General features: G+C 41.5%; 2 protein-coding genes and 1 long non-coding RNA gene across 11 annotated transcripts; 2 read left to right on the forward strand and 1 right to left on the reverse strand.

Annotated features, from left to right (window-relative positions):
- The first annotated feature begins 675 nt into the window (after positions 1-675).
- On the forward strand, positions 676-204,536 carry CALD1 (caldesmon 1). 8 transcript variants are annotated; one of them, XM_076341925.1, is made up of 17 exons: positions 676-846; positions 43,010-43,090; positions 84,199-84,292; positions 107,706-107,817; positions 171,752-171,898; positions 173,495-174,554; positions 175,206-175,289; positions 180,353-180,501; positions 185,296-185,551; positions 187,051-187,191; positions 194,358-194,401; positions 194,495-194,573; positions 196,901-197,038; positions 198,021-198,116; positions 200,726-200,809; positions 201,136-201,169; positions 202,858-204,536. In XM_076341925.1, the coding sequence occupies exons 4-17, from the start codon at positions 107,747-107,749 to the stop codon at positions 202,887-202,889; spliced, it is 2,415 nt and encodes an 804-aa protein (XP_076198040.1). In that variant the 5' UTR covers positions 676-846; positions 43,010-43,090; positions 84,199-84,292; positions 107,706-107,746; the 3' UTR covers positions 202,890-204,536. The 8 variants fall into 8 exon arrangements, with proteins under 8 accessions (XP_076198040.1, XP_076198052.1, XP_076198071.1 ...); XM_076341956.1 differs by having other exon boundaries at positions 678-846; positions 202,861-204,536; XM_076341937.1 differs by lacking the exon at positions 43,010-43,090.
- Positions 204,537-206,174: 1,638 nt separating this feature from the next.
- On the reverse strand, positions 206,175-215,820 carry LOC143162151 (aldo-keto reductase family 1 member B10-like). Of its 2 annotated transcripts, none has more exons than XM_076342036.1 (10): positions 215,720-215,820; positions 214,733-214,900; positions 213,528-213,644; positions 212,723-212,800; positions 211,711-211,833; positions 209,385-209,491; positions 209,103-209,184; positions 207,924-208,007; positions 206,985-207,067; positions 206,175-206,690 (listed from the first exon to the last, which is right to left on the reverse strand). In XM_076342036.1, the coding sequence occupies exons 1-10, from the start codon at positions 215,786-215,788 to the stop codon at positions 206,648-206,650; spliced, it is 954 nt and encodes a 317-aa protein (XP_076198151.1). In that variant the 5' UTR covers positions 215,789-215,820; the 3' UTR covers positions 206,175-206,647. The 2 variants fall into 2 exon arrangements, with proteins under 2 accessions (XP_076198151.1, XP_076198161.1); XM_076342046.1 differs by having other exon boundaries at positions 206,175-206,912.
- A 25,679-nt stretch (positions 215,821-241,499) lies between these two features.
- On the forward strand, positions 241,500-270,926 carry LOC143162163 (uncharacterized). The gene is made up of 3 exons (XR_012995651.1): positions 241,500-241,523; positions 269,984-270,073; positions 270,705-270,926. It is a non-coding gene; the product is annotated as an uncharacterized LOC143162163 (long non-coding RNA).
- The last annotated feature ends 17,432 nt before the right edge of the window (positions 270,927-288,358 follow it).

Consider the following 288,358-nt stretch of genomic DNA (forward strand, 5'->3'; position numbering starts at 1 on the left):
ACTAGTCCAACTTGCTGAGGATCACTGTCAAAATTTTGAATCCCTTTAAAAGTTATTTTTCAGAACACGGATATTCTGTATATAACTTCTGTTGTACAATTTGAAATGGAAACGGGCTGCGAAGCCTGCCAACTCATCTTTCATGTGCCTTTCCCACTGGTGTCTCTCTCTTTCTGCAGAATCAAGCTTGCACAGCAGAGCGTTTCTGTGTTCCCTTTTACATGTGGTCCTCGTTAAAAAAATACAATGAAGTTTAGCTGTGGTGAAATTATTTATTTGATTTTTTTTAACTGGTGCAAAAAGTAAATATGTTTACTGTGTCCCTTTCCATTCAGTGTATTTCCTTTTTTAAGCTCCATTTGTGTTCAACAAGACAGCCTCTTTCTCCAAGATTAACATTTCTTATGATTGTTCCTGACAGAGGATTTACTTTCAGAGGCCCTGCTAAGGATAACCAAAAAAGGGCATGTAGCAAGACAGTTTTGGCAGCTTGCACGAATTTTCGGAGCTTTTTAGGTCTTGGTTTTCTGATGAGTGGCTTCCTGAGCATGCCTAGGGAATGACCGGCATCTCTGCAGGCAGGCTGAACCCACCTTGGCTTGTGCGTAGTCATTGGCTGCCTATTAGAATAAATTGAGGACAATGCATACCGCTGCCTGCCAATTGTAAACATAAGGGATATGTATTCACTTAGCATTGACTTTTGGGAGGGGCCAAGGAAAAGCTGTAGTTTTATTGAATAGGGCTGTGTGTGAGGCTGCTGGTGTGCCTTTCTTGCTGTGCTCCTGCCCAAGCAGCCAGTTATTCATTTCCTTCCTACTAGTTGAAAACTTTTCAGCCACAGAGGTAAGGGCTTAAGATATGTATTTGTTTGGGAGTGAGCTGGTCTGACTGCGTTTGCGTTATGGCTAGAGATTAAGCAGCATGCGAAACCTAATGAGCCGTGGAAATAGTGTGAAAGTGTCGGATACTATTCCCCCCCCCCCCCCCCATGTCCCCCCTCTTTTCAGATGTTTGCAGTGAACTAAGGGAGATATCTGCGCTGGGTGGGTGGAGGGGGTGCATGCTCGCCCACCCCAGCAGACACTAATGTGGAGGTGTGGGGGCAAGGCTCTAGGTGCAGGGCAGGATCTGTGCCGGTCCCACTCCGTGTGAGATCCTGCAGTGGGCTTGTTAGTGGAGAAAATAACTTGTCTGTCCTTTCTTTCTTTCTTTTCTTTTTTTTTTTTTTTTAAAAAAAAAAAGGAATTGCAATGAAAAAGTTGTTAGCGTGGTAATGGCTGGTGAATTGCTTTTAATTTTGCAACCTAATACCTGGGCTTTCAGGGCAGCCTGACTGTAAAAGCAGTCTCTCGGCGTAACTGATACAGATACAGTAAAGCTCTGGTTAATGTAACTGATCTGATACTTGCTGAAGCAGATGTCTGTCATGGCAGCCTTTCATAGAAGTATTGTTGACAATAGATGGCATCCGTTTTTGTCTTCAGCCTTCAACATGCGCAGCAGCGTATTGCCAGAATGCTTCTTGCGAAGTTGTTTTTCCTGTTAAAAGGGGGAGAAAAAATGCATTTGGGTGGGACCGGAGCTCTTAAAAGTCTGGGTCTGTGTTTGTGTCAGTCAGAACGCTGCTGGGGAGAGCCAGCGAGCAGGCTCTCCTTCCCAGTTCCTTTGACATGCTCGGACAGTTTGAAAGCGTTGTGCAAGGCTGGCTGCTGATAGCACGATATTCTGCATAGCAGGGGATTTCTCAGAGAAAGAGCTGGGAAAATGAAGGGAGGGATGCAGTTAGCTGCAGATGGATACTTGGGAGCAGCAGACATTGACCAAACTAGTAATCTCTGGCCAGACCTGCAGCGATAGAATTGATTTTTCTCATATATCATATATTGTTTGGAAGAATGGGCAAGATGACTGTTTTAAAATGACTTTTTGTGGAGTATTTGTTTTCAGAGGAGTATTTATTTTCAGAGCATGCAGGTTTTATGCAATTTTGCCTAGCTGAGAAGGCTTCTCTTGCTAAAAGGCATACAGGAGAATAATTTGTGAAAATAACACGTTCCCTCCTTGGCAGCAGCTCAAAGAAAATAAGGAGGCAGAGTGTTTCTTTTGAGAACAGTGTATTTATTATAATTTGTCTATTTTAGGTACCATACTGTGAACGGTGGTGCTTGTATAGTTTGCCATCAAAGAACCCTGGGACCCTGCATCCATTCTTTCTCTGTCTCATTAAATGTAGTAGTAGGTTCTGTGTGAGCGTATGCATCTGCAAACAAGTTTCATACCTCTTTCTCCTGCCATGGAGAGACAGGATGGGGTCCTAAAACTACATATGCCAAAAACCAATGAAATGGACTGTTTTAACATAAATTACAGATGGAGTGATGCTTCAAGGAAGTAAGTGGTTCATTTGCTTAATTAAATAGCCTTTAAGGTAAAGTGGGTCTGAACTATTCTCAACATATTTGAAGAAAGTACAGGTCTGCCTTTCTTTGGGAGGCTTTCTGATAGGCAGGTATCTCAGTCAATAACACCTGCACACGTTAATGTAATATCCAAATCATGATGGCAGAGGAGAAACACTGGATAAGATGCTTGTGAACAAGAGACTAAGTTGAAATAACTTAGCTCCTGAAAACTCCTCTTTGTTGCACCATGCAATGACAAAAGGATCAATTCCACAGCCTTCATTCACAGGATTAGCCCTGGTGAAACCAATAACGTCATTAACAGATGCAGGATCTGATGCGAGGGGAGTCCTGTGTACTCTGACTATGCTTTGACAGTGAGTGATGTAAGCATGTATTAAGAGAATAAGGGATTTTCCACAATTGCTACTTCATACGCTCACAGCATTATGCTGACACGGAGCAGCCTGAGAAAGGGGTAACTTCCCTTGTGCTTTTATTTCTTGTCCAACACTGATACACAGTGCAATAGTGACACTGAAAACTAGGTGACTTGAAAGGAAAGGGGTGCTGTAAGTTCCTCTGGCTGACGGAGGGAAAATTAAAGTGCATTAAGATGGGAAGATGGGAAGATTTCTTATTCCTCAAAGTCTCATTCATGGGGCCACACATGGCATGGAGGCATGCTGGTCAGCATCCGTCCGGACCCCCACGGGGTTAGGGCGCAGTGCTACTGATTCCAGGTGGTGACACTAGAAAGGTAGAACTTTTTTTTGCTGGCTGCGTGCTGGGACATAGGCATTCTGTCATATGAAGAGAAAGATGACAGGGAAGGTCTATTAAGAAGTCCTCCTTGTTTCACCCTTCCCTGCGTGCAGCTGGAGTGGCCCTGCCTACGGAGGTGATCTTTCCATTGCACAAAAGTGAGAGCCTGCAGGTCTTCCTTCCTGCAGGACAAATAGCATTTGAATGCCCTGGGACTGTTTAAAATAAAAAGACTTCTCAGTTGCTTACATAAGACCTATTCTGTTGGCTGCCCAAGTTACAATTTGTATTAAAGATCAGTGGAGTTGTTAACCCCTCTCTGCCAAGGGTACAAGCTGGTACATTTGATTGCTGCCTGTGAACAAAGAGGGACAGGAAATCATATATGCATAAGAAAGAGGGCCAAGGGAGCAGCATTAGCTGTCCATCTGCAGTGCTTGTCTGGACTCTTCTGGGTATCAGACAAAGCACCAAAAAAGGTAACAGGGCAGAATGGGAAGTGCAATTCTGTGAACCTTTCGCTGCCTTTGAGAGTAGCTTTATGGGGAGTTTGCAGGATTGGGCTCCAGGTGTACAAAGCCTGAGGCAGACAGGCCTGTGACTGCGAAGAGTGGGAGTCTATCTTCAAAGCAAGTTTTCATTCTTTAAAAATTGTCTCTTCTTAGTAACTACCCCCTGGCAGCTTGTAACAAGAAAGCTGCTTCCTTACTAGAGCTCTCACCTTCAGAAATGTGCATGTGCAGAGGCCGGTTTGCTGGTTTTGTTCATAGCTCCTGGGTGGTTTAAAGCCCCATGAGCTGGTGAGAATGGGTTTGGGGGGCATCTGTACTGGAAACAAGGTACCTACCTACATGCTGGCACTTACCCCTTCGGTGCTGGTGTTTGCTGGGAAGCTGTAGCTGTTGCATGCCTCCAAATGGTTTGTCAAGGATTTGGCTAAGGCTGAAATTTGACTCAAAGGCATTTGAAGATCAGATTAGATCTGACCTTTCTGGATGAAACACTGAGGTCATAGGATAGTTGAACTATATAACAGTTTCTTTTTGCCTTTCCTGATGCTTTTGTACAGTTCAGCTAGCCCAGCGGGGAAGGACACTCAGTACATTGTAATTTGGGATCCCTCCCACCCCCAGGGGAGCTTGCTCCTACTTTTCTTGAAATGGATTTGATTAACCAAAAAGGTTAGGGCACGTAACACTATTACTTAGTTGCTAGCCCTGGTATGTTAGCTGTATGGTTTACCTCCTGCGTAAGAAAGTGCTTCTTTTCATGTGTTTTTTCTTTGGAACTGTGTTTAGTGCTGATAAATGGTGCAGGGCTGGCAGCCTGGCTGCCAAGCAGATACCAGCATTAGCAGCGTGGTCCCTACCGTGTCCCTCTCCCTGAGCATCACTAGCTGGCCCCGTGGGGAATGGAGTCTTCTGGACTTTCTCACTTGCAAACCTCCTGGCTTCTGCTTCTGTCTTGCAGCAACTGCTGTGCATCCAGCTACAGCAGTGCCCAGGCTTGCTGGGCTCCCCAGCGGTGAGGCGGGTGGGCTCTGAGCTGCGGCACCCACCTCCTCCACCTGTGGTCAGGAACCACTACTTCTAACTGATGTCTCTTTCCCCCTCCCTGCCCCTTGCATCTGCCACTTCAGAGGGGAAAACCTGTCCATGAAGCATAGGGCACCTCCTGATGAGAAGATCCTGCCTATAGCAGTGTTTATGGGACTTTGGGTTGAAGCCAGGAAGAAGTGCTTGCGGGGACTGTCCTGCTGGCTTGCAGCAGGGGCAGGACTAAATAACTGAGGAAGCAGGGGGAAGAGAGAAAGGAAAAAGGGGGCCATATCTGAAGCCACTGGAGTAATTTCTCCTTCAAATTTTTTCCTGTGGCCATAAATACCTGGTGAGTCACTTAATGACTGTGTGTCTGTTTCTGTATCTTCAAGTAAAGGATAACCTGTGCCTTTTTGTATTTAGCCCATGGGGCTGTTGGGGCTTAATTCATTAGTGTTTATAGAGAATTTGTAATACCAAAATGCCAAGTTTAAGCACTGGCTAAAATCTTATTTTTGACTAATTTCCCAGCAAGAACATACACTTTTTTGTTTGTTCACACAGATTTGTATTCTACTAGAAAGTAACTTTTTCTAGACTGTGGATATAAAACCGCTGAAGCCCAGCGAATGAGGTGGAAGATGGGCCAGGCTCCGTAGCGACACTAAGGTGACATGTCTGGAGGGAATTTCTTGGGTGCTTGTAGATTTAACTGCGCTTGCTGCATCTGAGACAGAGCCTTCTTGTGAAGTTGTCGTGCATGTACCAAAAACATGGGATGACAGCTTTTATTTACAGTCCTGCCATAGTGTCATAAGCTTGGTAGAGAAACTGCTAAGCAAGCTGCTGAACCTTCTCTGCCTGTCCAGTTTCATGTTGATGAGAGCATTTGAAATTGTAACTCCTGGGGCTAGGCCAGGCTGCAGTGGGGAAAATATTAGGGAAAGATTTCAGGCAATGGAAACATTACATGTTTCCACACCCTCTTGTGTACAGAATACAAATAAAGAGCATTTCCCTTGAGACTTGCTGTGGAGGGTGTGAAGCAAAGTGGAACCCACCCGTTTGCACATTTTCTGGTTTATGTCCTTAAATGGCAAAAAAAATCTTTGGAATTTAGCTCATAGAAGGGTTATAAATAGATTTGTGGAGATAAAGTTTTGCTGTAAATGTTCTGGTATTGGATCTATTCAGAAGAGTAACTCTGTAGGCCAATAAATATGAAAAGGGGGGATTGCTAAATGCAGGAAGACTATTTCATTGCACATAGATGTGCGTGTACGTGTGTGCGTGTGCACGCACACCCCTCTCCACCTGCACTGACCCTCCCATTCTTCCCTCAAGTATGTGGAGACCTAAGGGGCATGGAAATCGCTCTGTGCACTTTTAAAAGTTAAATAACTTGGGGTGAGGGACAACTAGCATTCATGATTCATCAAATTGCTAAGGGAGCCTGAATTTATGACAGCTCTGTAAGCAAAGGTCCCGAGATTTGTTGGCAGCTTGTTTTATGTCCTTCTCTGAAGCAGCTGGCTCCAGCTAGGGAGAAGCTGTGTGGGGCTGGATGAACCCTTGCTGAGTGAGCACAGGAGCAGTGGTTCCTGTGCTCCTTCAGAAGTCAAGGTTCTGTCCTGCAGATTTGTGCCAGTTGGATTCCAGTCATCTTCAAAGAGAGCTCTGCCCAAGTGCAGAAGTCTGTGATCAGGCCCTTGTTAGTTTCTTATTTGCAAGGCTTTGATGTTCCTGTTGTCTTTCTGTGACTGCCACAGGGCATGTTACTACCCTTTTCCCACTTCATTCTTTTCTTTGACAGTGAGCTCCCTAATGGTGAAATGGTCCCTCCTCCCTTTCCCAATTTTTTTTGAGCCACTGTTCACCCCGGTAAAATCTCTTTCTCTTATCCCAGTAGCAAAGGCAGGACCTTTTTTAATTCCTCACCTTTTCAGAGGACCTAGCAGTGCTTGTTTGATAGCCCAGATCATCACCTTCTAATATCAGCAGTTGTTCCGAGGACAATTCTGCTCAGTTTTCTGGGATCAGCTGCAGATGGGGCAAAGGCTAAAGACCTTCTGTCTGCATCTTCCTAATGACCTAGTGATAACCTGCTTTCTCTCAGCAATTTCAAAAGCCATTGGGCCGGGGGAGAATCTGGCTTTGCTTCGGCCAAGTTAAAGCTCATGGGTTTGGAAAAGGAATTCCTAGAGCTTGGCTGCAACGTGTAGAAATGGGAGCGGGTTGGGATAGCTCTGAGATCCGGGGAAGAGTTCTGTCAGCTCTTTTACCTGCATAGCTTAACCTGCTGGTGCTGCAGGATGCCTCTGGTCAGCATCCTTCATGGGAGGCTTTGGAGCTCTACACCCCTGGGTCCCCAGAGAGGAGAGAGTTTGCTTCGTTTTATGGCTTTGGGAACAGCTTAGCTTCATACACAGAGCCACACCCCTGCTATGAAAATGAGAGGTTTCATTCAGATGTCTGATAAGCCACAGCTGTTGTTTTGCCACTTCAAACAAAACTTGGATTATAAAGACTGAAGTGCAGCATTTTAATTGCTGTAAATATGAATAAGAGTGTTTAGGCAATCCAGATGATACTGAGCCAAGCATTTCTGCGGCTAATGTATATTACACTGACAAAAGCAGGCCAGCTGAGAATTTCCCTACTGCTATCCCCAGTAAGTTTAAAACATCAGTTGTCTGTTTTCTGCTGCACTAGTGAAAATGAGGGAGAAGGTTTAACCTGGGCATCAGTTGGCCTGAATCTGATCTTGCTTTCAGCAGCTGTACAGTGATGTAAACTGTATTGTTAGTTTAAAAAAAAAATATATTTGGTCTGATCTCGGTTATCTTAGTGCAAATCTGTTTGATTTCCTTGAGTTACTCAGAATTCACAGTGGGCTGCTTGCTATCAGAAGCTGGCCCTTTTTGTTTGGCTTTCTACACATCCCCTAAAGGGCGACGGCAGCAGGAAATTGGGTCAAAATCCCAGTAACGAGCATTCACTGAGAAATGATATTTCATACAAGAGAGGGCACTGTAAACCCAGAAAGCCAGTAAAATTCCACTGCTCGTTTGCTCCCTGGTGATTAAAAGGCCCTGCCATATATGGGAAAGGTCTGAGCTTCATTCACTTCAACCACAATAGTAAATGGCTTATTCACTGGACACAGTATGCAATCAAGGAGCAATGCCTTATGACAATATAAAGGAAAAGCAGCAACTTTTGCTTGCAGTTTGTTTGCAGTTTTCTCTGCTGTGTGTTATTAAAAGCTCTGTAACTATTTCTTTTGTTCTTTTATTTAGATCCCTGTAAACTGCAGTCAGTTTGATTTGCCACTTAACCCTCCCCCATAAAACCAGACACACCAGCCTATTTCCTCTCCTTCCCCCTATACAACCCAAACAAGAAAAGGACGTTTCCCCTACCAGTATATATAAATGTAGCTCTGTCTTCAGTGCATCTATCGTGTATTTATAGACCTAAAGGCTGGGATTAGTAGACAAAATCTTATTCTCAGCAGGTATAAAGCACTAATTTTAACAAAAGCAATGATTAAATGCCAGTATTTCAGAGACAGTGACGGGACCACAGGAGTGAAGCAAATAGGAAATGTGTGTGTATGAATAGGGATGAGTTGTGGGGGAGGAAGGGAGCAATGTGCTTTGGATGGGAGTTGCAGAAGGGGTCCCCAGTGCTCCACACACTCTTCAGGGATTTTCCTTCCAGCACATAAGTTTCTGCAGTGAAACCCTACACAGACGACATTAAGATGCGAAGTCATTGGAGCACAGTTGTGTTTACATTCTTGCTTTTCAGTTTATTTTGTTTAGGGATCAGTACTCTCTCTGCCATCAAAATCATGGCGATAAAGTAGTAGGTCTAGTTGCATTTTATTTCATAAGGAGAAAGACAGTTAAGAGACTGCAGCAATGGAGCTACATAGGGTTCTCTCCTTGCTGGAGATTTTCTGTAGTTTTTATTGTTTGTTTGTGTTACATTGAGTACCTTAAACATACGATGTTTGTGTCATATTGATAGATTTAGAGATTATGTCTGGGATCCTACCCCTATGTAATTTTGATGAAAACTCACATCTTTGGCCAGAAGGGCTGATTGATCAGTCTGATCTCCCAGACTACATGCCTCACTGCACACCATCCAGTTACTCGTGTTTTGAGGCCACTTAAGCTGACACGGTTAAAATGGATGTTGTAGTCAGCCACAGGACAGGTTGGCTGGATTTGAAGCTAGTCTTCTGCTCCTCCAACATGATGTTGTGCCTCCCAGGAAGGACCACAGCTCTGTGACAGAGGTGTGGTTCAGCTTCTATTTTCATATATACCTGGGTGCCTTTACAATTTTCAATGAGTGTAATGGGTAATATGAATTTTTGTCCATGTCAAGAAAGCAGAGTTTCTTGCAGGTGACCTGACAAGGGGTGATAACAGATTTGCCTGGCAGTTTAGGCTAGCTATTGACTGGCGGCCTTCAAGTGGTTTGGCTTCTCAGTACCAGAAAATTGCTTTTTGACACGTGGCACTGCTTCTGTTTCCAGTGTTAAGGAAAACTGACCTTTCTGTTTGGTAGTCCTTTACGTCTGATACCTCTCTTCAATGAGAAGAGGTGGGGTTTGGGTTTTTTAATTATTATTTTGCTAAAGGTGAAACTGGCTCCCTTGACTGCATCTGAAAGGTCAAGATCTTTTAAGTCAAAGAAAGGGAGGATGCAAATTAGGCCTGCTTTGAGATGTTGCTGATTTTCAGGTCTGGACAGCAGTACTTCTGAGGAGATGTCATTTGACCATTATCATGAACCCTAATGTGGACAAAAGAAGCACTGTCAGGTTGTGACAGCCGGATAATGCAATAGTAACACATGTGAATACTTCTGTTTTCCAGCTCTTGGAAGGATCAGGGGTAGCCAATTTGGAGACCGGAATAGATATCTAATCTCCTTCATATTTCTTCATTCAGGACTTGGACTGTGAGAAACCTTGTATTATATCAGCTTCTTAAATGGCATCTGGTGCCTCTGGAAAAAGTCCTTGAATAATGAGCACATTGAATGCAATAAGTATTATTGCATGGCTGAAAAACTTTTTATTTCTTCTAATTTTACCATCTTTGGTCTTCCTGAGCCCAAATGGAAGATGTGAGATGGACTGACTTTTTCTTTTTCCTCTTAAAAGAGGAAAGTGTAAATGATGCATGCGCTGGAGTAATTTTTCCCCCACTTTCCCCTCCTCTAAGTGATTTGTGGCCCAGCTTGGTGTTTGTGCAGTCTCGTTCTGGCTACCTGTAGAGAAGCTTTGCAGAAGTTCGTGGTGTTCAACTCTGCTGCTCTGCACTGTCCATGGCTGGGAGTTCCCCTTCCCTTTGTTTGTCGGGGACCTTCAGTAAAGGCTGTCAAAGTAATCATTTTACAAGATAAGTTTTTTGATTTGCGTTAATGTTTTTCAGAACAACACCCTTCCCTGTTGTGCTGCTTGTGAACTGCCTTAAAGCTTCAGTCCATTGTCTAACAAAGGACTTCCATGGTCAGTAAAGATGTTTATTGCTTCACCTGTCAAACCAAAAAGTTAGTGTGTCATTCTTGGGCCATCTGCTCTAACAACCCAATTGTTTTTCCAAAATAGGCAGCATTTTTTTTCTTGTTCACTACCTTCTGTAATAGATGTGAGCTCCTTTCTTGGAGTCAATATATAGCAAACTTAATATTGACAAGACGGGAGGGAGTAATGGTGTGTTTGCCTTTGTATCAGAGTATCTGATAAGGATCAGTTCATCTTCGTAAAAAATGAAAGGAATTTACTATATGTGTAGGAAATATGTTTTGTTATAAAAACAGATTGAAGTGATGACAGACTATGAATCTGACTTATATGACAAAATACAGTTATACAGTTCTGAAAGCCTGGAGACTGGTGTGATGAACTGGTAAAAACATTATAATCTGAGTACGTTATTTCTGCCTCTCCTGTGACCCTTCAAGGCAATGGAAAGGCACTGATGGAAAGGCTGTTGGCATTAGCAGGCATAGAACCGGTTTCATCGATCTTGGTTCAGTGCTTACAGGTCACTGAAGCTGAATTTAAATATTTACATTCAAGGCTTTTTCCTGATTTAGAATTAAATACCAGAAGCTATAGGCATAAAAAAAAAAAACAAACCACCCACAAAACCAAACCAAAAAAACCCACACAAAACCAAACATAAAACTAAAAATGAAAACCTGGGAAAGACATATTAGGTCATCTTGTCACTTTCCTCTAGGCAGTGCAGGATGATTCCCTAAAGTATATTCACACGTGTTTTGTCCATAAACACCTCTGTTTATTAACAAAATACAATAAGCTGTAGTTTTTCAGTGAGGATTGGGATAGTTTGCTGCACTTTCTAGTTTTTAGCAAGGGGAAATAGCTATCATTCTAAAATGTGTTTCTTGGCCCAGGGATATTGCTCATGTGAATTCAAGCAAAAAAACCCTAATGAATGGAAACTTGTAGAAGAGTTAACAGCAGCTGGTTTTATTATGGACCATGGCTCTGACATGATCTCACGCGAGTTTTTAATATAAGTGTTACCTCACTGACTTCAATGGGACTGCTTTTCATTTGCAAGGGAGTAAATGAGGCCAAAATCAGACAGAGACCGAGGGAGACTCTCTGGGAGAGGGTTTTAGTTTGGGGAATGTGGTTTACATACATATAAAATATATGGGCATATCGGCACATTGCAGTAAACGTGTCAGGCCACCTGGGAGAAAGGGGCCAAATTCTGCTTTGAATAACACCTGTGTAAATCCAAAATTAACCGTAGGGGTAACGTTCCAGGGAGGGCCAAAGAAGTATCTAATTTTTCTGAGTGCTGGGCTGAGTTTCTTTCTCATTGAATTTCTGATGTTTCCTTGCTGAGATGGTTAGGAAATATGGCAGAATAAGACTGTTCTGCAGGGAGCTTCAGGTTTTTTGCTGCTTAACTTCAACAATATCAAATTAAAAGAGAAGTTGTGTTGACTATTATGACGCCAGCTCAGACAAAAGCACCACGTATGCAGTCATTCTGCCTTGAAACTACCAAAGGAAGCAGTGAAATAAGAACTATTTCTTGAGTCAAACCTCTCTTTAGAATTGTGCAACATTACATCCTCCTTCAAGCTCAGCCTTCAGCTTAGCTAAGTCTTGCAAAATTGTAGGAAGGCGGCTGTGCTCTGTTGAAAGTGTAGCTTTGGTTCAAAAAGGGAAAAGAGCTTTAAAACTTCTTGAAGTCCAGCGGAGGTGTTATTTAAAAGCAGGATACTTGGATGCTACAGCAACAGTCTGCAACTGAGATGGGCTTTGCTGTTGCTCTGGGTATGAGGAAACGCAGTTGAAGATGTGACAGGTATTGATTAAGAGTGAAGAAAGGCCAGAGAGAGAGGTTTTGTCATCTTGGTTTCTTGCTTCATGTGTGTTGGTGGTCCTGCTTGCTGCTCTCCTGTACAGCAGCACCTGAGGTACAGGCATATCTGAAACCAGTCTGCAGCCTCTTCAGTGTGAGCTTTGAAAAGTTGTGTTTTAGGGTTAGAGTTTAACAGAGCTCCCTTGATTTTAGCAGGACTTCCCACCAGTGTAAACACTGGTCTCAGATGCTTTTTGCTTTGCTCAGTCTTTGAAATGGTGATGTTTACAGGTGTGTGGCGTAAAGGTTCATTGTAATGTGGTTTGCGGTTTGTTTGTGGCCAAAATTGAGTGGGGGAAGGCAGTAAAGTATGGGGAATATTTTAAATGGCCCTATCCACCTGTTTAAAAGGGAGCTCTTATGGAGTGGGGTTACAAGTCTTTTCTCGGTCTGTTTTAGGGTTCTTACTGTTCACTATCTGAGCCAAAGCTAATTATATTGTCCACAGCAAAAGTGCACCAGAAGCTAGTGTCCCTGTGGTTCATACAACTGCTAATTATTCCCAGTGGTGATGCAGAAACTTGTTCTTACAGAATTGGTCTGAGATCACCAACTTGTTTCGCATAGGATGCTGTTCTGCCATCAGACAGAAATGACTTCTGCTAGCCACAATGGTTTGCCAGATTCACAGTGGTAAGCGTGAAGTAGAAGCCCTATTGCTCAGAGGATTTGTGATGAGATTTTTAGTCCTCTCTAGATCTTCCTCCTAAGCAAATTAAGTGCTGCTGAGAGAGTGAAACTCCAGTAGGAGAGCTCTCATTTGAATACAGCACAGCAAAGTTTTCTCCTGCTTGCTTCCAGTGTGCTTCTGTCCTAACCCCCCCCCATATTCCTATTTTAATACTGTCTTTAGCTGAACAGAGCTTGCCAAATTCAACCTGACCTGTATATGCTAAATAATATTGTGCATGTTATAGGTCCCTTCACTGAGACAAAAATGGCCGAGGTCCTGTGGAAAGTCAGTGAAAGAGGTAAGGGCGGAGACCAGGACTTCTGTCTCCTACAGCAAGATGCACAGGTCTAAACTATGCTGTCATCCCAGGGCATAATATTCATAGGCCTACTATTTACTTACCTTTTTTCACATAGCTCCTGGGACTACCATATTGACTGCAAAGGAAGAGATAAGTAAGCAGGGGAACTTTGGTCTGTGAAGAATGATTAAAATTTAAGAGCAGTTTAAACACATTCAGAGGTGTTGGGGGGGGGGGGGAAGCCCAAGATATTGAATACAAGGCTATCTGCTGAGCATTCTGTGTGAAGAGGACATAAATAGATGTCGTCTAGTGACTTGGATGTCATGAGACGTGATGCCTTTTAATATATGCTGAATTTCCCCTTTGCTATTTAGTTAAGTAGAAGGTTATTATGGAATGTTATGGTATTCTATCCAAAGTAACCTGGCCACCCTTGATCAGTTTTATTTTTGATCAGTAAAAGTACAGGGTAAGAGATGCTGAACCAGGTTTCTGCTGCTGGATACTTGCTGCTGCTGGGAATACTAAGATGGTTTACATCCATGGAGTTGTATTAGTACCACACTTATTGTATTGGACAGCTTTTAAGAAATTCTTTTCTTCATAATTTCCTGGAGGTATTCTCAGCAAATGGCAATAGACTCTGTAGGCAGTGCATCTGTCATGCTGGTTTCAGAAAGCAGAGGTGTCACAAAGTTCTCTGGCGCTAGAACCAGACTTCAGTGCAGGAATGAAAACTGTGGGATGGAGAGATAGCAGAAGCTCAGACAGATGGTGTTGCATCCATTTTTGCCATGTCTAAAAGTGTCGCATTAGTTGAAATAAGTGTGTCAGAAATTAACAATTGTGATTTTATGCTGAAACATGTCTATGACAGAGAAGGACAGGAGGCTACATGGACATAGCTGTGTTCCTCATATAGCTTTGGTGCTGCCTGCTGCACAAGGACCATAAAAGTATCTCTCTGAATTACCAGAAAGAAAAGCTTTACGTACCACATGTGACTTTGCATTTATACAGGTGCAACTGGCTTCAACTGAAGGGCTGTTTTGATGAGAGATGGAATGTCTCATTTATATCATTGATATACATTACATTTTGACATTTACATGAGTGGTAGAAAACAAACACACTCCACTTGTGTTGGCGTTCTTGTTGTGTGCATAAAAGACGACCTGTCCTCCTTACCCGTATGCATTTTCTGTAAGGACATAATGCCCCTATTCAGTATTCATAAAGATGGTAGTGGCTAACCAACTCAGCTGCTTGGTGAAGAGAGGCAGTTGCAGAATTCCACCCAGCTGAAATCACTGATGTTTGCAAATGGAAATTGTTTATACATTTTTTCTTCATTAAAAAGAAATGCAATTAGTGGTTTACAATGTTTATATGGATAGCATCAGCTGAATCTTGTTCCAGTCCATTGCATGCTATTTTAACATGACCTACAATATGCATTATGCAAAAATTCTGGCTGAGATGCCCAATGGTAAGTGCAAATTCCCAATGCAAATATGAAGCTCTGTCAAGCTGAATTAAGCTCCTTAGGTGGTACCAGGAAGGGTTTTGTTGGTTTGCTTATTTTTTTGCAAGGGATAGGGATGGAGGAGACTGAATAGAAGTAAGATGGTATGCTGCAACTCTGAAGGATTAGATCTTGAATTAGACTGTTGTATTGAATCTAAAGACTTAAGTCAAATCACTGCCCAACATTCACCTTTTCAATTCAGTGATCCCTAGAAACTCTTTTGGGGAGCCAGCTGTGCTCTCAGCAAATTTCTTCCTAACAAGACAAGGGTGTCAATTCAAAACTTTTGGGTGTGCCAGCAGTACTAAGAGAGCATCAAGTCTCACACATGCTGGTTTGTACGAAACTGAGTCACAATGCTATCCCAGATTGTTTCCTCTTTTACCCTACTGCTTTTATTCTTGTATTTTGCTTCACTTCAGCTTTATTGATCAGATACTACTTCTGGTTTAATAATATCACAACAATATAAAGCTTCTGGACAATTTAAGTTGCTTTTGGGCAATTATACTGTAGTGTTTTACTACTTATTGCATTTGAAACCTGAGCAATCTCAAGCCAGACTTACCTCTGTTGAAGCTTATTTCATTTCTAACCACATGTCATACTACAGAATACATCTCTGGAAGTGATGCAAAAAAAGCAATTGTTTCCCCTCTCCCTCGAGATTAAAACAAGCTATTGTGTTCACCAGAGTACTAAAGAAAGAGTTTACTAGAGAAAAATGCCTGTTCTGAAAATCCCCAGCACATTATTCAGAGACGATCCATACAGTGAAATACCTTATTAGAGGTGTTGCACATCAGAAGTGGTAGGTACTCTCCTATTTATACTCTGAGGCATGGTATTTCCAACAGCTTTTGGCAGCAATCATTCCAATTTTGGGGTGTCCCATGACACATGCACAATAAAATCTGAAGTACCCCAATACAGTGCTTTTAGGAACTTCTAATTGTCATAGTTTGGTTTGGGAGTTACTCTCCTAAAAGACCAGTTCTTTGGCTGTTGTGGGGGTTTTTGTCAATACCGGTTCAATTCTGTTTCAGCATTTCTTCTACTAATAGCTGATGCAGACTGCTCAAAGAAACACGTACCTGGCTTTGACTTTTACCCATCTGAATGTGGTCAGTGGCTTTACAGTTCCTAGTTTGTAGTTGTGTTCACCACTGGTGACTGAGGGGAACGGCACCTGAAATTTCATTTTGAATGCTGCTTTGCCATTAAGCAGTTTCATCATAGAATCATTAAGGTTGGAAAAGACCTCTAAGACCCATCGAGTCCAACCATCAACCCAACACCACCATGCCCACTAAACCATGTCCCTAAGTGCCGCATCTACACGTCTTTTAAATACTTCCAGGGATGGGGACTCAACCACTTCCCTGGGCAGCCTGTTCCAATGTTTAACCACTCTTTCAGGAAAGACATTTTTCCTCACATCCAATCTAAACCTCCCCTGGCACAACTTGAGGCCATTTCCTCTCGTCCTATCACTAGTTACTTGGGAGAAGAGACCGACACCCACCTCGCTACAACCTCCTTTCAGGTAGTTGTAGAGAGCGATGAGGTCTCCCCTCAGCCTCCTCTTCTCCAGGCTAAACAGTCCCAGTTCCCTCAGCCGCTCCTCATAAGACTTGTTCTCCAGACCCCTCACCAGCCTCGTTGCCCTTCTCTGGACACGCTCCAGCACCTCAACGTCCTTCTTGTAGTGAGGGGCCCAAAACTGAACACAGTATTCGAGGTGCGGCCTCACCAGTGCCGAGTTCAGGGGCACGATCACTTCCCTACTCCTGCTGGCCACACTATTTCTGATACAGGCCAGGATGCCATTGGCCTTCTTGGCCACCTGGGCACGCTGCCGGCTCATATTCAGCCGGCTGTCGACCAGCACCCCCAGGTCCTTCTCTGCTGGGCAGCTTTCCAGCCACACTTCCCCAAGGCTGTAGCATTGCATGGGGTTGTTGTGGCCGAAGGGCAGGACCCAGCACTCGGCCTTGTTGAACCTCATACAGTTGGCCTGGGCCCATTGATCCAACCTGTGCAGGTCCCTCTGCAGAGCCTTCCTACCCTTGAGCAGATCAACACTCCTGCCCAACTTGGTGTCATCTGCGACTATTGTCAGTCACTGCTCTATTGTCAGAAGTACCGGGTTCTGTTAGGATCCTCAGGTGTTGACTCAGAGTAATGTCATTGCTTGTGCATAAAATTGTGTGGATTGAAAAATCTTCATTTAAAGGAGACCAAAGACTTAGACATATAGGTAATTGCTATCTACTTATCATAGCTTTGTTAATGTGGTGAGCAAAGAGAGAAAGGAATATAAGGTACTTTGAGCTAGCAGATAAGAAATATAGATGCTGTAGTACATGCTAGTTACAGTATTTCATTTTTTAAAATGTGTGTATGGTTAGCAGCTTTAAGCACTGGATGCTGTCTTTGGTTTTAACAGTGCTGAACTTTATCTGCAAAATTGAAACCTCCGATTTTCTAGTACATCAGTAAGTGAAACCTAAGCACATGTAATCTGTAAAAATAAATGTAATTACTTTAGCAAATGTATTACAGCTGGCCAGGTTTATTGTTAAGATACCTGTTTCTTATAGCTGACTAGTGTCAGAAGACAGAGGTGATGGCTTGAGCTGTGCTATGCAGACAGAGTGGAGGAGAAAAATTATTGCCTTGCATTCTTCTGCGTGTACATTAAAGTGAATTAAACTGAGTTGCAGTTCTGACCTTTGACATTTCTTCCCACTGTTTTCTTCTGTTTAAAGCATCTTGGAGAGAGTAGCTTTTTTAATTTCAAAAGCCCTGGTAAAATTGTAGCTAAGTGGACTGCTTCAAAATTGAACACTTGATAAAATCTTCAAGAACACCTAAGGATCTGAAAGCTGTCACTGATCTCTTCCAAGGTGGTAGTGTGCTAGAGCAGGAGATGGGACTCTTGCACTCCATTTCTGGTGCTGCTTTGGTTTTGCTTTAGCAGACTTTTTGGCCTTGTCTTGTCTACTTATCTATAAAACACGTATTTCAGATTTCTGTAGTAGCACAGGGGTAAAGGGCTTACTGCAGCAAAGCAATTCAGTGTTGGTCAGTGATTGCTCTGGTGATAACGATAAGCTCATGAAAGGCTGTGGAAGATCTCTCTCTGGTCAGACCACCGTCACAAAACACTGCTTGCATGGGTGTAGCTTTCTTCATTATTCTCTGGATTTTCCCCAACAAACTTTGGTGTCATTTCCTATTGTGGGTAGGACCTTATTCATCTGCTACAAAAGTGTACTTATTTCCTGATCTTTTGGAAATTTCAACAGCTAGAAATCCTGTTTCTCACAGGAATGTTGTGACTTGAGACTTAATTGGTGTCTACAAAGTGTTTTGAGGTCCTTTTAATGAAAGGTGCCCTGGAAGTGATAAGTGCATTGTGATATTGTTAACTAAAGTGATGCCCACAAGAACTACTGGCTAGATAAGGCTATCATCAACTGCTAAGCTGTTTCTGTTCCTACTCTTTGATCTTGCAGGTTTCTAATTCCTCCTTTTCAGCAGTTTTAAATTCCCCTTTGCAAAGAATGTGTGTTGCTGAAGTAATGTGGACCAACTGATTTTTGGGTCACCAATCCAAACAATTGGAGCAAATTATTAGGTTTACAATTTCAGTCTCAACTTAGAGCACTGGGTTTTTTAGAATTGCACTCTGGGAGGCTTAACAACATTTAGAAATTACTGCCTTGAGTATCCAGTGTAGGTTACAGGACAAGACTACTAATAAAATAACTAAGTTACTCCATCGATCAATTAAAGTACTCCCCCCCATACACCACCCCCCCACCCCCCCGCCTTAGAAAAACAATGTCAGATTTAAACCAGTCAAGGATCTTGGCATTACAGCAAGGTCCAGCTGAGGTGTGACGGCTACAGGAAGAGAGGACTCAGAGGGACTTGCTATGCATTTCAGACCACTGCAAGAAGCAGCTGTAATCTTAGCATTTGTAATCCTGTGGACAGATGTGTAATCGTCCCTCAGCATTACACCGGGAGGGGGAAGCATCATTCCTGGTGTGTGGTCCATACTGAGGCACGGGTGCAAGGAGTTGCAGCCAGTTCATCTCCCACCCCTACAGTAAATTCTGTTCCCTGAGGAGGCTTTTGTGGCAGTAACATAAGCAATAACAGTCCTTAGGGGTCCTCCATCTCTGATTCAGGAGTGCATAAGTTGCTACCTCTCTGTCTTTTCCCCAGTCTTGGCTCTAGGACCAGGATGAACTTGGCCTCTGGTGCGTTAGAGTTGAGTGTGTGTGGCTCATCCCTCTTTGGGCTACTCTGTAGGGAGTTAGCAGAGAGAGTATACATGGGACCTTGCTGAGAGGTGGCCTCGTTCTTGTACTCACTTATTCTGGTCTTTCCAAGAGTTGTTTTCTTTCTGTGAGGTGTTGCTGGGAGTGTTTTGTGGTGTTGTATTTAAATACAATAGAAGTCTTCCTTTATGCACTCCAGTTCAGTCAGATAAATTATACTGGGGGGGAAATTTGCACATAAAGTGAGATTGACCACTGTGAAATTATTTTTCCGCTATGCAAGAGGAGAAAGCAACACATGAGACTTGGAAATGTATCTGAATTAAATATCAACTCTGCATCTTGATCTTAACCCCCCTGCCTCTCATGCTGCATTTGGAAAGAAAAGCTGCAGTGGAGGCCTAAACTTTGTGGGTGTGTTTTTTGTTTTGCTTTGGGTTGCCTTTTTTTAAGAAGGAAAACTGTAGTTTTAGAATGACCTGCAGACATTACGTGGGCAAAATTCCTGCTTCGAATGGTTCCCAGGGTACTCTGCATTGTATATGGCCCCTAACACCAAGCAACTTGTAGCTGAGATTTGTTTTGTTTGCTTGCAAAAGAAAATTAATATATCATGATGGGCAACGCATGGCACATAAGTCAAACTACACAAACAGCTGAGGATTTTTGTGTTCTTATATCTGTCCATGGATAATATTTAGAAAACAATGTCCTTTGAAAACCTTAAGGAATTTTGGCTGCCTTTCAGAAATGGTAGAGTTAAGTCAATAAAATGCTCAGTAGAGATTGTATGTCCCCAAACATATTTTATCTTGACAGGTTATATACTATTGAGAGCTGCAGCCATGACTTGAAGCCAAGTTAGGAAAAGAACACTTCTGTTACAGGACTGCATTTGATGGGAATCTGAGGAGGGGAAGGGAGAGAATAGTGTGTGCTCTGAGAATGCCAAATGCAGAAAGCTTCTCTAAGCTGAACTCCTGGGTTGTATAAATCATTGTAACTCTGCTGGCATCAGTAGGTCTTTACTGATTTACATCTCTTGGGCATCTGGTTTGTTTTTTATTTTCCACAAACCTAATTGCTCTGGATGCATGAAAGCACGGGTTTTAATAGAAGTTATATTGATGGGTAGTAGCTTGGAGTCTATTAAAGTTTCTAATCGGTATAATTTGCCTTAAAAAAAAAAAAATTAATAAAATGGGCAAATGGGGTAATGTCTAGCCTCCAAGACCTCTGCCTGAACCAAATCCATACACTCTGTTTCTCTGCACTGATGTGGCTTTATTGAAGTTTGCTCATCAAAGAGCTTGCTTTTATGCAAGAGTATGACTGGAAAGAATAGGCTTTCTGGGTAGGAGACAGGGAGTTACTCGCTATGTGACGTTAGAACAGATACTTTACTGCCCTTTGGGTCCTCCCATCTGAAGGGAACATGAAGAATTCATTCTAATAGCAGGAAGGATAAAATCTGGCTCTCAGTGATACCCATTGAATGAAGCTCAATACATCTTGTCACACTCTTGCATGATTATAACTCTTTGGGTTTATATAGAGAGAAAAGTGGTGTCTGTGTAGCAACAAATTGCCTAACCTCTGTTTTATTATATCTAGCCTGCAAATTAGTAATGTGAAGGCCTGCTCTTTTTTCCCAATGAGAGATTTAATGTAAAGGTTGTAGTCTGACACTGGGTGTTGCATCTATTGATGGGAAGGTGTTTACTCATCTCTTTTCTAGGAAGGTGGAATTAACTTTGCAGATACTATAGGAAAATTATATGCAGGCAGCACAGAATGCTTATGGGCTACAACAGCTTACTGTCGAGGGTAGGGAAGAGTAACTCTGAAGTGAATTTGGATGGTACCTTTGACCCACTTAATTAGCAGGAAACGGAATGGTTTTGGGTTAAAGTAGTGAAAGAATTACAGAGGATTTAAATTCACTTCTCAGTCATCCTATATGAGCGTTGGCAAGACTTTTAAGAAGGGAGTTTAAAAAGTCTGATTTTGAGAGACTGTGCTCCTGAAACCTTTTGGTGCTTTGGGAAATTTTTAGTATTTTAGATCTTGTAAGAAGACACAGTGGACCATTGCTGGTTGGTGACTTCTTTTGCTTGTCCCCTCAGAAGCCTGATTTCTAAAAGACCCTGAGCACTCTTAATGTAAGGAGGAGCTACGATGTGAATGTTTATCAAGCTGTCTTAAAAACAAGTATGACCATAAGTCACACAGCAGTATGTACTGCCTTATAGGGTTACATGGAAAAGTTTGTATTAAAAAATTAATCAAATTATATTTACACGTGTAGGCTGAATTGGCTTTCCTTCATAGAAATACCTTGAGATGATGTGTTTTTGTGTTGCTACTAGTAAAACAGATATTTTTGACTGTTATACTTCATTTCATTTAAAAAAAAGTTGGAGGAATGTTTATTTTTTCCTCCTTAGATGTTCTGTCCTTGAGGCAATGAACAGTGGTTTGAAGCTGATAAGGGATGCAGTTGAAAATGCAGCTGTTGGCTGCAGCGTGGAGGCAGCTGTTCAGAATTAAAAAACTTTGAGGGCCAGAACTTCTGCTGGCATAAGATGGCAATAGATTTTGGTGGCTTTGCAATGGAAGTCCAGTGCTCGGTAGAAATCTCTGTATTTTCAGTTCTTTCATGTTTTCATTTAAAGTTCTCTTATGATTTATATAATTAGAGGAACTTGGTCTCTTTGGAAATCTGCTGGGGAGAAATGATGTTAGAAATGCCTTTGTCTGCTGCAAGTTTCCCAACAAGTGACTTGAAGAATTGCTAAAATGTGTGGTGTTGTTCCCCCCCGGCTCCTCCTGCAGCCTTGCCCACCATGGCTATGCATGTTGGGCTGATAGACGGTTTAATCTTTCCCTAGAAGTCTTCCTTTATCCACTCAGGTTGAGTCAGATAAATTATATTGGGGGGGAAATTTGCACATAAAGTGAGATTGACCACTGTGAAATTATTTCTTCCCTATGCAAGAGGAGAAAACAACACATGAGACTTGGAAATGTATCTGAATTAAATACAACACATACCCATTCATTTTTTTGGGGGTGGGGGGCATCCAAAGCTAGTGGTGACATTGCTTACAGGGACATTTTAACAGGATGCAAAGGGTAGCTTTCTCTGCCTTCCCTAAACCCAGCTAGTGCTGCGTGGCATGGTGCGCTCTCTCTGTGTCATGAGGTAAGTACCAGACAACCTTCTTTTCTTCCTTTCAGTGTTTACACAGTGGGGGCAAAACTGGACTATGCCGAAGCCATTTCACAAGGGCTGGGGCATTTGTCTTGTACTGTATTTTATTGACTTCAGCTAAAGCAGGATCAATTCCTTAAGGTCCAGGAGTAGCAATTATAGAGCATAGCATGTTCAATAAAGCGGAAGCTATTTTTTTGCTTCATGGATAGGTCCTATGTTTGAATTAAGAAATCTCACTAGCCAAAGACTTTACTGAATCTTCAATGGGTGTTTTTTCTTCTTCTGACTCACGATCTTGAAAAATATTTAATTGAACTGGGTAACTAAAAGATATTAAAACATACCAGGAGCTTGTAATTAGATGCTCCTTTTGAATTGTGTTCCTGACCTCTACTTGGATGGCTTATTTTTAGAGACGTCTGCTGAATGAGACTACATGATCTGAAGTTCTGGGGACTGAATGGCACAGTGTGATGCAGAATTGTAAGGTCAGATCCATCTGATGTCAGAAAAATTACCAAAAGTTGTTGCTGTCTGACAGCTCCACAGTGATTTAAGGCATGCAAAGCAATATATTCCAGCAGTGTTCAGGAAATGCTTTTCAATTGAGTTCTTAGGACATACTTTTCTACTACACCCATTTATAGTCATTCTAATCATTAGTAGATTATAGCTCAGGATTTAGTTTTGTCTTTAGGGAAGCATAATGAAATCTGCATTGCTTAGCCTCTGCCATAACTTTTTCTAAATAGAGGACTTCACCTTCAGGTCCGTCTATCCAGCATCTTTCATCAGTACTGAATTCACTCAGTTTGTCATGCTGTAGTAACCTCTGAAGCACGCATGTTCAATGAGGTTGTTTTCAACATTGTGCTGAAAGAGTGAAACCTGTAGTGCTATGAAACAGCAATATAAATTCAGGCAGGTCCCCCAGAGAAAAAAAAAGAGTTTATTATAACACATATACTTAAACAGACATGGCTATGGTTGCACAGGACATGACTGGCTTCTTTTCTTTTGAAGCAATTTACTGATTTTTGTTTTCACAGTGCCATTTGGACTAATTCCTATAAATGCAGAACCTTCCATTGTTGGGCTAATTTTGCACTCGGCTAAAAGTGTACTAATATTATCTGAGGCTTTCATTTCTTCACATTTTTTCTTCTCCCTAGTTGTTGAGAAATTGCACGATGGTTACTGGCAGGGTAAAGAAAATCTAAAGCAAAAAGGCTGCAGTGAATGACTGATACATGATTGGTACAGATTTTTAAATGTGAAAATTGCCACTATGAACCAGCTGAAGGTAGTGCTGTTATTCCTGAAAGTACCACTAAAATCATGAACCAGTTTAAGTGAAGTGGCATTTTTTTGTGTGGAATCAGGGTGTTTCAGATGTCACACCTCACCAAAAGCAGACATTCTTTTTTTTGCTTTCACTGGTAGAAATCCAGATGCATGTTTTAAAACTCGGTTTACTCTGGATCTGTACTCAAATAAGCAAAGACAGAATATTGGTCCAGATGGGGATGCTTAAATCACCAGCCCATATCTTAATTTCTCTTCTTTTCCTTCAGTTTATCCTCCCTTTGAAATCCTGGCCACCCAAGAAAGTTTCTGAATGCTGTGATCTGGAATACTCTCTTAAAACAATACCTGCAAAGTTATTTTAGATTGCTGATTCATTGCCATCCTTCCTAGGGTTTTTAGCTTTTCAATTCTTTCTGCAATGATTCTTGATGTTGGCAAGCCCAGGGCAGTAATAAAAAAGAAGCAGCTAGTCTTTCGCTCAGTACTTGGTTGTCCTGTATCCTCTGATTTCCCTCATGGCAGAACGTGCTAACGGTAAGATACTCCAGTGCTCAGCATGATCATTCATATCATGTTTCTTTAAAAATATAATTTCATGGAAGCTTGCTTATAAGAAGTGCTGGATGCGCTGTGTTGAAATGAAATTCATTTTCTTTCTAGAAGAAGATAGCCTAAACAGAAGCTTTTATCAGACTTCCCTCCTGCCCTGAAAGAGCCCAGCTGTTAGGAAGAAGGAAGGGATGCGTGCAGACTTCATAACTCATGCAATGAATGGTTGGCCTTTTTTATGCAGACTGTCAGTAGACCTGCTCACTTATAACAACTATAGGTTTTTTTTCTGGTCAAGTAAAAAACTCAGGGTCATGTCTAAGGAAATCGTGTTCCATTGGCGCAAAGCATCATCAGGTGTCATGAGGTAGATTAGAAAAAATAAATTTGCAAATCTTTCCAGCCATTTAGCCCTTGACTGTTATTGTAAAAAGACTAAAGATACTCAAAATACACATTCCATTGGGTTCTCTTTCCAAATCTGAAAAAACAAATAGTCTATCTAAAGCCTCTTTAATGGAAAATGATTCTCAAGGGAATAGAGAGCTTCTGGTTCTTTTCCAGTAACTAAAAAGTTAGCATTGAAACAGGAAGTGCATATAAATATCTACTCAGCAAATATGCTACATATTTATATAGTTAAGAGTGTAGAGGTTAAGAGTGTCCACTTGGCACTGGGAATGCTCCAAGTTCTCCAGGCTTACAGTTTCATTATTTTATTTGAAACCTTAGGGAAAAATGTAAGTACTTATCAAATATTTGCATTTATCTACCTTCTTGCAAATCACTTGCAAGAATGATACTTTAAAGATTTCCTTGAGCTTACTTGGTGGTTGTGGAAATTCTGTGGTCTGCCCTGTCCCTACCTACAAGTCTTGGGGTTTGCTTAGTTGTTACTCTTTAAATTTCCAAAATAATGCATTAGAAAAAGAAAAATAGCTAACACACTGGAACTAGGAGAAGAGCGATCTCCTTACCATGTCCCCTACTGAAAAAGGTTTTTACAGAGTAGGGGTGGGGGGAGAAGTGGGCCTTGGAAGCTTTGTACATAAAATCAATGGCGGGATATATTCCAAGGTCAACAAAATATACTGTGGATCTACTTCTGTAACCCGTAACTCCCATAAACACTCCTTTCTGATATGAAAAGTACCACAGCTCCGGTGGGATTATTCAAGTGAAATGGGTTAGCAGGGGAGGCTTGGCTCTTTCTGACAGTAGTTCTGTTCGGTAATCCTAAAGCAGATGGTCCCCCTGGAATTCAGACATCATTTTGGGAAACAGGTATCAGACATGCTAGTCTTTCTTGAGCAGTTATTATGATAACACACCAGAACTGGAAACCTCAGGAAAAAGTGAAATGAGGAGCAAAAGTTAAGGAGAGCTACTACTGGGAGATACTACAGCTGCTACTACTTATAATTCAGATAAAAAGCACAGATGATACCAGGATCGGGACAGTGGGGGGATAGTGAGCAGTGATGAAGATAAGGCAGCTGTACAGTGCAATCTGTATCACTCAATAAAGTGAGTCTATTCAGATAAATTGTTGTAATGCAGCCAAAAGCAAAATCATATATCCAGGAACAAGAAAAACAGAATGAGGGATTGTATCTTCTGTGTATGAACAATATAGAAGACTCTAATAAAAATCAAATCTTGGTACCTCCTTGGGGAGAGATATTGGCTACTAACAGGCTCTATGATTCTAGCAGAGAAAATCCTTTCTAATAACTGCAATCTGAAGCCAGACAAGTAAATTAGACACACATTTTTACACTCAGGGTGATGAACCACTGGAAGAATAAGGTTTGGTTGATTCTTCATCTCTTGGTGCCATTAACAAAACGTGACATCTGCTTTCTGTTGCAGCGTCCTACAGTTTTTTTCTTTCTTTCAGCTCAGTAGTCCCCTCAAGTGTGCTATGTAAAAACTGATTTTGGGGCTACATGTGCACTAGGGTCACGAGTCCTGCCAGACAAGTTAGAATCTTTCTGATCATGCCTGGAGTGTGAGAGTTCTGTAACAAGAGTGTTGAGCTTGTTTAATTAAACCCCAATAGGAATACTTTCTTAGTGATTAATCAACTGTGCTATAGAGTCTGTCTGGAGGAGTTCTCACAGAAAAGTTGTCCAGAGACATCTGGAAGGACAAGAAACACACAAAATACAGTGCGTGGAAGATAATGAGTTCTTACAGAAGAAACGTGAAGGTTGATATTGGCCTACTGCAAAATGGGTTGGAGGTCCTGTGCATTAGGGAACCAGAGTCTGGGAGTGATCGGCAAGGTACGCACTAGAGGCACCCACTGAATGGGTGCTTTCATGGAAGTTTTTAGACTGGAATTTGTGGTCGGTTTAACTGTCGCATTAATGACTCACTAACTTACAATTAGAGCAAGATAACATGATATAAGTGAGATGTGCTGCTCTGCTGCATCTCCAGAATGAGAGCAAGCCATTTTAATAACTAATAATGATATAATCTCTAATTACAAAATGCTTTAGTAGACAGTAGGTACCTCAGTGACATCATAGAAGAAGAAAGTTATTTAATACTTACTTTAATCTACAGCTTATACAGAACAGGGTGAATTCACTTTGAGCTAGCTGTGCCTTTCACATTAATTTTGCTTTTAGAGTTTTAGGAATAAAGTGTTACTATCTTGCACTATGTATTTATCACTAGACTCAATTAGTGACTGCTGATTAACAGCTCTACAGAACAATGTGGGCATGACTTAAACAGAAAAACAAAACCCATTCTTTTTAGAATCTTTATATACAGCCTAACTCTTCTGCATAAATCAGGGTGGATGCATTTTTTGGTAGGCTTTTTCATGTGTGATATGGTCAGAAATGGGGGGGTGGGTGGAAGGAAGGCTAATTCTGCTGTGGCATTTATAACCCCAAGTAATTGGGAAGGCTGCAAAGAAAACCAGCTGTTAAGGAGAATCAGCAAAGTTTGTGGCTTTTTTTTTTTTTAAGTTTATATTCATACTCCTGAGAAGGGCTAAGAGAAAAGAAATGTCAGAAATGGCAGTGGAATTTAGCAAGAGACTGTTGAATTTAGAAGGAAAGGTGAGGAAAAAATGAAGATAACATTGGATCTGCAAGTTTGGGAGAGAGGAAGGAGGGCAAAGCTGCCAGCAGTGATAGAGAAGACAGGCAGAAACAAGAAAGATGGGTGCAGTTTTTAAAGAATCAGTCTGAAATAATGCTGTGTAAAAGAGGATAGGAAGGAACAAACAGAAGATGAGCAGGTGATTGGAATGATACAGTCACGGAGCTGAGATCAGTGCCAGCTCTGGACCCTACTGGAGGTGACAAACTGTAACACAGATTTTGAAGGCTGTTGTATTTCCATTTAGGTGTGGTGTTATTTAGTATGTTGTAGCCTAGTAGTGACAATTTTGTTAATTATGGCACTGTTCCATCTGGTGGAAAAAATATTTTTAATGTTTAGCATGGACATTTCACATATCTGATAAAACATGATTCTGAGTGGAAAAAAACCCCAGATTTTAATGGACCAAAAAGCAAGTAATAACACTTTCCAGTCCTGGAAAAAAAAGTAGTGCAAGACACTTACATGATGTTAGATGTGTGTTTTTATACAAATTCCCTGCCCTCTACTCCAAAAGTTTTTTGATGATTATACACACTATCTTCCTATTCATCATCAGTCTTTCGGTAATGTAGGTTGGTGTCTTGTACTTTTCTGCAAACTACAGTCAATTGCCAGTGCGTTATATCTGCATGCTTTGGCAGGAGCGGGGGCAATCACATTTTTTTAAGTCCAGGACAGCCTTTGCCCAGTGGAGCGAGTCAATATTTGAATGTCAGAATTTCCCATTGGTATCAGCTATCTGGTTATAACTTGTGTGGCATAGTGGGCTTGCCTTGCAATATCATCTCCAGTTCCTGCTTGATGATAGCTTGCACGCACGAGAAGTTGGAACAGATAGGCTTTCAATGAGAGAAGCTGGATATCATCAGTTTTGTCCTTATATGTGCTTAGCATAATAGAGCTGATCCTCTGTTCAGTGTTATCTGTTACTGCATGCTTGGTGGATGTAGGCAGCATTAAGACTTGCTATTTTCTGTGACAGGTCTGGTTGTAGTTCCAGTGTTTGTGCAAGCTCAGAAAAAATTTGTTGATGATAATGCACTCTCTGCAAAATGTTAGGGCTTCCAGCTTTTTCTTTCCCTGAAAAGCACTAAAAGCTCTACTGGCTAAAATATCTAATTGATCTCTATGAATCTGGCCCAGGTCAGAAGGTGGATCGGCCATCACATGAGACTTCAGAAGTAAGTTTTCATCCAAGTGTGTTTTTGTTAGCTTGAGGCAGGTGATCCCATGTGTAATGTAGAATTTGTCATCTTCTTTGTATCTTCAGAATTTTTGCTTCCATTCTTTGCCCAAGAATTTGATGAGTCTTGACTTCTTGATAGGACTCCGCGACCTATTTTTAAATTTTTCTTTTGTAACTTGAAGTTATATTTTCAAATAAGTGCTTGTGTAGGCTTCTCTGTTGCATCTTTCATCACCTTTTCTTGATGTCTCCCTGTAAATGTCAGGCACTTCATCAGTTCTATGACTTCATGTACCTTCATGCAGGGCTGGTGACCCGGGATGTTCTACAGGTCTGCATACATCTTGTCAACACCAGTTGTGCTTTGGACTGGGCCTGCTCCTATGTAATGCAGATAGATGGCTGGGAGTGATTTCAACAGTGCCCGTGTTCTATGGCATCCCTCTGCCTAAACTTGTCTTGTTTGTTTTGCCTGCTGTTGGATCTGACAGTGCCAGTGTCCCAGGAACAAGGACAAGAGAATACTAGCCCTCTGTAACTGTTAGTTGGAGAACATGTTTCTAAAGAAGTTTCTGGCCGCTTCAAGTATGGTATTGCCTTGACATCTTTGCAAGACCCATCACTCTGTTGAAACTTGCAGTGTGTTCAGGTTTCTGTTTGGCCATCTTGCTGTAAAATATCTGTTTATGAGGATTGTTATCAAGATGATTCATCTTGAATCCATTGTGTTTGTCCTCTGTGTGGTTTCAGTAGGCCATCACACAACGATTGGCAGGACTACCTGAGCGGTAACAGTGTGATAAGATTCATCTGATCAGCACTGCTTGGGTTTATGTGCTCATCATTTCACACAAAGCCTTGATGTCTCTCTGCTCTTTTTGAATCTTAGGTAGCTGCACAATTTTAACCAGTTATTACTCAGTTGTACTCTGTCAAATTCTCCGCGTTCTCTTCATGTGTTGCCAAGCAATATGTATAATTTTGTTGCCATCTTCCAGTTTATGTAATGTGTGGCTGGGTCTATGTATTATATTGCATTGTAGTATATATTACAGATATATCATGTTATATATCTTTCCAAGCTTTGTAGTCTGGCAGAAAAAGTATCGTGATGTGGATTGGTTGGTGGTTTGTTGGGTTGGATGTAGTGAATGGAGATTGATCATGTGAGGTAGTGTTTTTCTCTACAGATTGTCAGTCAGGTTTGGCAGTGTTGTCTCAAGTTGAAGTAGTGGGCAAATATTTGCTGGACCCGGAGTGAGTGACTGACGCTGTGGTATCTCCCATTTTTAATATATGTTTAACTATATGGGGTGAAATGGAGAAAGCAGTAAGTGTAAAAGACATGATTTCCCTCTGCTGTGGTGGCTTTCCGTTCACATAGGAACTGTATTTGATGCGGACTGGAATTAAGCCTGGATTAAAATTTGGACACTAACTGCAGTCCACATGCGTGGAAAAAAAATAGAGAAATAAATTCCTTCTTGATAGCTGATTTTTGCAGAAATGCCTTTTGGTTGAAGTACTACATGCATTTTACAAAGTTCATGTACCTCTGCAGTTTATTTTAAGAGATCTGAATTTATTTGGTGTAGATTTATTTCAATTATCTAATCAGAAGCAGACACATAACTTCTTAGGCTGTCAAAGGTATTCAGGAATGTATGACAAACTTCAAAGGAATGCATAAGATCTTGCTACACATCTTACCATACATTTTTATAGAAAAGAGTTAATTAAATTTTCTTTTTCTGCTCAGAAATTACTTTTAGGCTAAATTAAGTATGTGGGGTTGTAAGGCTTTTGAGTGTTCTCTTTCTGCTTTAGCTTTGTGACTGATTAAACAACCAAATGCTTATCTGGATCAAAGAAGTAATAAGCAAAGGGGCATCCTTAGGCCAGTTATCAGCTGAAAACAATCTTAACTGTCACATATCCAAGTTTTAAAGCAGATACTCAACTGAATGGATTAAGCAATGGGGACTGTGTAATACTGTTTGCTTGCAATGAAGAAACTTCCAGGGGGAAAGAAGCGCTGTTTCCTCATGCATGTTTCTGCAGGCATGGGTTTGCTGGGGAACAAAAGGACTGTACCACCCTTGTGAGTCCTGCCTTGTGTGGATTGTGGTCCCAGTCAGATGAGACATGAGTTTCCTTGTTACAGTACAGCCTTCTTCCCTGCCTCCAAATTGGGAATGCAGCTTATTCTTGGGTTAATTCCTGTGGAGACTTAATTTATGTTCACTCACTGGGAGGGAAGAAAAAAAAAGCTCTAGTTATCTGAATATACAGCATTCAAGTATGTTTGCAGGGACAATATTTCAAGTTATTAGTCTCAGCAATTTAGATAAGAACATGTACTTTCCTATGAAAGACAAGGCACAGTGTCTTAATATTAATACCTGACACACTGTAACCCTACGTGATAAAGTACCTAGATAGCTCAACAAGAGGTGAATTAGAAATGCCTGGGAAGATATATTATGCCATTAGTAAAACATACAGATTTATGTGTGACATTAACATCTCTAAGGCGGCAGAAGCAGAGTTGTACTACTAAAGCTGCATAAATGTTTTGCTTCGCACCAGATGCAACAACAAAGAGATCTCAGAGAAAGTGTTACCTAATGGGCAAAGCACTGCCTACTTTTTGGCAGACATACCATTCCCTTCAAGTTTTCCTGTGTATCCTGTGGAAAATGTCTAGGATTCAATTTTTTTGAAATCTATGGCTGATGGCCATAATGATAGTGGCATTTTGGGTGTGATTGAACACAAGAGTTGTGTTGCCCTTTCTTGACATTTAGGTATCTCGGTACCTGATGGGAATGCCTATGTACATCATGGGGGAGAGTTAAGCAGAAAGGATGGCTCCAGAGGAACAGGACTGGCCAACAGCAAGCATCAAGCATAGAGGTCTTCTGAAGTCCACTTCTTCTTGAGCTCTTCCACACCAGTGCCAGGAAACAGATGAATGTTAATTCTGCTAGTTGGCGTTGTGGCACGCTTCATCTCCAATGGCTGCAGGATCGGGGGGGTGAGGGAGTTGCTGCCTCCTCTCTGGCTGAGCCCTTTGCTGTTTTATATTGACTACTGCTGTTGTGAGTTACTCATGTTCTTTTTGTCATGCATGGTCAGGCTCTGTTTTGCATGCACATAGTGGGTCAGCAGTGATGCATCCTCATTCAGCCATGGGGCAATCCTGTACCTCCTGCCAAGAGGGAGGTTTCATTGTCTCGTATTCATTATAAGAGAGAGAGATGTAGCCACGATTATAATCCTCCCACAGCCCTGGAGTTTGAAAATGTCCTCTTTCCTGTTGGGAATTTCTTGCTGTACAAAGTGAATTTAGTTGAGCAACAACTTATTTTTTAAAAGATACCTTTTCTACAATGCAGAGGAGGCGTTAATGTCTAGGATTGTAGTTCTCACTTGTTGAGAGCCAGGGTGAAAATCAGCAGTAAGTCTGTATTGTCTTAAAAGCAGAGAAGTAAGAAAAACTGTCATGGTGCCTTGAGTATGGAAAATTTGAGGAATAGCTCAGTTTCCAAGTAGAGAAAGTGGGTTTCTCTTGAGCAGACCATCAGTATGTAGTAAACTGAGGCATAATTATCTATTGAAATTATTTTTTCCTCCTCTTTGAATCAACTGTTAGCATTTATATATAAATAGAAGTTCTGCTGTTTTTGAGGTAAGGCAGTTTACTTTTGATACAAGGTATTGGTCATTTGGGGAAAGTAGGTGCTATGGTAGGTGTGAAGCATATTGAAGAGTTTTGTTGAAACAGTTGGTAAATGTCCCCAGAAATTTGGGGATCAGAAGTTAAAGCTGACCACACCCTTTCAAGCAGATGGTTAGTTTGCTGAAGGTAAAAAAAACCAAAACAAAAACACCAAAAAAAAAAGAAAAAAAAACCCCAAACCTAAATGCTGCTTATAATAAGTAAGAATAATCTTCTGGCATTCAAATATGGAGTCCTTTTACATTTGGTGAAATGTCATTAATAATACATTACATGTAAAAGCACTTTTCATCTAAAAGGTCTCAAAGATTTTTACAAAAGTGACTTTTGTGCCAAACCTCATTGAAAATATCATTTAGATTACATAGGAGAGACTGAGGCATAGTGAGCCTGAGGATTTTGTCTTAATTTACACATGAAATGGGAAAGGGAAAACTAGAAACCTGATTCAGGACTAGTAGGCTAGTTACATGACAATCTTTTGGGTTTTTTTTGTCAGCTGGAAAACAACCCTAATATATGCAACTGCTGCATACAGAAAGGGTACAGAGTTGACAAATATCAGAAATGCTGACTTTGCACATTTCTGATGCATTTTTTTATGAGGAAAGCTGTCCAGAAACAGCTCCGTGGTGCATAACTCTATTGTTTAGGGGTTTGTAAGTTCCATTTTATTGTTCATGGCATAATTTTTTTAATCTTGTAGTCTAAAATGGAACAAAAACTCACTTTTATGATGTGTAAGCATATATTTTACATTTATTTTCATAACTTCCAATGTAAAGAATCCCTCCAGGGAGCTGTAGTTGGGTTAATAGAGCTGGAGTCTGAGGCTCCACGGAGCAGGGAAGTCCTTTAGCACCATTCCATAGCATGGATGGTCCTGGCTGCTTTACAGAAACAAAGATGTAAGGGTGTAATTTGTTCTCAGTAGTCACAGGATGAAGGGCCTGATGGAAGGTCTTCAGTGAGTTTTGGATCAGATCGTGAAATAGTTTGCCTATGAAACATCACAGAGCTTAGATTTAAAAATAGATTTTACTGGAGACAAGCTTTTTATATAAAGAAAACCCCTTCAAAAATATGGTCAGAATAAGTGTTTGATTCCTTTAAAATCAAGAAATGAAACTATTCTAGTGATTTCTAAGAAAAGTGCAAGTTAACATGTAAGACACAGGCTGAGTTTTTGGCCCTGTTGAAATTGGTGACGAAGCTTCTCGCATCCAGTTGTAGTCCATTCTCAGATTTGGCAGTCGCACTGATTTTTGGCTGTTGTCTGTTTTTAGCAATAATCTCTGTCCATAATACACCAGCTTTCTTGATGTCTAGTACCCTAGGCTACTAGGTGTCTGTAAATCCTGTACGAATCTTTAGTGCATAGATGCAGAGCATTTCCGTTTCACATCCTAGAATGCGTGATGCTTCAGATTGATTCCAACTGAATGCAGTGTCAATCAGTGCAGTAGACAGTAATTCTAATAGAGAAACATTTCAGACCTACTTATTTTGACTTGTCGTTGTTGGCAGATTTGAGAACTCTGCACAGAAATTGCGATGGTTTAACCAGAAGTCACCATTCCTCTAGAGTAAAAGGGACCAGTTGAACAAAAACCCCATAAAAATCTTGACCCCACCAGAATGAGTGCGAGGGCATAATTTAAAGCTCCCAAACAGTCTTGTTAAATTCACATTTTATACTGTCACAGACAGTCATGGGATGTAAAACAATAGTCTGGCTCTTGCAATAGGTCAAAGGTCTGTTTGCTCTTTCATATTTCTCCTTACTTAATTTGGCAAGCGGACACTTTCTGTCAAAGAGAAGAGGCCAAAACAAAGGGCAGGTTTTTTCCCCAAGTTATTTTTGAAATGCCTTGATTCTTGGATGTCCGATTAGGATATTTTAGACCTGGCTGTCATTACCCTGGAAATCAAATGCCGTTACAGCAGCTTAACACAGGCAGCCAAAATCATTAAAAGCTTTTGAAAAAATTCATCTAAACGCGCTCAGGTTTTGTTCAACTGCACAAAACAGCAAGGCACTAATTATAAGCTTAACAGAGGATTCATAGCTTCTCTCTTACATATCCGTTGTTAACCAAAATTAAAAAGTGTATCCTTTAAAGAGCTAAAGATGGTATCTACTGTGTTCTCCTTTCTGTTGTCGTCATGCTCATCCATACACCTTTTTCTATATCAGAAATCTGTTTCTGTGCTTGGGTTATTTCCTCTTTTATGTGTATATATAATAAGCCAAATAATGAAGAGCTGTGTACTATGCTTATCTGACATTCTCACAAGACAGGAATTGAATTCTGTGGGAGCTTGAGCTGCAGGATCTAGTCCCACTGTAACAAGCTGGGCTGTGTGCTCCCCCCCCCCCCCCCCCCCAAGTCATGAGCAGTATTTCCACTGGGTGGAAGCACCTTATTTGGTGTAAATCTTGTTAGCATTGTCAGGACCCTAATGGAAGAAGCTGCTGTGAGCTCAGGTCTGTCTGATGCTTGCAACATGGATCACTGGGTGACCCACGAGCAACATTATTGTATTCAAAGGATGAGACTTTCAACAGCTCACTTGCTTCTTTTTTTATGCTGGTCCTCAAATATCAGCCTGGGATTATTCATGACTTGTCACAGATCTGACAACATAGTCCCTTCCTGCGTTTTAAAGCAAAGGTTGTTCTTTGAATACATTGTTCCATAGACATTTTTTTCTCAGTATTTCTACAATGTTTTGCTTTCTTTATCTGCTTTTGGCATAAAAATATGAAACTAAACAACTCTAATCAGAATTATTTGTTGGGGAATTGACAAAGCAGCAATTTATTTGAGATGTTATATCAAACTCTCTTTTAGTTCCAAAGCAAGTGTTGTTACAGTGAATGTCTTTGGGTTTAGAAAATTTCCTATACACTGATGCCAGTTTATCTCACTTCAGACTCCAGTAGGTCATCTTTCCTGGACTCAGGTTATCTACTTGCAGAGAATAGACAATTATTCTCAATAACTTTCAACCTTATGTAGCTGTAAGATGTTAAATAGCTTTCTTATTATTTATTTTTAAAGAAATCTTTAAAAGATACCTTCCTTCTATAGTGTAAAATGGCATTAAGATCAAGCTGTCAGGCCCTGCTTTTTCCGTGTTGATCTCAAAGTTCTTTACAAAGGAGCTTGGCATTGTTTTCCCTTTTGTCAGTCTGAGGAATTGAAGCACGAAAGAGAAAAATGACTCCTGTGACAGCACCAGACTGGAGTTGATGCCAGTCAAGTGCTTTGTCCGCTATGTCACGCTGTGCTTTGAAGGGCATTAATCTCACAGTCCAACTAGTACCAAACATGCTACTAAAACCATTGAAATATTATTCATCAAGGAGATGGATGGGATACAAAAACAGGAAAAGTACTTTTTACAATAGTCCATGGCATCATAGAGCCGTAGCAAATGACAAATCTTTTGAAAAATCCAGCAAAGGTCAGAATTAGATTAACTTTTTAAAAGAGATTCAAGTAATAGCATAACTTGTGCTCTGTCACACGACATTTTAGCGTGCACAAGTGAGCCAGACAACTGTGTTATTTTAACCCACATTCAACATTCCTATCGGTAAATCTGCACAAAGGGCCCCGTATCCATATCTTATGCAGTACTATCATTAAATCTTTTTTTTTTTTTTGCTACTGCCTGGAATTTCATTATGAACCATTAGTGATGTAATACTAAACCTACAGAATCTTAAACATGTCTTAAAATCTGTGGAATAAAGTAGACTGCTACCAAATAAAAAATGCAGTACCAACAAAAAATTTTGCATCTTTTTCAAATGGCTCATTCAAATTTTTTCCCAAACATTTTTCAACTCAAATGTCTCAAAATAAACTTGCTTTAGTAGATCTGTTTTCCAATAAATGTTGTTTCTCTCTTCTTCCCTCCCCTGTTCCCAAGACACTATTTGCTGGTTCATTTAAATACAAAATGTCTGTCATATGCTGCCCTCTTTAGTATGAAGAGTGTTTGAGTTTCTTCTGGTTGCTGTAGGAGCCTGACTTTGGATTTTTCCTGGAATTGTGGGATTCTGTGAGAAAGCCTTTCTCACCTTTATATTCTGAGATTAATGAGATCTTCCATTAATAAGTTATGTGAGCCATACCAGTCTGAAATGAACAGAGTGAAATTTGCATCTTTGAGAAGCTCCTCAGTTCATAAAGGAGGGTATGATTTATACTGTAGCCACTGGTAAAAAGAAAAAAAGCTTTAAACTCTAAAAATGTACATTTAATTTTATGGGGAGTGATTCAGGGATGTTCTTGGATCCTCTGTGAAATGTTTAGCTGGCACAGAATCATGCTTCTATCAGAAATAGGAGTAAAAATTGAGGGGTGTGCTTTAAAAGCAGCAGACCTTCAGCAGCCAAACAAGGAAAGAACTACGTGCTTCTGATTTTTCATCTATAGAAAGGCATGTGCATGTATTTTTCTGGAAGTGCTGAAGCTGTTCTTCTGGAGTTGGTGTTTAGCATTGAACCAGCACTGGTTAGAGGTTGAAAAGCGCGATGGGGGGTACTGGCAGGAGCACAGCGTGCTTGGGGGGGTGTTATGGTCCTGCTGACTGTGAGGAGATGCTGCCTCATGGGCCCTCCTTGCACTGTGCAAAGTTGTGACAAAGGATGGACTGTTGGGCAAGGGAGTGTGTCCTGCATGCTCATGTATATGCTTGGCTGCTAGGATCGATCAGGAGCTATGCTTAGGAAAAATGACTCACTGCTGGCTCCCTTACAGCAATGTGTGGGAATGAGCTGAGGGCCAGAGCAGTCTCAGCCAGAGTGTGAACATCCATTAATACTCCTCCTTCAGTGCGCTCGCTGCCGTATCTGCTTGTCTAGCTGTCCTCCTCGCTCTGGAGCAACAAGTTGTAAGGCTTTGCCATCAGTTTGCTGCCTTATCTTGGGATGTGCCTTTATCTCTAGATGTGTGGCTTTGACAGCTGTGTGACAGTGTTATGCCTTTGTATTGCTGACACAACCTTCAGTCCCATCCAACTCTTAGCCTGTCCTGAAGCTATGCTGGGTGCCTTCTGTCAACACAACATTTGTTAAAATTAAGTATTTAATGCTCAGTGCATTCCCCGCTTGTAGAACTATAATTGTCCTACTGATACCTGTGAGATGACCTTTGCTTCAAAAACCTTGTATTTTTATGAGCAAAGGCTAAATTTCAGCACTGTAGCAAAGTCTCAGACTAGGCAAAATGTTGTTCGGCTTGTATTTTATTCTTTACATCAGCACAGATTGAAGCTCCAGAGAATTAAGAAAATGAGGGGTGAAGTAAAAATTATGTGTTTTATAATATAGACTACCAGTGGTCAGTTTAAATGTGCAGGGAGCGCTCATTAGGTCTGCCAGCGCGTACCAAAGTAGGAATAGCCCCAGGGACAGGAGCTGGAGTATGGGTGAGGTGTTCAGCATGGTGTGACTGGGTGCTAGAGATCCTTCAGAGCAGATGATACTTTAAATTCCAGAGCCTGATGACAAACTTGTCAAAAACAGCTTTGCAGATTTTAAACAACAAAACCAAACAAAATCTCCCTCCCACAAACCCCTGTCTCTTCAGAGTTTTCTTTTCTTTGAGCTATAAATTCACTGCTGATACTGGCTTAGGAATTGGCTGGCTGCCCAATACAATTGTCCCACAAAAATGTACAGAATCTCTATCTTTCAGTCTCTATAAAGAAAAACATGGAAGAAAAATGTCAGGGGAAAAATGTATAAAATAGGACATGACCTTCTTTGGAGTAAATAGATGCAAAACTTAAAGGATCCTCAAAAAAGCCATTCTTTTCTAAAACGCAAATGTTTCTGTTGATGATTGATACCAGAATTGATAGAGGCAGTAGGATAGATGGGTGGGTGGTGTGAGTTTTAATCAGAAATGTCTGATCAGAGATTTTAAAACAGGGTTCTGCCTACACGTGCAGCATTCACGCATATGCTGTGTTTTTGTAGGCTGACAAGGAAACAACAGATAACCTGCATTTTTTTTTCCTGTTATCACATGTTGAGTTGTCATCTAATTACTGTTAGCACAAATTGTGAGAAATTGAGTTTCAAGTTTGAGTTATGAAAGGGACCAAAAGCTGTACTTCGAGCAAGGTTATGGCTAACTGTGCTTTCTCACATCAGTGGTGAAAAATAATGTGAAAAAATAAGTGCTGCTCTAGCTCAAGTAACAGGCAAAACTGCTTTAGGTCTCTTTTAAATGCTGTTAGAGGAGAAATTAAAGGACTTATTTTAATAGGTAAGATAAAAGTGTAAAAGAAGTTACCTTGCTGCGGCAGGCAGAATTATTGTTTTGCCATTTTAACTATGTCCCTTTAACCAGCCATATATATATACACACATATATATGTCTCTTGTGAAAAATGACATCTTAAGGGACATTTTCAAAAGCACCTGAGAAGTCTATAAGCTGCAACCTATTACACCTTTCTGTCACATTTCTGTCTTCAGCCTTGTCAGCTGTAAGAGTTGGAAATTTGCATCTGAGGATGACTACCCTATCGAGCATTTCAGATGTGGTTGAGTTATATGTGTGATTCTGCGCTGTGGGTTGCTTGCTATTAGGACATCAAAGAGGAGCTGCTGGCTGTGACGGGTGGTGGTTTTCATGTTGTCTCTTCAGGTGATCACAAGTAGAAGATGATGTTGCTGGTTGCACTGAAAGATATTTTTGCCATTTGTCTCCTTTAAAATGTCTGCAGCCCAGATCCACTTGGATTGTGATGTCTTTTGATCTCAGGAGCTGAATAAAACCAGGCCAAGTAATCCCTGGGAACTTCTGCAGCCAGAATTGCTGGAAAGCACGGTAATTCAGCACATATAATGCTTTCCTCTGAATCAGCACCATACCTGATATGGTTTCAATGAGTTGCTTGGCTGTCGTTCGCTCCTCCTGCTTTAATAGCCCTCAGCCAGGGCTCCAATTTGATTTCAGAAATCAAAGTTTGATTTCTACAGGTATTTAAATGTTTGTGCCATAATGGGGGGAGTTGTCCTCAGCATTTTGGCCAAACAAAACTTCAAAGGGTATGGCATTTCATGGGTGTGGGCAATGAAGTAAGACGTTTTTGTTTCCTTATTTAGGTTATAGAAAAGAGGATCAAGCCCCTTCCAGGAAAATGGAAGTAGGTAGCCCTTGGTGCCATCGTTTTTGTTTGCTAATGCAGGCTCTACCATCTAAGTGTTCCCACATTTAATACCATGGAACAGGCCCACCAGGATTGCCCTGCTGTGAGAGGCTACGGTGCCTCAACCCAATTTCCAGTTGGCATGTAACATCCTGACACTGACTGATGCGGGAAGGGACCAGTCCGTAGGCCCTCATCTTTGTGAAATGGGATGTGTGCAAAGCCCTGCAGCTCATCTTCCTCAGAGCTCAACCTGATTCTACAGCTCCTGTGCTCACATCACCTGGGTTGACCTGGTATCAAATAAGCAGCAGTGTAACAGTGAATGAGATCTCATGTTCATTCATGTCACCAAAATGGCCTAAACCATTAAAAAGTTGTGCTCTGGGTTGATCTGGACAACTTACAGGCACTCCAGGTTTTAAGGACTAGCTCAGAAAACTTAAAAATTTTTTTGTGGTGTACCATTAGTTTTTACTTTGAGGGAGGGGAGAGATAGAAAATGTATACTTGGTTATTTCGCTTGACCTACAAAGAATTATGGTGCTATACCATGTTTACACAAAGCTTGCTCCAGTATGCAAAAGTAACCCACAGAATCCAGGTTGCTTATTGTAGTGGTCAAGTTAAATTGAAGGGAAGGAATTTCTCAAAAATATTAGACTAATGCCTTGTGATCTAAACTTTAATGACTTTATTTTCTGAAAATGGTAATTTCCCCCTTCCTACAGAGAACAGAGTTTCACCTTGGAAAAGAGCAATGGAAAAACATGCTTTAGTGTGCTTATAAAAATGTAAATGGTCTGCTTCTCTTTTTAGAAGTAGCTATCTCTAGCTATAAAATTGTAAAAGAAAGATAGTACTGACAACTTCAAGAGGAAGAGGAAGTTTATACTTCCACAACTGTTTGGGTTTGGTAACCATACCTCCGTTTCCCAAACCTGGTAATTAGTTGATCAATATGTAAGTAAATATAATGAGATGGTCTATAGGAAAGATTAAAGAAATAATAAGGTAAATTCATTTGTATCACGCTTTGGCCTCCTTTAGGAAAGAAGTGCAAGATAATTAAGTCTCAGCTTTTCTTCAGGTGTTGCATCCAGAGATTGCTTGAGTGTGAACCAAATAGATTAGTTTTAAACAATCTTTTTAGTTGTCGGTGTCCCTTGACTTTGATATTTTGCAGGCTATATGGTATAAAACAGTATAAAAGTATATCAACAAGTGGATAAAACACTTCTCTGGCTCAAATCCTGCCTAGTCATTAGTGTTCGCTCATTCGTAGTCTTTAATTTCATAGATGTGTCATTATTATTTCCTTTTAGGAGAGAATTCAGGTTTTGATAGCTTTGAGGGCACACATACAGACTTTATGCATGGAAAATGTCATTGCAATTAGGAAATAAATGGTGTAAAATATATTCATTAATTTTGTTTCGCTGAGGAATTCTTGAAGAGATGTGGCATAATGGACTTATTTTTATTTTATTTTTTTGGTACTGTGCTTTGGACTACAGAATAAAACCAGCCCATGAAAGAAAAACTTGTCTTTGGTCAGGTATATGTGTACGCATGTATGTTTTGGCTCTGCCTCAACAAATGTGTGCCTAACTTCAAGTAGGTGAGTAATCTTGTTTGGTTGGTGAGGAGCATGCTTAAGTACCTTGTGAATGTGAGCACTTCAGAATGACTTGATGTTAAGGTATCACAGGAAACAAGGCTAAGTGAAAGCCTTAGAATGGAAATGAGATGTTCTTCTGATTAAGACTAATGTCCACCTTTGATGGAGCTTTATCTCTGAAATACCTCAGCAGTCAGGAAGTTACAGAATTTAATGCTGTTTAACTCTACTATATTGCACCTTTGAATTTTTATTTTCCTCATCATATGTAAATGATAGTTTATTTCTTTTTTTTTCATGGCTACAGTAAGTTACGTAGGGTGAGCATTGTAAAAGCTAAATTCCTACTTGAAAGAATTGGATCACCTCATGTAGCTACATGACTCCTGAAAGGCATGTTAGTCATTGGATTTTATTAATGACTGGAGCAGTTTTGCATTTTATTGATGCAAGGACAGATCTAGATTTTTCTCTGGATGAGAACATTCAACTGCTGTTGGCTTTAATGGGAGTTTTATTGAGGCTGAGATAGTCCAGAAACCTGGACCTCTGCAATGCTCACGGGGAATCTGTATTCCTTTCACCAGATCTCCTGGATTTGGCAAACCTCAGAAAAAGTGGATGTCTTCAGCACTTACTGTGATGCGGTCTTAGAAAGGTCCAGAGTAGAGTTTCCTGTAGGAACTGCCACCTCAGCTGGACCCAGCTGCGATTTTCCATCTTGGTAGTTCTTGGGCCAACAAAGGTGTTTCTTGTTTTTGTAAAACAACAGGGTACAAGTTGTATTTAGCCATATGGTAGAGCACAGTACTGTATGTGTTGTGGAGACTTTGACTCCTCCATCATCCCATCACATGCTGTCTTCATAAGACCTCATTTGGCAGGCAGTATAAAATTAAAACAAACCCCTCAAAATTCCCTAAGATAAGCAAACCACCCCACCCCACCCCGCTTAGGGATTTAGAAGAAATGGTGCAGAAATGCAGTGTCATTTGCAAAAGCATGATACATTTTTCCAGAGCTTTGTCAAACCTCCTGCTAAAGCCAGTTAGCCTAATGAATACTCTTAAACACATCTGCTGATTGTGTTGATTAGGTGGAGAACAGGGTAGGTAAACTGTGTATTTTTCTAATTAAAGGCTGATTGTGAAGCCAGCTCATTTTTGAGAGATGTTTCTTCACCTGGTTTAACAGATAAATAAAATCTCTCTGGACCTTGTGATACCAGCCTTTTGTCTTTTGAGTATATAGACATTTGGAAGTTTTTTCTTTTCACTGCCTCTGTAGATGAAAGGGGATGGGAGCCACCAGAGCCCCTGAGAAGATTCCCAGTTGGCTTACGCTACTCCAAGTGGGATATCTGAGTCTGTTCTCCCAGGAACCCCCTCCTGTTCTTCTGCTGAGGCATCACTCAGAGGCATTTTCCAGTCTCACTGCATGCTGCCAAAGCTGTTATCATTTATCCTGGCTGTTACTCGGAGGTGGCTGTTCTATTACTGTAACAGTCAAAGTGGCTAAGTACATGTAAAGGCAGGCAGACAACCCGTCACCGAAAACTGTGTAAATGCACTCCAGCAGCTATGCAGAAATAGCCAAATGTTTTTGCATCTTTGACTGGAGGCAGCCAGCAATCAAGGAACCGTGCTGGTCTACAGCCAAAACAAATAGGGAATTCCCTCAGATATTTTTTGTGAATTGAATCATGGGGGCATAATCAGGTTTGGCTCCATATTAATCAGTGCAGTTTGGCTATTAAAATTCTCAGTTCTGTGGCTGATGCTTCCCAGGCTGTTCTCAGGATTGCATTACACTGTGATTGGGTTACAGTCATAGCAGCAGGATCAGGTGAATGGAGCAGTTTTCCCTGCAAGTGGAAGCAACTCTTTTCCCTTAATGGGACTTCAGATGCAGAGTGCAGTCTGCCCTTTCTCGCTTGGGATTTTCTTCTTCCTCACGGAGGAGTCACTGGAAAAAGAAAAGGAGCTGCAAGTCAGCTTAGTCAGTGGCGCAATAGTACCTAGCAACTGCAGCAAGGATCGAGAGCTGGTCTGCTTTCTAGATCATCCTTACTGTAAAGTTCTTCTGTCTTTGGTGCCCTCTTCATTCCCACCCATAAACACTTCTGTCTTTCCAGTGCCTGTGATAACTGGTTGCTCAAAGAATCCCTTGGGAGCTGAAGAGGCAGCATCTTCCAGGCTCAGGGGCATCATAACTGGTGAGATATGCTATTAATGCTTTTACATATATATATTTTTTTTTTCCTGGAGGTATTTCTGTTCAGTTGAGACAATTGCTGTGACGAGCAGCACTTCAGTGTTAGCTTAGTTTCAGACTCAAGGTCTGGTGTGGAAAGAGGCCATTCTGGCTGGTTAGTATTGAGCTTAATTTAACACATTGGGAAGATACTTTATGGTAGTCCTTGATTGAACTGACTGTCAGAAATTGCTTGGGTATTTGGGAGTCTTCCACCTTGATGTTTCCTTTTGTTAGTGTTTTGTGTGCTAAGGATTATGAGTAAGCATGTGCATGGTAATCTAGCTCTCCGAAACACTGGAGAAATTCTTCCACATTGTGGCTCCCATGGTCCCTGGGCATTACCTGAATGGGAAGGGACCATTTCTTCCCTTGAGAAGGTCTAACTCTTATTTACCTTTGTCATTAAACCTACATGCGGTCGTCTTTGCACACACACATCAGTTGTACACACAGAGTACAGACTGAGGTAATTATTTCAGCTCAACAGCCATACTAGTCTTTCTCCTAGTGAAAGATTATGAATATGGAGACTATTATATGTCATTAAGATAATAATGTTGCTGAATATGTTAGCAAAGTCAATGACTCTATATTCCCTAGGTGTTCTGTTTTTAGTTTGATAGGGACATGTAAAACAATTCTGCTTGCCAGGTGGGAGGAAATTTGCCTTTCAAAAGATTGTTGCTTCAGCACTTGATAGGAGTCTTGCTAAGCAATGATAATGATAATAAATGTTCCCAGGCTACACTTGTTTTATAATTGCTGTTTAGCACAAATTGCTCCAAGTGAGGGAACTCCATCATTCTGACTACACAGGTGGAGGTTATGATGTCATGCGTAGCAAATTCACTGATCCAAAAGGATGGGACAATTATATAAAATAGTAATACAATACAGAGTTATAGTAGTGAAGACTAAGGAAAACAATTAAAAGGGATTTAAAACTTAGGTCAAGAAGCCAACCTCAATGAGGAGGTGAGGAAGGGACTTGCCTTGAATGGTTACTCTGTTGAACACCTCTGTGAAATGACTGGCCACTATCAAGGGCTGTGTCTTGGATGAGGGATATAGCAGATCTGATCTTGACTTTTCCCATGAGGGTAATGTTTTATAAGCGTCCCAAGAAGTCATGGTCATATACATGGCAGAACTGATGGCTATTGTGTCTGCATTAACTCTTAGTGACCGAATAGCACATAAAGGCTTGCCTTTGAGTCGTGTTGCCTGTCTCATACCATTTTTCTAGTCCACCTTTTATGATAAGTGGTGTTCATCAGGCAGATCCAAGAGTCCCAAGCAGGGCAGAGTCCTGAGCACATACCGAGTTTGTGTGGTCAGCCATAGCTTGTCTGCTTTTCTGGGCTCTGGCTATCATAGCTTGTGTCAGGAGATGAGGAAAAGGAGAGGCAGGGTGAGCTGAGCTAAAGCCAGGACTAACAGAAACCTGAAAGTGATGGTTTGTTGGACAGTATTGGCTCCCAAACGCTTTTTTTTATTTGTATGTAGAAGTGTAAAGGCTCCAGTTTCAGTCTTTGGGATTAATTAATCCTTAAGCAGTGGAAAACAATGCAATATGCAATTGGTGAGCTGTCCTGACAAAGGCATGTCGGAGTAAAATTATTTTTTTGAGGCTGTTAACTATGCTGACTAACAGAGAGTTGGTTAATTCTGTAAGGATAATGTTTTGGGCAAATTCCCAGCCTCCAAATGCCTGCAGGCAGACTTGTCCATATTTGTGGTATATTTGAGGTCTAGTGTTCCTCCTTTGGGCCATATATTTTTAAGAGGAAATTTTCATGGAAGGAAACGTTATTTCAGCCTGTTTCACTGTAACAGCCTCCTCTGAAGCACTTTCCAAAAAAATGTTAAGGCCAAAGGTCTTGTTTTTTCAGGGCAAAAGATGTGAACCCTCTAATATTTACTCAGTTATAAATAGCGATGGGCAAGGCTCTAAGGATGGATTCCTGGGAGAATGTATCAGGGGTGGTTATTCCCCTAACTGAGCAAAGGCAACGGTTGTCTTTATTGCATCCTCTTTGGCACAGAGAACAGCATTATTGTTAAACAGATAGCAAATAATTGTAATAAACTTCTGAGTTTTTCATTCCTCTGCGCAGGTGCCTCTTATTTCTCTTCAGTACCAACAAGAACAAAAATGTGTCTTATTTCTAATAAGAGATGGCAGTTTGACACTGGGGGAATCTTCATTCTGAATGTTTTCGTTCTCCAGCCATGGCAGCAGTGATGCAGATCATATTAGCATTAGGACCATGCAGATGGTAGGAGAAAGTGCAACCTGGTGGGGGGAAGCACTTAACTGGGATGCAGGAGGTGCTGCTGTTGAACGACCAGCCGGGCTTGGGCAGGTAACTGCATTTATCTGTGCCTCTCTTCCCCCATCTGTAAACGGAAGGGAAGATTATTACTTTTCTTTGAGAGCTGCTGTTTGAAAATGTTGTGTTATTTTCAACTGAAAACAAGATCTGATAATATCATTGCTAGTAAATAGATGAATGTTAGCTAATTCAATTAACAGATTAGTTTGCCTCCCACAGTGAAATTCAGCCTCTTACAGTGCAGGTCTTGTAAAGCTCAGCATGCAACTTACGCATTGCCAAAGAGTTAACGTGAAACCCAAGTGATGCATAAGCCTTGCTAAAGAGGCTGAAGGCCAGAGACTTCATAATGCCTTGACACTTCCAAACAGAGTTACAGCGTTTGAAGTGTGTTTATAGACTCATGGGTCTGCCTGGAACCACGGGGAAGTCCTGGTGCATGTGAGGCATCTGCCTCGTTCATACGCATCACCAGGAAAATAATGCCTAGATGTAAAATTCTAAAAAATAAGAAAATGCACAGCATTAATTCTTAGAAAAGGGCTGCTGTTGCTGGGTTGCTTTCTAACTTTCCAGATCAAGGATGAATGTATGGTAACTAAAATGCCTGGAAAATGTCTTTGGTGGTAAATGCATTAGCTAAGACCTCAAATAGCAAAATAAATTTAAAAAAAAAAATTACTAAAAAACATACTAAAAAATTAGTGTTTTTCAAGTACTGATTTTTTTTGTGTAGATGTATGTTTTTCTGTTAGTACTTACTGGAGAAGAAAAATCAAAATTGGCCTCTAATAGTTATTAGGTATCATTCCAACATCTTGCAATGTAGCATTTTTTTTCTACCTATGTAAGACAGGTATTAAACGTTTTACAAAGTTGTGGCTAAACTCTGTAGGATGCTTTAAAGTTTAGGGAACTTAACAGATATCCCATTCTAACCTGTTGTGTGCTAGCCACACCCAGAAAATTACAATTAATACCCAGTACTCAAAAAAACCCCCACAATTCACAGGGATTAAATGCCAGAATTGCTGCTTTTTTGGTGGTTGTTGGTACTATCATATATTCAAAAGGCATTCCAACCAAGGGCATGTGGCTGTAATGGAATTTGATGTACAATCAGTTTTAGGGAACAGCCTGTGCCTTGTTAATATAGTCCATAAAAGGCTTCCAAACATCCTGAAACCAATCCCTTCTGTTTCCAAGTCTGCATATGATCTCATAGGAAATGATCTGGGAGAGGCTGGCTAACCCTTTTGCATAATCAAGGTAGCATTGTTCTTTTAATGCTTAGTGACTTGTTTCACTGATATAAGCTCAACGATCCACTTTTCCTCTGTCGCCAAATCCCTGTTATCAGACTTCGCAATTGTTTCAGTGGCATTAGATTAAAGAGTAAGTGAGAGGACTGAAGTGTGACTTAAAGACTGGCCTTGGTAATGTCATTCATTTGCTTTGTAACCCTTTTTTGTCTTAACTATTTTAAAAATCCTAAACCACTTGCTGCCCGGCGAAATTTGAAAGACAGAAATGCAAATACATGACACGAGTGGGCAAGGTTTATTTTGCCGTGAGCTCAGAGGCAGGTAAGCAATCTGCACCTTGCCAAGTTTCATAAATGGCAGCAGTAGCAAAACAGATAGTGGAGAAAATACCTGCCCTGCATATAGATTTGATATTGTAAAACCCTTCGCGTGTACGTTAGCAGTAGATATAGAAAGTGTGTTCTTGTATTGGAGCCCTTTAAGACCTCCACTTTCTGGCATGTTTACACAAACGCAGACTGCCTCATACAGTGCATGTTCTTTTATATCCTCGGGATACCCAGGATTTCCTTAATATATCTAGCCCAAGAAGGGAAACACTCCAATGATCTTCTATCTCTGAAAGCCTTGTACGGCAGCTAGTGTTAATCTTCACTGGCAAGGGAGAGAGAACAAAAGTATCTGGGTTTTGTAACTGTGCAGAAGTACAATTATGGTCTAGTTCATGTGAATAGGTAGTAACTGCACCAAACTGAAATTACAGTGAGGCTAAGCAGAGGGCTCTGTGGCACTCTGCTTACTGCAGAGTTGTTAAGTTTGGCACTCTGCTCTGGGCTCCAGTCAAACATTTTCTTAACCATATTAGGTTATATGGAAATTGGCCAACCAGCAATAGGCTTTTGATGTAGGCTTTTGTTTGTGCTCATATCTTATGGAGTAGACAGCCACTGCTTTTCTTAAGAACTAGCAGGTTTAATAAAATAAGACAAATAGAACCCTTTAAAAATTGTCATTAAAGTTTGGTAGCAAAAAAAGAGCATTTCCCAAGACAAAGGAACCAAAAGTTGACACTGTTATAACACAAGCTTGTGGTTCCCTTGTGCTTTACATCCATAGATCTTGATCACTCTGTAAATCAGATCCCAGTAAAAGCCCAGTAGTTAAATATTATGCTGTTCTTCAAGTGAAAGACAAGAGTGCAGTGAACCTGACTGGCTAAGGCACAAGCATACCCGTTCCCTTTGGCAGACTCATTCAAGGCATGGTAGCTCCCAGCAGTGGGGTAGGGTGAACAAGTGGGTTGGTGACTCTCTAAACTGTTGCAACAAGGTTTGCTTGAGTTCGGCAGATGGAGCCTTTTGTGTCCTGATAGACTGTCAAAAAGGTCCACTTATGTGCCTGTCCTGTGTCCTGGAGAAAACAAAGAGGAGAAACAGAAAATACTAAATATTGAATTGTTTAGTTCCCTCATTATTGGAAATTATCCCAAAGCCAAATAGAATGGGATCTGGCATTTATTTTCATGGCTGTTCTTCAGGATGGTTAGACGAGAGACAGGAGCCACTGGTGAATGCCCAATTTGGGACATCGTTCATCAGTACATGCAGGCTGGTCTACTTCTGTCAGGGAGTTCCTGTTCAGAGCTGCAGCTTATACCTGGGGTAGTGCAAAAGCAATGGACCTGACATGTCTGTGTTGCTTCAGGGTTAAGGATGTCTGAAAATTCCCCAACCAAGGATAGAATATTCCACTGGGGAAACTTCAAAACTTGTTTTCAACCTAAAATTTCAAAATAGAGTGTTTTCAGGATTTAGCTGACAATTTTTGTGTTCTTAAAGGATGAAAAGTTGAGAAGCAGTAGTGTTAGTTAAGCATATTATCAGGTCTACTCAATACTCTAGTAGATTTTGCTATTAAAATGACTGTTTTGGTCAATAAATGTTTTCATAATTTTTAATTTACTACTACTACCTATAGCTGTAAACTTTTGTTTCATTAAAATGATTCTTTGCCCTTGCTAATGCTCTTTTAATACTTGCAGACAGTTGTTACGTCCCCTTCTTAGGATTTAGTCAGTCGATGCATCCTTAGCTCTTTTAATCTCTCTTTGTAAGTCAGTCCCTCTTTGCTTGCTTAACATTTTTATGGCTCTCTTGTGATCTTCCTCTGGGTTGTTATTGTCATTCAGGAAATGAGTTCTCCAGAGCTGAATGAAGTATTCCAGGTGTGATCACCACAGAGCTGTGTTAGGGATATTACCTTTCTGCCCTGTGAGGTTGCCTTTGTATTTCATTTAATATTGCTTGGACTCTTTCTGCTACCACATCATGCATTATTTGACATGTACCCCTAAGAAATGGGATTAAACAAGGCCAACTTTAAACGCTTTGAGCCTTTTGATTGCGAATTTTGGTAACATCTTTCAAAGATGCAAAAATGGCTGAAGCTATGCCTGTGGTTTGTAGCTACAGACAACGCTGTGCTGCCAGGAGGCTGGAATCATCTCGTGAGTTCTGACCCTGCTTTTTGCTGATGATGTGTATGATCTTATACAAGTCATTTGACTTCTTGACCCCTGTGTCTGTATGTGTTAGAGGATGATAACACTATAGTAGTTGCATTTGGTAAGGCTGCTGTGAGGGTTGGTTCAAGTTTGTACATGATCTGGAAAATATAAATAAGTGGAGATGTAAAATATTTGGGCAAAAAGGCTGCAGCAAACCACATTACATGACCTGTAAGCTTATGCTGTCCAGGCTTGTGGAAATTGAGGAGGACCATCATTAAAAATTCTGTTTGTGCATAATCATTTGTCACCTTCTTTGCTAAAAGAAGAGGGGAACTAAATCGAACGAAAAGAGCGAACTTTATATTGAGTGTAACCTCTGCAAAGTTCACTAGAGACACACTGAGAATATGGTTTTAACATGTCCAAATTTGCTTTGTTGCTTTGCCCAGCTGTTGATTTTTATTTTGAGACCTGCACAAGCAGGTATACAATCAGCCGAAAATCTTGAAAAAGGAAGTGAGCCTATCTTTTGTTTAGGTGTGTTTATATCAGCGCAAAATGAATGCAATATCATCAAAAAATGTAGCAGAGCTAGGAGTGGAGCATGGAGAGAATAAAATATTATTTTTACATGTACTCTGAACTCATGTAAATGATGACACGTCACAAATGCTTCTTCTGAACCCAGGCTGGTAATCCACTCACTGGCACAGCATATGGATTTACTGGATTAAAGAAAACTACGTCATACCCTGCTGCATGAAGCAGATGCAGCTGGAGGCAGAGTTGTCCAACTCTCCTCTGCCCATCATCTTTGTGAGATACCAAGCTGGTGAAGTTTTCACTGCAGAAACCTCCAGTTGATGTTAATTTGTGAGGAGCTGGTGTTTATTGGTGGTACATACCTGGTACCACCAGGGGGGTGGTAGAGAGAACCAGAGGGGTTCTCTGAGTATTGTAACATACCTGAGAGCCAGGCTGACTCATGGGCAGTCTTTTAAATCAGGCCCAGTGCTGTTTATGTGAGTAGAGAAATTTGCAGTAATGGTCCCTGAGGTTTACAAATACATCCATGATTTATAGTGTTAGTAAGCTAAGTTTATATTTGAAAGTGAATGCTCTGAGGTGGCTGAGGATAAACATAATCGAAAAAAAGTTTTCTTAGTGATAGTCGAATTTTTCACTGTGTATAACTGCTTATAGAGTTTGGTGATTGAAAGATTACAAAACCACTTGTGTGGAAGTTACTGCCCAGGTAAAGGCTTTTGCCATAGGCTGGAGCCATAGATGAATACTGAAAGGTGTGCGAAAGGTTTGAAAAGTGCAAGGAGGACGTCCAAAGGCACATGAGCTCTTGGGGCAGGAGGGAGGAGGTTCTAGGTGACTATTTGTTTTCTGCATTCCCACAACACATCAGACTAAGACAAAATAGATGGAAATGCATCCTCAGTGCTGAATTCAGTCAAGGGAAATGGGGAGGGGGTAGAGAGAGAAACGCTTCTGATGGTTCCCATTTTAGGTCTAGTACAGAAAGGAGCTCTGCTGTAGGGCTGTAGTTCAGTTCTTGCAAGAAGCATTTCTATGGAATTTTGGCCTTAGGTGGACTTCCCAAGAACAGCTACTGTCCAGAAGATATTCCAGCTAAAATCTTCTGAGAGCAGTTTGAAAATGTTGGCACTGTTTCACCTGAACTCTGATCCAACTTTAACTATGAGAGGAACTTAAGAGGTTCTGATTTGGATCTAAATGCCTCCTCTCTACACTGTCCAGCTTGCACATAAAATGTGCAAGCAGAAGAACACCCTAACCAAGCAGCCCCTCAAATGACCACTGATAAAGAATACGAAAGTAAAAAAGTTGTACAGAATTTATATTTGACTAGACTAAGGCATAGTTTTAACCACAGATAGTTATGAGCAGAGGACAGCATCCCCTCAGCAGTGAGAGGGGAGATTGTGGCAGGGTAACATGGCACAGAAACCAAAGTGACCCACACTGCACTTGCTGAAAGCGTAGCCTGTGTTTTGGCTGGCTCTGAGCAGCATTAGCAGAAATCCTTCCTGCCATAGTATTGTTGTTGTCAGCATCACAACTAATTCAGTTGATACTGGCATCTGCATGTGGACCTTTCCTTGGCTTAATCCTAAACCACCAGGACTGGGCTAGCGGATTGAGCTGTGTGAGCAGAGACAGGAATTCAGCAAGATGCCTTGTTTTTCTGTACCTCAGTTTTCCTATTGGGAATAACCTGACATGGCAGAACCAGGTTAGGCAACATATGCTTGATCAGGAGGAGTATTTGAATGTCAGTGACACTATACAGCTCTGTTCATGTGAATATTTAATGAGATGCAGTTCCTACCTGAAGTGTTTCCAACTTAAAATAGACAAAAATAGGCCTGAGCAGAGATGCGGACTGACTTGTTTCAGTCTGTTTAGAAGAGGACCGGGTTTGGAGCCTGGTCCCCAGAAATGTCTTCCAGTGGCTGACTCAGTAAACCCCACTGTGGCCTAAATATTAACTACCCTGATATAGTCCGAAACCAGGACAGCAAAAGAGTTTTTGTTCAAGCTAAGGGGGTCTCGGACCCTCAGAGCACGTCCCTTTTAAGGCCAGGTGACTTTGCTAAAGGATTCACCTGTATGAAATGAATATGCCTGTGACAGCAGGAAGGCTGGGGTGGCTGGGCTCACGGAGAATTCAGGTCTTTCCCAAGCTGAGCACAAGCCTGGATGAGCTGGCTACAGCCTGGACCCAAACTTCAAAGTCTTCAGTGAACTTCTAAATAACCCAGTAGGAAATTTTTGGGTTTGATTTGTTTTCTTAGAGATGAGCCAGCAGCATGAAGCTGAGATCTGGATGTGTTCTGGATCCAGCCTTCTATTTTGTGTGTATAAAAGGCAGCTATTTTGAAGCACTGATTGATTATGACCCACCTGTGTTCTTCCTGGGACAGAATTATGGTGTTGCTTTTTTCTGTATGCCTCCTTCCATGTGCCTGTGGCACGTAACAGAGTGAGCTAAAGAGTTACTACTACATTTATTTGTGTTTTGGGGAGAAAAGTCTTCCTATGCTGTTTTTGCCCCCCTCCTATCTGTTCCAGAATTTTAGTTAATCATCATGCCAAGAATTTGATTAAATACCTTGGATATAAAAGACGATTTTTTTATGAGTCTTAATAAAATGTGTAGATGTGCCTGTGAAGTTAAAAGTAAGCAGATCTCATGCTCCGGAGTGGAAGCTGAATGCTGAGGGATTCAGAAAAAGAATTCACCTGTCTTATCCTGCTTGTTAGTGCATGATTTGATAGGTGAATTGTGGATTTGTTTCATCTTCTGAATATCTCATAGCCACTGTTGGAGGCAGAATGCTGATGCTGGTAGAGTAGCAGCTACAGCTGGTATCACTGATGTTATGCTTATGATCCAAACAAAAATAACAGATCAGAGCTCTATAATAATAGGAAAAGGAATTTTATAAACAAATTAAATACGTGGGGAAATTCAAGTGAAAATAGTAGTGGCTGGGGGAGAGTTTCAAGGACAGGAAATAGCCACTCAGTGAAAGTCAAAGCTAGTAACTGTTCATTGTATGTCTTTAAAATCTGTCGTTAAATTTTCAGGTTCAGATTTTTTTGCTTTACAGAAAAGAAATTGAATTAATGGACTTTAAAAGCATATGCTTGGCAAAAGAATTCTGCATCTTGAGTTCATTATACTTATACAGCTATCCCAAACTGGCTTTAGATTGGGGTTTTGTATGTTGATTTGATTGTTATCTATGGTTAACAGAATGTCCATAGTCAAAGTATCTTGGATTCTGGTTTTGTTACATCTGTCATCAATTTTTGATACCTTTTGGCTATGAGGATATGCTGACTTGCCAGTTGAATCCTTAGGAATCTTTCTCTGCAAGTGCTTCTGTGGAGAAGGTAATGACTGTGCACTTCCTTCTCCTTCCTGTGGTCTTTTGATGAGCTCCAGCTTACTGCTGTTCTTGTTGAAGATGCACATATCACGCTTATGCTGAAACTGGCAGGTAGTATTACAAAATATAGAAGGTAGGCTAGAAAAAATGTTGGCAAGTAATCCAGTCCGTTCTATTGGCCCAAACTAGAGGTTACTACTTAAATAATTTTTGAGTGGTGTATCCTGTTCTGGAATTGTCCCATGCAGAGCTTTGCAGTTTGCCTCAGTTGACTTGTAACAGTGCTTAATTATCCTTCTCCTTACACAGTTTCCCCAAGTGTCTTAATTGGTAGGGAAATCACTAGTGTCAAGGGAGAAAATCAGTCTCCATTGCTCCATCTTAAGCACATTATGTCTTGTCCTGCCCTCAGTGGATATGAAGAGTTGATCATTCTCTTTAATATATGTGAGGAGAATTACCATGTCTTTTAGGCTCAGCAAACCTGACCCTTCCAACCTCTCTGTGGAGACCACGTTTCCTAGATCTCTGAAAACTTTTGTTGCCCTATTCCGGACCCTCTTCCAATTGGTCCACATCTTTCCTGAAGTGATGTATACCTGCAGATGGACTCAGGACTCCAGCCAGGAACCGACCAGTACTCAAGAGGAAGGGAGTGCTGTTTGTAATCACTGTGTTTCCAACCATATGACATTGTTCCTACAGTGCCATTCACTATCAGCCCTGGGTGTTGGGTTTTTTCCCCTTTTTATTTTTAAGAACTGAGAGTTACTGGCTCATTTAGTAAATCGCTGTCTAGTGTTTGTGAAAGCAATTACCAAACCACTATTGTGATTTTTGGAGAGATTTAGCCTGCAAGTTTAGAATCAAAGCTGAAAATTGCCTGGTTTTGCATGTTCTGATACTAGTCAATAGTGCCTTCGCTTACAATTCCCAACTTTTATATTTTTTTAAGCTATTGATAGCAAAATATGTGTCAATGAAGAATCTTGATCTTTTTGATCAATGACTTGGGCTGCCTAATATATTCAGCCACATCATGACAAAGTGGCTTCACAGGACAGGTCAGGCTGAAAAACAAAATAGGCTGCAATAGGGAGGCAAGCCCTAGAGCAATGAGGGAAATGGAAATGCATGCATGAAATGCTTCAATGAGTTTTTGCAAGTGATTAGAACAGCAATTAGGGAAATACTTTAGGAGAGCAGGATGGATCTGGAGCCAAGTTTCTTCAACACCTATGGGCGTGCTTCATATTAGTTTTTAATATCTGGTTTTAGAAATCTTGAGAAAGAAGAGGCAATGCTATGACAGAAGAGCAAACGTATTTTGTTGAAAGTGGAGTAAGTCTTGTGGAAGACATCATGTTATTAGAGTGGAAGCCACACTCCTTCCATGTAAGATGAACAGCTTAAGGCAGGGTGCTTGCTCCTCTAATCCTCCTTGCTGTCCCATGACTGAAAGACTTTGGAGTCTTTGAAGTGAATTTACCATAGCGGTGGGAGAATCATCCAGATCTCCTCAAGCTTGGCCTCCTGGAGGTTTCCTAGACACTCAGATGATTGTTAATGAAGAGGACAGCTCTTATCACATACATCCCCTAAAGCAGTAAATTGAGATCGTCTACATTGGTAGCAAAGAGATTGTCAGTTCCCAACATCCATTTGCCACGGTTTGAATATGCTGAATTTAGAATAGCAGCCTTGCAGGGAAAGGTCCATGTAGGTTCTTTAATCCTACTGAGCCATTCATTCAATTCAAGCCAGCTTTTTCTACTTTGTAAAAGAGAGGGGGAATGAAAAAGAGCGTCCATCAGTATAACTATGCAGTAGAGAAAAAAGCTTTGGAATTACAAGGCTAAGGAAATATAAAATTGGACTTGTTATTGTAATGAAGCATAATGGTAAGAGTTCACAATGGGTCTGTTAGTATAATCAAGCAGAGAAAAGGCTCCAATCCTTTGAAGAATACAAGTTTTTTACATTATTTGCCCAGGTGTGGGTGTGATGGATGGGGCCAGATGTCTGTGGTGCAACTCTGCGGGCTCTGTGTGGATCAAGCTGAATCTGGCCAGTATTCTCATAAGAGACTTACTAAAAGGATAAGCTTTCTTGCATTGGTGACTGCCTAGTTACAGTGTTCATCTTTAGAAATACCAAAATTTACCTCTTAGGGTGATAACTGATACACTGTAGATTTTCGCTGTGCTAGGAATAGGAAATAACTGCTGTTTCAAACTTTCCCATGCACTGAATGAATAAGGACATATGTTTTTAAGCTCACCACCTTGTCTTTCTTTTTGAAACTCTGCTGAAAGTTTTCTGTCTGAACCTAGGGATATCTTGTGCACATTACTGTGGTACATATGTAGACCTCGACAGAGTGCTGGGTATTGTTAATAAAATTCCATTTGTGTATTAGGCACATTTACAAAATGTTAATTGAAATACATGGAAACATGAAACAGACTTTCAGGTAGGTTTTGAGCCAGGCTGTGAATTAGAATAAACATATGGGTAACAGTCAGTTGTGCAGAGGTAAATACTTGTTTTCCTCGTCACAGTGTAACAGGAGTGTAAACACATTGAACATTTACTTAGTAATGTAATACCTTATTTGTGTAGACTTATGAAGAAAAATCAAGTGTTTTCCTTTTACCTCCCCACCCTTTCCTCTGGGGCATTGTTGGAGTGTGTGCATATTTGATCTGATCCAAACCTAGAGAACTGAAACAATTTTTTTCCACTGACTTGATAGGTTTTGGTAATTTCGCAAGGCTCAGGCATGTTAGTCGTGTCACTCTTCTTTCCCCAGAGCTGCCTTTAAGAGTTCATCTCTGTTACAAAGGCCATAATGGATATGCAAGAAACATTTAAATAAAACTGTAGAAGCTGAAGTCCCCATCTCACCAGTAGGTCATGGTTCAGTGATAAAGTAAACTGTGCATTGGGGCTCCTAGTAATCGATAAGAAATGTTGTAGTTGGATGGTGTAATGCAACTATGACACAAATTCTCTCTGCTGATTCCTGTTACTACTAGCAAGCAAACTGACAGGTTAACTTCATACTGGCAGGATTTTTGGTGGATTAGGTATTGCCTTTGCTTGCAAAGTGGTCACAGAGCTGGTACAAGGGTGTAATGCTAGTGTAAAATCCATAAGCTAACAGAACAAAAATGTGATCACAGATGATCAGATTTGCAGGCTTTGGTGGTATGTTTGTGCACAAACCTAGTGATTGTGAAACCTCAGTCTAAGTGTAACTGGTCAGCCAGTTATGAATTCAAACTACCTTAGTTATCCTTAGAATTACAGGTGAACTAGTGCACTTTCAAGAAAGAGTGTGTGAATGTAAGAAACTAACTGCTCGCAGTTACCATTTTGTATGAAGGCCACTTCTATCTCTGCCCTTCAAGCACTGTAAACACCCATTAAAGTCTTGTTGTATGGCATCAATAGTATATTTTTAATGGGTTTTTTCATTATACAGTATATGTCTACTCATGAAATCTGGTTCAGATGACTCAAATACACATGTAAAAATGGAAAAAGGGAGAATCATTTTAGATATCTTACGAATGATAATAATGAGACCTCAGATATTAGTGTCCCTGTTTTGTAACTTATGATCTTGAAGTTTCTAGGTGTATCTGTTAGATCAGGACCTCACAGTGTTAACATAAGTGCTTGTTTTTGTCATAAGGGAAGTGTTGTCTGTGCTCTACAATAACAACGGTGCTAGGAAAAACAAGATGAGTTGTTTAATGATATTTAGGTAAGGTTGACTTTAGACTTGAATGTCATGGCTCCTGTAGATGTACCTTGGCCACAGGATTTTCCTGTCTCTAAATACAAATAAAAGTGAAGTCAGCTAAAACATATGGCCAGTTAAAAAACCTCTACGATGGAGTACAGCTTGGCAAATAGATAGCTGGATTGCATCTTAGAGGACCAAGGTTATCCCCTCACTGTTTTGGACCTTTTCTGTCTCTCATATGGGAGGGCTTGAATAGCTTGCGTTAATTCCCTGGGATTTGATCCCATAATGTGTCTCAGTGAGAATCAGCTTGAAGCAGGTTTCAGCACGTCATGTTACCAAGCTCTTCGTTTCTAGGTGGATTGTACAATGCTGGCGTGATTCTTCCTGAAGTTTGTCGCAGTCAGGAAACCTTTTGGTTAGTATGTTGGATGCTGCATATTTCATGGTTGATTTAGCTGGGTTCACACAGCTTTCTGTAAACCATGCAGTTCTAGAAAGAAATTTATGGGTTTGAATGAGTAACCAGTTACATAGGGCAAATGGCACTGTCTCCAATTACCGTATGAAAGGAAGTTTGGGTTTACCACTAATTGCAGATAAAAATTAATATTTGCAAAGGAGACACGTATGATTTACTTATAAGTGTTTTCTGTTTCCATAATGAAATTTCCTTCGGGTTTAAGTACAGTCATTTGGAGGAAAAAGTGGAGGTCTGTGGCTCATTAGTTTCTGGTGGTTGTCAGAAGCCATTAATCAATTGCCCCTTTTACCAACATAGGTCCTAATTCAGCAAAGCGTTTAGGCACATGCTTAACTGTAAGCATGTGTTTCAAAGCACTTTGCTAAATCAGGGCTTTAATGTGGTTCGAGCTTGCCGCATTTCTTTCCAAGTCTAAGGTTACCCTGAAATGACAGGAGTAGCTAATACCTCAGCTAAGGTGTCATGTACCTTCCTCACCTGTCTTTCTAAAAAGTCATAAGCAAGGGGAAAAAATGGGTCAATTTTTCCCTCTGCCCCTTTTCCCTCATCCTCTTCAAATCCTACCTCAAATGGAGGCTTCCGTACTGAATAGTAGGGCATGTGAAGTAGTAGCAAGTCAGGAGAAAGGAGAGCAAAATGACGGGAAAGCAGTTTCCACTTGATTGTTTTGAACTCTCCAACCTCCGTTTTTGCTAAAGCTCACTTGACTACGTAGAGGAAAGGGGAAGGCAGCAGAGCTATATTCTGATACAGCCAGATGAATCCTGGTATGCACAACCTCGTAAGTCTAGGTAGGGTGCGCATACGTCTTAGTCTACAGAGGAGATGTAGGGTGAGAGGGACTTGAATTTAGTTCTCCCAAGCACTTCTACTCTTGTGAAAATTACAGGATGGACTTTCAGCAGTGATGAAAGCTCAAGACTGAGGGTTATGTTCTCAGTCCCAGTCTTGTCCACTTTGGTGCAAAAAGGATGCAATCCAACTACAGCTATCCTGGAGAGAAATTCCCTGGCAGAAGCAACATCCCAGCTGGCACAATGCAAGTGTAACTGGCCCCTGTGTCCACCCTTCCCATTTTTACTCCACTAGGACAATCCAAGGGACCTGAGGCTTTTTTTCCTTATGTTTATTCATACATGATTCATAATTTAGTAGAGATGATTGAGAGCTGTCAGAAATTACAGCAGTTACTAGACCAATATGATTTTTATGTATCAGCTGGAGGTTGGATGCCTTGAGACTAAAGGGAACCAGTCTTACAGTCCCTTCAGGATTTGTTTGGCATGGGAGAGAGTATAGCCCTTATGCACTTTTCCCCCCTCTTCTATGAAAGTCAAAGCTCCCCAGCAGTGACAGCCACGTATCACACAAAGACCTCGATTCATTATGGACTTTGCAGTAGGGATGCTGCTTGTTGAATTGTCAGCACCACTTTTTGATGAGCATAGGTTTCCTTTGGATTTCCTCCTCTCAAATGTTGCTGCCACTCAAACTTGTTTTGCTTGTGAAATCTGACATCATCTCAGCCTGAGGTTGTATGTGGGAAGGAAAATTACTTCATTGATTCATGTTTCCATTTTCTTCCCTTTCCATTTTTGACAGCAACAAGAACACATGATGGAACGTTGCACGTAAACCTTTGCAATGTACATTACACAGATGGTAATGACAACTGAGCTTTGCCTTTCAGACTGAAGCAAAACCTCTGTTGCTCATAATGGCCCTTGACTCTGCAACATGCAGTCAATAGATTAGTGTGGAAAACACTGCATGCTTCCTTTGACTTTCTATTGGTATTTTCTCTATCCCAGAGAAGAGAAACCAAAACACTTTATTATCTGTATTAGTAGTTTTATACCACACTTGTGAGGCACTCAAGCACTGTTTATTTTGAGAAGCATTCCAAAACCTTGAAGACTTAAAATCTGACCAGATGAGAATCAAAGGGCAGCAGGAGAAGAAGTACTGAGGCAAACTCCTGCCCCCAATCTTACCCCAAACCCTTTCCCCAAATCATGTGGCAGAGTTAGGCAGATGTCTCATCTTGAGTCTCATGTCACAGCTTTCTCTTTTGCTGGTAAAAAGGTGTCTTTCAAAGGCTCAAACTGTTTTCTGTAGCTTGACTGATAATGGTGGCAGTGGCTGTCTCCTTAGCAAGCTTTTCCTCTGGGACCCTCAATAGAATTGTCACCCATGCCAGTGGTAGAAACTTTTTGATAAAGATTGTTTTGCAACTCTCGCATGAGTTACTGAGGCAGGTAAAAGCAGAGACTCTTTCTGTGGTAATTTTTTTCAATTTGGAACATGTTCCTTTGAATGATTTCAGTTTTGGAAAGTCAAAGCAACACTTAAGGAAGTTTTAAGATAGTTGTCAGGTTTTCTTCATGCTTTGATCATGTGATTGCTTAGAATTCCTCATTGCCTTGTGCTTTTTTAATGTGCAAGAGGTTTAGGGGGCTTCACATCTGATACCTCTGCTCTATGGTTTGCTGAGCCCTGTGCATTTGGGTATTGCAGATCTGTCAGGAGCAGAAGCTGTGGGCTCTGTGCAAAACTGCACAGGGCAAGTCAGTCCTTTAGCCTATATGGGTATACAACTTTGAAGCAGTTACTTGTTTCTACTCGAGAATCTTTGCTCTAGAGAAAGCAGCACATCTGAGGAAAGGGATCATTAATAGTAAATTGATTAATTATTTGTCAAGATAAACCATCCAGTTCTGACAGATGCTGAGCAATTACAAGTGGCCCTGGAAAGCCTGCATCCTTAGCCATCCATAGAAGACACTCAGCAACAGTAGAGATGTCATCTTGAATAATTAAATAAAATGCCTGTATTTGTTTCTGGGCCATGAAGTTTAACAAAAAAAGAAAATGGAAAGGATGGACAGGGAGGGAACAAAAGGAGAAATGGTGGGATATGTGTGATTAATACAGATTTAACTTTGCTGTCTGTGATGATGGTATGCAGTGATGAAATGGATGTGTTCTGTGATTTATTTTCTTCCACTTTAAAGTAGCGGAGCTCTAAAAATGACTAATGAACCTCCTTTCAAGGTTCATATCTATGACCTAATTCATATGTGCAGGAATCTTGTCTTCCCCTTAACTGCAGCAGAAAGTTGAAGGTTGCTCATCCAAAGAGCGTTAGAGGCCAAAGCAGAGACCCTGGACAAGATCCAGCACAAATAGCTGCATTCCAGTGAAAACAGGAATCAGATGTACAGTACACATGATAGTTTAATTGGCGGATGCTATTTACCATTTGTTAATTGCAAGTTGTATTGTAAGTTATGATGTCAATTAAGGCAATAATTAGAGTAGTTCCATGTAAGATGCTGAGTTGTTAAAAATAATTGTTCTGATAGAAGCATTTTTATCAGGGTACCATTGAAAGTTATTCTTTAAAACAAAACCTTGTTATTGTGCGTTGTTCATAACCTCAACTGATGCAAATTGGAATACACAGGACTAGTTTCCACAGAGGAGTTAAGGAGTTAAGGAACTGGCCTGTTGTACTTTTATACTGTGGAAGGTAGTATGGTTTGTATGTTTGCACACCATATTTTTCTGCTACATATATTGCAAGATGTATCAGTGTATAGTCATCGTGGAACTCTACTATAATTGCAGAATCACAGAACAGCTGAGGTTGCAAGGGACTTCTGGAGATTTTGTAGTCGTCCCCCCTTTTGCTCAAAGCAGGGTCAGCTAGAGTAGGTTGCCCATGCTTGGGCAAACTCCAGTTGGGTTTCGAATACATCTAAGGATGGAGACTTCATGACCTCTCTGTGTCGAACTTCATAAGGTTTCTGTTGGACCACTTCTTCAGCTTGTTGAGGTCCCTCTGAATAGCAGCACAACCATCTGGTGTATCAACCACTCCTTCCAGTTTTATATTGTCTGCAAACTTGCTGAGGGTGGTCTCTTCCATCGTCCAGGTCATTAATGAAGATGTTGCACAGTATTGGTCCCAGTGTTGACCCTGGTGTACACCACCAGTGACTGGCCTCCCGCTGGGTTTTGTAACACTGATCTCAACCCTCTGGGCCTGACAGTTCTTCCAGTTTTCAATCCATCTCTTTATTTGTCTATGTGGATGTTATATGCTATGAGACAAGTGTCAAAAGCTTTACTAAAGTTGAGATAAACAACATCCACTGCTTTCCTGATCTCAAAATAATCTAAAAAAATTAGACTAATTTGTCCATGCTTGGAGTGTTATGTCATCTTTAAATGTAAATGAGTGTAACTGGGAGTAAAAATTAGGTTATCTAAACCTGATTCTTTTCAGTCTTTGTTGAAGGCGATTGAAAATTTCTTTGAAAAACGTCTAAGATACAAGGTGCATAAATCCAATTAAAACTTAGGAGGCTTGGGCACTTAACTGTTATTTATGTCCTCAGAAATCTATATTTTGCATCTCCCTAGAAACATGCATGTTGGCCAAGCCAAGTACTTGTCTGTCAGAACTAATTTTGGAGCTTGAGAGCAAGGCAAGGATGGGCTGCGATCTTGAAGAACCTCTTCCAGGCTTCTGTGATCAAAGCTTCTCCATTAAGACCACTTTAATACTTTATTTCTAAGTTTATTTTATAAAGGGCTGGTAAGTGATCACAGGAAGTTACAGTCAAGTTACTGATATGAATGATGTATCGTAGATATGAGTGGAAAATAGCGTTTCTTGTTAGTCATGACAACTAACAACCCATTAACATGCTGATTTCTGTTTAAGAATATATTCTATCCCATTGTAAACTGTTTATGACTATAAACCTGATAATTCTTAGTAGCTTGTTTATTAACATTTGATATTAGTGTTATCTGTGTTTTGCTTTCTATTACATTACCCTGCATCTGAATGAAACTCTTGACATTGAGCGTTTGTCCATATTTGCTCTGGTGAAGTAGGTTGGACTCAATGACCTTAAAGGTCTTTTCCAATCTAAATGATTCTATGAATGGTTACCCTGGTTTTGGTCTCCTTTAAGATGTCTAATTACTTGATGCAGCCATCTGTAGGCATAAACAGGGATTGTTCTCTTAGTTACTAGGAGTGAATATTATAATACATAGACCACCATACCCCCAGTGGGGATGCTAGTATATAAATGGAGCTCAGGTTATGTCTTGTAGACAAATTTCACATATAATCTGGAGGCTGAAAATCAGTCTTTGGACTGTGCAAGGCGTGTGACAAGCCTCCTGTATTGTATTGTCTGTGTGGTGTCGGGTATTTCGTAGAGGAAAGAGTAGGGGAAAACTGTTGCAAGAAAAGGATCAAAATGGTGTTCTCATCCTTCAGACCAATCCACACAATGGTGTAGTTCATTTCTAGTACAGAGTGGTCCCAGGATTTCTTTTTCTGGGAGACCAGATGCAGCTATGGCCATGGTAGTTTGTGTCATTAAGGCTAAGCGGTGCTTCAGCTGTATCTCACTGCTCATGTTCTTGAAATTACTTCTGTTGAATTAGCTGGGCTGGCCACCTTCACATGGGACATGTAAAGTTATCCCAAAGGGAACAGAGCTAATCATCTGATTGCACTAATGAGCACGGTGGGCAGATAGCAGAAAGTGCAGAGGCATCTCACATGACTTTTCTTTTAGTGTATAGTCTTATTCTCAAAAATGTACTGAAAACCCCACTGTTGGCACATGCTTGTGGGTACAAGAGTACTTGTCATGCATCACCACACTTGCCTTATACCACAGTGCTGAGGTTTCCCTTTGCATTTAAATTGGAAAGAAGCTGACTTTCTCCTTTTTCTCTCCTTAAAAAAAAACCACCCAAACAAAAAACCCCGACCAAAAACCCAACAGCACTTCATACAATCTAGTGAACAGTATGTATTGCTTTGAGAGATCAGATGCTCACAAGTCTATGGGGCCAGATGGGATCCCCCCGAGAGTGTTGAGGGAGCTGGTGGAGGAGCTTGCCAAGCCACTCTCCATTTATCAGTCCTGGTTAACGGGGGAGGTCCCAGATGACTGGAGGCTTGCCGATGTGACACCCATCTACAAGAAGGGCCGGAAGGAGAATCCGGGGAACTACAGGCCTGTCAGCCTGACTTCGGTGCCAGGGAAGATTATGGAGCGGTTCATCTTGAGGGCGCTCATAAGGCATGTGTGGGACAACCAGGGGATCAGGCCCAGCCAGCACGGGTTCATGAAAGGCAGGTCCTGCTTGACCAGCCTGATCTCCTTCTATGACCAGGTGACCCGCCTAGTGGATGAGAGAAAGGCTGTGGGTATTGTCTACCTAGACTTTAGTAAAACCTTTGATGCTGTCTCCCACAGCATTTTCCTGGAGAAACTGGTGGCTCACTGCTTAGGCAGGTGTACTCTTCGCTGGGTAAAAAACTGGCTGGACGGCCGGGCCCAGAGAGTTGTGCTGAATGGAGTTAAATCCAGCTGGCGGCCGGTCACGAGCGGTGTTCCCCAGGGCTCAGTTTTGGGGCCGGTCTTGTTCAATATCTTTATCAATGATCTGGATGAGGGGATTGAGTGCACCCTCAGTAAGTTTGCAGACGACACCAAGTTGGGCGGGAGTGTTGATCTGCTCGAGGGTAGGAAGGCTCTGCAGAGGGACCTGGACAGGCTGGATCGATGGGCCGAGGCCAACTGTATGAGGTTCAACAAGGCCAAGTGCCGGGTCCTGCACTTCGGCCACAACAGCCCCATGCAACGCTACAGGCTTGGGGAAGAGTGGCTGGAAAGCTGCCTGGCGGAAAAGGACCCGGGGGGTGTTGGTCGACAGCCGGCTGAACATGAGCCGGCAGTGTGCCCAGGTGGCCAAGAAGGCCAATGGCATCCTGGCCTGTATCAGAAATAGTGTGGCCAGCAGGACTAGGGAAGTGATTGTGCCCCTGTACTCGGCACTGGTGAGGCCGCACCTCGAATCCTGTGTTCAGTTTTGGGCCCCTCACTACAAGAAGGACATTGAGGTGCTGGAGCGTGTCCAGAGAAGGGCAACGAGGCTGGTGAAGGGTCTGGAGAACAAGTCTTGTGAGGAGCGGCTGAGGGAACTGGGACTGTTTAGCCTGGAGAAGAAGGAGGCTCAGGGGAGACCTTATCATGCTCTACCACTACCTGAAAGGAGGTTGTAGCGAGGTGGGTGTCAGTCTCTTCTCCCAAGTAACTAGCGATAGGACGAGAGGAAATGGCCTCAAGTTGCGCCAGGGGAGGTTTAGATTGGACGTGAGGAAAAATGTCTTTCCTGAAAGAGTGGATAAACATTGGACCAGGCTGCCCAGGGAAGTGGTTGAGTCCCCATCCCTGGAAGTATTTAAAAGACGTGTAGATGAGGTGCTTAGGGACATGGTTTAGTGGGCATGGTGGTGTTGGGTTGATGGTTGGACTTGATGATCTTAGAGGTCTTTTCCAACCTTAATGATTCTATGATTCTATGACTGATTTATAGCCATTCTCTCAAAGTGGAAGGAACTCCAAGTAGGGGAAATCACCATGTTGAAGGAGAGGCTACTTTGATTTATACGATCTTCAAAGTGTTCAGACTTCCAGTCACACTCTAAGCCCTCAAACTGAAATTACTATGTCTACCCAGGGATTTGTAAGGACTTAGCTATATCTATTCAGAATTGTACCTCTCATTGAAGTAGTGCAGCTTTCTCTTCCTAAAAGCAGCTGTTTGCCTATCAGCCAAAGGCTGCAGTTGTAAAGGCAAGATTGAACTGGTGAAATTTTATGTGTGGTTTTTTTTCTTTTCTGCTCTACCAAAAAAGTTTACTTAAATGGCGTGGTCTATAATTACTTGGCTGTGGACATGTTACCAGGGAGGTGATGCATGGGGCATCATAAGAGAGCAAACAATGCTATGACTCCTATGTAAGACCAAACAGTATTTGTATTGAGGCAGGTATTCGAAAACGGTGACAAATCAATCCACAGAGAAATCTGCACCTCTGAGAATGGAGTCATTTTTATGAGTGTTTGTCCTAAAACTGGGAGAGCTTGGTTTGCAATTGGTTGCTCTGCTCATGAGTTTTAGGCCACAGAAACCTCATGGAAGAAGTGCAAATAGTTCAAGACGACTTGAGATTTCATGTCAGAGTGTAGATGTACTTACCACATACCACTTCCGAATGCACACAGGGAATATCTTCCTCTTTAAAGGAATGAAGAAAGTAGATAAGTGGATATTTTTTTAAGCTTTGTGTCCTGATTTCAAGAATCCCAGTGATGCAAGAACCCTTAAGACTGTGGCGCACAGTAGAAATTTTTTATTATAGACAATCTTTCAGCTTTCTCATGAATGTCTGAAATTTTATTAGATCTATCTTGAAGTAAGAATGTTGCACGGTTTGGGGGCTGATAAATCACAGTCTCTACATTAACTATATAGAGATTTTTAACCATGTATGATCTTCACAGATGTTTGGTCAATTACCAAGCACAGGTGATCCTACTTGCAGTTCCAATAAGGCACTGAAGATATTGCTGCTGCTTTGTATGCTTAGAACAAGACAGTGCTTGGGGCTTGTCTGAAGCTTCCTCCTCCTCCAATTATTTGTAATGGTTTGGATGTCATTTATGAATGTATAAAGAGGACCTTCAATCTGTGTGAAGTGTGTGCTTTGGTTCTGTCTCAAACAAGGAAGTCGACAGCAAGGGAATTGCTATTTCTACAGAAGACAGCAGTTTATCATCTTCTGCCACATTTGTCACTGCCCTCTCTCCCTTTTCAGATCATACCACTGAAAGAATTTGACAGAAACCAGTTTTGTGTTTCTAGGAAATTAAGCATTTGTTTCTTTCAGAGAAAGTTACTTCCCCCCCCCTAAAGAAAACAAAACAAACAAACAAAAAAGCTGGTTCACTGTTTGACACACTTGGAGGCCCCCATCTAAGGTCTTAATTCACAGAACATGTCTGTGACTGTACAAGTTATTTATTTTCCCTTTGTTATGATTAGCCTATTATAAAATGAGAACAGAAATTACTCCTTTCTTCATAGGTTTGTTGTGAGATTGAAAACTCTGAATCACTCAGTATTGCAGTGGAAATCATACACATACCATAGAAACAAAAATTTTACTGTGGTTGAATGTTGACTAAAGGTGATTAGAGATATATTTGTGCTTGTGTATTGCAAGAAACCATACAACCTTAGCCAGGGGAAGAGATAATGTATTACCTGAAGACTTCCCTATGTGGAGTTTCAACCGTGTTCCTTTCATGGTGGGATGTAGCTCTTTTGATTTCCCATAGATATGCAGAGGGCACTGCTGTGTACGGAATTAGTGTTTTCCTACTAGAAGGATCACTAAAGCTAGTGTCCCACTCTGGCACCCTGGATGTAAAATGCAAAGTAGCCAAACATTAACTGGGAGTCAGTCTGTGCCTAACTGGGCTGACATAGCTGCTGCTGCTGTCACTGGTACTCTGTCAGCTTTGTAGATCAGTGAAAGACTTCATTCTATGAGACTGCTAATCCAACAGCAGTTAGAAAACCTTGTAATTACTTTTTTGGTTGCCCCCCTCCCCTTCAAATTTGTCCTTGAAACAAGTTATCGCTCTAATACAGAAGTGGGAGCATACTATTAGTTTTCACAGTCTTGCTGCCAAGTGATTGAATTTGACATTGTTGCATGGAAGGCTAATTTCTGCAGCGTGGAGTTGGCATTCCAGGCATTGCACTGCAATAGCGAGGTCTATGGGAAAAAGGCGAGGAGCACTGTCTGGCGGAATTATGTAGGCCAGTCTAAATTCCAGCTGAGGAATCCCTAGATGATAATTATTTAGAAGGTTTCTGCTTTCTAGTGGGTAGAAGTCAAAATTAGAAAAATATCTGAGATGATGAATGACTTGGAGGAGAACAACCTAATTGTTTTGATGAAAGCTATTTTGTAGATCAAACTCAGAGCTACAACACTAGCTATCTAACTTCTCAAACCCTCGTTCTCCCCCCCCCCCCCCCCCTTCTTTGATTATCTATTTTTAATCTCCTGTTTCTGGAAAGATGGGTAGAATAAGCCCTACTGCATGAAGTATTTGTTGTCATAAGGCTTTTTGTGCAGTCCTCCTATCTGACAGTAAATCAACACAGATTCCTTCTCCGTTGGTGTGTGGGCCTCTTTTCTAGATGCAAAATCAAGCAGTGCAGATCATCTGTCTTTTTGGTGTCTGTAGAGGAGACAAGCACCACTGAGGAGACTATAAATATAAAAGGATGATGTGATAATGTCTTGAATGTGACACCATGCAGCTGCAACAAGCCCCATCCTGAAAATGGAGGAGCTGTAAGAGTTGCTTTGGGCCTCTAGTGTAATGGACTTAGCTCAAGCCTATTGCTAAACTTGTATCTGCTAACCAGTTCTCAGGTTGGTCTCATTCCCTCTGTGCCAACTGTTCTCCCCATGTTTTTCATCTTCTTTGATGCTTTTGTATCACTGCTGCTCTTCCGCTGTTTTTAACATCGTCTTTCCTATAGCTTTAATTTTCCACGTCCCCTTTTCTTCCCTGTGTTCTGTGTTTTGGGTGTGTTTTTTATCTAAAGCATAGGGCAGGTGTCTTTCTATAGCTGCTCCTTCTGTCAGCTTCTTTCACTCAGCCACCAGTGGTAATGTTATTTTTAGTCTGCATAAAGTAGATGCAAGTTGTGATAATAGGTTTAAAAGCATTGGGACTGTAGAGAGCCGAGTTCCTCTCTCTGACTTAGAATCATAGAATCATTAAGGTTGGAAGAGACCTCTAAGGTCATCAAGTCCAACCGTCAACCCAACACCACCATGCCCACTAAACCATGTCCCTAAGTGCCTCATCTACACATCTTTTAAATACGTCCAGGGATGGTGACTCAACTTGAGGGACGGCGACTTGTATCAAAACAAATGGAACTAAACTGGTGCTAACTTCATGTCATTGTCATGATGTGACTTTTATTCTGACAGTATAGGGCTCTGCCATTCCAGCTAAAATAGTTGCTCTCTGAACTGGGAGAAGTCGTAACTTGGCATCCATTGAATGGATGAAGCTAGGCATCATTTCATGTATGAGCTACTTCATTCCCAGATTTTCAACAGGACCAGGAAAGGAAGATGGAGCGTATTCAAATGGGAATGTTCTTTGAAGTGTGGTTTTGTATATTACGTGATAGGAGAAATTAGTGGAGTGGGAGACTATTGTTTAGTTTTTGTATATTTCTACAACTTAAAGATCAAGGAAATCCTGAGGCTGACAAGAGGGTTCTGTTTTAAAATAAGTAATACATAAAATTTAAGTGTCAGTCGTCTTGAATTCCACTTAGTGAATTAATCCTGATGTCTATATGATACTTTGCCGTTTATTAGTCTAATGTGACCTTTATAGAAAGGTTGCTTTGGACAAATGGCATCAAGACATAAAATTAATAAACTCTTCATGAGTGTTGTTAACAATGAGAGCTGACAATAGACAACATCAACTTGTTTCCCATGAGAAACAAAGAAATATCAAAGGGCTGTAAATAGCATTCCATTTTCTGTTTGCGAGATGAAGATGGGACATGTGGATGGTCTTAAGTATTTTGCCCATTTTGGCACACGTTTGCATTTTCAGTGGCCTAGCTTCTTGGTCTGAGATTTAAAAGGCAAAATAGTGCTATTATCATATGACGAGAAGGGGCTCCCAGCCTTTTAAAACACATCAGAATCTTTGAGTTATTCTTCACTGATATGACTGCTCTTCTGAATAAAAGGCTGATGACATTTCTAAGTGACTTTATTACAACTCTTTCCCACTAGACAGGATCTCTTATCTTCCATTTGTATTTCTGAGTTTCGCTTTGGTTTCCCTGTCCTCAGTATTTGTCTGATTGTGTGTACCTCTCTGCCATCATACAGACAATGGAACAAACGTCCCAAAGCTTTTGCTTTGTTTTGGTTTTTAGATTGAGCTGTTGCAGATCTTGAAGAAAAGCAAAAATACTGTGGGAAGGATAGTAGAATCCTCTTCAGTAGTCAGAATTAGAAAGTTCCTATTTTGATAGTCAAATAGTCACCCTATCTGGAAAAGGAAGAGTTTAACTGAGAAGCCTCTCTGACTTCTCTATTTTCATGTAACCCTTAGACTTAAGCAGCAAGTGACCATCTGAAAGATAAAACCATCCCTCCAATCATGTTTAATTCAACTAAATTCTATTCTTACATGGAAGTCAGTGTAAAACTTGAGGAGGCTGAAGCATAGCATGTTTAGGTTCTGCCAGTGCCAAGCTATTCTTCCCCCCCCTTCTCTTATTTTCTAATGCTGAATCCAATTTTGTGTTGCCACAAAAGAGAACTAATGTTCATAGAATTAGTTTCAGCTCTGCTTTGATGCTTAATTACCCAGAAAAGTCATTCTCTGTTGTGTACTGTTGGTCACCAAGCTGTTGAATTATTTACATTTGGTTGGGATGAGGAATAACATTTGAGTTCCAAAGCTTTTTAATGTTTTTTAAAATATGGTTTGGGCAACAATGACTTGAACTCTCACTAGTTGCAGCAACATTTCTTTGTGAGCCAATGTGCTTGAGACAAAACAAATCCATTGCTTTGCCTCATGTGGTTTTCTTTCCTCTTCCAAGAAATACGCAAAGCATAAAGAAAAACGTTTTGCAACCCAGTATCCTCTTTCTCCTGTGCTTACTGTTGCACTGCAAATAATATGCATTATGCTATTTAGTTAGCTAACCTTGTGTTCTGCGGTCAACCACAAATTTTCTCTGGAGTCAATGGAAGATTCAGATACTAGAAGAATCTGGATGTGAGTCAGCAGATACTGACCAGAGCTGGGTGAAAAATTATTTCTGTCTTTTGTTTTCACAAATTCAGAATCTTTCTGGAAATGCAATGGGATGCATAGAAAGACCTCATAAGATAGAAAAGCAGACAGAGAGACACTTTCAGTCTAATCCATTGACTAGGTCTCCTTGCAAGATTGAAGGTTTAAATACCACTCAGTGCAGCTGGGATGGAGTTTGGGTCTTTCTCTTGTGAAAATGTGGGTGTATTGACCATCCTGTACTGCACTGTTCCTGTTCAGGACTCTTTTTAGAGCTGTTCTGCACTGAATAAATAAATATTCTATTCCCTTTGTCAATGGACTTTTTTAATGCAAACTGGAATGACTCCATATAGATGCAAGCAAGTCCTACTCCAGAACAGCCTTTAGGCTGGTGACTTGCTGTGCATGATGGTACTTTATGTGAGATGCAGGAGGTATATGCAAATATTTTTACTTCATCTGAATTCTCTTTTCTCACCAGTCAGCTCAATGACTAGTCATTAGATAGACCTTTCTTTGATTCAACCAGAACTGATACCTTTACTCAGTTGAAGATGGATATTTCTATAGAAAATTTCAATTTCGTTGATCTGTTTTGGGGAAGGTTTGCCCCATCAGCTCCTACATGTTTTATCAGAACAATTTCAACTGCCTCTGGATATGTATTTCATATGAATTATGGCCTACAATTTCTTAAACAAAATGTAAATAACTAGTAAAGCAGATGGGGAGAGAGAAAGTAAAAGTTGATTAAGCAAAATAAGATTTTGAAATGTGATGTGGAAGCAGTGTGGAGAAATAATTGCGATAAGGCTGATCTGTGGCTAAGACCTCAGTAGCAGAAAGTTTCTCTGAGGTCAAGCATAATAAAAGCACACAAGAAATGTATAAGATAGATGAATGAAAAACGTAGGGGAGAGAGGCTAACGAGGTAGTCAGCCTTTAAAAGTAGTTAACCTTTGAGTCCTTGGAAGGTATGAAAAGCCTGAACGGAGCCTTTGGATTCTTTGGTTTTTCTCTGCGAGTGGCTTCACACTCCTGTTCGTGAAATGAGGACTGCGAAGAAACAGTGTAAGACCTTTACTGGTCTTGGACATAAGCAAATTCCATAAAAAGTAGGACAAACCCCTATGCAGGCATGAATAAAAGCTGCTTTAGTATTTGATTGAAGGGAAGCAAGGCTGAACTTGGAAGGATTAACATGGGTCTGCTGAAACCTTCATTAAAAGGTCTGTCCAAAGAAGGCCTTTATCATTTACACACATGCAGTCTCAGGCAGTGCAGTCATGCATATTTGTATAGCTAGCAAGGAGGTCAGCAGTGAAGATGAAATAATTAACAAAATTAAAATTAGTCTCTGACTATTTTTAATCAAGGAGGTGTTCATGTGAGAGAGAATGCCTTAAAAATAGGTGGCTCTGTGTGGTACTGCATACTGACCTAAATTTTTATGAACATGTTTTTTCTGCAAAATCTATAAATACTTTTTTGGGGGGAAGAAAGGGGGGAGAAGAGGGGAGGGAGGTTAGGAGGGGAATGAGAATGAAGTAAAACAAAATTCCCTTTTTTTTTTTTTTTGTTTTTAAATGGAATGTTAACCAATCCCTTGGCAACAAAGCCCATGTTTATTTTTAATTAAAAAATAACATAGCTGGGTTGACTTCAGTTTTCCCAGCTGCTATTCTTCCATCACAACAGCTCTCTGGCCTCTTTTCCCTTGCTGATTTCTTTCATCATTTGCACTTAGCTTGTATGTGTTACATGGATTTTATGTAATATTTCCTACCATTGAAAGCAAGGCTAACAGTCTAAACAAGTAGCTGGGGCTCAGTCATCTAGATTCTCATCTACAGTACCTAAGCATGCCCTTCCTTTTGGAAAAGTGATAGGTGTGACCAGGATAACTTTTTTTCTGTGCACATTCCTTGCTGTTTATATGGCTGCCAAGCAAGGAGAGATTTAAACTGCATATTGAATTTATGAGTTGTAGTTCATTAAAATAAATGGAGTGGGTTTGGCAAAGCTCAGGTATCACTGAGTACACAGGTAGTGTTTGAAGGTTGACAAGCAGCCTTGGTGGTTTTTCTTTAGAGGATTGATTGCAAACTGCCAGTTTTTGTGTTTGCACATTAGGTGAAAAGTTAGAAAATAGACATGTTTGCCATGCCTTCTCCAGCAACTTCATTTCCTCTCTCCATGGGGCAGAACAGGAAGAAGTCAGGGTGATGATCCATTTCTCAGCATGTCATGACAGAGCTGATTACTTATATAGTGGAGAAGATGGTGTCCATCTGTAACAATCAATCTGGTTTCCTGAGTGGACTAAAATTTAAGTTTTTGTGTGGACATTTAGAGGCCCTTAAGTATTCAGGAGTATCTGGTACTTTCTGCAGCATTTTTAAGCTAATTAAAGTTGAGATAGTAATGCTGTAGCCTTAAAGGTTCACATACCAGTCATCCATACTAAACATTGCCAGCAGCAGTGGGAGTTGACAGCATCAAAGCTCCAGCTATTCCCAGACAGAAATGTAGTAGCTAGAATAAAAGTAGTGGTTTGTTGGGTCACTGGAACCAGACCATGGAAGAAGATATAACTATATGTATTAATCACCAATAATGTTACTACTGGGACAGTCTTTGCGATGTGTGATTTGCAAGCTTTCCATATGTAATATAGCCACTTTAAAAAACAGTTATTTGCACTAATAAGTGCTAGCATTCTGGTGTACTATATTTTTCCTCTGTGGAAGTTTAGCTCTGCTCATCTTGCCTCAGTTAGAAGCCAGAAAGGCAAGGACAAATGCATATTATAATCTGAAGAAATAATGTTATCCAAGAATTTTTAAGGCCAAAAAGGATTTGAGAGAGATTAGAGATTTCTGGAAAAAACTTCTATGATGACTCATATTTTATCTGGACCAGTTTGCTCTTCCCTTGTTGTATACTTCTTGAGAAATGCATAAACAGGTGAAATATAAGATGGTATACGCCAGTCTGGGCTAAGGTGGTTCTATCAGAATACAATGGGATGGTTGACATCTGTTGTGATGCTACTGTGAGCCTTATGATGTTTGTTCTGAGAGTTTTCTTAATAAATGATTCAAGACTTCTCATTAATTTCTGATTTCTGCCTCAGAGTATTTGCAAATACTTTCCCTGATCCAAAATGACCATGGTGGGATGGAACATCTACATTACTTAGGAAAAGGTGCTTGACATGTTAACCTTTCACAGGTGATAAAGTTTGCTGTCATGATGAACTATGGGATGAGGACAAGAAACTGAGAGGTAGCAGATATCAGAAGGCTAGCAATAACGAGTAGGAGGAAGCAGGGCAATAGGATCTGGGGCAAGAAATTGGTTAAAGTCTGGTATAGAAAGAATGTGAGCAGGAGCAAGCAACAAAGAAGCTGGAGAACAGTACAGTGGGGGAGGCACGATGGGTACGAAAGCAGGAGAAGAGCGGGGAAAATACGGGGCAGGAGAGTGAAGATATGACTCAAATGAGGTGCCTGAAAATTGCTGGGAAGAAATCGCTGTATCTGAATTACTTTGTTATCCTGTCTGAGGAAGGTGATTGAGAGGAAGGGATGGAATAAGCAGGAAGAATCACCTTTTTTTCTTCTCTTCTTTTTCCATTTCACAGTTTCTGGGAGATAGTTCAGGAAACTGGTGGGTGCTTCCTGTGTGCACTGAGATGCTGTGGTCCTTCCCTTGCTTTTGCAGTGGAGCAGCATTTGTTTATTTCCAGTTTCTTGTTTTGGCATGTAATGCTTTACCCCTTCTAAAAGATGGTTTACTTGAGTTAGTACTTAAAGATTTGACAATAATCAAATAAAATGCAATGCTTGTGGTCAATTTAATAATTTGTCCCAAGTCCTTATAAGAGATTAGAGCAGTGAAATCATGTTTTGGGCTGAGTGTCACTAGGAGAATACTAGAAGATTATCTTAGTAGGGAGGTGGTATGAGTTGGAGAACTAGACGGAAAAGGTATTCAGTACAAACCTGAAATAAAACTTGAAGCAAAGAAAGCGGAACCAAATGTGTTCCCCTCCACAAAGTTTGGGAGCATTCATTCTTAGAGTTTCATTTTGGCTCATTATAGAAACGTTCCCCAAGGACTAACCTAGAAAACATAAATCAAACCTTCTGCACCCAGGGGAGGGTGTTGTCCAGGGACTCTGTTATCCCGTCTCCACGGAAAAAAAAACATGTGAAGGGAAGACACAGAAGAGGTTCACATGAACCTTTCCCGCTGGGGGAATGCCTTCATTTGCACAAAGCTCTTTTCTAAACTGCTTTATTTTTATGGGAGCTGTGAGCTTCAGGATCCACAAATAGTAACTTTTAGTGCTGGCACTAATCCTGTCAATCAGAATTCTTCTCAGAAACACCATTAATTAAACTTCCCTGAAAAGGATACAGCTTGCAGAATTTTTCCTGCAGCTCCCTCTCTCCTGATACCTGCGCCAGCAGTGTGTTTACGTTCAATAACTGAAGAGGACACAGGAGAGAAGAAAATTGGAGCTTTCACAAGACACAACCTTTTTGTTATTACAGACTTATTTTAGCTGCCCTACTCTGCTTGTTTTGAGCAAATTCTTTCGTTTGTCGTGTTGAATGATGCTAGCAGCTGTCAAAATATGCTTTAAAGCAGCCAGTTTCCATTTGCTGTCTGTTGCAAGCGACTATTTTCTGAATTATGCAGTATTCTTTTTGGATTATTAATAATTTGGATTAGAGCTCTAAGCTTTCTGTAACCCTTTTCTGAAAGGGACAATGAATCTGCAAGGAATTTGGGCCTTCTTATTAGCAGTAAATGGTTTCCCTCAGTAGCATGTTCTGTAGCAGACGTGCCCGTATCCACTGCCAGTGATGTAGGGGAGTTTATGTTTAATCTCCAGATGATCAAAAAGGGATATGGCAAGCTTTGGTTTTTAAATTTTAAAATGTTTGTTCTTCCAGATCACAATTTGAAAGGGGAAAACCCTCCTTGAGTTGTCTTTTCCTTGGTGTGCATGTCGCTGCTCTATTGGGGAGACAGGTTTACATGAGGACAAATGGCTATTCTGGAACAGGCTTGGTCTGTTCTTGCTGCCACTGATGTCCATGTGAGAACAGTAGACCCTGCGTGGAGCAAGTGAAGAACACAACCCTCTGTTTATTCCTGTGGGCAGTAACTGCTGATCAAAGCAGGAACAGACGAGGAGTCTGGTTTTCTGCTAACGTGAATGCCACTGCTGTGTGGTTAGCAAATGGTTTCTGCTTAGTAGCATGAATGTGGCCAAAGAAGGAAGCAAGTGCTATATTTGCGTGGCTGAGGATGATGTTCCAGCCCACATCTGCTCAGATGCACACATACTTTGCTTATTTGTTAGCCTCTACTTTCAAGAATAACCACTCAAAGATCTTGCAATCTACTTCCATTTGGTATGAGCTATATCTAGTCTTCCTTTTGGTTGTGTTTAACCTCAGGAAGCAGTTCTCTTTTTTTCCTGTCTCATGCCAAGACATGCAGAATGAAAGCCTGTATGTAGGGCAGTCATTGTATCCAAAAGATGTTCACTTCTATTGAGGGAGTATTATTGTGCGTGTGAGAGGAGTGACTGGCTTCCAAAGTATTCGGGTGCTCTACTGCTGAGGTCAGTGTAAGGATAACTGGCATTTTGAGACATTGAAGAAATATGCCATTTTCTGAAACTTTGTAGGTCAGATGAGTTGCTGTTTATAAGGATATTAGCAGCTTGGATAAAGGGAAGATTCAGATCTTTCCCCTTCACAGACTTTCTCCCCTAATGTGTATGGCTGTCTGGCATTATTTTAAAGACTAATCATGATTATAAGCTCTGGTTCAAATTCGTAATTAAGAACATTCATTGAGCAGCTTAGAACATGGGATGGGGTGTGCTCAGGGTGCCCCCGAGTCCTGCTCTGGAGAACCATTCTGTGTACTGCTACGCCCGTGGCATTGGGAGTAGATTGAAAGTGAGGTCCAGTGGGCCCCCAAGAAATTGAACTGCAAAGGGTGGGTGAATGTTGGAGAAGGATTTCTTTCCTCCCTGCTCTTCAGATCTCCAATATATTCTGCAGCTGGGCTGGAAGAGGCACTGCTGATGGCATGCTTTTCCTCTCCCTGACTCTTTACCTCCAGACCCTGAACACATCTGGACAATCAGGACTATCAGCACTGTATGTAATGCAGCCTGTGTGGTTCAACCAGAAAATATGATGGGGTGGGAAACTTTTTCTACAGCTCACATTCTTCCTATGAATCTGTACTTATTGATACTTTTCTGCATCACTGAAATCCTCTTCAGATGAGGCCACAGAAAGATGAAGCTGTAATAGTCTGAGTGCTTCATAACATTTGAAAACTAACAATACATGTAGCTATGTGTTTGAAAGATGAAAGTATTTCCTTGAAGACCTGTGGGCTGTGCCTTAATGGTCATTCTTCAGCTGAGATTAAGGTGGCACTTGAACTCTAAACCCTTTCTTTAATAATATAACATTATGTTATATTTGTTAATATATTAAGTTCGTTGAGAGTAGCTATTAGATCAGAAATTTCTAATGTGTAGCTTCATCCCTCCTGTACCTGGATAACACTCTTTGGGAGTAAGTACTACCTTTTTGTCCTACTGTTTGTATAGCACCCAGAAAGCTGGGGCTTGGTGATACTACTGCACTCCTAACACTGACAGAAAAATTAATAACTATGAGATGGCTGCAGCCCTCTGGGAAGTAGAGCTCAGGTAAAGCAAACTGTCTATGTTCAGCAGAGCACGTAAATGTGTGCTCAGCCTGAAGTCAATGGGCTTTGACTATGGTTTTTAAATTAAACTCTTAAGTGTATTGCTGCATGAGAGATGTCTTTATTTACTTTGAATGCTGATGTTTTGTACTGATAAGCTACTTAGAATCATAGAATCATTGAGGTTGGAAAAGACCTCTAAGATCATCGAGTCCAACCGTCAACCCAACACCACCAGGCCCACTAAACCATGTCCCTAAGCGCCTCATCTACACGTCTTTTAAATACCTCCAGGGATGGGGACTCCACCACTTCCCTGGGCAGCCTGTTCCAATGTTTCACCACTCTTTCAGTAAAGAAATTTTTCCTTACATCCAATCTAAACCTCCCCTGCCGCAACTTGAGGCCATTTCCTCTCGTCCTATCGCTTGTTACTTCGGAGAAAAGACCAACACCCACCTCGCTACAACTTCCTTTCAGGTAGTTGTAGAGAGCGATGAGGTCTCCCCTCAGCCTCCTTTTCTCCAGGCTGAACAGTCCCAGTTCCCTCAGCCGCTCCTCATAAGACTTGTGCTCCAGACCCCTCACCAGCCTCGTTGCCCTTCTCTGGACACGCTCCAGCACCTCAACGTCCTTCTTGTAGTGAGGGGCCCAAAACTGAACACAGGATTCGAGGTGCGGCCTCACCAGGGCCGAGTACAGGGGCACGATCACTTCCCTACTCCTACTGGCCACACTATTTCTGATACAGGCCAGGATGCCATTGGCCTTCTTGGCCGCCTGGGCACACTGCCGGCTCATGTTCAGCCGGCTGTCGACCAACACCCCCAGGTCCTTTTCCGCCAGGCAGCTTTCCAGCCCCTCTTCCCCAAGCCTGTAGCGCTGCATGGGGTTGTTGTGGCCGAAGTGCAGGACCCGGCACTTGGCCTTGTTGAACCTCATACAGTTGGCCTGGGCCCATCCATCCAGCCTGTCCAGGTCCCTCTGCAGAGCCTTCCTACCCTCGAGCAGATCAACACTCCCACCCAACTTGGTGTCGTCTGCAAACTTACTGAGGGTGCACTCAATCCCCTCATCCAGATCATCGATAAAGATATTAAACAAGACCGGCCCCAGTACTGAGCCCTGGGGAACACCGCTCGTGACCGGCCGCCAACTGGATGTAACTCCATTCACCACAACTCTCTGGGCCCGGCCGTCCAGCCAGTTTTTGACCCAGCGCAGAGTCCACCTGTCTAAGCCGTGAGCCGCCAGCTTCTCTAGGCGAATGCTGTGGGAGACAGTGTCAAAGGCCTTGCTGAAGTCCAGGTAGACCACATCCACAGCCTTTCCCTCATCCACTAGGCGGGTCACCTGGTCATAGAAGGAGATCAGGTTGGTCAAGCAGGACCTGCCTCTCATGAACCCGTGCTGGCTAGGCCGGATCCCCTGGTTGTCCCGCTCATGCCTTGTGAGCGCCCTCAAGATGAGCCGCTCCATAATCTTCCCCGGCACCGAGGTCAGGCTGACAGGCCTGTAGTTCCCCGGATCCTCCTTCCGGCCCTTCTTGTGGATGGGCGTCACATTGGCAAGCCTCCAGTCTTCCGGAACCTCCCCCGTTAACCAGGACTGCTGATAAATGATGGAGAGTGGCTTGGCGAGCACCTCCGCCAGCTCCCTCAGCACTCTCGGGTGGATCCCATCCGGCCCCATAGACTTGTGAGTGTCCAGGTGGCATAGCAGGTCATTGACTGCTTCCTCCTGGATTACGGGGGGTTCATCCTGCTCGCCGTCCCCGTCTTCCAGCTCGGGGGGCCGAGTACCCTGAGGATAACTGGTCTGCCTGTTAAAGACTGAGGCAAAGAAGGCATTGAGTACCTCCGCCTTTTCCTCATCCTCAGTGACAATGTTCCCCCTTGCATCCAATAAAGGATGGAGATTCTCCTTGGCTCTCTTCTTGTCATTAATATATTTGTAAAAACTTTTTTTGTTGTCTTTAACGACAGCGGCCAGATTGCGTTCTAGCTGGGCTTTTGCCTTTCTCATTTCCTCTCTGCACGACCTAACGAGATCCCTGTACTCTTCTTGAGTCGCCTGCCCCTTCTTCCACAAGCGGTAAACTCTCCTTTTTTTCCTGAGTCCCAGCAAGAGCTCCCCGTTCAGCCAGGCCGGTCGTCTTCTCCGCCCATTCTTCTTACGGCGTACGGGGACAGCCTGCTCCTGCGCCTTTAAGACTTCCTTCTTGAAGATCGTCCAGCCTTGCTGGACCCCTTTGCCCTTCAGGACCGTCTCCCACGGGACTCTCTCAACCAGCGTCCTGAACAGGCCAAAGTCCGCCCTCCGGAAGTCCATGGTTGCAGTTTTGCTGCCCCCCCTCCTTACTTCACCAAGAAGCGAGAATTCTATCATTTCATGGTCGCTAAGCCCAAGACTTGTAAGTGGTTAGGTGAGCAGTTCGCAGGATACAACCCACCTCCCCTTTTTAGGTCATCCTAGAAAATGAATTCCTTGGGTACCTGTTTAGATAGTAATGGATGAGCTTGAGGCTTCCTGTTCCCCTCTTCTGTTGGCAACACTTGTTCACCAAACACTGTAATGAAAAGCCTTCTTTGTGCACACAGCACATGTGAGAAAAAGTTGAAAAGTTTTATTTAAGTGCTCCCTCTGTAACGTCTTCGTAAGTAAATAAACTATATGGCAACCCTGACAACATAAAAATCAAAAAGAGATCTGGAAGAAATGGGTAAACAAAGAAATACTTCACCTAGACCGTTTTTTAAAAAGGTGGTTTCCTGCTCTTATTTTCATGACTTGAGGGGAAAAAAAAAATTTGCACAAGAGCTAATACTGAAATCTAGGGATAAAAATTCCTAGCTGTAACTGGAATGAGATTCAAGTTTAACAGCCACTCTATGGCTGTCACACACTGTGACTCTGTGACTATGGGGTGGAGGGAGCGATGATGACACAGAAGATGGAACCAGACTCTTCTCAATGGTGCCCAGTGAAAGGACATGAGGAAAGGGACACAAATTGAAGTACAGAAAATTCCATTTAAATGTAGGGAAAAACTTTATTACTGTAAGTGATCAACACTGGACCAGATTTCCCAGGGAGGCAGTGGAGTCTCCATCCTTGGAGATATTCAAACCCCAACTGGACATGATCCTGGGCAGCCTGCTTTGAGCAGGGAATTGGACTAGATGATCTCCAGAGGTGCCTTCCAACCTGAACTGTTCTGTGATTCTGTGAAATAATTTGCTATTTTTAAAGATTGGAGGAGGAATCCTTCTTTTATCTAATAGATTACTAACTCAGAACCCAGTAGGTAGACTGGGTTACCTCCTTTGTCCAAAAGAACTGTAAAGTGCACTCTCCAACTATTTTTTATAGTGCTCCCACTCTCTCCTACTGATGTTATTTCACTTTCCTAAATGATTAAATATGTATTTGGGACTGTATTTCCAAAACAGCTTCTTAACCACCTTGCTGTTGGATAATTTGGGATTGCTCCATTATATGTGATGCAATGAGGAATACTTCCTATGTGCATACCACTGTGCATTAGGCGAGTGAGCCTTCAGCTGGGAAGTGGCATAGCTGAGTCCTAGTGTCATTCTGAAGGTTTAATTACTTGTCCAAAGTGAACTATATCTTCACATAACACATAATTAAGTTGTGGAACTCCTTGTTATGGGATTTTGCTGAGTGTTGGCAGCTACTGGAAATAATAATGGAAAAAAGCTGCCATGGAGTTCAGTAAATACACAGATTCCACCTTTGACTCAGGCATTCTGGAAGTCACAAGCTGTTGTAGAGTATTTGTGGGAAGCATCATTATATGCTTTTCCTGTTCTTATGTTCTACCCTAAACATCTGATATTGGCTACTGCCAGAGACAGGATACGGAGCTAGTTGGACCTTCAGTCTAGTGTGTTATAGTTCCCCTTATGCTCTTAGCACCAGCACTGGTAGGAAAGGATGTGGAGGAACATCTTAGTGCTAGGGTGTCCTTTGGAAGATGTAGGCTAAAATCCCTGCAAGAAGAGATGAAATCTGAACCCTGTCACAGCCCTAGCTGTTGAGCTATTGGATAAAATGGAGCAGCACATATTTTTGGTAACTAGGCTCCATAACTTTATTTCCATTCAAAGCTACATGGTATAACGGAGCCAAATTCACTAACAGAGTAGCAAGGAGTGAAACCACGCTTTTCTTTGTGTGTGTGCGCATATACTTTTAATCAAAAAACCACATTTAAATGTCACAGGTCAACTTCTGAATGACCGTGAATGTGATTTGGTTTCCTTAGTTTCCTTAATCAAGATAGTAACAACTTTCTCATTTCTTAAGCTGCAAAGTACTTCCAATAAAAGCATTTTCAAGAACTTCTGATAAAAGCATTTCTGTTATTAAAATTGCATTTAATGGATACTGACCTACGTTAGCTGAGAATCCAATACCTATGTTAGCTGGAAATTGAGTTCCACTGTGTGCTTGAATGTGCAGTGCTGGGTGTGTGCCTAGGTCTGCAATGCTGTTAATGCCATTGCGTGAATGAGAGCAGAACATGAACCCAATGTTTATGGTCAGGGGAATTCGAAGGACTGAAGAATCAGTAAAAATTGTGCCAATTTTACCACTGAAGATTACAGCCCAAAATGTGTCCAAACCCTAGTGATGTTTCTTGGATTGGAGGGTTTAGATTTATGGAGTCTGGTTTTCGACCTGGACCTGAACTTCCTTCATGCTTAAGTTGTATGGAAATTTCCTGTTTGCTAAATTGTTCTTAGCCCTTCATAGTCAGCTCACAATGGAATTGTGGTGTGATAGAGGTTCTTTTGGATAGCAAATAGTGAGAGAGCATATTTCAGTCATTTTATTGATATTACAAACTCTGTTGAGCTCAATTCAGAAAAATGTTACTTTAGGACAGAGCAAATAGAAGGAGAATAGCAGAAGAGGGCTTTGACTGTGGGAAAGAAAAGGAAAATCTTTTGGGGGTTGTCTCCATTTTTAAAAAAAAATCTTGAAGAAATTGAAATAGAGCAAACGGTCCAAAGCAGAAAAAGACTTTTAGACCCAGGATCCTCCTAATGCATGATCTGAATGTCACGAAGTTATGCCTGCTGAGAGTCAAGCGGGGCACACTAAATAATAGAAATGGGCAAAGTCAGCTTTTCAAGGTAGTGAAAAAGTTTGAATGAATTCAGTGACCTGGGAGGGCTTTCATGCTATTCATGAGTTGGAGCTCTGTGGACTGATAGAGCCCAGTCTGCTCTCGCTGTAAGCAGGAGTAACCATTGAGAGGAAGTTGACTTGAAGCTCTTGGTTGCTCTTTTCAGACCTTGATGATTAGGGATGTCCTCTTACGTGGCTCTTTTCTGCTGTGTGATACATGCATAGTAACGCTAAGTATCAAAAGGGGATTGAGATCTCTTTCGAATCTAATACTGAAACTTCTAATGGAATGAATGAAAATCTTGGCTTTGGCCAACCCAAAGTTTTCAATAATATAAATCACTGTCAGGTGTCTATAAAACCTAGACCAGACTGTAAAATTGTTTTTGAAATTGCTGAATAGTCATTTACATCAAGAGTCATCAGAAGTCCATGAGTTTCCAGTGAATAACGAGAAATTAATACAAGTAACGGCCCCACACTATGATCTTAAATTACTGAAAATAGGCTTCAGTGATTTTTAAATAATCCATTTCCTCTGTTGGCACCAGGATGTTCTGTATGAAGGTCCTTGGGTCTAACGAGAATGGACCATGTGAGGCGCTCTGAAGAAAGCTTACAGTTTTTATTTTTACTCTGGTGGGTCTGTATACTACCAAGTGGTAGCGGAATACAGGGTGAGTCTTCAGGGGGAAAAAATACCCCATTTCAATGAAGCTCATTCTTACAGTATTTACTGGTATCCATTATGAGTTTCTACTAGATCACCCACAAATTGTTGTACTGTCTTTGTACAAGGGTGGCAGCTCTTTTGTTCTGCTCTCTGAATTGACACTTATAGAATTGTTGTCATGCTGGTTCAGAGCAAGGGTCCATCTAGGTTAGTACACTACCTCTGACCGAGACACTGAGACAGTCACTTACAGTAAAGCAAGCGAAAGCAGATGAGTGTGGAATGGCTCTTCCTTTTATGTGCTCTCCCAGAGTCTGGCAATCTTTGCTTTGGGACTTTCTAAGATAGAGGTCACATCCAGACTGTCATATCTCATAGCTGATGAAACTATCCTCCATGATTTTTTTTATTCCTTCTTGAATCATAGTTCTTGTACAACAATAAACAACATTTACTGTTTAAAAACCATTCAGGACCTTTCTCATATATCCTGCCTCAGTCATCTCTCTTTTTCAAATGGCAAAGTCATACTCTAGATAGCCTCCAGATGGGAACTGTGCCATAGCTCTGATTGTTATTCGTGTCCCTTCCTGGGGCTCTTCTTGAGAAAGGGTAACCAGAACTTCATGCAAAACTGAGAACATAGATATACCATATATTTATATGTGTGACCTAGATAGAACCTAGATTTTTCCCAAATGATTCTTAACTTGCCTTTTGACAACTGCTGGCTAGTCAGCTAATATTTTCAGAGGAGCTCTTCCTCAGACTCCAAGATGTCTTTCCTGAGTGTTATTGACTGATTTAGAGTTGATCACTCTGTGTATACAGATACAAGTTGTTTGTGTTTTTTTTTTTTTTCCCCTGTACCTTTACTTAATGAACACTGAATTCAGTCTGCCCATAGAAATTCATTACTATGAACTCTTTCCCCAGTTCTTTGTATTGACTTCAGATTTTATTATAATGAATAGTTTTGTATCATCTACAGACTCTGTCTTCTCACTGTTCATCTGCTTTTGCAGAGTGCTTTTATGAATATGTTGAATACTACAGGTCTCAGTGTAGATCCTTAGGGAGGTACGCTGGAAACCTTGCTCTGTTATGAAAACTCATCGCTGGTCTGATGCTTTGCTTCGTCCTTTACCAATCACAAGAGAATGTTCAGCTTAGCCTGTATCAGCTTCACTTCTTAAAGAGGTTTTAGTGAGTGACTTTGTTGAGAGATTTTGGGAAATCAAAGTCTGCGTCAAACTCTTAATTTATAGAGCTGTTGATAGTGGGTTTTGTCGGTCTCTTGCAAAATTTTTCTGTTTTATTCCATACTTTAAAAACCTTTGTAGGGGTGTTGTTAAAGAAGACTTTACTAAAGAGAAATGACGACTGTGCAATAATTATGCCATTGCTAAACAATATTCTTTATTTTCTATTTCTGTACAGTGATCACCTCTATTTTCTGGAGTCATCATTTTGAATTCATTAGCAGCTGGTTTGTTACTGAAAAGCTCAGAATATTTCCTCTGATTGCCTTCCTGTGAGTATGATCAAAGCAGTTACCTCAGATTTCCTTGCCTGTGGTATTCAGGAGGTTTTTCTGTATCCGGTTTTTGTATTGATGCTTTTATATTGGATTTTTTTTTTCATCCTGTGTGCTTGCTTTCTTCTTTGGGGGCTGATCCAAATCCCTCTGAAAATCAGTAGACAGCCCTGCAGTCAGACCCTTGACTCCTATTCCTCTGGGATCACTGTCACCAGAGATTATTTTATTCAGAACTGATAGTAGATATAAAGGATTTTATCTTGAATTTTATCTTCATATAAAAATCTTTAAATTTTGCAGTAATCATTTTGTGGGTGTATGGCTGTTCTTTTAGTAGCTATATTTATTTCTCTGCTGGATTTCAGCAAGATTTTTGCCTGCAATGGGAGTCTTAAATCGTATTTACTTGTGTTAAGATCATGTGCTGGTGTGTTACTGTCCTGTTTTGTCTTCTGTTCTTTTTTTAAAGCAAGCAGGCTCTTAGGAGTCTGTGAGAGTCCAAGTAACCGTGTTTACTGACTATTTACAACGTGTAAGACTTAAACATTTTTTACAAACTGTTCTTTCACTGCCAGAACAAGCGAGGGCTCACAAACCATTTAAAAGAAGTGTTTATAATGTGTGTAAACTTCGGCCCCTCGATATATGGAAATTCCAGACTGGAGACAAACTGAGGACTGGCTCTAAGTTTAAGCAGTGCCTATGACAACAGACTGATGGGGTCAGAAATATCGCACTGGGGTCAAGGCAACTCCCTTAGATACCATCATCTTCAGTTAATTCAGGCTACAGCGAGCTGCTTATACTCACTGATGAGTGACTATGTTCTCTGTGTGCCTGGACCTCCTCTGTACCTCTGCTCCATTCCCCCTCTTTTTGGCAAGAGCAGTGTGGAGGAGGAGAGAGACATGGCGGCAGGCTGAACTCTGGCTGCATTGCCTTCCGTCTCCATCAGCCTTCCCCCCCATCAGAATGCTGGGTCTGGGCCCGTTTTAGCTGTTTTTGTCATCGTTCCTGGGGAAGAGAATTTAACTTTGCCTACACTTCTGAGAATGTTTGTGCAAGTGCTGAATGGGCTGATAATTGTTGCAGGCTGTTCTCTGCCCTGGTTGCTGTTTCGGAGTTCTGCATTACTTTCAAGCCTTTGTGGGGAGAGTATTTAAGACTGAAGCCAGATACAATCTGGGATTTCCAGTCTGTAGGAAATGTTGATATTCCAAAATTAGGATTTCTTTCTGATTCAGAACCAGCCTAAATGTTCTAGAATTTCCTGTGAAACGCTTCTTCCAGTGAGATCACTGAATTTAAGTTCCCATGTGCTTCCTTGGGTGGTGCATTTATGAGGTACCTAAATTCCCTAAAAATTTGACCCAAGGAGAGGGAGGCAATACTGTCCAAAAGCAAATGGGATCAGAAATGCAAGTGCTCTCCCCCTGTGCTTAGGATAGGCTATTCAAAGAGAGCAGTGACTGCCCTCCAGAGTTTTTCTGACAGCTCAGCAACTGGAGTTGTATTTGTAGACATGTCTGAGCATGCAGTCTGTGGTGTTGAAAGAAGGCACTTCAGTCCCTCAAAACTGAGACTGTGCTTCAGTGTGTTTCTGAGCTGGTGCTGGTGCCTTACTTTGATGGATACATTGCATTTGAAAATCTGTCCTTCAGGGACTCATTCATCTGCTCCAAGTGTAGGATGCAGGGCGAGTGTCATCTGTCTCATGCTGAAGTCCCCATGGTGCTTGCACAGCACTTGTCAAAGTGATGGAAGAATTCTGTCTTGAGGAAGGAAAGGCAAAATAGGAAAGGCAAAATCTGATAATACTTTTTACACTTAACCTCCTCTTTCACATTGTAAAGCTGGCCAAATAGGAGGATGGTCTTTAGGGGACGTGAATGGAAATACCATGAAAAAGGCCATTAGTTGCCTTTAGAAAATCATTAAAGCAAATGGTGTGGACCAATACACTCATTTGGAAAGGAAAAAACAAGCATTATCTCTGTAAAGTACTGGAAACATGGCACATCTGTTTATCTGAATATAAAAAGCAGTAATATAGTTTAGTATTTTAATGACAGTCCTGTAACTCTTCTGTTAGTTCTTGAATACAGCCAAATCTGACTTTAGAAGACAATCTGAGACACGCTTATATAAATTACTTTCAAAAATAAGTGATACCCTATAAGGTTAAGGTTCAAAGTCACTGGCTAGCGATGATTGGTTTTTATCTTCCTTGGAAACGTACATTTTGTTAAAAGTCAAGATGTTTGCCATTAGGAACACTGTAAGAAAGGTTTTGGTCAGCTTTTCTCTTAAATATTCAAGACTAAAAGCATTTCTGTAGAGTCTCTGAAGACATTTTTCTATGGCTTTATTGTGACGAATTAAACTGAGATGAGCGTAGGGTCTTCCTTCTCTCATCTGTCCTCTCTGCTGCTTCGAAGAGGAGGCGCAACACTCAATCTTGCCCGAATTTCCCTGTAGCTTCTGGGACTTCAGGTGACCTCTACGTGCAGCCAGGGCACTTTTTGGTAAAATCTCTTTTGTAAGATATGAGAACCTGGTGGCTTTGGTGTTGCGTTGCATTCCTGAAGAGGTGTTAAAGACAGCTCTGGAGTTTAGTTTAATACCAGAGAATCAAGCTTGGGAAGTAATAGTGTCGTTCTTCCTGATGCAATTCACAGTCCCACGAAAATGTGATGGCTGCCTTTGGCTGCTGAGCCCAATTGGTGGGCATCATTTGCTAGAAAAGTCTTATTGCTTGTAAGAAATTTGGAGCTAACAGGCAGCTGAAACAAAGAAAACCAGAGCATCATTTAGATATAGAAAGTTATGCTTCATTTAAGGGTGAACCAAAACAAGTAAACCTGCTGTGACTCATCCAAGATTTTGGATGAAGAATATTTTTTATTTTCCAGGAATTACACCACCTAGGAATTGTAAAACTGACACACTGAGTAGTTGAAGAGAAATCTGCTTCTAATAAACCATGTCTTGCCAGACAGAGGTTTAAGAACATTGAAAAAAAAAAAAAAAATCTGAACAAGCACAAGGATCATATGTAGGGGCAGAGTCACTGCTGTGCTCGGAGTAAAGGGAGTGGAGTTGATTATCTGCATCTTCCCAGTAGGTAGAGAGCAGATATAGCTCGCTGGAGAGGATGTGGCAGGAGCATGCTGTGCTTTGGCTCTGTTCACTGGCAAGGAGTCCATCAGAGAGCAGTGCCAAGCACAGCTTAGGCACAGCAGAAGCTGTATCTTACTGTCTTCTGCTCAGTATTAACCTTCTAAGGCAGGAAATGCGTGCGCTGAGGGAAAGATAGGCTGGGAGCTGGGATTCTTCAGTCTTCATTGACAACTGCCCTTTCACAGCTCTGTCACAATAAGCTCTCCTGTCACTTTAAAACTGCATTACTGATACTGCTGCTTTGAACTTCCCAGGGACGTTGTTCACTTGGTGTACGTAAGTTTACAGAGCAGACCAATCTCTTTCTGATAAATGGGGCAATTGTTCAGAACCTTGATAATCATTATACTGTGCAGCATTAAAAAAAAAAAAAAGATTAAAAAAAGTTCCCTTCTCAGGATGTTGTGAGATTTTCCTTGCCTACATTTTGATGACGCTTTCAGATTGAGGGATGAAAGAGCCTTGGTCAAATACTTCTAGATCATCTGGAAGTGGGAAGGAAGTAGCTGAAATCTCAAACGAGTATCTTGTCTCCAGCTAATGTTGTAGACTCAGGTGCTGTGGAGGGTAGCCTCAGAAGTGCACCAGCGCTGTTAGATGTTTATCTGAACTGAGCTTGAACTCCCAATCTCTGGATGTTCCCCCATGCCTGTTTTCCAAGAAGAGCCTGATCTTTGCAGCTCTTTCTCACAAGAGTGCTGTGGGTTTGGAGCTGTTAAATCTTTGGCCTGACTCTCACTTTCACTAAAGTCCCTTTACACAGTTCAGGCATTCTGCTTCGGGGATCTTAAAATGGGAGTAGATGACATTTAATAGCATAAATGAGAAACAGGTCCCTTAAAAAAAAAAAAAAGTTAAATTGGCCTTCCCTAAATTGTTGAGTGCTGACCTTGAAAAAACCTTTAAAGTCTCTGCAGGCAGACTGAAATTTTTTTAGAAGAACAGATATCCCAAACTGCAAGAGATTACCTGAGGCAAGTAAGTTGTGAGTTTTTTTCTTTTCTTTTTAAGAGAAAATTCTTTTCCATTACACTTGGTACCCACATGTCTATTTTAAAGCACTATTTATTTGTCACAGAACTTCAGAATTGCTGGTGTAATTTTCTCATTCTTTAGGATTTTTTTTTTTAAATTTACTAGTTTTAAACATTTTCATATATTCTGGTTATGTGAAACATGTTAAAGATTCCATTTGTATTTTGAATATTGGGGTTTTTTTAATGTGGGAGGCAATTTTTAAATATGTTTTGAGAAGGGGGGAGGCAAGAAAAGCTGTCATCCATCAACTGGTATTAAGTCCAACTTCGAAAGTTTGATACAAACTGAATCTGACTGTTAATGCAGACATGATACAAATTAGCTGTGACTTTATGATACCAGCTGTTTCTCTGACAGGGTAAAAGGGCACATAACTAGAATAGCATCTTTTGTTGAAAGCAGTGTTTCCCTTTGTTAAATGTGGGAGCCTCTGGCAAAAAATTGTAGTCCTTAGTTATGTGACATGTGCAGTCTGCAACATGTTTGTGGAGCTCGGGGGGCTTTTTACTTGATGTTTTTAAAAGACAGGGTTATCATAAGTGTTCTATTTTCACTAGTTTTATCACTGAAAGACAAATCTCTGTCATGTTTTTGCCTTGTGTTAAAACTGAGGATAATCTAAGCACTATTTTCCTACAAGTACAAAGAAAATACTGAACAGCAAAACCAGAGAAAAATCTGCAACAAAGAAATCACAAATCTCAAAGTAAAATTTAGTTTCATTAATTATTTTCATTAATTGATTCCCCTCAGTTATTTTTTTTCTTACCAGAATTTTCAGGGGTTTTTATTCCATACAAACTAAGTCTACGTAGTCTTTAACAAACTGACAATCAGTGTTAACTGAGTATATTTTATTGAGGCAGCAGATTAGTCCTGACACAGATGCAGGGACACCAGAGCCAGCTCTCTGCAGTCACATCTTGGGTCTTGACTCGTTTCTGGTGCTATGTGGCTGTGCACGGCTTCCCTACTGCATCCAGTGCCTGAGTGAGGAGGGTGCCAGGAGCTTAGAGGATGGAAACGCAGAGTTGACGCACCTGAGGAGCTTTGTGTGGAAGCAGTTGGGGGGTTGCCTTGTTACCAGAGCTCATAAAGCCTACTCGTAAACTGAAATGGCTCTGAGCAAAGCCATTTGGGTGACTTTACATCACTGTACATCTGCGTCCCCGCTGTATATCTGTATGACCTTAACATATCCCCTGACCACCTCAGGCAACATAAAGTTGGCTGTAGCATGTAACTAAACTAAAACAATGTGATTTATTAAGCAATCAAATTAATCTTACTTCTGCCACGTGACTAAGAGCCAGTAAGATTTCAAAATTTATTACTACAGATAACAGACATACTCCATTTGAATCAATCAGGAAAGGGGCAATATTAAGAATGGAGTTATGTTATTAGTATACTAGTGTTTAACTAGGAGTACTATGAGGAACAACATTTAGGCTAGAACTACTAACAGCAGCAAACTTTAGGCTGAATATCTTATAAACTTTCTTAGATTAATGGTTATCAGTGTTGATGCTAAACTGAAAAAGAAAGCATCTCAAAAGAGGTACCTTTCAGAACTGCATTTTTTTTTAAGGGGCCATGCAGTAGCTTTAGGACTATGAGCAGTGTGAAGGGCATTGCTCCTTCCAAATTTTAAGTGTTATTCCACAAAGGAAGGATGCCACTGCTAAGGTGAAAGCGGGAAACTTCTCTGCAGGGCACAACTTCTATTTCAGACAGGTGGAAGTTAGAACGACTTGATATTTTGGCCGTGGCAGAAATTATCACGTGAGCCCTACATGTCTTTCTACGTGGAGTAGAGAAGCCTCTATATAAGCCACTATGTGAGATGGTAGAGCAGACAAACCCAAATCCTACTGAAGATGCAGAAAAGAAAAAATATGTGGACACAGAATTGTAGCAGGCATGTGAGTGAAAGGGCAGAGTTAAGAGTGTTGAAAAATACTAACTTCTACTCATAAACTTCTTGGAGTAAATTTAAAAAATAAATACATTTCAAAAGGAAAGTTTAGGACATAATAGCTGTTGAGTTTTTCATGTATTGCTGGTGATAATGTGAAACACAAAATAGAAAATTCCAAGCACTAATAAATAGGTCTTGGCCATTTCTTCTGCAAACATGCATTTTTTACTATCTAGCATCTGTTTCTGAAATTATGTGAAGTATGTATTTAAAATGTTTTACCACGATAGTTTAAGTGATTAGAGAACATCTTGTTTTCATGAATGTGTAGAGTGGTATGTCAACAAACAAAGGTTCATACATGACATTCAAAGAACAAAATTCAACCACAAGAAGTTCTACATTCTGAATTGATTTTTTTTGATGATGTAAAAATCCCCTTGGTCAGCTTTCTGGTTATGGTTATATCCCTGAAAACCTGGAGTATCTCCAAAGAGAACTTAATGTATCCCTTCCGTTCATGCAACCAGGCTGAATATGGGAGCACTGGGCTGGTTATAGATGCAATCAAAGTAAAAATGTGCAGGAGATGCTGGAGAACGTGTTTATCGCTAATGTGCAGTAACCATCAAGAGGAAACAGATCACATGGAAAACTTAAACCTGTAGCATTGTAGCAAGCAAATGACATGCTATCAAATGTATGATAGCTGCAGAAGCCATCATCACAGTTGAATCTTACGGCCATAATGTCAGGACCATCATAGCCTCTTGCAATATCATATTCAGAACGTCTCATAAGAACTTCAGTAAGAGAAGGGATGCTAGCCCTCAAATCCCAGTATTTAAATTACCTTTTATTCTCTGAAAGTACATTACTTGTAATGAAAATTACATTTTTCCACATTTTGTATTCTAAACTGTTGAGTTGTATTGTTCTGAACTTCGAACAAGTTGCATATTCCTCTCCAAGATGGTTACATTCAGTGGTGAAATGATGTTGGCTCCTTTGGGTATTTGGGAGAGAGCAGACAATATATTGTCCTCAGCTGGGCCAGCTGCCTCACATCCTCTGAAGGGAGAGGAATTTGCACAGTGACTGAGTTACGGTTAAATAGTTGGGTACTGTTTCAAGAACTCAAGGAGGCCTGGGACCACTGGAGAACTCTCTTCATCCATGTGGCAGATAGGAGGGTATTCCTCATGTTGAGTTGCTCCAGGATTTATGGTTTATGATAAGGAAAGTCCCTTTACTTTAAGTGCCTGCTGCTTTGTAGATGCTAATCGTGCAAAATGACTCACTGTGTGTTTCATGCTGTTAACCCTCTGGCTGGCTTACTGCTACCCTCATATTCCTTTGTGATTCAACTTCATTAACTCCTAAGGGTCAGCAACCGTTTACTTTTTATGGTTATTTAGTACCACACTCTGTGACTTGTCTCTTTGGAAGACTCTGCAGGCAAAAACTCTATTCTGTGTGAGTAAAAGGGGCAAAATTTGACCTTAAAAGTGAGTAAACGTTAAGGACTTGCTTCTGCCAGACAGTGGCACACTGAACATTAGGTTAGTCCTTATATAGTTGTGTTGATGATACGGATTCTTTTCTTTTTCCCTCTTTTCCTTTCCATCTCTACCTTTTAATTTCCTTTCTTCTTTTACTTCCTTCCGCTCAACCCAAAGCAAAGATCTATAAGCTATGGTCTTGATCACGGTATGGAAGCCAGCTCCAAAACCAACCAGATCTAACCTTGCTTCAGTTTTAAAACCTTGCTTGAGGGAGCCAGAATCCCTTTACTTAAATGACTTAATTTTCAAGCAGTATGAATCATGCAGCAACTGCACAAGCTCTGGCTAGCATATATTGTACATATGTTTGTTCTTTAGGCAGTAAGAAGAGAATACAGAACTGGAGGTCATTTGAGTTACAACTACTTTGGGGGATTTTTTTTTTTTAAACATTCCTTCTAACAAATGCAGTTTAAATGGGTTTGTTTATATGGCGTGGAATTGGAAAGGCCCAAACTAACCAGGCTTTACACAATGTGGCCTTCTTCCAAATTAATCTAAAATATTTTAATCCCTCTGGAGTTTCTTTATCCTCTGCATCTGTGCTATAGTGGAGACACATTTTTAAAATTTCTTTGAGGAAAATTACCTTTCTTTCCCTCCAACTGTACTCAGCAAGGTCAATGGAGCACTGTTATATGCTATTTAAACATCTGAGATTCATCATATATCTGCACACCAGAAAGAATCATCATAAAAGGTCTAATGAATCCCGACTGCTAGCCAAGCAAGGGAGTCCCCTTACAGATACCGAGTATTAGAAACAAAGAATACATGCAAAATACAGTTTTTACACTTTAGCTTTATACAATTAAGAATTAAACTGCCCCTTAAGAAGCAGGCAGGGAATGTTTGTGACCCCCAGAACAATTTTGGCCAATCAAACTCTGAGCCAAATTCTGAAGTTGTTGCATGGGCCAAGATGGTTGCTGGGTCTGCCTGGGAGTAAGGGGGCCCACTCGCCCTGTGGGACCAGACAGGGCCTGAGCGGGAGCCTGGAGGGGCTTCTTGCTCCTGGGAAAGGAGATGCTCCGAGTCATGGTCAAGCTCCGGAGCCTGGCTATCTCAGCCTCTGGCTGTGTGCCTGTACTTGGTTTTAAGGCCTTTTTGTTTTCTAGTTCAGTAGCAAGTTTATGGGACTGAACTCATTTTACTACCCAGGAACTGAGGGAGGCCTAGGTGGTGGTATTTTTCTATTTCAATTTTTATAAAATTATTTTCCAGGTATTTCAAATCCAGTACTCCTCCTTCAGCTGCCAGTAGTTCCAGTCAGTCTGAAATGGCCACAGGGAGCAGATACAACTGATTTTTTTTTTGGAGGTTTTATCTGGAACACTGTTATAGGGGGCATTTTAATCTGAAATACTGTTATATATCTGTTATACTGTTATAGATGACACCAGGGCTGGTTTAATACCAGAGTTTATTCTAGACTCATTCTTCCTTTGAATACTGCTAGGTCACGAAGTTCAGATAGTTTTAACAAAGTTCAAATAAGTATTTGAACCTCTGAAGGAGAAATGATATGCTGAAGGCCTCTGTTCTGTGAAGGCACAGGGTTTTACCGCAGTTTTTTTTCCTTATCACTGAAGTCCTGCAGGGGCTGCAGAGAAACAAGCTTCTCTGCCAACCTGCTCCAGGCTGATGTTGGCCTCATCCTTAATCTTAGCATGCTCCGCTTTTCCCAACGATAACGTGCAGGTAACAGTGCTGGTCTCCTGCACAAGGGGCTGCAGGGCATGGGTTGTGGGGTGGCATGCTGGGATAATGATGGTCTGAATGAAATCATCCGCTAAGATCAATCACCCCAGGCTGTCCCTGCTTTTGAATGAAGAACCATACCTACCCCAAACACGCTTTCCCCGTCTTTTCATATAGTCAGAGGTATTTTGGGACCATTGCAAGCCATACAGTAATGGAATAAATTCCAAGTGCAGCAGGAGACCGCATCAGAGGAAAAACTCATTAAGTGCCAAGGGCATTTCTTTTACTTTTCTTACTGGGACTGGAAAATATTCCCTAAATAATACATCTGGATGTAGAGGAGTAGAGAGGGAAAAGATGAAAAACAATCCTTTAAATTCAGTAGGAGCCTACTTTAATGGCTTGTTTAATCTGCCAGCTGGCACAGTGTTGAGTTCTTGCTACACATACTTTAAGGAGACCTATGTAGTTCTTGGAACCAAGTTCATATTAAGTTGTAGAAACTTAAATATTAATAAACTGGCAGGACTGCTTTTTGGTACTTAATAGAAATCAAGAAACTGCTTAGTCATCTCCAAAGATATTTCTATCTCCTTTAATGTAAATACCAAAATAATATGGACTTAAAGCAGTAGCAAAGATAGTAAAAATTCAGATCTGTTCCCAATATGTGCCCTCTCTGAAGTATGTGCACATCCTTCAGACTTTGCAATCATATGTATTCCCTATACAACACTTTGCTTTGGGCAGAGTTTCTCTAATGTCATTTGTGACACCATTTTGTTTGAAAGAATTACATTACGAGTTTGTGTCTTCTCCAACGCTCCTTGGCCAGGAGAAGAACTGGTGTCATCTTTATGTGGATGTTTATTTAGCATGTCTTGCAAGTGGTATCAGTTAATAGTGCTCTAGGGTATATTTCACATGTATTTTATATGACTGTAAGTGTTCATGCTTTTGTTTTTTACCTGGCTTTGTGTGAAGGTATGTGGGTGCAACCGAGTGAAAACTTGAAGTGCAGTGTCAGCTATATAACTAACATTTATACTTTCTGTTCCTAAAAAGTTAGGCTACATCAAGAAGCATGTTTTCTGTTTTCAATTACTTTCAGCACTGGAAAAGCAAAAGAGAAAAGATTCAACTGCAGACCAACCTGTCTTTTATATTTAGGGAATCCATTAATAATATCTGAAGTGACACTTGTCAGTATTTACAAGTTGTAAAGGTTTGATTTGGTCCAGGTAAGCACTGAAAAATCTGGCTAGTTTACTCATGTTTATTTATGAATTTCAGATCTGGCTTTTATTTTCTTTGTTCACCTTAAGGGTGCAAGCTATTTTCAGGATTTTCATCTGGGGTATGGGTTGTAAAAATCATCCAAGTTTGCAGGCATTATAATCTGGGATTTTAGTTTGATCCTTCCCTGTACATCTTTTCCAGAGTCTATTTCTTTTTTCAGACTTCTTTTGCCATTCTTGCCTCTGTTCCCTTGCCTTCCTAATGCTTTTTTCCACATATTTAATAGGGTATCCTTGCAGAAATTTTCTCTCTAGTTGTACTCCACTCCTGTAGAGCCATCAGACCTGGTGAGTTGTGAAGCATCCACCATCTGGAGGCCTCAGTGCACACACACCAGTCATAAGTGCAATTATTTCTGCTTTCGTCATTTTGAAGAAGGCATAAGATTTGAAGGCTGAGGTCAACAATTTTTTTTCCAGCTAGCCCATAACTAAAAATGAGGTGACTGAGTTATGAAAAACAATTTGCTTAGTAAACATAGGCTGCTTTCCTATTTGTAGAGCATTCACAAACAGATTGGAAGTTGTCCTCCCTTCCCTTCCACCTTTGTATTTCTGGTTTTGGCCAACACTTTGCACACAAACAACCCCGCTCTGTGGATCGTCTGTGAAAAATGTGCTTCATGTGCATTTGGTGCCCAGAACTTAAACTGTGACCAGCCATGTGCACTCTGTGTCTCATTCTGAGCTGAGTGGACCTAACCTGGCAACAAGGGAGGCTGGAGGAGACCCCACAGGGAATTTGGATCGTTATGGAAGAGGACTTAGGGAAAGGTAACAGATAATGCGCGGTACAGAGATTTTTTTTTTCCATTTATTTTTTGAAGGAAAATTAAACATTTTCTTTTCTGGACCACACAGACACTGTCTGAGGCACCGTTCCTAAAAAAATTAAACTGTAAAATTTATTGGCTTGATACAGTGCTCAAGTGTAACTTTCCTTTGTCACATCAATACAAAGTAAGTACGTATGTCTGTACTCTCAGTATTAAGTGCACAGGATACTGTCAGGCCTCACCTGTCTTGTTTAACTGACTCTGAGCCAGGCTTTGTTGAAAGTTTTGGCGATCCCGTTCCCCTGCAGGGTGAAGCACTGCACAGTCGCATACATTACTGATGTACCAATGCATTGCTGTTGTGGTATTTGCTGGTAATAAGTGTTTGTGCCTGACTGTCTAGATAGCAGTCAGATTATTGTCAAGATTATTAAACAGCTTCTCTGTGTGAGTCTCATGAGGGGAGCTGGCAATATTGTAATCTTGCTGTGTCAGGTTTTATGCTGGCTCACGCACAGCATGCAAGTGTGTCATCTTGCCTACCGTTTTTTTGTTGTAACAAAGCCTCACTGCTGTTGGGTCTTCTGGTTTGGTGACGTTGTGTTAGTGTTTCCTTGCTTTCAGCTAAACTCAGCATAAAGTGGGGTCTATGATGTAAACTTCAAATATGGCAAATGGTTTGAGGGGCATCTATTTTGCGGTACCCTGTTTGAGCTGTCCTGTCGAAAGGCTTTGCATTTTTGCTGCCCTGCTTTACCTCTTTAAAGCTGGCACTGACCTCATGCTTCAATTTTCAACCAAAATAACATAGAATTGCTGCTCATTAGAGATAAATTGATATAGCTACTTGGCAGGAAACAATCTGGGTTTCATTTGTAAAGATGACTTTAAAAATGTGAGCTGGAAAAGCCCAGTAGAAATTTCTGCAGCTGGATCCATTCCTGGTGGAATTCCACAGATTTCCATGATGCTCTGCCATTGAATAACTGGACTTTCAGCTGCAATGTATCTATCACGGTGACATGCATTGTGTCTGTGCAAAGGAAGCGTACATGTATTGGGAGGGAAGATGAGTTAATTAAAGTTCAAGAGCAACAGGCAAGACCTTGAAAATTTATCATTCATTTTTTCTGAGGAACTGGTTGTATTCAAAATACTTAGTCTCTCTTAGGGCACAACTAGTAAGATTAGCAAACCAAAGAACTTCAGTTTTGTTGGTTTTTTTTTTTGGTAGTATTTCTTTTTTCTTTAAAAATGCAGGGTTGAAGACTAAAACTTGGTATTGTTGCTGATTGCTGGTTCAACAGAGCAAGCAACAGAGACCCCTCAACTCTCATTAGAGTTTATGATGCTCAGCACTAGGCAAAGCTGGATCCTAGGGCTGCATGTTTTAACAGGAAAAGAAAAAGTGTTGAAAATACAAAAACGAAGCCACAGTAAGCTGGCTGCATTGTATCTTCATATTATTTTCTATTACTTTTTTATGACTGACTATGTAGCTTAATATATCATGATTTTGTATTTGGAAATGCGTTCCAGAAAACATGTGGAGTTTGAAGTCTGGCTGAGCGAATGTTGCTGTTGGAACCTTACCTTAGGCTTGCTTGAACATTTTATTATTTTTAACGGCATTACCTTAGCTTTTTAATTCAAGACATGAGAGATGCAGAGAAAGAGTGTGAATATAGTGCTGAAACATTCATAAAACCTACTTGAACACAAATAAGTTCAGACAATGTATTGTTGAAATATTGCATGTAAGCATGAAGGTCAACAGGGGTGGTGCAAGGGTAGGACAAGAGGGGAGCACCAAATGAGAGGGATAGGAGCAGAGTAGTAGAAGTCAGGGAAGCAGAGGCAGATACTTCCCATCTCTGATCAGCTCCTTGCCTGGAGGGGGAAACCCTTCTCTCTAGTGGAGAGGCAAGTATGGAGAGCTGCACTGCTACTGCTGGCTTCCTTGCCAGTTCTGGTGCAGAAGAAATGCTCCTGCACTTGGACAGAGCAACATCTTCCCTGGCTGATGCCTGCCCTGCTCCTAGCCAAGACCCTCTGCCTATTGCCAGAGCTGTGACTGCTGCTCCCAGTGCGAGCCTCTGCTTGTCGTGACGGACACCAGAACGCTGTCTTGTGTCACTCCTGCCTGCACCATTGGGTGACTAACTCCACTGGGCAAGAGCCCCCAGCATGCTTTCTGCTCCTGTGACTTGTCCTGCTTCACACCACTGTGGTGGTACCTCGCCATGTGGGCTCGTTGTGGCTTTGCACATCGAGAAGGGGCTAACAGCATCATGGTGATTAGCACTCCGTGTGTGGTCATCAGCTCCTGCGGGCATTTCTGTCCCCAGCTCCTCCACTGCACCTAGCTCCAGTTCGGGGTCAGGCTCTGCCCCTCTCTCAGATGGTTGCTGTCCCAGCCAACACTTCTGTCACTACATGTCTGTCCTGATGCACACTCCACTGGGCGCACTTGCAACTACACCATTTCCCTCAGAGGGGAGGCAGCTGACAGGATCAGGGCACGCAGTGCATCTGTGACATCTGCCAGCTGAGTTAGCGTGAGGCTCCCTTTCCAGAGGAAGTGATGTCAGATGAGAGAGCATTGACAAGAATTAGTAATTTTTCCTTTCCCTATGCCTTTAAAGGCACAAATTGAAAGGATACGATGTGGCAGTTTTATTTGTGCAGGCCAGAAACTGAAGACTGGCTTTTCCATAGTTGTGGCAGCTTCTTCTGCCTGTGATATCCTTTCCCATGCTCTGATTTTTTTTCTAATAGAGATCAATGGGAGAATTGGCATTGCCATTCATAGGGCAAGAGGAAATGCATTCTCCTCTTTAATATGGCTTGGTCATCTGAGCTGGACCTAACCTGTTTCTTAGTGATGTTTGTCTGTTCTTTCCTATTATTAAGAAACAAATAGCTCCTGATTGGAAGGTGTTGACATGGGCACTGGTTTTCTGCTCTTGCAGTTTCAGTTGGAGATGAAGCTGGCCAACAGCTGGAGCATTGCCACAAGTTTCAACAGTCAGGCCACAGATTTGTGACAAAGCGTGCAGGAGGACTAAATGCATGATGTGTGCATTTAGATTAACATGATGAAGCTGGTAGAAGCAGATAAAAGACAAGGATAACTAGTGGATGATATCCCATGAGCCTGCTTCCCAGTGTTTGAATGCAGAGAAAAAGTGAATGCAAGTCAGAGTTCATTTTGGGACTAAGTGTTTTTACAAACTGTTTTGTGGACTATAAAATCCCTCCGATTTCAGTGTGTTTTGTCCTTCGAGATGGGGCCTCATTGTCATTACCTGGGATAGTTTCACTTATGATTAAACAGTAGTAAAGGGCAATGCAATTTTCAGCTGCCCTTTGTATCTGCAGCAAAGGCTAAGTATTTCCTCAGTAATAATGATATGAGTAAAAATAATTTGTTTCCCCCAAGTAAGCATTGCAAGAGTAAAAGAAATTCTGCCTTTACGTGTGTGTGCACAAAGGTATGAGAGGATGAAGTAGCCTATATTGGCAGAATCTGAGATCACACTAGTTTCTGACATGCAGGGTAAGCTCACTGATCTTTTGTAGTGTATATTAGATGAATTTGGCCTGCGAGGGTGGAATCCAGTCCTGATTGAAGTCTCTGGGAAGTCTGCCAGGGATTCCAACAGGACCAGGATTTCAACTCTAGTCTGTATATGAATAATATTTCAGTATCTTCTGATCTTTGGGGACAACATATTTGAAATACTTCAGAGGACACTTGAAGGGGAGAGTCAAGGGTCAGTCCTTCTAACATGAGAACCAGTGGTTGTGCCAGCAGCTTCCAGCTATGTCTTGTTTCTTCCTTTGTCTGCTAATGGGAAATGATAGACAAATGTCATTGAGATCAGGGGTGGGACCAGTATATGCAAATCCAAATGTCAAGCGAAAGCTCTGCCTGGCCCTTATATCAATGTGCAGTAGGAGAAAGATGAGGAAGGAAGTGGGAGGAGTGGAAATGGCATACCCGCACTCAGCCTGCCCAAGGGAATAAAGACAAATGGGGACTTTCCATTGCAACTGACTGGCTCTGAGATGATAGGTCCTACTGCTGCATGCTTAGAAGTGTATTGCACTGTTAGCAGCAGCATGCTAGATGTTTGCTAACACCTCTGGGATGGTGCAGCTCTGTAATGCTCCTTCCCCCGTGCTGAGTTAGATCGTGGATACGAGAGATGGAAGTGAGCAGGTATTTAAAGCCATGGATCTTTTAGTTGCAGACCCAAGGAGTGAACTCTGTGGCAGGGACAATGTCCTATAAAAAAACTCCCTGTCAACGCTTTCATGTGGTTCACCCTGCAGCAGCAGGAGCTGACACAGGGCCTGGCACCTGCAAGGACATGTGTGGCATTCACTGTGGTTACCTATGCTGTAACCAGGGTGGGTGAAACCTGTTCAGCACCTATTTGAATCAAGGGTCTGGACTATGGTGTGGTCCTGCAGGCCATCAGTAGTCTGCAGAGCGCCAACTGGGAATCTCTATTCTACGTAATCACTACATAGTTTTGCTCAGGATGCCACAGATGTTAACTAATATGTTAATCAGGTTTAAAAATGCCCCACCAATGTACATAAGCTTTCTTACTCCTGTGAAAGATGAGATGGAAAATGTAGCTTATGCCATAAGCGGAGATTTTAACAGATGGATTTTTTTTTTTTACTTCCTTGACAAAACTCTAGGTAATTCTCTGCCTACCTTCTCACAGAGTCAGTGGTTTGGATATACACATGTAGATGGAAGCGAAATGTTCTGAGAACAGAAATTGGGATTTTGAGAAACCTCTCCAGTTTGATTTTTCTGATGCTAAGTATGAACTGCACTTGGTTGGTTTGCCATTGATGAATTTTCCTTGGAAGTCCTAAGAAGTATGGTCAGATGAAACAAAGCACAGGCTAGATTGGAACAAAGCTGTGTGTTCACATGACCGAATAAGTTTATTTTGCCTTGAGTCCCAAATGAGCTATTCTGTTTGGGAAGGAATAAAGCTGCTTGATATGAGTATGTATGTGTGCCTTTATATATATGTACAAGAGTTCATTATCTGCAGTCAACATGAATACTTGGCTAAGTTTACAGTAACAATTGCAGATGCGGTTTTACGTGAAAGGAACATTAAAAATGAACTTATGGAGGAAAGAAGAGCCTCTTTAAACGTAAGCTTTGCTATTGGTAATATATGATTGCCAGCGATATCCGACATCTCAGATTAAAGAAAGAGCATGCATGAGTGTGACAAAGAACAAATCAATCCATTGAACTCCACCTTTTGACTTCAATGAAGTTGCACCTGTTTCTGAAAGATCTGAGTGGCACCGAATGCTTCTAATGCAGAATTAAAAGGGGAGCAGGGAAAATAATTTCCAAATGTTTTCTGACAGATTTTAATAGAAAACAGATTTATTTGTTTTGACTGAAGATAGATTAAGGAACTCTAATTCTCCCAGATATTGCAGTAGAATGCTTGTCATACCTGCATTTCATGGGTGCCAGATTAAACAAGTCACATATAGACAAAGAGTGTTGCTTGCTGAGTTGCTCTCAGCTGCAAAAGGGACAATGAAGAGGTTCTGTTTCCACTTCTGAGGTGGAGGAGGTAGAAAGAAAGGGCAATGGTAGTCCTAGGGATACAGTGGATGCCATGGCACATAGCCAGCTGGAGCAAAATATTCTTCGTGCTTCTCACTGACCAGTCCTTTACTGACATTTGTCAGGTCCACACATCCATCCACACCAGGGCTTTGGGACAACTGAAGTGGAGACAGATGGGAAAATGGGATATTTGGATTAATGGGGTACAACTCTCAAAGTTGCTTGCAGTCTCAGTTTATGTCAAGCTTTAATGAGACATTTGATCCTTTTTGTGGGAGTATTATAAAAAAAAAGGGGGGGGCAATTACAGAATAACTTCAGTCTTGTGTTACCACCTGATCCTGCAGTGAGGACATCAGAGGTCAGCTGCACGCATGTAGAAAACCTTTGTGTAGTTGCACTTGGAAGCCTTCCCTTTACTACGCCTCTGTAGGAAAGGTTCAGAAAGAATTTCCCTTTATCACCTTTGTTCAGCCCTTCTCTGCAGCAGACATTTCTTTTTGTAGGATATGGCTTTTTTAGTACTGATCTTGCAGTTTTGCAGTTACATCTAGTGGCTGGGACCAAACCTGGGGCCTGGTTGTCCTTTAGCCTTCTGCAATTGCACAGTGAGAAGAATTTGCAATTGGTGGAGATAACATAAGGACTAAGAGGCACAAAATTGACTAAGGCTCAGTCCCTAAGTCCACAAAGTAAATCAGAGGTAGAACTAACCAGGAGTATCCCCAGTTGCTGGGTTTACCCTAAATGCTAGGCACTGGGCCATGATATCTCATTGGCCTCCTTGTTCTGCACTGTTACTTGAGTTCTCCTGGAAATCCTGAAGCTGTTTCTCTTTGCACTGTTCCTGCCTCCTGCAGCTAGGGATGAGGGAGGGAGGAAAGGAGGGAGAGAGAGGCTAGGAACTGGTCATGGTTTCTTTCATGAAGAAACCCAGTATTGTCCTTTTTACTACTCTAGACCTTTTCTGTGCTTCCTGTGGGTCCTAAAATTTCTACCAGCTCCCACAGAACTGGAGCCCTACAACAAGTGCGGGATGGGTCTGTGCTGGTGCCCCACTTCAGTCACCAGTATGAGGTTTGGGCTAAGGAAGGAAGGGGGAGGTACCTGGTGCACAGTGCATGCAGATATCTTTAGCTAGATAAGAAAGGAAATTTAGCAGAAAATCTCTCTTGTTACAAAGAAACCAAAGGCCTAATCCCCTTGCTCCACTTCAGGTGAATAAAGCTATGTTCTGCCCTCATTCTTTAATGAAGAATAGGCCAGACTGCTGAGAGGGGGGCTGGCAAGAGCTCTGATCCATGCTGTCTTGCATGGGCAGTCGTCACAGCTTGCAATCTGCCTAGCAGTTGTCTGCGTGAAGCCTGCCCTGGCCATTCACAACACTGGAGTAGCGAGCATGTTAAGGAAACAGGCATGACTTTCAGGCTCTTCGGGCCTGAAGGTCACCAAGAGGAAATCTGCAATTGTTTCATTGTACTGGGAGGGAAGCAAGATGGCATGCGCTTGCATAATGTTGTCGCCAGACGTGGCCAGCGTAGAGCCCTGTGTAATACACAGCCATGCTATATTAGGGAATATGCTCTGGCTTGAAGTTTCTTGGCTCAACTAGGTTGAAGCTGGTGCAGTGGCTCAGCATAAACATCTCAGTCTGGGAGCTCATTCAGTGTAATGGAAAGGTGACTGGCAAGTCTTGAAAGAAAGATATTTCTGTTTGTTAAAGACCTAAGTAGCAGTTTGCATTTTCACTTGCTTGTTACCAGTCTAGCTTACCTGTTTTTAAGGCCCCCTGGGTGCTGAGCTGTCTCTGAAATCAGTGCTGGGAATAGGGTGAGGACAGTATTAAATCTGAGCCAGAGCAGGAGGTTATTTTGCTTTCCATACTGGAATTATACAGATATGTGGTGGTGTGTGTATTTCTACCTAGCCAATTTATTGTTTGCTTTCAAAGAGCATATTCCCATTAATTGCTATTAAAATATTTTTTCATATATTTACAATTACTGTGCATTCCTCTGATTTTCCACCTTGATGAAAGCTGAAAGAAGACAAAATTTTAAACTCTCTCATGGGATGAGACATAAAGGGGAGTGGGATTTGCATACATGTGTTTTGTACCGGGAGGGATTAAATGTGGCTGTCCTTGAAGGAAGCACTTTTTAGCAAGACAATGAAAAACTCAACAAATTTTAGCAATAAACCACAGTCAACTGAAGATCAAAGGCATTATGTGAAGTGCAGAGATGAAAAGGAGAGAGAGACTGGTACTGCTTTTGAAATGAGTGTTTTTGTGGGGAGATGGTATTTGCAGGGCACATACTTTGCTATGATTCTGACTCAAGTAATGTGGCAATGCTGGTAAATGTTGTAGATAAGTTACTTTGCTTATCTGTCTTCTCTTAGCCTTTCTTAGCATGTCTTCAGGAAGACCACAGGGTTCATCAGACATCCCATGATCTAAAGGTTCAGTCACAGAGTCAAAAGAGAGAGACACCCTGAGAAGACCCTTGTATGTGAGGCTGTGGAAAATCTGAGGTCCTGAGCAAGACTTATCTTCAGTAGTTTCTGAGAGGTATTTTTAAAAAAAAAAAAAAAAAAGCAAGGCCAAAGATCTTTGTAATATTCTTTCATAGGTCCCTCTTCTGCATCTGGTGGTGGAAAACTCCTGAGAGTTCACTTCAGATTCTTTCAGTATTATTTCAGTTGTGTAAAGGTTGAAAAGATGCTGAGGGTCTTGTTTTGAGGTAGAAGCAACAAAATGATAATTTTTGTGGTGTACCCTTTCACAGTGTAAGAGTAGCCCATATGTCAGTAATTTGCATGTGTGTGTGGGTGTCAGGGGAATGGAACTGGTCAAATAGTTTCGGACATCTACTTCTATTTGCTAAAAATATATATATATATTTTTCTGCTTCTTTAAAATTTATTGATGACTTCTGGTTGAATTAGGTGAAAAACGTACCTGGAAATAATTTGGAGAAAAAACCTGAGGTATCAAAACATTTTCCATCATACTTTGAAAACCGAAATTTTTATATTGGAAATAAAACCAAAGAACTTTTTTTTTTTTTGAGGTTGAATGGAACATTACTTTTGATTTGAAACAGTTTTCTTAGGGACAGTTTTCCTCTTTTCAGAAAAATGAAACTTTTTTGGTCTGACACCAAATTATTAAAAATGTGTAACAGGAAAAAAAGATGCAATCAAAGAATAAAAAAAATAATTTCTTTGCACACCTGGGGAGGTCACACAGACATTTTCACATTTGGCTCTGAAGGCAGGCCCTGGAGTCGAGCTGGGTGGAGTGTTATATTTTGGCACAGGATGAACAACACTCATGAACAATTTTCATTTTAAAAAAAGAAGCATCAAAATGTGCATGCTCCCAAAAATGGTTTGTAGAAAATAGTTCAAATAATTGGTACCTTCATCTATAAGCAAAGCAATTTTTGAATCTTCTGAGAGGCAAGAACACTCTGAGAAACTCTGATTTTATACTCTTTTTGTGGAAATAGGAAACATTTTTAGAGAGATTGATGAAGTTATTGTCTGGTAGTTTTCAGAGGCTGAAAGATAAATAATTTTGGGGAAGACTGTGAACAGCACTGAATAGTTGACTTCACGTGGACCTTCTAGCTGATTACTCATTTTCTTGCACTGATATGGCTTTGCTAACTAAAGGTCGTACTGTTGACCTGACTTCCATTTCCCAAGTACCTTCCTCATTTTTGAAAAAGGGATTTGGCTTGCAAGTCATCTGAATGCCGTGAAGTGGCTGGAGCTCAGTCCTTTGAGAGGAGACACTATACTCTAATAAACCCTAGACATCCTCCTAAGACGTCCATCCATCTGATCTTCATCGAACAACAGAAAAGCACACTGTAGATGGAGAAAGGTTGTTGCATCAGGGAACTCACGACTGCTGTGCAATCTCCCCTATGCTCCTGAGAAGGAAAGAGGGGAGGAAGAACAGAAATAGTTTTGGGTTGTTGTTATTATCCTCCTCAGCTTTCCTCATGAGGAAGAGAGCTTGGGCTTTTGGAGATGAGAGATGGTGCTGAGGAAGTGGTGGAGGTATTGGCTGGGACATTTGGAGAGGGGATGGGTCAAATGTGGGTGCACAGAGTCCGGAGCTGGGGGGAGGGAAGGAGTGTACCTTAGTCAGGAGAGGTGGAGAGAGGGATGTACCTGGCTGGGTAAGAAGTGATGAAGGTGCAAATAAATCAGATGTCAAAGCGTGTCTGCTTTGTGGAGGTAGAGTGGGAAAAAAACTTTGGGATTCTCAGTTCTAGCACATGAGGTGTCAGCCTAACAGTCAGCTCCTTATATTTTAAATCCCTGATGGTGACTGTACTCCACAGACTAAATGCTGCTGCCTGGTGCAGTCTTAGTTCCTGTGGACACCGTCATCTGCCCTCTGTGCACAGAAACCCAGCACGCTGCTTCGAACTTGCTCTCTGTAGTGTACCATTCCTCCTTTGATCCTCGTCTCCCAGCCGGGGGGAACCACATCAGTCCTGCAACTCATGGGCCCTCTAGAAAAGGAACTGAGGCAGGATTTAGCTGCACATGTAGGCTGGGATGAAAATGCTTCTCGGGAGAAAATGGCAGATTTGCTGTTCTGTGTTAAAGGGGTACACGGTGGTAAGAGTAAACAAACACAAGATTTGAAAAAAAGTCTTGTTACAACTTGCTTTTTATATATAGTCTAATTGTGCATTAAAAAAAAAAAGGCAGCAAAATTGCAAAGTCACTATTAGATTTGCAAAATGAACTTTCCTTTTGAACCTCCACAAAACAACCCCAGCCACCCAAACATGAGGAAAGTCACAACAACAAAATTTTAAATCCCCCAATCCAGGAGCAAATCAGAAAGAAAAACACCCCCAGGAAAAGTAAACTAATAAAATAACCTTCACAAAACCCTTGCCCTCAGCAGTGTTTTAATCCAAAAAAGGGGGCAGAAAAAGCCACGGATTCCCTTAAGTCATGAGAGGCTTTGCTATTGCCAGTGATTTTATGGGGAGGGCGCTTGGACGCTGCACCGGCGGGCAGGAATATAAAGCTGCAAGACAGATCTACATCTGTGAACAGAGCACTTCAAATAATTTATAAATGCACCTTGGCTTTGTTTCCCTTAAACTGCAAGCAGTTCATAAGCCACCTTTGAAAATTTTAGTCTGCATCTGCACGCTGGCTTTCTCTGAGGCGTAAATGGCCAGTCTTGTACTAACGGGCTGGAAAACATTTTTTTGGGGGGGACGTGGGGGGTGTGTGTGTGCAAATCCTCTGAGTGCAGCGCCTAGGCTAGAATTGCAGAGGAAGCTGAGGCCTCCAGCCCTGCACAGGAAGCAATCTTAGAGCAGGCCTTAAATGCCAGATTCCAGGCAGAGTTTAACTAACCACTGACAGCTCTGTAAACAAAGCAGGGACAAAAAGAGAACAGCTTTCCCTTTTCTGGTAGTCATTTTTGGTTTGGGGGCTGCAGGGGAATTCTGTAATACTCGGCTTGATGGGATATAAACCAAGGCTGGAAAGGCTTTGTATATGAAGAACTGTAAAGGGGAAAATATTTCATGGACTAAACCATAAAGAAGAAGGTAGGGCACGGGGAAAACGCGTGGATTAAACTACAAAAAAAATATTGCTACTTTTGGTTCTTTGAGCAGGATTTATACACAGTTTGGCTCCTCCTGGGTGGTATTTAAAAGCTGCGGCTTATTTTCCTTCTTTTCTCTTTTCCTTCTCTCCTCTTTTCTCTTTTCTTTTTCTCTTATTTTTCTTTCTTTCTTTTCTCATTTTCTCTTCTCTTCTTTTCCTTTTCACTTTTTTGGAAGGGGGGTGGGAACGGACAGACGAGGGCTAACTTTTGCAGAACTTTTAATTATCTGTGCAACTAAAGAAAATAAGAAATCTCTTGTGCAGCGTTTTTACTGCTTCCAGTAAAAATTGGAAGCTTAAAGTTAAAATCCTGCTGAATTGTTGCTTTTGTTTGTAGAAAAGACCTGTGACGTTACAAATAGCTAGTCTGCGGCTAGCAGATGTATACAGTCCTTACTTACAGCATGTTGATTTAATTTTAGCTAGGAAACTAAATGCAGGCATGGGCTATGTTTATCCTACAAGGCATTTCATTAATCTTGTTTATCTCAACAATACTGAGGAAGTTAAATTTTTTGATGGAAAAAGAAAATAGTTACAGCGAAGTTAAGAAAGCAAAACAAAACTAAATGGACTCAGTTGGTTAAATGCATCCCATTGTGTTTTCTCTCTCATCTAAGTGGTCATCTCCCTTTTAGATTTGGATCTTTCCAGAGCTCTGAACACTTGAACACCCACCATGGATGACTTTGAACGCCGCAGAGAACTCAGGAGGCAAAAGCGTGAGGAAATGCGCCTTGAAGCAGAGAGGTGAGGTATTATGTATGGAAAATGGTGCCGGTGGCTTGCCTTTGATTAGCAGTGGCTTTGAGGATTTCTGTCTTAAATTCCAAAGTGTGCTATAGCTAATCAAAGAGTCCTAGCTAACGGTATGTGCCGTAAAATAGCTTTAGTTAATATCGTGGGAGAGGCTGGAAGTCAGGGGTGTCTAGTGTCTAATTCCCTTAGGCTGTTGTAAATGTCCTGGCTTCTAGTTATTTTGTTATATGGATAAATGTAAACAGTGAAGGTGGACTATGGCCATGTGAAATTACAGATAGGAAAACTCATGCTCAGATGCCATGTGGGTGAGTGCTGTGCAGAAGGGATTTTGTTTGTCTTTTCAGACATAGGGCTAAAATTATAAGATAGCAATTGAAAGCTGAGATACACTTGGTATATGTAGTATAGCATATCTGTGAATTGTCTGCCATTACTGTGCAATTGCTGTTGTATTTGTACTGCCTGTCACTTTTTATTTATTTACAGCCACTTTATGTGGGCAACAAGGGCAGCATTTGCTATCAGTTATTACAGATTTACTTTGATGCAGATGAGAACAGAACTTGATGTGGGTACGATGATGTCAATTTATGAGAGAAGCAGCATGAAAATACTGGGAGTGGCATTTCATTAACTAACCCCATTTTACACCTGTACAGTTCCATTTGTTTTAATAGAATTTCCCATGATTTACACTGGAGTAAGCAGGAAGAAAGACAGGCTCTATTTATTTTTGTAATGTCTTCTCTGATATAAAGATTTGATTTAGTTTATTAACTAAATCAGTGATTTTAAAAAAAAATGGAACTTAGGTTTAAGCACATTTTATTCTCATTTTTGTATTTAATTTTGAATATGGACTTCATTTTCATTTCTGGTCTTTCCCACGCGCTGACAAAACCATGGTGTTTTGGGTTCTGAATGCTGTAGGAGAGAATACATTTTCAGAGCAGTTTTAAATGGAAGTCAGCAGAATGCAATACCAAATATATTTTGTATGTCTGCTTTGAGCTTTTCTAATAAGGCCCTGCTACATAAGCAGGGCTCTCTGATAGAAGTTGATGATACCTGGGGGGGGGAAATCCCAGGTAGACAAGATGCAATAGCCGCCTTTCTTTCTAAAGGAAGCGTTGCCATGCAGAACTGGGCATGTGAGCTCTCATCAGGCTATAAGCTGAACCCGTGAGCTCTGGAAAGCAGCAGTGTTGTCTGCAGATAAACTAACTCACGTGGTGGCCAAAGGGAAATGAGGCGGCAGCCTCCCTTTAGAAAATGCAGCCGTCACTTGGTTGGGGACCTCCCCAAAAGGCAGAGGAGCAAATGTGCCGTGGCACTAAACTGCCTTCTCGTTCCAGAAGGTTTCCCCCCAGGCCTGGACCAATATGTTTTTGTTGGGCAGCGTGGGAGGGATTGCAGAGCCCGTGCTAGTGTATGGTATAGCACATGGTATTTATATACTTCTAGTGTATTCCTGCTTTAAGAAAAAGAAAATTTTAAGTAAAGGCCGAGACTTTAGGGTTTGTTGCTAGTAGAGGCCCTGGGTGGCCTGTGGAGGATGCTGGGGGGTGTAGTTCAGGAGGTGTTTTCTACTATGGAAAAATGTCACTTGAACTTCCCTGTAAAGGCATCCAAGCTCACCACACAAGGGTGTGCAGAGGCTGTGGGGTGGTCTGAGCATCAGCGATGTGGCGCAGCCGTTTTGTGGAGGCAGTGACAGCCGCAGGGGGTTGGGGATAAGGGGCTCTGCCCTCACCACCATGGAAGCTGAAATCCAGGACTTCAGGTGTATCTGAAGTCACTGTGCGGCCTGCAATTTTACACATGGGCCCAACTCCGGTCCCTGATCACGCATGGGGAAACCGGAGCCCTGGGGAGGCAAAAGCTGCAGCGAGCAGCTCACCGGTGTCCCTCAAAGGAGCCCTCCCTGGGAAGCCCTGCAGTCCGACGGTGATACCTGCCCCTGCATGATGGGGAAGCCAAGCGGTTGGGCCAGAGGGCGACGGCCGCTGACACAGGAAACAGCCTCCTCCCCACCCACCCACGCCTGCTTTTGGGAAGTGTTTTTGCCACGTCTGGGGCGGCTTTGCTGGGATTTTGTGTGGTAAGTTTTGTGGAGGAGGTGAGCTTGGTGGCAGTCCGGCCAGAGGAGAAGGACTTGGGCCCGTGTCCCTATTTTCTGCCGAATAGCCGCAGAAGCGCTCCATGCCCTTTTCCACACATTTGAAGGCTTTTAGCAATAAATCGCTGTACGCTAAAACTTGCTGCACTCCCTCCGCTGCTGCCAACTTCAAGCATCCAAGTATCATGAGTCAGACCCCTTAAAAGTCACAAGACTGCTTTAAAAATCTTGAGATCTTAAAAATAATTTAGTCTGGCCTTTTTATTTTTGGTTTGCCTTAACAATAACAGAGCCAGATTCTCAAGTTCAGATGTGAATCTGGGAGCTGGGACCTCCCGAAACCTGCCTCAGCAGGAGCAACGCCATGGAGGAGCTGAGCATCCGCCCCCATTGCATTGCACTGCTCACGTTGAGCTAAGGGCAGCAGCATTTGGGCAGTTACTAACAAACAAATCTGTCATGCTGGCTTGGTTTTGGTGAATTCAGGGAATTTTTAGGGATTTGGGGATCATCTTCACCTTTAAAAATATGACTACAACATGTTTGTGTACACATCTTAAGCCACAGCAATCTGCTTGCCAGACCTCACTCTGTCTGAACGCTTTCAGGTGTTTTATCAAGTGAACTGTGCGGTCCTAAAGAGCGGCATGGAGGCTGAAAATGCTCCATCAGCTCTTGAGCAGTGGTACCTGCTGCTTGGGCACAGGGCATTTCCCTGCACCCTCTCATCAGTGGGCTGTTGCCTTGCTATGGGGAAACCACTGCTGGCTGTAAACATTTCCACTGGGAGGTGGACAGACGGATGATTATGTGTAAGCTGTAACATGTTTGCTAGGTCTCCCAGACGCTGTTTAGGCTTCTTTGAGTTGAACAGTAAACCTAGAAGTGCAAGCAGCCGTATCAAACAGCAGCGTTTGTAACTCAGCCAGCCGCAGTGACGCATTTTGCCATTTCCTGGGATAAAGGCAGATGGAAAGCCTGTCTTCCCAGCCCAATGCCTGTGCCCAAGAGAGAGCGAGGGGTGAAGATGCCTTGTAGCAGTATGGACTCATGCACCACATGCCTGAGAGGGAGTGACTTGATGTTATTGCATCTTCCCCAGGGGCCAGAGACCGTGTGAGGACTGGCCAGGATACATGTGCCGTCAGTTTCGCAAGTGTCTGTCATGCTGGAGCCACTGATGTCTAGCCACTTATGTCTAATCTTTGGAGATGCTTAGTGCAAGTTCAATCCTTGAGCGCTGATGTTAGGCTTTCTGTTTTGTTTTTTTCCCATTAGAAAGCTGTTGGAAATGATGCTTTATTGTGCTGTGTAGCCCTGGCATTCTGGGTTGATAATGCTTAGGATTGATCCTGAGGAGAGGTTGGCTTTGTCTTTTAAAGACAACAGTGCGGTTCACTGCTGGCATGTGCTTTGGCTAGTAGTAGTTCATGCTGTGGCAACTCAGATAAAGATTGCCACCAACTCAGAAAGCTAGTGGGTTTTTGGCATTTTAAGCTCTTATCATTTCAAGGTATCCCACATGTCCTGGATTCCCCACACAGGCTTGCTGCGCCAACCCAGAAATTTTGTCCAGCCAGAATTTTTTGATTATTTGTATTTGTCTGAGATCTCTGGAGACCTATCAGCATGTTTGGAGTAGCAGTGCAGACCTGCCTAGGGGGCATGTGGCCAACAGCAGGCATATGGGGCTTTGTCCAGCTTTCTCCCAGGCTGTCAAATTTATTGCATGTACTCAGGCTGGCAGGGACCCGGGAGCTCTTGTACCTCATGGGGGAACAAGGCTTTCCAGGCATAGGCTGGGAAACCCAGGACAAAGTATGGCAGCGTTAACTGTGCCCGTCTGTTAGCGTTTTGCATGTTGTTTGTACTGATCAGGTGCGAGGTCAGGGAAAATAGGACCCTACCAGCCATTTGGGTAATGGGATGTGCTACATCTCTAACTGCTCTGTGGCAAAGCCAAGGCTTTATCCTGCTCCTCAGAGGCAGAGGAAGAGGAAGTCCTGCGCCTGGGACAGTGGTTGTATAAAGCCCTGAGGTCCTGGTCCAGAGCTGGCTGAAGTCAGTGGGAAGCTTTCCACTGATTTCAATGGGCTTTGGATTAAGCCCTACCTGAGTTATTCCAGCCAGATGATTTATGAGACAGTCTCAGTGGCAGCCTTGAAGGAGCTGGATGAACGCTTTGCCTTCCCAGCCACAGGGTACATACCGTGCTGGAGTATCAGGCTGTCACAGAAATGGGTTGCACTTAACTGACGGGAAAAATCCCGTATGTAATTGAAGCACAGGGGATTGACTTCTTTCAACAAGGGAAAAAACAAATGCCACCTGCTGCTTTGTGCCTCTTCCTAGGCAGTAAAAGATGTTCTCTTGAACAAAACCATCAGGTTTTGTCATTTTGATGTTGTAACTGACACTGGAAGAATTTAGCCTGGGGCTGGGGTAGAGCGTGTGTATGAGAGTCTGGAGGGGTGGTGCTTTGTGAGTATCTTGCTGATGCACTTTGGTCTGTCACAGCTGCATGCAGCTGCAGTGAAAAATCGAGGTGAAATACTTCTTGAAGTGACAGCAGACCTAATTCCTTGACTTCAGCAGAATTGAGAACAAAAATTGGCCCCTTGAACTCTCTAAAGAATAGCTCTCAGGTTAATCTACTTAGCACTTAAGCCACAATTTTATGACTGGCTGACTTGCCATTGTCCCAGCAATGTATTTTCACCTCTCCCTGGTGTTGGGGCTCTTTCAAAAATTATACTAGGAAGCTGATCCAATTTGCTTCATTGCCATACCATCATTACTGCAGACTTCAGGAAGGTCTTAGGGTCATTGTCAGACCGGTCTCCATTTAGCTGAAGCTTAACCTTGAATCTGAACCACAGCTTTGCCCTGCATAACGCTCTTCCCTAAGGGACTGCAGGTCATTTCACTGGGAAGGAGGGGTATTGGTCATCCTGTTGTAAAAATACAGCAAAGAGAAGTGGCTATCTAGCATCAAATCACAAGTGACTAAAAAGATTCTCTAAAACCACCATACTACTTCACAGGCTGTGTAGGATCTCCTGATGGGCCACAGCTGTCTGTGGGCTTATCTTCTTGCAGACCAATCAGATATTACTAAACCTACCCCAAAAGTGTATGTGGGTAGGGCGTACAGAAAAACACTGCCATTAATTTTTATGGTTTCTGACAGCATTAATTATTAAAGGCAGTAGGTAAAGATTTTTTTTTTTTAAAAAAAAACATCCAACAGTTCAATCACAAACTCTCTCCAGCCTCTCATTTAAACAGTTTTATAAGGCAGTGTGGTTCATGTTCATGGACGTAGGTTGGGGCATGCTCACAGAAATAACCCAGCTTGCAGGTCGGGGATGGCAGCAGCCTGCAGCAGGCTGAAAGCCTCCTGGGGTGGTAACTTGCTCAATGCAGCTTCAGTTAAAAGAGGACACGTGGTTAATCCCAAAACTTATCTTGGTACAACTGAAAAAGGAGTCAAGTGAATTTCAGTCCAGACCTGTGAAGGTAAGTACAGAACCAGCAAGGTGTTTAACATGCCTTCTACTGTTCTAGTGCTCCCATTGAGGCTGGTGTAGCTCAGGTAAACATACAAAGGGCTGAATCATCAAGTTAAGAAGGTAAAACCAGCAGGATCAGAGAGGGTACATCTTTGCAGGACTTAATGAGAAGCACGTTGCTTATCTCTGGGTGGGTAAGACAGGACACATTTGTTGCCACAGCGTCTTAATGCTTCTGGAGAGCAAGGAAAGGTCACCCTTGTCAGCCACAAAAAGTGGACAATTTCCATTCTCCTGTCCAGGACAGTGAGGTTAAGTGAGCGTTCATGTTAGATCAACATTGAATGATCACAAATATCTTTTGAAACTGCTTCTCATTCCTGCAATGAAGTTATCTCTGGTATAGAGTGTACATTAGTGACAAATGTTAAACAGCGTTGAGAACTCAGGAATGAACATAGATGGTTCCTTTTTAATTATCGCCCACTTCTTGAAACACTAGGACTTGCTCATGTCTTGTTCCCAAATGACTGGTTACATTTTTATTGAGAGTTTTCAGAGACCATGCTTTGATTCAGGCTTGTGTAATGGAATGAAGAATATGATCTTAATACAGGTTTTCAAGGAGTGCATGTTTAAACATGAGAAGCTGGCTGCATATGCCTAACATGTTGTTTCCCAATGTTCATGATTTATTTCAGAACAGTACTTCCAAAAATGTTCAGCCTCTGTCCTCTTGAGGGCTGTGCCCTTGTCTGGTCCAAGCCTCTTTTGCTACTAAGACAAGAGCTACAGTGGTTTTATCTCTCCATGAACTTCATATATCCTGAAGTTCCAAATACTTTGAGGGTTTATGCTTGTCTTTCCGTAAAATACTCACCTTCTGGTAGAGATGATACATGACATCTTCTGCCCAGGAGTTAAATATTATATAGAATATATTATAGAATAAATAAGATTAGAAGTGTGAACAAATTGAGGCAAAGTGCTCCAGCTGTTAACCTGTCTTCACAGCTACCTTGAATTCCAGGACTGACAGGATTGTCAAGGTGAGTTTGGCCCTTCACATTGCATTGATCGCTGTTCCTGCAGTTCTTGGAGCTCATTCTTAACCCAGACAGAAAAGCATGACCCAGTGGCTCATTAAAGCACGTGCTACTGCCTGTCACTCTCAAGTGAGGGTGGATACTAGGCAAATATTTGCTATTGTAGCATTTCAGATGCCCTGGTGGAGGAAATAACCAAACATATGCAAAGCTGAGTAGAACCTACCGCTTAATTTTACAGCCATTGTGTGTTTTGCAGATTGTATTTTCTTTAAAGTCCTTGTGGAGAAATGTTTTATAAAAGAAGCTTTGTTCTTCCAAATAGCTAGACATACAGAATATAAACTTTACTGAGCTAACCCCGCTGCAATTCCTAAGCAGACAACAAAATCAGCTCCTTAGTATTTCAGATGTTAATTCCACATGTATGTTAAGATCATTCTGTAATCTCTGTACTACATCTACTATACCAGCCAAGCTTTTAGGAGGACAGCCCAAATCCAGCACCCAGACAGTTGGCAAAATGCCCCATCTTTCACCTCTTTCAACAGAGTAACAGGTTTGCTTTGGAAGCACCAAGGAGTTTGGGAAATTCTTGGATGAAAAGCGCCCCCTCCAAGCCTATAACCAGGTAACCCACCTACCGCCAAAGGGAAGCCTGCCCTTCTGTTTCCTACTGTACTTTTATTAGCTTTAACCAGACCGAAGTCCTTGATGAACTGGATCTTATTTAAATGCCTAATAAATATGGGCATTGAGGCACAGCTTTTGGTGCTTGTTATTGACAATTTTAGCATGCATATTTAAAAGGGCACCATATGAGGAGTAATACAACATGGTATTTTATCATGATTTTCAGAATTAGACTGAAGCATAGGCACTGCACAAAGAAAATCATGAGGCTGAAGGAATGTAGCCAGTATAGTACAAATAAGTGTCAATGGCTGTCCTGTGATCTTTATGTTGAAAAATAACATCTCTTTAATATCTTATGTGCAAATTGGCAGTATGCAGTCAATTAAACTAGGGTAGCCTGCAGCACTCTTGCAGCTCTGTGCATCTGTCATTGTACCTTCAAACGGTGTAAATCATATCTGCCAACAGAATTTTCTCATACAAAAGACTTCAGAAATTTGAAACGCAAAAAGCTGCATTAACTGAACATTGGCCTAAGGTTTGTGAAGGCACAGAGCCTTCAGAATTCCTGTACTAGCCACAACGGAGCAGTGTGGCGCCTGTGACTAAAGGTATCTATGTCCCTTGGAGGCAGACGCGGCACCTCAGTTTCCCCTGCAGGATTTTCTGTCCCTTGGCAAGGACTACATCAGCCCTCCATGTAGGTTACCTTCAGTTAACTCAGTATGGCAGAGACCAAAGACACTGTCCTAAACCAACCCAGAATAAAGGAGGTTCAGTTCTTGGTCCCTGGGTCTACTTTTGTCAGACTCTTTCTTAGGAAGGGCAATCCCCCATCTTCATTGATCTGGACAGCCAGTGTCCGTTGTCAGAAAAACCTACATGAACCATTGCTAAGTCTTATTAGATTCCTAACCCAGTCTCTCTTCATAAATAAAAACAATTGATCTGTATTTCTTTCTAGACAGTAAGTGTATGATTGAGCTCTCAGCTGCTTAGTCACTTCCCATGTGCCTGATATCCACAACTAGCACGAGAGGTAGGGTTAATTTAGTTCATTGTATAAAGCCTTCTCAGGCCATAGGATTGTGCATACCTCATCACACAAATGTATATGCTTACAGACGAGTTGGCTGGAAATTCTACATTAACCCTTCTTCTCTTGATTAAAAAAAAAGGCCTTATTATTAATAGTAATGCTCTGAAACAAATTTCATTTAGTTTAAAGAAAAGCAAACGGAATACTGTGTTGTTCCCATACAAAAGAAGCTGATAGTTCAGTATCCCTGTATCTTAAATGTTCAAAAAATATTTTCAGGCAAATACATTATGCATTGACATATTCACCTGCAACAATATATTCTATAGCCTGCATGTGCTTGTTGCAAGCGGCTGATGGCATACATTCTGGTGGTCCAGCCTGCCCATGGAGATGGGCCATATGGGGTCTTGATGCTTTTTCAGGCAGAGGGTCATCAAGTGCTGCTCAGACAGCTGGTTACTTCTCGCAGCCCCTGCCATGCAGGTTGATTGCTAGTGCAGGCCTCCTTGCTGTTGCCTAAGAGGGAAGGTGGGAGCAAAGTGAGCAGGGCTGCCCTGCACTGCCTCCCTGCCACAGCACCCGCACCCTGGCCCCAGAGGCTGAGCCGCTACTTATGGGTAGTGCATCTGGGGCTGGACTTGGGCTGGGGGTCCTGAGCCCAGCTGCTGAGGTGTGAACTGCCCTGCGCACGTGGTGACACAACGCTGTGTCTGGAGGAGGTGTTGAGTAGAGGCTGCTGCGGAAGGAGAGCATTGGTGGTGGTTAATTTGCCCTTTTGCTCTAAACAGAAGAGAGTAACTAAAAGCAGCCTCTAAAACTGCAAATTTCCAGACTTGGATGATCTCTTAGCTGTTACATTGCAATGCCTTCTTTTTAGTGAATAAGAACATTGTTGAACGTGTTGCTTAATTGTGTCACTATTCTTCAGGGCATTCTCGGCTCAGAATGGTAAAAGTTATTAGGCATGCTAGAAACTGCAGTTATTACCCTACTGTGAGACTCTTTAAGGAGTGACATGAAAATGACTTTAGTCAGTGGATTTCTAGGAGCATCTGCTTCTCAGTGTGAGTTTGCATTTTATTAACATCTTTATGGTCTAATATCTGAAATAAAACCAGATAATCAGAAGATTAGATTTCCCTTTAAAAAGCCGAGGCCAATTTGTTTGCAGGGATAATAGATTAAATGAAGTCAAATGCGAACAAGTTTTACACACGGATAAGCATAGTATGTAAACACTATCGAATTGCTGGCAGCCTGGGCAAAGTTATCCTTTCACAGCTCAGTTCAAAGAACTATAGAGGAAAAATGTGATTTGCAAATGAAACTCCAAACTGATTTCAACTTGCAGAAGCATCTCATTTGGTCAATTAGCTTCTGCATTTTTGGCTTTGTGCCTTTAAACAAAGCTTTAATTACTGAAGATAAATGTTTATAAGCAGCTTTATTTCTCTCATCATAACCTACTTATTAGCTTGTGCTGAACAAAGAAAATCCTCCTTGCCAGCAGATTGTTCTTGTGTGATCAAGGTCTTTCATAGAATGAAGGGAGACATCAGGTGGCTGTGCTTCCTGGGCAACTTAATTCATCAGCGCACAGCTCAAGAAATATTCCTGCCCAGAAATAAGGTCAGTGGGCAGCTGCTCCTTAGAAAAGAAGTCTGGTGACAGCCCAGTCCCTGGGGATGCTGGCATGCAGTGTGACCAGAGGGTTGGGTTAACAGAAGTGATGCAGCTACGGATTAGAAGGAGCAGTAGTTGTGTCAGCCTTGCAGCTGAGCCCTTCTCTTCCTGGGGAGCAGCGAGGGTGATGGGAAGTGGAAAAGTAAGCAGGATGCTTTTCCTTTCGTTTATTGGAAAGTATAAACCAGTGGGTAGTGTATTTGACAGTTAAAGGTTAGCCTCATCTCGGTTGACATTAAGAAAATGTAAATAGATACTGTTTTTCTCCCCATTATGTCAAAACCTGTTGGTTGGACTAAATAAACTTGCTTATTAATAGTCTTTGCTGGATAGTCTGTTGAGAAAAGGCCAGCAAGTTTGTCATGCTGACGTAGAAAATCAAGGGAAGGCTGTAACTCAACAGCTAGTTGTGACTGTCTTTTTGTTGTTTTTTTTTTTTTTAATATTTATTCAGTTTTTTTTTTCTCTGACACTTGCTGAAAACATGCCTTGGTTTCCTTTAAGGTAGCTTGTGACCCATTTTCAATGTGGACATTATTTAAGCCAACAACAAGGACTGCTCTAGCAAGAGGTTATCTTCTAAGCAGACTGTGTTCTTCTTGTGCTGAGGCTGTAAGAGAGGTGCTGAAAATTAGTACTCAAAAGCAAGGCTTCTTCAAAGGTTTTGTTACGTTACTTCTCCATACTAGATACTTCCCTCTTCCACCAGCACGAGACAACATCTTGTCTACTGGTGTTTAAACTGATTTGTGAGCCCTCTTTGTACGATTTAAACCTGATGTATGTCATGGTAATTTTTTAAGTCAATTAAGCGTACACGGTGGAAAGTAACCAAATTACCATGACTCGATTTACTGCTTGTCAGCTGAGCCTCTTGCAAGGGAGGTATCTTATTGTTAAAACAGTGTGGGAGGGTAAGCCCGTTTATGTTTGGAGGGGGAGGTTTGCATAGATTTAATGCACTTGGTTTCAAACCAGGTTTGAGGTAAACTTCTGCAACTTCTGTGTACAGACAAGGTCTTTGTGACTGTGGTGAGGTGCACTGGTGCTGGACTCCCAGATGAGGAATCTCTGTTCATACTCATTTTCCATGCAAATCCTGCCTCTTCTTACAGCTGCTTGTTTCTGCTCTTAACATGGCTCTGTGGAGAGTTGGGTGGCACAGGTGATGATAGACAGGGAAGCTCAGACACCGACCTACCTCCAATCCCTTCGTGTTACCATGTTTTATGAGGTCAGGTACAGATCAGGGGAAGGCTGGTAATAGATGGGTGAATCGGATGTTACGCACATCCACCAACTGCTACTGCCCACACGTCAAGAAATGGAGAGCTCAGGGACTTGCTGCAAGCCACTGTGGAGTCAGCAAATGGCTACAGCTATTCCTGGTCCTGGCAGCTGGATTCCTGCAATAGCCTGGACTATTATAGCTAGCTGTTTCAAAGGAGTATCCTGCAAAGATGAATAGAGAGAGAGAGACTAGAAAGAAAAATCTGAGCAACATCACTTTTAAAGTGAGAAAAGCATTGCAGGAGTGACTGAGAACATATACGCTTGTTCACAAGACATACAGCTTCTTACCACAAGAGGGGTTCCTATATGTAATAGCTTAATTCTCAGAAATATGTCTTTTTGGGTTGTGTGTGTGTTTGTTGAGCATATTTCAGACTTCAGCAAGCAGTGCTTACAGGAGCAAGCTGGTTTCATTTATAAAATTGCCAGCCCTCTAGTGACAAGGAGAAAATCAGATACTTTGTGTATCAATCCTGGGCGTTTCTGAAAGGCATTGTTATAACACAGGGGTGAGAAAGATACAGGGGTGAAGCTGGCCCCAGAGCAGAACGCCTCCTTAATTTAAAGAATAAAACTTTTTCCATCTGTATTTTTGAACAGAGAAAAGGAAGGAGGTGGTATAAATGGCTTTTAGTGAAATGGACCTTTTGGTGAAAAAAAAAAACACCTCATAAATTTGTTTGTGGCCTTCATGTGAATTCAAAAATTTTTCAGCAAAAACTAGCTATCAGATTTTCACAAAAATGCTTACAGTTAGAAAGTCAAAGACCACAAAAGACTATCTTCACTCCTCCTACTTAGTGCTTATTATCTTGTGAGAGGACCAGAGCACAGTGGAGACTGGAGAGGAAAGCCCTTCTGATTATCCATATACAGATGATATTTGTCCTTATGCCCCCTCATGGGATAATTATACTTTTACATTCCTATGGCACATCATGCCATCCGTTGAGATGAAGTTCTCAACATCCAGTCTGGTTTTCTACCTTTCTCCCCCATGCAGAAAACTTTCATGACTGGATTGAAAGGAAAAAAAACCCACAAACATGTATGTTTCCACAGCAATAGCATTACTGTAGTTTCTGTAGAATAGGTTTCTTTTTCGAGCCTGCAACTGCTAAGCTGAACAGTCCTCACAGCTTTTTCAAGTTCGTCTTCAGCCCATGTGAAATGACAAGCTTTTTCTGGGCACTGTTGCTCAGAACATTCCTGAGATTCTCCAGCGGCTATTACTTCAGCGTCTTAATAAGGCAGCGCCATAGCTGGGAAAGACAAGGAGATGGCTTTTCTAAACACTGGCTACACATGGATTCCTTTTATGGTCCAGCTTGCACAGTGGGGTATTCCTCTGAAGGTCAGTGACATGGATAACAAAGTGCTTCCCACTGCAGCTTACTTTTTGAGTGTAGGCATCATGTGTCTGGTGCCACATGTTCAGCTTGCTCTGAGAAGGAGGAGAAAGAAATAGTTGTGTAGGGAAATGTAGAAAGAGGGGAAAAAAGCAGAACATTAAGTGCTGTGCATTTTGTATTGATGCTATTGCTGTGCTCTCTGCGGCTGCAGGATGTAGTTGTGAATACCACATACAGAATATGTGTGCATGTGCTGGGCTGGTATTTTGTAAAAAATGCCCCTAATAAACTCCTCAGAGGGGCTTCAGGGTTCAGGTCATCCCACAGCAATACCAAGGGCAAATTTTCATGTCATGCCCATGAATTTGGCTTTTCATTCTCCCAACAAAATGGGATAGAGTACTAATGACCTTTTCAAACCAGTGAGTTATGATGGCTGGAGGGGTTGTCTGTACTGGAATGCCACAAGATGAATTTGTTTAAGCAAAAGGTTTAATTCCCCCCCCCCTTCTCTCTTGTACAAGCTAGTGAGTCTTTTCTCTCATTAGCATGTAATCATCTTCTTATACTGGAGGGTTGCACAAGTTCCTTCAGGGCTATTGTCTTATTTCTCACCAAAATTTTTCATGGAATGGATGAGTCATTTCAATACTCTAAAGAGAAGGAATATATTGGTGATTAATTTAATATGAGAAAAACCCCTACTAAGTAATGAAAATCTCATCATGTTTTGTCAGTCCTGACTATATGTACAGGATATACATAAATTGAATGAAGAAAATATATCTTCAAGGCAAACCAGAAATGTTTAGGCATACTCAATGGGTCTGTAATCTAATTTTTCATTTACTGATTATTGTCAGATGGACTAATACAGTACCTAATTAACCATGAAACAATGAAAAACTTTAACTGTGTCACCAGCTCTGACACTGTATGAGAAAAGAGAAGCGCTTGAAGGTGTTGTTTTGGTGACTCACATCTTAAAAGTCTAACTTTCTTCATCTGTTTCCTTGTTGCTTTGCTGGCTCCATCCTGATTTCACCTATTGTGCTCACATCATACTTACAATGAGATCCTGATGTACCGACTTTGATATCATTATAGGTCTTGCATGCTTGTGGTTATGCTGGCTTTGGAGGGAATGTGACTTCTCAGTCTGTTGGCTGTATGGTTTTGCTGGATATAATATCTTGCTTTGAGGAGATAAAGGCATAAATGCACAGAAGTGGAGCAAACATCACAAAACATGCAGTTTGGTTGATGAAAGCTTTTAAACTCTTATCCATGCTTGCTGATAACAGAAGAATTCTGAAATAGAAACAATTATTAATATGTTTTGAAGCAGGATAGATCTAGGAGGGAAGGGCTGCCCCCCAATTAAACTCAGAGGACCCATTTCACAGGCTGTGTCATACCTTCATAGCTGTTCCATGTTATGTTGCATTCAATGTTTTAAGGCTTGCTTTCACTCATTTCAGTCTGAATCCTCTTTTCAGTGGTTGTGCACGTTTAGCAATTGCTCTGGATTTAAGGGATTGGTATAACTGAGAGCAGAGATCATCTGTCCTGTCCTCATTATACTGCTGGAAGAAAATATTGGTAAGATATCTTGGTGACTAGGAATGACTTTTCCGTCACCAACCCATCTTCCTTTATTTATTGGTTGTTCTTCCCTCAACTTGGGCTGTACCCTGTCATCAGTTTTTAAGCCAAATTCTTTATGGAAGTCAATAGGGAGTCCTGCGCAAAGGGAAATGACATAATGTTGCCCTTTAGTCCTACCTACAGAGAAGCAGACTTGGGAAACATGCACATTTTCCTAATTACCAAGCACTGAATTTATGGCATGTGTTCATTTTCTATCGACATCCGGCAGCTACCCAACATATTGTAAATTGGGCCATTTGTATTCAAGACAATTGTTTTTAATAAAAATATTCTGAATGTTGTCTTTATTTGGATTACATATGGTAAATGTTGAGGTCTTCACTGCTCTGAGGTAAAGAATGTGCCATTTTTATTGGCAACACTGAGTGTTCTTAGCTAAAATGTCTCCTTGTCCCACTGGAGTGCATGATTTTGTAGGCTGCCACCTTTTACTCAAGCAGTAACAGCATTTTGCTAGAGATGTGTGTCTCTATAGTTTGTAAAGTACTTTTGATATGAAAGATGCTTCTGTAAATGTAAGCTATTATAATCTGAACTGTCAGCTTTTACAGGGGATAGGTTGCAGGTTCATGGCCCACTTCTATAGCACCTTCAAGTTGTTCTTCTGCAGGGCAGGATAAATGGACTTGCAGAAGGGGTTTAAAATGAAGACTTTTTAAATAGGATAATCTCTTTGCTAGTTAGAATTCAGACTCTTTAAACCTTAAGCACTTAACTAGATGAAGTAAGGATGTAAGCATAAGGGCATAAACGTAAAGAAATTTAGCCAGAGGACACTGCTTGAAAGGTAGCTGAAAGTGATTCCTTCTGTTGGGAATAGTAATGCCATTTTAACTATTTTTACTCCTTCCTTTAGCACTGTAGTGCCTCTCTCATAATACAAGCTGCTTTGTACATCCCCATAACCAGAGCGTTCCAGATCTTGTCAATTATTTACTAAATGTATACATCCCTGCATCATCCTTGTAACACAGTAGTGCTGTTCCTTTAGCTTTGCTAATAGAGAGTGAAGAGGGACTCAGTGGCACAGCCAAAAACCTATCAGAGGGGATGCATGAATCCTTTTTGCTTGCCTATCTGTTTATTAGATCTTCTCCAAGCTGCAGCTGCAGAATTCGGAGAATGATGCAGAAATCACCCAGGCCCACAGTTTTTAGCGCCATCATTTTGGTATGGGCCATTTTTAGAAGAAGCCATGAAAAGCAGCTTTGGTGATAGGCTTCAAGAATCCTCCTCCATAAGTTTTAAGATCTTTAGATTGGAGGTTGGCCCACCTCTGTTGATTACATTTAATAAGAACTCCAAGTATATTTTATTGCATGGAAAATTGGATGCGGAGCCTTTGTTTATCTCCACCACTTGCTTACTGTTGACTCTTGGATGTTGATACGGAGATACTGCAGCCTGTGTGCTGATGATTTCCTCTGGCAAGGAAGGATGATTTGAGTGACAGCCCGATAATACTGGACTTGTTAGCTGTTGGGTGGCTGGCACTGAGATGGCATGAGCTGATTTGCATAGCCTGTAGGGTTTTTGTGGAGCAGCTCTGTTCTTAATTCAATAAACACTTCCAGAAGCTGGAGAGGAGTAACAGCACTTCCTTGTAGCCCTTTTCCACTGGATTTTGTGGGATTTCACCTAGTACAGCTTTTGTTTGAGGGTAGACTGAAGAGTCTTTCAAATACCTGTGCAAGCTTTAGAGTCACATCTTGAATGGTCAGTACATAGGACACTTTAATGCGTTGCTGAGTGTCTGTGTGAGAGAAGGACGTGGAAGACATCTGGAGACTTGTTCTGGCCAAAACTAATAAACATGATGCTGATTTTTTGGGAAAGCAATCAGAAAATAGGGCAGGAGCAGTACCAGACCCTTTGACTGAAGGTACTTTTCTGCCATTTGTGAACTGGATTAACCATCTGGGATAGCAGCTATGGCCATATCAGATTATTATTTTTCCCTGTTTTTGTCTCCCCCCCCAAACCAGAACCATGTCCCTGTTTCTTGTAAATGTGCCTTTGTCATCATGGGTTTAGGCTGTCATAACACATTTTACCTCAAGCTCCATCTTTAATCACTTAGTGGCAGACCTGGGAATAGAAGCCATGTCTCAGCCACGGGACCGCATCGTCTCTCTAAGGCAGAGAACAGCTGTGAGGTTTGCTCGCAAGCTGTATTTTGGGCATCTCATAAACTAGGGCAAACGCAACTTCACTTTTTAATAAAGAGTGGTATGAGTCTCAAAAGACACAGAACTGCCTGCAACCTTGTTTACACAGAGGAAGGGAATGTGGCAGTTGAGCCTGTACATTTAGTGAACATTGTGAACAGATAATAAATTAAGACTTTCAGGAAAAAAAAAAAAAGTCGCTTATGTAACTCAACTCCATTTGCTAGACTTATCCTCCCTAGCCCCACTCCCCATTATTTATCAATTAAATATGCTAGGAGTAGTGAGCTGCTGACCACAGAATTGGGGAGGGGGTGGGATAATAGTTACTATCCTGTTCCAAAAGCCATAATACTGGATACCAGAAAGAATGAGAGTCAGATGTAGATGATGCTGTTGAGTTGCCATTGGTAGAACAGAATGTACTGTACTATCCAGCTATGGTCGTTGCTGTGTCTAAAACCATATAACTATGACTGAAATGTGGATGTCAGTCTGTAGCACTTGTGTGGTTTATAGGCTTCTCATTACGTCGCTAAACTGTGTGCAATAGATTAAACTACCATTAAAATTCCGTGTCTCAAAATGGCTTATTTTGCTGTGCTAACTTTCCTCTGCTTCCACAGGGAGTTGCATGTAAGCGAAGACAGTCTTATCATTCAGGCAGTCAAAGGTTTCCTGTTTGTTATTCCTTCTGTGGGCAAAATTCTTATTGATTTCATCCTTACAAAAAATGGATGAAATGCTTGTTTTTCATGAAAACCTGTATTGGTAGAAGCTTTCAGTGATGGAGAGCTAGAAGAGAGTGCTGAAAGCTGGGAAAGTTCACCCCAAACCCTTTTTACAAATGAAATGGGGGGGGGGTTTTCTACATTTCCTGCAAGGTGAAAATGAGCAGCTCTGTTTTTCTCCAGATGGTAATTTGTTCCACTAAGAAATAAGGGTAGAGGCCTTGCATCCTAGTACTGAGCTGTGAACCATGTGTCTTGAGAGGGCTGGGAAACAGGGCAAAATGCTCTCTTTCTGGTGGAGGGGACAGGGGTCGATGTTATCATTGTGAAACATGCGCTGCTGCAATGTGAATTGCTTTGCTGCTTGGCTTCTCTCCTCTGCATTAGCTAAATTGTGCTCAGCAACTCCTCTTCTGCTGCTAGGTGCACTTCAAATCAGTGGTGTTTCAGTACTATCTGGAGTCACAAATTAGAAACCAGCACCAAAGATTTAAACTGAATGTGAACTCGAAACTAGTTTAAGCTGTTACTCTTTTCTTGAACTGCAACTCAGGTCAAATCATTATTTTAAAATGTCTCTTTTAAATGCAAATCTTAACTTGCATTGAAGGAGCCAAACCAAAGCTGAGCTGAAAAATATACATTAGTTGAACTTTATGATCAGAACTGTACTGTAAAGTCCCTTACACATACACAGTGAAGAGAAAGGCCTCTGCTCTGAAATTCTTGCAGTCTTAATTAACACAGGCTGTGCATGGCTGATTGACAGAGAAGTGGCAGAACATGCAGTCAGGCAATTACAGATAACACAAACTGTCGTCACAAGTCAGCTAATTAACTGTCGAGTCATTAGCAAATGTTACCCAGGCACAGTGATTGCACTGAAAGACAAGCTTTATAGGGAGATCTGAAAAGGGGCAAAGCAGGATCTCTCTCACACACCCTTGCACCCCAAGATGCAACTGCTTACCTGAGACCAGGAGGTAAAAAGAAAGGATATAGTTCCTGGAGGGGTTTGAAGTGGGCTTTGATCACCCTGTTAGACCCATCTAATGGGACACATGCACTTTATCATGTACAGGTGGTGGGGGTACAGGCCCCTTCCCCCATTCATATCACAGGTGTACCCTGCACTAAAAAAACCATACCAGCAGTACCTGCAATCTGATATCATGGGGTATCTCAGCAAAGCCTCCCATGGATTTCAAATGTATATTCACAAACAAATTGCTTTTAAGTTGTTGGGTTTTGGGGGTTTTGGTTTTTTTTTTTTGCCTAGTTCAAAGCTGAAGGCAACCAAAACAGTAAGAATATATGTTGGCGAGTACTGGGAGTGATCAGCCCCCTCTTTCTTTCAAGCTCTACACCTGATCCCTATCCTTCCCTTCCTCTCTGTTCCCATTGTGTTTTGAACATCAAAAACACGCAGGACTCCCAGGACTGGGGTCAAAGCCCTTCATGTGAGCCAGCGACTGCTTACTTTGACATGGCCATCTTCACCTTTCTGAAGATGTGTGGTGCTTTGGGTTCCACGTATTTCTCAGTCCCCCCGCCCCCAAAGATCAACACTAGTGGAAAGATTTAAAAGTAGAAGAACAGACTAGGAGAAAGAATAAATGTTTAAAGCATCTCCCATGTGATGAGTTGCTGGCAAACTGTGCCACGTGACTCTGCCCAGGGTGGTTTCCCAGTGGAGCAGGATCATACCCACGGCGCCTGGCTCGCACGGGGGCCCCGGCACGGTCCCTCCCTGGGTTGTCCCACGCAATCCTGGCTCTGGGCTTTTGCTGCGCAGGAGCCCCTGGGTGCCCACAGAGGTGCTGAGCAACTTGCATGCTCTTTATTTCAGCCCAGCACCTCGCCTTGAAGGCGCTCGGGTGTTGGCCTTTATGACAATGGGTATTAGGTTTGTGATAAATATACCAAGGGTTTTTTTCTTCCCTCCCTTTAGTATTTAATGCTCAATTGTCAGCATCCAGGAAAGCAGTGTTTAGACTGCATTGGAAACAGGTACCAATATGGCTAGCTGACGCAGGAGTGGTTTATTTTCCATTTTAATAGTTCTTTAAACAGGTCCTGCATTCGTATACAGCTCCTTTGTTGGAATAAAAATCTTTGTCGTAGGCTACCAGACAGCTATAAATAGCCATCATGAGTATTTATGCTGAGGATAATCTCAGGAGAAGGTATTTTTAACTTTGCACATTGTTTAGAATAGGAAATTCTTTTAATGCCCACATTTTCCATTCCCAGTGCCATTAGCTTCTCCCCACCCCCTCTTATGATGTGTGCCTTGCTCTTTCTTTCTCCCTCTCATTTCCTTTAAGGTTCAAGGTTACAGCCAATCTGCTCCAGAGGCAGACTTGAGTTTATTTTTTTTTTTTTTAAAGAAAATGCTAACTTTGGCCTTTTGCGACTGTGTGGGAATTCAGTTCATTTCATGGGGCTATCAGAATATAAACGAGATATCTCACTAGGCTGTCACCGCAAATTGGGTAATGAATGAGCACTTTATTTCTCTTGCACATGGAACTAATGCGCTTGTTAGAATAACAGTGGCCAATCTATTTTATACTCCCACAGAAAGTATTCCACTTTTTTTGGCAAGTTTGTGAGAGCTGCTACTTGTACCATACTGAAGTTAATGCTGGACAAGAAAAAAAAGAAAAAAAGTATCATGCTGAACCGTACTTGTAACTTAAAAATATGGTCCCCAGCAAAGCCTGTTCCCACACAAGTCAATAAATAATTACGACCTACAAAACAGTGAAATATTGTGTGAACTTGAGAGAAAGTGCTGTGTAGACTGTGGGCCAAATTCAAAGCAGGTATAAGCTGACACATTTTAAAGTGCAGCCTTTGAGAGAAGTTCACAGTTGACCCGTGAACAGCTGTGCAGTCTAGTCAGGCCTTTTTCTTTTTCTTTTTTTTTTTTTTTTTTAAGATTGGGTTTAATCTTAAAAGAGACTGAAACATGCAGAGCCTCACAGTTAATGGGAATTAGGTGGCTTCTAGGCAGGGGAATCCTAGATGACCAGTATGAAGTTTTAGCTAATTATTTGACAGCTAAAATTAGGTGAGATATGTCCTGTCCAGAGAGTCAGATTTTAAAAGGTATTTCAATACCTTGTGAGGTTGTCTTTGGAATCTCTGTCTATGGCTTCTGTGGAGCCCCATTAGAGAATCTGTGCGTGCTCTTGAAAATGTCACCCAAGCTCCCTGCTACTGCCAGCAGCCCCAGAGCATCCTTTTAGCCCCTGGGAGAGGGGACGGTGTTTTTGAAGGTGAAAGATGAATGTTTCAAGCCTCAGTTTCTCTGCAGAGGTGAAAAGAATAGGATTTGTGGCCTGTAACCCGCCTGCCCTGTTTGTAAAACAGTGCTGTTGACTTCATGGGAATTGGGTTTGTGGTTTTGGCAGCTCGTGTTACTGTTAATTTGGCTATTATATTCATGTTTGCCACATAAATAGGTAGGCAGATGTGTGCACATACCCTGCAGTTTTGAAATGCTACTCTGTCTGAAGCAAGGGCTGGTGGCCACACAGCCCATTTGCTGTACTAAGATAAGAAAGAAGAAATTGGGAGGACAGGAAAACTCACGCAAACCCTTTTCAGTGCAGACTGCACCTTGATTTGACCTGCTGGGTGAGCAATGTAATGTTCACAAAGATCAGGGTTTAATTTCCCATCTATAATGTTTTTTGCCTGAAGATCACAAGTTATTAAATGTTACTACTAAATAGAAAATTTGATCTTCAAGACTACGTAAACGTTAGGGAAATGTGCTTCCTGCTTGGTGACTGGAGAGAGCCTGAGTGCTTAGATATGCCTTGCTGGAGAAACTGTTTGTGATGTACATCAAGTAGACCGGCAAAAAGGCTGGGGTCTTCTGCCCAAAGGCAGCTGATGACCTACCCCAGGCAGATTTTTGTAGTCTTGGAAGGTCTTTGCTGAAAACCGTCAATGATCCACCGGGGGAGGAGCCCTGGGGAGTACAATAATGAGTATGCAGTAGGCTCAGCTACCCTAGGGGGACTCTAGCCCTGGGCGGGCAAAACCCAGGGGGAGCAGCAGCAACCAGATGGATGCAGGACTCACTTTCATGCCTTGCCCAAGGGTCAGTACCGGCCATGCTATTCTAGCAGGGAGGCCAGAAACCATTGGAGGTCAGCAAGAAGAAAGGTGATGGATCACAGACACGTTGATGTCTTGATTCCCAAGTCAAAGACAGCAGGCAGTGTCATGAATGGAAGTTTTCTGCATGTGCCATAGCCTTGACTGAGAGGCGGCTTTGCTGAGTTAGCTCGCAAGGGTGCCCGGTGTAATGTGTCCACTAAAACCTGGCTGGAGACCACCAAGTTTCTCACATTCTCAGTTTATGGGATTTAGTCAAATGATTTCTTTCGCAGTTACCTTGCCTTTCTTACCTGATAAAAACCGTGGTTTTAGTCAATCTTAGTATTTTTCTCCTTTCTCTGTTGTCTAGAATGTGACTAGATCAAATTTCCCCTTTCTGTCATGAACATTAGTAGCTTAATTTATTTTTTTCATGAAGTTTTTTTCAACAATAAAATTTCTCCCAGACTGCAGTTACATAATACTCAAGGTCACACTAATCATAACAGAATTCGTCTCACTGAGTAGGACTGTACTCATGGAAATGAAAATGCTCCAGCAGGATTTTGCTACTGCTCACATAATTTCTGAGACTTGATCCGTGAAAGATGATGCCATTTTTAGGCCCGTTGCATTGAGCTGTTTGTATCTTAAATTTTTTAGTTGTGAGGTAGAAGTAAAAGGCATTTGGGCCGTTCTCTCTGAGCATAAGGCAAGGGACAACGTTGTAACTGCAGAATTTCTTTGATACTGCTGTTCTGCAAATATTCTTAAGGGCTTTGAATCCAAAATGGCATGAAATTAAAAATGAGCTTATCTATAGGGGTTACAGGGTCTTCTCAGAGATGTTTTGTGTTTTCATTCCTTGTGTTCCCTCTATTTCCTCCCCACTGTCTTCTCAGCACCACAATCCTCCATCTCTAGTTCACAATCATCCTCCCAGGAATTATTCATGTCAGAGGAAAAGCTTTAATGTGCCTTTAGTGGCTTCACTGTGGTGGGAGGAATGGCAATCTAGGGGAAAGCTGACCAGCTGTAAAACTCATGGCGTTTTCTTCATTCATATTTTTTCTATATCTGATATTCTTTGTCCTCTATCCAGGAAGGCTGGGAATGTATTTTGTCTTTGAAAATTGTGAGGCCATATGTGACTATTTTCAGAGAATGTCAGGACAACGAATTTGGTGCAGTTTCACTGAAAGAAGAACCTGTTGCTGAAGGAACCTCCTGTTCAAGTGAGACATAGTCCTCTGGACATGAAAATACAACTAAGTCTTCAGTATTGAAAAGTACATTGTAAACAAAGAGCCGAGTCCACTCACTTGCTGCTTATGGGCTCCCCTCCATGAAGTAAACACAGGACATGATTGCCTGGGGATGCTGTCATCAGTGAAGCTGCACAAAGATTGAATTTGGCTTGATCTTTGTCAGGGACAGTCTCGCATAGCTCCTTGCTAAAGGCGACTTCAGCAGACACACAGAAGCTCACAAAATATAGCCACTGCTTGGTCAAACCTTTTGTCTAGTGTCTTCAAGAGCAATTAGGGCTGGTAATGGTTGATATAACACTTGTGGGGTAAGAATTTGTGCTACAGATACACTTCTGTGCCCAGTCTGTATGGGGAGGGGGAAGGAGAAGTCCTTTACTTGGTTAGTGTTATCTCTTTAGGATGAGCTGTAATAGCTTGTGTGGTTATCCCTGCAATCCTTTGCGTTCCCACTGCCAACATGGCAGTAGTCCCTTCAGCACAGTCAGAAGTCTGTTAGAAGTCTTCCACTGCTGTTGCTAATCCAGACTGAGCCTTTTACTCTTGTAAAAATACCAGTGCTTTAATAGCAGAAGTAAACGTTCATGTCATGAAATGTCAATATCATTACGACGTTTTCCCTGGGCAAGGATGCCTTCAAAATTTATGTGGTGGCTTCTAATCCATCTATGTGGGCTACAGCACTTGGACATGTACGCATTCATTGCTGTCAGCAGGATTTAAGGAAGCTTTGAAGAACTTTGCTGTGTTGGGGCCTGAATGGTTTTGAAGTGCCCCCTTGCATTTCTGCAGGAAATCTGCATAAGATTAGAGTTAACTTTTAGTCTGTTCAGCCTGTTTTGATCAAAACGGGCACTATTTAATTCCACTGATGAAAGTATGGGGGGCATATGATTTCTGGCACTGCATAGGTGTGCTAGAAGAGGCATAAGGCATGGGGACTCTTCCTTCCCATAATATAGCAAGGTGACAGCATACTACGCAGTGGATGAAAATTCCTAGAGAATAGAAACACTGCCAGAACAAAAGAAATTTTGTCGACTGGTCTGTGTTGAAGGGATGCCTGGCTATGCCATCCTAGTGCATTGGTGAGACATTGCAAATTTCTTAAAATTCTGGGTTAAACTCTGAAAATACAATCTTGGTGACTACATTTGTCTATAATGTTCTGTGTAATTTGATGGTAATTTAAAAATTATTTTAAAAACGTGTTTGACATCAGCAAAAATGCTTGGTTTTATTATCCCTTTGAAACTTACTGGTAGTTTAACTTTTAAGCGCAGGATCTTGTAAATATGGACAAAGGTAAAGGCACAGTAGAGTATCACAGTAACAGACTCAAGACTGTGCCAACAGCGGTTAATTTCGAAGGAAGCATTAATTTCCTTTTCCTGTTTTTCAAGAATTTTTATGTGTAGGAGAAATGCCTCTGCTGCATAAACATTTTTTAAAATAATGGCTTTAAAGGGCATGAACGAGAGCCTGAATCCAAATGTTTTGCTAGTATTTAAAGAATCTTTGTTTAACTCTTGCTTCCTACTTTTTTTCATGCTATAGTATGGCTGGAGCCAAGATCAGTATAGGGCAGACATGAGCAAAAAACAATGATGAAATAATAATATCTGCCTGTCCATCGTAACCTGTTCTGTTTGTCTGGCTAGTACTTTAGCTAAAAAAAAAAAGCCAAAGCAGCAAGAGGAAGGATTATTTTCTCTTTCTGCTGCAGATGCAAAAAAGCGAATGAACCCAACCAGCGATTTGAGACCCCAGGTTTGGGTGCACTTCTCAGAATATTTACTCTGGGTAGATTTGTCATCCAGCCTCAGGGGAAATAGAGACACCAGGTGATGTTTGTTTCTGAGAATACTATTTGGAGGTAGCAATCACATGTGCTGGGCGTGTGGACTGCATCCGGTTGCCTGGATAAATAGTTAGAGGAGCACAGTTCTAAACTGGGCTAAAATAGACCCATAGACAAGAGCTGGAGCACCTGATTACTGGAAGGTGATTTGACACCACTGGGTGTGGAATATAGAACAAACTGGAGTAACTTTCTTCACTGTTGCTCTTCACCATCAATAACACCTTCTTAAAACAGACCGAGAGACATTGCTGCATTTGGTGGAATAAAGGGAAGTTACAGATTTAATAAAATCCCTTATGTACTCTTTCAGGCTAGCTGTTGGGAAGGTGATAAAATCTGTCACCCAAAACAGAAGAACTTGATCCACCTGGGACTGCTCTCAGCCTAACCATTGCTGGTGGCATTTGAGCTGATGTGCATATTTGTGGGTGATGAGGCCATCCCTCTGCTTTCTTCTGCTGCAGCTGGCAGCGTTGTTCTTCCTGCCACGAGTGCAAAGAGCCAGAGAAACCCAGCTGCTATTCTTAGGCCTTAGTCTGAGTCTGCAGAGTGGGTGGGTAGTGGACTCTAAATATGAGCTCTGGGACTGATTGGGACAAAATGTGCATGTGTGTAAGTATCCTAACCTTTTAGTCATCAATTTATTCAGCTGGTAAATAGTCCAAACAAATACTGTGTGCTAAGCTGTGAGATGTATCAGTTGTTTTCTTTTTACCTGCACTAGGTATGTTGTTCTTGAAGGGGGCTGTTGTCAGATACAGTAGTGCACACACGTAGAAATAAGGCATGGCATCTGACTGCTTACCATCACTTTGTGAAGAGGTGGATCGGAAATGCCTACCTTTTAGGGAAGAGCCATACCACATGGAAGGGGATAGCTGGTAATTTGTTTTGATTTACCCAAGCAGTCTCTCTTTTCCAACCTGTATTTGTGAGTAAGCTGTTCACAAATGAAGAAAGGTAAAACAGAATATAGAGAAATGAAATGTTTAACCTCATTTTAAATAATGGACCTTTTCTGAATTTATATGACATGTCTGAGCCTCTTATGAGAAAGCAGATGGAGTGACTCTTAACATAAGGTAGCGAAGATTATGCTTATTGTTTAGATCTTGGTCCTGTCTCCTCTAATCCTGCTTCAGTGGCGCAATTCCCACAACTGAGGACACTTAAATAAGTAATGATTAAGTGACCTCTTCATCACAGGCAGTTCACTTGGAGTCCTCTGCTTGGCTGTGACCATATGCAGCCAAGATCTTGGGGTTTAGATGCATTCAAAAGATGGGAACAAATCAGTTTTTTTCCATGCAGAGTTCCTAGTTTCCTTACCAGAAGTTTAATTATATTGTTAAATAATACGATAGACTTTCCCCATTTGGTTTGAAGATCTCTGTCTGCCACTGTTTAGAGTGCATTATTTTCTGATCCCAGTGTTGTCTTAAAGTCTATGGGGAAAAAAGCTGTTGCTTTGGGGTAACTTCTGTGAAAGAACTGCCCTAAATGACAGTGCCATAGAAAGGCAATAGATAGAGGAACTATGTCTGTGGCTGTGACTTTCCTTTATTACTGATTCTTCCAGTCCATCATGTTGCATACATCTGGGTTCATCACGTAGCAAAGGACTGTAATGCGTAGGCCCAAGATTGCAGAATTAAGGATGCTCTGGGAATCCGATTTTGCCATGTTGAAGGTATATTCTTACCATAACAAGTTTTTCTCCTTTGCTCTGTGCTTGATTTTTGTAGACAGGCATGTACAATGACATATTCCAGATTGACACTAAATAATATGGATTGTATTTGCAGGGGCTACTACTGTAAGCATGGATCGTGTATATGTACATGAAAAGAGCTTGTTATATCTCTAGCCAGCCACCCTGTACAATTATTTCTGATCTGTCTGATAGTTGCACATGCAAATTGCACTTGAGCTTTGTGTGTTTCACCTCTGGATGAAAGCTACCTTTCTTTATTCAGTATTAGCAGGCTTGAAATTACTAGCCTGTGCTTGTTTTGGTTTTGGCTGTTTTGTTGGGCAGGGACTGAATATTTTTTATAACTTTCAGAATTTTTGCCTGTAGAAATTCTTGGACAGAAAACATTTTTATAAGGTTCTAACTTCTACTTTTGAAACAGTCTTTCACTTCTAAGTGAGGCAAGTGCTTTTGGAGAATTTCACATAAGTAATTATCCTATTATATATTAAAGATAGTAGGAGAGAAAGCTGGAAGTAACTTGTTGGAAGTGGCGTGCATGCTGTACGTTGAAGTAAACCAAAATGCTCTCTCTAGGCCCTTCAGCTGCTGTTTACTTTTTTAATAATGCTTGCTCTTCCTTTCGTTGTGATATTTTGGCACATCACATAGGTGGGGACCACTTAATTTAGCAGGTTTACGTTATAAACTGGAGCTTATAAGGTGATGGAGTAGAAAAAGTAGTCCTTTGGCCCTCTTTTCACTGGGGTGGGGAACTCCTGCAAATAAGGGAAGAGACCCCTGCCTGTTTGATGCTGAACATATGGCTGGGATGCCGCCTGGTCTTTACATAGACCGTGCAAGATCGGGGAAGGCTCTGTACGCCCACTCCTTTAACTGTGCTTTTAAGGAAGGATCGTGAAGCATCTGGCCCTCAGCTAGAAAGTCAGAACGCAGGAAATGCCTTTGCGAGTAGCATTTGCCAACTGTGGTTTCTGGTATGTTGGTGGGTGGGTTCTGAACGTGGCCATCTTGATAAGAAAATGCCTAAAGCCAGACCCTGTTCATCAAAGGATCATTTTCTTTATCTCTCGTTTCAATTAAAAGTAGAGTTTCTGAAAACAAAAACTGCACCGTACTCCTCTCAGAACCACATTTAACTTCTTAAGCCTTGTCATGTGCATCAGGAGTAGCCAGGTCACAGTTAAGGATCAGGCTTATCTTCCCAGTTGAATCAACTTGCCTTGACTTTCTCCAAATAATTTTGTATCCCCTGAAATTTTGCATGTCATGTCTTATCACAGATGAAAGTTTTTTTCTGGGAAGATTTTAGAGGGAAAAAATAACAAAAAAGGTTATAATGTTTCAAAAAGTGTCCCTGTTTTGATTTTGTAAATTATAAAAATGTAAATATAAAAATATTCTCCTGTCTAGGGATTATTATGATTCATATTTTTCCTCCTAAGGAAGAATGGAGAAAGAAAACATCCCATAATTTGATTGGGTTATTTGAGTGGTATATTGTCTAGGTTTTGTTTTTTGAGAAGTACACTTTTAAAAAATGTATTTGGGATTCAAATGGAAGGGTGTGGACAAAGTTGGGTTTTGGAAAGGGATTGCGTTTAAAAGGAATGCATGTTTAATAATACTGATAAGAATAAAATACCAGTGAAGGATCACACTATGCTTGTTTCTTTTCTCTACAGTTTCTTACACTCCCAAAATGTCTGCTATCTACTATTCTTTGGGTTCAGAACTGGTCTAGGCCGGCTGTTTTTTTATAAAATCTCAAGTGTTGCAGATGCTCACTTAAATCCCATCAAGTGATGCAGAAGGAGTCTTTGTCCATGATGGTGTTTGGAGAGGCAGGACCTGCTGTTGGTCCCTTCCCCACTGCTGAGGGGTGGCATCTCCACTGGGGCTTGCTCGAGGCCCATGGAGCCACAGTGCAGGGTGAAGCCCACGCAACCAGAAGTGTTTCTCCCAGCTGCGTATTTCCCATCTGCCTTAGTTGCATAAATGCCCAGGCTCCCACTGTGTGGGGTCAGGGTGCTGTTTTCCTGCCCCATGGGCTGCACACACCACTGCCAGGTCCTCCTTGTATGTGAGGACGGGTGGCTGGGACACGTGGGCGAGGAGGAAGGGAGCAGGATGTCCTATGGGCAGCATCCCCCTGGGATCACCACCTCAGTTACACCGTTGCCCTCGGACAGGCTGCCCACCCTGGCCGTGAGGAAGGAGCCTGCGCCCCTGTTACGAATCCCATGCTGTCACAACGCTAGACATGAATCCATTAAGCACCCACCCAAGATCTGTTTGGCTTTGATTACTTTGTAATGTACTTTGCACAAGTATCAGTGTCCTTGGTGGTTTTAATGAGCATATCAGAAGTATGTATCTTGGCTCCCCTTCCCCTTTCTAAACATGTTGGGAAAGCCCAAAGATCCTTGATTGATTTCAGAGCTCTTTGGAGGCTTTAGAAGCCCTCGCTGAGATAGCATCTGGCTTATCGGAGCCTAAACCAGTCTTTTCAAGAGCTGCAACATTAAAAAAAGAGCTAAGTTTTATCGCAGAACATCTCATCAATAGTTAGTTAGCTTACTTGTTGGCAGACTGCGACGAATTCAGTTTAATGCTTCCATTCTGCTTTCAGGCTCTACCCTGGCATTTGGAGCTGATGGGATTTTTCTACTTTCTACAGGGCCAAATCCTGAAGTCCTTGCTTAGTTTTGAGCTCAGAATTTCACAGCAGTTTCAGTGTAAATGAATGAATGCTGATGAAAAAGCTGCAAACCTTTTTTGAAAGAGGAAAAAAAGAAAGATTGCTCTCAAGTATTAGAAGTGTTTGAAACTCTGCCAAGTTTCTGAAAATGCTTCCGATTTCTCTCTTTCATACTTTTCTGAAATGTTTATTGGCAACATGATTTTAATAGGTTTGAAGAGTTCCAATGAATTAAAATTTCTAGTGACCATTTTAGTGAGATGTTGCTAATTATTACTATGAAAACCTTGAAATGTTGGTCAGAAGCTCTGTAAGAGCTGTAAGAATGGGTTTGTCTCCAGTTGCCTGCGTTTTGGAGTGATAGAAAATGCTCACTTTCCAAACGTAAGTTGTTTAGACTGCAGGGGTAAGTTCCTGTTACAATGACTTATTTTAGGAGGAAGGTTGTAATACTGCATATGCATTAATCTCTCCAGAACCTCTAAATCCCGTAAGACCCTGTGGAGGAGTTGTTCCTGGAATCCTTCCCATCCCATGAAGTTTATTCATAAAACGTGACGCTCTGAAACCTTCTCTCAGGGCACAAGACATCATTATGAAACTATAGTCACAGCTCTAGAGCTCAGGCTGCAGCTTTTGGCAGATCTGGAGGGGAGGTTTGCCGTTTGAAAATGAAAGTTATTTTTCTTTGTAGCCAGTGGTCAATATTTCTCTATGCAAGTTGGACTGCTACTGACTCTTACGATAGCTACATTATTTAAATCTCCTTGAAGACAAGCCTGTCAGCTGTTTTTGGGAAAAGGTTACATTTCTCTTAAGCTACTTATTGACAGTTTTTTCCATCTTAATATGAAGAATTGAATGGAAAAGGGAGACGATTGGTTAGTGGCATATTGCAGAGGATGCAAGACCATCCCAGACAGTGAGAGCTGATAAGGGCTTCTTTTATGTTCAGTAGTGGCTAAGGGGATTTGCCTGTTCTTTGCCTAGTGAAAGAACAGCTGAGGTTCAGGGTCTTTCTTCACCATCTTGTAGCATGCCAAAAAACTGTACTGGCTAGTGCAAGTTAGGGGAAGGTGTATTTTTGTACACAAATCAAGTCCCAAAGAACACCGTGCAGTGACATGGGAGATCCAGGAGAATTGTACAGGGATGCTGGTTCTTGTGAGAGTGGTCCAGTAGTTGGGTTTTAAAGATTGTGGGAAGGGAATAATTCCGTATTTATCAGTTTCCCTTAAACACAGACGAACACTTACATTTGCTTTTTCTGCTCTCAGATCTATGATGCTTTTCTCACTCTTGCCCAGCTGGCTGACAAACTGCTTGGATGCTTAACCTAGGCACATGGTTGAAGTCCTCATGCAAGCTCCTGTGTTACGCCCACAGAAAAGAAGACGTGAGGAATGCATGCCACCCTATCCCTGCTCAGGTGTCTCTGAGGTTACCTTCATCATATGACCCATCTCTCCAATCAATGTTAAGAAATCTTTAGGGTGTTGTGATGATGGGTAGGTTTTGAAGGAGGGATGTGACCCTGCTGTGACAGGGAAGCATGCCCAGGTTGCAGTCTTGCAGCTTGGGAACTTCACCTGTCACCCACATGGTGCCGCTTCATCCCTCAGTTGCTGGCTGCTGGGCTGAAGGGGATGCTTTCCTAAGTCCGTGAACAATGGTGAAGAGTTGAGACAGACTGTCTTCAAATGGAGAGCACTGCACAGATGTTTGTTTACAAATGCATTTCTTCATGGATACCTTAATGTATAAGATGTTTAAAAATGAAAACCAAAACAGACCTAGAAAAATAACAAAACAACCCATGTACAGTGTAAGGGGTTGCAGATGTCCCTCTTCCTTCCCATGGGTCTGCCTCCTAAGTGGCTCATGGTTTTGTGCTGACAGGGGGGACCCAAGGCTATGCATAGGTGCTGGAGGCTTGAGCGTGCTCAGCAGAAGATCAGAGCTGAGAGGCTTTCCTCACATGCTGTTACCTGGCTGGTGAACGGTTCAGATGCTAAAGCATTCATACGTGGGGTCCAAGGCTTCCCATCCATGGTGCCTGCTGCCGGCCATGCTGGGCTGTGCTCAGGAGGCACTGAGCTGGGCTGTCGTTTATAATGGTGCTTGCACTTGTCTCTACCCAGGGCATCTGGGTAGCGTGGATGAGGTCTGGAGCCTCGAGCACATTGGACTGTCCTTTTGCAGACAGGTCAAGCCCCTCAACATGGGTTTGAGGGTGTACAGTGTAGACGGGAAGAAATCATGGTCTTAAGAGTTTGCTCAGACCTGGCCTATCCTGATAGTGTAAGGTGTGACCCGAGAGCTATTTTCCAGGAGAAGCTAGGAAGTAGATACACAATGCCTTAAGGAGTTGTTCACATGCTGTTGTTACTAAATTACAACAGATTTCAGGTACCTCAGTGCAGAAGTAAGTATTAGCACTTGGGTATGTAGAGAAATAACAAAGAAAAAAATTACTTGGGTCTTTTATTACTCTGGAGTAATTTAAGTCCCCAGATCGTTATGTCCTGATGCACATGCTGTGATGCAAATACTGAACACTTATGGCGATTTCATTTTAACTCCTTGATACTCTTTTATGTGTATTATCCTGCAATAAATTACTCTTTTTTTTTTTTTTTTTTTTTTAAAAGACACTGCAGTGCAGACAGCAATGTCTGTACGTGGCAGAGCCCCAGCTGCCTGCCTGCAGGGGGCAGAGAGGAATTTTGCTGTGCAGGGAGAGCTTTGCTCAATGGACCAGGTGCAGTGTGGTTTGCCTTTTTTCTTTTCCCATTGCTTTCCTCTAAAACATTAGGCATGAGCCATGGCTGGAGGCAAGAATCCAGCCTTGATGGAGTGCTGTCCTGATGTGATCTGACAGGCCTTGTGGAAGTGTTCAGCCTTGACCCTTTGTTGCTTTCAAGAGGGAAATCCCATTAGATAACAACTGTACTGATGAGACTGGAAGATTTTGTGTTTAGATTTCCCTAAGACCTGAAGAAAGTGAAGAAAGAAACCTTTTCTGTTTGGGTTTTTTTTTGTTTTGGTCTCCTTCAAAAAAGGAGAACTGTTGGAAAAATAGATGTTGGATGTATCCTCTTTCTTGAATAGTCCACAAAGTGTTACACTTCTAACACTCTTTAATTTCCTATTCGGTTCCTCCCTGGAAGAAGTTGGAAAGGCTTGCTGCACAGGGAGGATAAGTTTCATGGGTTGCTAGGTCATCTTGGAAAGTGAAAATGGATTGGGACAGGAGTGCTAAGTAGATTTATCAGACAGCAGGAATTGTGAGTGAGTCTAAAAGTTAGGATAGAGATTAGCGTGCTGAAGAAACCTCTGTTGTGAACCACAGAAGTGAAGGGATAATGGGGACGGTTCAGATCCACTCCTTGCCAGTTTGCTAAAGTGGATTTGAATGAAATTGAATGTATAACTAGACCCTAATTTCCAAGGCATTTTTGTGTGGGTTTAGCAATCTGATTCCTGTCAAACCCAATGACTGTCATATTGACGCAAATACCAGGCAATATTTAGAAAATTTGGGAAAGGTATTTTGCCAAGCAAGAAAAAAAAAAACCCTCTCTTTTAACATGCGTTCCTATAGGAATCAGAAATACAGAAGAAGGGGAAAAAACATACTGACGTGTTGACCATTCTAACAAAAATCATACTGTACTGGTCTTTTTTTGGAATGTTTTTTGAAGTTTTCCACTGGCTGGAGGCTTTTGAAGGAAAGAAAAGAAAAGACTCATCTTCTGTCTTCAATTAACTTTGTTAATGATTAACAGAGCAGTGCAGTATGTGTGGTGCGTTTTAATTAAATCAGAGGAGACATGATTTGGACAAGATTTTAGTTTCACTTTGAAAGTTATTAAATAAACTGACACTGTTTGCTCTCCAAAAGTTCTTGGGAGCATCCGGTTAGTCGGTAATCCCTGTGCAGCTAGTGAAATAAAGTCCCTTCCAAAACACCTACGGGCCGTTACCAGGTATTAAAAATGAGTGGTCCAGTCAGGGGTATAACTGATCATTAACCTGCATGAGGCAGGGTCCTGGTCTGAGGCTCCCATTTTATATTTTTAAGCTAAGTTCAGGGATAAGAAAGGCCCAAACTGAGTATTTCTAGTCAAGGTTTGCATTTTGAATACCTCCGAGCTGTTCAAGTGGCATAAGCTGCTGAACAGTCCCTGTCTTCGGTGGAATTCGGATGGCTTTTGCTAGCTGAGTTTATTGGGTTGTTTGTGAAGTCGAGATCCCGACCGGGGCTTGGACGTTGTTCACCAGTAAAATTCAGAGTATCATAAGATAGGAGCTTTTGGTACAGGACCGTCTCCATAAATTGGCCCAGCAGGAAATGCTCTTCTGTTTCCAGAGCTGCGTGTGTGTGTGTCTGTGCACACATTTGTATAAACTCTTCCAGCAGAGAAGGATCAAGCCTGAAGCCTGGACTCGGACCATGGCTTCAGACTGAAGCGAGACAGTGGATGCTCTTGCTGGTATGCGGTGGCACACAAGGGTGAATAGTTCCCATGCTTCACACTTCATGAGTTTACTGTTGTTTACTGGGGTGTCTGTTAAGGAGCTTTGGCTTAGGCTTCCACTCATGCCCACTCAGCAGTAAAATCAAGGCATAACCTGTTTTGGCTAGAGATGCATCTATCCTCTGTGTTTGTATCACACCTACCACGTTGTGGCTCTTTCTGGCTTTTGTGGCTAAGTTTGAAGTGAATAGTAATGTTTGGAGCATGCCTCTTAAAGTATTAAAAATAACATTAATGATTTTATATAAAACCTGTTGTTGAAAGGGTCATTGAAATTAACTATTGCTAGAAACAGCTGGGGTGGAGAGAACTTGCATCTACATTATTGGCAGCTTATTCAGCTTTCTGCTTTGTGGACTCAGCAAGTGTTATCCTACATGGCTGTAAGCAGAAGTCCTACTAGTCCAATCACAGGTTTCTGGGCTTTGAGTACTGTCCTTCTCACTGCTAAAGCTGAAATTTATTAATAGCAGTTATTGCTCCAAGCAAGCTACAGTTCAGGTATAAATGAGAGACAGCAAATTTTAAAATTTGCCAGCCAAAAGAACAGATTGCTTTTTATTGCTGTGTGAATTGGCATGTGTCCCTGAAATGCGTAAAGCACAAAAGAATGGGTGCGGAAGTAATGGGGAAACGGTGGCCCTTCCCTCTGCTGCTGCTGGCAGCTGGAGAGAAACGTGCTTCTGCTCAGAGCAGGAGGGGACCTGAGTCTGTCCCTCGCTAGTGACAGTGCCAGGGCATAGGGAGAGGAGGTAAAGATAGCCTTTGTGAATGCTTCCCTCATATGGTTTCCTCCATTTCAGTTGTTCAAGTGACCAGAAGGTAGCTATATCCTGGCTGTTATATGGAGGCTATTGTTTGGATCTTAGTGTTAATCTGCAAGCAGTGAAAACATGACATAAAACAAAAGCTAAGCTTTGGTGGAAATAGTCTATCACACCCGTGAAATATTATGATTCTTTATGTCTGGATTGTGCATTGCCCCATAAGTAACTGATAGAGAATGCAAACACCAGCAAATATGTTTTTCTAATCAAGTTTCAATTTACAGTGGAAGTTCTCCTTGGAATATCATTTTAACACTTGTCTTGGAGTTTGTTTTGTTTACTGCTACAGCCATACATGCAGTCAGTGACTTTTCCATGTGAGAAGCAGGATATTAATACCTCAAGAACTGAGGACAGTCAGAGAAAACTTAATTCTCTTCCCTGCTGAGGACCAAACTCTTGCCTGCGCTATCCAAGGCCAGCCTGTCCCAGCAAAGCAGACATCAGATAGGATTGAGTGCTGCATGGGCTCTATATGGGTCTTCAGTATCTGGAAGTACATTATTGCAAGTGTTTACAATTTCAGGCTTCAGGCTCTTGCGTTTGATGTACAGGGTTGTGTTCCCAATCCTGCAGAACTTGTCTATGCAAATAGTTCTATTGTCTGCTAAGGCATTAGCTACATGATAACGTGTCCATGTGAGCATGCAAATTTTGTTTGCGTGGGCGTCCATGATTTGCACATGCATATGTCCAAACCCAAAACTACATATTCCAATCTGAGTATGTATTTTAATACATATATCCACTTACATGACTGGGTAAATACTACTCTCAGGTTTCAGTGAACATGTTAAAATTTTTGGCGCTGCTGCTTATAGGCATCCAGGTAGATATAACTGTGGGTTATGGTTGAAAAAAGAGAGTAATAGATGTCATAGCTGTAGGATGGCTTCTTAGTACTTAACCCTGGTAAGAGTGCGGAAGGCTTACCACTGGGAAATGGCAGAATCTCCATTACTTGAGATATTTAAAACTGGACTGGAGAAAAAAAATACATAGTAAGAGACAGTTCAGCGTTATTTGATGATGAAGTACATAGCCTTGTTTTTGTGAGTACTCAAGAGATTTACTCCAAGACCTTATTGTATGGGTTGCCAGATTTTACCTACTGCATATGATTTAATACACCAAGTGTTGTTCATCTCTGAAATGAAGTCCCTGCTCACATGCCAGTGTCCTAGAGTGAAATCTCATAGGAGGGTGAATGCAGATCCTTTTTGCCCTGTGAGATGCATACTCAGATTTCCCTGCAGTGAACTGTATTGGGGTATTTCAGAACAGACCTTAAAAAAACCAACAGAGTTTGTCTACTCTGTGAGAACATGAAAGAGACTGTGGCATCTTTCATTTTCCCAGGGAGGCAACAGTTAAAAATATTCTTCAAACAAGGAGCAGATGTTAATGTCATTAGAATGGATTTTCATAAAAAACAGAGTTCTGTTTCTCTTGCAAAATGCCAGTAGCTTTGCAAAGTTCTCTACAAGTCTGCCTACTTATTTCAGACTAGTGGCACAGAGGGGAGGCAGTGTAGGGTGAGCTATTTACTGTCTCTGAAACGAATCAGATAGATACATTTCTGTAAGTTATTTGTCTGCCCATTTTAAAACTGCGTCAACTTGGAAAAGGGCTAAACAAAGAGCTAAAGAAACATGAAGGTATTTGAATAACAGGACAAGAACAGTGAAGCAGCACAGTAAATCTGCTGTTGACAAACAGGTACAGAAAGGAATAGGCTACATATGGAAGGGCATGGTCTGGATGGTGTGTGTGCCTCTGTCAGATTCTAAATTCACTATAATCTCAAAAGAAAAAGGATTTACGGGCTATTGTGATCAGTTCACTGAAAACTCTGCCTTGCATGCAGGAATGGTTAAAGTAAAAATAACAAACAAAATATTAAGTGGCTCTCTGGATGACCTCTGGACATTCCTATTGTTAGTATGAGTAGACGTTGGAACCTCCCAGTAATAATTTCCGTTTGGAAAGCTCTCACGTCTCCTTCCTCCTCCTCATTTTGCTGCTTTTAATGTTGAGAAGCTAGGAAAGGCCCTGTAGTTCCTTTCATTGTTGTAATAGATGAGCCTACACTCTTATAGAGCCATTTGACTTGAGTTTATTGGCGTGAATGACACCTCTCAAGTGCCCTAGTTTAGTTAGTGTTTTTTTAACTTAGTTTTTTTCTCTTTCTAGTGTCTTACTTAGGGGTCTTGGTGTCCTAGAGCCAGGTAATAATCCCTGAAGCATCAGAACATACAAGGAAAGCAGGTTGAGACATGCATCTCCTGTCCCCATCATTTTTCATGCTTTAGATGCCCATGTGAATTTTTGAAATGATCTAGGGGAAGGTGATTTGCCTCTTGCTGCTCCATATGCAAGATCTTCACCTCTGGGCCACAGTGCACTGAGAGTATCCCTCTCAGTTAAGTTACTGAAGAAAGTAAACATCAAACATTTGGCTTCGAAATAATAAAGGGATTATTAAGTGCAAGGATCTATAACTGACTCAGATCCTCCTTCCACTTCTTTTTAAAAGGGTTGCATGGCAAAATCTTGGCTGTGTCAGCCTCTTTCAGGGGCACCAGTTTGCATTGCTGTAAACTTATGGAGCTGCTGGATCCGCACCCAACTGAATGTGAGTGCTTGGCATTGCACGTGTTGGCCTTGGCGGAGCCCTCTTTTGTATTGCAAACTGAATCACAAAATGTCCCCATAGCTCTTGTGAAAACAGGGATGTTCCTCAGCTGAACGGGCCTTATGACTTAAATGATGGGCACGGCTCCAAGGACAGCTGAAGGTGAAGCCTCCTGGGCACTCACTGGTGCAACAGTATGCTGCTCATATGGGTTACCCCAGGTCCACTTGGCAGTATGCTCGTTGCCTGTACACAGCGGATTAACATGCCTGTGTCCAGAATTGCACATTTGATCTTGCAGCTTTGCAAGTGTGACAAATCATGGTTGTAGCAATTTCTAGATGGAAAAAAAAAATCAACACTAGTGCTGTCAAATTAAAAATTAATATGTGGGACACCAACCTGCAGAGCGTTTCGAGCAGTTGTTGACAAGGATACCTCTCACAGATTAACACTACAGACAGTTGGGCAGAGAGACTGATACTGTTTGGAAGTGGGATTTGCTCATCTTATTTATCTTCAGTTCTTCATTTGCAGGCAAAGTTGGCACATGAGTTGAGAATAGACTTGCATGGCCAGTGTTGCTTATTGCTCAATCAGTAGGCAAATGACATCTGTTCTCAGTAGTGCTGTAGAGGTATGGGCAAGAAGATGCAATCTGGTGTTAGAAGTCTTGCTCCAAATAAAAAATAGGCTGACCACGTGAATCATTCTGTTTCATCTAGAGTGAAGTTCTCCTCCAGACTTTTATAATTCAAAACATTATTTGGAAAAGCAAAGAAAAAGAAATTGGGATTCTTCTGACTGTCCTAGTCTAAGGGGGACATTTTAAAACTGTACTGGGGTCTACTACAAGTGCAAGAGGCTTCCCCTGTTCCTAATGACCCAACAAATAGGTCAAATTTACCATCTAGAGCCAGAATCTGCATGACAGTAGGGGCAGATTTTTGAAAAATCTGGAACTAGTCTTTGAAAATTTAAAGTTTTAGAGGATAGTCAATTTGCTTTTATTTTCATCCTGTGTGGAAACAGTTTTGTGTGTGAGCACTGCAATAACCTAACTATTCCAGGATGGATTGAAAAGGGTGTAGAACTCACTCAACTGGAAAAAAAACCTATTTCTGTGACACAGTAGTAAATACAGACCTGTCTTAGAAATCTGTAGGGCTGCCTTGGAACTTAGTTTATAGTTTCATAAACATCAACTCTTTACATCTGGTATCTGATTAAAATGTGTATTTTGGCAGAACAGCGATACAACCTCTGTTTAACTAATGCTCTTCCAGAGGGAAGAATTCTGCTTCTGTAATTCCCCAGTAGCAGAAATACCTTTTCCAGGAAGAGTAAAGATGACTTTCTTCTCTCCAGCATTTTTTAAGGACTCTATGCATTCGTGCTGCCTTACATGCCCTCTTTCCCTTGAGGACAGAGTGAAAGAAATGGAAGTGGCCTGCCTGCTGCACCCTCATCTCATTTGCAGATCTCTCTGCCATCACAGAAATGGAAACCATGCTCTTCTCCCTTTGCAGTCAGCACTGTTGGCCTTTCCTTGCTCTAGACCGGAATTCCAGTATATTTTATACACTAAAAGATGGGGTTTTTACATGTATTTTAGAACAAGGGGCTGGGTCTGCAGGAGGTGTACGTGAAGAAATAGCAACTTCTTGGGGTATTGCAGACCTGTTTCTGAGTGTGCAAAAAACACTGCACCTGTACATTCTTGCACTGGAATCCTTGACCTATCTATAAAGCACAAAATTGTTACCTTCTCACAAAAAAATCTATCTCCTTGAAACTGTAGAGGGAGTTTTTGGAAGGAAAAAAAACAATTACTGAGTGCAGGATTTGAGCAGAATGTAAGTGAATATCAGTGCCCCATGCAAAGTGCAGCCGTTGGTTTCTTGCAAGCTCTGAGAAAAAAACCTGTGAAGGTTGATGCCTCCCTGGACATCCAGCATCCTCCATGGCTTCATGCAGAGACGATTGCCTCGGTGCTCACGCCAAGGTAAGAGTGCCACCTACTGAACCCACACACTCCTTCCCACAGAAGGGCCAGCTTGCAGTAGAGATTTCCCTTCGGAGTACTAATCCATCCACACCCACCCTTGTAATTTATGAGGTTTAACAAGATCTGAGCCTGGGGTGGAATGGCTGCAGGACTGCACAGTAAGCTGTTTCAGTTTACTCACATATGCGGGCTTAAAGGGGTGTGAGAGCCAAGCATGTGGAATCATGGTAACTGATGGTGCCTCCATTTAAATCACTTTGTTTGCATTTCTATTTCCTGCCTCATTCACTGGATTAGATGGCAGAACATTGAAGAGAGTCTGTTAGATTGGATTTAGCTCCAGCCCTGTTTCTAATTCCTTTGCTAAACACAAGATGGTCTTACACTGACTGCAGTTGAGCTTGCAGCAGTGTCCCACCGTCCCGGATTTGTTCCTGTCTGGCAACCACCCTCCAGTCTTTTGAGCTATCTGATCCAGCTTGACCTTTCACAAGTTAGACTGGATGCAAGTGCCTGCAAAATGCTTAGGCAATGATTTACGATCAAAAGGGAGGACTGTTTCCGGGACCATTGTTTTATATTTGGGTCCTCTCCCCTCATCATCTCTCAGCAGGCTGGAATGTGACTTTCCTACAAGCAAATACTTGTGAAGGCACCTCTGTGCAGTGCTCAGGCTGACCGGTGCTCAGACAAGCTTGCTAAACAGAAGCACTTGTGAAAGCTGAATGGGAAGCAAGTATTTGTCGGTCAAGTTGAGCAGCTGAGAAATCTACAGGAATTTCTGTAACTGGGGGCCCAGACATAGCAAAGAGGATCTATTAGAGAGAATACAGTAAAAAAAAAAATAATCATATGATCACAGAGCAGAGGGGGGCAAAGGGAGGGGGGGAGGATACAAGATAGATAATGAGCTTGACAATAGGCAAATAGAGAGTGTCATTACGGGAGCTACAGGACCGACCAAATGGTTAACCTGTGGGGTGGAAAGAGCATCCAATGAGTCTCACATGCCTGAAAGGATAATGGCATTTTTATTATCTCATTCCACGCCCTGATCATCCGTCCATTTGCTCCCTGGAGCTGGCAGCAGTTTGCACTGATTCATACACTACAGACATGATCAGCAGATCATACTGCAGGCAGAACTTGTCAAGCCTTTCCAAGTGAGTTGCCGATTTATTATGATATCTGTATGGATTTAGCCTTTTGGTGTTGTGTAGGAAGTGCTGGATGGTGGCAATGGGAAAGGGGAACAGAATGGTGTAACAAGTTGGGAAGCTGGTTGAACTGGGGAATAAGCATTGGATGCAGACCGGGTTCTTTTGCTCCTCTTTTTGCTATATTGTGCTCTATTGTGTAAAGGAAAAGTCTTTGCATTTATGCATTTCTCTTACCTGAATTGCAGAATTTAGATTTCTTTGTTCAGTGGAAGAAGAATATGTTGGAAGGAGTGGTTGCTAATGGGAGTTCTGTTAATGGGAAGTTTGCAGAAATTTCATAGTTTGTGTGAAAGCTTTCGCATAACTCAGATTGCTTAATTCACTGAGTAAATAAAGTCCTCATGGCACATTCATCCCTGAATGTGGGACGGAAGTGAGAGAAGAAAATCAATTAGCCTGTGTAATATCACCACAGAAATGATCTGCTTTATTTGGATCCTGTGTTGTTGTTTTGTTTGTCTGCTTTATATGTTGAGGGGTGGGAAACAGGACACTACTATGTTTCTAAAATACTGTGATTTATATCAGGGTTTTGATTAAAATTTGGGAGAGGTTTTGAAAAGCAACTGGGATTTCTGAGTGCCTGTTTTTGGAGTTTCCAGCATGAAATCCTGTGCTCTTGGAGGGAGAGAGGGAGCTCAGGGATTTCTGAAACTCAGCCCCTCCAAGAAATCCCTTCCAGGAATCTGAAATCATTCATCGTGATTTCAGAAATTGGGCAATAAATAATTATTTAACTAAGAGCGTGTCAAATGGGTTTGTTTTGTGTTGGTCCATGGTGGAATACAGCCACAAGCCACGGCAGCCAGCCCTCCCGTACTGCTGTATGGGAATGGGGAGCAGCCATGGCGGAGCACCAGTTTCTCTGCAACCAGCACGAGGGGAAAGCAAAGGAGGGGAAGGGGCAAAGTGGGTGAGATTTGGGCACTTTAGTGCTGATATAACTGATGGAAACCTTGACTCTTGATACTTACTGTGGGGAGCTGGCCCTGAGTGCAGTGACCCAGGCTGAAGCCTCTGAGGCGACCTTTGGACCCTTTCACTGGTCTGCATTGGGGCTGGTTTAGCTAGATGACAGGGTCTGGCTGTTTTGCTTAAAAAACTAGAAATCATTGGATATCCTTGCTGAGAGAGGTTCTCCTCCACTCCCCTTTGGGTGAGAGAGGGAGCACCCTGCTGGTTAACTATGCCCAGTGCGTCTCTGAAGTGTTGGGCGAGCGCTAGGAGGTACGCTGTAACACCTGCAATTATGTTATGTGAAGAGAGTTCACTGAAGTCAGTGAAATTATATCTGAGTGAAAACAATTCAGTCCCTTTCTCTTGAAGCATGATTAGCTACTATAGTGTTGGCTTCCTGTATCTTGGGAGATTTGTATCCTGTAGCAGCTTCTAAACAAGAGCAGACACACCTCGACAACCAGACATGGGTTTTCTTTTGTCAAGACTCACAGTAGCATATTTAGGGAAGAAAAACAAAGCTCTCTTTGGTGAGGACTCTTTAGAGAAATAAAATGTGTGGCCAAACTTTGGAAACTGATTTATTCCCTTTTAACAAACATCTCCGTGACCCCAGGCCAAAAGTGGGGAAGACACCTTTAGCATTACCCACAAAGGCTTCTTCAAAGCATTGCTCAGTGAAATACATGATGAAATACTGCCCTTCCCAGGCTGAGGCATAACGTAATCATTCCAAGTGCTTGTGTCTTCTCAGGAGATTGCAATGGAAAAGAAAAGGAGTATTAAAATCCTTATAAGTTAACTCTCTGGAGACTCTCCAGGGAAAAGGAGGTGGCTGTTATTGCACTGTTTTGAATGAGGTACAATGTGATTTTTAACTTCTTGCAAATGTCCTCTAATGGCCCCTTTATATGATCGTTCTAGCTGCATCATTTAAAGATACTCTCCACACTCTCAGTGTACTTGTAGTATTTGTAGAAAATTTTGTAATTGCTAAATAGCTGAATATAATCCTGTTAGCCTTTGATACACTAGAAGTTAAAAGCAGAAGCTCGCATCATAGCCAAGAAATCATGCCGGTTGGCCTGAAAATATAAAGACTGCTTAGTAAATGTATAGGGATTGAATTGGCTCACTTTGCTGGACACTAAAATAAATGTTTACCGTGCAAGTTTCTAAGGAAAGCAGAAGTTTTCCTTGCCAACAGGTAAATGTTTTCTTCCAGCAAATTATAACTTTTGTTCAAACTTCACAGATTGTTCATGGGCAGTTTGGTTGTTGGAAATTCACTCTTTCACAGCATTTTCTGGTTGGTTCTTCATATTGTAGGTTATCTTTTCTGTTTCTTGGCTGGATGTTCAAGACAGATAATCAGCTAGTTTTGTTAAGAGAAGGGTGGAAGAGGACACTTTTCCGCAGACAACAAAGTGCCACCAATACTGCTGCTGTCTGGTTAATTCTGCTCCAAAAATTGATGCTGTTCATTTTCACTTGAAGCCATCTCTTTCCTTCTGGTCTTCTCTGTTGGCCATGCTTTTCATTCCTGCTCTCCAGTGGGCAATGGCCTGAATCCTTAATTTGTAAAAGCCTTTTTACATTACTGAGGTAAAATAAGATGGACATAATATAACTAAAGACCAGATACACAAAGATGTTAGCCTGTAGCAAGCCCATTTGTCTTCATTTTGAAAGCTAAGAATGCCAGTCAGCCTCTGAACACGGCTCTTGCCCAACAGTGACAAGTGTACCATGGGCCAAGAAATAGGCAGTTTTCTTACAATGTCTTGTCCATTTGTGAGCTGCACTGTTTATATCTAAGTTGCACTTCAGTGCCTGATGTCTGGGAATGAAGTCCGAAACACTTGGGATGGTAGGTGAGTGCTTTTGATGCAAATACATTTATCAGTGGGTGGACCCACATATTTATGTCAAACACTGTGGTAATAATACTCCGTGTATACAGAGCATTCTTGACATATTAGTTGTCACCACCTGAATGAAATACATGTGCTTTGGTGTCTGGTTTACACATCAACAGGGACAGTGGCTATTGAAGACTGAATGTCCAGTTCAAGATTTTGTAGCTGGATTTAGGAACTTTCCTCATAGTGGGTCAGAAGACATTTACTGGGAGAGCTGAAACATTTTTGAGTGAGATTATCCTTAGTGGAAGAAACATTATGACAGAGAAAGGACAGGTCTATAAGGAAACACCTCTGAGATTTCACAGCACTCTTGCCTCAGTGAAAGATGTTTTTCTTCCTCCAGCACAAGCAAGGCATTGGGGTGTCGGGAGCACAAAGCTGGATTAATTTGTGTGGAGTTTTGGGCATCCACCCGAGTCTGAAGTCATGTAACTCTGTGAGAATCAAATTTCTAAGTTTTTGTCGGAGAACAAGCGACTCTGGAGAGTTTCATGAAAACCCTGAGCTGAATTCTCCACCCTGTCCAAGCCTTGGTTCAAGCCAGGACAGTGGTGAGAGATATCAGACTCAACCTGGTACTGCTCTCTGGGAATCCAAATACCTGAAATGAGCTGTGAGAATTGTCTCTGATGAAAGGTAAATTTAGCAAAACCAAGAAAAATTGGGAGAGTTCTGGGCAGAGCAGAACTCGGTAGGAGTTCATGTCAGGTTTCTGAGATTAGCTTTGTCTAAATGAAAACAAGAGGAAATACTTTTTTAAATTAAAATGCTTTTTTTTTTTGACACTTTCTAAATAAGAAATTACTGAGCTGCATCTTTGCAATTTTTTTTGAAATAAAACATTCTGATCTTTTTTTGAATCTTTTGATTCAAATCGACCTACATTTTAAAGAAAAAAGTTCAAAGAAAAAAACTTAGATGAAGGATTTGCCTTCTTGTTTCAGGCTGAATTAAAATAAAACAGCCCTGAACATTTTCCATATCACTTCACTGTGACAAGGGTTTTTTCTTCTGCTTCAGCAAAACTAGAAAATTCATTGTTAGTGCAGATCTTAAATCCAGATAGCTCCTCCACAGCCACACTGTTGGCATAGGTGTTCAACCAGTGTGGGATGGGGGTGGCAGAACTTCATCCTGCTTCTTCATACCCCTGCCTTTCCCTTTCCTGCCAAACCTGCAGTCTCAGGTCTCCCCATCTACCCTGTTCCCAATTCAGAGTAAATTGAGAAGGTTCAAAAGAACCAGGGAAATTTTCTGGTGATTATTTTAGGCCCTCTGTGTTCTTCTGTCCATATATATGCATATATGTCCATATAATGCAGATGCAGTAAACTAGATAATCCAAACCCATGCGTTTAAAAATCCAACCAAGCAAAACATCAATTGTTGAAATAATTGAAACGTGGAGACCTAACTGACTTTGTAACTCTTCACTCCTTTTGCATATTATTTTGTTAAAGAAAACATTAAAAAACCCTTTCTTTGCACTATTTTCATGTACTGACATTTGATTTATGTTTTGAGCCATGGAAGCACTTAAGTGTAGTAAAAAAGTCTCCTTGACTTCAGTAAGGCCACTTACACATATAAGTAGCTGCAGGGCCGAGTTTATAATTATATATCTGTATAATGTTAGCCTTCATACATTTATCCATTCCAATTTTAATTCTCCATTTCGTAAAATCTATGATCAAATTTTGGAGCCCGAACTAAGCTGATGTCGTCCCTTTTAATTTAGGACTCAGCCCTTTTATTCTCCTCCTGTGTTTCATTTTTATTAGTTGCTTTCTTTTTGTGCTGATGTGCAGCACATATTGTTAAAGCCACTTATTAGAGCCAGAATTTTACAGCATGGAGACTGTCCTAATAAGGGAAAAAAACCCTAGCCCTTTATTGGTGAGGTAAGAGAAATCAGGCAGCGGATGATTTTTTTGCTGATTGAGGAGGATAAGGTGCGGTTTGGCAGGTATCGCATTGGTTTGGCATTTGCTGACATGGTTCCTCTTTTCTGCAGTTCAAATCCTTTGCAGAGTAGACAGTCAGGGAGGGCTTCCCCCGCGCCCCCTTTTGCCTTTCCCTCCCCTTTTTCTTCTCTTTTTCACAAGTGTTCAGCATTGCCATGAAATCTCACTCTGACACACAAACTGGATGTAGTAATGAGAAGGTTTTGCAAGTCTAACAGTGCCATACTGTAATCACCTTTTTAGGGAACAGCGGACACGTTGGAACACAGTTTTCCATGTGGGTTGTTCTACATCTAAAGCATTTAAACAGTTTGTGAAGTTGTCAGAAAAATCACACTTTAGTCCAAGGTATTACAATCCAGTTTCTCTCTTATAAAAAATCTGTCATTGAAGAAAAGTACTAACTACAAGGTTTAGTTGATGCTTTAAATTGCTCAGCTGTTTTTCTTTCAAATTGCTTTGAAGGCTCGTATTGAATTCCAAAGATGAGTAACGCATCCTGGGCTTAAATACAGGCTTCAGATCTTAAGTCAGTATAGTTTCTCAGGTTTTAAACTGAGTTACGATGAGCAAAGTTTCAAGCGAGGGCAGAAGCTGGTATTTAAATTCTTTCCTTCCTAAGTCTTTGTCTCTCGGTAACTGAAATATCAAGCCAAGTATCGGCTCTGCTTAAATGCACTCTGTGCTGTACCAGGAGACCAAAAGTGACGTAAAGTGGCTGCCCCCTTCCCACCCAGTGCTCCGGTGCAGTTCTTTGACTGTAGGAGGAATAACAGCTAACCTAGTCATTAAATGCCCAGTTTTCTCCATCACACGCTCATTTATTTTCTTCTGAGTACTGTAAATTTGATTGTGTCACTTATGAAGCAATTTTTTCCTCTCCCCCCCCCCCCAGTAATTCTAGAGTATGTATCCTGTTATTGTTGAGGTTAGCTTACTGTAGGCAAAGGATGTGAAAGATAAACTTGGATGATAACTAATCAGAAAAGAAAAATAAACAGCATTAGTAGCAGGGATTGGGTGTACCAGTTCACATTAAACAAAACATACAGATGCACCATTGGGAGTAGGCTACTCCCAAAAGCTTGCTGCACAACCACTTTTGGGGGGTTTGGTAGGGTGGGGTTTTTTTGTCTGATGCCTATTTGTATTCAGACCCTTCTTCCTCAAAGTCAGAATCTCTCTTAAAGATCAGGGACTTGGCTAACTTAGTTGTCTTTTTTTAATTTCCATCCACCACTTTTTCATATACCTTAACTAAGCAAGAGTGAGAAATATTCAGATTCTCGTAAGCAACAGTGACTCCAGCAGAACCTGGCGTGCCAACCGGGGAGGATTAACTTTGTGCAAGCAGTTTTGATTCTGAACTCTGAATCTTTTTCAGATCACTTTCAATCTGCCTAATACTTCTGCTTAGGAGGATCTGGTCCTGCTGTGGGTCCTCCAGGTAAAGGTTGCTGTATTACAGAACAAAAAAGGATGATTCTTGTTCCAGACAGCTTAAAACCTTATTCAGAAAATATCTCCTAACTGGTGTGCTGTGCATTTCAAAAATTTGAGAAAGCAGTCCCTGCGGAAGCAGTCCATGTGCACTTGTCTTCCTTCCCCTGGTACTCTAAGAAATGTGGAGGTCTGTCCGTGTGTCCTTGAGACCAATGCACTTGTCACTGCAGGATGTGAGATTCTGGCTTCTGTTCAGTTTGTTGTAGCCAAATTGCCTGCAGATTTTTTAACTATAAAAATATATTACATGTTTCTGAACTGGAGATTTTTGGCTTGCCAAATTCCATCTCCCATATATTCAGCACTGGAGTTGCTTCAGTGTAATTAGAGAAGTACTTTCTAGCATCACAACTGTTGCTGTCCTGGTATGATCTTTACTACAGGTTTTTGTTGTTTGGGTTTTTTGTGTTTTGTTTTGTTTTAGTGGAGTAGGATCATGGGATGTGTGAGCCTCACAAGGCTCAATGCACTGTAGGTTTCAGCATCCACAAATGGTGTAGAGCATCATCACACACTGACGTGGCCATGGCGGAACCTTTATAGTCTCTTTGTTCATTTTCAGGTTGTTCCTGGCTTTCCAGTTCCTGTGAGCTAGAGGCCTCTGCTTTGCCACGTGCTTCCTTTCCCTCTTTCTTTTGTTCTTCCCTTTCAGCTCTTTCTTGCTGCTGTTACACGATATTTTGCAAAGCCCGAATGAAATGTGTTCCAACCATACCGTATTCTCTTGCATACTAATTTCTTCAAAAGTAGCCTCCCATTTTTAAACTAGTGTTGAATAATAGCCTCATATACTTTGCATAACACACATCTTTCCTCTGTGAAGCAGGAGATTTTTAGGATTGCGCTTCTCCCGCAGGAGGGAAATCGCTGGCATGGATTCTGGGTGTGTTCGATGGTGTTGTGCATCTTGGCCTTAGTCATCTGCGTCCTCCTGGAACAGGAGTGGTCAGACACATCGTGTCAGCAGTTTTCTTTCTCAGGATTTGAAAAAGCCCCAAAGAGGTCACATCTGCTTCCAAAGCTAGCTAAACTTTTACTTTAGTTAGAAAGATTAAGGCTGAGGACTAACTTTCTTTTAGTTCCTCTGTTACATTTGCCATAAAGGCTGTAGCAAAGCAGTTTTGAAGTTCTCTGCAAATGCAGCTTTTCCTCAAGACTTACCAACATGCTAAAAAGCTCACTTAACACTGTAGCAATGCTAGCTTGGTATTCCCGCCAGTCCTTATCTGTATGGTTGTGAAAGCTTCCCACTGACAGCATGTGCATTAGCGATAATTTGCAGCCCATCCAGTTGAGGATAAATATTCCTGTCTTGTGCATATCTGAGAGCTGCATTTGGTCCTTTGTCATTTTGGGATAGCCACGGGGTTAATTCCTTACTTGATTTCCTGGATTCTCCTCTCTCAAACTCACCCAATGCCTTGTGGAGCGATCAGGTAGGAGACAAAGTCTGGCTTGGTACCTCCCATCCAGTCCTATGCTTATAGCCCCTGAACTTAGAAAGGCGAATGCTCTGAACCTATGAAACGGTATTTGTTTCTGTTACATTCTCTTGTGTGCTAGTTGTTTCTTGTGCTGTTCTGCCCTGGCAGTTATACCAATGTATTTTCTTTCCCCAAAAAGGATATAATTATGGTTTTCACAAGATTATAGCAAGCAGAGATTTTGCTGTTTAGTGCCTAGTTGCCTGGCTTTCAGTCCCTTCTAGCACTTCCCAAGATGCATGACATCATTTCAGTGAGAACCTGAGTCCTGAAAAGGCTGATAGTGTTGCAAGGGTAGGCAGTAGGGAGATTTAGGCTAGGGAGAATTTAAGGCGCAGGGCTCACAGGTGTGAAGGAAGAAGATGGAGACACCCATTAAAATGCCATTAGGTGAGGAGTGACAGGGGCTGCCTGGAATGTGAGAAGAAATTGGAGAAGGAACTGGAAAAGCTTCTGGGGAGCTGAAATAGAGGAGAAAACCATTTGGAAGTTTTCTCTGTAACGTAGGAAAGTAGGTAGTGGGGCCTTCCCTGGAGCTTCCCAAATCTTTGGTAATTTTGTGGGAGTATTTTGAGCAAACTTTGGGCAAGGGTCCAGAAAAACTGTTTGTATATGCTTATAGCTATGCATTAACACTGACAGTTACTGTCTCATACTCATCTTGAGCTGGCAGAAGCACCCATAAGTACATCCAAGATCACCTCATTGGCAGAGGATTGCTAGTGTTTGAGTTAAGTTTTATGCCCGTGTTTGCATTAGACCAATGGGTCTTATAATACCTTATTGATGTAGGTAACGCCCATTGTGCTATCCTCTGGATCCCCCAAATGGATGATTTTTTTCACTGAACATTCCTGTGCGTTAGTCAGATGGCAACTGAAGCACAAGGGAGTTTAAGTATCTCATGCAGGAACTTGCAGCAGAGAGGGGCCAAATGAAGCCTTCTAAATCCCATATTTAGCATCTTAACTACCAGCGTGTTAGCCTGAGTTTAAAGCAGGTTTAACTTATTTTTCCAATTTGGAGGATTGCTGATCCCCAGACCCTTTTGTTACCTCATAACTGCTAAAGTTTATCTTCTTCCAACAGATGATTACCATATTCTTATTTAGTCAGTAATCTCAGTCAATTGAGTTGTGGTAACAGGTTGGACCACACTCTTTGTGAGCAGGAATTCAAATTCTCTTATGCTTGTCCTAATTCGTTATTGTGCCAAATATTCTACAATTTACATTGCCAAATCCTTGCTTGCCAGATATTATATTTTCACAAAAGTATATTAAACATAGATTTGCTATCCAGTGCTTGGTTTTTGGCCCCTGCCACTGCCCTTCAGGATACATGACTTAAATTCAGTGAGAACTTTCATAAAAGGGTAAATTGAATTGCATCTCCCTTGCAATGGGCTTGGTGTGCGTATAGGAATAGTTACTATGGATTGCTGGGAAGAGGATACTTAGATGAACTGTGGCGTGTTTGGATCAAGTCTAAGGTCTGTTCTCTGGTGGTGTTATTTCTAAGGATCCGTTTGCTGTGCAAATGCCTTGATACAGGAGTCTCAGTGGCTTCCTAAAACACTCTTCTGTCTTGCAGTGCAGGTGAGACAGGAAACATTTTGACTTTGAATCAAGACGAAGTCCTGCAAGAGCCAGTGTTGGAAGGGTTGGCTGACATTCAGGTCAGTCCCATCTACACTGTGGGACTGACGAGGGTGCAGTGAGAGCCGTGGTGCACAGAAACCTTCCCATGTGATGTCTTCTACAGTTTCTGTAGGACTAAAATCTCTCTGGTGTAGAACTGGTGTTTTCTCACTCAATCACCTTTTAGGAGTCCTACCTCACCAAGTTGGCTTTCTGCACCTGTTGAAGCTTGAGAAGCAGAAGGGTTTGGCAGCAAGCTAACTCCTTGTTTCCCAATGGGAGGATGAGGACCCTGCACCCCATTTTCCATACTTTCAGGTACTTAAGTGTATCTCAGTTCACAACCCAGTGCTTCAAAAAGGTGTCAGGCTGTGTTGAGGCATGCTGACCCCTGCGCAAAGCCTGAGGTGCTTTTGTGGTGACATGGCCGCAAGATCCCCTGGGCTAAACTAGCTTTTTGCCCTTCCTTTCCCATTTTCCAGCAGGCACAACTCTTTTTTTAAATGTAAACTACTGATTTGGAAGTACCTAGCAACAGAAGGCATTACGCAGAGGAGAGGCAGGCTATCACTTGCTCAGAGAGTGCTCAGGGGAGGATGTCTCTTTGTTCAGTATGCCAGCAAAAAAACATCCCGGGATAATCAATTCTGCCAGTGGCTTTCACATGCTTTCAGGCACCAGCACGGTGCAGCTGTTAGAGACGGGCTTGGGAGGAAGGAGTCCACGTACCCGCAGCAACTCCCTTTGGAAGCTGCTGGAAAAGGTCCTGGTAGCTTCAACAGATTTTGGAGCAGGCATGAAGTAGTGTAGCCAAAGCGAGACTCTTATCTGCTGCGTGGTTTAGGCTAAAAGAAGTACGTTTGTCTATGTCTCTGTTTTTTCATTCCATAAACTGGCATTATAGTAGTAATAATACCCACCATGCAGAAGTCAGAAGGGGTTGCAAGGATTAATTAACATTTGTAAAGCATCTTGAGATCTTTTGATGGAAAGAAGTTAGCAAGTGCCAATTACTAATATAACGAGGAGAAAATAGCCATCGGTCTGCATTCACTCCTGGAATGTAACGGATTATATCAAAAGCCTTGGCTTAAACATTTGTGTGTGCGTGTTTAATGATGAATTTTTCGATTACCTTTTCTTTAAAAATGTCGGTTGAATCTGTAAAAAGGCTTTGCTTCTTGGTGATGGAAACTTGTCATTTCTTGTCTCCTCTCACATTTGGAATTAGACTCTCTTTTACCTGCACTTGCAGTCTGTTCCCATTAGCCATATCGCTTTCTTACCAGAGCAGCCCTTTGCTATCCTCCCCACCTTCTACTACTCCTCTCTTCTATAGTCTCATCTGCTTTGCTCCTTCACCTTTGCTGCCCTGGACTCACCTGCCATTTCTTTTAGCAGTATGATGAAATGCAGATAAAAGAAAGTATATGTTGTATGGCATCAAACCGATGTTTTGTGGACCAGTGCTTTGGTCATGGTGTACAGAGGCAAGGACAATCACAACACGAAGTAATGCCGTGCTCTCCAACAAGGGCACGCTCATCGCTATCTGGAAGCAACCCAGAGCTCATAGGTCCAGCCCAGGTCAGTGCTGCTCACCCTCTCCTGCAACCCAGGTGCCAACGTGGGAGGAGCGTGAATGTATTTCGCCTGTTGGACAGGCTGGAGCTGGGACAAGGACTGAAAGACTGGGGCCAGGGTTTGTATCTGATGAACACAAAGCACAGAAAGGGCTGGGGGGAGGCTGACCAGTTAGGGCAGAGGGTGGCTGTTTGGCAGTGGAAGATTTGTCAAAGAACCAACAGGACCTGATCAATAACTTGCTGTGAACGTACAACTGGCACTACCACTCAGCTCCCTGTGCCCATGCAGAGCTCATCTGTTTGGGGATGCTACAGTATAAAGCATTTTGCAACAGCTATTACAGACTGGTTCCCTATGTGGAACTGCTATTCCAGAATGAAATTAAAAAAAAAAAGGCGCACCATAATAATTGCTGTGATTTGCAAACATGCTGTATATTGCAGAAAAGCCCCTTGCCTCCACAGGACAGTTTCTCTGCATTAGTTGCCTTATGCCTCTAACAGCTGCGTATGTCCCATTGGAAGTCCACAGGCCGTGGGCACTTCTAGGGCAAGAAAATTGTTATTTTCTTCCATTTCCTAGTTTTTATCTGGGTATTTTCTGAATAACTCATGACTTGTAGATAGTTTGTTAGTGAATATTTGAAATGAGAGAGGTTTTTGTTGAACTTTAGAGTTCTGCAAAAAGTCTTTTTTTTTTACCCTTTTTAAAGAACTGTGGCTTTTAGATTTGTATTTCCAGTGTGATTGATCAGCTCTCATGAACTCAAAGTCCACTTTCCACAGACTTTCTCCAATAGTTTACACTGGGTTGTTTGATAGTTTCTTATGAGTAACTTCTCCTGGAATAAGGATCACAGCAGAGCAATGTAAGGGGAATAGGCACATCTAAGGGAAAGCTAACTGAAAGGATAAAGCCAGAATATTTTACTGTGTTTATGCGGGTGTAGTTGCAATGGCTGCATTTCAAACTTCCAGCTGTTTAAATTGCGCAGTGCTGTTATACGATGTCTGCAAATCATTGTAACGTTAGTATGCTGTTCAAAGTGCTGTACGTGACCTTGCATATCTGTACAGGCCTGTTTTATGGAAGGGTTTCTTACCTTTCATGAAGGTGAAAGGCACATTGGGATTAGCTTTTGGAGAGATGCATGGAATGTATCTGCCCCTAATCCTGTTAGCAAATGACAGGATCTGCACTCGTAATTCCTCTGCTGTCTCACTGAAAATGTCTCCTAATCACCTTGGCTGTTGACAGTAGATTTCTTAAACACCTGAGAAAGAGACAGATGCTTGTCCATGTTAAAAGTGAATAGCCATGAATTTCCCTTGAAACCAAATCCGCACCTGCACAGCATCCGTGAGTTGTGTGCATGGGGAATCGGTACTAGAAAACTTTGAGACATCTGATTTTCATTAATTTTTTTCCCCGTTCACCATATGTTGTAGCATTGAACGTATTTGTAATGCCGTATCCCCCCTAAAGTGGTTTATTTCAGTTACCATAAGGCTTCACAGTCTGCTCTGTTTTGGTGCTTGTTCTGCTCTTACATTTCAGATGCTTTCCAGTTTGCAGCATTTATTCAATATTTAGTCTGTTGCGGTATGTTAAGGCTGTGTCTTCCTCTTGCATATTTTGTGTCAGGAAGAGTGGATGAAAAAAAGATTATTCTATGATTATCTGAATGATTATCTGGTGAAATTATTTTTCCAGGCTCCCTGTGTGCAAATACATGCCTTGTATTTTGTTCCTGCAACACAGACTTTGCTGTATTTCTGAAAGCTCCAGCAGACATCTTCAGGGACCTGTCTGGCTCTGAGCAATAGTCATTTAGTTACAATCTCTAATCCCCTGGAAAATATAGAGGGGTTTTGACACTTCACAGAGCCCAGGCTAATGCTAACACCTATACTTTTTATGACTCGAGCAATAAAAACAGCGGGTTCTGACCGTTTGTAGGCATTTCAGATCACGTAACATTTCAGGCAAGGCCAAAGGAGTTACCAAGCAATGTGTAGTCTGGGTAGTCATGACCTGGTATCTTACAGTTTCCATTCTGTCAGTCATGGTGGATTTTGGCTTTCCAGGCCCTGGACAGCCGAGTGAACCTGGCCCAATCCTGGATGTTAACAGCAGAGCTGCATACCCAGTCCTGGTGCTTTTGCACCCACACAGATCTCTTTCCTTCTTCCCTGTCCTCTGGGTATTTCTCCATCAACCTTTCTCCATTCCCCATCTCGTGCCCTGTGGGGATGGAGGCTGCTCATCCATTGTTGCTCTCTGTCTCTCCCCTTCTCCAGCCCAAGGAGATGTCTTGTTTCAGGCTCCTTCCTACAGCCCAGTCCCTGTTTGATCCCTGCTTCCAACTTCCTCCTTCCTGCCCCACTGGTTCTCTGTCCCGGTCTTGTTCAAATCCATAACGAATTTCAGTCTTAAATCAGTGACTGATGTTACAGTTATGGAGCCATAGCTGTAGCCTATGTGCTGATCCATTCTAGGTGTGGCTGTATTTCAGTGATAGATGAAATAACTTCTTTCAAGATGGGTCCAGCACTATAGGTGAGTGTTGTCCCTGATATCAATCAACGTGATACCCGTGAACTTTCTTCCCTTCAGGATTCACCCATGGTAGAGTCCTGGCCCCTGGTTCCTCATTACACCCTGTAAAACCTGGCAGGCAAGTGAAGAAAAAGCATGAATGCAAAAGGGGATTCTGCTCATAGAGAAGATTTGTCATCTTAGAAAACCAAAGCTGTGTTTCATCTCAAATTTCACATCTTGTTTTGGCGGGGTGGATGCTGAGTGGGTATATGCTGGAAGTTGATTGTGAGTAGGTTGAGCACGGTGATGGAGGTTTAGAGAGTGTGTGACTGAGATTGGTTTGGATGTTAATGAATCCAGTGATTCTCTGAATTAACTTTTTTAGCATTTGTCCTTATATGATATTCAATGGAAGAAGTACAGGTTGAAACTAAAGAAGCTTCCTGTGTATGAGACCTATCCTCATGGTCCTGCACTTCCTTTTAATATACAGTCCTCTTAAAATGCAGCAGTCCTATTAATCTTTATGGAGGGAATGAAATGCAAGCATCAGTTTGTTAAGAGGCTCTCTATTTCCTAGTGTGCTGCATTAAACAAGCCTTCAAAGCAGGTAACCAGGGTGAAAGTAGAGAAGCAGATGAAATTGAAAAGCCAGAGGCTGGGTTTCCAGGTCAGCGATACATACATAATTTATAATAATTCAGTTTGTGCTTTCCTGAAATCGTAGCTTTATTCTTGTTTGCTAATTTGGGAGGATGCAGCATACTGTTTGGGAATAAAAAAATAACACCAGAAATAATCCATTTTTTCAGAAAGTTTAAACTTTTTTTCTTCAGAAAACATTACCGGCTGCAGTTATAGGGCTAAACTGGACAATGAGCAGAGAAGAGTGAAAGCCAATGCTCCTTCCATCCAGTCTCTATGCCTTTGTCTCTGTAGCAAAATCTTGCTAAAATATCCCTTGTTTCTGTCACTGCTGTAGCTGCACTAGGGTGGAGGCAGCCTGTATCCTGAGCACTATGTTCTGTAAATCTGATTTTAGCTCACCTAGCTGAGGTGAGCTTACAGTTGCAGGGCTTGTCTGGAAGTTCTGCTTTATGCCATTGCTGCCTTCAGAATTGAACTGTTAGAAACAAACACTGGGATGCTGTAAAAAGCCTGGCATAAAAAAAAATGTTGAAGTTGCTATTGCACCCTAATCCCAAGTGTAAGAAACCCAAAAGTGCAATTCAGCTGGAAAGTACTTATATCAGTCTAACAAATAAGCTGAATCTATTGTATTTTACCCCATCTTTATTCATTAGCTTACCCCTCTCAAAGTGTATCCTCCAGGTACAGGACTAAGACCTGTTAGTCTGTCTAACTAACCTGTTCTGCTTAATCTGCAACTTTGATTGAGTTGCATTTTGGGAGTCCAAGCTGGAGGAGCTACAGCTTTGTTCAATAATAGCACTCTCTTGCATTTAAAGGGAGGTGGTTACATCAGAAAACTTGGCAAAACCAGACCATTGCTATAGGTATAGGGAAACTGAACAATAGTAATTGGGAATCCTCTTGAAATGGATTATAACTATTGTGCTTGAATAAAAGAAAAAACTCCACTTCCTAATGACAACAAAATTTCCACTCCAGCCTCCGGTGGAAAAAATATATTGCATGTGATGTGAGTTTTTTATTTTTAGATAGAAAGAAGAACTGTTTCTAATATTCATTTCTGAGAATATATATATATTTTATATATGTATGCATATAAAAAATATATATAGAAAAATTGCTGTTGGGCCATGAGAAATGGTCTTATGCTCTTGTTCAGGTTCTTCCCCATAAGGCTGCAGAGTTCCTTGTGTGCTTTTGCTCCAGCTTCCGCACAGTCTGCCTGATGGGGCATCCATCCCTGCCTACACCTACCTCAGGGTCATAGTTTAATGACATGACTATGTAGGATGAGAAAATGGCCCAATAACAAAAATCGTCCTCGTGCCTGCCTTCCCTCCCTTGCCTTCATTTAATGATCTCTGATAGATATCACAGATGATGACATGAATTTTGTATGAATTAAAAAGACGTTTGGAGGAAATACAGAACTTTGTAGTTTAAGCGTGACACATTAGAGACATCAGTTTGCCTAAAGGTGCCTGTAAGAAAATGTAGGTTTCATTCCTCAAATCTTTTGCATATTTTCTGGAAAGACCACAGTTCTCAATATGCAGGGGAACTTTTTTAAGTTACAAATGCTCATGTCTGTCTTAATTTTTAATTCCTTCTGTCTTGAGTAAATCTCTCAGTCATGTCAATTGGAGTTTTATTTGCAATGAAATACAAAAGAGGAGGAGTTAGATCTTTATATACATTCAGTAAGCTAGCAATTTGAGGTATGAAAGTGTCTTGAAAGCCATATTGAATACTGGGGCCCTAAAACCACAAGAAAGAAAATTTATGATTTGGCTTTGTAGCAATTGTGGATTGTATATTCTGGGGGGAATCCTGTAAGTCCTTACTTATGCCTCAGCTAGGCAAAATGCCCGTTATTCTCAAGTCTCATGCCTGAAATATTACTGGTTAAGGCTGTGGCATAAATTATTTTGGATTTTATATGCAATAAAGCACTAGAAAATGGAGGCGGTGGCAGCAAGCAGAAAGCAATTTGCTGCAGAGTCAACAAATACCACATCAACCACAGTGGTATGCACAGCAATTGGGTTTTGCTCCCACTTTAAGTTTGAAAAAGTAAGCTTGTTTTGTACACTTTTTTGCATGTTTGTCATCTGCCAGGGAAACAGATTTCTGGGTGAATTCCACTAAGCTTCAGGGAAAGCAGTAAAAAAGTAATAGTTATCAGCTAGAAGGCACTTGGCCAATTATTGTTTTCTACCCAGTTACTTTTTTTTTTTCCTTTTCATGTGAAACTTCTAAATTAAAACAAGTTAAATATACCGCACTGCTCACTGACAGGTCAATGTCAAGTCTATTGTGGATGAAGTAAAACTGCAGAGCACTACAGACTTCACATATTGAGAGAATTACATGCTTTTCTCTGGGCCATTTCCAACAAGCGCTTTTATCTAAATATAATATATGTCGGAGGCAAATTTGACATTGTTTCAGTAGCTGAAGGTTTTTACCCTTCATGTTAGCGGCCCTGCGTGCGATTTATGCTGAGGTACTCAGAGGCGATTTACCAGAGTTATTTGAATGTGGTTGGAGAATCTGCTTGCATTTCATATTATGAAACAGATCATCAGTTTTCAGCCATGAGGAAAAAAAAAATAGGTGCGTGCATGAGTCATTCTGCCTTTGTGCAGAATGATGCAGTGATGTTACAGACTGGCTCTAACTATGAGGCCCAGGTTTTAGGGCTTGAATCTAAAACCAAAGCAACAGTGTTGTTATGAGCAGAAAACTGCAAGAAATGAGGAAATCCTGGGCATCTATGCAACAAAACCTTACATTTTCAATAGAAACCAGTAATTTGGGAAGCCAGGATCTGTCCTAGAGGCTTCAGTGCCATCTCCAGCAATGAAATAAAATCTTTGGCTACTTTTGGCATGAATTACTTGGTAGTCACCAAGTATTTTTGTTGTCAGTATGGAGTCATTTTCCCTTGTGGTTATTGGCTTGCATATCCCTTTTTATACTTCATTCTTCCATGTGGATTGCTTGCACCTCAGTTTTTGAGAATCAAACTGTTAAAGGGATGAGTGTATCTACTCTTTCCTTACCTGTGAAAAAACCTAAATGTCAAAAACATCAAAAGGAAAGAAACCATAAAGAACAGCGTACACAAGCTGGACCTCTCAGAAGACCTTTTCTTTCCCATACTTAACTGTTCTGTCATGCAAACAAAATAACAATCTCACAGCCAGATCCTTAACCAATGTAAATAATCTAAAGATTTTGCTCAGCTGAAACAAAAAATTAGTTGTTAAAATGCACATTGTTTTATCTTTTAGGTATTTTAGATCGAGGTTTAAAGTAGGAGAAAAGCTTCTAAAGGTATGGTAGGAAATCAAGGATGCCAGATCTGACAGAAAGACCGTTCTTCTGCTAACCCATTGAATAAGTGGTTACCCAGCAGAAAAATAATAATGCTTGAACTCTTTGGAGCTATGAAAAATAAGAAAGGATATTAGAAACACACAGTATGAAAATGATGTAAATGAGAAGGGAATACATTGAAAGGTATGTCAGCCTCCTTATTTTTCCCAGAGAACTATGTGGATATCTGGGTAATTTGCCCGCTCAGGTGTATAGGCTGTGTAGCTCCGGAGAATGTGTGGGTGAAAAGAGTAAAAATATTTGTGAGATAGAGATAAATTATGCGCAAAATGAGAAGGCATGTACCTTCTGTAGATGGAAGACTGCAGTGTTTAAGTCCAGCAGGTGCCACCGTATAATCTAGTCTAACTTTCCATACCTAAGAGATAATGGAATTTTACCAAGTTGTGTCTATAATGAGCCCAAGAATTGGTATTTTACTGTAGTATGTCTTCCAAAAAGCATCCATCTTAATGTGGAGATGCAAGAGATGGATGTTCCATCATTTATTGTATATTTAATCACCCTCACTGTTAAAAACATGTGCTTTATTTCCAATTTTAATTTGTCTGGGTTTAATTTCCAGCCATTGGTTAATTTTATCCACTTGTCTCTCCTACATTCAATGTGAAAAAAAATGGTGCATGTCAAATTGAGAAATATGTGAAAAATATGGGTGTTAAAAACAGCATTCATGCACAACATTGGACTGAGAACAGTGGTGGCATGTCTGTATGTCTCCAGCATAATCCCCTGTTTTCACTCACTACATCTTTTTGAAACATGAGCATTTTGGATTGAAATTCTGCTTGTTCCCTCATAAAAATGAATCTTCTTGAGCAGGTCTGAGCAGAATTCTGGCAGCTCTCATTGAATTATGGAGGAATGATTAGAAGAAACAGTTTTCCCCACAACTGCCCCCCACCATTCACCACATTTTTAGATAGGACTTGAACGAAATACAGCTGACATTTGACATGCAAAGCTTGACAAAGGCATAATCCTCTGGAAGCATGTGCATTTGTTATGTTTTCTAGAGGTGAAGATTGATCAGTTGTTTATATCCACGTTTTGAAGCGTGCCTATCATAACACAAATTAAATGAACAATACAAAAATTAAAACCATATGCAATCATAAATAAAAGGGGACCGAATATCAACAGTGATACAAAGAGCACTCCCCAGTGGGTATTACAACAGAGTCCATCCTCACCCCACCCATCCTTTCAGGAAGAGCCTGGGTAAATAGAAAGGCTTTCTAAGAGCGCAGAAGGCCAACGAATGCAGCTTATATAGACCGAGTCTGGCAGTGAAATTTGTCATCAAGGACGTTTTACTAACGTCCTCTGTCTGCCATCAATTTGGAGATATACAAGTCAACAGATGCCACTTCAACTGCTGTGGTGTTAGATAATGAAGGGTGAAGGTCTTAGAAGCAGGTTAGATTGCAAGTGGAGGTGCAGCAGTTTGATACAGGATGAATGATCTCATTTCCTGGGGTGGACCACAGAGAAAATCGATCTGTAATAGATGTAAAGGCTTCTAGATAATAAAGTTGTGTGGGAAAGACCTTGCTGAATAGGTACAATTGCATCTAATTGAGGTACGTGTTGGGAGGGCAGTGCTATGAATGCAAGGTGTTTTTGCAGGCAGGAGAAAGGGAAGACACGCTGGCATTTGAATGAATCATGGGGGAAAGAAAAGGCAGATCTGGGCTGCCTGTTTAAGTTAAAAATCTAGTCTTAAAGGCTTTTGTTCTGTTTGGAAATTTTTCACGTATTTCTGATACCTTTGCAGTGGAGCCAAAGCTCAGACCCACAGCTCTTCTTTCTCCCTGCCTCCTCTAGAATGGAGTAGTGTGATCCACCTTAAATTAGGCATTGGGTTTTTTCTACCTCTATGAAAAATGAAAAATAATTTAGATTCATCAGGTTTAGCTTACGACTCACTGAGGGCAGGTAGTGCTACTAATTATTAAGTTCCTCTTTAATCAGAATACACACTGTTTAGAACAGGGACCAGACCTTCCCCTATCTTTATAAAATGCCTACTGTAGCAAGCCCCTGAGCTTGATCACGAAATTTCAGTGCTGTCATAATTCAAACAATAAATAATAATATAGTAGTACTGGGCAAGAAACGCTAAAATCAAAGTGCCTCAGATAATGTTTGAACTGATTTGCGGTTTCAAGTGGAAACCAGTTGAAGCTGGGTTGTATGAAATGGTTTCAGCCCCATAATCATCCTAGCTATTGCCAAGTTTCTTACTGGGTAATAACTTGATTTCAATCCAGTGCTTGACATAAAATAGCGAGGGTGCTGAATCTCTCTGAAGAAGTTCTGAGGCAGATGGCCTCATTGCCTATATTCCCAATCCAGCAGAGTTATTTTCCGCTCTAGGCTGTAGAGTCCCCCCATTCAGTCTGAGGACAAGATTTTAGACTTACTTAAATAATCAGGAGATTTGTTGTTGACTTCAGCAGGTTTGGGATTTCAGTCCTGGAGATATAAATCTGTCCTACCCACTCAACAGGGCAGAATGTCTGTTTTTACTTGTTATCCCTACCTAGCGTGGTGGGAAATGTCCTCTCACATAGATGAGATGCTCAGTCTCTTGTACTTGAGTTGTGCTGCGTGGGAAGTATGATAGACTCAGCACTAATGCTTTACTAGAACAACTTACCAATAACACACAGAGATTACACTGCTTTTTCTCATTTCAGAAACACAGAGAAGGTAACAGGAGAAGCAGCCAACACTCTGCTATTTTTTTTTTCTTTCTTTTAGTTGACATTTAGACCAAGAGTGTGTTATCTTTGGTAACAAGGTGTAGGATGGTTTCCAAGTCATCATCTTTTCATCTGAATATTTAATAAGAGGTGTCATGTATCAGAAGGCTTGGCATACCTCTTCGAGATCATGCTGTGCCGTGCTCTCATTGCCTGAGATAGCTGGAACAGCTAACTGTAGAAAGAGACTTGCCTGCAAAGACTTTGAACAGTTACGCACAAGGTGACAAATGGATATAAGGTTAGTTTAATTTAGTTGTGGGGTATGTATGCATGCTGGGCAGCAAGGCTGTTCTCCAAAGGTGGAGAAACAACACAGGCCAGCGTGGATCATAAGATTTCCATCTGTCTGATATACAGAGCTGAAATCTTGGAGTCATACTTATTATTATTTGTTTACTCTTGGTCTAAAGAATTTCAAAAGATGTAGGCAAGTGGAAGATAAGCTCTGAAGAGCTCCCAGATTGATTTTACTTTTGGTGGGTAGTTACAGAGAGCTGTAACAGCGGGAGAGAGAGCACCACACCCAGTGGAGGGTGCATGAATTCATGTGTCTGCCTGTGGTTTACTTTCTATGTGAAATTTGTTTGACACCCTAGGCATCAGAGGAGGAGGAGGAGGCTACTTAGATAACTAAGGAAAAGAGAATGATGTGCTAGCTGAGTTACGGTGAACGAACTCAGTGCGTGAAGATTGAGAGAATGGTGAGATGACCACTGTAGTCAGAAAAGCATATTTTGCATGGGCAGAAATGGCATTTGTCTAACTTGCACCATCTTTCCTGTGACTGAATTTCTCATGGAAAGTCAATGGCAGTTAGGGTGACTATGTCAGATCGTTTCATAAATGATCCTGCTGTCAGTTTGCTTACAGCATGGTCATTAGCCCATTAATTAACATAGCCAACCTGAACCTGCATTTTCAGCCTACTCTACTGTCAGTCTGTGGTGGCTACTCAGGTCCACTCCAGCCAACCTTGTATTTCCGAGGCAAGCAAAACAGCCTGTAGTACAATCTGGGAAGTAGTGTTAACATAACTATAAAGAAAATACAATACAGATCTATAAAATACTGCTATTAGTTGTTGATATGACTATCTCCAGATTACTGGGGATGTTTCACGCATCTGTGCTGGTGAACAGAATTGAATACTTAAGGTGGTCCTTATGGGTGGAGCCCCTACCTGGTGTACTTGCTTGCTGTAGGAAACGGCTGTGATATGCAGTGAGGTGGTGGATATACTTAAAAGGATATTGAGAGAGATTGTCAGCTTTCTTAACAGATGATCTATGTGATAAGTGTCCAAGGACAGGAAATACATATCTGTTTTCATTTGACTTATTTAATGGGTACCACTTGGTGGGAGTTTTTTGCTTAAGGTATTTTTTTTCTTTCTTTCCTTTTTTTTTTTTTTTTTTTAGTTTTCTGAGCAACTGGTGGTTTTAAAAAGGCATTTTAAAGAGGCTTTTAAAACCTGTCGTTCTCCTTGCTGTGTAGGAGTGTTCTGTGTGGGTACAGAGAGTAGGATAAACTACTTCATCCTCCTGTGGTCTCACTGGAAAGACAAATCCTGAGCCATAGGCACTGGGAATCGACTCAGTCATGGCCGTTATCCAGCTGCCACAGGCTAAGAGCAGCATGTCCTCTACTGTGCCCTTACATTTGGAGTTCAGAGCTAAAAAGATCATAGGCTTCTTGCAGCCAGAACATCTTACTAACAAGTGGGCTTTCTGTGGTCAGTTTGCTAATGCAGTTTTATTCCAGAGAGAGTCTCTTTCTTCTGCAAATTAAAGACCCCATTGGTTTATTATTGTATTTATATGCTTTCTGGTCTAGACCTAAATGAAATGTTGATCCCCCTTTAAATTGCTTACAAATGACAGGAATTGTTTTTCCTCGCCTTCCCTACATCACCTCTAGTGTTTTTAATTCCTCTCCTTCCTTTCTTCCTCTTCCCCCTACTGTGATTCTTCATGGCCATGCTGCTCATGGTTTTCACCCTCTTTGAGAGGAGCTGTTTCTACAAAGAAAAGGATGCAAGCTCTTGAAGTGGAGCATGAAATTAGCAAATCGAATCCTTCATGCACTGAGGCCAAGAAAAGTTGCATGGGATGAAAATGCTGTTCCAGGTCTGGCAAGTGGCTCAGCCATGTTGGGTTTTTAACTTCCATTTTTAATTTTTAAAGGAAAATTGGGATAATTCGATCTCTGTTGAACCTATACTTTCACCCTTCTTTCAGAAAAGGAGAAAAGCAGTACCAGAACAAGACAATGGGAGAGGCTGGGACCCAAAGAGTTCAATTCATGACTAAAATAAAAATGTTTTAGTTGCTTTTAATGTTAAAATATTCCTTGAAACACAAGTTTAACTGCTTTTTTTTTACTCTGTGCAGAGCTCTTTTTTTCTCTGTGTGCATTGCTGTACAGCTATCTTAAATGGGTGACTACATAAGGAAGGGTTACTTAACCATCATGTATCAGACCATTGCTGGAAGCAAAGTAAATGAATGTTGTGACCGGATCTGGCACGTTAGCTTCCTATTTCACTTTCCCTGCACAAAAAGATAAGAGGAATGCAGGCCTTTCCCTTTATCTCACACAGTAATAATGTACCTCAGCAAAGATTTGAATGGGCTGCAGGATTATTAGGATTGTAATGTCTTGCTTTCCTTTTCAAGTAGGATGAAACTAAATGTAATCATCTGTTGGGTTAGATGAACACAATGGGTTCTCAGCTGTAGGCTTTCATCACAGTGGTGATCTTGTATGATTTGGCCTGGCAGGGCTCCGGGCTCACAAAAATTTTGTAGGTGTCAGATGTTTGGCACTCAGAACCAAGCACTGAGAGCCCTTGTCATACTTGTGTCTCCCTGCTTTCTCGTCTTCCAGTTTTAGAATACTGTCACCATTTTAAGCATGTTATATTTAGAGGAGGCTAATGGAAAGCTGCTTGGCTACGTCCAGTTTCAGTTACATGGGCTTGAGTGATAGTCTGCTCAAATGCTGTTGTGTGCATTCTGGCAGGATCATGGTGCAGTCTAGCAGAATTTTGCTCAGCTACGGAGCTGGGCTTTTATGGTCTTGGTATTTTCTAGGAGCAAAGTGACAGTGTGGTGTGGCTGCTACCTTCACTATGACTATTTTGTCAAGTTTGTTTCTGAAAAAGAAAACAAAACCAGGCTTTGAAACTATGGATCTCAACTTGACAGCTTATTTTCTAAACAGCATATGGAACAGCCACTGCAGCCATGCTTGCTGTGCTCTGATCAGCTGCTTTTTATAATTTTTCAGTCACAGTGTCCTATATGCTACAGCCCCTTTTTTTCCATGTCCCTAATGCTCTGTTGCAGGCTGTCCTACCAGAGAAACGATGATGATGAGGAAGAAGCTGCCAGAGAACGTCGCCGACGGGCTAGACAGGAGAGGCTGCGGCAAAAAGAAGAAGGAGATCTATTGGGAGAAGTAACAGAGAAATCAGAAGTTAATGCCCAAAACAGGTAAATGTCTGATGGTGTTTACTGACAAGTCAACAGTAATTTTTGTTCAGAATAGAGAAGTATCTTGAAGAGCTTTGTTTTGCTACTTAAATATTAAGCACCAGGTTTGGCCATCCTTGCGCTGAAGAGGACCTAACACTGTGAGGAGCGCCACTGGCTGTGTCTACACAGTGGGGTGGGAGCATCACTGAAGCTGGGCTTGAGGCCATGCTCATAACCCGTTCCCAGGGTGTCCTCAGGGCTGTCTATGGAGTAACTCAGCTGGGGCTCATGGAAGGAAATACTTCTGATGCATCTTGCTGTCAGATTCCCTCAGGCATGACTGCCTCTGTGCGTCACAAACCCCCACATCTTTTGTCCTGCTTGGTGTCATGGTGTCATGGGGCCAAGGCACATGGGATTGGTGGGCACTCAGGCCTTAAGTTGTAGCTGAAACATGCCTGCAAGGTGCTGTGTGAGTGCTAGACCTCAGCCCTCATCTGGCATTGTCAGGGTCATACAGCTATAAACAGCAGAAAAGCTTATGGAGTAAGGCGCCGCTTGTCACAAACTGAGTGGGCAGAGCTGGCCTTCCAGTCTGTCCATCATTTATTCAGTTTCACGTAGTCACAAATAATATATCCAGATTTCCAGTAGCCATAACACAATTGATAGAAGAGACCAGAAATAAACATTGTGATATCAAGCTAATAGATACTGAGCACAAGCAGCATTCTATAAAAGAAAAGGAGAATGGATATAGATAGGAAAACAGCAACATTTCTGATTGTAGATTATAATCTTTTTCCACAATAGAAGGGGAAAAAAGCTAGAAAGAGGAAGAGACCTGCACACAGGAGGACTAAACAGCTGAATTTTGAAGGAGTCAAAAAACCTCCAGGGACTGAGAACGAGATCCAGTCCTGATACCTACAGGTGTCTTAAATTAGGTGCTCTGCTCACTTCATTTTCTAACAGATTATTGTCCCTGTACAGACAATCACAACCTCGCTGCGCCCTTAATTGCCAGGCTTTCCCATTATGGACTGTATCTGTGGATGTTGCTGCTGAACAGGAGTAGCTTCTTGTTGCTAGAGAAGTTCACTGAAGTCAGAAAGTATCTTGCTTGTGTAGCATCTTCAAAAATTTTGCCTGGTGGGAAGACTGTGCATAAGACACGTACGCCTCAGGCCAAGCTGAAGGGGGCCTTAAAGCAAGCTAAGGTCTTCCAAGTATTCTGCTGCAGGGCACAGAGGGGGAAGATGAATTTTTCAGGGCTGTTCATGTTTCAGCTGCTCCAAGCGTCAGGGGCTGTTCCAGTGCCTACTGAGGTCAGTAAGACTCCCGGCGACTTCAGCGGCTGTTGGAGCTCGCCTAGAAGGGAACCTTTCCAGGCTCTGACATTGTGAAACACTGCATTCCTATACATGTAGAAATACCAGAATTAATCCCTGGAACCATTTTGCTAAATTTTGAAGTATGCACCTGTTGTGTTTTCAAACCATGGAATGATGTTACAGCAAGCTTTTTTTTCTAGAAACAGCTAAGCACATATATTGTTAGAAAGTTGTTTTTTTTTTTTTTTTTTTTTAATGCAAAATTGTCACTTTTATGTAGTGTGGCAGAAGAGGAAACCAAGCGTACTACAACCACAGGGGGAACAGATGACGAAGCTGCATTGTTGGAGAGACTAGCAAGACGGGAGGAGAGACGCCAAAAACGTCTACAGGAAGCCCTGGAACGTCAAAAGGAATTTGACCCCACGATCACAGATGGGAGCTTGTCACTGCCCAGCAGGAGAGAAGTAAACAATGTGGAAGAAAACGAGACCATGGGGAAAGAGGAAAAGGCTGAAACACGCCGAGGATGTTATGAGATTGAGGAAACGGAAATGGTTACCAAATCATACCAAAGGAACAACTGGCGGCAAGATGGGGAAGAAGAGGAAAAAAAAGAAGAAAAAGACAAGGAGGAGGTACAGGAGGAGAAACCAAAGGAGGTCCTCTTAGAGGAAAATCAGGTAGATTTGACAGCAGAAAAATCCACAGATAAAGAAGAGGTAGTAGAAACAAAAAATCTAGCTATAAATGCAGAGGAACACAAAGCAGAGAATGATACAAATGCCGTGCCAGAAGGGGAGCAGAGTATAACTGATGTTGTAGATAAAGAGAAGCTTAGGGATGAGGAAAAGGCTGAAGAAGAAAGGAAGAAAGCAGAAGAAAGGGAGAAACTTGAGGCAGAAGAAAGGGAGAGGTTAAAAGCAGAGGAAGAAAAGGCAGCTGAGGAAAAACAGAAAGCAGAGGAGGAAAAGAGGGCAGCTGAGGAAAGAGAGAGGGCTGAGGCAGAAGAGGAGAAGAGGGCAGCTGAGGAAAGAGAGAGGGCTGAGGCAGAAGAGAAGAGGGCAGCTGAGGAAAGAGAGAGGGCTAAAGCAGAAGAGGAGAAGAGGGCAGCTGAGGAAAGAGCGAGGGCTAAGGCAGAAGAGGAGAAGGCGGCAGCTGAGGAAAGAGCGAGGGCTAAGGCAGAAGAGGAAAAGAGGGCAGCTGAAGAAAAGGCTAAGCTAGAAGCAGAGAAATTAAAGGAAAAACAAAAGATGGAAGAAAAGAAAATAGAAGATAAACAGGTAAAAGAGAAGAAAGTACAAGAGGAAAAACCTCAAGCAGCTTTCCTAAGAAAACAGGTACAGTAAACATTTTGCACCAAAATAAGACACCTGTGGTTTGTGAGAAATGTAATGCAAGAAAAAAAAAAGATTGAATTGGAATTTCCTCACAGATCTATTCCTGCATTGAAATGACTAATACTTGTGCTCTGTCCCTTGCGCTCTCATTTTTAAAATAAAGCTCCTTACTTCTGCTTACCAATAATGCAGTGCACAACTTGCCTGACCTCACTCCATCGTTCAAAGAAAACCTTGCATGTTCAGCCCTCCGCATGTTGTTTTGCTGCCTTTTTTTCTCAGCTGCTATAAACTGGCCTAATGCAGTAACACATGAGGTGGAGGCAGACACATCTTGGCACAAAATATATGAGCACCTGGTAAACTGTGTGAGGAACGTGTGTGTTAAATGCAATCACAAGAGAGGGCTTCTCTGCTGGGACATGTGAGCATGATGCCATGCAAGGGAGAAAGGCCCAGGTAGGGGAATGGGAGTATTTAGAGAGGGTGGAGGAAGCACAACTGCACACGGAAATGTGGGCACAGCAGCATATGATGGAGATGTGGCTGCACACGGGATTGGTACATGAACACAGTGTGGAGAAACAAAAGTGCAAACAGATGCAATGTTTTCATATTTTAAAAAAAACTATTAAAAACCCAAAAACAAAGGGGGAAGAAAAAGAGGTTAAAGTGGAAGCTAAAAAGGAAAAGTTACCAGAGGAGAAGCTCCGACCTACCTCCAAAAAAGATCAGGTAACTTGTATACCATTGATTTAGATGTTGTAGGGAAACTTGAGATAAGAAAATAAATAGGGGAGCTATAACTGAAAGTTGCTTGTTCAGCAAAGTACTTAAGCATGTGCTTCACTTCAAGAACGTGGGTAATCCTGCTGAAATAAATAGGGATGAAGCTACTTATGTGCTTAAAATGAAGTACATACTTAAGTATTTTGTTCTTTTGGGGCTTTAGAACCAAGTCCTGTTTGTCTTAGAACAAATATTTCAGGAAAATCAGTTCAGTCAATAACACAAGTATGGTTTGCACCCTAGGGATGAATTTTTCAGGACTGTATCAACTAATCATCCTTCCCTTGGTTTCCTCCCACTTTACTGTGAACTTTTTCCCTGTGACTGAGACCTACTCTTACAATAATAATAATAATCATCTAGGCCCTTTGGCCACTTGACTGCCTTAACTAATGATTTTCCCCCAAACTGCAATGCCCCATGATATAAACCGTGCATACCCAAGATTCTTCTTTTGTTTTAAAGAGAAAATCTACAAAATTTACTGCATTGCATTTCCACTGTAAACACAGGAGCTGGTGCCATGGTGTTTTACTGTATGGTAAGTAAATAAGATTTGGGGACCATTTACTCTTCAGGTTACAGCTGGACACAGGGAGCCACATTCAATGTTGTTTAGCAGCTGTGCTTTTGGTTCAGTGCAGCAGGTATCAAAATACCCACTGATTCTAATCGGACATGGAGACTGGTCAGGGCCTTGGAGGTTTGGATCTATTTGGGTTCAGCCAGGTCTGTGCGGCTTAAAGGGAACCACAGCACAGAGATCTAGTAACAGGCAGCTTGCTGCCTGTCCAGCTGCTTGGGAGCATTGAGGGTTGTAGAGAGTCCCATCCAGGGTCCTTAGTTTTTGGATTAATTCGGAACATGCTGTAGATGCTTAGCTCACCCTCAGAGAGTGATGAAGGCAAATCATGTCACAAGGTTTTACGTCCAGTTGCCTGGCTTGATCATCCAAGGTATCATATTTTGAGTAAGGTACACGTGAGATGGAAAAGGCAAATGAAGTGATGAAGATGGTTAGAAGAAAGGTTCCTAATGAACAGGGAGAGAGATTGGCAATACTAGAATAAGTTACTCTAGAAAGGGGAAGAGTTAAATGAGACCTAATGGAGATGCTTCAGAATAGTGCACTAGAAAAACTAAACAATCACTCTACTCTAAATTAACCCGATTCAAAAGCAGAGGAAAGAGCTGCACAAAAAATAAGGGATGGATTATATTAAGAGTTCTTATAAGACAGAATCGGCTTATAATATTCACTGTTGCACACAATCTTTGAATATTACAAGTAAATGTAAAAAGGAGGCTGTAACTGACCACAAATATTGATTCTGGGGGGGACTTGAGACACAATCATCCTGCTTGTGTTTATGTGGAGCTCAGTCAACTCTCACTGGAGCTCTTATCATGCTTTTAAACCATGGCCACAGGGCTAGATTATCTAGGAAATTGGTAAGACTTTTAAAGGTGACTTGCAATTTTAGTGCTTCCATTTTTGGATGCTCAAGCTGAGACAATTTAAGAGAGTCCCACTTTTAGTGCAATGCTGAATACCCATCCACTGAAAGGTAAATCTTTTGCATGTGTATCAAGCTGAGCATTCAAAGCGTTTTGCTCAGTTTTGAAAATCTCAGTTGTTGCTTCTTGGCTTGTGAAGAAAAATTGACAATCTCAGACTCCAAACCAAGCCAAGATCAGGCTCCCATCTCCACTCCTTCCCCCCCTTCAAGGACATACAAATTCATCGAGGCCTATTTCTGAACCATATATGTGGTTAAGAGGATGGCAGTATATCATGAACAAGATCCTGAAGGAATACAGTGTATCTACATAATTTTCCTTTTTAATTTTTTAATTTTGCAAGATTTTGCTTTTGCAGTTGTGCAACACAAGCACATGTCCTTTCTTAATGTGACCAAAATCTGGCCCTCAAAATTCAGATTTTGATCAAATTAGCAAGCAAAATCTGTCTCCTTTCCTGAACTGCCCCACAATTTTTGGTTCTCAAAAGTAGCCTGGAAAGTTCATAAGAACAAGGTTTCTCATGATGTGAGACTCCTGGTATTTCCTGCTTCCAGTTTGGCTAGACATGCCGCAACAGTTGCTTTTCTCATGGTATTTGGGTATGGTAGTTGGCTCTAAATGGAAGCCCTAGACCCAGATGTCTACAGCTTTTAAGTCACTGAGTAATTGATCCCAAATAAGGAATCAAATTTGCCAAATGGTCCCAACCTTAGTAACTGATTCACTGCAGTCTGAAGGTGTTCAAACTCTAGATTTAGAAATCCCAACTCTCAGATATTAGCATAACACCCTACAGGAAAGAAGCAGTGTAGAGAAAGATTAAAATATACCTACAGCTGAAAATTGGCTAAACATGCTTTTGGTCGTGTTCTATCTTGACTTGATGGTCAAGATTTGTGAGAGCATGTGAACTGTTTTCAGTTCAGGTAATACCACCTGTCTACTCCAACTGGAGTCAGTGTAGTCCTTTTTACTGAATTCAGCAGAAGCTGAATTAACCTGTAATTTAGGGAAGCACTGAGACAAGGGAAAGTACTTTTTCTGTTGCCTGCCTTTGGAATGGGACATAATGGTTTCTGCTTCTGTGCTAATCAATCTCTGTTTTGGCTTTAAAATTAGTAGGAGAAGGATTGGGCCCAAAAGCTGTGAAATGTTTCTGTAATATCTTGTTTTATCGTCTTTTTGAATAAAGAGGCCAAGCTGTATTAATGCTTTTCTCAAGTGCAAACACATTATCATAAATCCTACTGGCTTCTGAAATGCTATTTCCTAACATATTAATTTTTAAACTATATTGTTTTAATATTAGTTTTCTCAGCGATTTCAATTAAGATGTAAGAGATATGAACCTCCCCAGTGGACTTCAATACATCAGGCAGCTGGAAGTATTGGCTTTTTAATGAGACTTAGAAAGGTCTTGATGAAAATCTCAGCAAAGGAAATCCTATGCTCTCAAAATCCCAACACAGACATCCTGGCATGTGAAACCTTGCAACAATCAACATTGCCGGTTTCAGTATCACCCTGACTGGGACTGAAGGGTTAGGAGATTGCTAACAGGCAGCAGAGATTTTTGCTGTGATCATGATCACTAGCTACAATCTTGCCCAGATTTGGGAGCACCCAAAAGATGTTACTGTCTGATGGCATTCATTAGGCTCAATGAATAGCCCTGGTTGTCTCAGCCCAGCTCCTAGAAAACAGAAAACCATTCCTTGAGGCTGCTAGCAATAATGGCCTTGTTTGCTAGCAGTCACAGCATCATGGCCAAAGAATGCACGGTCACGGAAACTGAACTCCCCTCTTGTCCATCAGGGCACTTCTGCCAGGTCGTGGCTAAAGCCCGTTGGCAGGAGAGGGTGGGGAAAGTCTGCACTGCCGCTGCCTGCTTTCACGACAGAGCAAATGTCTCTGTGGGTTGCGTCCAACATCCCTCACCAGTGGCAAATTTGCTCAAGTAGTTTAACCACCCAGTACTCGCTTGTAGTGTGTGCCACCTTGACATTGTCCATCATATGAGTTTCTGTGAGCGAGCAAACTGGCCTCAGGTAAAGTCAGAGGTTGACTTTGGGACTTCACTCAGCAGTTTAATACAATGCCTCAGGAGGATCTTGACTTTGAAGACTCTGAACTCATCCTTTATTAGTAATATTGCATGTCCAGAAGTTGTTCTTTGATGAGGAAGGATAGAAATTTAATTTGATTGGGGGGGGGGCGGCGGAGGGTGTATTAGTTTTTTATTTCAAGGTGCAACTTGAACACCATAAAAGCAGTTGTGTTGCAGACAGGACTGTTATGGAAGTTCTTTTTCTTTCTAGTTAGCAAATGGGATGGCAACAGGCTTCCAAGGGACAAAAGTATTTTTTTCCTAAAGGTCTTCATATGAATTTTTCACAGAAGGTATTTCTTGCTTGCCAGCTAGAATCTTCCTCCAACATGGTAGAGCTGGGAAAAAAAAAAAAAAAGAAAATTTGAAGGCAAATGTTTCATCTGCTGCTGTTGAAAGTTTATTTAGGCTGGTAGTCTAACTAACTGAGTGAGAATAATTCTACCTGAGGATAAAGAACTTCAATTAGTCCATATCCTCCTCCTCCTATCAGCATCTAGTCATGACTCAGCATGCTGGGATCAGGCCATCTGTGGTATTGATAAATACTTCAAGCTCATAGCTCTGAAGGAATACTGGAGAGTGAAATCCATGTGCTAAATATACTTGATTGCTATTAAGAATTATAGGACAAAGCTTCGCAAGGATAGAAGGGATTTTTGCTCTAGTGTTCCTGGAGAGAACATTTGCTGCTTCATAGGATTAAATATTCATGTCTGATAACACTGTCCATGACTACCCTCTGGTAGGACTGTGCTTTTTGTCAGAGTAAGTTTTACTCTGATATAAAGATAATTTTGTGTTTTGGCCATTAGTCTTGCAATACTGAAGTATCCATCTGCTGTGACACTGGAAAGAGCGTGAACTTCATCAAGCAAACTTGAGAATTGGTGAAGGTTATGTGTTATTTTTATTGCTCCAATGCCCGAAACCTTGTACCAAGAATGTATCAACAAGCCTAGTCCCAAAGAATTTGCAACCCAGAATCTTAATAGGCAACAGGTGAATGATGCTGCAGTGGGACGGAAGAGGGTTGGGGTGCGTCAGTGGGGTGCAGTTGCAGAATGAAGCAAAGTGGTAGCATAGTCCCATGGCCGCAACAAAATTTCACAGAAGTCTGATAATGTTATTCAAGATGTTTTCATCTTGAATTTAGATCAGGACAGCAGAGTGGTGGTTGGTCACAGTTTAGAGCTTTACAAACTACTTCTGCCATAAAACACATAAACATTTTGAAGACAGTTGCTTAGTTAATCATCAATACCAAGAAATCTGTGTTCCTCCACTGTTATTTAGAATGCCTCATTGTGACTTCTTTTTTTTTGTTTGTTTTTGTTTTTTTTTTTTTGTTCTATGATTTACGGTATCTCCTGAGCAGGTAAAAGATGACAAGGATAAAGGAAAAGCACCCAAAGAGGAAATGAAAAGTATCTGGGATCGTAAGAAGGGAGTTCCTGAACAAAAGGCACAGAACGGAGAACGTGAAGTCACTGCCCCAAAACTTAAATCTACTGAGAATGCTTTTGGGTAAGTTCCAAGTGAGCATTGGGCTTGCTTATGTTATAGCAGAGCAGGGGGCCATTTCTGGGTCTCTCTTTAATAGCTTTGCAGCAGCTGAGTAGAAGACTTCGGTTGGCAATGTCGGCAGGGGCTCTAGCGTTCATTGGGTTGTAGGTATGAATTAAGGCTCTTGGACTATTTTCTTATGAACTGCCCCCACATTGTTGCAGTAACAAAATGAAGTACAGAAAGCAGATGTAAATAATAGTCTTGCTCCCTCAGTAGAGATGAGTGGCTTATTTTTGCTCTGTTGGCGTTTTCCTTCCTTGAAGGACACTTATTTCTAATATCTGCACAGAGGTCAGTAATGACCACAGCCCAGATTTTGTGTTCTCTAATTTTTAAAGTCAGATCTCAACCTTTACTGTCATAACCTATTTCTAATTACCCACCTGCTTTTAATCAGACTCTGCATATCAGTATGGAGCACAATCCAGTTGGTAACTCCTGAAAGATTTCAAGGCAACCTTGAAATTAATGGCTTCTCTATAAAAGTGATTTTTCAGTTTGGTGAAAACCTCTCCTAGTCAAAATGTTTTATTTTTTGTCTTTTTATAAGCTGTATCACAGTTTGATTTTTATTTTTCTTTTCAAGGAAATATCTGCCTTGTGGCTATATTGGGAAATTCAATGAAGGTAACAAATTTCTAGTGAAAAGTTTATTAAAAAAGGATTCTGCCTGCTAAAAGGAGGGAATACACGAAGCAGAGCAGTTGTTCTTCCTTTTAGCAGGAAAAACAGGAACAAATAGGCTAGAAATCTAATTTTTTTTCCTTCTGCACCTCTCTTTCTCTTTTACATTAACACAGGCAAAGCAAAGATTAAGCTCTCCAGGCGCTTTTAGAAATCTGTGCATGGCAGATGGGATTTGCTGTTGTATCTCAGCATTCCCCTTGTGATTCTTCCGGGAAAAACAAACTTTCTCAAAACAAAATGCAGTTCAAAAGTCCCTGGAGACACCCTGACCTAAGGCCAAAAGACAGACAGATATGGAGATGGAATAGCAGGAAATCGGCCTTGCTCAGAACTGTCCTGCTTCATGACTTGGGTCACATCATCAATAATATGAGAATGGTTTTCTAAAAATATTTTTGTTGTGTTTTCATTTGCTTTACTTCCTGTGGGAGACAGGCCTTAGTGGCAACATGTAGATTTGAGTTTCCACTCCTTTTTTTCTTTTTCTAATTTTCTTCTACTGTTTCCCAAATGTGGGAAGAAGCCTGTTTAATAGCCTTTCATCAGCTTGAGTAAAAGACTTGCATTGGCAACATCAGCAGAGGCTCTAGTGTTCGTTGCGTTGTTAGGTATGAATTAAGGCTCTTGGCCTGCTTTCTGACAAACTGCCCCCACATTGTTGGGCTTTGTTTGGAATTATCTTTCTTCTTGTTTCTACATGAACATATCAGATACTAGTTAGGAAGCATGTAACTTGGCTAACTCTCAGTGGTAAGGATTGAGAAGAAAATAGGGTAGTGGAGGCTAAAGAAAAATCTTATCTGTGTCTTGTTTGTCTATGTCAGTCAGTTAAAGAAATACAGAATAAACCCCCATTTTATGGCTTCCCCTTCCCATCTCCCCTCCCACCTGCCTTCCTCCCTATTCTCATACAGGACTGCAAAAGTCCTAAATATGATGTAACATGTTTTTTCACATTGTTCTGACACTTTTGGCTCCCACAAACCACTTCTTTCCTTTTCCTCCTTGTCTGAAAGCTGGCAACCAACTTTGTTTCTTAGCACCAAAGAAGTGCTTATGAAACTCTTCCTCCACCCAGCATCTCAAAACTAATTTCCCAATGTCGACAGTAGGGAACAGAGATTCCCAGAATCTGTTGAAAACACAGGAGTTTAGGAGGTGGAGGAAAATAAGGAGAATTACTGCCAGTTTATTGTTTGCTATTTTGGATTATGCAGAACCAGTAGGGGAAGTCCTGTAAGCTGCATGAGAATAAAATAAGCTAGAAACTTTAAATGTCCTTCTTTGTAAGGAGGACAAAATAGTCACCTGAGGTCTCCAAACAAAAATGTTAAGACTAGATTCTAACTTTAGCTTTTATCAGTTGAAAGCTGAGAGTAGCTGTTAATTTCATTGAGGCTATCTGCACTGAACTCACTGAGGACTAACCTTTCTTCTGTGCTAATATAAAACAGAGTGGCTATTTATTAAGAGAATCTCGGCAAATGTTATGTTAATTCTCTTAATTCTGAGGGCTGAGTATTTGCACTTGCTAGGGATATCATTATGTCTATCAGAAGTGACCTCTTGCATTTTCTTTGGGCCCGAAGCTTGCAGGTCTGCGTGGGTTGGCAACACAGACTTCAGAGACCAAGAGGGGGAAAAAAAAAATAGTGAGGTTCCTGGGATGTTTGCTGTAGAGGCTACAGCCTTGCAATGAAGCAGGAAAGCCTTAAAATAGCCAGGGATTTCTCATGGCCTGTGCAGGATAGATGCACTGGATCCATAGAAATACTTAATGCCTTATAGAGGCTTGTGGAATATTTTGGGTTCTCGGTACCTCTGCAAACTGAATCAGAGGTATTTCAGGCTGGACACCCAAAATCATACTTCTCACCTCAGGTATTGGTCCTCACTTTGTTTTTGAATGGGCTAAATGAAATTTCAAATAAAGTTTCCAATGTTTTCTTACAATGCTTTAGTTAATTGTATATGTATTTTTCATTAAAAAAGCATGAGTTGCTTTCTTTAATTAGACATCACTACCTGATACAAGCCCTTATTTGTGACCACTTACATTAACTTGATGCTTATGGTGGAGGGTGATCTTGTGGTTCTACTTTCATGGTTTAAGAGATTCCACTGCCAAAACACATTCAGGAATAGGGCCTGGAGCAGAGAAGGATTGTGATAAGGTGATACTAAGAAATATATGTTATGTACTTGTAACTCTAAGTTAGAAAATCAGGCATGAGAATGTACTGGGGGTACATACATTCACAGATCTCTGGGACATTTTTTTTTCTTTAGCTTTGCTTTGTCATGTTACACTCTTGCATAGGAAAGACTTTCTAAAACCAAGTAAACACATTGCAAAATAAGTTAGTGTTGAACTTGCACAGATGAAGTACAGCAGCTGAATTCACATAATAGCATCAGTTTGGTATGCTATTTTTCCATATGTTTTTTAATGATACAGTTCCTAGATCATGCGTGCTGTACTAGAACCGAATTTCATCCAATCTGGTAAGATCGTGTGGGGGCAGAGGACTCTGTGTTAGTAGATTCCATTGTGATATTGAAACCACAGATAATTCAGCTCCGGTCCTACAGCCTGTTTTATATGGTTAACTCCATCTAGATGGGGCATCTATCTGAATGAAGAGCACCTTTGCAGGATTGGGTGTGATTCACTGGATTACAAACTTAAATGATATTTGTTCTTCATGTTGTCATCTCTAATCTGATTGTCTCTAACAGTTATTGTTATTGTTGGAACGCTTGATTTGTACTGTCTTGTGGTATTATACTCTGCAACGCTCTGGTTGCATTAATGATGTCATTAATATCCATCTTTTTTAAATGCCAACAGAACAGAGCAGAAAGTTTTTTAAAAAAAATCCGTAAGTACATTCCTTTTCTGTCTCTTGTGAATAGCACACTGATATCTCTTAGGTACCTATCTCCTTGTCAGCAGTAATATTAAACGCACTCAGGGAGCAGACATTGGTCTAAACACTGGTGTGGTAATTGTTTAACTAGGCGATGCTATCTGACTGTGTTGAAAGTATGCACTTCACCTATGCAAATTCTTTGGGTTTGGGTTTTTTTTTTTTGGTATGCTTTCTTTCTGTCTCATATATTACAGCTGGTTGGAAAACTTCTGGTTTTCTCCTGTGGAAAGTTGCCATTAATAAATAATTTCCAGTTCCTTAATAAAAAGTCATACTTTCCCTGGAAAATGTCAGCAAAAGATCTGATGAACTTTTCTGTTCATGCAAGCTGGGAGAGTTAAAGTGTTAGGTGTTACGGATGAGATAGGAACCTGTTTAGGTTTTTAAAACACTGCTGAAGCTGTAAGATTCTCTCCACCCCCTCTCTTGTTTCCTTCTGTTTTCCCCAAGTCAAGTAATTTATTCTGTCCCCAAAGATGCTTATCTTTTTCTAGAGGGTTTATAAAAAATACTTGCCTTTGAAAGCAAAGGATTAGCGCATCTTTTATTACACAGAACATAGCATAATATTTTTGCTATGAGTTTTTTATATGTAAATTTATCTCATTTAAAATCAACAGAGAGGAATTAGTTATAGCTTTCCATTGCTTTGTTTTCTGTATGAAGTATAATATGCTTTTGGAAGTGTTTCCTCTGTACACAAACTGCAGAGACAAGGTGTGAAACTGTAACAGTTTACTGTATACCATAGAGATGGTGATGAGATATGATACCTCTTGCTGAAGTTACATGAGATGTTAAATATTTCAAGCTCAGTTACTGAATTCTCTTAAAAATGGAGGTGGCCTGAGTTCTCAGCCAGGGTGGTGCAGCTCCTGTGCACACAAGCACACGAGAGACTCCTTCGTCACTGGCGGCAGATGGGAGAGGTGCTCCTTGTAGTATCCCAGCCTACTAACTCCTGATAGAAATGTTTTAGGCCTGTCGTAGTTTGCAAGGAGCAAAAGGTCTTATAAGGCAATATCTTTGAGTACCAGGCTCTCATGTTGCTGGTGGGTGCATAGCAGTGGGTGGCTCTGGCCAGGAAGGGAAAATCCATGGTGCATCACCTTCCCTTTCATTTCTTTCCTAGCCGCTCCAATTTGAAAGGGATCGCAAACGCTGAGGAAGCGAAGCCAGGGTCTCAAGTTGAGGCTGGAAAGCGGCTAGAAGATCAGCGCCGTCGCCGAGGTGAGAATGAGGAGTTTGAGAAGCTGAAGGAGAAGCAGCAGGAGGCGGTGGCAGAGCTGGACGAACTGAAGAAAAGGCGGGAGGAGCGCCGGAAAATCCTGGAAGAAGAGGAGCAGAAGAAGAAGCAGGAGGAGGCTGAGAGAAAAGCCAGAGAGGAGGTAAGTGTAAAATACGAAGTATTGGACTCTGTTTTTAGTCCCTTCTTGTTACTACTTTACTTCCACTGGCCTTGCATTAGTTGATAACTCTTTACAGCAGTGTCTGCGCAGACACTTTTAGGCAAGGAAGTTGGTGAGGCTGGAGGTTGATGGGTCTGTATTTAACAAAAGGGCAGAATGAGGCCTCGGGAGACTGGCTCATAGGTGAGGAAGGAGCGTGCACAAGGAAGGCAAGACCAAACCTGAGCATACAGGCCGAAGTGTGCTTCTCCTTCTCGGATATGATGTTGCTGTGTGGGGAATTGCTGCTGTGACTTTGCTTCAAATTGCGCCTTTTATCTGGGCCCTCTGGGTTGTGTGCTTTTCTGGGCATCGCTGTTTATTAGCGATGCTCTAGTGAGGACGTGAGGTAAAACATGCAGTCATCCAGGGTAGAAAGAAACGTTACAGTTCTAGCCTCAGGAAAGGCAGGGACCTAATAAATGTCTTCACGAGTCAGGATTTCATCTGCGATAGTTGCGAATTTCTTATCTTCTTGGGGATGCAAAATGTTGGGGGCAGTGTTATAGCCACGGAGTTCTTAATTTATTTGGGGTGTCTTTTTGACACTACACAAATTGAATTACAAAGTGCATGTCAAAATTCGTCTGCTGCAGATGAGCTGGAATGCTAATGTTATATATAGTTACGATGGGCTAGATCTCATTAGGAAGATATTCTTGTCTATTTAAATATTGAGTACCCAAGCACATCTGTTTGCTTGTACTTTCTCTGCCAAGGGACTCTATAAATAGGGCTTCCAAATCTCTGGTGCATCATGTAGGAATCTTAGTTGTTTGGAAAACGAATGGTAGATAAATAATAATAGTGTTTGGCAGCTGGATGCCAATTGCTTTAATATACTGAGCTCTTTACAGTAGAACTCAATAGATGCTGAGATTGCACAATACCTTGCTGGTCAGACCCTGCTAACCGGTGCTCGCAATGGTTGTGCTTTGAGGACTTCTGGTTTGACTTGTAGCTTATGAAGTAAAAACTTGCATTATCTCTTTGGAGGGAAAACTGTAAGCATTTAGTCTTCACTTTTTTGGGGCAGCTATTGATTTTTCCTTGTGAATCATTAACCTTGGCACAACAAGTGCTAGTGTAGATGGACAGAAGAACAGTACAAAGATGATACATGAGGATACAGAGAAACTGAAGTTGAGTATTTTTATAAATGTGCTTTTCTTCTCTCTTTAAATGGCACTATATGGCAATAAATCTGGTGACCTCACTGTGAGGAGACACTCAAGCAGCACAGGCTAGCTGTCTTCCCTGCTTAACACTGTGATGGACTAGCAGCAATATGTTGCTAGATTTCAGATAGGTCACTGAACTTTTTTGACTGGAATAAAAATCTGTTCTTAGAAAATTTGGTAAATGATTGCAGGACTGCAAAGCCCTTTAATGGTGATGTAGTTTCTGAAAGAATAAGTGACCATTCATGTTTTTTTAAGGAGGAAAAGAGGAGGATGAAGGAAGAAATTGAAAGGAGAAGGGCTGAAGCTGCTGAGAAACGTCAAAAGATGCCAGAAGATGGTGTATCTGAAGACAAGAAGCCATTTAAATGTTTCAGTCCTAAAGGTTCATCTCTCAAGGTAACCTCCCCACTAACATCTATATAGTACTTAAAAAGTAATGGGGGTTGCAGTCCAAACCAACAGCCAAACATCAAAGCAGTGTGGAAATAATTGAAATCAGACCTGGGACAATGCTCTGAAATAGACCTTAGCCTGAAACCTTTAGCTGAAAGTCTTCATTTGTTGGGATAATTGAAAATTAGAGATCCTTTCTAAAAATAGAGTCTAGACTGGGAGTTACCTGTTCTTGTTGATGAAAAATGTCCAAAAAGGATCTTCACCTTCAAGAGAAAATTATTTTGGAAACTTAGAGCTGTATTACTGTGTTGATTATCAACGTTAATTTATTATAGGAGTACTTTGTGAACTGGAGTAGGTAAAGATCACAAATGTTCTCTCTCTCCTTCCACATCCACAATTACTTTCTTCCTTGCCAGATTACTATGTCTTTAAGCATATTCAGTCTAATCATTATTAATTGAAACTGCCCCATATGGGAGTTCTAGCTTATGTCTAATCCCCCTAAAAATAACATCTAGAAGTACTGGGCTGGATTTCATTTTCTTACATAACAGGAAAAGACCCCATTCTGTTGCTGCAGGAATTTCTAAGTAGTCTTCTGTGGCCTGTATTATATTGGAAGTCAGATAAATCAATTAAATGGCCTTTCAGCATGGAAGAGGAATCCTGGCCCTACTGAAATTATTGGGAACTTTGTTTTGGTATGCAGTCCAGTTGCTTTCTCAGCTCAAGCTCAAACTACAGATCTATTAATAGTTTTCAACTATCTTTTCAGTTTCTCATTTTGTGTCATTAGTCATTTAAGAATCCTAAATGTTTGTCTAAAAAGGCTCCTTAGTGGGCAGTAGGAGAGAAAAGAACCAGGCAGGAGGTTATCAGGCTCATTGGACCATGAAGTGGATCTCCATGGGATTAAGAACTGTATTTGTTGAGTGACAAACTGCATTTGGTCGAAATTACATTTCCTCTCACAGAGATCCACACTTTGAACCGATCTGGAGCTTCAGCCCTATACTGTGTTGGGTCCAGTTCTAGCAACTACAGTGTCCAAATGCTTTTGACTGGACTTGCCTTTGACTTCTCAGACGCATCTGAACCTGAAATACAAGGACAGAATACATACAGCTGTAAACGAAGATTGCCAAGCTTCACGACTTGCTCCTATTGGATAAACTTGGTCTTGCCATTTCGGTTGCAAAAGACTATGTCGATAACAGACACTATAAATGTACAGCTTCTTCCCAGCCCTCCTGGGAGGGCTTCTTTTTCTTCTTTCTGTTTATTGAGATGCCTTTTATAACATACATTTGGAGCTTCAGTTCACAGATGACTCAGAAGAGAGGAAATTATACTTGAAAACACAAAATAGAAAGATAGAAATCATGATTTCGGGGAGAGTGGGAAAAAACACTGGATTTGGCAGGAGGTTAATAGCTTTCAGAGAACTTTTGGACTGATGCTACACTATTCTACTAAGTGTATTTTTAGAGGAAAGCTGGAATTTTCCAAATGTCATTAAGTATCCAAGATCCAATTTTTTAATGATGATAATTGCTGCTGGGTTTTATGACTTGTTAGGTAGAAGTTGTTTGTTACAAAAACTGATATATACAACTATGTACACATTTTTTCTCTTTCTCTGTCTCTCTCTCTGAGAAATTGGTGATACTGTACATATTCCAGTCCGGTGTCTGTGGGTGGCCAGAGTAGATATGTAATGCTGTTGAACTTCATACCCTAAACTGTTTCTTGGCCTTCTGTGGTCAATAGCTGAGGAGAGAATAATCTCACTTTAATAACCTGATGTCAAATTTGATGTCAAACTCCAGTTTTTAGAAGGCAGTATATTTTGTTACCTTTCATTTGGACAGACTTCTCAGGCTAGTCTAACCTGGTTGGTACACAGCTTTCTCATTGCCCAAGTTATCTTTTGACTTGTAAAGCATCTGGCACATATTTTCTCCCTTGGTTAATATATGATCTGGTTAGATGTGTCATGAGTCATGTGAGAACCCTAAATGCACAATGGTGGGGGGGCGGTTGGAATTAATAATGAAAAAAAGGAGGCTCAATATTAAAATACTGTATGACACGTGCACATTCTGACTTCTAGATTACAATCTGGCAAAGCATCTTTTTCTCCTTCCTTGTACTTCCTGATGTGATAAGGTTTTGGGAAGAAAAAGAAGTTCCTGGGAGTGACTTAGATGAGGAAAGTAGGGCATGCTGTTTACCAAGTGAACTACAAGAACAAAGGAAAGAAGGGAGATAAACTGAAAAGGAGTATGGCATATTACCATCTTATGGACACTGCATTTATCCATCAGGCAGGGCATGGACTAGCATGATGTGCAGACTCAGAATTGAGAGACCAAGACGTGCAACTCATCTCCATGTATTACATGGCTCATGGATGCACATGTATAAATGTATGTATACACACATGGACATAATATACATACATGCTTATATTTAGAGAGAACTACTGTGATTATCTAGTCTGGCCTCTAATACATCACAGCCTACACAGTGTTGACGACAACTGTTGGTTTAACTGTTAAATACAGTATTTCCCTGAAACCTGAGACGCTACTTCAGCAGAACTACTACTGCAGCATGGAGTCCTCCCAGTGACAGCACCAGGGCTGGTCCTTTCCAAGGTGACAGTGAAGAGGAAGCATGCAATGTAAACACAGGCCAAGTTCATCACTAGCTCAGGGACAAAGCAGCTTGGATTTCTGAGGGCTGGTGGAGTCCCTGTGGGCAGTAGCAGCAGTACCAAACCTCTTTTCAGCCTCTGCCCTCTCTCTTTTTTTTTTTTAAATAAGGACAAAGACTGGAACAACCTCTGCAGCTCTCCCATCCCGCTCTAGCTCATGCTTTCCCTAGTTTAGTTCACACAAATGCAGTAGAAGAATGAGATTTCCTGCATAATCTTTGTTCATTTTCCTTTTTAGACAAGTTCATTCCTCATGTTTTCTTTGGGAAGGAGTGTTATTGACTTCTTGTATAACTATTCTCTAGGTTAATCAGGAGATAACAGGGTATTTCAATACTAAGTCTCCTCTTGGGGGTGAGCTCCACCACTACAGAAATACAAAAGCTGTTAGGCATTGAGGGGACAAAGCAATGGCAGGAGGCTGCGAGCCTGGGACATCTGCTGTCTTTGCAGAAAATGTCTTCTGGGAAACATGGGCTGATGTGGCAGCCCACACTCTCTGCAAGGCAATGCTGACAGCTAAGCCAGAAGATAGGACCTTTCAGGGCTTGAGATTTTTTTTTCTTTCCTTAAAGACCTGTCTTGTCCTATCTCATTATTGCTCTCAATACCTGACAGCTGGAGCAGTGACTGGAAAGAATTAGACTCCACACAATCAGTTCTTCCTAGATGAGCTACTCTTGCAGCAGAGGGAAGATAGAGTAGTAAGAACAGGATTTGTCACATTTGTTTTTCCCCCATCTTTGATGCTGATGGCAGCACTCTAGCCTGGCAGATAAACTGGAGTAAATTGGTGCGCTCTGCACAGATGCTGCTGACAGCAGGAAAAAGTCTAACTGTGCTTAATGAAGCAAAAGAGCGCGTGAGCCACTCAGGGAGGATAAGGAGAAGCCACTTTACTCCCAGGGACTACTACTCAAAATGGATTTCCACCTGTTGGATATGACGCAAAATTATAATACAGGGATTTCTGTTTTCTGCATGCATTTCTTATTCCCTTTCCTCCTTGACCCATTTTTTGAGGAAAGTTTTTCTATATCAGTTTACACTTTCTGTTGCATAGTATCTCATATATAGTTTAAAATTCCTGAGCATCATTTAATACCTTTGTATGAAGCAAGTTTTACTGGGAATATCTAAATGTTTTTTGTTTCCCAAGTCATTGGCTCAAATTGTGTGGTAACTCATTCCTCTTCCATTCTGTTTCTGTTCTTGGAGAATGTACAGACGGAAGACTGCACTTTGACACCCACAATTTAACTGCATTTTTAATAGGCAAGATATTTCTTGCACAATCAGTGAACAAAACATGTCTACATAATATTGAATGTGGATAATTGCGTACATATATCTCTGTGTAACATCTTGGTTCATTTATTCCTTGCCACTTGTATGTGTTGACCGTGTTGAGTAAGGCCCTAATCAGGTATGAGACTCTGCATGGTTTTGATTTATGTCCATTGGTTTCATTTCATCTGACTTTACCAGCAGAAGGGTAGGTGTCCATCTAAGTGTTTTGTTGTCTAATCTAAGCTTCTTTGGTAGTTAATAGAGAGAGTGAGAGCTACCCTGAGTGGACAAGCAATCCCACCTTTCCTAGGGTGAAGTGAGCTCCTCTGCGTCTCCACTGACTATAGAGGGAACCAAAATGAGTAGTTTTGACTAAATGCTTAACTTTCAAGCAACTGAGGTTAGGTGGGAGAGATGCAGCCTGAGATCCTGTGTTCTTTCTCTCTGGTCATAATTTAATTAGAGGCCGGCAGGTTGACTTTTTGGAGTATGTGTGTGTTCTGTGTCAGAGGCTTTGGAAAGTATTCCATGGCGACAAAACATAGTCCAAGCTATTTAACAAGACCCTGTTTAAATGAATGCAGCAAAAAGATTATTCTTATTTCGTGGTCTCAAATTGAGGAAATATCTTGCATTTTGTGCTAACCACCTTGCTTTGCCTGTTTCTCTTACAGATCTATTTTGTAATACTGTTTACTGTATGTGCCAAACATTTTAAATTCTTTGCATGGAGTTTGTGTGGTATGCAGTGGATAAATGACCTTTAGATGTTGCTGTGCAGTCTAAATGTATTTGACTTATATGTTGAATACACTTGTGTATACAGGTGTGTTTGCTCTAAGTGTATTCAACCTGTACTTCTGTTCCATGCATACTGTGTTTTGAGGAAGATGCTCTAGAACCAGTTCTCACAGAAGTGTGCAGAAAATGTGTTACCCATCCACACAAGGCACCTGCTTCCTCGGGAAGAGGAGCATGTTCAGCTCTGAGGGTCGCTTCCTAACTCTGCTTTCCTGTTTAACTTATTTTCTGGTTTTCTTCCTCACCCTCCTGTTCTGAACAATCCTGGACTTATTCCTGATACCACAGCAGGTGCTCTGAGAACTGCTGTTTCCAGCGGGTAAAGAATGACCCCATGTCTTTTTACTACAGCCCCAAGAATACATGTCCATCTTCCCCCCAACCTACCACCCTCTTACACCAGTGACTACTGCTGCCAGGTTTTCCTGCTGTGTAGAAACATGTCTCCTTCCTGAACACAGGAAGACTATAAAGAGTCCCTTTTGTAAGATTTCAAGTGGAATCTCAGTTCATCTGAACTAGAAGATGCTGTAAATGAATTGTTAGATGGTTACCTTGAGTCGTGGTTCTTTGAGATAGTCCATATTGTTTGTCCTTGCTGCCAGCCAGGGTTTCACTGATTGATGCAGTCGGGGAATTACCTGTTCATACAGAGCATGGGAGAAACCAGCGTCTCTTGTTGGTATGACTCATCATTTTGATGCATTACTGGTTATCACCCAAAAATCAGCGTTGTGGGAAACTTTTCCTGCTGTACCATAATCGAGGAGAGGTGACATATTTTAAGTTACCATCGTAGATCTGTTTAGTCACTTTTAACCAAACAATTTATTTGCTCGTTTTATGGCAATGCCGACTGTATTTCCTCTGGGTGAAACTAAGTCGTAAACTGTTAAGGCTGGCAGAGGAAGAGCCTCAGCTCCGGACCCCTATGGGTGTGCATGGCTCTTTAGCTCCTGCCTGGTGTATTGCTGCCACCTTGTGACACCAGTGCGTTGAAACAGTTGGTACGTATCCGAGCGAAGCCCGTATTTCCACTCAGGACGCATATATTGGCAACTGAAACTGTTAATGTAAATTATTCTGTAAATTGTATATATTTTTTAGAGGTGCCTCTGAGCTGGATTGATGCACTGGAGTTCCTCCAGTGAGCTTGTTTGGCAAATTCTGCACTGAAGTGAACTGCCTGAGTTTTTGCTTGTATGGGCTTGAGAAATAAAACATGCGTGCCCTTTGATGGGATTGCTGTGGAATTTAGTATTCTGGTGCAGCCTGGATGCTAAGGGCACCGAGGAGAACCATTTAAAGGAATGGCTGTCTTGCCTTATTTTGAAGGCATGAATGCCACAGCAGTCACTGTTAAAGTAACTGGAAAATGGACAACCCATACTGAGACCAGGGAACCCACAGGAATCCAGCCAGGCTGATTAATAGTAATTTCTGTCCCCTGGATCTGCTTGTGTATATTTTACTCTTAAGTGAAACTGTAGAGCCTGGGACAAGAAGTAGAACAATGTAATGTGGAAGAGACATGAGGAAGTTGATTAAATTATTTCTTGACCCAGAATGCAGATAGACCCCCACCCCCCCCAATCGTGAAATGTTTTAAAACTTTATTCAGGGATGGAGTCTTCTTGTTTTCAAATTATCGAGATATTTGGCATAAGTCTTATGAGACCTTCATGATTCTTTTTCTCTGGAAACATTACAATATTTCCTTACACACAGAGTAGAGAATAATGATGAAATGTAAGATACCCATTTGTATAATAACAGCTGATAGATATTGACTTAGCAATGACCCTGCTGAACATGAGCAGAGTACAGTCTGATTGGTTTTTTGGAGCTCAAATTAAATTGTCAGTGTCCCGCAAAAACATGCATGAGATAGGGTATGCGGCTGAGCTTCAAACCTGGCCTAGTCTGATGTCTCAACTCAGAAAAACTTTATTAAATTTGCTGTCTGTCTCAAGAGATACATACTTGCTCTTATGCGGGAGATATGAGGAAATTTGACATAGATTTTGTGAATATCAACCCCTTTCATAAGGTAAACTTCTTCCCTTTTCTCCTTTCTGTATTGGTGGTTTATCCTCTTGTTATAAATGAGGCACTGAAGAAATATGCAGGATGCAAACATTAATGCAGAAAATATATCCACCCTTATGAATCTGTAGCATAATAGGTTCCTAACTATAAAACCTCTGTGTGTGTCTGTCTGTGGTGATTTCTGTTGGAATGCATCTCTTTCAGATTGACCTTTTGACATTTAAAATGACATTTTAGCCTGGCCTTGTACAGGCTGCCTTTTCATTAACTTTAAACTTATAGCTCTTGTTTCTCTCTTTTCTAGATAGAGGAGCGAGCAGAATTTTTGAACAAATCCGCTCAGAAGAGGTAAAGCAATAAAACAGTAGGTTCAGTCAAAAGAGCAGTGTTTAATTGGAGGGAATAAAAATTTCTCTCTCTCTTTTTTTCTACTTCCTACAGTGGTATGAAACCCACCCACACGACAGCAGTTGTCTCAAAGATTGACAGTAGACTTGAGCAATACACTAGTGCAATTGAGGTAAGTTAATTCCAGGTCACAATGGCTCTAGTTACTAATGTAACGGTTGACGGTTGGACTCGATGATCTTTGAGGTCTCTTCCAACCTTAATGATTCTATAATGGCTTTTGGGACTTTAATAAGCCTATGTTTTACTGCTGAAGAATTGCAGGGATTTTTGGTCACAAACGCTTTTTTAATGTGACTTCAAGAACAAAATGCTTGAGGCACACCTATAATCAACATAAAGGTATATATCTAAAGAAAACCTCAGATTTGTGTCTTCCCTTTCATGCTACAATTTACTCTGTCTGCTTTGTAAGCTTGGAGTAGCTCTTGAAGGACTCAGTCAGCATCTCTTGAGTGACAGTCGCATCCTCCTCTTGGCTGATGAGAGTACTATCAGCAGAGAGCTGATAGTCATCCTGAGCAAAGCTGACTTAGCAGCTTATTTACGAGAGCAAGGAACTGGGCCTGTGCTGCTGGCTGCCACTTCAGAGTGAAATTCCTTGGCAAAGAAAGACACTTTAGTGAACTAGGGAGTTAAGCAGTGACAAAGGAAAAACAGAATCAAAATAAAATGCAGAATTTGACCCCAGGTGATTTTGACAAGTACTGGCTAATAACGTGCCTTGAAGCCAGAATTGAGGGCTTTTTCTTTTCATAGTCCAAGTCAAAATAGGTGTTTGGGGTTTTTGTTTTGGTTTGTTTTGGTTTTAGCTGTTTTTATAAATCAGTGAGTACAGGCAATGTGAAAGCTACTGGTTAATATAGCAGGCCAGCTGGACTGGGTTGGAAGGTGTCATGGGAATAAAATAGTATAAAAAGGGATATTATCTTGATAGCTGTGATTAAGGTCCAGCACTACTTCATTCCCTGCTGGATTTTTTTTCTCCTCCTGTTCACATAAGTGTCTAAGCATGGTATTCCATTAAGGTATTAATTGGTTAGGCTTTATTATCCTTGAACTTAAAGGAAACTTTAGTAACTAAAGACCAATTAACAAAGGCTTTTTTCTGTGACTGCTGTCCATTTAACCTTTCTGCTAGGAAGCCTATCAGTGCCAGAGAGTTTTATACTGTGTGTCAGTTCCCGATGAAAAAAAGCACATGCATGACAGTGCTGAAGGCTCAGGCTTGCCTCCAGCACCTCTGTCAAGCTGAAGGTAGCTCAAACCCCTCCATTAGTGATGAATGTCACCATGGCACCCAGTAGTCCCCATATCATTGAAGTAGGAGCGTACAGCTTCTGCCCTCCTACTTCACTCTGTGCCTTTTCTGGATGAGACATGACCACCCTAGAGCGACCAAGGGTTTTAACTTGGCACCGTGGTTTGATGTTAAACTTCTTAAAGAGAGTGGATGGTTTGGAGCTACAGATCCATCTGTCATAAGAAATTTATGTAACAGTGAAGTCAGGGTTTGTCAACTCATAAACACTGGACCAGTCCACCCACCAGCTTATATTAGGTTCTCCAGTTTTTTCAGTAGGGCTGTGCTAAGGTCCTGAGTCTTTACGCTCCATTTAGATATTAAAAAGCATAGCTCTACGGCAAGGGGCAGGCAGTGCAGCTTCACAGCTATATACAGCTCCCATCTGACCTGAAATTATTCCTTTGCTGAGTTTCTGATTTTTCCAAAAGTTGCTAAATCTGGCTTGCTTTGCAACTAGAGAGGCAAAGCCTCAGCTCATACAGATTCTTATTCTCCTCAAATCTGTGTTATGTAAAATGTACAAGAATTTTGAAAAGAACGAAGAGGCGGAGTTTGGTCCAGTGTTTTTGGTAACCATGCAAAAGACACACTGCCAAAAAACCCCCCAATCCCCCAACCCCCCACTCTTTAAAAAACCACCTCATTCCAAATATACTGTAATTGCTGAAGTCTACCCCTAGAATCCCAAGTTGTGAGGTTGTCTGGGACAGATGGAACAGAGTCTGATGCTGAATGACAGAGCAGCCTTTCTCCCCTGCCTCTGCATAAGGATTTCTTTAGCTGTGTCCCTGAAAGAGCCATGCTTACAGGATGCAGATACTGAGACTTGAAAGAGGACAAATGAAAGCCTTGGAGCAGTTGTGTGCAGAGCTGTGGTTTGCCATGAGCTTTAGAAATGCAAAAATCTAAGTGATTGCAGTTTTCATAGCCGGTCGTGTCAAGGGCGCAACTGCAAGTCAAAATGGGGAGAGTCTCAGTGGCATCTCTTGAGCTGGGTACTCCTTTCCGTCTTTGCGTGATCATCACTAGAACCACTTACAGCTGCTGCATTCCCCAGCACTGTCCCAGAGTCAAACCACCCTGTGACTCCAGCTCTTAATGCCAAACACCAACTGGCCTCAATTCTTCTGTAGGGCACAAAGGCTGCAAGACCAGCTAAGCCAGCAGCCTCCGACCTTCCTGTTCCAGCTGAGGGTGTCCGTAATATCAAGAGCATGTGGGAGAAAGGGAATGTTTTTTCATCACCCTCTGGGACAGGAACACCAAATAAGGTATGTGTTTAATTTTACACAGTGATTATGAAGAATTATGTTATGGACCTGACCTTGCTATTCATGTTCCTGTGAGTAAGCCTGGCTGCTCCTGTTGACATCACTGGTGAATAATATCCCAACAGATCCTGAGGTCCTCAGAAACCCACAAAATTGTGTGGCTGCAATATTGAGTATAACGGAAGAATTTAGTGACATACTGAGCTAAGTTATGAGACATTCCAGAGCCACATCAGATATCTTAGACAAATATATCTGGGTAGTTCAAGCGGAGTACAAAGAAATTCTTTGTGTTGGGAAAGATTCTTTTGGGGGGCAGAGGAGGATTAAATAGGCAAGATAATGATGATGTTATATAGATAATGCATAGAAGCATTTGTTGAGACCTTTATCTTTTCTATGTAAATCCTTAAGGCAACATTTCCTTTCTATAAATTGCTGTGAGTTGATGAGCATTCATCATAGCTAAAAAACTAAGCCATGGATTGAAGGGGATTATTAGAGATGGCCATGAAATTTCAGTAATTTGTTCTAACCTTTTAAAGATTTATTTTAATAATTTAAATTTTAGGCCACTTAACTCCTCTATTATGTGCTTTTTTGAAAAATTTTAGTTTAACAAAACAAAAATGTAGACTTAGACTGGTGTCTCTTCTTTTAGGCTAAAGATTTTTTTCTCCTTGGAGTTTGGGGTTATGACAGAAACAGCAGGTGTACATCTAATAATTATTCCTGGGTTAGCACTAAAGTGGAAATGATTTTGTCAGCCCACATTTATCATTATTGAAAAATAGAGGGTAGTAGTACTGTGTAGTTCATAGGGATAATAATTTCAGAGCACACAGGATGACTCTTAGCTAGCCATAGTCTCAGTGAGGACCTCTATATTAAACTCAGGCTTGGCTTTGTTTTTCAATCTAAACCGTGGAAAACAGCAAAAGCTATTCTGAAAGTCTTCTGATTAGATTTTATTATTTTGCAGGAAACTGCTGGACTGAAGGTTGGTGTCTCCAGTCGTATCAACGAGTGGTTAACCAAGACCCCAGAGAGCAACAAATCACCTGCTCCAAAACCTTCTGTAAGTAAACCTGCAACAACCATCTCTTCAGTAGGTGGGTTCTCTCCTGCAGCAGAGGTGGTGACAGTGCTTCCTCAACCAGTTGATGGTCTTTGGAGGAACCTTGCTGCATGTCCTCTCTTGGAAGCTCACAGAGGCCCTCTGGCTGCTGAATCCTAGGTAGTCAGAAAAGGAGGGGATGAAACAGGGCAGTTCTTACCTTAAAGCTTAGGGGTGCTCTAAAAAGACAGTGCTCAGAGAAACACTTCTCTGGTAGAGGAGGACATTAATTTACCACCTGTGAAAGCCCTACCATTATTTTAGAAATTACCAGCTGTAGACCTTGGATGAAACACTTGTGCTTTGGCCCTTGCCCTGTAAAAGTGTATTTTTAAACACAACTGAAATACTTTAATCCTTTAAGAGCCTAAATGTCATTTCTAATGAAGGCCCTTTAGCATGCCCATTACTTCAGCAAGAATCAGAGCAGAAAATGCTATTAAAGTAATAAGCTGGGAGTGTGGGAAGCAGCAGCGTGGATGTGGGAAGGAGCAGAAACAGGTAATTGTGGGCTGGGGAAAGGTAGGGATGAGGAACTGGAGCTGTAGGTGTCCGTATTGGAGAATGGCAGGGCATCACTTGTGGTGTTAATGATTCAACTTTGGGATTTTATTAAAGCACTGGTTTCTTCCTATATCCTTGTGTAACATTTTTCTGCCACTCCACTTGCCCTTTATAAAAGGTGCAGCCTGACAAATGCTTTCTCAATTCACACTCCTATCTGTTCCAAAGAGGACCTTGAAATTTGCAGTGTTGTCCCTAATTTCAATATTTACTGGTAGCTACACGGAGATTGTGTCCTTATGGACGTGAATATGAAAACAAAAGAAGTCATTGTGGTCACTGTATTTAATCACAACCACTGAAAACCAGCACAGAATCTGCCTCCAGATTTTCCTTTCTTTCTTTTAAGTTGCATCTTTTAGATAATGTAAAACTAACCTCTTGTTTTCCCCTCAGCCAACTGTTTCTATCTATGTCTTCATTTCCCTCTTTCTCAATAGATTGTTCTTTCTTCTTTCAATACCTCTGCTTGAAGGAACCTGCCCTCCTATTCTTCTTCTTTGGGGGTCTGTTTGCTAAGGTGGTCAGGTAAACCTGTTTATAACTGACTGTGAAGAATGATATACATCTGTAATGTGTGATTTTTAGGTTTTTTTTACCAGGATAAATCAAAGGGAAACCTAGAATTTCTTAGTTAGCAAATAAATTCCTACCCCCATCACATTCCACCAAAATAATAGTTTGAAGCTTTTGTGACCATTGAGATTCTTGTGGGTTTTGGAACAACATTCCATTAAAAGTAGAGGGAGCAAGGTCTGAACTAGTTTCATGGTGAACCTAAATCACAGATCCCAAATGATTTCAGGATTATGGAAGTGGTTTTGTGATAATGTCCACTGCAAGTACTTTTGTGACAAGGTCCACTGCAATTTTGCTGTTTTCTTCCTTCCTCTGTTACTGTTGACATTTTTGAAGCACAGAATTGGCTTAAAGTCTTAACCATCAGCAACCCTCTTTGGCTGTAAATTATGATCAATTCTAGAGCATCTCTGTTGGGTGCAAATACTTCTTGCAGAAATCACATTTCCATTCATCACTGGGCATTTTTCTATCCCAAGTTAGAAATTCTCATGTGTAGAAAACTACCTATCTATGGATGGCAAGAACAAGATTCTGGAAACCATGCAGGACTTGAACACTCTTTGAAAAGGAGAGTACTTATGTCCAAAATTGTTTCAAGAGTCTTCTGTTTGCCAGCCACAGAGGTAGATACCAATCCATCCATCTTTAAGCAGGTGCATTGCTACTAGCCTAGCGTATGTCGTCTTGATTTGTAACCCTGCTTTTCCCCAAGAAGCAGCTTGACATTTTTACTGAGTTTTGCTTAAAGTCTCCATATACACTCATTTTCAGAGAATATTATTATTTTTTAATGACTTTACGTCACCTGTTTTTTTTTTTTTGTCAGGCTAGTGATTGGTACATGGTAAGGTTTTAAAGGATGCAATGGAAATTCAAATGGGTATGAAGGACTACAGTGTTAAATCCTGAAGCCTATATTTAAGAATGCAGAGGAAGATCTGCTTTTCTGTTGTATTAGAAGTCCTACTCCATTTTTTTTACATTTTTTTTAACAAAATATTTTGATTCTGATCTAAAATAACTGAGACAAGCTACTTTTGAATTCCTCCCTAATAGAAATACTATTTCTGAAAAAATCTTTTTTTCTGCAAAAATTGGAATTGTCTTTCTTAAAAACCTGATAGTGCAGTAACTTTTCACTGTACTCCCTAGGATGAACATTAAAAGTTATGGCCAGTCTGTGAAATACTGAATAGATGCAGCAGGATTGTTTTTTGTTGTAAAGCATGTATATGTGTGGAGTGATTATGTGAAGTGTCATTCTGAATAGCTTTATAATTGATAGACAATGTAATATTTACCACTGGTGGATGCTCCTCAACTTTTCTTATGAGGAAGTCACATTCTAACTTCTTCTCTACCAAATTAAAATAAACCTGAACTAATGTTGGTTTCTGTTCTCTGCCATTAATTAAAAAATACAGGATTTAAAACCAGGAGACGTATCCGGCAAACGTAATCTCTGGGAGAAGCAGTCAGTTGAAAAGCCATCTTCTTCTTCTTCTAAGGTAACACTTCACCGCATTGTTAAAAGGATAATATCTCTGTGGGAGGCTTTCTAGGGGGAAGGTGCTGTTTGCCTTCATATGATCAGTTAGTTGGAATTAGGCCTCTACGTGTTTTTTGTTACTAACCTGCTTTTTTGTCTATAAAAGAAAGTACAGTGAGGCACAGAAAGCCATGGGCAGCGTGTAACTTTTGTATTCCTATTTGGCAGAGCTGTGTTGTGCATGGAAATCTGTCCTTTGCATGGAGTTGATTTTTTTTTCCTGTTATAAATAGCTATGTTTTCCCATATTCAACTTTAATAATGGGTTATTATTTCTTCAAACAGGTATCAGCTATGGGGAAAAAATCAGAGACTAATGGTAAGTAATTCTAATAATACACCTGCATATTAAGTAGAAACTTTGCCACATTTTCCTACAGGCACATCTGAGTTTTAAAATACTACAGCTGTTAATGTTGATGCAAAAAACCTCCCCTTTTTGCCTTTACCTTTCAAAACCTCCATTGCAATATCATCAAAACGTGAATGTTTGAGAAATAAGCCTAAATCATCTTTCTAGGAGGACTGAGCACTAGCAGTGCTCCAGCCATGTTTGCAAAGCCTTGTTTGAGTGACATGCGTAGCATGTTTGCTGTAGCTGGAGAGCGTCATTAAACTGTGTGAAGTCCGAGGAATGGGATGGTCATTTAACTAATTACAGCAAATGCAAGGCATCTGGGAAAGGCTCTTTTAAAGGCTGCAGCAGGAATGGATATACCTTTCATGAATGAAGAGGGGGAACCCAAAAAGCAAGGCGGCTGCAGCAGCATTATTTGAGCAGAAATGGAAGATCTCAGTACTACTGAGAATGAGCCCTGCATCTGATTTTAAGCATTGCCACTGGGTAATGGTGAAGCCTGATGAAAATTCAGCAGTGTTGATTTTTAAAAATAATTCCTCTGGCTAGTTGTGAGTCTCATGCTCCTGCATACCCAGACTGGAATGGAGTTCAAATGCACTCAACAGCAGCACTGCTTTTGCTGGAGCGGTCCATTGGTGTCTTCTCAAGGCAGAAAGAGTCCTACTACTGTCATTTTGAAACTGCTAGTTTGGGAAACACAACCTAGTTGTACAGAAATAAATCTGCAAAATTCCCCTCCTAGCTTTTGTGCACTTTTAAAATTTTTATTTTAATCTAAAACACTCCAAATAAAACCAATTAAAGGAAATATGTGCCTAAGGACCAGTGAGGAAGAATGGAAATTCACTGGTCAATTTAATAGCTTTAAGATGTCTTGCAACATCCCTTGACTCTTCACTAGAAATGAAATGATCATATATAGAAAAACTTTTGGTTTCCTGATGTACACATTAGTATGTGCACACATTTTTCTTCACATTTGTGTGTGAATCCAGAGCTATGGTATGCCTGTGAACTTTTCTTATCAGTTTAGAGCCATGCAAAATGGAATTGTCTTCCTCCTCCTCTTACCCTTTTTCAAACCAAGCTGTTAAGAGAGAGGTTTTCAGGCTCGCTCAGCGTTAGCACTGCTCTGCTCCCACAGAACGTGTTAGTGGTCGCGCATCATTGCTTACAGGAGCAGACCCTGCTGAGCGTTTTGGACACCGCCGAGCCTCTCCTCTAAGACTGAGTGAGATGAGGGCTTCAGCAGAGAGGTTGTAGGAGGAGGCTCTCAGGAGATGGCTTTCAGTCTTGCCGTGGACTTGGAGTGCGTGCACCAAACACTGCAGCACGGCCTGCCTTAGCATGGCAGCCACCCATGCGTGGCCGGGAAGGGCGCCTCGTGCAGCACCCCCCACATTTCTGGGTGGGAAGTTCCTGAGCTCTCCCTGAGCTGCTTCCTGGGGCTGTCGGAGGCGAGAGAGGTGAAATCCTGCTTGTCTTCTTGGAGACCACCTCTGAGCAATCCCACTGCAAGAGCACAGCAGCATCCACCTTGTGTCCTGCCTTCTTACATGCTGTGTGTTAATCTAGAGCCATGCCTTCTCTATTTTAGAGATACGTTTGGGTTATTTCAAGCCATCTTTAATCTTTCTCTTTCTCAGCAGGTTTGAGACAATTTGAGAAAGAACCATAGAAGGCCGCTAAAGACGCTGGACCAATCTGTTGCGGGGAAAAAAAAAAAAAGGAAAAAGTGCTAAATTGTTCTTTTTATATTTATGTTTATTTACCAAAATGTCTTTTTGCATTATCCCAGTTAAAACCATGTATATTAGCACTGTATTTAATAATCAGTCTAGACATTCATCATAATAGTACTGCCTTTGCACAAGAGCCTTTATTCCTAAAGAAACCCATGCTGTGAAATACATAGACTCTCCTACTGATAGTCATAACTATGAATCTGAACAGTGATTTCAGCTGGCATAAGAGGTCAACCCAAAATGCGTGTAAAGTGAAGTTGCTTAAGAAAGGTGTGCAGTAAACCTATAAAAACAATGGTTACTTTTGTAATACAGAAGTCTTTCTTTCTGCACTTTAGACTAAGGCATGGAAGAAATATCTTTAGTTGACAATGTAATATTTTCTGTAAGTTGCCCATGTCATGAGAAATACTGCATCAATAACGTGTTTTAATTTTTTTGTTTTATACTTTTTTTAAGTATCAATTTTTCCATTCTAGTTTAAGTTAATACCTAAATTTGGATGATTATGTTAGCTGACAGCGGTACTGATATTTCTTTTTGTTGTTAGTGACTAGTAATTGAATGCAATTTAGAATATATACACACATAGCTTTAAAAAGTTTAGCCTAAAGGCACTATTAATGGTAGAATGCTTTAATACGTGCTAGAGTATTATATTTAGTAATAAACATACATAATTAGCCAATATCACAGCTTAAAAAAATAAAGACAAAATCACACACTTTTCTATAGTAAGATTTCATAATTGCCATTAGAGGTATGGTGAGATAAGTATTAAAAAATTTTAAATGTCAGTTGCCCAGTAATGGGTAATTAAAAAGAAAGTATAGTTTTTAAAAGAGGAAAAGGTAAGGGTATAGATGGTCAAAAATAGGTCACTTGTATAAAACGTTGTAGTTTAATTTATATAAAACTACCATAATTAAAAAGAAAAAAAAACTAAACACAGTTGGAGCTTGTTTCAAATGACTGTACACTAAATCTTGCCATCCATCAGTGCCGTACACTAAGTCCACCTAAAATGAAGTAAACCTCTGTCTTTATAGTGCTTCTTTTTAACTCTCTCTCCCGAATATCTTATTTACAGATGTTTTCATTTGTATATAGTAAACACATGGCTATAAGACGTCAGCTTGGTTTGAATTTACATGCCATACAGTTTAGCATTTACATCCTACAGTGTATGGGTGGCATAAACTGAGCAACTGAAGTACCCCCTAAGCACGTTGTTAACAGCTTTGTTGTGCATCAGAACTACCAGGATCTCCCTTTTCACCACTTCCATCTCTTACAGCGTCTGACTTCTTCCTAAAGAAGAAAAACGTTATATTGCAACCCAAAGATGAGCTCCCCTGCTTGGCTGAAACATCTTGTTTACATATAGATATGCACGTAGTTATCTGTAGGGGGTGAATCTGCCTGACATTGTCTGTGAGTTGTCATGTTTTTTCTTTGGGGGTTTTTGTAAACACTCCTCTGAGTCTTCCAGATACATCCGATAGCTGCAATAAAAATGATTTGTTCAAACAATGTATTCTGAAACTGCATCCACAATAAATGGAATATTTCCATCAGCAGCCCCGTGTTTGTTAATGAGTAGGAACAAGCCAGTTGTTGTAACTGGGATAGGAATTGTGCTAAGGCCATGTAAAATAAGGTATGATTGCAAAGAACCTCGAAGGATGTCTCTCCTGATGTACTATCCTACACCAGACAGCCAAGTCATAAAATCAGCAGCTTTAACCTACACATTCTTAAGAAAAAAAAAAAAAAAATCTTAATTGTCATGCCTATCAGTACAAGACAGGAGCTTTGCATCATCCAGAAGTCAGCGCACTCAACGAAGTAGGTTCTGACCTAGCGGCACAGCTGTCTGCTTTCCTGCTTTGAAAAATGTTTTCTGTGTGAGAGCCGTCGTATTTCTTCTGTCTACCTTGGTGGGATGTGCTTCCAGGCTTGGATGATTGTGGGGACCAAGCCTGGAGAGCTGCTGGCTTTCCCGTTGTCCTCCTTATCCCTTTCATTTTTTCTCTAATGGCAGCACAGCACGTAACACCCTGCTGTAACCAGGTCATGGTCATCCGAAAGAGGCCCCCTCAGGCTGCCGCCAGCTCTACGGCAAGCACTGGGAAGGCTGCAGCCAAGCACAGCTTTCTGAACTACTGGGGGAGAAATAATCGGATGCTGCCTAATTTAACCTGAAAAGAGCTTGTATGCTTGCAAGCGTGCCTGTTCTCCTGCCTTGTACTGACCAACTACGTTGCTACCTTTCTCTGCAATCTTTGCTGAAGTGATGCTTTTCCTTGTTGATGTGGGTAAGTTTCTTTTGCTCCTGGTTATTGCCTTTTCTGAGAGCGTGGAAGCATGCTGGGCACAGTCGGTTTTACTTTTAGGAAATACTGTGAAGTGGTGCAGTCATGGTTTGTTCCCACCAGCTGGCACCACCTCCTGGTAGAATTCACCAAAGACAAATCCCGGTGGCTGAGTCAGCAGCACTGCAAGTTTTTTTTGTGTTTTGATGCCATTATGAGGTGATGATTTTTCAGACGATACCAGATTGTCACCTTAGCTTCTGATCATGCTTTCCTGCAGCTCACTTGGCATCCTAGCCAGACTTTGTCTTGTCAGTGTGCAGAATGCCACGAAACAGCCTTTTTCAAGCCTGCCTTTGCTTTGGCCTAGCATTACCCATCTGAAAATACTCTAAAGCAATTGTGAGTCTACCTCAGGGTTTGCTTTGGTGTTTTTAAAGAAAAGCTTTTCTATGTTTTCCTTAGATAAAGCCAACCCTTGTCTGGATATATTGTTCTGAATGCTGCCAGCAGAGGTGCAAAAATCTAATTTTGTGTTTGAGACTTTCAGAGCAAGTCAAGTCTGATTTTGTAGGTACTCCATATGTTTGGCTGGGTGTATTTTGATGTGTGTTATCACTGCATGTGATGCTGTCTTCAGCTTTTCACCTTGTCACACAAGAGTTCAACTTCTAGTTGTCTGGAGGGAGGGCTACGCGGAGTAATAGGTACAACTTTGTTCTTTAGGTTCTAGCTAGAGCACAATCCTGTTTGATGCGTAAGCCACAACGTTGTCTCTATGTATTGTCCTTGTACAGGAATTACAAAAGCTCATTTCTAGCTGTATTAAAATTTAAAAAACCCCAGACTTCAGGCATGTTTTATAACTAATTGTATGAAACAATTTAAGCACTACACTGATTGTGTTGTTATTCAAACTTTATTAATATAAAATATTAAAGCATTAAAGAGTCACACTACAAAAATCACAACTATGTAAAAAGCAAAGTAATTAAAGACAGCATTCCTTGACAGCAACTCATGAGCCAGTATAACTGACTGCACTGGAAATAACATAAAAAAAAAAAAAAATCTTGTAAGTAACCGAAGTTTTTTGTTAAACATGTCTTTAATTAAGGAAGACAAGGAAAAAAGGAAATGAAGAGACATTGCCTTTTTACTACTGATCAGAAACAGATTTCTGTTAGCCATCATAACAAAAGACCCATCCCTACTGATACATTTTTATACCAGCTAGTGGTCTCCTCCTAAAAAAGGAGGACAAGTAACCGGTCTTAATGATTGTCAAGTAGAGAAGAAATCATCAAGACTAAGCTATAGCATACATCATCTAATCTGGAAGGAGTTACATGGAGATCTTGTAGAAACCACTGGCATTAATACTCTGCTTTGAATGGGTAGTCCTTGTGATTGACAGCTCTGAGAAGAGAAAGAACTGGTTATTTAAGTATTGTAGGAAGTATCTTCAGCAGCATTTCCTGACTGTGGTCTCCCTCCCCCACTGCCAATGTACTCAAGTTTTGCTGCCGTCATTAACTTGAAGACAGGCTTGTGAACAAGCATGTGCAACACCAAGATGCTGAAGGGAATGCCCTGAATGAATCTCCCTCCTGATGTCAGTTCCAGGACGTGTCTCATTACCTGAGAGAGATGCGGGATGAAAATACAGATAGAGATAGGCCTAGTGGATAATAAGGATAATAAGGAACATACCGGAGCACTGGAACTGCCCTCCAGTTCCTGTTAAAGCTGAGGATGACATCCATCTCCTTTTTAGACAGTTCAAAGTCAAACACCTAGTGGGGGGGGGGGGGGGGAAAGCAAGCAAACCTTTTTTACTTAGGTTCATGAGTAGTTAGCTACTAAGTGTGCTTCATCCATTTATGACTTGAGGTAGGAACATACTGCATCCACACTAAGCCTAGTTAAGAAATCTTCTTATTTCTGAGCCAAATACCAATCTACCCTTGAAGTTATAAGGACAGTCCTTTTTTCTCTGAGGTGCTGTTCACAGCAATGTCTTATAGTCCTGGGTCATTGAATGCAGACACCACTGCAATTTGTGTTGTAGTGCAGAGGCAGAAAACTTAAGGTGCTAGGGATAGATTACTTGATGCGTCACAAGTACTGGAACTAGCAATAAATATTTCTGCTACAACAGAGGACTACTGGGTACCAACTGCAAATAGTTTTCTCACAGGTAATCAATCACCTAAGAATTCTTGCTGGTGGTTCATAGGAGAAGTAAGTCCAAAATGTAGCAGCATAAATTGAAAGTAACACAGAGATATCATCTAAGATGCCAGGCCTTATGAGCAAACATCCAGCTGAACCTCCCTGCCAGGGGGAACCACAGCCTCAAAGTGAGGCATAAACCATAACAGGTCCAGTGTTTACAATTTGTTCCTTTACACCCTAAAGAGGGGCTCATTAAGCATCTCCCACAGGGCAAGTCCAAAGTTATCTCCTGGCAGGAACAAAATGCTTTTCCCTGGAGAACAAGTGCGGATGGCTAGGTAGTGCTGAGCCCCAATCTTTACAACTCTGCGCTCCCCTTTCAATGCCTCTTAGGTGCTGCTTGGAAACCCCGAGATATGGGTATGGGTGCTATCCTGTGTAAAAAGGTGGCAGCAGTCCCCATGGAAACTTCACCTTAATGTTTTCCTCAACACGGTGTGGTTTGTCAGACTTGGGAATGACAATCACGTCTCTTTGGATAAGAAACCGGATCAGAACCTAGGAAAGGGCAAGGAGGAACATGAACGCAGGGGTACCAAGAAAACTGTTCAAATGCATTCTGTGTTCTCTCTTACCTTCCCCCCACACCCCCACATGCACAAACCAATTTCTTTCTACAACCATGTTCACTTCTGGAAGATTCTACCAGTTTGCATATAGGAGTTCGATGTGCCAGCATTTGCTTGCAGTCTAGTGACAAACTACAATTGTTTCTGGCCTATGTTGCTTCTACATCCTGGTTTCTCCAGGATTTGTTTTGTTTTCTTTTAGGGTAGGAGGCGGGGAGAAAAATGATGATGTTTCTGGCTTGTGTTATATGGGTGCTCAGACTAAATGAGCATAATGATACTGCAGATTATTTTGGGCTCACAGGTTAAGTACCTCACCTAGGTTAAGCTTTCTGAAGTCCTTACAAGGAAAAACATATTTATAGATTTCAAAAGTTTTCCCCCCTCAGAAGATGATTGTTGCATACAATTTTTTGTTCTGCTCTGTTTGTCTTAAAATATGACTATGGTTGATTGCCTGTGAACATGTGGATTTGCTTGAAGTGCAGTTTCTGCATACCCTGCACAAGAACTCATTTGTGTGACTAGCAACTAATAGAGAAAAAATTTCATCTTGAATAATCAAGCAGCTTTCAACGATTCTTTGTGAACAAGAGCAAACAGGGAGCAATCAAATAGGTCTGCAGATTACAGGGCTTCTCTGAAGATAACTTGGCTAACTTAGCTGGAGAAAGGAATAACAAGTTGGCTTGATGACTTGTAAGTAAACCTCAGAGGAAAGGGGTTCTTGGGGAGCAAGCACTTCTCTCTGGGAGCAGAAGAAATCTCCCTAGGAAGGGGGTCACCTGAGGTAAGCACGTACCACTGCTGATCAGCCCCTCCAAAGCTCAGCACTTAAGATCTCTTAGAAAATACCTGGTAATTTGTATGATTGTTGGTAAGAACTGGGGCAGTATGAAGAGTCAAGTGCAGTTCAACCCCATTATACTGTACCTTTAGAGAAGGCAGTATCTGCTAAGACTGGCTATCAGCTTGTAAAAATGTCTGAGGAGGAGGAATAGTTTGCCCTGACAACCCCACTTACCTGGGCAGGGGTTTTATGATGTCTAATTGCAATCTCTTTAATCCCAGGATCATCCAGCAGCACAGGTTCCCCTGGCTTGGCCCTATTAAAAACAAAAGCCAGGATATTGATGATAGAAAGGTATTAACTTCCCTGCAGGAAGCCTGACACTTTTGTGAAATAATCTGCAACAAAGCAACAGCACTTTTCTCATTATACCTGCGTTATTTACATCATTTGCCTCAAAGATTCAAGTTGCAAATGCATTGTTTTGTATACAGAAAGGCTGCAATGCTTTCTTACCATGGGCGGTTAGGAGAGCCAAGGGGGCTGTACGCTGTCACAGCAATTCCTTTGGATTGACAGTACTTGATCAACTTTACCTGGGTTAAGTATGGGTGACATTCAATCTGTAAGCACAGAAACACAGTGGTTGACACAGAGGCAGACTGCACTGAGCTCCAGAGCATAAATAACATTTTAATTCCTCTTGGGTCGCAGAAAATGTCAAGACAAGACTCCCAATATCATTATTAAAATCTATCTTATAGGAGTTATTCACGTCACAGCAGTATCTAGAGGCCTGGCACAGAGAATAGGCTTCCTCATGCTACATATTACACAAAGATAGTGAGAAATAGATGAGAAGAGTGAAAGTGCCACCTGTATCAGGAATTGGGGAAATCAGTCTTCCTGGACTACTGGAGAGCAAGGCTGCATCTTCAGAGGGGCAGCTCAGAATACCCGAAGTTTAGTTTTTGCTCCGAGTCACCCAACCTCTCCCTAAGGAGTCTCCCCGACTCCTGAAGAAGCCTGGGGAGATGAGCTTCCCTAGGTTAGCTCAGATCATGTTGCAACCAGCCATTCAGGCGAGACATCCCGTAACTGGAAACAACAGGAGCCTACACGGGGATGCTGCTCAACTTGCCACAAGCCATAGCATCGTCACAGGGCTATGTCTACACTGCATAACGTGGCACCATGCACGTACCCAGCTGTTTCTAAATGCTATAGTGAAATCCATGTACAGTAGTTTATTTAGACCTGAGCTAGACTAGGCAACTACTGTAATGACAGTGTGTGGCACAGGCACACCCATGGAGAAGCAAACTGGAGTCAAAGCCTGAAGTTCTTTGAAGTGTGGAAGTTGGTGCAGCTTTTAACATGGGGGTAGTTGGGTCCATCCCCACCAGAACTTTATACCCCTCAATAAAATCTTTCCAAGTCCTATGTCCCCCTTGTGCTAAGCCTGGCCGGTGCACTCACTAGCCCCAAGCCCAGCACAGCAGCACAGGCAGCACTGTGCCTGCATGGGACCCAGTGTGGGGATTTCCCTGGATATTCCCAAGCCAGCAGAGATGGGCATTCAGCACCCTCAGCCAGGTGCAAAGAAGTCGCGTATGGAAGAAAGTCAGAAGGTCCTGATGCTGTGTTCAGTTTTGGGCCCCTCACTACAAGAAGGACGTTGAAGTGTTAGAGCGTGTCCAGAGAAGGGCAACGAGGCTGGTGAGGGGTCTGGAGAACAAGTCTTATGAGGAGCGGCTGAGGGAACTGGGACTGTTTAGCCTGGAGAAGAGGAGGCTGAGGGGAGACCTCATCGCTCTCTACAACTACCTGAAAGGAGGTTGTAGCGAGGTGGGTGTCGGTCTCTTCTCCCAAGTAACTAGTGATAGGACGAGAGGAAATGGCCTCAAATTGTGCCAGGGGAGGTTTAGATTGGATGTGAGGAAAAATGTCTTTCCTGAAAGAGTGGTTAAACATTGGAACAGGCTGCCCAGGGAAGTGGTTGAGTCCCCATCCCTGGAAGTATTTAAAAGACGTGTAGATGAGGCACTTAGGGACATGGTTTAGTGGGTATGGTGGTGTTGGGTTGATGGTTGGACTTAATGATCTTACAGGTCTCTTCCAACCTTAATGATTCTATGCCCCTGCTGTCTTGTGATTTCATTCATGAGGTACGCGGTGAAAATTTCTTATATAATTGTATACGTCAACCCTCCTTTTTATAATGAAGTTTAGTGAAATGGTTTATTTTATGTTGAAAATAAGTAAGTCCAGTGAATGAGTTAGAGCGTTCCTGTACATTCCCATGCCTGTACAGTAGCTCACAGTGGGGATTTTGCTGTTTATCCCAGGGCTGGCAGAAATGGGCCTGTGGCAACTTGGGCTGTGACACTGGGAGTGTGAAAGAGGACATGTAGCAGAAAGTCACAAGGTCTTGTACATGGTAATGGATATTTTCACTTTTTTCCAATGTCTAAAAATGAAATATTCCCATCTGTTTCATATTACTGTGATATGAATAATCCATACTGTTCTATGTGGTATTGCTCTCAAATTTCCACTGCATTATATACATACAAGTCTACAAAAAAGTCTTCTGTTGAGATCCCTGTCAGCTAAAAACCATCAACACTGACACCATACCAAAGCCTTGCATATTGCAGGCAGTACTGACTTGAAGGGACTTCCAGACAACCACAGATACCCAGTGCTTTGCAAGATCTTACAATGGCACCAAAACTATTTAAAGGTCATGGCAGAAGTCAGTTTTAGAGCTGAAGTATAGCAAGAATATATTTAGGAATATTCCAAGGTTAGTTGACGTCAATGGAAATAAAAATCTTACCTGGTTATTTACTGGCTTGTATTTTAGTCCTGGCTTGTTCAAGATTCTTTCAATCTGCTCGTGGTTAAAGTTGGAGATACCAATGGCTTTTACCAGACCACAGTCCACCAGCTCTTCCATGGCCTAATGAGTAAGGACAACCGACATGTATTTATGAGGTGGTATTACTGTCAACGACGCTATTTTATTTCCCTAAAGCTAGCGACAAACCAACAAACAACCCATGCTAGATTAAATAATAGTATCCCAAATTAAAAAAAATAAATCTTTGCACCTTGTATTATCTGTATGCTTTATGTCCCATTGCAGATGGGAAAGTAATATAAGAATGGCTTGGCCAACCCTTTTGTAATGGGAAGCAAAATCTTTTGCTTTGGCTTCTTTGGGGGTCATTTTACCAGAGCTAAAAAAGCAAGGGAGACCCCTCCACCTCCTCCTGTGCCAGCACACTACCTCTGAGTTGGCAGAAAACAGCAGGGAGGACGTTAGCTTAAACTCAGTTACCTCAGATTACTTTCTTGCAACTGTAATCTGCTATTGTAGAGAAAACTATTAATTCCCAGAGTTGTAGCACCACAGAAGTGCAGGTAGCAGGAGCAGACCCTGAATCCTCTCAGTCCACAAGGAAAGGAGGATTGAAGGACAGCCTGAGATGCTGCTGCCCAACACTGAAAAGTGTGAGAATTCCCTATCTGTGTGAAACACGCAGTAAATTAACAGCCACAGCTGGATTAATCTACGCTTCAGTTCTACTATTGTGCATATTCAAATATTATTTTAGTGACAGCACCTACAGTGCTGATAGCTTCCTACTCTTTAGTCTTATTAAAGACATCCCCCTCTTGCTCCTCAAAACAAGGGGTAGCAGCAGCTCTGCTCGTTCTGGTCATGAAATACAATTTTGTGTGACTATCCTCTGTACCCAAACCTATCCCTTAATTTCATTGTGCACACAGATCTCTGTTCTATCTTTAGTGCTGACACCTGCTCAAAAGAGCAAACATTAACTTACCTCCCATGTGTCCAGAAAATCAGTATCACTGGGGATACTCATACCCTTGTCATCCACAGGATGCAGTTCTTCACCAGCCTGTTATTTCAAGGCAGATAATACACAGACTTTTTAAAAGAATTTAATTTCCTCCTGTTTACTAGCACTTCTGACTGGAATTATAGGCAGCAAGTTATTTAAACATATCGCATAACTAAAAATTATGCATGTTCATCAGTATTTGCTTTTGGATGAGGGCCATATTTCTACAAATCAATCCCTGCATACAAAGAGTGGGGATTAGAAGCAATTATGTGAGAAACTTAGGCAGACCTAGAGAGAAGGGAACAGACACCCCCCTACCTTTATTCTAGAGTTTTTATTTATTTTACAGAGGTGTAGACTGGGGAAAAAAAAAAGCAGCATGTTGTTTCTGTGCTGTGCTTCATTTTTCACTGTTGGTTACTCCAGATCAAGCCAACATCTCTAAAACCCGAGATGTTTACGCTGTCCCGGCCCAGCAGAAGGCCACGATCCCAAACTGCACCATCGTGTGTTGGTTACAGTTTCCCTGAAGACCCAGGGGGCTCACTAGCAGTGGTCATACCTACGACTATCTCACTCCAACAGGCATGGAAAGCCAGACCCATGCACTAAAACATACCACTACCTAGTTAGTGACTGAGTGCTTGCTACTACCAGGTTCAGGTAAGAGCCAAATGAACCGTAGCATATCCCAGCTGCATAATGAAGATGGTCACAGCATAGATGAGAGAATATGTCATGTTTCTAGCCAGGTAAGAAGAGGAATGTAGAGCAGGATTACCTTGAATCCCATAGGGAAGTGTATCAGGTAGAGGTCAAGGTAGTCCAGTTGCAGTGCAGCGAGGCTCTTCTTGCATGCTACCTTAACCAGGGACCTCTCGTGAAATGTGTTCCACAACTGTGGGAAGAAACCAAGCCCGACCGTGACTCTACAGCTTCCACAGTCCAGACCAGGGGACAGAAGCTTCTCCCTTGGTGGTCTGGGAGGACAACTCCCTCCCCACCTACCCAGTGCACACTGAATGGATGCCAATCCAATGGATGCTGATATTTTAATAGTGAGGTAGGACAAACGTACGACAAATAAGGGAGTCAGTAGTGAAGGTGGACAGTCGGTATTCCTACTTATGAAAAGAGATTCTCAGAACTAAATGTAACACTCTGCCAGGTGTATCTGACACAGCAAAGCTGTTAGTGTTAGAAGTTTTTTTCCAGCCTAAATTTTGAGTCTTGAGCAGCTCATAGCTAACCCTCCTTCTGTCCCTTTTAAATGGCCACAGTGAGAACTGTTGTCAATTTTACTTCATTTTTGAAACGAAAATTCAAGTCATTTAAATAGAAGAACTTGCAAGTATTATTCAAGTTAAAACCTGTTCTTTAACAAAAACAAAGAGCATGTGGAAAACCTTAGTTATGCTCAATGTTTTCTAGTTTTGTTGGTGAAAATCCCAAGTCATAAGTTTTTTAGTTGAAGTGTTCTCACTTTTTGGTAAAGGGCATTGCTGAGACAAGTAGATGAGATGAAGAAACGGAGTAAATACAGGGAAAATACTTCAGTCTGACATCCCATATTTTAATTTCTATTTCCTTTCAGGCTTACATTTTGTACAAGACACCATTTTCAAATGTCTTGTAAACCAGTAAGTAGCACAGCACCTCTGAATTCAGACATCTGCCTTGTCTTTTTCTTCCTGATCTTTCCAGGGTGCATGCAAATGAACCTTCAGTATAATTAAGTGACTTTAATAGATGCAAGGAAATTATTAGATCAGCAACAGCCACGCTATCTTTCCAAAGCTGTCAACGGTTCCTTAGGTAAAGCTCAGTCCAAATTGCAAATAAAGGATGGAATTTATAGCACACAACAAGACAACCATGAAATGAATAAGTCACAGAAGGGAATAAGTCCTTAGGTTACTTTACAGATGGAACAAGGGTTTCTCTTTGAGAAAAGCTAAATGCCCCAATAACCCTGCATCCTTGTACCTTAGTGACAATGAAGAGGTCTTCCCGTTTCACAGCCCCCTCCTTGATCTTCTGCTGGATTGCATTCCCTATTTCATTTTCATTCTGGTAGAAATAGGCACAGTCGAAGAGGCGGTAGCCTGTATCAATAGCAAACTTCACCACCTCTTCCACCTTTCCTGGAGGAGCCTGAAAGCAAACAACCAAACCATGAGCTCTTCTGTGGCCTTCTGCCAGCGCTCGCTGCTGTGACAGCTCTGCAAAGTCTCCCTTTCCAGCTGCTGCTGGAGTTTCCTTGTCACCTGCATTTAAACTGAGTTTCAACTTCCCAGGCAAACAGCATTTTTGTAGGGAAAGGGAACTGAGCAGCAAGGAGTTGGTTTCTGCGAGACATTTGGGCTCTGCCATTTCCAGCAGCGTAATGCCCGGCATCATTTCCCCTTATGTGCTGTCAGTGTTGCCCAAGCAGTTTTGCCAGTTAACCTTCCCCAAACCCTTCCCCACGAAGGCAGCTCCGTGGTGCAGGGCTCCCACCAGCCAGTGACCCCACCCAGGGCTGCGAGCCACAAGTGCCAGGCCGGGCAGCCTTCCACAATCTACTCTGCGTTCTGTTTTGTTGGTGTCTTCTTTTGCTTCCCCTCCTCTTTATTTTGCCTCCCTCCGCCTTCTTCAGCACCTACTTTTTTTTTTTTTTTTTTTTTTTTGGCCTTTTTTCCTTTGCTTTTTGCTCCCCGAGCCCTCTTCTCCCCCCCCGCCTGGCAGCCCGCCCGGTTACACAAGCGGCCTCGATCGCGGCGGGCGCTGCAAGCGGGCGGCGAAACCGACCCACCCGGCCCCCCGCGCAGGGACGTGGCTTCCGCGGCAGCCTGCGCCGCGCCGCACCGCGGGAGCCCCGTTTTGGGTCGCGGTTCTTTTTTTTTTTTTCTTTTTTTTTTTTTTTTTTCCCCCTTTTTTCTTTTAATCTTCGCAGAGCCCGCCGGACCAGCGTCCTCCTGCCCGCCCCGGTACCTGCCAAGTGCCCAGCCCCAGAATAGGCATCTTCATCTTGTTGCTCAGCTCCACGCAGGGGCTCGCCATGGCGGCTGCGGGTGCCCGCCTGCCTGTGCGTGCCCCCTGCGGCCCGAAGGCGCTTTAAGGCGCGGGGCCGCCCCGCCTCGGCCCACGCCGGGCGTCCCCCCCCCGGCTCCACTTCCCTCCCCGCCTCCGCCGGGGTTTCGTTCGAAGTGAGACACAAGATGCCCGTGGTTTTGAGATTTTGGTTGGCTACAGAATCCTGATGCTAGGAGGGTTTGTTTGGTTTTTTTGTTTGTTTTTGCATTGAACAAACTAAAAGCAGGTGCCTTAGTGATGAACTTGGCACTTTGCGCCTGTTCTTCTGCAGTGGAAAGAGCCTGACGGGTGCCGGGAGAATTGCTGCGTGAGGCAATGGGTGTCCGGGCGGTTGAAGGATTTTCTCAGTTACTCTCAAGTGGTGACAAATGGACTGAAATTTCCGTCTTTTATCCTAGAAAATATTAGGCTCACCCGCTGTTCACAGAGGAATTCATTAAAAGGGAACGTGGTCTTACCTAGATTCTGCATTCCCTGTCTTTGCAGAGGGGTGGGCTCCCATCGTGCTCCCCGCAGGACCGTTGTGTCAGTCCGTGTGAAGGCATTGGTTCCCTGTGCTCAATTAAAATGTCAGCCAGCATCAGCAGGGTGTCGGGGGCTGCAAAGGGGATTTGTGATCACAGCTTGTCTACAGGCAGTGCTTTAGTCCGAATAAACCCCCTGCTTTTTATGTAGGGTCAAAATGCATTCAGAGGGCTGACGTTTAAAGGCTGCAGGAAACTTTACGTGAACGGACTGCCTCAGAAATCAAGAGCCGGGGGCTGGGAGGGCTGGGCTGCTTAGCTGACAGCTGTTTCAAGGAAAACGTTGCTTCACGTTAGGAAGCTGAGGTGAAATCCAGGCCATCAAACTCAATGGGAGGGTTGCTACAGGAGTAAATAACACGAGGGGTTCACCCTGACTCTCACTTTCATGACTCCACCTAGTTAGATTTTCAGTACTGTACTTGTCACTGTGGTGTCTGAATGCCTTTCGACAGGCACTATGAGTGCTGAGTTCTTCCAAGAGTGATGTCCTTTATTTATATACGTTAATATGGGTTCAGAGACCTGACGTTAAGCATCAAAGCTGTGGTCCCATTTTGCAGTGGGTTTTAGCTCCCTGTGTGTACAGGAGGCCTCCTGCCTCTTGCACTCTAGGGGCTTTCAGCGCCCAATTTAACTGTAACTTTATCTCATGTCTCAAAACAGTTTTTCTTATCACCTTTAAAACTGCATGCATTTTTGCTATAGCTTCTAAACAGTACCAGCCATAATTCTACATTATATATTAAGTTCCTCCCACTTTCTCACATTTCTATTCTGCATATGTTGGCACAATTACAGAGACCAGTGTCTCGTCAGTGTAAGTTATTTCAACCTTTTTTTTTTAAATAATCCCAGTTCAAACAAGGGCAAAAGCAGACATGGATGCAGACACCAGACAAACATTTTATCTGGAAGAAGTTCAGGGAAGTCTCCTGGGGCGATGAAAAAGGCAACTCAGGTCTCAGGCATGGAGCATGAGACTTGCACAGATGATGCTGACTGTATGTTCTCAGGCACTGTGCCTCACCCGGCTCCTTCCTTGCTCCGTGACCCCCCAGGAGGGTGTCCATGGTGCTCTGCATCTGCTCCCCAGCCAGCATCACACACAGCTGCTGGAGAGGCTGGGTAATCATGGCAATAAGGTCCCTTCTCCTTTCCAACCCCATTCCCTCCCATCCTTTTCTAAAGCCTGTATCTTTAGATATTGACAGCTTTATCCATCTATCTAGTTCAAAAGGCTGATCTTACCACCCCGTGCCTTTTCACAATATTGTTTTCATTGTTATTTTTATGGGAAACACATGGATACCTATGGAAAGCACTAAAAATATGATGTAATTTCAACACCCTACCTTAGGTATCTCACATTTCACAGAGCCTAGGCTTTGTGTTTATCAGAGTAGGGATTCTCTGCTTCTTGAGTCTTCTTTTTTCTTTTGCTTATATTGCTATAAACTCCTCCTTGCTCACTGTTGACCCCTAACTACCACTTTACATGTTGTACAAGTGCCACTCGTCTTCTTGTGAGTTGTAGTGTGAGTGAGTGAAAATCAAATACTTTATGCTTGGACTGATAACATTTGCCTATCAAAATATAGAGGCAACTGTGAATTATTTTGCCACAAGTGCATTCTAACCATGATGTTTGATGTGATTTGTTAAAATTTTCCTGCACTTGCATTATTTCAGCTGCTTTTACAGGGTAGTATTCAGTTGATTGGCAGATTCATGTTCTGGGTTTTGTATTTGAACAAAATCTCTTCTTGCTCTCCTTGGCCTGGTTTCCAAGCCATTGGCTTAACCAAGCTTTATTGTCATCTTTCTGCTGCCTTGGATGTCATCACACTTTGGAGAATGAAAAGGATAGCAAATTGATATGAAGCAGAGAGAGAGAAGCAAAATGTAGGCAGGGAAACAAGATTTTCAAACTGACATAACAACTCCAGTATGCTCAAACTAGAGCAGTGGAAGGAGGTCTCTTCTACTGAAAACAAATATGAAAAAAAAAGCCCAAACCAGCCCCCCAATAAAGAAAAAAACCAAAGCTACTGCAGGCCCAGCCAGCATTGATCCAGGCCCAGCCAGCACGGATTCATGAGAGGCAGGTCCTGCTTGACCAATCTGATCTCCTTCTATGACCAGGTGACCCGCCTAGTGGATGAGGGAAAGGCTGTGGATGTGGTCTACCTGGACTTCAGTAAGGCCTTTGACACCGTCTCCCACAGCATTCGCCTAGAGAAGCTGGCGGCTCACGGCTTAGACAGGTGGACTCTGCGCTGGGTCAAAAACTGGCTGGACGGCCGGGCCCAGAGAGTTGTGGTGAATGGAGTCAAATCCAGTTGGCGGCCGGTCACGAGCGGTGTTCCCCAGGGCTCAGTACTGGGGCCAGTTTTGTTCAATATCTTTATCAATGATCTGGATGAGGGGATTGAGTGCACCCTCAGTAAGTTTGCAGACGACACCAAGTTGGGCGGGAGCGTTGATCTGCTCGAGGGTAGGAAGGCTCTGCAGAGGGACCTGCACAGGCTGGATCGATGGACTGAGGCCAATTGTATGAGGTTCAACAAGGCCAAGTGCCGGGTCCTGCACTTCGGCCACAACAGCCCCATGCAGCGCTACAGGCTTGGGGAAGTGTGGCTGGAAAGCTGCCCGGCAGAAAAGGACCTGGGGGTGTTGGTCGACAGCCGGCTGAACATGAGCCGGCAGTGTGCCCAGGCGGCCAAGAAGGCCAATGGCATCCTGGCCTGTATCAGAAATAGTGTGGCCAGCAGGAGTAGGGAAGTGATCGTGCCCCTGAACTCGGCACTGGTGAGGCCGCACCTTGAATCCTGTGTTCAGTTTTGGGCCCCTCACTACAAGAAGGACGTTGAGGTGCTGGAGCGTGTCCAGAGAAGGGCAACGAGGCTGGTGAGGGGTCTGGAGAACAAGTCTTATGAGGAGCGGCTGAGGGAACTGGGGTTGTTTAGCCTGGAGAAGAGGAGGCTCAAGGGAGACCTTATTATGCTCTACAACTACCTGAAAGGAGGTTGTAGCGAGGTGGGTGTCAGTCTCTTCTCCCGAGTAACTAGTGATAGGATGAGAGGAAATGGCCTCAAGTTGTGCCAGGGGAGGTTTAGATTGGATGTGAGGAAAAATGTCTTTCCTGAAAGAGTGGATAAACATTGGACCAGGCTGCCCAGGGAAGTGATTGAGTCCCCATCCCTGGAAGTATTTAAAAGACGTGTAGATGAGGCACTTAGGGACATGGTTTAGTGGGCATGGTGGTGTTGGGTTGATGGTTGGACTCGATGATCTTAGAGGTCTTTTCCAACCTTAATGATTCTATTCTGTTCTATTCTAAGAGATGTGAGGAATTTGACAGAAAAGAGAGAGCAAGATCAACAGAAAAAAGACAGAAGCAAGTATGTAGAGATTTTATAAAATCTGTAATGGTACATTGATTTTAAGGCCAGAAAGGACCACGCGAGTCTTCTGCACTGACCTCTGATTACACTAACAAACTTTTACACCAAGCCTATAACATGTACCTATTGCTTAATTTATTATTAAAGATGCCTGGGTGCTACAGCAGTAGGAACTGACTAAAATCATGTAAAGAACAGACTAGAAAATTTGAGATTGAGCTACAATTTACCCTTAATTACATCAAATCTTGGTCTGAAAGGTATAAGAACCAACCATAATTGGCCCTTTTTTTTTAACCAGGTATCTAGACAGAGTCTTCAACACTTTTTCTCCCTCTAAACCTGTCTTCTAAGACCTGAGGTTTCCAAATTGACACTTTTTTAATAATTTACTTCTGTAAAACCAGTAACTGGTGGGAGAAGGTACGTGATCACTGGTTTTGATCCATTCAAAATTATTTATAATTTGGATGCTTCACTTTATATTTAAGCCAGCCCTCTCTGTGCAAACGTGCTCCAAGCCTTTACGCACTTAGCCAGTCTGGCATTTTAGGTCAGGTGAAACAGATGATGTCCAGATTTGCCTGAAGAATTATCTGTCAGACTAAACTGTGCTTTCTCTTTGATCAAATTTTTAGCTATATGATATAGGTGTGTGTATTTTCCTCTGACACTGTGACTGATTGGAATTACACTGTAGCAAATCACAAACCTTCAGCTTGTGTGTGTATCATCTCTTTTCAAGGACCCCTTTTTGCATTCTAATCCACCTTGGAGGTTGACCTCTGTGTTACGTACCCACCTCAGCACTGTATGAGGGGGGTCCCTTTTCTACTGGGAGCTTGTTGCCCAGCCAAATATTCTTATATTGGGCTGACTGACTTCTAAGGGCCCTGTCCATCAATTCTCTGTCACTAACCTGACCATAGCAATAGCCAGCTGTCCTCAGAAAAGCTGGACTGGAGAGGGAAGCCATGGAAATTCCCACTCTTTGCTAAAGAATCACATTCCCAAGAGCATCAAAGACAGTTTGCAGTGGAGGGAGGGACTTAAAATTGCTGAATAATGTGACTACTAAACCACCAAGGAAAGGAAGAGGAACAAGGAATTAAGAACTGCCTGGATCCCAGGCCTTCAAAACAGAAAGGATCCAGCATCTGTTTGCTTGCAACAAACTTGTATTCATTGAAAGCGGCTGAGTGGGTGAAGCAGCCGTCAACTTCTTGTGGCCGTGAACCTTTCACCCCATCGGACACCCACAGTCAGCGGGACAAAGTTCAATTTGCTGCTGTCCTTAACTAATGCATTTCATTGTACCTGTTTGTACACTTTTTCTTAAGATAAGTCTGTGCCCACAGATATGGATACTATAAGATATGAGTACACAAGTAATTCTCTCTCTACCTCCTGCTTGTTTAACACTGGGGCCAGTTGCATCCCAGCGAAGAGTGGCCTTGTTGGTACTAATACAACGAGCATGGGGAGGAGGACCCATGGATATGGGCATCATGTCTCCTGCTGCTGCTCCCCAGCCACGCGTCCTGCGTGGGAGGTGCAATAGGTGCTGAGCCCTTCCCCGTGCTTGTTGGGGGCTTCCTGTGAGCAGCTTCAGTGTGCAACCTGGGAGGCATCTGGGGGCATCCAAAAGATATCTAGAGAGCAGGGAGTGCAGTGACAGTGCCTCTGGAGAGAAGCATGGTATGGCCAGCAGCTGGCCAGACCTCAACAATTTTGGAGTGAACTTCCTGGGGGCCAGGGAGGAGTAGGGAGAGATTTTGGCAACTCAGCCACAGCATGGGCTGGTGGGGGAGATCTGCTGGAAGGACAGTTAAGTGTACAGGCATTTCTGTTTAGGCATTTCTGTTCTGTTTTACCTGGTTGTTTTGTTTGCGTGGAGAAAGATAACTATCATCATTTATAGCCGTATAAAACCTGACTTTATGGGAGTTTAAAAGCCTTCCCTTTTTTAAAATTTTTTTCTTTTATTTTCTGGACGCAGTATGGGTGGTGACTGAGGCCCATCCAACTCAATGTTTTAGCTGAGTCATGGTGGTTTTACTCCCTGGAAAGCCTGGCAGCTCCCTGGAGCACCCTGCCATGCTCTTTCATGAATCAGAGTGTGCAGATGCAGGAGGTGACTTGTCCGTAACCTTGTTAAGCGTGGCCATGGTTCTCAAGGCATTGCTATCACCTCACTGGATGTTTACTAGTGTCTGATTTTGAGTTGTCCTTCCTTTAAAGTGACTCTTCCAGAGAGTAATGGTGCTCCTTCGTGGTCAGCCTTTGCTAAAATACTGAAATGCAAAAAGCAAATCTCTTCTGCAGCTAGTCAAATGTTATTGGGAATGGTTTTGTTCAGATGAAAGTACTTAGTTAGAAATCCCCAACATGAGGCAGCCTTGCGGTTAGTGTTCCTTGGGGAAGCAATGCGCATTATTTTCCTGAACTAACGCTAAGGAGACTGTCACAAATGTCTCATCCTGCAGAGCTGACAAGTGAGTAGCCACACGCAATAAGGGAAGGGGATAGGAAGTGTGTTCAGGATGTGGATTTTGGGGTGGGTTTTTTTTTTGAAGAAAGATGTGGAGAGACAGTTGTGTCAGAAGGAAAGGTAAAAGGTGGTGCAACACTCTCCGTTGCAATGTATTGATTGCAACAATAATGAAATGACAAATATGAAATAATGAATAGTAGGAATGTAAGTATTGCCATTTATATTTTAATAAAACCTGTTTTTTTTTCTGTGAGTCTAAAAGCATACTGGGAATCTTTGCGGAATTCAGTCAGTATGGATGAAGATTGAGACATATCCACAGAAGCACAGAAGGGTGAGGTTGGAAGGCACCTCTAGAAGTCATCTTGTCCAACTCCCCTGCTCAAGCAGGGCCACCTAGAGCAGGTTGCCCAGAACCATGTCCAGACGGCTTTTGAATATCTCCAAGGAGGAAGACACCACAATCTCTCTGGGCAACCTGTGCCAGTGCTCAGTTGCCCTCACAGTAGAAAAGTGTTTCCTGATGTTCAGACGGACCCTCCTCTGTTTCAGTTTGTGCCCGTTCCCTCTTGTCCTGTCACTGGGCGCCACTGAAAAGAGCCTGTCTCCGTCATCTTTGCACCTTCTCTTCAGGTATTTATATATATTGACAAGATCCCCCTGAACCATCTCTTCTCCGGGCTAAAAAGCCTCAGCTCTCTCACCCTCTTCTAATACGAGAGATGCTCAAGTCCCTAAATGCTTACCTCAATCCGCCTCTGTGCTCTAGCTGAGTCATGTCCCCGTCACACCCTGGGCAGCCTGGCAGCCCTCCTGGGGCACCCAGCCCCGCTTACTCACAGGCTACAGCATGTGGATGCAAGCGGGGACTTACCCACAGGAACGGCAAACATGGCAGCGGTGTTCAAAGCGTGGCTGTCACTTCACGGGGTGCTCACCAGAAACTGGTTTTGAGCTTGTTCTCCTGGAGAATGGCTGCCATAGTCCCTCAAGGCTTGCTCATTTGGAAATAATGAGTACGTTTTGCTAAACTGACAAGCAGCAGCCTGTTGCAAATCCCTTCTCCTGCGGCGAGCGTGGGGAGGAGCAGCCATGGACCTTGGGAGCATGTTTCCTTCTGCTGTTCTCTGGCCATGCCACCTGCATAGGAGCTGTAACAGTGCTGAGCCCTTCCCTGTGCTTGTTGGGGGCTTCCTTTGAGCAGCTTTGTGATGCAACCTGTGAGGTGTTTTGGGGTGTCTGGAGGATATCTAGAAAGCAATAAGTAGTGAGCAGTTCTTTCTATCCTCTCCCCATGTACGATACATCTCTTTCTGGTGTGTGTTCAGAGAGACCTGGAGGAGGTCAGCCTTTGACCATGGTGGAGATGGTAACGTTGTTCTCTGTGTGGTTTAGGGTATCTGTTGCATTGCTTTAAGAAGAGCCTGAGCTGTGTGGAGGCAGGTGGAGCTGGTCTGTTCCTGATGGTGGTTTGGTGGCTGCTCAGCTGGAGCAGGCTAAAGGGGCTGCAGGGTTGTGCTGGGCACCATTGCTGGGGGTGTTGTAGCAAGACAGGTCTCTGGGGAGAAGCAGGGTCTGCCCAGCAGCTGGCCAGGCCTTGGGGGTGGTGGAAAGTGCTTCCTAGGGATGAAGGCGCAAGGTCTAATGTAACTCAGAAAGCTACCGAGCTGGCAGGGAGTGGCACAAACTTCTTTATAAAGCCTTTACACTTCTGTTCTACCTAATTGCCTTATCTCTATAGAAGAAGATAGATATTGTTGTAAATACTGTAATAAAACCTGTTTTTATGGGAATCTAAAAGCCTTCCAGGCTTTTCTTTTTTTTCAATGCACAATATGGGTGAAGATCAAACCGCCTCTGCCTCTGTGGTTTAGCTGAGTCACGGTCCCATCACGCCCTGGGTAGCCTGGCAGCCCTCTCAGGGCACCCAGCCCTGTGCATCCCTGAACTGCAGCATGTGGGTGCAGGGCACAGTAATCGTGGTAGTAGTGTTCAAAGTGTGGCTGCCACCTTGCTGGAGGTGACTGTTTTGCAGGTGGCCTTTCTGTAGGATGCCTGTGGCAATCAGTGAAGACAAATTATTGCCCTTTTATGTTATACTCTGATGCTCCTGGTCTTCGGTGTGTTTTTTAATTGTTGTATACTCTCAGCCTTTCTTTAAAAACAAAAGTAAACAAACACCAATAACTTATAGCAGGAGATGTCTACTCTAACTGAGACAGAACTACTTCCATCAGTCTTATTTGCACTATGTCACGTTTATGGATCTGGCAATGTCAGTATGAAGTGCTACATCAGTGGCAATGCAAGTTGGGTATATGTGAGGCAGACATACCTAAAATGCTTTGATTGATTCTCGCCTCCTTGAGTGCAATGGACAGTACACAAATTTAGCAGCATGTCATGGATTTTCAGTACTTACCAAAATCACCTACCTGCAGCAGCTGCCTTTGGGGTGGTTGCAAGCCACCAATTTTACCAACACTGAACTGAAACTTTTCACCAAAACTCTTAAGACCAGGGTTAGAATATCATTGGACCTGAATCACCAGAGCTCTACTGAATCCCGAGCCAAGTATGTCGTGTTTCTCCAGAAGCATGTACTTTAACTGCGTACAGAAGAGCCTTGAGTTAAATCCTGTGAAGGTTTTCTTCAGTTCAACAATTGTGCAGTCCGATTGCTGCGTATTCCTTGCTTTTAGACCCCTTCCTCTCTTCCTTTCCTCCTTTAAATTTTGGAGCTCTTCCATTGCAGTTCACTTTAGAAAAGAACTGAGACAGCATCTTTGATCCAGATAAATACCTTGACAGCTCTGATTGCCTGAGCTAAGCAGTACGAAGGGAGCAGCGGTGGCTGGTCATGGAGGAGAGCGTAGGAAAGTTGTGGTCTGTGAGGAAATGTACTGGTGTGGCAGCAGTCTAGCTCTTTGCACTCTGAAGCATTGATAGTGATTGACAGATACCTGTCGTCTCAACCTCGTGCAGTTATTTCTGAGTAGGACCAATCAGATATGCCTGGGTGGCATCCAACAAATTACCTGAGAAGATATTTACATTTAGTAACTGGAAATAATTGATTTTTAAATGGCTTAAATGATGGTTTATTGCTGTCATTGCTGCTGCAAGATAATTGACAGTCTTATTCAAAGACCTTATTAAAATAGGTGCACTTGTGTCAAGAAGGGTGGTATACTTAGAAATGATGAGTTAACCACGTTTATGTAAACAGAGTAGTTTGCTTTTATTACACTGTTACAATCTTAATTTAAATTTTTGTTTTCTTGTTCATCTACAGACTTTTTTTTACATCAGACTTTTCTAGAGTCTTAAACATGGTTGGTGGTTATGGGTAAAGAGGAAGGGTCCTGTGACTCTCTGCAGATCAGCTTCCAACTGCAATTTTACAACCTCGTTTGGCAAGAGAAGACAACCATGTGCTGAGTCAATTCAGGATAGGTGTTATGACAATTTTATTTTCTTTTATTCAAGAAATCAAATTATTAACAAAGCTGGTCTGTGCTAACTATCCCATTATACAGAATCCACCTTTTAAATAGCTTTGGGAAGAACAGCCGACTTCACCATGTTTTAAGTAAAGAGAGAAAAATTGGGACTTTTTTTTTTAAGCAAATTGTTTTCTTGGTCACTTTGAGTGGCTTTATGCTTCTTTTCTATGTTAGAAGTATAAGAAAGCTTGAAAAACTCTCTGGTGTTATGAAGGAATGAAGATCACAGGCCCTACCTTTCCCTAGATCGTTGGCAGGAGATTCTGCCATTCTTCCTTCAATTTTGGCATGATTTATTCTTGATCTTAAAGCTATTTCTTTAGCTGGAAATATGTTCAAACCTTCCTAATGTATTTATGTGGCCCCTATAGCATATTAGGATTACCTGGATGTCAACTGTAACCTTTTAAAAAGGAAGTATTATACTTCTAGGTCTTTTGGTTGTGAAAATTAAATTGCAATGTTTACACCTAGTCCATATGATCTTCTAAGTTTTCTGTACCTGGAAGGCATAAATAATGAATTCTTCCTTAGCCTGATAGTCTATAAAGCTTGATAACAATACTTTAAGAGAATGACTTTACTGCTGATCTTTAGTAAATTGGGAAGAAAGTGGAGGCCTAACTGGTGGGGAAACCAGGGGAAGACTTAGGAATGGCTTCTGTGTAGGAGGTGCAGGGTATGAGATTAGACATGCGAAATGAGAGATGCAGAGAGAAAGGAGAGAGGTAGGGAAAGTAGGGTGGTCATACTCTTGAATGTAAATATGTTTTTCATCTGGGCCCCACTGAAAGCAGCAAAGTACTTTAAAAATTAATAACCGAAAGCACAGTTGCTCTTAAAGCTCGTCGTATTTTATCGTAGATCTTTTGCTGACATTGTTTTCTTATTGACGTCAATGGAGGTTTCAAAATCAATTGAAAGCAGCTGTCTGTTTTAAGTACACATTGAAGTCATCAGGAGAAGTGGTATAGTCTTTCCCTGGAATACACTTGATACTAGTCCAACATGTCTTTTCATCACAAATTTTTATCATCAATCACTGACTTTGTTTATATTTGCTGCAGTGTAACATGTAGTAGGGCACATGTATCAGATAAGGGTGCACTGTAATATATAACTGGTTTTACCAAATCCATCAAACTCACTTTCATCTTAAACACAATATTATTTATTTTGCTCTTTTGTCAGCCACTGTGAAGATTTTTCTCTTTTAATATTCTAGAGGACAACTCTCTTTTGAGGAAATAAAGTTCAAACTCCACTGATTTAATTTCTTATATCTATTTATATTGATTTCTGTGCTAGTCTTTTAGGTTGAATGACTTTTACACAATGAGTTTTCATTGCATGATTACATTGATATATTTGTTTAGCTTCCAATATTGACACCTTTTTTTAGAATACAGAATATCTTTTTGTTGAATCCTTCCAAAGCAACACTGGGAGAAGGTGTGCTTTACCTGAAATCATCTTATCTCTACAAGAAATTGCATGATTGCTGCTGGTTTTTTCAGTCTTATCATGTATGGTCAAAAGTGTCATGCAGAGAAGTACAAAGAGTATGAACTAGTACATGAAGAAGATAGACTGTCTAACTTAATATATAGTGAAGTACAAGGTGATTATGTTTAGGTGACGCTAAATATGTTGTAGGTGTTGGTCATAGAATCATAGAATCATAAAATCATTAAGGTTGGAAAAGACCTCTAAGATCATCGAGTTCAATCATCGACCCAACACCACCATGCCCACTAAACCATGTCCCTAAGAGCCTCATCTACTCATCTTTTAAATACCTCCAGGATGGGGACTCAACCACTTCCCTGGGCAGCCTGGTCCAATGTTTAACCACTCTTTCAGGAAAGACATTTTTCCTCACATCCAATCTAAACCTCCCCTGGCGCAACTTGAGGCCATTTCCTCTCGTCCTATCGCTAGTTACTTGGGAGAAGAGACCGACACCCACCTCGCTACAACCTCCTTTCAGGTAGTTGTAGAGAGCAATGAGGTCTCCCCTCAGCCTCCTTTTCTCCAGGCTAAACAACCCCAGTTCCCTCAGCCGCTCCTCATAAGACTTGTTCTCCAGACCCCTCACCAGCCTCGTTGCCCTTCTCTGGACACGCTCCAGCACCTCAACGTCCTTCTTGTAGTGAGGGGCCCAAAACTGAACACAGGATTCGAGGTGTGGCCTCACCAGTGCCGAGTACAGGGGCACAATCACTTCCCTAGTCCTGCTGGCCACACTATTTCTGATACAGGCCAGGATGCCATTGGCCTTCTTGGCCACCTGGGCACACTGCTGGCTCATGTTCAGCCGGCTGTCGACCAGCACCCCCAGGTCCTTTTCTGCTGGGCAGCTTTCCAGCCACTCTTCCCCAAGCCTGTAGCGCTGCATGGGGCTGTTGTGGCCGAAGTGCAGGACCCGGCACTTGGCCTTGTTGAACCTCATACAATTGGCCTGGGCCCATCGATCCAGCCTGTCCAGGTCCCTCTGCAGAGCCTTCCTACCCTCGAGCAGGTCAACGCTCCCGCCCAACTTGGTGTCGTCTGCAAACTTACTGAGGGTGCACTCGATCCCCTCATCCAGATCATTGATAAAGATATTGAACAAGACCGGCCCCAGTACTGAGCCCTGGGGAGCACCGCTCGTGACCGGCCGCCAACTGGATGTAACTCCATTCACCACAACTCTCTGGGCCCGGCCGTCCAGCCAGTTTTTGACCCAGCGCAGAGTCCACCTGTCTAAGCCGTGAGCCGCCAGCTTCTCTAGGCGAATGCTGTGGGAGACGGTGTCAAAGGCCTTACTGAAGTCCAGGTAGACCACATCCACAGCCTTTCCCTCATCCACTAGGCGGGTCACCTGGTCATAGAAGGAGATCAGGTTGGTCAAGCAGGACCTGCCTTTCATGAATCCGTGCTGGCTGGGCCTGATCCCCTGGTTGTCCTGCTCATGCCTTGTGAGCGCCCTCAAGATGAACCGCTCCATAATCTTCCCCGGCACCGAGGTCAGACTGACAGGCCTGTAGTTCCCCGGATCCTCCTTCCGGCCCTTCTTGTAGATAGGCGTCACATTGGCAAGCCTCCAGTCACCCAGGACCTCCCCCGTTAACCAGGACTGCTGATAAATGATGGAGAGTGGCTTGGCGAGCACCTCCGCCAGCTCCCTCAGCACTCTCGGGTGGATCCCATCCAGCCCCATAGACTTGTGAGCGTCCAGGTGGCGTAGCAGGTCATTGACTGCTTCCTCTTGGATTATGGGGGGTTCATCCTGCTCGCCGTCCCTGTCTTCCAGCTCGGGGGGCCGAGTACCCTGAGGATAACTGGTCTGCCTGTTAAAGACTGAGGCAAAGAAGGCATTAAGTACCTCAGCTTTTTCCTCATCCTCGGTGACAATGTTCCCCCCTGCATCCAATAAGGGATGGAGATTCTCCTTGGCTCTCTTCTTGTCATTAATATATTTGTAAAAACTTTTTTTGTTGTCTTTAACGACAGCGGCCAGATTGCGTTCTAGCTGGGCTTTTGCCTTTCTCATTTCTTCTCTGCACGACCTAACGAGATCCCTGTACTCTTCTTGAGTCGCCTGCCCCTTCTTCCACAAGTGGTAAACTCTCCTTTTTTTCCTGAGTCCCAGCAAGAGCTCCCCGTTCAGCCAGACCGGTCGTCTTCCCCGCCCATTCTTCTTACAGCGTACGGGGACAGCCTGCTCCTGCGCCTTTAAGACTTCCTTCTTGAAGATCGTCTAGCCTTCCTGGACCCCTTTGCCCTTCAGGACCATCTCCCAAGGGACTCTCTCAACCAACGTCCTGAACAGGCCAAAGTCCGCCCTCTGGAAGTCCATGGTTGCGGTTTTGCTGGCTCCTCTCCTTACTTCACCAAGAATGGAGAATTCTATCATTTCATGGTCGCTAAGCCCAAGACAGCCTCTGACCACCACATCTCCCACAAGTCCTTCTCTGTTTGTAAACAGGTCGAGCGAGGCACCTCCCCTGGTAGGCTCACTTACCAGCTGTGTCAGGAAGTTGTCTTCCACACACTCCAGGAACCTCCTAGACTGCTTCCTCTCTGCCGTGTTGTATTTCCAGCAGACATCCGGGAAGTTGAAGTCCCCCACAAGAACAAGGGCTAGCGATTGAGAGACTTCTGCCAGCCGCTTGTAGAACACTTCATCTGCCCCTTCATCCTGGTTGGGTGGTCTATAACAGACTCCCAGCAGGATATCTGCCTCGTTGGCCTTCCCCCTCATCCTTACCCATAAACACTCGACCTTATCCTCATCACAATCGTTGAGCTCTAGACAATCAAAACACTCCCTAACATACAGGGCCACCCCACTGCCTCTCCTTCCTCGCCTGTCCCTTCTGAAGAGTCTATAGCCATCCATTGCAGCACTCCAATTGTGAGAGTCACCCCACCATTTAAACCCCCTTTCTTTTAATATTTCCAAGTAGTGAACAAAAGAACTTTGTCTAAAGAAGACCTGTGGTCACTGCAAGTGCCCTGAACCCAGTTAGCAGGGTAGTGCTCTGTACTCGGTTGGAGTGTAAAGGGAAAAATAAATACCAAATATGGCTTGATTCTTGAAGGAGAGCACTCAGGAAGGTCTGAAAGGGGGAAAACAGCCATTCCCCCATAAATACAGCACCTATATTCACCACATACACACACCACCTTCAAAACCCCCACAAAATCCGCTGTTGCTGGAACTGGAAATTATGCCTATAGCTATTGTATTTTATTATAGGATGGGTATATTTGTAGTTTCTTTATATCTTCCTGGGCCTGCAGAGGGTGCAAAATCTCCATGTAGCATGGCTTAGAAGAAGCTGAATTACTCCTTCATTCTCCTTGTATGTTTTGCTTCTCTGGTAACTTGTAGGAACACTTCACCAGCAGCAAGATCCTTGCTAGAAACTTAATTGTAGAAAAAATGGAGATAAAAGCATTTATTGTTGCAAGCAGGGCTGTTGCCATTTCATTTGCCGAAGTCTTTTATTCTTCGATGTCTAAGCCTAGTGCCTGAGCCATTCTCTCTAGCCTAGTGCTATTCGGTCCCTTGTCATCTCATCTCTTTCCCTAATAATATGATTTCCCCTGCATCATGTCTATTTTTCTTCTTTCTCTCCAGCCTTTTATTTTAATCTCTGTATTTCTTCTGGCTAACTGCTTCTGTTTGAATGCTTGCTTCCAGCTCTAAGCTGTTTCATTCACACCATGAACACAGTGGAGGTAAATGGCCAACTACATGGCTTTGGCTACACATTTTATTTTCACATGATCTCAACAGTACATAGAATAGCAGAATAAAATATCTGAGATGTTATTATGATTTCACTTCATTGATTTTCACTGATTTAGCAGAGGTCTTTAATGTGAGAAAGTGTGACGCCAATGATTGGGGAAAGACTTCTTTTGAAGTATTGGGGTTTCTGGGGTAAAGCGTATCTGCTATCAAAAAAAGCCATTCTCTTCTGCAAACCAAAACACATGCTTAGCTACCATTCAATTAGAGCAGTATTATTAGGGAAAACCCCCTGAAACTTAAAATACCTGGCAAGGGAGGAGCAGGAAAGTTTTTAGAGTATGGTGGTAAAACTTGTCTAACTTGTCTAACTTTCCATTTTCATAATAAGGTGCTGTTTGGTTTTGTTTTTTACTTTATAGTTGGCTCCATTCCAGCTTTGACAGGGTTGGGTTACAATATGGTTGGATATACAGCAGCTTTGCAGATTGGTAAGATTTACATGATGAGCCTTTGTGTAGGAATGAATGGGCACTTAAATTTGGGTCTCTGTGTTTGGTCAAGGAGAGACTTCTGTGTTTGTTTTTTTTAAGCAAGTCACATTAGTTTTCTGGCTGTAATAAAAACTTCTTTTGCAATGACCTGCTTATATGTCATCTTTGGGTTGATGGAAAAAAAATCAACATGGATGTTAAGAGGCAAAATGGGTATCCTTATGCTAAGGCCCAGCGCAGTTCCTCATGTTCAGCGTGGCTGCGGATGATGGTGATACCAGAGGGAATAGAAAGAGCTCCTTGAGGCTAGTCCTGATCCCGCTGAAAAACAGTAGAAGCTGAGCCATTGCATTTAAGGGATGGAGCTGCACAAAGTGATTTTAATAGCAAAATGTTGGGAGAAGGAGATAGACTTTTTTTTGTCTTTTATACAATATATTCCGTTAACAGTTGTTTGATGTCTCTGTTGGCTTGTGTTCTATGGAGAGAAGTTAAGAGGTGTTTTAGAGCTTTACTGAATAAGGGTGAACACGTACTTGATGGTGTGTTTCAGCTCTTGTTTTAAGGTCTGAGAAATAATTTGTTACATGCAAAGGCTTATTTATGTGTCTGAGACCTAACAAAATTGTTTCTTATAAAACTATGAGTTGGTGTAAGAATAGCAAACTAGCAGGAAAATTTCATCTTGCCTCTGATATTTACCCAGTGCAAGTCATTTTGGTCAGAAGTTTCAGTAGTAGTTGCTTAGCATAGTATAATTTGTATTTGAAGATTTTTAATAACTTTGACTAAGTGTGTACATGCAGTTTTCTAAGATGAAAATGATTAATTGTACATAAGATGTTTGATTTAAAGATACTCTTAGGATTACATTGTAATAGCTGTGTTAACATCATAATGACAATCTTCTTGTGTTCTTTGTATCCAAGAACCACAAGATTTAGATCTGCTAGAAAGAACCCAGCTTCAGCAATATGATTTGGTAGGGAAGAGGAGTACTACTCTTCACAAATGAAAGATTAAGGGCTTGGGGCTTAATATGTACCCATCTGCAGCTTTCTTATAAACCAATGGTATTTATATTTGAATAATTTAGAGAAAGATCTAGGAGTATCTGCCTACCCTTTGTGCAGTATGGTGACCTTCTAGGATCGGGAAGCTGGGGGCTCCCAGTTGTAATAATGTGCAATTACTCAAAGGGGCATGCAATGCAAGGCAATGTCACGGGGGAAACACTAATGATACAGCTTATTGCAATCCATGGCACATTACGTAATAGAGGCCGTAGGATCAGGGAATTATTTCGCAGAATTCCTTGTTCATTAATCATAGATATAGGGGAGTACACGAAAGAGCCTATATACAGCCTATGACAAAGCTACAAATGATGAAGAATAAAATAGGGCCTTTAGATTTATTTATGTGCTAGGCTGAGATTGTAGGAGAATCACCTCCCCGAGCAGCAAAGCATTTCTTTCGATTTGTGCCCCGAATGTGGGTGTCAGGGGTGGCTGGTTGGAAGGGACTGGTGCAGCGCGGAAGCCTGGCGTGGACCCACTCACAGCGGTGGTGAGGCACGCAGGGGCGGTGGGATGCCGATACCTGAGCTGGATACAGCTCCAGGATATTATTTAAAGCACAGCCTGGCCCGAGTGGAGAAGTTTAATGTGTGATTATTTCAACAGTATATTAACTACAACTGTATTAAGCTCAGAGTGGTAAGAAGGAAGCCATAAGGATTATCTTTCCCCTTGGGAAAGCTTTCTCCATATGTAGGACAATTTATTGTTTCCAAATATTATCATAATGTCCTTTATTATTAGCTAACATTTTTAGAAATCTGGCTGCAGTGTTAATTTTATTTTCCATGTGTCCTAGGGCATGAAAATTGATGGAGGGCCTTGCCAGGAGAAAAAAAACACATTAATTTTAGTCTTTTTTGCTGATTTCTTTGATTCTTTCATTTCTGTATTAAAAACTTATCATTTTGATAAAGAAACTGATAGAGCTTCATATAAATTTGGCAACCTGACATCCATCAAAACTGAAATTAGTAACAGGGCTAGGTAAGAATTTTTGAATAAAAATAGATGTATGAGGGATTGCTGAAGAAAGGCAAAGGAAAATAGAAATCTTAATTTGCAATCCATTCCAAGCATGCTGTCTCTAAGGGACTTACTTAATTATCTAAGCAACAAAGCTCTTCTTATTACAAAAAATGATTTATAAAAGCAGCAAGGTTTCTGGTACTTCGAGTGGCGTTCCTGCAATGAATTTACCATTTGAAAAAACAGCCATTGTTTCACGTTTACTTGTGTTTATGAAGGAGAACAGATGGGGAAGGGCCCTGCAAAGACAACCTTATGGTAAGACAGGTGCTGCTGCTACTGGAGCCCTGGTATTATTAATGGCAGCTGTAAGTACAGACATGTAGGAGTGTGGATTGTTAAACTCATTTTTTAAAAACCCATTCACTAAAATGGGAGTATGATGGGGCTCCTTAGGTACAAGATTTTTAACAGGTTTCTTGCCTGCATAGTTTGTATTGATGCAGAGAAGCCCCTAAGCTGAGAAATTCATTTCCAGAACTGGATTTGGGCACAAACTTTTGGACTCATGGAGGGCAGTACCTCTGGGACTCAGTTTGGTAGGTGTAAAGCGCAAGATCTGGACGGGGTTTTAAATGCTGCATTTCTCTGATAACTGGCATTAAGACCTCTTTAGCTTTTGTGTTGTCCCTCCTCTGTAAGCTACTCAGCACTGCATATGGGCTCTTTTGTATATGCAGATAGTGTCAATTCTTACAAAGCAGTGGAACCCAGTGAAAAGCGATTTCCTTCCCATATGCAACTGCTGCCCGCAAACTGCTGGCTCCATAAAGAGAAGGCAGTTTCACACTGGCTCCACGCTCAGGAATAACTAGTTTAGAAAAAAAGCCTGGCTCTGTTTATGGCAAGAAGAGCCTGTGCAATATGCCATGAACACTGGATAAACTGAAAGGATTAAATGGCTGAGAGAATGCATTTTAAAAATGCCATTTTTCTGAATGAGAAGTGACAGAAACGCTAATATTTTATAATTAGGCAAAACCAGGCTAGATTCCAACCAGGGCCCTGCATTCAGCAAAATCAGTATATGATTAGAGTGGGAGAAGGAAGATTTTTTCTTTTAAATGCCATTGGATTTTCACTTAATTTCTCTTAGCAAACAGGACGCTGTTTGTTAAACAGCAGGAAGCAAATACTCCCCTCTCCTTTCTAGACAGTTTTCTTCCATATGATCATTGATTTTGGCCACCTTTTATTTTCCTGTAACAATTTAATACCTATTAGGGCAAGGGACATTATATTAGTGATTTAACCTTTTATCCAAGAAGTTGTGATAAGTTTTGAAGATTTGTTGGTGCATGTACAGTTTCTACATTAGAGAGCGGAACAGGGGATCATCATTGCCAGGCTCTGAACACACACTCTGGAGGGCAGGCACACACAGCAGTCTTTGTCTTGCAAGGCAGAAAGGCCTATGGAGACCTGACAGAAATAGGTCAGCTTCTTCCCGTCCATAGCTCAGAGGCTTGATGTAGCCCAAGTGTAACTGAAGAGGGGGAGTGCAGAAGTGCGTTTAGGGATCTCCGGTTTCCTACTATGGATCTGGAGCTTCCTTCTGCCTGTCTGTCATTAAACAGTCTTGTTTTGCCACTTTGCTTTCTCCTCATGGTTTCACAAAGAAAAAAGAAATCAGCTGATGTATTTTAGAGATGAAGGAGTCCAGTTCAAAGCAGGATTGCCTCTTCTCTTTGGTGTAGCTGCTGTGATTAGCTTCTGCTTACAAACGGTACTAAGAAGTCACCATGTTTCTAGGAGCCTTCAGTTTCATTATCTTTTAATATTAAACAGAAGTCTGCTACATGCTCTTTTTTTTTTTAAACAGCTTTTACTGTTTGTGAAAGAAATTATGTCGAAAGCTCTAGAAACCTGAAATCCTTTCATCAACTTCAGATTAGATACATCGAGTCATCCTCAGTGTGAGCTTCCAGTACAGTCTGGGATAAGATTCCTACAATGACCTGACTAAGCAGAGGTAAATGTATTCCCCAGCCTGGTTTTGTTTGGGAACTCAACACACATGGCATAACATGAAGCATTTTTTGGGAACCTTTTATGCTGTTTTTGTGATAATCATTCAGTCATTATCTTTTTGCAGTTCTTTGCAAATACAGATGAGAGCTTTAGTCAAACTCTCATTCAAGAAGGCATTGTCTTAAATCAAAATATATTGGTTCTTTCTGCAGGAAAAAACTGAGTGTAGAGAAGGACCAAACTCCTGATTTATCTCTAGAGATAGACAGGGAGAGAAAGAAAGGAAGAGTTTGTCTTCTCTAAATGCAGAACGCTTCTCTGGCTATGTTTTTAAGTGAACTAATAACTCCTTGTAACGAGAAGTTGAAATCCTTGTAAGGTGTTTCTTCCACACAAGCAGCCTAGGAGTTTTAATAATATCAGGATATACAAATCTTCAGCAAATAAAAAAAGGACTTAAGCGAGGTTTCTCATCAAAGCTACAATAATATTTTTCAAAACTTTCATTTTTGTTTAACTTTAGAATCCAGATGTTCTCTGAAATACTTCTTGAAAAACAGATTCACAGGTATCTGAAGCTGAAAGACAACAGCTCCTAAACACCTGCATTGCATTTGTTATAAGGCTTATCTGAGGTTGAGTTATAGTTCTCCCTGGGCCTGATTGAAACCCTATGAAAATCAGGGCAAATGTTTCCACTGTATTGAGTATGCTTTGGATCAGGCCCAGAAATGTCACTTGCTTGTTGACTATAGCATCAAAGATGGCTCAAGCCAGCCCAATTCTGTGGTAATCTGGTCCTTTAAGCTTCTCTCTCCACCTGCAATTCTTAATGCACAAAAACATAGCACTGGTGAGTTATATCATGGTGCCTGTACTGATGCCCATAATGTTCCAAACCCCTCTGGTGCAATTTGAGCTTTTCCTAGGAAAACTTTGGAGGGAATAGTCTCAAAATAAAGATTGGATTATGCTCAGTAGCTTTTCTCTAAATATAAGAGTGCTTCAAAGAAGAATTTTCATCTTCGCTATCTCAAGTCTCTGCTAATTTGGAGACCTCATGCTGGCCTTCTGCCATATGCTCTATGCTCACTGATACATTTTGGCTTTAAATAAAGGCTGTGAGGTATTGGGTGAGGTATTTTCATTAAAATTTGAGGGACTATTAGTGCCATTAAAAAACACAGCAAGCCCTTCTCTGGAACACTACGTACACATTTAGTCACCCATGTTTAGAAAGGTGGAGTCCAAGCGGAATCAAGTCGGAGTAGATATGGAGAAGCATGGCTTGTATTACTAGAGGAGATTACAAGAACCTGTCTTTGAAGCAATCCAAAGAGAGACAAATAAAATTGAGGGACATGCCAGGGAGGGAGTAAGAGCTATTAATTGAAAATTGATTTGGGGACAGCTTTCAAACAAAGTAAATTTTTTGGTCTTTTTTCAACAGCTAGTTCAAAAAAGGAGTAGCCCAAAAGCGAATAGGTGTCAGTTCAGTTGCAATGATCAGCTGAACTAAAACATACACTCAAATGTACCAGCCATTAGCTGTTTGACAGACTTGGCAGAGAGGAAGTAAACCAGATTAGAGCAGAGAGAGAAAAACTCTTTGGCAGTGGATTTGCTAATGAAAAAAATAACTTCAGAATGACTGGGTGGTAAAAGCCTAATGCAGATCAGATGGTAGTTTTCATTTCAGTCAAGGAGTCAATATAAACTGTCATGTCCTTTATAGATATTATCCTAACTAAATAGCTCACATAAAAACAACACAGGTTTTAATTTTCACTGAATTTTTACACTGAATTAGCTATCTAGAATGAAGCATATTTTATCTCTTTGTGAATATAAACTCTTTGTAGTGCCATCAAATAAGGACAAGAGATTTAGCATGTTTATTTCTAAACATCACGCACAGTACCTTTTTTTCCCAACAGAAGTAACTACCAGTATCAACTGAGAATTTTCCTAAAAACACAGTGAGAAAACTTTAGCTATTGAGGGAAACTCCCATTACCCATGCTGGTACTTTATGTCCTCTCTGAATAACAGAAGTTCATGGCTGTCAAGTTTTAAACATTGTATAGGAATCAACTTCACTACATCTTAAAAATAGATTTCTGTTATTAAAAGGATAATCATCTTTCTCCCTTTCACTCTAGGAATTCCAAAGGAAAAGACTATTGTGTGAAAGAGAAGCCATGTGCTTGGTCACTTCATGTGCAGCTCAAGGGGAAAAAACCAAAAGATAAGGAATAAGCAGAGTATATCTACTGCAAACGATCTGAATATTTAGACCTGCCCAGTGTTTTGCTGATCTCCCTGACACTCAGGAGACCCACCTGAATGGGAGATCTCAGCTGTGTGTTCTGGCAGGGCTGAGAAGAATTTGTCTCTGCTGAGCTGCTGCCGTAGGATGGCACTACAGAGCTCTGTGATGGCTTTTCTTACATGATCATGCCTTGGTAGTGGCGACAGTAATTTCATCAACACTAGCATCCTTGTCAAACTTCCATTTTGCTATCAACATCTTATACCAATTAAAAAAGAAATCACTTACAAGCCTCCTTACTATCAACTGCCGAAATTCTAATGACTTTTAAAAATGCTGCTGGTTTACACTTCAGCAAGCTGAAGGAAGATTATACTGTTCTTCACATTTTATCAGAGCGTTACAAATGCTGTTTTGCTGAATTCTTGTGAAGAAGCTTGTCTATCTTTTCCATAAATAATTAGTTTCCCCAAGTGCTGGATGCAGTTTCATTAAAGCTTTGTTATACTGTCTGTTTTATTTCACACTAGTTGAGTTTATGTGTAGAATTAATTTCTTCTATGCTGCTGATTTGCAAACAAAACAGATTGCTAATTTGATGTGTGCAAGAAAATTGGAAACTGAGCCTGACATAAAATACTTGACTGCTTCCAAGCCTTTTCTTGTACATGCTAGAAAACATCCGTACAGGACGTGTGTTAATCAGAGACTGGTATGTCATTTTGGAAATGGAGCCCCTTTTAACATGATTCTGAAGTATTGACCACATCACCACAATGGTGCTTGTTATTCTACTTTTGTAAGTTACCTGTAGTATACATTATTACATTTTCCATTTCACTGACTTTCATAGCCTAGTTAGCTGACTCATAGTCACATGAAAATATACACACGAAGGAAGATTTTGGATTTTTAATTTATGGAAACTTTTGAAATTGCCTTTTTCTTGTCTTCCTTTCCTATCATTCTGGTGAACTTACTCTTTTTAAATTATTGCCATGTCACTACAAAACACAAATCCTATATCTTGGCTAATCTATATGTTCTTTGATCCGACGGCATAAAGTATAGTTTTGTAATATTTATATAGTCTGCCTTACAATGGTCAGCTTCAGAATGGTTCCTCTAATGCTAACATCTCTCCCTTGAAAATCATGCCAGGTTTCTCCAGCACTCCTTGTAAGAACTCATAGTATGTGCCAGCATGTGTTTACTATAATTTTTTTTAGTCCGATCCAAATCTTTTCAGGCTGCAGTCAGACCCACAGAGAACAGAAAAAAATCCGTGCATTTTCATTTCTGATGATGGCAACTTTGATTGTGCTACCCAGCATAGCTATCAGCTATTTGCAGAGGTGACGACTATCGGTGTGGTAGGTGGGTGAGGAAGATGAGGGAGAAAATGATTCCTAACTAGCTGAAATTAGTAAGAGTCTTTCTTGACCTCTAGATCCATGATACTACAGCTCAGCTTGTAGCTTCCATTCAAAGCATTTCCCTTTTACACAGGAGGGTTCCCCCAAACCTATTCAAATTTCATTTCAGGGTAGGGTTGACTCTAAATGCTTTTTGTGATCAGGGTCCTTCCTTGGTGTTCTGCTAGGAATACAAACCTTTTTCTTGCCACTTAAAATAGGCTACTTTCATCCTGGTTTTTAGCATCATTTTTTCCTGCCAATTCTTTCTTTTGCTTAATGCTTTTAATTACAGACTGTTGTGAAGATTACACAGAAAAGTAACACAGAATGATCTGTTATCAGCACTTTCTATTAAGTAACAGCAATCTGTGGGAGGTGCAGTCTGTAATTGTTGAGGGAACTGTACCAAGCACTGAATGAAGTATTAGTCTAGTTTATTAATGACTAGGCGTAGAATTTTTCTGTGTCTTGTTGTCGTATTTCGTATAAATACCAGACTAAAATCTGAAGACCCTTGTGCAGGGTATTGCCTGCAGGTGGTGGCTGGCTCTACAGCTGTGCGGGGCTCTTTCTGTTGCCTTACGTTCTATGAGATGCATGGCTTCTCTGCTAGGAGAAGCCTTTTTGAAAGCTGCCACAGCTACAACTGAAAAAGACGGTCTTCCAGCCAAAGGACCTTCCTATGCAGAGGCTTTCACAAGGGGGCATCCAAACCAGCTGTGAAGAGCTTGTCAGTCAGCTGGATTAGATATTCCCCTTTGGAATTAGACTCTTTTGCCTGCACTTGCAGTCTGTTCCCGTTAGCCACATTGCTTTCTTACCAAGGCAGCCCTTCGCTATCGTCTCCCCCTTGCTGCCCACCTCCTCTCACTCTCCTTCTCCTGTTAGTCGCACTCATCTCCTCTACAGTCCCACCCACTTTGCTCCTCCACCTTTGCAGCCCTGGACTTGCTGCTTCTTTTAGCTTTATAATGAAACACAGTTAAAAGAAAGTATGTGTTCCATGGCATCAAACCGATGCTTTGATCATGGAGTCAGTCTTCTGTTCCTACCCACAATGGAAATCTGTCTGTGTCATATGCTTTTCCACTAATTTAATTAAAAGCAGCAGTGCCAGAACTGGATACCCCAGTTTTGTTTTGTTAGATTTTTTTTTCTCTTTTGCCTGTTGCTATTGTTTTCTCCTTTCCAGTTATAAGCTCTTAAGGGCAGGGACTCTGGCATCCATAAATTCGAAAAAACAGCAGCAGGCAGATGCCCATGTTACAAGCCTGGCTGTGACAGAGTAGGTTCATGCTTGGAGGACTCAAGTCATGGGGAGACCAAGCGCTCTCCTGTCTTCCTGCTCAAAGCAGCCAGCAACTTGCCCTCTTTTCTGGCACGTTCTTGTTCTCCTCCTGTCCCAGCACTTCTGCAAACACCTGAGAAATTAGTCACTTTCTAGATCAAATTCACTTGAAATGCTGAATGTTTTCTAAAGATTAATTACTGGCCTGGGTCTCCAGTGGGCATCACTTTCCTTTCATTTGGCTGCTGTGGCTCTGAGGATCCAAATTACCTCAGCATATGCGCCATTTGAAGTCCCTGTTGCTGTGAGTCACTAGAGCTGAAAAAAGTGACTTAATGTGTATCATGGGTGTTCTTTCACACAGCACAAGTAAAAATGTGTTCTTTTCTGACTGTGACACTCAAGTAACTCCTACATCAGGAGAACGCAGGGACTTCTCTGCTGTAATACAGAGTGGATTTTGTATTTCAGAAATAGGAGGGAATACACTACTTATTCCTTTGCAATTATCTAAGGATAAGCCAAATGATGGGAGGACTGGTCATTTGAGATATTTAGGTCAGGGCCCTGCAGGCACAAATAAGTCTTAATGGCTCTGACCAGCCTCACCTGGGGCCTTTCTTACACCCCTGCCCATTTAAGCATGAGGCTTCTGGGGGCTAAGGTTGGTCAGGGACAGCAAGGTCTGCTAGCACCATCAGGATCCTGACAACTCATTTAAGTAACTTTTTTTTTTTCTTTTTTCCCTCCAATAACAGTTTCTAATATAGCTGTACTTTTCTTATACTGTGTGCTGACTTACTGTGTTTAAAAAAAAAAAAAAAAAGCAACCCCAAAAAAACCCACACAACACAAACATCCTCCCATGCATGAACTGGATATGTGGGTGTCCTGGGTGGTGAGCATTTTGCAACTATTGCTGCAGAAATCCTATCATCAGAAAGTAGACAAGCCTTTTCAGCTCATATTGGACAGTAGGTAAGTCTTTTAATTTTGGTGCATAGCTCAGGGAAGATAGACTAGATAGGCAGCTATTTTTCTAGCTAATGCTGGGTTTTTTTCCCTATTCCTAAGGCCCGTAGCTAAATGTATCTGTGTTTTGTTATGTACAGTCTGTTACAATAGGCTTATGAAAACATAGGTTAGCATTAAGGGAACATTTAACATTAACACTTAGAGTTATCATCAGCAAATGTAATACTCTGATTTCTTTGCATCCAATCTGGGTTTTAAAAAGATAAGTAAGTTATAGTGTCATACCTGCAAATAGTTGTTTCTATACTTTTCATGGACTACAATTAGTGTGGCTATTTATTATGGCATTTATATAATGATGGCATGATATCTTCTGGCCAGAGCTTTTGTGTTTTAATGCTTTTTCTTGTCTGTAATTTTACCCATTGGACTTTAAAGTGTAGACACTAAGGAGCTGGTGAATTGAGAGACTCTGTTTTTGTGTCTTCCATCCTGTTGCCCAGTATTCTGAAGAGGGCATCTCTTGCTCAGTTTCTATGTTAGATGATGCAAGTTATCAAAAGAGAGGCTTAAGCCTGAGTTTGAAAAACTGGTCAGGTTGGAGAAGGAGAACCTACTAAAAACTATTCTGTACTCCCTATGCAGTTTTAGCTATTTTGGTTATCTGGTAGTAACGGTAAGACTGAGACGCAAGGGAGAAAGTGGGGAAGATGTGTTGTTACGTGTTATGTGTCTGAGTCCCAGAAATTAAAGTCTCTGTAACATTTCCAGTGCCTTAATCAGGCTGTAACAGTGATACCTCGTCATCTAGCTACAGAGTTGCAGGTTTCTGTGTTATACCCGAATCAAAGTGTACCTGTTTCATGGTGGCTGTTTGAATGAGTGGCACAGCAGCTGCTTTCCGGGATGGTTGGCTACTAAAATCCATTTTCATCATTGTCTCAGCTTCATGTGCTATCAGCCCTGCTCCTCTGAGTGCTCCTGCAGCTTGAGAAAATGGCGGACAGTAGAACTATCTGCCTTGTCAGGGACTGCTAGGAAAAAATAAAATGACAGCTAGAGTTTACTCCTCTTTCTTTTTTTTTTTTTTTTTTTGTGTGTGTGTCTCTATTCCATCTCCTGTCAGTTGCTGTTTCTGTTTCATACCTCCTGTCCGTAAGGAGGTTTCATACCTCCTAGGTCTGTAAGTCTGCATGTTGTACAATTTATACCAGTGTTAAGTGTGATTTAGCCTTAAAACAGAATCAGTCCTTCTGCTGGTAAATAGCTGGGCTGGTCTATGCTTTAATGCATCCCATAGCACTCAACTTCTTAAAATTTTTTTTTTATTAAAAGGCATCTGAAAGCATCTGCAATTAAATTCAAAGTGCTAATCTCCACAAACTTGGAACCACCTACAGCTTTTATTACAAATACTTGTTGGGGAAAACTGTTTCCATTGTTAATGGAGGTGGATAGGAGACAAAGTAGTTGTCACAGTTCAACAGGCAGAGAAAATTGTTTGTTTGTCTGTTTTTCTTACTCTTGTTGCTTTCATTAAAGCAATGCTCTCACTGGAATATCTAAGTAGTTGTAATACTTGCCAAAGGAATGATATTTCTTTATTACAATGTAAATAAACTCTGAGCACATTTTTGAGTACAAACACAAATAAGATTCTTCAAAAAAACCCCTAATGTAAGTTGAATCTTCTAGTGTTACATTTTGAGCAGAGCATGTGTGGGAGTCATAAACAGGGGACCAAATTTTATTCCAACTTTTCCTCTGGCCTGAAGCCAGAATTGCTCCTCATGCTGGGGATACCTGTGCCCAAGCTGCTTGGGCTGGTGGTTGGACACCAAGGAGGTCTGAGAATGCACTTCAAGAGGCCAGATCATGAAGGATGGTTTGAGGAATGGGAAGAGGGTAAGTCTGCCGGGATTGTCAGCAGCTCACTTTCTTGGTCTCACAGGCACCATGTTTTATAAAGCCTTTTATGAACTTGCTGTGAACTTATGAGTTTATGCACCTTTTATGAACTTGCAGAAGTTGCAAGCAGGCATTCAGATCCCAAGGTTTTTCTGTCTAGTTGACCAGCCTAGTTCATTTTATTAACTGGTACTTCCAATTTATCAAATTGCCCCTTTTGAAACAGAAAACTCTTGTTATCAGTATTAATCCATTTTATTTATCTTTTACTTTGAAAAATTTTGAATTACTGGCTCCAAAATTATTTTTGTGATGTTCCTCCTAAAATGTCCTCATTGCTTACTGCAAGTAAAGGTGTCAGTGTCACCTCCTGTAGGCTGCGATTTTTGATGAAAAAACTTGCCAGCTATCATGGTGTTGGACTTGGTGGTGTCTGGAGAAAAGGAGGCTGAGGCAAGACCATATTGCTCTCTACAACGACCTGAAAGGAGGTTGTAGCGAGGTGGGTGTCGGTCTCTTTTCCCAGGTAACAAGTGATAGGACAAGAGGAAATGGCCTTAAGTTGTGCCAGGGGAGATTTAGATCGGACATTAGGGAAAATTTCTTCACTGAAAGGGTTATCAAGCACTGGAACAGGCTGCCCAGGGAAGTGGTTGAGTCACCATCCATGGAGCTATTTAAAGATGTGTAGATGTGGTGCTTAGGGACATAGTTTATTGGTGGGCTTGGCAGTGTTAGGTTTACGGTTGGACTTGATGATCTTAAAGGTCTTTTCCAACCTAAATGATTCAGTGATTCTATGACTTCTGGGTTCTAGCACTATTGGTAGCAGTTAGACCTGTTGGCTATCAAGGCCTTGTCTGCCATATTCCTATAACGGAGCCAGCAATTGAAGTGTTGCTGCAGCGCATGGGCTCAGGCTGGCTCTGGGGCTGTGGTGGGACAGAGCGACTGGGGAGCCTGGGAGCTTTCTTTCCTTCCAGCACTTGATGTGCAAGTCTGGGAGGGAGCATGCACCCCCTCTTGCACCAGGAGAGCAAATAGCTGGGATCTACGTATCTGTTCTCCTGTGTTCATAGGTATTCCCCAGCTGATATAATTAAAAATCTGATCATGGAGGTTCAAGATAGAAAAGATATATTAGATAATATTTTTCAGTGCCTTGGGGCCAGCACAAGATTGTTTCCTGTAAAATAGTTCACCGACTTCAGGGGAAGTTGAGGTCTATAAGCAACATGCAGGCTCAGGCTCTTATTGAAGAGCTACAAGGCTTGTATATACATCTTTATTAAAAGTTTTATTAAAAAAAAAAGGCGCTTCCATGCCCGCTTGCTCTTGCACATTTCAGCAGTGCTACCTTATTTCTCTGTGATAAAAACACATTTATTAGTTTTGTGTGCTCAAAGGGAAGTAGAAAAAAATAATAATAAAAAAAATGGAAATGAGGAGATACTTGGCATTATTAAGTCAGTGGAAGCCTTTAGGTGGCTTGGAGTTTCACCCAAAACCTCATCCTTTTTCCAGCTTATTTCTCTTAGACATAATAGCTGTAAAAAGGGACTCACTTTGTCCATCTTATTTGTAATTTTAGAGAGGTGGTATATAATCCATAAATATCTCAATTTTCAAGGTAAATGAGTCTTTTCAATCATGACCAACATGGAGTCCCAAGCTGTTTTAGTAGTCATAGCCATGGCAAGAAACAATAGACACTGGCTGCTCTCTGAAAATCCTTCAGCTAAGTTCACTAAATGATTATTTTATTTTCCTCTCTATCCTTAAGTTACAAATCTTCAGGAAATACACTTTGACTCCCTTTCTGTAAACCACAATGTAAGCTGTGATCCTATATTGCACTGTCTTTAGAGTAAATATCGCTGTGCAGGCTATCCTAGATCTTGCTGATGTGGAGTTGTGCTGAGGCTATGGTATTGTCACACCAGACTGAAAAATATATTCAAATCCTTGTTGAGTTCTGGCAGTCCCAGGTGCTCTTTCCACATCTGGCTTCCACATCTACCCACTCTTGGGTAGTAGAGTTATTAGAAACTGCCACACCACCTTTGTATGCAACAATGGTGCTAAGATTTCTGTGTAGCCATAGTCACCAGTTAATCTCTGGCCTGAAATAGTGAGGTACTTCTCTTTTCTCCAGATGGAAAAAAGATCTCACAAGGTGCATGTAATCACCCAATGCAGCCTGTAAGTCACATACTGAGAAGCTCTGTCTCATGCCTACCAAAGTTTGATTGTTAGTAAAGTTTAAAAAAGAAACAAAGCCCAATAAAACACCTCTGCTGTGAGCAACACCAAGGCACCTTGCTGCAAAGATTGGATTAAATGGGTGCAGCCACAAAACCCTTTAGGTAGCCTGGTGTTGTCAAAGTTCCTGGCTCCACAGTTCTGCTGAGATGCTCTGAACAGCAGTGCTATGTAGTGCCGTGTGGGTATGTGAGGGCAAGAAGCCTGAGGACTTGATGAGGAGTAGATGTAAGAAAATCATAGCATGTGTGAAAATGAAGAGGGTTCCTTCTCTCCTGAAGGAACCTGAAAAAATTAGCAACTTAAAGTATCCATCTTTCTATGTGGAGTGATGCAGAGGAATAATATGTTTAAAACTTTGCATACTCTCAGCCTCACTGAAGCTGAATAATGATAAATGATTTGCAGCAAATTACTTCCATCTCACTACTAGATGAAGCCAGCAAATGGAAAGTTTGTCTCTTCTAAAGTGTTACTGTGGCTGGGATGCTAAGTGCAAGGCCAGAGGTTTCGGGTTAAGTAATATTGTGGTCAAATGCTGCCTCTAAGTGCTTGCAATGAGACTGTCTTTGAAGCTAGCAGTAGGCAGACCCAGTACTCCTATCCTTTTCACCTATGTATGATGCAATTTAGCGTATGGGCTCTCTGAAGCTCCATTGTACAGCAGGACCAAAGGAGAGCTGTGGCTCCCCTATGTAGTACAAGTTGGACTTGATTTCTTTTCATGTTGAGGTAGAGGGCTTGACTGCTGGGGGAGAGAGTTCATCTGGATCATCAGCCTGTAATTCATATACTAAGAAGCTTTCTCCCATAGTCATCAAAGTCTGATTGTTATGAAAGTTAAAATAAGCACCTCTGCTGTGAGCAACAGCAAAACATGACACCAGAATGGCTCGGCACTTGCTAACACTTAATCTGCTGTGTATCAAAGGTGAGTTAAGGCTTAGAAACCAAGCCTATTAACCGAGTAAATTTATCTTATTACCCAGATCAGTTCCTGCAACCTGACAGACCGAAAATATCACAATGAAGCAAGGATTCATGACATTATAATTTGTTGTCATTGCATGAAATTAATAACCCTGGTATACATACAGCACTGGAATTACAGAGAGAGTTTTGCTCCCTATTCTTTTCAATATCTTGAGTTTCTAAACTAATTAGAGTAACTTGATGATCCAAACCCATTCTCAGGTTGTGTACAAAAGTAGGGATTAGAAATTACTGTTGTTTAGAGTAACTTTAGCCTAAGTAAAGTCTCTTTGTGGCAGTCTAAATAGTAATGGCCATGCAAGTGTGTTACAAAGTCACTCTCAAAACTTTTTGAAAACACTGCCAGTATCCATTGGAAATTTTCAACTTGCTTCAGTACTCTTGTAAAAAGTAGCCTGAAAAAGCTATTTCTCTGTTCTCAACTGAAAACTCATATAATAGTTAATATTGTACTTTGCTTGTAAGGTTTTTATTTGTAAATATGTTGAAGAAAATCTCCTCTCTGATGAGACAGTGGTATGTTGAGTTGTATCAGCTAGGAGCCTGGGTCAAAAGTCTCCTGGCTACTTGCATAAGATGCCTTTACAGATGATGGTGATGAAAAAGCGGAAGTTTGAGATGCTATAATACCAACAGAACCAAGTCAGAAACATTGAGCCATGTCTTAGTGACTGAAAACAACAGAGCCAAAATCTGTGTTTGTTCCAAGACAGAAAAACTCCAAAACTTTCTAATGAGTTACTGGGTTCAAAATTTCTGCTGTTCAAATGGGCACACTGAAAGAGTAAAAACGGGCATTCACCTTGCATGGGTTATAGTAAGTTTATATATTGAGGTTGGCTTAAGACAGACACTAACTGAAGCTGAAGGAACAATTTACTGTACTATTAAACTTCACATTTTTATTAGCTTTAGTAAAAAGATAAAATGGGAATAATCTGGGTCAAAAAAAGGACTGAAAACACACAATTGCAGGCTCTGAGAAGCAAGTTGTTTTCAAGTGAATTCAACAGTGGTGTCTGGGATTAGACAGACATATGAGTGAAGTCTTCAGTTCTGTTGTGAACCTTTTCTTCTCTATGAAATATCATAGCGCTGCTAGGAACACCACTATAATGGCTGTGTCAACCAAGAAAAGGTTGGATTGAGTCTGCTGTGGTGATGGGAAGCTACAATGCTCTGGGAAGTCCTTGAGGTTTCAGGCCTTCAAGTGTCAGTGTATTTGCTAGTTGTTCATGTTACACTTTTGTCAGGTGGTAATTATTGGCTGTAAACCCTGTCCATGACAGCTGGAGCTTCAGACTGTACATCCCAAAGCAGGTACAAGTCTAGCATTACCACTTAGGGTTTAAATATGCTCTTAAAGTTTAACGTGAAAGCAGAAGGACCAAAAATCAATTCAGGCTAAGTTTTATTCCTGAAATACTGTCCTTTGGATTGCCCCATGTCGCAGATGGGGTGAGACTGCACTTCACTTGCAAGAGAGAAGCAACAATACTTTATTGATAGAAAACAGTGAATTGAAGTGTGAATTAACAAAGTTCAGTGGTAAATGCGACAGTGAATAAGATTCAACGGCAAGGTACACTTGATTATTTACTGCATAGAGGGCAGGGTCAGACAAAACTGCCAGGGAGACCCTCCCGTTGAGTCATGAGGTTCAGAAAGGACTCCCTTGCTTTCTAAACTCCTTCTCAGAGAGGAGTCTAGGTGCGGCTGGATCCAATCCTAGTCCAGACTTGGTCAACAGTTTATGTCTAAAGGATTATATATGCGCAATCAATCCTTTATATCACTTAGCTAGGATTTCGAAGTTTAGCATGCTATTAGTCACTTACCGAGTATCTGCTGCGGCAAGGAATCTCTCAACCTCGAGGAGTAACCTTGAGAGGCGTCCCTACCCAAGGGCATATCCCGCTGCCATGCAGGAGAGCTCAACGGGCCCTGGGCTGTCCACTATTTATAGAGTAAGATGATTGACTTATAGTCATATTTGCACATCAGCAAGCCGTTTGACTCACTGCTCCAGGCAGCACTTGGCTACTGTGTTGCCATCCATCCCCAAAGTCCAGCATAACCTGGATGCAGCCACAACGACCCCAACTGGTGGTCATTGCTTATGCAGGGCAGGGGGAGCACACCACCGCACCCCAGCAATTATGTTTTCTGTGCCTGCCTCTATTTCCTTTTCTCATCTTTGCAAAAGACTCCCTGGCGTGTTTTGGGGCTGACCTGACATGTCCACTAGGGTGAGGAGGAGGTGAGTACACAGGAGAAAATACCGTTCCAGGTGATATGTTGGGGGGAAAGGGGAGAGGGAGAGGCAGGCTTTGAAATCACATGGCTGCATCATAACATTGAACAAATTGCCATTTGTTTTGATGTGGGAACTTTTGAACTTTTGTAATATGGGCACGTGGTCTCCATAGTACGTGTTTGAGTCTAATGTGAGAGATTGTGTAGGTTCCTCCATATAATGTGCAGCAAACCCAGCATGTGTGTGTCTTAGCCATCCAGACACAGCATGTGCAGGAGGTGATAAGCAGTGTCTCGTTTTCTCTGTGCATGCTCTACACAGAAGAATGCATGTCTGGGGAGCTTCTGGTTGTCTAACACCCTATCAAAGGTAGCATTGAGAGTGGCCTGACACTGAGGAAGGGGGGGGGGAAAGCTTAGTCCCATCAAAGTGCTGGCTATCCTACCTTTGAGCTTCATATTAAATCTGTGCCCACTATATTGTTCCAGCCTGAGGAAAGGGCCCTCATACTTCCATGCAGAAATCAAGTATCTTATACCAGGTTAGACCTTGTAAATCGAATCCTGTGTTTTCAAAGTGTTTCATCATTGGAAACTTTCCCTGAAAAATACTTCTGCTTCAGCCACTTTGGTGTTATATTGTTTAACTAAAGGACTCACTATGATTTTTTTCAAGACTAAAAAAAAAGTATGAAGACAATTAATTTTAGAAGGTCTAAGCAAGCTTAAATGATTGATGAAGTTGTAGTTGGAAGAAATCAGAGTAGAAGCATTTGGGAAATTGCCTTAAAAATAATCTGTGAACCCTGCAGTAGCATGTATATTCTAGGTCCTATAAACTGCCAAAATCCTGCCAACACCTCAGCACGCTTCTGTCCCTTGCATGGTCCACACAATCAGTAGGAAGGGTTGTTTGGGCCTTTGCTGAACCCACGTGGCTCAGTCAGATTGTGGGTCATGTCAAGAGCTAAGAGATACCTTCAAAACTAATCACAGAACATTTGTCTATTGCATACAATACCTAAAAGAAAAGGCTTGAGTCTGTAAGTGCTACTATAACACCAATCAGTAACAATAATAATAAAAACAAGTCTTTTAGAAGTAATGAGCATGTAAGAGCAAGGACTTAAAATGAAAATCAGTAGGCAAACCCAACTACAACTGACTCTGCCAGATGCATGCTATAATTTACACTCTCCAGGATTTGTTTACATATTTATCAGCTAATGTTGACACTTAGGTAAATATATATACATACATAAACATATGCAAATATACATATATTCATTTAGACCTACAAGGGGGACTTACATTATGTAGAACAGCCAAGACAGTCACATGCTGGCAATCAAATTCTAATACCCTGGCTACTGCAAAACTATACAGGAAATGAAATATGTAGAATCATGAGGAGTTGGGACTTTTCTTCTGAGTTATCTCTAAGACAAAAGTTGTGGACATGGTGAGACTAGTGTTGCATAGGACCTAGGATTTTCACATTTTGGGAAGGCCAAGGACATTTTTTGCACTTCCAGGTTGTCAAAGGAGACAGCGAGCTTGTTGCATGCCTAGTTTGCTGGTTAATTAATGGTTTTTCACTTTCACTAATGTGTTACACTGAAGATCTGCTGAAGTGAAGACTTAAACAGGCCGAGGATGTGGGATGCTCACAGTCCATGAGATGTGCAGCCAGGAAGCCAAAGGTTCTAGAAATAAATATGTTTTTGCCTTAAGCTATAAGCCGGTTTCTTTTACGCAGATCTGGCAGGGTTAAGATAAAGCTTGAATACTTTCATTCCCCTGTGCCCTCTGAAAATGAAGAAATAATTGGATGGAAGTAGATTTGAATCTATTACGCTTTGAAGAGTACCAGGATTTGTGCATGTGTTTGTTTTACAGTGAGTTCATACCACTAGTCAGCTTTCTTCCTGACCATAAATTCTTTTTAGAAGAAAGTATATTGCAGGATTTGTTCTGAGCCTCAAGATGCTGGCTGTGAATAGACCATAACAATTCAGACCTGGCACTGAGGCGTCCTGCTTCTGCCACCTTCTATTTTTGGATCTTCAGATTTTCCATAGTAGCAGTGGTAAATATTTTACTGCACAATATTCCAGTGAAGCATCATCATCAGTTCCTCCAAAGGAAGAAGACATCTCATACCATGTATTACTTCTGTCTAGAGCTCTATGAAATCTGCTGCTTTATTCAGGAAAATAGTTATCTATTTCTCAATAGGTTGCATAAGCCATTTTACATTTTTGAGGGTTGACTATGTGTGTCTTTGAACTTCGGCTTTTGAAATGTTGAGGGGAGAAAAAGTTCAAAAAACAGAATTCACATGCAGATCAGATAAGGTTGATGTGCCATAGACACAATCCATTTGCACTTAAGAGTACAGGTGGTAAAAGATACGGATGGTAGCTTGTTTTTTTAGTTGGTACTCGAGGAAGAGATGCTATGCAGCACCTAATGCACTGAAATTTTAATTTTGGTTAAAGCCACTAGGTAGTGCTATGTTATGACTACTTTCATTTATTCACCCTCACACTTGCTGGAGCCTGACTTTGGGAAATAAATATACTTACCAGTGTCACTTCACTGTCAAGTGTAGTCACTTGCAAGACCTCAAGCAGGCAGAATGACTAAGAACAAATTGTAGGAAGTAAGGCAGGAAGAACATGAGAAAAATATCCATTTCTTCCCATCTCTGCCTCCCCACAAGAATAAAGAAGCTTGGAGGAGAAACTTCACTTCTGAAATGCTTGAGGTGAAATGAGTCAAGGCACTCCTCCCCACTGGTAGCTGCAAGATGAGCACTCGTTAACATGTAGGCTCAAGAGAAAACCATATGTTTTAATAACCAAAGGGACAATTATGATGACCTGCTTTACACCTTACAGAGTGCTGGCCATAGTGTTTCGCAGGACAGTTTCTGCACTGACTCACTGTTTCGGAGTGAGATAACTGATTTTTGAAATGCAATCTTCATCTTGCAGATAAGCTTGTAGCATCAGTACCAGACTATCCTTCTCTAGTCTAATGTTATACCTACACTGGCCTCTATAGGTATTCTCAAATTAGCTCTAGATTAGGTATTACGCTTACCAGATGTGGACAGTCTATAATAGCATGGAGCTTGTTATGAAGTCTTTACGCCCTGTCAGGAAGCAGGGTAAAGACTGCAGGAGAACTTTGCAATTGCTATCAATTGCCACAAGCACCTGGACCTTGATGACCTATGGAAGTTGATGTCACTGATCATTGGCCTCTTATTAGTAGACTTGGCAGCTACAATTTAAAGATACATTAAGGCAAATATCCCATATGACTATTGTAATTAGCTTAGCAGAAAAATTGGCTGAGCGAGAGGAGATAACAACAAGGTCACATTTGTGATCAAATTTCTATGCTAACAGCACAAAATGTAAATAAAAATAAAGAACTCTCTTTGTCAAAGGGTGGCCAAAGATTAGCTTTCCAGCTCACATAATTTAGTCTAAAGTTACAGACGTGGAAATAATAGGCAGCTGGTTTCATTTGGGAGTCACACGATACAGTTCTTCTGCAGCCTTTTCCCCACCACAAATTTAGGCAAGCTTTGCATGAAACAGAAATAATACTTGCACTGTGCTTTTGAAGAGATTTTGGGCCAAGCCGAGAGAGCTGGAGTGGAGCAGGAGAGCCAAAGGATAGCACAAACCAATAATGAAAGCAACATGTGATAGCATCTGGCCAGAGAAAGATGAGAACGGTGGTGGGATTTAATGGTTCATTTTGAAATACCCCTTGCAAGGAAAGGAATGTGTTCAGGGATTAGGATGGGGTCCTAGGAATTAGGGAAATTGGATTTTATTTCTGACCTTGTCACATCCTGTCTGTATGATCTTCTATCTGTGCCTCAGTTTCCCAGCCCACGTAAGTGCTCACTTCAAAGCTGTTCTGTGGGCTCCTCCATTGAGGTTTATAGCCTCTTTTGGGAACCCAGTTGAAAAGCTGAATGAAAGGATGTCATTATTTTAATTGACTATTAAATATTTTGCATTTCAGATGAAACTAAAAGCTAAATAGAGTGAGAGTCCTGTACAAGCCCCTGAAGAAATGAGAAGGAAAAAAACCCTCTCTGTGTTTTAAATAGATTCACCTTTCATTTGGCCCTTCCTGAGCACGTCTAGTTCAAACATCTCTGTCAAGCGCTCTGTAAAGCTTGATTTCTGCTAGCAAGTGTGTTGGGAATGGATTTTCTCATATCCATTAAACACAGACAATGTGGTGTCTAAAGCGAGCGCTGCCATTACTGCTACACAGTCATGTCAGTGTTTTGCTGGTTGTAGAGCCTCTCACGGTACTGAGGCCTGGTCTTTGGGTCTGAAGTGGGGAGGAAGGGAGGAAGAGGAGGAGGAAGAAAGAGGGAAACCATTAAAAGATTTTAGTGGTGTAGCAAAGAGACTCCTGTTTTGGATGATGAAGTCTTTTTATGAGAATGATTTCAAGGTAGGTAAGAGAGAAATGATGAATGGCATCCGGCAAAGAAGCCATTAAGTCCTGACAGGATATGCAGAAGTTTTTCCTTACTTGCGAGGAAAAATGCGTATACTTCTCTCACCAGAGGATAGTGTCATACTTTGGAAACGAACCTGAGGAATATTTAGAAGACAGCTTAGGGACTGAAGTTCAAAAACATTTCTTCTGTGACAACATCAGACCCTAAAACCATCTTTATGGCTGCTCGTTATTGCAGCATGGTCGGACTGTGTTCCAAGAGTACTGAATGTTAATCTGTGTTTCTCCATTAGGAAACACCATTCTCGGATTTCTTTTCCACTGGACCGAGAGTGAGGTTGGGCACACCTTAAAAACCATAGACCCTGAAGGCTTTTGAAGGAAACTTTAGGAAAGAGGAGCTATTTTTGGACACCAGGATGAAACATTAAGAAATATTAGGTAAGGACCTAGATTAGCTTGTCACAAAGAATTGGAGAGCAAATGAAGTTATTTCTTCACATTCAAAGAGTCTGTATTTGTCATCCCAAAGTGTCAGCTATACAAAAGCTTTGCTGGTTAGCTCTTTCCCACCTCTCCTGTGTGAGAGAGATTGGGAGCCACAACTCACAACACGAATTGTTTGTTTGTAGCCATCATTTAGTTCACCCGACAGCCGGGAAAGAGGGAAATGTCCCATTCACACAGCCACCACTAGAGGCCACCACAAACCTCATTAAAGAACTAAAAAGCTTCTAATTTCTAGAGTGCAAATTTACAAAGAGAAACCAGAAGTAAGGCCATAACCTGTGTCCTATATGAGCATATGTTTCATGTCTTCTATAATGAATGAAAATGTTGCTGAGCCTACATCAAGCTCGTGTATCCATCAGGTTTTTAATCTTCTTCTAAAGGGAAATATTCACTGGGAAGAGGGATTGGGAATAAGTGATATTTTTCATCATCATAGTGATTTTTGTGAGGGTAATACACATTATCTCTGTTTCATGGAGGGGAAATATTAGGCCTGGAGAGGTTAAGAGAATTGAACAGATTATTAGGTATTGTTATTAATTCTTGCTTTAAAAGCATAACCTGCTCTAAGCCAGAGATTCTTGATAGCATTTTTATTCACCAGGCTCAAATATCACATATGTTATAATGAAGAAAATGGACCACAACTCTCTTAAAATTCAGTCTTTATTTAATACGGTGAACAGCCTTGCACTGAAGTGCTGTCTTTTCTAGAGCTGGCTGCTGACACCAGTTTCCCAATACTCCCTCAACAACTTATAAACCACATTCACCTGTATTTTATATTTGTATGTATATTCACCTTATAAACCACATTCACACTCCAGCTGTAGGATCAGGAAGCCTCCTATAGCATTTTCCATGGTTGCATGCAGGAATTTGGATCAGCCGGAATAAAAAGCATAATTAAATAAAACCTAACTGGAAGGAGTTATCCGTTCCACCTTTTGCCCCATTTAGGAGTGTGCCCAATGCCACATATTTTGCTGTGTCCTGCATAAGAGGAAATGGATTATATTTAACTTTGTGACAAATTATTTCATAAAAAGTTGGCTTTTCCCCACAGAAAGCCTCTATCTATCACTTTCTCCAATAAATATTGGCAGCGAGGTTGTCAAGTCAGCCTTTCATGTTGCCTTGCACATTGCTTTGCAATGTATCCTAGGACACATTACTCATTAGAGTCCTATATCAGTACCACATACAGGAGACACGTCTGGCAGAGGCATGATCAACAGATCAACACCTTGTTAGGTGGGCACAAATTCTTATTTAAAAGTGATAATAGTGCTGATCTGAGGCAGTAATGCATGTTTTAGATGTTACCAGTGATAATTTCTATTTCTTTCTCACTCCCTCTCATTCTCCATGATGTTTGACATTTCTGATGGGACATTTTGAATGTACAAATCCCTGGCCTGCAACTAAGATGACAAAGCCAGGTTGAAGAGTTGATTTGGGAGGTACTTGTGCAATCACAGAGGGCACGACGTGGCAGGAAATACCAAAAGGAGGCAATGACAGGAGTACAAATGGTAAAATAATTGTCCCTGATAGGAAGATAGTTAACTAGTAGATAGAGAAGGAGACTGTTGACTTTCATTGTATTTGGATTATGTTTTCCATCCCTATTGCTGCTATTATTGCTGACTCTTCCACCTACTCCTTTGAGGTGGAAAGACCCTTCTCTAAGCAGAACAATGTTGTCTTACTATTGGGAAGAGGAACTGCTTTAACTTGGCCATGTCACTAGCTGCATAAAAATCCACCAAGTGGATGACATAGCATAGGGAAGGCCTGTGGTTTGCATCAGGTAATATTATGTGCAAGAGGATTGTACTAATGCAAAACCTTCCATTCTGTCAACTGTATCTGAAGTGAAGAGTCTGGCATTTGGAAACTGGGTATTTTATAGCTAAGGGGCAGATTACGTGGAGATGTATTGGAAATTCACATCAATGGGGTAATATTTTTTTCTAAGTCAGTAATAAGAAAGGAACCAGGCTTGGTGCTGCAGATGTTTTCTTCTTCTCATGATGGAAGCAGTGGGAAGTGTGGAGCTGGATGTTCCTTACTAATTTTGTCTACCTATATTTCTCAGGGTTTTGTATTATGCCTCTTATTGTGAAAATATGTATTAAAACCCAAATGACGTATCTCAGGTTTAAATGGTCCATCTCAGGAGAGAGAAAAGAATTGCACTTTTTCCCGTAGCATACAGCAATGTAGATCTGCTAGATACATTATGATGTATTTGTTTTCTTTTCTTTAATTACATATGGGATATTATCAGATCTGGTAAATCATCAACTCTCTTTGGATTTTTTGCATGCTAAATAAAACCAACCAATTTCATGTGTGTGTGCTGCTTTTCTCCTTTGAGCCTCCATTTGTTTACATTTAACAAAGGTTTTGTTTGGACTGTAACAGATTTTTTGCCAAAATAAGGATATTTTTATCTTGCAAATAAATACACAAGCCCTTACCAAACACGCTTTTATAAAGGGTTAAAGTGGTGCATATCACGAAGATAGCCTCTGCATGCTGTCACTGCCTCGTGTCCCTCTGTGATCCCACTGAAAAGGAATGCTGTCAGCTGTGGCATCTACCTAGGGCTGCTGCTCATGGCTCCTTGACCTTTGTAAATCATGTCAATCACACAAAGCCAGCAGAATTCTCCAGTGGCCTCTGAAGTGCTGGATATACCAGCAAGGTACTGCAATTTTCTCTCTTCCCCAACTGTACCTCCTCCCATAACTTGCTAGCTGTTCTCCTTAGACATTCAGTTGCTTTGTTGCTGTGCACAGCCACCCAAAACAGGTGAAAAACAGAGGTAATATTTTCAAATGTGCTTTGGGGAAAGGTCTTTTTAAAGTAGTTGTTCACCAACTCCCAGTGAATTCAGTGGGAATTAGGTACCTAAAAACGTAACATGGGGCTTTAAAAGCCTTTTAAAAGAATGACCTGTCCACAGAAGCACCTTAGGTGCACCAATTCTCTGTAAATGTTAGGCTCTGTAGGTCTGCATTCATCTTGCCTAACTTTAGGTACATAATTGATGCACTTCAGTTAGGAACATAATTGTCCTAAGTCTCCCCTGTAGTCAGTAGAGAGAAATAAGCTGCTCGTACCACTAAGATCTCAATTGCTGTCAGTAGGTGCCTCATTATCTTCTAGGATACTCAGGGTAACTCTAGTTAAGTGCCTAAAATTAGTTAATAGGGAGCTGGGGACTACCTGTCTGTCAATCACTTTTAAGATTGCAACACAGATGTTTTTGAAAGGTAACTTGTTAACTTGAAAAATGTTTTTTTTTAAACTAAGGAAAAGGCAGCTGAGAGTCTTCTTACAGCAGATACTCAGCCTTGCACTACAAAACTAAAACAATAAAAAAGGGTGGTTTTGGTTGTAGGCGCTCACTGATGCAGAATTATGACTATGGTGCTTTGGAAAGGATGGACTCCGCACCAAGGAGCTGTGGCACTATAAGGTGTTCTTTCGATGGTTGTTCTTGTTGCCTGCCTTTGCTTCCCTGTCAGGTGTTACACACCTGTGGAAAGGGTGCTGCTGTGAGTATATATTTTTAACCATTTATTTCTGGTAAATCATTTCAAGAGGCTGCAGAATTTGTACCTTTAAAGAGGAGGTTTCTGAACAGCAGCCAGTGAAACATCAGGCCATGTCACAAACATAGTCCCAGGTGGGTTGCTGAATGGATTACCTATTATGTGGGGAAAAAAAAAATTAGTTAGGATCTTCCATGAACTGTATAAAAGTACTTTCCAATGGAATCCAAAGGGTACAAAGTAAGATGATCTTTTGGGTCAGAGGTTCTTTTATTTCCCTTTCTCATTCTCAGTGTACACCAAAATGTCTTTACTATTATTAGACCCCTTTGCAGACACAAACACAAACTCATTGGCAGTCACTACTGGATTAAAAGATTTATCTCGAGAAACAGTCTGGCTGACGTTGGAGAGCGGATGGTAGATGGCAGAAATAAAAACAGTCAGATATGAATAATGTGGTTTCTTTCTTGATTTTCTTTTCTGCATATTATCTGCTTTCACACCAAGTCATTAGTATTGGAGACTAAGGAAATGGTTGTACAATAATTTACATAATAAATCCTGGCACTTACTCTGCGGTACTGACAAACATATGTTCTAGCGGGCTGAGCCTCATTAGGCGTAGCTCTTTCTCACCCACTGCTGTTACAGATTTTAAAGACTGCAGTTAGTTAGATTGGAACTATTCTTGCTCTGAGTTAATGGTATGGAAATGTAGACATTTGAAATGGTCCCTCAAAGGCTTGTTTTCACTTCATAAGAACAGTGTGAACAAATTAGTGGCAAGATCATGAGGAACTGTAAACCCAAAGGTTAAGGTGGCTTAAATTAACAAGGGCATCATACTGCCCTACAGTGAGGAGAAGAACGTGTGCTTCTGAACTGCTTCCTACCAGAGCTTATGCATGACCACAAATTAGAGATCTGCTGGAGCCTGCTTGTTCTGTCAGTGGTGTTTTTACTAAGCGAAGGCAACACGTTTGTTCCTACTCCTTAAGGATTTAATGCAGTAGCAGCAGATTCATCCCTGGGATGATCCCAGTGACACCTGCAGAGTTACAATGGGTGCAAGGTCGGTACTGGAGAGCAAGTAGAAAAGAAGCAAATAAAGCTTTCTTCCCCTGGCTGGGGACCTTTGCAGACCATTAAAATTCTTACTTAAGTTAAAACATGGCTTCAGGCTGAAAGAGATTGCCTTACATAGAACCCAATTGTGTGGTAGGTTCAGTTGTTCTTATATGAGATTCTGCTCCGTTACATGGAGCAGTACATGGGCACAAGAATTTGCAGGTAAAGAATGTCCTGCAGCGCTGTGCAGTTGGGCTTTTAATAAAGTACTTTATGAATGTGTATTCCTTATGTTTAAAAAAATTATACTGTTATGAGACAGGGTAGGCTGAATTCCTTATCTGTATAACATTTCTAGAAGCCACAAGCATTATTCCAGTGTAACCCTCCAGAAGAAAAAACCCTCCAACTCTCCCACATAGCAAGACTTATATTATCAGTTTTGAAAACAGCCCAGACTTACAAACAGTGATGCACAAAATACTCTGCAGGATCAAGTTAGCTTTGAGGGGAGCAAGATTAGAATTGTGTATGCTGCACATTGCTGATTGCAAGACGTTGATGAGCTAATTAAAGGTTAAGTTGTGAGTTCCTTAATCAGTGGTTAATCAGTGCATTAAAGTTGTCAGGAGTGTTGCCTGACAACAGGAAACCTATGGGAGGGTTAGGTGGTGTATTCTTTCCCCCTCGCCCCCAGCAGCAGGGTCTCGAGCTGTGAGTGAGGAGAAAGGGGGCTTTGGTGTTCTCCGCCTGGGTTCTCGTATGATATTCTTGATCTAAATTTATTATTTTCTCCATACTTATAATTCAACCTTTGTATTTAAGTTTGCTTTTTTTATGTAAAGAAGAAAAAATAAAGGTGACTTCACTATTCCTGGATTTGTGACCCTCTCTCAGGTGAGATGAGGGGGGCTTGGATTTCACGTGGGTCTCTGAGGATACAAACAGAACAGTGCTTCTCCTTTTGATACCTGTGACCCTGTGTGATTTCTTTGACCCCTATTTCTCAGAGCAGCAAAGGCTTTAGTATCCTGATTATCTACTTAATTTCAGTCTGAGGTATCTATTTCCTTATTTGTCTCCTGCATCACATGGATTTCTGGCTCTTTGGCCTCTTGCCATTTGAGGGAGGAGACTTGTTTTGGTGGACGCTGTTTGCCCATCCAAGGTAGGATTTCTCTGGACAAGGTGTGCCAGCTACTCTTAGTATTTATATAAAGTAGGAGCTGCTCAGTGTTGTCTCCTTGATGTCCTTTATCTTGTCCTTCTGGCCTTTGGCTGCTCTCAGCGTTTGACTCATATCTTGTCTTTGTGGATAATAGAGTTCTGGACTACATTCATTCATGAGTGTGACCTATTCTTCTGGCTTTGTGCCCAACTTTTACAGGATGTCACTTTCACTTATGTTGATTTCCTCAAAACATTTAAAACAGCAGAACATTAAAAAATGGATTTTCTCTCCTACCTAAAACAAATGTAAGAAGCTAATTAAACTAAAATTCACATTTTTCTAAGTCATGGTGATTTGCTTCAGTCCTTTAGTCTGACTCTTCTGTTGTTTTCTTTCTTCCCTACTCAAGAAGAGGTAGGGCAAAAGTTTCTTAAAAAATGTTGAAGGTTGCCAACATGTTCAGACTCTCAAAACTTTTATCAGCCATGCTAATGGAAATATTACAATGTCATGCAAATGTGAATTAGTTGGCAGAACATCTTGTTGCAGACAGGGGAAAAAAACCCCCTGCATACTGAGTGGCATATTTATACTTTTCAGGGGCCTACTTATTGGTTAAAATGGAACACATGTAGCTGTACTTTGTAAAATAATGAAGTCAAGGATATAAAATAACTAGGCTTCTCCAGTTTTCAACTCTCTTTCAGATCAACAAATTGAAAAGGTTTTTCAGGATTCTCTTGTGGCTTTATGCACGAAAGATGAAATCATTCAAAGAACAGGGCATACAGATACCATCTGATACGTGGATCACAATAATGCGTTCTATGCTAAGAAAATAAGACCAGTACAGAAACAGTCTTGAATGAGGTTTAGCATCCATTGTTCCCTATAAAATTGATTGACAATTCTTTTCCAACTGTGTAAATTTTAAAAGAGCTACAGGAATTGTTCAGCCCAACCTCATTTATATTTTAAAATAAAGCTTTGTGTGCTTTTATTCATCATGGCAAGCATAGAAAAAATACCAGCACTTATCTGATCCTGGCTTTACATAATGCAGCATTAGTCAACAAAGTTTTACCTGCATTCCTCCTGTAGGTTACTGGGTCAAATACTGAAAGTCATTACCATTTCATGGCTGCTTGGTATCTTGTTTTAAAAGAAGTTGGAGAGCTCAGCTTAGCTCCTGACAGGCCAGCAGAGCTGTACCAGAGATGCGTAGGCTGTTTTGGACAAAATGAGAACAAACTCAAAAAGCTGAGCTAAACCCCAGCTTTAGGCTACGGTCCAGCAATGAGTTCCATTGATGTTTCCATGGAGCTCAGTGCAGGATAAGGCATAGCTGTTTTTTAAAAAATATCCTCGTGAGGCCACAGTGCTTCCTGTTTAGCTGGGAGCATGGGAGGAAGAACAGTCATTTTGTGTTATTTTGGCACATCTTCCATGCCTTTCAGTGGAGCACAGAATGGAGGCAGCAGCAAAAGGCAGATATATTGAAATATATCGATTCTTTCTTTTATTCTTTTTTTTTTTTTAAACCCAAAAGAAATTCAGACTTGCAGTAAGCTGTGAAGAAAGGATTGAAGCAATGAGTTGAGATGTTTCTATGGGGGAAGACTGCCTTGTCTCTTTTTGTTTCTTCTTTTCCCTGAGAATTAAAGGTTAAAGATATCCCCAGGCAGAAGTGTGGATCAGAATAACCCTAAGTGATGGATGCTGCTGCTGCACAAACCTAGTTCCTGATTTCGTAGGTGTACTTTAGCTCTACAACTGCCAATCAGTGTCTCGGAACTGAACATCCCCAGCTGTGGGAATGATATCATACATTCCTAATTTGATTTCAGCTGACACGGTTATCATGGCAGAAAGGAAGGAGAGGTATCTTGAAAGAGGAGCTTTTTCTTATGCTTACCCCCAACCTGAAATATATGGCAAAACACTTCCAGAATTCTGCTGCCCTTTCTCTCAAAAAAGCTGGCAAAGCATTAAATAAATTAAACCGCATTCTGAAAGTTCATACAAATAGTCTTTGCTCTTTTCACAAACCTAGTGAACAGCTTTTGAGTGGGGAATGATGCTGCACCAGTTCTTGAGAGGAGGGGCGTTATTTCAAGCCAGCTATAATTCTGAGTTTCTGCAACTGACAGCTACAATTATTGGCTGGGGTGGGAGCTGGCTCCTGGCCCTGAAAAGGAAAACAAAAGGTCCTGCATACGCTGGCTTCTAATGCTGCTGATGCCACTCAATTACTGCACAGATTGATGGGACATAATGGTGCAACTCCTCCTCCCTGCTTTGAGACACCTACATGGTGCATCTCACTCGCTCATACAGACTCCTCCAGCAGGCAATGGAGCTATGAGTACTCCCCCACAGTGATTCATCTCACCTTAGTGTAGATAGCCAAGCCCTGTCCTGCAGATAAAACCCTGTGCAAGCTGGTTCCTTTCTACTCTTCAAGTGTGGTCTAGTCAACTAAGGTCTACACAGCCATAGTTCGGTGAGCTGAATTCCCTTCCTGCATCCGTGTGCATCTCACTTAGCAAAGGGATAAATCCTTCAAAAAGTGTAGTGGGATATTGCATTTTTATCAGAAAGTTACCTGCAATAACTAGTTTGCAGTACTTATGTTATTTGTTTGGTTCAAAATTATTTCTCAGCTTTCCAGGAGCCTGTTTTTCAGTTTCTCCATGTTCCGATTACAGCAGGGGTTGTCCGTGCAGCTCTTTGGTATACTTCTTTCCCCACGTCCCTGACCTTGTGCAACATTTCAAGTACTCTCTAGGCATATGTAATGCAGACTAGCACTCCATCGTGATACTAGTGTTTAAGATTGCTTTCTTGGTCTCCCCAACTTGGATCTTTAATTCAGCATTCAATGTGCTCTGATTTCCTCTCCTTCAAGAAACAATATTTCCCATCTTACCTTCCCTGCAAAAGAGTTAAACTTAATCCAGTCTGAGCATCCTTGAATGCTTGCCTGTAACTTGAAATCTGAATCTAGACCTGCTTTTTATTTCAAGGGCACTGAGCAAATTAAATAAGCTGCTTAAGGTTCATGTTCAGTTAGTGCCATGTATACACAGAGAAGCATTTCCATCTGTGCCCTTCTGTGTTTTGATCTGCACTGTGTATCCTCTGCGCAGAGCTGCAGGTGTTACTAGATTCTTCTTTGGGTTCTGGAGAAATATGTGCCGATGAGGCAATGCCCAGCTGTGGAAAGTAAAAATGCAGATCTTACCTGAAGCATGAAGGTGTATGTGCTTTAGGTTTGACAAAACAGTAAAAGCATAAAAAGGGATACTTTAATAATGTATAACTGCCTTGTACAAATAACTCAGAGCTGTTCATGTTGGAAACAGACCCATCGAATCAGGTAAAATTAAATAGTCAACAGTTAAAGAAGATATTTTTACTGTATATTTTAGATTTGCCATTTTAAGACATGGTCAGGCATTTCTGTGACACGTGCTATTTATCCCACTATGTTCACTAGTTAGAATAAACATCTAAGAAAATTTAGCTTGCTTTCTTGTCTTTTTAGCTTGTTGTAGAACCTCCTGTAGAACCTCAAAGGGCAAATAAAGTACTTTTGTAATTTTTTTAAATACTTTTTTTAAATTTAATCCCCCCCCCCCCCCCCCCCCCCCCCCCCCCCGATTCAAAGGACAGCCAGTGTTTGCCTGGGTCTCTGTTTCAGTCAGGGAAAGGTAAAGAGTATAGAGAAAATAAGCAGTTATCCTAATACCAGAGGCAGGAAAGATGCAGAGATGTCACAACTTCTGTGATGACTTGGTGAGTTTTGTTTGTTTGTGTTTTACTGAGGAGTGTGATTTTTATCATAGCTCCTCTTGTGATGGGAATTTTGTGAAGCAGCCTGATGATAGATGCATTAAGGGTGGCTGAGTAGCAGATGTAGGAGGTTTTGCAGTCCTAAGGCAGCCAGAGCAGCTCTGGATCAACTCCACTCTTACGCTACAAGTCAAGGGAGAGAAGTCTTTATCTCCAGAAATCCTTAGCCTGTCCCTGTTTACTCAGCTTGTCTGTGGCATTTGGCACTGTAATGTGCACAAGAGCCTGTCTGTCTTTTTCTTCTGACATATCGTGATGCTGGGAAATAAATCCTGGGTACTGCCGAGCTTCACCTCCATTCATCAGCTCCCCTTGTGTTGGCGGGAGGAATAGGACCAGTTATAAGTCCTCCAGCATGAATTATGAACCTTTGTGTCAGAGGAAGCTCCTTTGCTCCTTCTGGGTCTCTCTGAGCAGTTTGAAACACGTAGAAGCCACCACTTCTGCTAATGTTGCTCTCCCTTTCTTCTACAGCTGAGACCCTGCCACAAGCTCTTAATTTTAATTTCTCCACTGGTAAAATATTACTAATAAAACATTGTCACAGCAGCCAGAGGAAGAGAGAATAAAATAGACAATTCTTGTAATTTTCTTTCAGGCTTCTGATATCTGATGTTTTTCTTCATTTTGTAGTGTCTAGTTGCAAGTAATTAAGTGAAAGCAAGCCAAATCCTCATAGTAATGGAGACCGAGAACGTGAACAAAGTTAACATTAAGGCTGAATATCTCACTAAAAGTTCCAGGGTAGATTTTTCCTTTAAATTCTATGATTTCAAGTGTCTCAGCCTCTTTTTTTTTCCTGAGCATCACTTAAGATATTTTATGGTTGGTATCAGATATACTGATGAGGTGAATTAGCTGAAGGTTTCTTTCACCTCTTTGCCTCATGATTCAAGTCTCCCTAAGCTATCTTTCGTAGGTGTTCTGATTTTCAAAATGCTCAAAAGATTATGCCTGTCAGGGCTGGCAGGAGTTGGGGTTTGGTTTTAGCACACGGAATATTTGATGAAGGGTGGAGGAAACAGTGAAAACGAAGGGGAGGACATCAATCCCTGTCCAGCAGTGCTGTATGCTGTGCATTAAGAAAGGAAGCAGGTGAGTCTTAGAACAGGGGTTTCACATGATCAAGAGTGTGGAAAAGCATCTTGCAACATTTTAAGCTTCCTCCATCACGAACAATTACAGTTCTGTGTCATATTTCTAGCCATGGTACGAAACCAAAGGTTCTTTAAGCAACTGTTAGGACAATTTCCTCTTTTTCTGAAGTATTTGTTCATCCACCAACTCCAAATATAGTTACTGACATTTTAAGTTGTTCAGTTTTCTAACAAGCTTAAGCTTAAAAAAAGTGACTAAAAGTATAATTACTGAGAATATTCTAAATTCAGATGGTTTGGCTTCTGGAACAAAATCAGCTTGTTTCAAACCATATTTAGAAGCTGAAGAAGCAGTTATCTGAGACTCTCTTATCTCACGCTGCTACAGGACTCTGGAAACAGCTCCATGGTGGGGTGATGTCCTCTTGGTGCACTTGGAGCAAATCCCTAGAGTTTGGGCCACTTGGCAAGGACGCTGTAGTCTCCACCCAAGTAGTGCAGGCTGTGGGAAAAGACAACTTCTGCTTGGCCAGAACAAACCCTTTGTATGCAAAAGGGCAGGAGATGAAAAGCAGAAATGGAGAATCGCAGACAGGAATAACATCTAAGACTTTACATCATTTGTCTCACCTTGCCTTACGGCCTGTAACAGGACATATTATTCTTGATGGCACTCCAGATCAGTTAAAATGAAGATATTCCAACAGCTTCAGCTAAACTTAAAACTGGAGCATTTTCACATAGCTAACATAAAAAATGTACTGTGTGATTCATATTACTATTCTTTTGTATTATGCTATATATTTTATGTTGTTCCCACGTTTTCTGGTACTTCAAATACTTTGAAATAACTGCCAGCACATAATTACATGGTTGTGTTTGTCAAGAAGTGTGGTTGTGAGTATGGCATTTAGGATTTTGGAAGCTGGGATACTACCAGAGAAAGTTTGGACTGCAAAAATGCTGAATAATAAAAAAATGAATATTCATCTATAAATAGTCTTGGTAGACTTCAGAACTCCACAGTGGTGAGGTAAATAAGGCAACAGCCCTGCGCTGCCCACCACTGAAAAGGAAAGTGGTTGTGAATTAGGCTGAATTGACATGGCTGAGTGAAATGATCTGGTTCGCTTTGCTGGTCAGGGTAACAGGCAAGTGCCGTACAGAATGGAGATTCATGGGTTTATGTATCTGCTGGTCCTGCTGTTGTACATCTCTGGGAACAACTGCTGTTGTATAGCAGCAGCTACAGGGAGCCCATGTGGTGTGCATACTTTTGAAGTACTAGAAATCCTCTGGCAATGTTAAAAAAAGAACCATTCAGACAGGGCCAGGGTGGAGGAACTGAGGGAATAACAAACGAACTGACAGGAATGACATCTGGAAACCGCATCACTGAATGCAAGATGCACTTACCAGAATTAAAGTACCAGGCATGGTATGTAGTTTTATGATACCTACAAGCAGTATAACCTGCTTTTGGCATAAACTCTCCATAATCACTATTCTAATGCTTTATCTCACAGCTAGAGTTTAGAACAAAGCAGATGTGAAGATTAGGTTTTAAATGAAGTACACTGGTTTATAAATCTACGCAGTGTATTGAAATATATCTCATCTATTGCTAAGGATTCTAATTTAATAATATATCTCCTCTGAAAAGAACCAAACAACTTCCCCTCCAAACCTCCACCACTACCGCCAACCCACCACGTATTTTCCAGTTATGGATTACTGTTTACCTCTGCTTTGGAGGCATGAGATGTTAGCTGTGTAATGAAATCAATCTGTGAAATATTTCTATACCCCTGTCTGCCTAGGCATATATTAATTACTTTATACTCTGCATATTTTCATGACAGATTTTGAACATTTCCTCTTGAGGAGAATAATCTTGTAAGGGTTGCCTAGTGCGTGGACAGATAATATTCTACTTGGGTTTTATAATTACAAACTCCTGAAATGTTATCATGATCTGAAAAAAACCACAAAAAAACATACAGCTACAATAATAAAAATTACACTTATGCCATCAGTGTAATATAGCACACATCATATTAACTGTAATAAAGTATTTTATGTGTATTGATATTTTAAATCACATATATCCTATGGTATATAATTAGTAATGTATTGTTTTATATCAGTATTACAAAAATACATAGTATTTCGCATGTGCAATCTGGTGTGAGGAGTGTCAATGTGTGCAGCATGTCCTACTGATGGCTGGGCAAATGTCTCAGGATAGACCTAGTGGTTGCAGCTATGTATAAGTTTCTGCTGAATGTGAAACTGATGCCGAGCATCCTCAGCATGCATTTCAAAGTCAGGCTCTGTCTTTGTAGTTAGGCTGAACCCTGTTAACATTTCTAACCACATCAACCCTGAGGCTGGGACTGTGGTTTCCCATCTTACAACTGAGGAAAATGAAGAAGAAAAATAGAAACGAGGTAGCCAAACTAGCAGAAGATGGAGGTCTTGGAGTTCTTATCTCTGACCTAGTGCTCAGTATCCCAACCCTTCACACTACTACATGTCACAGGAAATCATCTTTGGTGCTCTGAAATATGTTTTCTTTTTGGGAATATATTTATAACCTCAAGAAAGACATCTGGACTTTTTTGACTCTTCTAAGCAAAAGGATGAATTAGATGTACGGACACACACACAAAAAAAATTGCTTGGTAATCCAATGCATCCTCTTCTTTTGTCCCAATTGATGGATATTCTTGACGACAGGACTGACTCCTTTTCTGATTACAACCTATGGCTGCTCACGATCTCAGTGGGGCGTGGGAGATGAGGAAAAGCACAGTATCAGAGACTAAACCTGCAGTATGGTACTGAGAGAAGACTGTTGTAGACTTTGAAATAGTCTGGTTTCTGTGAATGCCACTCCAAGGAAAGGAGATAAGAATAAATATTTCTGGAAGGTTCCCAGGAAGTTAGCACAATTTTAACTCAATCATCTCATATGTTTTTTGGAGGGTGCTTATTTCTGATCAATTTTGATGGTTATCTTACTCCTAAACAATGAACTCCACAAGTAAATATCACTGACTAGAGCCAGATTTATAAAAGCATTTCAGATGCTTTACTCAAGCCCCAGAGGAAACAGAGGGGGGAAAAAGTGTGTGCACGATGATGATGCATGCTAAAGGAGAAAAAATAATACTAGAGTAGTTACAGTTTTATTTCTTTTTTTCCCCTTGGAAAAAGCAGTAAACAAACAAGGTGATATTTCAATTTGATACTCCCACAAATATCCTTACCTGGTGTTCAGGAATCTTTATGACTTTTAGCTAAGCTGTTTCGTATATGCACCTGTTGATCATGTAAATATCATTGTATCTCCTTTCCACAGTGCACTGCATTAGCTTCTGGTCCAACCATCACATCGCTTTTAGGCACATTGTTTCTGAAATCCTGAAATTAACACCAGAGACCTTTCCAACTGCAAAGAGTTTTGTTGGCATCAACCAGTTCCAGTTGGATGTTTCCCATAATTCAAACTCTCAGCTGCCTGTGGCTGGTTAAAGTAGTTGTTTCTAGCCATTGCACAGTTATGTCCATTATTTTACAGGGGGATTAAACATATGGTAAAGTAGTTACTCAAGTGCCTGATGTTTATGTGAACCAGAATGAAACATAACAATGGGCCAACACCTAACCTCAGAACTGCCTTCGCTCAGTTTCTGGGCAAGTTTGGGCTCGGATGTGCACTGAGCAGTTTGACACGTCTCTAAATGAATGTTATCACATTGCTCTTCAATCTAGCCTGGACACTTCTTGAAAAGGCATTGTGGCACAGAAAGACATTTGCAGATGTTTGTATCTTTGCTCATTTTATGATTTGTACTCTGTGTTAGTAGCTCTGTTATGACTTGTTTAAAGAGAATGCAAATTTATTATTGCATTTTGCAGGAATGACAACACTCTGCTCAAAAGTGTCTCAATTTACCGCTGTTTGAAACATTTTGCCATTGGTGCGCAAGGGGCGAGGGAGGGGAAGTACTGGTCCAAGAGAAGCATAACTCAGTGCATTTCTACTATGTTCAAGTCTATAAAGCCATTAAACGTTTTTTTCTCTTTTTTCACAGGATGATTGCATCAGTTTTATTTTTCTGGAATCTATTGATCCCAATTCCTTGTATTTAACCTCACCTAAATTTTATTTGCTTACTTCCCTTTGGCCATTAAAATGATTTATTTTTTTCTTTAAAACTACTAACAGCTCCTTCCACTCATTAGAGACCATGCTGTGTAACAGGTCCTCCTGTCTAGTGGCTCTTTTGTTGTGACCCTGAAGAAGATTGTTCTGTGACTTTCTCTTTTCATACCTGTCACGGAACAACTTTATTTCCCAAACCCAGAGGGATTTTGAGAGGTTCAGAGAAATTACAAAGAACAGATCTTTTTTTTCATCCAGTCTGTGGTACTGGGCTTGTGAGATTATTCTTCATCCACTCTCATTTTAAAGACCTAGATTTGACCTTTAGCACCTATTTCCAGGGTCATGTTGTTGTTCATCACATTCTCCCCTTTTTTTAATTTCAAACTTTTGTTCCATTTTGAACCTTTCTTTTATTTTTCAGCTCTTTTTGTACCTACCTTTTATTTTGCCAGATCTGCTTTGAACTACTTTAGTGTTCTGTCAGGAGAGACATTTATCTCGCATGACTTCTCTTAGCTCTCTTGCCTCTGTGAAAATGTGGCAACGTACACCTTTGACAATCTGTTCCTAGATTTTACTTATTTTTATTTTTGCCGTTACATACTTTAAGTATAAATATGCGGTTACTGTTATTTTCTCTGAAATCCCCTCAGTTGGGTTATTTCTACCTGGGAATTGAGGCTTTTGGAATTAAACACTTTGCACCAAGGGTAGCTATAACAAAATTGTCTCTCCAAGGCCTCTCTCTTACAATGAGATCTATGGGGGTAGACCTTTGCATGTGCCTATAGTCCTACTGATTCAGTAAGATTCCCCACAGAGCAGCCCATTTGTCTGGAGCTCACTGGAGAATGGGAACCTACATCAGAAATGACCCCTGCTGCTCCCTCACTCTATACCTTGTTGCCTAAACACCAAACACTCTGAAACTGCATTGACATTTTTGCTGTCTCACGTTGCAAATTCACATAACATATGTGCTAGTTTCCATGTTTCACCATCCCTTTGTATTTTAGGTAAATTGTCTCAGATTGATCACTATCTAATCTCCTCCTGGTGTTCTGTTTCCTCTGTGTTCATCTTGCACGCTGGAGATGCCTGAGCCGCATGAGTTCTTGATCCTGGTGACCCCCTGGAAGAGGTGACGCACCTAGCAGCAGAAGTGGCAACTCCTCTTTAAGAAGGTAAGGTCCAGCATGTGGGTTGAAGAGTCCTGGAAACATGAACTCTTGGAGGAATTAGCTGCAGGAAGCTTTCACCTGATTTTTTAAAAATTTGTCTTTCTACATGACAGGCTTTGCCTAGGCCTGCTAATCGAGACTTGAGGAAAATACAAGTGGGTGACCTATAGCCATCTATAGTAAAGGTGTTATTTCTTCAGGTCTTTTAAATAAAGCTGTATTTTTGTTGCATTGCTTTAATACGTATTTTTTTGGGCGTTATTCAGCACCTAGGAATTTTTGTAGTTTCTGGTTCTCCAGCTGGTGCCCGCATGAGCCTCATGACTTTAAAGAAACGTAATATCACACGCAGTGTCTGGTCACTACTGCAAAGAGGCTAAGACAAAGAGGCATGAGGAGTTAACACCAAAAAGATCTTATATAATCCATCTTGCCTCATTCTGCAAGTCTAACTATAACATACAAGGAAAATGCAGAGAAGAAAAATCTGGCATCCATAGGGGACACACTGAAAAGGTTATTTTTTGTGTTCACCTGTCCTGCTGTTTTGAAAAAGTACTCAAGCGTGTTTACCTCATTTATATTTGGAAACCTTTTACTTCGGTATTCAGCTTTCCTTTATGTCTTGCTACAGCTCAGAAAAAGTTGTCAGAGAGATCTCCTTGAAGGTGGCATCTCCGAGTCATGGAACTGAAGCTAATGGAAGCCTCTTACTCATGTCAACAAACTGCTTCTGTTCCCCCGTGATCAACCTGGGAGTGTTGCAGATTTATGGTTTGATGCAGTACCTCACAGGAGAACAAATGCAGCTTTATAGCTGCAGCTGGAACTGAAGGGAAAACTACAAAAGATTAATTTACCTGTAAGTTTTCATATTGTCATTTATTTGAAATTCACTTATCAAAGAGACACTAAGCACTGGTGATAGATTATTTATTAAGGAATCTGATATGGCAAATTGTTTAAATATTTGTGGCGTACGAAGAAAAGCATGTTTTAAATGAGTTGAGGAACTCCGTAGGGGGAAATATATGGTAAATACCATCACAAAAAGATGGAAGCAGGTGAGGGAGCCAAAAATCAAAATGAGTATAACTAAGGATTTATAAGCCTTGTTTACTCTGCCTTTCAACTAAGAGCTCTAAGCAGTTATAAAATTGTAGTGGCAATTGGGTCGGTAGGTCCCAGGCTGCCTCTGGAACCTGGAAACCCTGCACTGATACATGTCTCCACTGTGGAGACCTTGTGTTGGGTTCTGGTGTGCTGGGGGCCAAAGGGGGCAATGGACTCTCATGGGCATTGCCTATGCAGGAATTATTACTGAAGACACAGAGATAAATTGTGTGGCCTTCTGAGTTACCAGAAACAAAGACTTCATAAAATTTAAGATAATAACTCATCTTGTGAAAACATGTTGCTCTGCTGGTGCAGACAAGTGTGTGTCATAGCTGAAATGTTATTACAGGAGGCCTTCAAAGAATGAATGTGTATACTTTGCTATATACAGCTTTCAACTTTTTTTTTGTGAGATGTGCATTACAGTCAAGTCCTTGTCCTGTTGCCACTAAACTCCGTCTAGCTTTGAAATGGAGCAGATTTCTGGAAATTACAATATTTTTCCATTTTATTTAAACATATCAATTCATTAACATAGACAGACGTCAAATATCACAATACTTGAAAGTCATAATAATTCACTTGGAATGCAGTGTTATGCCTTGGCGAGATCACTTTATATAAACCACCCAAAAAGTACTGATAGCTTAAAATCTTCCAACAGGCAGAAAAAAATTCAAGTTTTCTTTTTTTTTTTTCATTTTAAACTTAACCAAAACATTAAGATACTTCAGAAGACAAGATTCTACAATAACTTCAGGTAAATTCATAATATTGAGATGTTTCCTTTCATCCTGTCAATGTTGTTATATAAAATAAGCTTTAAAAGGAAAAAAAAATCATACTCCAACTAGTAAGACTAAAACATTTGCTTCAGAAAACTTTGTAACCAGATCATTTGCTTCCCATTTAAGGATGCTGAAAAAAATATTCCTCTCCCCACCCCTGGGGAAAAAAACAGCGTGGAAATATATTTTTGTGAAATATTTCACTCTGAACAAATGTATGTTCCCTAAGGGAAAATTCTGACCAACATATGTTTATTTACAGCTAACTTTGTCCCAGTGGAAAAAAAAAAAGAAAAGTGTAAGCTTGATGCATTTATTCTCATACTCACTGGGAGGCTTGGCTCACAGTATCTTAGGATTTTCATCTACCTGCAGGCTTCAACCACTGGTTAAGCCAGGTAGGTATTACCAGTAATGTAAAACCAGTCTAAAATATGGAATAGCATGCACGGTATAAAGGAAGTGGAGAAAATGTGTTCCTCTGCGCATTCTTACATAGGTCCAAGTGTTTTGCTTAGTTTTTCTCACCTAATTGTTGACTGCTAGTATTGAACTTCTGGGGGATTAACATGTTTTGTTTCACCACTTCCTCAGCCTATTTCCTTTTGAAAATACATTGTAGATGACTCACAGAGCCAGCTATGCAGATTGAACCACAAAATGTTATGATGCCTTGGATGGATCACGCTGATGCAGACATGGATGCCATTTAATTCCTTGGGGCTTATGGAACATGCCTACTGTGTGGATATCAAAACTAGGAGAGATGACCTTGCTTTGGGGCTGTGCTTCCACAGAGTTCTAAAATACTTATTAAAACTGCTTTATAAATAAAACAGTAGAGCTTTTGACATTTAAAGGCTTCAAGACATGCCATACACCTTACTGCAGAGCATTTACATGAGTCATCTGCTGACCCTGCTGCTCCTTCTTAAGGTATAAACTTTTTGTAAAAGAAAACAAAAAGGACATGGTAATGGGTGGTAATTAGACCCAGCAATAGGTAGCAGATGCTGCTGTTTCATGCTGTTCTCATGCTTATAGCAATACACCTCCTTAACACAATACCATTTCATTTGTACAAAGGGGTGAAATGTAATTTTTTCTATAATATGAATGAGACTTAAAGCTGGTATTCGTCCCAGAAAACACATATGAGTCCTGATTTGTACCCTAATCCCTGTCTTGCTGGCTGCAAGAGAAAAGAGCAGTTAATTGTTTTGAATAGGAGAACCTCTCCTTTCTCCCTTTACCTTCAGCATTACAGTAACAGGACTCCATTACCTCTGGAAGAAAACAAACAGCTCCAAAACTTAGGATAGTAAGAAGGAGATGAGATAGAAATCAATTCCCTTTAAATGATTTAGTGCATTTACTTGTTTTTATCTCCCATCTATTGTGAGCTGTTTATTTTTATTCCCTCCTAGGGGGATGTTGCAGCCATTAATACCCCACCTCTCTTTATTGACTCTTGCTCCCACTACTTTAATGGCACCTGCCTGCTTTACAATTGGCTTCAGCCTTATGTGTGTCTGTATTTTCAGTCTTAATGTCATCTGTAAAACCAATCACACAGGAACCATTCCAAGAAAACACCTGCTGGTGCTTACTGCTGATTGAGGCTCGGTACTGGGTTAATTAAGAAAAGTCCCTGGAAACACTAGAAGAGATTTATGAAGAGCTACAAATAACAAGAAGCCTCACAGCTTGAATATTGACTGGGACTGTTTGGAGGTACTATTTTCTTAAACGCAGAGGATGGAGAATGTCAGAGGAGGAAACAGTTCTTCATAAATTGGAAGTTGCCATATGCGTAAACAACAGAGCAGACAGGGTAACAGGAGCTGCTTTTGCTTTAGCCCCCAAAAGCCAAAACTTGAAAGAATTACTAGCTATCTCCAAGAATTAGTGCCATCAGGTATGTTTTAAATAATGCAGCGGCAAACGAACCTATTATCGTTAATTTCAGATCTGATGGCAAACTTTGTCCCTTTTCATATTTCTGGTTGGATGGTTCAACCTTGTAATAGCTGTGTCATCTCAACCTTCATCTAATGATATAATAATTGTACACAGTACACTTATTGCTGACACTTATTAGAATTTGTGTTAAAAAGGACAGTTCTCTGTCTGTCACAAAGGTCATGACTGAATGAGTTTATCACCACCTTTTTTCAGAAGGTTAAGCATCCCAATCATTTCCAAACACTTCAGCAAGAAACTTTTGTTGTGTAACATATGTGCCAGTTTTGTGATATACTGTAGAAGCAAAAATATTTGCCATTTAAAAACACTCTTTTTGTTTCATAAAACAAAGCCCATAATTTAATGGAATCTTGAGATGCCTTTGGGTAGAAGCCTGCTTTCTTCAGAATGTAATTTTTTTCCTGAAACAGAAGGAAAAAATCATTATTTTGCCATCACTATCAAATTGTTCAAACCCATCAGTTTTTAATTCACTATCTATGTGATCTTGTGATAACACAGACCTCAGAGGATCCAAGGTTAATGCTAGTTTTAGGTGAAAGCTGGTCAGAACTGCAGTGCTTGGAGTTCAGATTTTCTCAAAGCTCCAGAAGACTCAGATCCAAGGGTTTTTTTGCCCGGAGGAAGCTCAGAACTCGGGAAACCCCCTCAGCAGGGTTTTTTTTTTGCTTCACATCTATAGCTAACTGAATCCTCCAGCTAAAATGACAAGACACAGCAGTACAATCATCAAGTAGTTGCAGGTTCAGTACTTTGCTGAAACATTGACCCAAACCCTGGTCTTGTCTTTATAGGAGTGTCAAAATCTGGGTCTCTAGGAAGCCTCTAGGTCCTCCTTTCTTCTCCTCCACCCGTCTGCCCTTCACACAGATACTGGATTTTCAGTAAGCTTTTTAAAGTAGCTGGGGAAGTGCTGCCCCACATGGTACTTTGGTCTGGGAGATAAAGGACTTAATCCCTCCTTTCCATAGGATATTAGAAGCACTGTGGTTTGACAGGTCAGCATTGACTGATGGAAATCACATGAGACATGCTGGATATTCAGCAGTAAATCAGCCATCAGGCCCAGGGAAACTCAGGGGTAGTATTGTCTATTATAGTAATAGTTTTGCAGTAGTGTGAACAGGCTTCAGTCTCATGGCAGGGGACATAGTAGCTGGTCCCCTAAAGAGAACATTCCTTTCCCAATGCATCAGTTGCTAAAAAATCCCACTATTTTCTTTTTCTTTTTCACTTTTAAACACACAGAGAACTAGAAAGCCTGTGATGCTGAAATCTACTGTTAAGGCCACGGAAGGAGACTCCAGCCTCAGCAAACAAAAGAGCTTTCTTTTCTTCCTTGATGTTTCTCATATTCTCACTTTCTGTGAGTAAAAGAAATTCTGCCATCATTTAAATCATTGAAATATTTAAGAGTCAAACCCCACCCTCTCATTTTCTCAGCTAGGGACATGCCTATCATCTAATATTCTGCCTTAAGACCCAAGTTCATCTTGGACAGATGTTGCATCTTCCAGAGTCTCTTGCTAGAAGGGTTCCAGTCAATACATCCTCACAGAGGCTATGGCTGAGGGCATCCAGCCCTGCTTCCCAGGAAAGGGCTATCCATGCTAAATTTCTATTGTAAGCACGGCTAATGTGAATCACAGAAGGGCTGAGGTTGGATGGAACCTTCAACCTCCCTGCTCAAGCAGTGTCACCTGGAGCAGATGGGCTGGAGTATGGCTTGGCTGATTGTTAAGGCGAGAAGATCTGAGACTTAAAACAACAGGAATCTGGAAAGGATAGTGTTTCTTCTGTGCCTGCTTCATTCTGTCTCCTGCTTAGGTTCAAGGGAAATGCAAGAGCACTTGAAGGCTAAAAGTAGCTCAAGCAGTAATAAGGGAGCCTTTAAGCTAGAGAGGACAGCTGTGCATACGGGAATGCGAGCTGATGAGTTACAGAAGGCTGGCTGATTTATCGGAGGTGAGGGAAGGCTTGCTGGGGCACAGTGGCTTGTCATGGGGCTTGAGTCACTTGCTGGAAGAAGGTACAGGAGCCCTTGAACGGGTACAGAGCAAGCCCTATGACTCTTGGGAGTTTTGTTGTGTGCTGCTGTATTGTGCTGCTGTTGCTTAAGGTACAGGGAAAAGATGTTTCAAAGGATTTTTATTTAACTGCTCTACATGAGCTTTTTCTCAGCCTACATTTTAATGCTTGACAGCTGAGCTTTTACAAGTTTTCAGAGCCATTAATCAGAGCAGTGTTTTGGGAAGCTTTTGCAATATATATTTGAGAATTTGTATGGCACTGGTTTAAATTAAAGGCTAAGGCTTACTTTTGAGGCTGCTTTTGGCCTCTTTCCGTAAAGCATGGAGCCGTGTATTATTGTTCTAAGAACTCATAATTAGTAACAAATGTTTGCAAAATGCTAAAGGTTGTTGCTAGGGTGCTCCTTCAGGCTGGGATGTGTGAAGGATGGTTAAACCTAATTTAGATCTATTTCAAAAGCTGTTTTCTTAAGCTGCAAGTATAGATCATTTTTATGCAGTGCAGTACATTCTGACTTTTCAAGCGGGCAACAGGAATAAAGGCAATCCTTCAGGAATAGGTATGCCTTTGTGTGAGCAGAAATTAAGCTCCTATTCTCTGAAATAATTTGCTAGTGAATCAGACATGAGATAGGAAACAGGACTTCAGACTTATGAGGCTGTTTTGGTTCTTTTTTCATAGATGCGTTGATTCATTTGCCCAGAACCATTCAAATGCCAAGGTATATTGTTAACCTTCAATTCAAATAAGGACCAGAAGAACATATTTATTTGTTTTGAAGGTAAATTATAACTTTTCTAAACTGGTAGTAAAAAAATGATTGAGAAAAATTAAAGTACCCCCAATAAATCTCACTATATGGTATTGTAAGTCTCTTGAACATATAAGTAAGGTTCCATGTAACAATATGACGATTGCTTTTTATTTTTGATGTCAAGTTTTGAAAGACCTACGTGAAAGGTGCTCTGTTTGTGCCAAAATGTCTCCGAGAATATTTTGCTGTACGGTACACTAATCGTTAACACACAGTGGCTCTGCAGGTCAAGACGATTGCCAACAGAGTAAGTTGACGACCTGCAGATCATAAAGGCTGCCATCGCTCTCCTTTGGATGATGGTCCCACACCTGCCATAGCGGGCACTGGTTGCTCCCGAGGAAGGATGCAGGGTGTTACAGCTGGGCTGTGGGATTCAGGTGTTGCCTCCAGTTCTGTTGCACTGTGTGATTTCAGGTAAGTCAGTTAATCTCTTTACATTTCATTTCCCAGCCTTCTCCCTGGATGTTTGACACCCCTCCCTTCCCATGCCCCCCTTTTTGCACGGTGCCCTTGCTTCTGATGCAGTGCTTGTGCTGCCTGTGTCAGGGTCCAGAAGCCACCAGCATGTCAGTCCCCTGCCCTGAGCCCCTTTGACAGGACCCCCACCCGTTTCCCATGCCCATCCCTCCTGTCAGAGGACTCATGGTGGAGCTTTGGGGCTATGGGAGGTGGGAACGGGGAGGGCAGGAACCGCTGTGGGAGCTGGATCGGGTACCTCGCCCTGCACGAAGAGCCTGGGGGCAGGGTGTGCTGCTGAAACCCGGGCCGGGGGTTGGTGGGTGGCTGTGGGGATACGGGTAACACCTTGCATGTGAATGTCTTGCTGAATTAACGTCTGCTGATCAAAAGCACTGTCTGGGGGGTCAGTGGAGGGGGGAGGATTTGTGTATTCGGGGTCAGTCAGGCACTGACCCAGCCCAAGCGGGGAGGCTGGCACAATTTATGGTCCTTTTCATAAATAGGGGTGCATGCGGGCTAGTGATGTGACTGAGCATTAGGTTTGGCCTCGGGGAGGCAGGTTTCTGTGCTCTGGCTCAAACAGTATCAGAGTGGAGACAGATAGAGGTGCACATTAACATTTTCATGGGTTGTTGTCTTTTCCATTAGAGAGATGTGGGAAAAACGTGGAAAATAATGGTGTCTCAGAGGCCAGGAACATGAGTGAGATTCAGCATGCAAATTAGGTACTTACTTAAATATTCCCCTCGTTAGCCTTTCACCTCTGTTTTGATGGGAGTAAATTGCTGGGCATGCAACAGTGACATTACAGCAGCCCAGCTTCCCTGGTGTTCCTTCTGTATCCAAGCGCCTTAGCTTGGGTTTGCATGCGCAGCACTCGCTGTCTGCGCTGGACTGCATCCAGCTCCTAGTGTGCCCTTGCAGGATGGCAGGCTCTGGATTATGAAATGGCAGAGTCCCTTTTGTGCTCGTTTAGTTTTGTACTTTAACCTTGGGCAGCCAGATGCACATGGAAGTGTCTGTGCACAGCAGGTGGGGGGCCATAATGCTTTTCAGGAGACTTAACTGGACTGATTAATTCATAATTGTTCTCCAGCTACCTGGATTGTTGAATTGGAAAAAAACCCACCTGCTGGTGTACAGTCCCTTCTTGAACCCTGCTTTCTTCTGTGCCATTTCATCATGCATGATCATTTGAATCAATAGGGATGACAGGAGGATGTCACTTACAAAGAGTATTAAGAATGCTCTCAGTGTCCGAGGTGAGACCTGTCTCCTGTCTGCTCATGTCCTCCTCATCTTTGCTGCTTCATTAAAAAAAAAAACAAACCAAAAAACTTCTCTCACTTTCAGAAGGGGAGAAAGAGATTGTCAGATGTTTAAAGTTACTCTATTTTTGCTGTTGAAAGTAAGATCAGGATCTGGCTCCGCAGAAGTAACTTCATGCTGTAATTCACTTTAAAATGTGTATTCTTTCTTTTACTTAACCTCATTAAAAGGCTAATCTAACTTTGGCCTATATTTCCCTTTGTACTTTTAATTAAGAATGATTGCTCCCTGTCTTCTAAGAAGACAGACCCAAATGCGGCTTCCACAGAGTATGAGGGTAGAGGAGAAACAAATGGGCCCATCCAGGAGCAGATGAGGCTCAGCCCTAGCACTCTGGTTTGCAGCGGCATGTCCTAAATAACATTCACGTTAGAAGCAGAATATTTGAGATGCTGCTCCTGAAATGAGTCCCAAATGAAAGAAAGATGACTACATAATTTTACTTCCAACCCAGTGGGAAGCAGGCATCAGCTAATGTAAACTAGCTCACTTATCTGTGAGGGCCTGACAATTTGCACTAGCAATCTGTCCAGCCCTGAGCCATGTCTGTAGTGTCAGGAGGAGCATCTTTCTGTCCTGGTCTTTTCGTAACTCTTGTCAAGCACATGATGGGCATGTGGATGCTTGTGTTTGGCCATTGCACTGGAAATGCCGCATTATCTTCTAATGGCCTAGGATAACGTCGCTCCATGCCATCCTTTCCTTTTCCCAGGTGCAACAGTCTAATGTGAGTTTCTTTTGCTTTGCCTACCTGGACATCTCGAAGGGAGTGAATGGTTTGCCCTCCATCAGCTGTCTGTCACTTGGTTTCCTATCAGTATACTGCCAGCAAGAAGAAGTGCTCAGACATCAAATCTATGTTTGTTTGGGTAAAGGAAGGAGCAAAGGCCATGACTGATATGCCTGTCAGTGGTGGTAAGCCAGTTCTGACTGCGAATGAGTTTACGTGTGAGAAAACTGGGGTAAAGAAGCTGCTATCTATGAGAAGTATTGTGCAACTCAAATTACAAACGCATTTCCCCTTCAGCTCCTGATGAAGTTCTGAGCTTTTACTGAAGATTTTGTACTTCTGAAAAATTTATGATAGATTTCCATCACTGAAAGTTATTTGATTGCTTCAGGGCGTGGACAATCTAGGTAATAAATATGTTGAATAAAATCACCTTGGAAGGGCAGAGTAGCCCATGCCAACACAGTATTCCATTTTGTTCCTCTGTGGTGGCCAGGCCATCTTAAACATTTCCAAGTTTCTTTTAGCCTTTGTGGAAAGGATCATGGGTTTTCTCTCGCTTTGTAGGATGGCCAGCCCACAGGCAGCCAGTGGTGGGTTGGAAGTGCTGTGTCCTGGGGCTGCAGAACACCTTGTTTCTGCCGAAGGTTGCCCGCTGTGCCATGTATTGCTGCAGGCCGTGGGCTAAGAGGCAGATGTGACTGTTGCAGCTATGCTCTGTGCAGGGTTTATTTTTCCCACTTGCATTTTTTTCTAAATGTATTTTTAAATTCGCTCTAACATTGACATCCTTGCATGCTTGGAATTCAGACATGTTTATTGTGAGCCTGTCATAATCTGCTTCTGCTTACTGGTGGCTCTGAATCATTATGAGAGGGAACCAAGTCCAAGGAGATTATCTGTGCAGTCGGCTATACAGAGGGCCTGTTGTTAGCCATTTGAGATGTCAGAGTTTGTTTTGTGTTGTGGTGCTTTTTTTTTACCACCCTGCTTCTAATTCTCTTGGCTCCAAACAAAAGCTTTAGCATTTTGTCTTAAAGTCTGTGACCAAAGCTTCAGAGCCTGTCTACATTTAGAAGTAGATTTATCTTTACTCTAAGCTCATGAGTCAAGGCAGTACTATCATACCCATTTTGTTAGTGGAGCGCAGAAATATAGGGCAGCAGGATTTCCCCAGGGTGCATAAAGTTGTGATATGGCCTGTTTGCAAGTAAACAGGACAGACTTATCACTGATTACCTTGTTTTTTTCCTGGAAAAATAGTCAAGTTACACCTAAAATTTGTTCCAGAGTTTTTGTGGTGGTTTGGGTTTTTTCATGTCTTCTTCACCTCTCTCTTAACTCCACCACCTTTTACCTTAATGAAGGATCAAGGATAACTATTTGGATTTACAAGCCCTTCTTACAAAGTGTTAACTACGAAAATGTTGGTTTTCAGGTAAAGTCACCTGAATGACATGCTGTTGCTAATCAGAGAATCAGAGGTATTAATTAGAATCAGACACAGTGAAGTGTTTCTCTCTAAGCCATGAAGTCTAAAAAGAGAGCCCAATTACTTTCTCTTATTTCTTAGGACAGGAGATGCCTTATTTTTATTGCCTCACTGAACTCTCAATCTAATGTCAGTCATCAGCAAGGCTATGTAAACTCTGAGCCAGTAGCGAGAAACAAAACAAAAGCATCAGACTGATGCATGGAGAGTTTGGAGTTAGTTTCATTTAAGCTCTAGGAGTAGTTTGTATTTTTAAGTTGTGTTTTCATAAAGTTTTGGTTCAGTGGTCTGTGTGGTATTTAGGTATGTGAATATCTGATGTAGCTGTGATGCTGAAAAGCTGTAGCTAGGACAATGCTTGGTAGTCTTTGGAAGCTGGTCTTTTCTAAATTTGTTTCCCTTTGGTTAGGGAAAGAGCTTGGCTTTTAGCTGAGTGTAGGTGAGTGGGTGTTTTTTGAAAAATGTTATCTATCTTCTGTATGTGACTTGGCGTCTTTATTTATCTTGAACTTGTGAAAAGATGTTTTAATGGCAACAGTGGAAATAAAAGGCATAAAAGGTGGGAAAGAGCCACCACTTGGAGGACAGTATTGCAGGCTAAAAATTGTGATGGTGATTTTGCTTCCTTAAAAATAACTTCTCTAAATGTGCATATGCTGAAAAGAGGTTGTGTGGCTTGTGCCCTGACTGGGTGGTCCCGGGCCCCTACAGGCAAGGCTGCAGTGTGTAATTTCAGCTTCTTTTCTTGCCTCTGTTTCATCTATACTGTAAGATGAACTCTTTGGAAAAGAAATGCACAGGGTTTCATCTGAGAATGGGTGACAGATGCATCAGGTAAGTGCTGTTGCTTGCATATCTCTTAAATGTGTGCAGACTGGCCAGTACTCATCTTATTGACTTTATGTCCTGCTTTACACAGGAAAACTATATTTTGCTTTTTCTAGGTAGTTAAATTAATATCTCGAACCTGTCTTACAATAATTCTGCAAGGAGCTGTTGAGTTTGTAGTCTCACCAGTCTTAAAAGGCATGGAGTATGTAAAATATCCTAAGAAATTACTGTCCGTAAAACCAGTGCTTGGCACCCAAGTCTGCACTATTATTTTGCTAGTTGTTGGCTGTCCTTGTTTTTGTTAGACTAGCTAGAGTATAGAACATGTTACCTTTAGTAACAAAGTTTATAATATGGCTGCTACTACCTACTGATCTCTGAGTTTGTTTGTAAAGTCCTCCTGCGATGCAGTGGAGAAAGGCTCTTCACTACCAGTTCCAAATAGGTTTGATCTGCAGGGTGAGTGTACTGTGCAGAGACTCTTCTAAAGGCGCGTGCAGTTCCTGTTTGCCAGCTTCAACACTTATTCTGGCACCTTACTGCTCTTCAGAATGAGGAAATATCCATAACAATAATTGCTGCAAGTAGCATTGCTTTGTGTAATGGTTTTGTGGCCTGTTGTCAATGTCTTTGCGAGAACTGTTAAAGGATCTCCATGCCTTACTGGCTACTGTGTGTTGTCTGACTTGCCCTTAGCCAGCAGGTAGGGCTTAAGATGCCACTTCTTTCAGATAAGGAGCAATATGACTTGAAAGGTGATATCCCTAGAAGCAGCTTAGGATGGCATTAGGAGTCTCTTGGTGAGGAGTTAAGTTCAGACATGGTCTCTGTCTGCTATCATCTGATGACAGAAGGCTTACCTGCTGCTAACACACAAAAAGAGTGTGCTGGTACTTGTAGATAAGGTATTATGATTTCTGGGCAACCTCTCAGTACCACTTAGAAGGTTCCCATCAGATCTCCTACTCAGAGTTGCAGACTGTCAAGAGTGGGGTGGGGAGGCAGCAGCCTGTCTCCAGTAAGAAGACTGTTTTGGCAGACATGGCTGATACTTTTCATAGTAAGCAGTATAGCCGGAGGAGAATGGCTAAGGCCTGATTATGGCTTTAATTAGGTAGCTTACTTGGAAGCCAGGTGAAAATGTCCAGCTGAGATGCAGAGATATGTTCTGATGTTTCGTGGAAGCTTTCCTGAACAGATGTTAAGCTCCAAGAAGAAAGATGGAAAGTTGAGAGAACGGCAGTGTATAATGCAGGGTTATAGATTTATAGCTACTGTTGCCCAGCTGTGACTTGGTTAGCACTAAAATGTGTCTACAATGTAGATATAAACTGAACCCGATTCCTATGTTAGTAGACTGTCCATCCCTTTCTGAGCATATTTGGTTACTATTGTTACTATGGAGATCGAGTACAGTTTAACTTTCATTAAGCAAACAGGAGAAGCTGCCAGTTCTTTAGCAAAGGCCTGATAAGGTAATTTCCTTCATCTTCCATTGACGGCAATGATGCAAGTCAAAAACAGTAAATGGAAAAGTTGCCCCTTAAACTGTGCTTTCTGGTAGTGACTATGATTCAGCTTGTATGACTATGATTCAGCCACTGGCCTGGCTTTTAGTGGTTGTGGTCTGATATCTGAGGACAGAACTGCTATCCGTCTGGGAGAGAAGACCCATTCCCTCTGTGTTGCGAGGTGAGATGCTATTTAAAATATATAGACTAAGTGCAACAAAGTTCCTTGTTTGGGGAATGTAACCGGTGCTCTAAGTCACTGTGCTGGGACCGCACTGCTGGTTGCTTTTTCCATGCCATAAAATGACAAATTCTGGGGAAGATGATGTTAGATACAAGAGAAAAGGCTGTGCAAGTTAGTGTGAAGATCACCAAATTGATAACTGACAGCATGAGTGTGATCGTAGAGTCAAGAACAGGACGAGTAGCCATAGGTGGAAAGGCAGCAGTGCTAGATAAATATGAAAAGCTGGTAGATTGATGTTTTCTGATTAAAAAAGATGAAGATGTAGGCAAGTATGTAATATGGTGGCTTTTGGCTTACTTGTTTACCATCGTAGATAATGTTGACACTCCTTAAGGTCAAACTGTTTGTTCCTTTGGCTTCCATCAACCTATATGCATCCATAAGGTAGGCTGGTTCTGTAACATTCTCAGTTTGACACAGGGATGTCTTGATGGAGGGAAGTATAATATTATCATCTTGGAGTAATGATAGGCAGCAGGGTAGTACAGAGGGGTAGTTGTGTGTGATTTCAAGTAGTCACATCAGTACAAATGAGTGTGTGAGAGGGAAACTGGCTTGGCTATGAAAGGCAATTACTGTCATAAGGCTGAAGTGAAGTGATACTAGATATATGCTATAAATCTGTCTTCAGTAAAATATTTGGATAATGATAGACAGATAGTGCTGTACAAGTCACTTTTTTCTTCATGTTTGACCTCTCTCTCTGAACTAAAGAATGACAACTCTTATTCTGTTCCCTCAGCTAAACTTGTGCAATCTGAGATGAAGTATCTTGTGCACAAGCACAAAAGCAGAAGGGTTGGTTCGTGCACCTTGCTTCCCTTTCACTTTTTAGTGTGCTTACGAATATTTTCTAGTCCAGGTGAGAGAGGCTGAGCAGTACGTTCAAGACTGTATCTTATTCATCAGATGTGCCAGCTGGAGCATCAAGCTGGCACATCATGGCATTTTTACCTTGGTTCTGAATTCCTAGTTCCTTCCACAGTGCCAGAGCTTGATGGTCAAAATTAAAAATGAGCTTGCACCTAGCAGTGAGACAATGCCCCCCCTCCCACCTACAACTTATTTTTCAGGAAAGATTGTTAGTGCAACTCTTCTATGAAGTGTGATGGGACCTTGACCAAAATAGTAGGGCCTATCAACTTACTATGTTGAGCATCATTATGGGAGCCCTGAGATATGGGGAGAAGTGGAAAGCAGCTTAATGATAACATCAAGTGGTAGAGACTTATTTAGCTCTTGCATATTGACACCTTGCCTCACAGCTTCAAAGTAACAATTAGAAAATGGAAGACGCTCAAGATGCGTTCAGTCAAAGATGGCAGAAATGTTACAGACAACTCCCAAAAGGCAAGAGGAACATAGGTCTCTCATTGCAGCCATGAAAGTTTAATGTTTCTGTAGTGCTTAGAAGTGTGGAGGGAAGAGCTATACAAGAGTCGAAACTAATAACTTTGACAAGTATCAACAGTATAATTGTGGACGTTGCTGCTGTGTAGTTTGCTGGAGTGTCAGGTAAGCTCTGCTGCCTCCAAGTTCTAGCTTAGATTCTTAATAAGTGCATCAGAGCAATTCCTTTCCTCTGAAGCATAGTTCCTACCTTTGCAAACACAGATCCTTTGCTAGTAGGACCCACATCTTCATTAAGCCATGTTCAACCTCTGCTTGAAGGGTCATCTTGGTCTTGTCAGCTAGGATCCACTTTCTAACTATTGCTAACTGAGAGATGGCATGCGGGTGTAGGAGGCCAACTTTGACATAAACTAATCTAGAGTTAGAAGCAGAATGACTTCCCATTTCGCAGCAGAATACTGTCTCAATTGTTTGCGATGTCTTGGTCTAGTATCCAGAATTCAAGCCCTTCTTGATCAGGAATGCATAGAAGAGATCTCCTTGGCCTCCTCATTGTCTATTCCTTTCAAGACTTTTCCAGCACTATCCTAATGCAAAGTCAGGAGAAGGTGATCAGGTCCTGGGAAGACACTGAGCTGTTGGCGTATGTGACATGTGGTGCTTGCAACTTGAATTATAGACTAACTCATTCCTTCTGGTAGCTGTGTGCAAATTATGCAGCTACACAGAGCAAGGAAAAGAAGAGTGAAGTTAGTTCCTAACAGATCAAGCTCTGCTTTGTCCTCTCAGGATAACACTATTAAACTCCAATTCAGACTGGTTCTGATGCCAAATAGTGCACTTAGACAGAGATATTGCCATTGTAAATGAAGCTGCAGTCACAGACAGCTCCTAAAGGGGCTCATATAGCATAAGTGGTAATGTTAGTCAAATGTTCCTCTTGATTTACAGTTTGAATTTAAAATATAGAGAAGTGATTGTTGGAGCAGTTGCACAGACAGTGAAGTCTAGCTCTGGCATGGTTTCCATATGAGGCAGTTGGGTATAACACTTCATGCACTTTAACCATGAAACAAAACCTACTCCTAGCTCAGATGTTAATAATATGTTTTGAGATTGAATGCTGCTATTGACAATGTTCCTATACTGAAACAAAGGATTCAAATCTGTCTTCTGGTAACTATTTCCACTTAGACACCAAGGCTTGGAGCTCAGCACGATGTCTATGCCAGTGAGTCTATGAAATGAGAAACCAGTAGTATTAAGCCCCTAAACCATAGCTTCTTGACAATACTCAAGCTATTTTCCCCTGGAACACTGCAAGAGTGAATGCAAGACTTAGACTTGCATGTTACTGAACTAAGCAGTGCTCTATCATTTAGCAGGTTCTATTTACATCCCCTCTCTCTGCCTTCACATGGAAGTGTCTCTCATTGGCACCTGGATTTCAGACCCCTTCTGCTGGGAGAATTGAAGGGACAACTGCAGGACTAACATGCCACGATGCCCTGGAACCATTTCTTCAGTCTAAAAAAGAAGACAAGAGCATCTCTCCTATCTTATCTCTGTGCTGAAGAATGACTACGGATTTTGTCAAGAGTAAGAAAAGTCACTGTGTTTAGGTTGGACCTAATGCACACTTGTCTTGACAGTTTTACTCCTGTATGCTTGCCTTGACAGTTTTAGTCTTGTATACGCCTAGTTCCATTAACCCTCATGCTAACGCCTTGGACCATGCTGTCAGAAATTGCCTGCATATTTACAAGAGAGACAGCATTCAGCTTACTGTGTTAAACCTATTGTTGATCTTATCCACTTCATCTCCACTTGTGGCAACTTTTAAAAAAGAAAAAAAAAAAAAAAAGAAAAAGAAAATATTAAAACTTCCTTCCTACACTGTAGTAACTAGTTGTCTCCACTGGCACCACACTATCAATTTTGTCATGGGCTAGCTTGGAAGAACATTTCTTAACAACTGTATGACGAAGCCCACACTGCATGTAACATCGTATGAAGGTAGTGTTATTGTAGGAACAGACACTGGAGCTTCCTTACTGCTGAATCTGGGATAGAAAGTCGATTCTATGTCCATGTGACTTTCCTTGATGCAGTCAACCACCTAAAAGTCTAGATAACTAGCTATAGAGAAGATTGACAGCTAACACAGCCTCTGCTATTAAGTTCGGCAACCATAATGATAGGTACCAAGTTATAGTTGAGGCTCAGATACCCGTGCCTCTGCTCTAAGGAAAGCCATCAAGTTGTAATCTGAAGGGGATTTTTACCCATAAGGAATGCTCCCCTAGAGGAAGATGCAAGCAGCTCTCTCAAAAGCATGCACGTTATAAGGAACTACTTCAGTATAAAATAAGTTTTTCTTGTCTTATGCCTCATATACCATCCTTCTCTGGTACTTGCATGGAAACTCATTAAGCATTCACAACTACTAGAGGAGCCCACGTATTGAAAGAAACCTTCACAGAACTATCTGTTCTGGACTTCACAAAAATCCCTGTTTGCATTAACCTCAGCACAAGCAAAGCTCTCTATACCTCATAACACACCTAAAACATGCCTCAGAAAAAACATATAGAACTTGCCTGTTCATCTCTGCTATTCTACAACAGCAAATACTCCCTACAGAAACACTATTGGCATCCCCAGATTCTGCATATGCCCTTCCAGGAATGTACCCAAAGTGCTCTTGCGGTAGGCATGAAGCTAAGTAACCGTTCTGCAGCAGAACAAACTCTCACTGGCAATCTGTAAAGGGCAAAAACACCTACTGACAATGAGTAAACGTTCTGTACAAAGCAATCACTCTCTCTGGTCCTAGTCCTCAGACCTGTAGGTCTCTTACTACAAAAATAGCTGAAGATGAGCCTAAAAGCTAAAATTCATGGTGCTACTAGATTCCAGAAATATGGACTCTATTGAGTGGTTTCTGGCACATTAAAATCTATGTGGTCCACAGGAGATGCATTACCTGTCTTTACGACCAGCCTTTGTTCTCCTGAGGGTGAAATTACTGTATCAGTTTTCTTTCTCCCTCACCACCTCAATTTATTCCACAGGGATGCTAACTACCTTTGCTCTCAAAAAAATGGTCTTGCAGTTATCCTTCAAGCTAAGCTCCGAGCAATGCATTTCTCAGCTTGCATTTAGCTTTGAAGGCTACTGCTTCTATTTCAGGCTTGCATACCTGAAAACTTGTCGAATTTTTCCAATCATATGGTTTGTTCAATAGAAGTTATTACTTTAACCTACAGATATCATCCTGCCTCTGATCTTGACCAAACTTGTTACTTAAACTCAGCCTTTTTCCTTAGCTAGTACAAGTAGCTATCCCCACAGTGTTTCAGTTATAAATTTGAGCCCAAACAAAGTGACTTAGTTATGAAATAGTCTCTCTTTGCTCCAAGTACACCACCACAGTCTCTTCAAGTGGCCTCCGATTTTTCCCATGAAACTTCATAGATGATTTTGTTTCTGTTAAACACAGGCAAAGACCTCTGCCCATGATTAGACACACACCCAAGGAGCCCTTTGGATGACAAATATCTGCAGGTTTGGAGCCATTGGTGGGAGTGAGGAGATG

Source organism: Aptenodytes patagonicus, chromosome 1 (assembly GCF_965638725.1).
Source record: "Aptenodytes patagonicus chromosome 1, bAptPat1.pri.cur, whole genome shotgun sequence".
NCBI lineage: Eukaryota > Metazoa > Chordata > Aves > Sphenisciformes > Spheniscidae > Aptenodytes > Aptenodytes patagonicus.

Excerpts from the sequence above, each read along its gene's own strand:
- CALD1 (XM_076341925.1), top strand. The coding sequence starts at position 107,747 with ATGGATGACTTTGAACGCCGCAGAGAACTCAGGAGGCAAAAGCGTGAG. Across the intron at positions 175,290-180,352 it reads CTACCTCCAAAAAAGATCAG|GTAAAAGATGACAAGGATAA; the intron begins GTAACTTGTATA and ends TCTCCTGAGCAG. Across the intron at positions 194,402-194,494 it reads AACAAATCCGCTCAGAAGAG|TGGTATGAAACCCACCCACA; the intron begins GTAAAGCAATAA and ends TACTTCCTACAG.
- LOC143162151 (XM_076342036.1), bottom strand. The coding sequence starts at position 215,788 with ATGGCGAGCCCCTGCGTGGAGCTGAGCAACAAGATGAAGATGCCTATT. Across the intron at positions 209,492-211,710 it reads ACAAGCCAGTAAATAACCAG|ATTGAATGTCACCCATACTT; the intron begins GTAAGATTTTTA and ends CTGTGCTTACAG. Across the intron at positions 206,691-206,984 it reads AGGGCAGTTCCAGTGCTCCG|AGCTGTCAATCACAAGGACT; the intron begins GTATGTTCCTTA and ends TTCTCTTCTCAG.